Below are 274,438 nucleotides of genomic sequence, written 5' to 3'. Positions count from 1 at the left end.
ACGGTCAGAAGGAGAGAACTCAGAAAGGTTTTTGTGCAACATGACACAGTAGGAATGCCATGAAAACCTAGAAACCTGTCAATTTTTATCACACAAATGTTGGTCCCAGCTGAGTTAGTCATGGCTTCACGGTTGCATCAAAAGGTGCAGAATTTTTCTTCTTCTTCTTTAAAATCTTGTTAGTATAAATTATCTGTTTTTGGTGATTTTTTTAAAAATGAAAACATGAAGTGCTTTTAATGAAATATCACAAGTTTAAACCTATTTCTGATCATTTTCCCAAATCCACAGACCAAAGCTGAAAATCCAGTGATTCCTGTTTTCAAAAATGAGACATGAAATAAGAAAAGTCTGACAAAATGACAGATTGAGGCACAAAAATACAAAAATTAGACACAAAGCAACAAAAACTACGCAAAACGGCAAAAACTGGACACAAAATGACAAATAACGAACACAAAGCAACAAAAATGAGACCCAAAATGAAAAAAATGACAGAAACACCAAATGCACCAAACACCCAAAAATTAGACACAAAACGATGTCTGTACATGTACCTGGCTCTGAAAGATGCCGTTATTGTGGCAATTCTTTTTTTTTTTTTTTTTAAAGAAAGCATTCATTTTAAACTGGCTGGTGGAGTTTGGGTTTAGAGGGTTAAAGGTGACATTCTGACCGACTAATGCGATGTTTAACACCAAACCCAGCAGCGATTATCCAGTAAGTCACTTCAGAGTGCACTGCGAGGTCACAGGTTAAACTGATGGAGGTCAGATGATTGATGTTGGTGTTAAATTGCTCTTTAACCTTGAACAGCATCAATGGATAAGATGGAGGTCGGCGCCAGTAACAGGTTAAAGATCCAGCGGTGGGTTTCTACAGTCTTACCTCAGAAGATCTCAGACTGGAGCTTCGGCGTCATGATCTTCATTCCCCACAGCAGCGTTTAATCCTGACAAAAGAGAAGAAAAACAATCAGGCTAATGCTAATGATCACTCATTGCTGCTTGCAGACTCTAAATTACATTACATGAGTCAGCTGTAAGTGAGTTAGCTGAACATTACATGAGCTCTTCTTTGATTGAATCAGCTCTGGTCATGACAGTGCAGCTTCGTACCGAATAATAATTGGATAATTGGACACTCAGACGTCAACAATATTATCAATATCACTGTCATATTATTTCTACATAGTTTGTTCAACATCAGTTTCTGCATCATGTGTAGCATTTCGTCATGTTCAGTATTACATATTTCACTTCTCAGGTATAATAATTCATTTTCATGTACAGCATTGTCGAAATGTGGATTTCATTTTTCAGATGCAATAGAACATCTAATTTCAATATTTTATCACCCTGTTACCTCAGTATAACTGACAGTATTACTTTTTATTGTTGTATTCTTTCTTTATTATATCTTGTTTCTCTCAGTAATGTCAGTGTTGCATTGTACTTATATGTTATTGCTTTTTACTTTTTCGACGCTGCATTTATTATGTTCTGTATTTTTTAACATCTGGCAAAAAAATTTCCTCCAGGATTAATAAAGTTTTATTTTATCTCTCACCTTAATATTGAAAGAAATGAGCCGCATCACTGTGATAATTTAATGAGGTGGTCCTTGTGTCATTTCTGACTTCCCTTGAAAATTTCATCCAAATCCGTTAGTCTGTTTTGAGTACTGTTTCACACTGACAGACACAGAAAGATTCACAGACAAATGTATGCCGATTGTCACATAACTCCACTGTTAGTAACTATGAACTAGTAACTACTACGTTTATTTCTGAGTTGTTTTTTGGCCCTTTTGTTGGTTTTACTCAACAGATAAGTAGAGAGGAAGACAGGGAAGACCTGCAGTAAAGGGCCGTGAGCGGGAATCTGACCTGCATCTCTGACACAGTCCTCAAGTAGTTGAGCAACCTGGGCATCTTTCTTCCACGTGTTGGTGCACATGCTAAACTATGAAGGTTTAGTGACATTTTGGACAACATACTAAACTATGACCTTTTTCCCACATTTTGGATGACATGCGAAAATATGACATTTTAGTGACATTTTGGACAAAACACTAAACTATGAAGGTTTAGTGACATTTTGGATGACATTTTGGATGACATGCAAAAATATGGCATTTTAGTAACATTTTGGGCGAAATACTAAACTATGACATTTCTGTCATATTTTGGACAATATACTAAACTATGACGTTTTTGGTGACATACTAAACTATGACGTTTTTGTAATTTTTTGGACGACATACTGAACTATGACGTTTTTTTCACATTTTGGACGACATACCAAACTATGACTCAGAGACCGCAGACCTCCGCCAAGGATATTGACATTCCCATGGAACATTGTATTCACATACATTTATGTGCGATTTAGAAATTGAAGTATTGTATTTTCATGGAATCATAAGACATATATTTTCATGAACAATTTTATTCCATTGTTAATCAACAGTGAGAGAGGAAAACAGGAAACCCATGCAGTAAAAGATCATGTGCTGGAATTGAACCTGCATCTCTGACACAGTTCTGTTTATGAACCACGTTCTTAACCAGTTGAGCTATCTGGACACCTTGTTCCAATTTGTTGGACGACATACTAACCTATGATGTTTTTGTCATATTTTGGACCACATACTAAACCACATACTAAAAAATTCAAAGTGATCCAGAATCCAGGATCCTTTCTGGATTGCCACCAAAATTAAATCAGCTCTTCCTCTTACCATAGTCTACATCCCCTCAAAATTTCATTAGAATCTGCCCAGGCGTTTTTGAGTTATCTTGCTAACAGACAGCCAGACACACAAACGCTGGGTGTCACATAACCTCCTTGGCGGAGGTAAATATGACGTTTTGGTGACATTTTGAACGACATACTAAAGTATGTTTTTTGTCACATTTTGGACGACATACTAAACTATGACGGTTTTGTCACATTTTGGACAACATACGAAAATATGACATTTTACTGAAATTTTGGACGGCATGCTAAACTTTGATGTTTTTGTCATTTTTTGGACGACATACTAGACTATGACGTTTTTGGTGACATTTTGGACGACAAACTAAACTATGACGTTTTTCTCACATTTTGGACGACATACTAAATCACATAACCTCCTTGGCGGAGGTAACTATGACTTTTTTACATTTTGGACGACATACTAAACTATGCTTTGTCATTTTTTTGGACGACATACTAAACTATAAAGTTTTTCTCTCATTTTGGATAACATACTAAACTATGACGTTTTTGTCACATTTTGGACGACATACTGAAATAAGACATTTTTGGTCACATTATGGACGACTTACTAAACAATGACGTTTTTCTCACATTTTAGACCACATAGTAAACTATGACGATTATGTCACGTTTTGGATGACAGACTAAAGTATGATGTTTTTGTTATTTTTTTGGACGACAAACTAAACTATGACGTTTTTCTCACATTTTGGACGACAAACTATGACGTTTTTGTCACATTTTGCATGACATACTAAACTATGTTTTTGTCATTTTTTTGGACAACATACTAAACTATGACGGTTTTGTCACATTTTGGACAACATACGAAAATATGACATTTTACTGAAATTTTGGACGGCATGCTAAACTTTGACGTTTTTGTCATTTTTTGGACGACATACTAAACTATGACGTTTTTGGTGACATTTTGGATGACAAACTAAACTATGACGTTTTTGTCACATTTTGGACGACATACTAAATCACATAACCTCCTTGGCGGACAAACTAAACTATGACTTTTTACATTTTGGACGACATACTAAACTATGTTTTGTCATTTTTTTTGGACGACATACTAAACTATGACGTTTATGTCATATTTTGGACGACATACTAAACTATGACATTTTTGTCACATTTTGGATGACATACTAAACTATAATGTTTTTGTCATTTTTTTGGACGACAAACTAAACTATGACGTTTTTGTCACATTTTGGACGACAAACTATGACGTTTTTGTCACATTTTGCATGACATACTAAACTATGTTTTTGTCATTTTTTGGACAACATACTAAACTATGACGGTTTTGTCACATTTTGGACAACATATGAAAATATGACATTTTACTAAAATTTTGGACGGCATGCTAAACTTTGACGTTTTTGGTGACATTTTGGACGACAGACTAAACTATGATGTTTTTGGTGACATTTTGGACGACATACTAAACTGACGTTTTTGGTGACATTTTGGACGACATACTAAACTATGACGTTTTTGGTGACATTTTGGACGACAGACTAAACTATGATGTTTTTGGTGACATTTTGGACGACATACTAAACTATGACATTTATGTCACATTTAGGACGACATACTAAACTAGAAAAGTACTCAGAGAGCGCAGACCTCCCCCAAGGATATTGACATTCCCATGGAACATGTATTCACATACATTTATGTACGATTTAGAACATTTTGGATGACATACTAAACTATGACATTTTTGTCACATTTTGGACGACATACTGAAATAAGACATTTTTGGTCACATTATGGACGACATACTAAACTATGACGTTTTTCTCACATTTTAGACCACAGAGTAAACTATGACGATTATGTCACATTTTGGATGACATACTAAACTATGACATTTTTTGTCACATTTTGGATGACAAACTACACTATGACATTTTTTGTCACATTTTGGATGACAAACTATGACGTTTTTGTCACATTTTGCATGACATAACTAACTATGTTTTTGTCATTTTTTGGACAACATACTAAACTATGACGGTTTTTGTCACATTTTGGACAACATACAAAAATATGACATTTTACTGAAATTTTGGACATTTTTGTCATTTGGTTGGACGACATACTAAACTATGACGTTTTTGGTGACATTTTGGACGACAAACTAAACTATGACGTTTATGTCACATTTTGGATGACATACTAAATCACATAACCTCCTTGGCGGAGGTAACTATGACTTTTTTACATTTTGGACGACATACTAAACTATGACGTTTATGTCACATTTTGGATGACATACTAAACTATGACATTTTTTGTCACATTTTGCATGACATACTAAACTATGTTTTTGTCATTTTTGGACAACATTACTAAACTATGACGGTTTTGTCACATTTTGGACAACATACGAAAATATGACATTTTAGTGACATTTTGGACAAAACACTAAAACTATGAAGGTTTAGTGACATTTTGGATGACATTTTGGATGACATGCAAAAATATGGCATTTTAGTAACATTTTGGGCGAAATACTAAACTATGACATTTCTGTCATATTTTGGACAATATACTAAACTATGACGTTTTGGTGACATACTAAACTATGACGTTTTTGTAATTTTTTGGACGACATACTGAACTATGACGTTTTTTTCACATTTTGGACGAACATACCAAACTATGACTCAGAGACCGCAGACCTCCGCCAGGATATTGACATTCCCATGGAACATTGTATTCACATACATTTATGTGCGATTTAGAAATTGAAGTATTGTATTTTCATGGAATCATAAGACATATATTTTCATGAACAATTTTATTCCATTGTTAATCAACAGTGAGAGAGGAAAACAGGAAACCCATGCAGTAAAAGATCATGTTGCTGGAATTGAACCTGCATCTCTGACACAGTTCTGTTTATGAACCACGTTCTTAACCAGTTGAGCTATCTGGACACCTTGTTCCAATTTGTTGGACGACATACTAACCTATGATGTTTTTGTCATATTTTGGACCACATACTAAACCACATACTAAAAAATTTCAAAGTGATCCAGAATCCAGGATCCTTTCTGGATTGCCACCAAAATTAAACCAGCTCTTCCTCTTACCATAGTCTACAATCCCCTCAAAATTTTCATTAGAATCTGCCCAGGCGTTTTTGAGTTATCTTGCTAACAGACAGCCAGACACACAAACGCTGGGTGTCACATAACCTCCTTGGCGGAGTAATATGACGTTTTGGTGACATTTTGAACGACATACTAAAGTATGTTTTTGTCACATTTTGGACAACATACTAAACTAGACGGTTTGTCACATTTGGACAACATATGAAAATTGACATTTTACTAAAATTTTGGACGGCATGCTAAACTTTGACCGTTTTGGTGACATTTGGACGACAGACTAAACTATGATGTTTTTGGGTGACATTTGGACGACATACTAACTGCGTTTTTGGTGACATTTTGGACGACATACTAAAACTATGACGTTTTTGGTGACATTTTGGACGACAGACTAAAACTAATGATGTTTTTGGTGACATTTGGACGACATACTAAACTATGACATTTATGTCACATTTAGGACGACAATACTAAACTAGAAAAGCACTCAGAGAGCGCAGACCTCCCAAGGATATTGACATTCCCATGGAACAATGTATTCACATACATTTATGTACGATTTAGAACATCTTTGGATGACATACAAACTATGACATTTTTGCAACCATTTTGGACGACATAACTGAAATAAGACCTTTTTGGTCACATTATGGACGACATACTAAACTATGACGTTTTCCTCCATTTTAGACCACAGAGTAAACTATGACGATTAAAGTCATTTTGGATGACATACTAAACTATGACATTTTTGTCACATTTTGGATGACACAAACTAACACTATGACCATTTTTTGTCACATTTTGGATGACAAACTATGACGTTTTTGTCACATTTGCATGACATACTAAACTATGTTTTTGTCATTTTTTGGACAACATACTAAACTATGGACGGTTTGTCACATTTTGGACAACATACAAAATATGACATTTTACGAATTTGGACATTTTGTCATTTGTTGGACGACATACTAAACTATGAGTTTTTGGTGACATTTTGGACGACAAACTAAACTATGACGTTATGTCACATTTGGATGACATACTAAATCACATAACCTCCTTGCGGAGGTAACTATGACTTTTTACATTTGGACGACATACTAAACTATGAGCGTTTATGTCACATTTTGGATGACATACTAAACTATGAATTTTTTGTCACATTTTGCATGACATACTAAACTATGTTTTTGTCATTTTTTGGACACATACTAAACTATGACGGTTTGTGTCACATTTTGACACATACGAAAATAATGACATTTTAGTGACATTTTGGACAAAACACTAAACTATGAAGGTTTTAGTGACATTTTGGATGACATTTTGGATGACATGCAAAAATATGGCATTTTAGTAACATTTGGGCGAAATACTAAACTATGACATTTCTGTCATATTTTGGACAATATACTAAACTATGACGTTTTTGGTGACATACTAAACTATGACGTTTTGTATATTTTTTGGGACGACATACTGAACTATGACTTTTTTTTCACATTTTGGACGACATACCAAACATGACTCAGAGACCCAGACCTCCGCCAGGATATGACATTCCCATGGACCATTGGTATTCACATACCATTTATGTGCGATTTTAGAATTGAGTATTGTATTTTCATGGAATCATAAACAATATATTTCATGAACAATTTTATTCCATGTTTAATCAACAGTGAGAGAGGAAACAGGAACCCATGCAGTAAAAAGATCATGTGCTGGAATTGACCTGCATCTCTGACACAGTTCTTGTTATGAACCACGTTCTTAACCAGTTGGCTATCTGGACACCTGTTCCATTTGTTGGGATGACATACTAACCTATGATGTTTTGTCCATATTTGGACCACATACTAAACCACATACTAAAAATTCAAGTGATCCAGAATCCAGATCTTTCTGGATTGCACCAAAATTAATCAGCTCTTCCTCTTACCATAGTCTACATCCCCTCAAAATTTCATTAGAATCTGCCCAGGCCGTTTTGAGTATCTTGCTAACAGACAGCCAGACACCAAACGCTGGTGTCACATACCTCCTTGGCGGAGGTAAATATGACGTTTTGGTGACATTTTGAACGACATACTAAAGTATGTTTTTTGTCACATTTTGGACGACATACTAAACTATGACGGTTTTGTCACATTTTGGACAACATACGAAAATATGACATTTTACTGAAATTTTGGACGGCATGCTAAACTTTGATGTTTTTGTATTTTTGGACGACATACTAGACTATGACGTTTTGGTGACATTTTGGACGACAAACTAAACTATGACGTTTTTGTCACATTTTGGACGACATACTAAATCACATAACCTCCTTGGCGGAGGTAACTATGACTTTTTTACATTTTGGACGACATACTAAACTATGCTTTGTCATTTTTTTGGACGACATACTAAACTATAAAGTTTTTTCTCTCATTTTGGATAACATACTAAACTATGACGTTTTTGTCACATTTTGGACGACATACTGAAATAAGACATTTTTGGTCACATTATGGACGACTTACTAAACAATGACGTTTTTCTCACATTTTAGACCACATAGTAAACTATGACGATTATGTCACGTTTTGGATGACAGACTAAAGTATGATGTTTTTGTTATTTTTTTGGACGACAAACTAAACTATGACGTTTTTCTCACATTTTGGACGACAAACTATGACGTTTTTGTCACATTTTGCATGACATACTAAACTATGTTTTTGTCATTTTTTTGGACAACATACTAAACTATGACGGTTTTGTCACATTTTGGACAACATACGAAAATATGACATTTTACTGAAATTTTGGACGGCATGCTAAACTTTGACGTTTTTTGTCATTTTTTGGACGACATACTAAACTATGACGTTTTTGTCACATTTTGGACGACATACTAAATCACATAACCTCCTTGGCGGAGGTAACTATGACTTTTTTACATTTTGGACGACATACTAAACTATGTTTTGTCATTTTTTTGGACGACATACTAAACTATGACATTTTTTGTCACATTTTGGATGACAAACTACACTATGACATTTTTTGTCACATTTTGGATGACAAACTATGACGGTTTTGTCACATTTTGGACAACATACAAAAATATGACATTTTACTGAAATTTTGGACATTTTTGTCATTTGTTGGACGACATACTAAACTATGACGTTTTGGTGACATTTTGGACGACAAACTAAACTATGACGTTTATGTCACATTTGGATGACATACTAAATCACATAACCTCCTTGGCGGAGGTAACTATGACTTTTTTACATTTTGGACGACATACTAAACTATGACGTTTATGTCACATTTTGGATGACATACTAAACTATGACATTTTTTGTCACATTTTGCATGACATACTAAACTATGTTTTTGTCATTTTTGGACAACATACTAAACTATGACGGTTTTGTCACATTTTGGACAACATACGAAAATATGACATTTTAGTGACATTTTGGACAAAACACTAAACTATGAAGGTTTAGTGACATTTTGGATGACATTTTGGATGACATGCAAAAATATGGCATTTTAGTAACATTTTGGGCGAAATACTAAACTATGACATTTCTGTCATATTTTGGACAATATACTAAACTATGACGTTTTTGGTGACATACTAAACTATGACGTTTTTGTAATTTTTTGGACGACATACTGAACTATGACGTTTTTTTCACATTTTGGACGACATACCAAACTATGACTCAGAGACCGCAGACCTCCGCCAAGGATATTGACATTCCCATGGAACATTGTATTCACATACATTTATGTGCGATTTAGAAATTGAAGTATTGTATTTCATGGAATCATAAGACATATATTTTCATGAACAATTTTATTCCATTGTTAATCAACAGTGAGAGAGGAAAACAGGAAACCCATGCAGTAAAAGATCATGTGCTGGAATTGAACCTGCATCTCTGACACAGTTCTGTTTATGAACCACGTTCTTAACCAGTTGAGCTATCTGGACACCTTGTTCCAATTTGTTGGATGACATACTAACCTATGATGTTTTTGTCATATTTGGACCACATACTAAACCACATACTAAAAAATTCAAAGTGATCCAGAATCCAGGATCCTTTCTGGATTGCCACCAAAATTAAATCAGCTCTTCCTCTTACCATAGTCTACATCCCCTCAAAATTTCATTAGAATCTGCCCAGGCGTTTTTGAGTTATCTTGCTAACAGACAGCCAGACACACAAACGCTGGGTGTCACATAACCTCCTTGGCGGAGGTAAATATGACGTTTTGGTGACATTTTGAACGACATACTAAAGTATGTTTTTTGTCACATTTTGGACGACATACTAAACTATGACGGTTTTGTCACATTTTGGACAACATACGAAAATATGACATTTTACTGAAATTTTGGACGGCATGCTAAACTTTGATGTTTTTGTCATTTTTTGGACGACATACTAGACTATGACGTTTTTGGTGACATTTTGGACGACAAACTAAACTATGACGTTTTTGTCACATTTTGGACGACATACTAAATCACATAACCTCCTTGGCGGAGGTAACTATGACTTTTTTACATTTTGGACGACATACTAAACTATGCTTTGTCATTTTTTTGGACGACATACTAAACTATAAAGTTTTTTCTCTCATTTTGGATAACATACTAAACTATGACGTTTTTGTCACATTTTGGACGACATACTGAAATAAGACATTTTTGGTCACATTATGGACGACTTACTAAACAATGACGTTTTTCTCACATTTTAGACCACATAGTAAACTATGACGATTATGTCACGTTTTGGATGACAGACTAAAGTATGATGTTTTTGTTATTTTTTGGACGACAAACTAAACTATGACGTTTTTCTCACATTTTGGACGACAAACTATGACGTTTTTGTCACATTTGCATGACATACTAAACTATGTTTTTGTCATTTTTTTGGACAACATACTAAACTATGACGGTTTTGTCACATTTTGGACAACATACGAAAATATGACATTTTACTGAAATTTTGGACGGCATGCTAAACTTTGACGTTTTGTCATTTTTTGGACGACATACTAAACTATGACGTTTTTGGTGACATTTTGGACGACAAACTAAACTATGACGTTTTTGTCACATTTTGGACGACATACTAAATCACATAACCTCCTTGGCGGAGGTAACTATGACTTTTTTACATTTTGGACGACATACTAAACTATGTTTTGTCATTTTTTTGGACGACATACTAAACTATGACGTTTATGTCATATTTTGGACGACATACTAAACTATGACGTTTTTCTCACATTTTAGACCACATAGTAAACTATGACGATTATGTCACATTTTGGATGACATACTAAACTATGACATTTTTTGTCACATTTTGGATGACAAACTACACTATGACATTTTTTGTCACATTTTGGATGACAAACTATGACGTTTTTGTCACATTTTGCATGACATACTAAACTATGTTTTTGTCATTTTTTTGGAAAACATACTAAACTATGACGGTTTTGTCACATTTTGGACAACATACAAAAATATGACATTTTACTGAAATTTTGGACGTTTTTGTCATTTTTTGGACGACATACTAAACTATGACGTTTTGGTGACATTTTGGACGACATACTAAATCACATAACCTCCTTGGCGGAGGTAACTATGACTTTTTTACATTTTGGACGACATACTAAACTATGACGTTTATGTCACATTTTGGATGACAGACTAAAGTATGATGTTTTTGTCACATTTTGGACGACATACTAAACTATGTTTTTGTCATTTTTTTGGACAACATACTAAACTATGACGTTTTTGTCACATTTTGGACAACATACGAAAATATGACATTTTACTGAAATTTTGGACGACATACTAAACTATGACGTTTTTGTCACATTTTGGATGACATACTAAACTATAATGTTTTGTCATTTTTTTGGACGACAAACTAAACTATGACCTTTTTGTCACATTTTGGACGACAAACTATGACGTTTTTGTCACATTTTGCATGACATACTAAACTATGTTTTTGTCATTTTTTTTGGACGACATACTAAACTATGACGTTTTTCTCACATTTTAGACCACATAGTAAACTATGACAATTATGTCACATTTTGGATGACATACTAAACTATGACATTTTTTTGTCACATTTTGGATGACAAACTACACTATGACATTTTTGTCACATTTTGGATGACAAACTATGACGTTTTTGTCACAATTTGCATGACATACTAAACTATGTTTTTGTCATTTTTTTGGACAACATACTAAACTATGACGGTTTTGTCACATTTTGGACAACATACAAAAATATGACATTTTACTGAAATTTTGGACGTTTTTGTCATTTGTTGGACGACATACTAAACTATGACGTTTTGGTGACATTTTGGACGACATACTAAACTATGACGTTTATGTCACATTTTGGACGACATACTAGATCACATAACCTCCTTGGCGGAGGTAACTATGACTTTTTTACATTTTGGATGACATACTAAACTATGACGTTTATGTCACATTTTGGATGACAGACTAAAGTATGATGTTTTTGTCACATTTTGGATGACATACTAAACTATGACATTTTTTGTCACATTTTGCATGACATATTAAACTATGTTTTTGTCATTTTTTGGACAACATACTAAACTATGACGGTTTTGTCACATTTTGGACAACATACGAAAATATGACATTTTACTGAAATTTTGGACGGCATGCTAAACTTTGACGTTTTTGTCATTTTTTTGGACGACATACTAAACTATGACGTTTTTTGTCACATTTTGGACGACAAACTAAACTATGACATTTTTTGTCACATTTTGGATGACATACTAAAGTATGATGTTTTTGTCACATTTTGGACGACATACTAAACTATAAAATTTTTTCTCTCATTTTGGATAACATACTAAACTATGACGTTTTTTCCACATTTTGTACGACATACTAAACTAGAAAAGCACTCAGAGAGCGCAGACCTCCCCCAAGGATATTGACATTCCCATGGAACATTGTGTTCACATACATTTATGTACGATTTAGAACATTTTGGATGACATACTAAACTATGACGTTTTTGTCACATTTTGGACGACATTCTGAAATAAGACATTTTTGGTCACATTATGGACGATTTACTAAACAATGACGTTTTTCTCACATTTTAGACCACATAGTAAACTATGACGATTATGTCACATTTTGGATGACAGACTAAAGTATGATGTTTTTGTCACATTTTGGACGACATACTAAACTATGTTTTTGTCATTTTTTTTGGACAACATACTAAACTATGACGTTTTTGTCACATTTTGGATGACATACTAAACTATAATGTTTTTGTCATTTTTTTGGACGACAAACTAAACTATGACCTTTTTGTCACATTTTGGACCACAAACTATGACGTTTTTGTCACATTTTGCATGACATACTAAACTATGTTTTTGTCATTTTTTGGACAACATACTAAACTATGACGGTTTTGTCACATTTTGGACAACATACGAAAATATGACATTTAAATCAGTTAAATCATGAGGTCCTTGTATGATTTTCAACTGATAAATCAGTGAATTTGTAGTCGCATCGCAATCACGTGATTGCCAGCAGGTAACTGATACAGTGTTGACTTGTTGTCATTGTTACAGCGACACCATGCCGGCACCTATATCTTGCAATGGTAAATCTTTAACAATGTCGTGGATCCAGATCATAAACCTCACCACTGTGAAAATTTCATGAGGTGATCCTTGTGTCATTTCTGACTGAAAAATCTGACAAAACAAGAAAAGTGAGGCACAAAGCAAGAGCAAAACATGCCAACCAAGCAACAAAAGGCATTGAAAAACACTTTATACACCCTGCATCTCTTATGTTATGCCATCTGTTTTTTTCTGAGCAGCGTATGGTACAACAGCTTCTTCCAGGAATAATAAAGTTTTATCTCATGTCTTGTCTTAATATTGAAAAAATGGACACAAAATGACAAAAACAAGACACAAAATGAAGAAAACTGGACACAAATGACAAAAAACAGACACAAAACGAGAAAAATGAGACACAAAATGACAGAAATGATACACAAATGAAAATATTGTACATAAAATGACAAAAATCTGACACCAAACAAAGAAAATTAGACACAAAATGACAAAACCAGACACAAAATGAGAAAAATCTGATACAAAAAAACAAAAACGAGACACACAATGAAAACAATGACACCAAATGACAAATAAGACACAAAGCAAAAGCAAAAACACACCAAACAACCAAAATAATACAATAAATACCAGAATGAGGCACAAACAACACTTTTTAGATCCTGCTTGTCTTGTGTTATGCCATGTGGTTTCTCTGAGCAACATCTGACACAGGAATTTCCTCCATGATTAATAAAGTTTTATCTTATCTCTTATAATAATATTGATTCAGTTTTGGGTTTTATTAAGTTTCTACTAGTTCAACTATGATTTGTTGCATGAGAACCGATGCCTTCTGTGTTTAATTCCGCTCTTCTTTCTTTGAGCCTCCATGAGTCATGCTATGGTTCCTATAAGTTCCCGGCTCAGATGTAGGTCATCCTGCGGTGCTGCCACATCTCTTGCTCACCCGTTAAACTCTGGCACTAAATCTAATGTGGCATCGTGGAGGCCTGTGGCTGCACAGCGGGTCGGATATCACAGCTCGGCTCAGTGAAGCTGCTGTTCCATATGATTTCTCTGTTTCAGAACTGCTACCGTCGCGTGGGAAGGCTGGTTTAAATTTAGCATGACGGTATATGAGGCGTTAATGTGTCATCCACAGATTATTGAGACTTCATTCCTAAACCTGCCCACAATATAAAACCACAATGTAGTGGCATTTTTCATACTATTTGTCATTTGAGCTGCAAAGAATGCATTTAAGAAATGTTTTAAAATAAAAGTCTAGATTCTCTAATTGCAACTTTTTAAATGGGAATATTTTCTGATTTCTTTCCTCCTCTTTGACAGTAAACTGAATATTTTTGGACTCTGAAAAACACTCATTAACATTTTTCACCATTTGTGACATTTTAGCAAGCAAACAACACATTGATTAATCAAGATAATTTACTGACACCACAGCAAGAAACATAATGTTGATTCTCACTGAAGGCCTCAAAACTACAGCCATGGCCATAAGTTTGGACACAAGTACCATGACGCTTGTGAATCTTAGAAAATACCTCAAAATTGTCACTTACAATATAAATACCAGTCATAGCCATCAACCAAAATGAAATACTATTTCATTTTGGTTGATGGCTATGACTGGTATGTACATACACACGTGAACAAAATTGTTGGTACCCCTCAGTTAAAGAAGGGAAAACCCACAATTCTCACTGAAATCACTTGAAACTCACAAAAGTAACAATAAATAAAAATTTATTGAAAATTAAATAATCAAAATCAGCCATCACTTTTGAATTGTTGATTAACATAATTATTTAAAAAAACAAACTAATGAAACAGGGCTGGACAAAAATGATGGTACCCATAACTTAATATTTTGTTGCACAACCTTTTGAGGCAATCACTGCAATTAAACGATTTCTGTATTTGTCAATGAGCGTTCTGCAGCTGTCAACAGGTATTTTGGCCCACTCCTCATGAGCAAACAGCTCCAGTTGTCTCAGGTTTGATGGGTGTCTTCTCCAAATGGCATGTTTCAGCTCCTTCCACATATGTTCAATGGGATTCAGATCTGGGCTCATAGAAGGCCACTTTAGAATAGTCCAACGCTTTTCTCTCAGCCATTCTTGGGTGCTTTTGGCTGTGTGTTTTGGATCGTTGTCCTGTTGGAAGACCCATGACCTGCGACTGAGACCAAGCTTTCTGACACTAGGCAGCACATTTCTCTCCAGAATGCCTTGATAGTCTTCAGATTTCATCGTACCTTGCACACTTTCAAGACACCCTGTGCCAGATGCAGCAAAGCAGCCCCAAAACATTACTGAGCCTCCTCCATGTTTCACCGTAGGGACAGTGTTCTTTTCTTCGTATGCTTGGTTTTTGAGTCTATGAACATAGAGTTGATGTGCCTTACCAAAAAGCTCCAGTTTGGTCTCATCTGTCCAAAGGACATTCTCCCAGAAGCTTTGTGGCTTGTCAACATGCATTTTTGCAAATTCCAGTCTGGCTTTTTTATGAGTTTTTTTCAGCAGTGGTGTCCTCCTTGGTCGTCTCCCATGAAGTCCACTTTGGCTCAAACAACGACGAATGGTACGATCTGACACTGATGTACCTTGGCCTTGGAGTTCACCTTTAATTTCTTTGGAGGTTGCTCTGGGCTCTTTGGATACAATTCCAACGATCAGTCTCTTCAATTTGTCATCAATTTTCCTCTTGCGGCCACGTCCAGGGAGGTTGGCTACTGTCCCGTGGGTCTTGAACTTCTGAATAATATGAGCCACTGTTGTCACAGGAACTTCAAGCTGTTTAGAGATGGTCTTATAGCCTTTACCTTTAAGATGTTTGTCTATCATTTTTTTTTCGGATGTCCTGGGACAATTCTCTCCTTCGCTTTCTGTTGTCCATGTTCAGTGTGGTACACACCTTTTCACCAAACAGCAGGGTGACTACTTGTCTCCCTTTAAATAGGCAGACTGACTGATTATGAGTTTGGAAACACCTGTGATGTCAATTAAATGACACACCTGAGTTAATCATGTCACTCTGGTCAAATAGTTTTCAATCTTTTATAGAGGTACCATCATTTTTGTCCAGGCCTGTTTCATTAGTTTGTTTTTTTAAATAATTATGTTAATGAACAATTCAAAAGTAATGGCTGTTTTTGATGATTTAATTTTCAATAAATTTTTATTTACTGTTACTTTTGTGAGTTTCAAGTGATTTCAGTGAGAATTGTGGGTTTTTCCTTCTTTAACTGAGGGGTACCAACAATTTTGTCCACGTGTGTACATACATACTAACCCAGCCAGATACCGCACCGAATGCAGTAACCCCGCTGACGTTTGTCAGGCGTGGTTAACTAGACGAACCCTCAGTAGATGGCAGAACCACGCCCATGAACGGACATACACACACACATACATACTTATCCAGCCAGCCAGCCAGATACCGAAGCGAACGCAGTAACCCCGCTGACGTACACGTCAGGCGTGGTTAATGATGCAATATGCAAGAAATGTGCTAAGTGACCCCTGTGACCTTGACCTTGATCTGCTGACCTCTGTCTCCACAACTGAGCAGGGGACCTTAGACCGATTTTCAGTGCCAAGTTTGATTATCCTGACTTCAGCACTTGCAGAGATATCTGAACGGACATAGCCACATACATACATACCCAGCCAGCCAGATACCGAAGCGAATGCAGTAACCCCACTGACATGCACGTCAGGCGTGGTTAAATACCTCCTCAGAGAATGTTCATCCTCCATTGATATTTTCAATAAAAATCGGATAAGATGCAGAATTAGAAACTGTCCATTCTCTGCCATACTCCTAGTGTCTGTAGCTACTCTGTCTCTATGTTTTCTCTCCTCTTTGGCTCCAACAAACTAATAATTCCTGCATCATCCCTGTTGCAGCAGTGCAGGAATTTCTCCACAGACACCAGATTTAGACCTCTCGGATGCTGTTAAACACAGATGGATTTACTTGGAGCTAACAGACTGAATTAGCTTTGTGTGAACTTGTTTGACTTGAAAGTAACAGACAATGATTTTTATGTTAAAATCCTACAGTCTGGAGTTAAAACGGGAAAGTCAATGTCATGGTGGTACCGGATGAAAAGTCAGAGGAGCATGAATGTGATATTTCCATTGGGACCTCAGTGGTGGGTTGAATGACAAACCAGTCATTTCCAGATCTTTGCTCAGTATCATGTCATCTCAGATTTCTTTGATGTTTTTGGACTTCATCGAGTGGATTGCAAGGAACTTTAGACAACTTTGTAAAAGAATAATCTTCCTTTGCTATCTGTAGACTTCTTATATGTACCACACTAGTTTAGGTGAATGTGTCGGTATGTATACACTACCAGCCCAAAGTTTGGACACACTTCTCATTCAATAGTTTTTCTTGCTTTTTACTGCTTTCTACGTTGTAGATACGTACTGAAGACATCAAAACTATGAAGCAAGATATACGGAATTACAGCCATGGCCATACAGTATGTGGCTATGTCCGTTCCGATATCTCTGCAACCGCTGAAGTCAGGATAATCAAACTTGGCACTGAAGATCAGTCTAAGGTCCCCTGCTCAGTTGTGGAGTTACAGGTCAGCAGATCAAGTAGGAAGGGAGATACATACGATGATCAAAATTGATACATATTGCATCATTTGTATAGGGAGGACAGGGTTTTAGCCAGTAGAGGGTGTGGTTTTTATATTGCAGTGAAAAATGTTCATCCTCCACTGATATTTCAAATAAATGTAATGTACATGTCATGAAAGACTTTTGGCAGTTCTTAATGGTTTTAACATTTTGTATTTTATTTTAGAAATTCATCTTACAAGCTTATAAGATTTGGAAAAAAGTTCAATAATGTTTGTATTTGATAGAGACAAAACACGTAAAAGTCTGGTAAGACACCAAAATCCCGCTTCAAACTATGTTATGATACATTTACTGCATATCTAGACCTTAATTTTCATAATAATGTTAATTGACGTCTGTCTTTCTTATAAAGCCTCAGTTCCACACTGACTCAATTAGCTGGTTTCACTCCAAAGAGAGATTTCCCAGAAAAACAATTTTCATCATTTCCCCTCGATCAGACACAAAAAGACACTCGAGCGCACAAACCTTGTAATCTGCAGACATCAGCTGCAAACACTCAAACCTTTACATTCAATTACTGTTAAATGGAAGGCTGTGAGCTAAAACACACACAAACACAGAGCGCTCGGTTTCCTCCTCGTCTGGGGTCGGCATGGTAACCGGATGTATGTGGGGGGGGTGTTTGGTGTGGTGTGTCAGAGTGTGTGTTTGAGATGATCTTCTAACCCGACAATCCTGAATCCCATCCGGTGATCTGATTACTCTGACAGGAAGCAGTGAGGTGAAGGAGGAAGAGGAGGGTGAGATAAAGGGAAAGGAGTGATAGACTGACGGCAGGAGGTGATGATGTCTAATTTGATGGGTGTTGACCGATCAAAAATCACACCTGCTTCCAAAACTCAGAGAAATCTTGTTCAGATGGGACTCGGAACCAAACAGACAAATATCAGTCCTTAGACTGGCCTGAAAATCGGTAAATAAAAATGGCACCAAATAGTTTTTATGGTCGATATAAACAGATCAATGTGTAATAGCCTTTCTATCCTTTTCCCAGAGATGCCAATTCACACATTTATTGCGACCTTTCCACACAAAATATGAAAACAGCGCAGTGTTTTGCTATTAAAGAGTAAAACATGGTAAGAAGGCCCTCTACCATATTTCCCCAACAACAAAGATATAATCAATTTTCATTATTGCAGTATTTTCTAATTAGTAGTCTTACTAATCTTTAAATAGTACTGATATTACTTTACTACCCTGTGGAAAGGTCAGATGATGTTGTGAACAGAAGTGTACATCCACTTACGGTGACTGTATATCATGGCGGTCTTGAGTTTCCAGTAAGGCAAGGCAAGGCAAGGCAAATTTATTTATATAGCACATTTCAACAACGAGGCGATTCAAAGTGCTTTACAAAGACATTAAGACAGAAGATGACAATTATTAAAAGAAAACAAAAGAAAACATTTATGAAATCATTTTAAAAAGGTCAGAACAGTAAAAAGATCAAAAACAAGAGTCAGTAATTCCTTTAGAAAAAAATGTAATTAAAAATTATGTAATTTTATAAACACATAAAAATATTCTTGGTCAAAAATATACATACATCAACATGAACTATCAGGGTTGTTTTTTTTTAATCAAATTTGTTAGTTTCATAGCTTCTTAACTTCTCATGAGTGATTTTCTTTGACTACAGCTGCTGACTCCTCTGAGCCAATTTAAATTGGACCAATTTGATCCACTCATTAGACTCAAACACTACAGTGGGACAATCTGAGGAGCTCAGCAAAGATCTGAAAAAGAAAACTGTGGACTTGAACAAGTCAGAAAGTCACTGGGAGTAATTTCAAGGCAGCTACAGATCCTTAAATCATCTGTTTGTAAGTATAAAGTTCATGGTCCAGTTGTGTTACTGCCACCATCAGGAAGAAAAACAACAGGAGGTTGATCTTGGTCACAGTTGGATGTTTCAACAAGACAATGACCTTAAACACACATCAAAAGTTGTAAAGTAATGGTTAAATCACGTTAGAGTGATGGTTGTAGAATGGCCTCCACAAAGTCCTGACTTAAACCCATCAAGAACCTGTGGACTGATGAAGAAACAAGTCTAAGTCAGAAAGACAAGGATTTTAGTTAAACTGCACCAATTCTGTCCAGAGGAGTCAAAGACAAACCGGCAGCTTGTGGACGCAAACCAAAACAACCTGAGGTGAAAATACCTAAGGGACGTTTAACCAACTGTTAGAATTATTGTTTGAATATTTATGACTCAGCAGACTGTGTCATATTCAGAACATTTTTAATGAATCTATGAAAGAACAAAAATGCATTATTGTTTTTTGGAACCAAAGATTCATGTGTTCAAAAATGGTTGATCTTGGACACAGTTGGGTGTTTCAGCAACACAAGAAACCAGGATTACATTAAAGCATCTGTATTATTGCTGAAAAAATGGAAATATTTATGTCCATACGAATGATTTAGACCTGAAAAGTTGGGGGAAAAGGTCCCCAGGTCTAACAACACCAGAATATTCCTTTTAACCATCATACTACCAGTACAGATCCCAGACTACCAACTTTGGGAGGATATTTTGTGTTAATGTAGAACTTAATCACTCACAGTAATAAAGTGATAGAGCACACACTTCTGTACATTTTTACTTTATATTTTTGCCTTCAGTGTAAGATCTGACAGATTCCATTTTTGACAACATAAACGCACTTTGCAGCTTGGTGCAGATTTAAGCTGCTCGGTGCTCGGCTGATTGCTGATTGGCAGCAGTGTGTCGGCAGCTGATTACAGCCACTCTGTTCCAAAACATGAACACAGAAAAACTTTGAGCAGTTATCAGAGTTCTGGAGAGCCTCGCTGTGCAACAATTAGAGAGTTAAATGTTCCTGATTGGAAACCTGAAAGATGAAGAGATGCTGAAAAACAAAAGGAAGGCTTAGACCTGTTGGATTTCTCTGTGATAGGAGGTGCAGTGAAGGAGTTCAGAGACTGTTGAACGTTTTTTTCCCTTAGTATTGCTGTTTTACTTGGCTTATTTTTATATTGGACGGATGCAACACCCAGAACCTTAATCATCTCGTTCCACATTTCTGTCTGGACATACGTTGTTGAGCAGATAAAGAGAGTACATATCTGATACTAAACCCTCATTCACTTTAGCACTGGTGGCTAATTTCCCCTATATGAACCATTTTAAATTCACTTTGATTCGGTCCCACCTGCTCGGCAGCATGTGTGTGAGAGCAGATGGTAATCTGTGAGACGACGAAGGGTGTTCTCATCTTCATGATTGCTGATTAGAACTGAAAAATCACACAAACCTCCTCAGTCATGTGTTGCTACACGAACGCTGTCCAAGGACAAACTGAACATTTGGAACGACAGAAATCAGCGTTAAAAATGTGGCAGAAACCCGCATCAGCTCTGCGATCAGGGTTTTATCTTTTCCTATGCTGCCAAAATGAAGCTGGAGCATGTTTGACCGCCTGTTCAGAGGAGGTTTGCATCTGTTGTACTGCAGCTGCTGCGTGTTTGTGTGCGACAGCCTGGTCGGCCTCTGGTAAACACATCTTTGTGATTTTCTGCAAATTTCTTCCACTTGATCGACATGTAAACAGGCGCTGGTGCTGGCAGAGAGTTCCTGTGCGTGTTCGCATGAATGTGGCCTGATAAAACGGACTTTGTTTTCCGGACGTAACCCCCAGAGCAGCAGCTTTTACTGACTTTTATTCTGATTGAGGCAGAACAGAGAGAAGAAGGATTATTATTTCAGCTCCAGTCTTTGCAGCCTGCATCAAGTAAACTAAAGCTAATGTGGTTCAAACAGCTTTCAAGGCCAAAACATGGAGCTTTTAGTTCTTAACACAATCAAACCACATGATTCTTCTCTGCAATGAGTGATTAAATTTATGTTTCTGCTGCTCACGTCCTGTGGGTTCACGGATAAATTTGCTGGTGGTATTTTTCCTGCTGTGCAACTCGGAGCCTTTATTAACGCCAAGGCGAAACAATTTCCGTCTGAGGGACAAAGACGAAGCCGCCTGATGTGTGAAAGTGAACAGTCAATAAATCCATCGCTTCCCTTTTTCCCGCTCCACAGCCCAGCTCATCAAAAACACACAAAATCAGGTCAAACCCTCACCAGCAGCTGCTTTATTATGAAATACTTGTACTTTTCTCAGAGGGTCGTGCAGGTTTCTGATTGATTTTCTGTCTTCTGAGCAGCATCATAAAAATCCCCCTGCAGCAGAACATCACAGCGAACACGGATCCTTTTAATTACTCTGTCAGTGGCATCGTGACTTAAAACTCCTTGGTGGAAGTTGCAGGAAAGATTTTTTCAGAAGATTCAGACAACATGACCAGGGTATTTTGTGACTGGAGAAATTTTCTGGTGCCTTTAATGAGGTTTTAGCCAGAATTGAAGGAAACTCCACAGCAAATCGAGAATAAAAATGCATTCTTCAACCAGTTTGGCTAATTTTACTCAGCATAACAGGCATTTTGTTTTGTTTATAAGATGCCCAGAAATAACAGCAAAATGTAGAAAACACAAGCTTTTTGCATTAAATCTAAGTGCAGTAAACCCCAATGATCCTTTTCACAGCAATTTCTCGTGTTTCTTTTTAACAAGCCAGGAGGTAATAGAGGTAATAGCCACCTCATTTTGAACGTCACTGCTTCCCTTAAGAGCTTAAATGCACTAACACACAGTTAACACACAGTTTCTGATGTTTACTGCACAGTTTTACAGCAAAAATGATACTTTTGATCCAAAGAAGTGCTCTAATATAAAGCCAACTGACCTTCCTTTTTGGTCTTGAAGACATTTTAGCTCTCATCTGAATTTTACAAAACATGATGAGATGTCATTACGCCTGCTAACATCACTGAAGCAGAAAGTGGCAACAAAAGAAAAGACACGACGAGCTCAAATTTGCACCTCAGTATTCCAATATGCAAACTTTATGGTTTGCTAGAAACACATTTAGTTTGTCTATATGAGGGGCGTCAAATTCATTTTAGTTCAGGGGCCACATTTAGCCCAGTATGATCTCAAGTGGGCTGAAGCAGTAAAATCACAGCAGAATAATCTATAAATAATCACAACTCCAGTTTTTTCCTTTGTTTTAGTGCAAAAAAGTACGTTCTGAAAATGTTCACACAAGGCAAAAAAAAGACGCAAAATGACAAAAAAAAACAACGAATAAAGTAAAACAAAATGACAAAAAACCCAAATATTACAAAAACAAGACACAAAGTGACAAAAAGAGACAAAAAACGCAAGCAAGACCAAAAAAAGACACAAAAAGACAAAAACAGGAAAAAAACAACGAATAAAGCAAAACAAAATGACAAAAATAAGACAAAAAAACACAAGAGAGACCAAAAGGAAACACAAAAGGACAAAAACAAGAACCAATCAACAAAAACATGAGACAAACGACAGAAATCAGACAAAAAAAAAAACAACAAAAACAAGGCAAAATTGTTCAAAAACGAGGCACAAAATGACTAAAGAGCAATAAATAATCTAGTATTTTAATTTATGATAACTTGTCAAGTTCTAGAAATTATTTTAAATGTATAGTTTTACAAATTTATAATCTATTGTTAATGTCTTCTCTGCAAAATTTTCATTTTACAAAGTCATCCAGCGGGCCGGATTGGACCTCCTGGCGGGCCACTTTTGGCCCGCATGCTGCATGTTTGACACCCCTGGTCTGTATGTAGATGTCAGTTTGCAGCCAACATACTTCTGCCTTTTTTTTCCCTTTACCCACAATCCTTTGCAGTGGAAGATTCATCTGGTGCTGAGAGCGCACAGACAGAACATTTCGCATTTCAGATAAACAAGCAAGAAGTTTGAAACCTCAAGTGTCCAAGGAGCGTTTCCAAACAGTATGCATTCTGCGTGCAACAGTACATACTTTGGAAAAATAGCTGCAGTGGAACTAAAAAAACGAAGAGTCTGAGATTTGGAATGCAGAGTCTGTTTCCACAAGATTCTCCAACAATTCATGTGACAAGCAGGACTTGAAGGCAAAGAACACAAGTAGAAACTGCAATAATGATCTTATCTTCTGCACAAACGTGTCCACAGCAAACACACACATTCACTCTGCAGACAAGAAGTGGAATAAAGTGATGGACTTCAGGTTCTGTTGTATTTCTCATTACTGTATTTATTGTGGCTCTAAGTGTGATGTTAACTTCAAACTCTTCATCTCTGTTGACATTCAAGGAAATGAGGAGGAACACAGAACGTCTTGTGAACGAAGCTTACCGAGGAGCAATTAGGCTGACCTTCCTGCTGCTCTGACCTGGAACAGACACTTTTCTCACTGCATTAGAGATCTTTATCATGGATATCTGCTGTCTGATCTCATCACTGATGTTAAGCTTCAGTGTACCGCCGGCGGTACACCTACTAATTTGCATAGGAATTTCAAGAATGTCCGACGGCTGCAAACACGATTATACAAACACTATACGCCGATGGAAAGCTTAGATTCTCATGAATCCGCCGGTATAAACCACTTTCAGATGCGATTACCACAGCGGGTGAGAAAAACACATTTGTCCGACAAAAACGAATATTCATCCATCCGTTCTCTATGGGAGACGCCAGTGTTTACAAACCGTGACGTCACGAAGTCACGTGATTACCGCGCCGGTTGGCAAAAGGAACCAAAGGAACAATGGCGTCTGATAGCAATGCGAACTATCCTTCCGTGAAATTGCCCGATTATGCTCAATCCTTATCACCTGAGGCCCGACAAATATACGTGAGTAAGCTGAGATATCAGGGAAACAGTAAAACCTTGCCAGATCCCTACAATTTGAAGACTGAGTGGGTTGACGATCCTTCATTGTGACCTGACATTTCCTTCACCGACATTTATTTTTAATTGATTGACACCACAGTTCACCCACCCAAAAATATATAATTATGAATTAAAAATAATATATCTTCTGTTAATCTTCAACAAGACGTCAAAGAAACGTCACGACGTTGCTGTATTTTTTGTCTGCAGTATGGCTTCTATGTAACAGTAACAGACCCACAGCATTGGTGATCGAAAATAGGACAATTCTAAAAAACGATCACTAGACGCATACAGAAACAAATATGGTTACAAATAGGAGGCTGCTGGCTTAAGGAGATTTTATTGAATATGCTTCATTCGACTTTAGTATGCTTTCATCGCCTAAAAACCGATCGGTAACATATGACAACACTGAACCAAACCGAAAGTGTAGAGATCGCTTCACGCAAAGGATGCGACACTAAATCAATATCTTTTGGTAAATAAGCTCAAAGTTGGACATACTAAGCATGCTAAACTGTTGAATAGTTTACCTGAAGAAAAGTGGGAGCCACAAACACGATCTCTGCTGCTTACTGGGGTACAATTTTTCCTGTTGATGGCTGAAGCCACCGCCATCTTCTCTCTCCTGTCATCGGTATTCGGTGAAATTTCAAGCCTGATCCCTTCTCAAAAAGCTTCGTACAACCAACAACTACACACGATATTACCATTGTGGTAAATACATGTGCAATTTCATTCATGAAAAGCGATAACTTTTCGTATTTGTTTCAAACCCGATACCGTTCTCGTAGCAAGCCGTTATGTTACTGCCGGTTCTTGCCAACCAGCAGCAGTCTTGTACCACATGACCATAGCAAATGACGACACGCTGGCGTCTCCCATACACGGCTTCAACGCACACAGCGCGACTCACATTTCCGGGTTTATTATTGCACACACAAAAAAAAGATTCCACAAAAAACGGCCATAATCCAACCTTTTACATCCAGATGACACAAGCCAGTAAACTATTTTATCCAAAACATGTCCTGAAGTCGGTATAAAATCCCCGAATCGGTCATTGTCAAGGAAATGCACCTCGCGATGCCCGTCCAATATTCCCTGTATTTTTCGTAATTTTTTTTATTTAAAAATAGAATATTAGCGATTTTTTGTACTGAAAACGGCTGGAATTGACTGAAGCTTAAAGGGTTAATTTGCTGGTACGATTCCAAGTGAAAGTCAGAGTCTGCCTTTTACGATGAGAAAGGAGGCAGAAATCCAGCAGGACGAGGGGAACTTGTCGATGGCAAAGTGAGAAAATCTCCACAAGTCTCAAAAATGAGCTAAACTTAAGTAAAAAAAACAGACAAACCTCAAAACATGCTCAAAATTATGTGAAGTTTTGCCAGAATGACTAAAAAATTTGTCAGAAATGACAAGAAAAGTGAAAATGACTCAAAATCTGTCTGAAATGACTGGGAACTTGTTCAAACTTACTCAAAAATCTGTCCATTTGTATTGAAAGTGGAGTTTAGAGAAGAGGAGCCCAAAGAAAGGGAAGATGAGACTCGGATAATGGAGGCAGAAAGACCGTGCTCCTCTAGAAACCAATATCCACAAATCTGCATAATCACTTAAAGGGGAACTTCGGTTTTTTTTTTCAACCTGGGGTCTGTTTTCATGTCTTTTCATACATGTGAGTGATGGAGAAATGAATTTTCGACATAGCTCCAGTATTTAGCCAGGCAGGCAGCTTCACAGCTCAGCTAGCGAAAAGTATGGGGCAACTGGCCCCCCCACATCAAAGTCCGCCCTAACGTGCTTTATCCCCCACACTGACCGGCTCAGATAGTCTCAACGAGTGTCCCACAACATACTAGAGATGAGAAGTGAACGAAAACCTCCACATTACTTGGTGATCGCTGTTTGTTGTGGTCTGTATCCAAAGCTCAGGATGCTAGAAAGCAAATCTCGTTCTGAAATCGCGCGATAACTCGCGCGATTTCAGAACGAGATTTGCTTTCTAGCGTCCTGAGATTTGAATACAGACCATGCAGAAAGACCTCAGGCCCAACCCGGGATTTGAACTGGGCATCTTCTTGCTGCAAGGCAAAAGTGCTAACCACTGCCACTGTGTAGCCCCAGCACAAATAATGCTACATTAAATTCTGTATTTGTCTATTAGTGTCTCTTTATTTTTAGAGCAAACGTTCCATTTATCATCTGATATCTTTAGAATAAACTGCTGCACTTTCAGAGAGAGCAGCCGATCTGCACTTTCCTCATGTTTCCTCCAACAGATCAGTGTATCTGAATTGAGTCCAGCTTGTTCGTATTCCAGTCATGTTTGTGTCACCTTGCAGCTGAGCCTCTTCACCACTAATAATCGCTCCATTTTCCCGCTCCTCCCTCCCTCCCTCTCTCCCTCCCTCCGCCTGCCCTTCAGTTTCTTTAAATGATTATTGGGATAATTGCCAGCTTTCAGCTCACAGCCTCGGCGACACGCTCTCTCTATTTTCAGGCTTTGTTATTTTTGTCACGGCATCATGCGAAGCGTGTGGATTTGGCCGTCAATTTACATGTAAGGTGGAGAAATAAAGGTGGGAAGTGGAGCAACATGACCACACGCACTTTGTTTATACGAGTTCACTGAAGCAGATGGTGCCGCGAACTGAGACTAAAATAGAAAAAGAAAAAAGAAAGTAGAGGTGGATATTTTGCGTTTCAGACTAAAACCCTGTGGGCTTCAACACACAAACATGAACACAAGACACGCAATGCATCACAGAGCTGCACGGCTGTAGCCGAAACGATAAGCGTGATTATTTATCACAGCTATTGAATGATTTGGGGGCAGAATATTTTTATTCCACTTTCACACTTCACCCTCTGACTCACAAAACCCGCCGGCAGGTGTGAAAGGCTTGTTGTATTTTTTAAAAAATTTGCCTAAATTACACCGCTTATCAGACACTGTAAGAATAAAAAGCAGGAAGAAGTGTCAGTACCTTCCAGCACATAAAAACCCCACATTAAAAATCAAGGAGGTCTTTAAACAGCACCCGTTTCTTATCACCTTTACACATTTTGCCACTTAATAAAATACTTCCACATGTTATGCATCTCTGTCTCCTCACTCTGAACTCCTCTTGGATCTCCTAAAAGTTGTATTCAACTCATTAGCAGATTCCCCATCATGGTGGAGGAGGAACAATTTTCAGGTTACAACAGGAGAGAGGATGTGAAGAAGCAGAGGTTAGCATAATGTCTGGGAAAAGCCACATAGCTTTGAAATGTAAGCTCGTAAATCGGGGTCATGATAAAACTACAATTTTGGATTCACAGAGCTCCCTCCAGCGCTGCAGAAAAACTTAGAAATCAACGTGATGCACCTTTAACCAACCCTGATATCCTTATAGATGGTTTTCTGATCTATTCTAGGGCTAATATACATTAAAGTGGAAAAAAAGCTCAAGTGATATTTGTGGTATTAGAGTTCATAATGTCCAGAGAACCATTAGAAGCTCTTATGATAAGATATTCAAATTCAATGGGCAGTATACATGTGAAATACTCCTCTTTGAAAAGTACTTCAGTGTTCCAATAGCCAGTTCTCTCCCTGGAGAAGCAGTAAGGGCAGTCCTTTCACCGGCTTCATGAATATTCAGCACAAGCTGTAATAATAGTTTCTATTTATGAGGAGACGCAGCAGGTATGACGCTCTAACAGCCTGAGGAAGACGCTTTCAGAGGGATGAAGTGTCACGTCTGCTTCATGTCGACGATACAAACTGAATTTACTGGTTCTAACTCCAAGATTAGGAGGATCAATATGAATTAGCTGTTTGTGGTCTTGCAGGCCTGTAACACATTTTCTCCCCCTTTGGAAGTTTTCCCTTTTTATTGCTCATCAAATGTGGAACCACGGTCATTTTAATTTGGCTTTTTTGATGAAAAAAATACAAAAAATGAGAGTCGTTCCTGTGCAGCTTTGGCTGTTTGCTTCGGCTCATTGTCCTGATGGAAAATAAATCTTCTCCCAAGTCTCAGTTCTCTTCAGACGGCATCAGGTTGTCCTCCAGGATTTCTCTAGACTTTGCTGCATTCGTTTTACCCTTTTACCTTTACAAGCATTCCAGGGCTGCTGCTGAGAAACATCCTTGCATCATGGTGCCGCTCCCACCATGCTTCTTCACCATGATGCTGCCACCACCATGCCTCACATCACGATGCCATGTTGGTGATGATGTTCAGTGTTTGACGTCTGGCAAGCAGCGTTTAGTCTGATGGATAAAAAGCTCCATTCTGGTCTCCTCAGACCAAAGAATCTTCTTCCAGTTGACTTCAGAGTCTCCACATGTCTTCTGTTTAACTCTAGCCCAGATTTAATATGAGCTTTTTCCACAATGTCTTTCTCTTTGTCTCCCTTTAAGCTTTGACAGGTGAAGAACAGACGACAGCTGGATGAACAGCCTCTAATGATCGGTGTCTTGGTGGCCTCCTTCACTCGTCTCTTTCTTGCTCAGTCACTCAGTTTTTGGGGACGTCCTGCTCTAGTCAGATTTACTCACATTCCATATTCCTTCAGTTTCTTTGTGATGGAAATAAATGCACTCCAAAAGGATATTCATTGACTTGTAAAGTGAATATAAATTAATAAATTTAATTAGTGATTTGGAACAAAATGTCAGAAAATGGTTCAAGATGTCATTCAGTGTTTAAGATCAACATGACAAATGTCTTGTTTTGTCCACAACCCAAAGATATTCAGTATACTGTCACTAAAGAAGCTGCAATCAGAGAATCCAGACCGTTTTTTTTCTTTAGAAGTTACTCAAACCGAATAATCAATTATAAAAATAGGTGGTGATTGTTTAAAGAGTTAACAACTAATTTATTGAACTGTTTCAGCCCTAATACAAACTGATAAAAACAAACCTTCTGCAGTAACAATGACAGACATTCCTATTAGAAGATGTCAGAATTTTCATAGTGGAAAGTTTATATATATCTACTTTGTGTTTTCACATCTCACAAGTGATAAATGTGACTGAAGAGACGAAGAAAATTATGAAAAATGAAGTTTTAGTGATAATAAATTCTAAATATAATACTAATAATGGAATGAAATCTTTCAAATGAGTCAAATTTTAAAAATACCAAAAGTTTGAAATCTGCTCCTGAGGAACTCTTGTGCAGAAATGTGTTTTTGTTGTTGTTTCAAATGGAGTCCAACAGTAAATTCAATTAAAGTGAGGGTAAAAGTAAAAGCAGACTTTTTTTTTTTTGATAATTAAAGTCTTCTACATGCTGACTCTCTCGTGTGACATGAAGCAGCAGCAGAAGCAACGTTTTCCTGAAGGCGTGACTCAGCAAAATGAACCGTTTGTGCACAGATTATTTCAGTCACTCTGAGGGAAAACGCTGCAGATTGTGAGCCAGTTGTGATGAATCAGCGTGAACGTTTGGCCGTCGCTGTATCACGCTCAGCTCAGCCGATGACTCCGTCAGTCAGCTGCAGCTTCACTTCATGTGATTCAACACTTTTTGAGGAAGCTGTGAACGGAACAGCTGCGAGGGTTTAACACTAGTGACCCCCATTCACTGAGCTCAGTCTGACTTTTACTTTTACTCAGGTGAGAAGCTGAAAGAACCTGAAAAGTGAGAGTTTGCTGACTCTTACCATCCGATGGGAGGAAAACGTCTCTCCTTTCTGCCTCCTAAATGTCAGAAAGTAGAAGAAGGTCGTTATCTTCTGTCAAATGTCTCATTATCATGGAGTTAATTGGCTGCACTGCTTCTGTCATAAAATGTGAAACAGAAAATGAATCCAAAGGAAAACACAGCAGCTGTTCCTCCACATTCTAATGAACATTTTTAAGTATTAGAAAAAGTTCAGAGCTGGATAATCAATGATGTCTACTCAGAATGCAGATTTTAGACCATTTTCTTGACCAATACTCAGCTGTCTTATCAATCAATGATCTATTAGTTTTGTAGGCACATAAAATGGTAACTAACCAGATGTTGCAGATTCAGATGTGATTTAACTTCCAGTCTTGTGGTTTCTGTTCATCGGTGACCAGGTGGCCTCCAGGCTTCGTGCGTAAAGAGCGCATGTGCAGAATGTGCACAGGTGGCCAGGTAAACATCCAATCAGCTCATACAGGCGGACAGCAGTGATTGGTCAGGATTTCGACAGCACTCTTAAATGCAACGGATTCTTATACTGAAATCTAAGCTTCATGTATCAAATATTCACCGAGATAATGACTAAAACATGCCCAAATTTCAGAAGATTTTTTTTGCAGTTTGAAATTTGAGGCTGTTTGAACAATAATATATGAGGAACTGTAAAAGACAAAAAAACTTTTTCACAGTTATTTCTCATCATGTCATTGATACAGAATAATATTGGACGATCAAATAATGTCTGATGCTGGATGAGTTGAAAAATGAAAAATATTGAAGCTGAGATAAAATGTTCCATCTTTAAACATCACAGTTTCATCTAATTAAACGAAACTATTTGTGAAATTCTGCAAATTTTGTGAATGTACATTGTCTTTTAATGTTGACAATTTCTTTAAAAAAATCTTTGAAAAATAATATTTTATAGTCATTCACCTGGACAAGGTTCTATTATATTTGACATTAGACATTTAAATTCACAATATATTTTTGTAATTTCTTTGATATTTTTATGATCTAAAAAAAATACAGAAAAATATGCAAAGTAAATTCCATGAAATGTCATATCTTTAAGTGTCGTGTGTCATTTCTAGCCAACTAAATAAAAAGGAAATATTTGTAAAATGATACAAAATTCTGAACATTACATTAATTCTGTTTTTTTTAAAATGTTAATTTTATTATTGAAAAATTTATGATTTATTAAAATAAGTTTTTTATGTTATTTTACATTGGAAATGTATAGTTTCAACATTTTTGTAATTTTATCAATATTTGACATGTATTTAAAGTACAGAAAAAGGGGGAAAAAAGGAAATTTGTCAGTCACAATGTATTGTCTGGCTGACAGAAACCTTTAAAAGTCTAAGTGCATGGACAATCTATATCTATTAAATATCTATTTTTTAAATATCTATTAAAAAAGTACAATATGAGTTGAATAAAGCTTTAATACTGTCAATACCTGCACAGAAAATATTATTTTTCGTAAAATAAAGCTTTAACACTGCAACTTGCTTGTTAGAAAGTAGTTTTTGAATGAGATAAACCTTCAAAACTGTATTTAAAATACAGAAAAAGAAAAAATCTGCAAATTTATGCATTTTTAAAGTATTTCATCTATCAAATAAAAAAAGACATTTGGCTATATCAAAAAAATTCATGGTAATTCACAATTACTGTTTTTTAATTGTTCTTTTAGACAACATATACGTTCATGAACGATTTTGCATGTATTTATGCTATTTATTTATTTTTTTAATCTATTCATTTTATTATATTAATTAATTTATTTTTGTATATTTATTTTTTATAATTTCAAAAATATTTCCTTTTTAGTATTTTTTAGAGAAAATGTGAAAATCAAACATTAAAAAATGGATAAAATTCTTTACTAACATCTGGAACTTAATGTGTCAGTGTCTTTTGTCATTTCCAGCCAGTAGAAACCTTTTGGACAAACATAATTCAATAAAAATCAACCTTTAGTGCTTATATGAATAATTTTGAGCTTAACAGCATCAGTAAAAGAAATGCAGTGAAGCTTTAAAGTAAATCAAATGAAGCTGAAGTCTGTGGAGCTTCTTGTGAAATGAGCAGACGGATGTTGGTTTTGAATCTCATATCCTGTTTTATTGTTCAAATATGGCAGAACGAGATACACAACACAGTACAAAGACACACCCGCAGTCGGACGCACACAAAGACGAATAGAAAGGACGACGTTTCGTGTTGTTGGATTTTCTCAGGGGAACCAAACGCACAAGCACACACTTTCAGACGCACAACAGGACAACTTGTGGTGTATTAAAGGGGATTTAAGGAGATTAAGGATCCGGTGACAATAAGAGAGCGAGACAGAAACGTTCAAAGTCCACCTTAAGACAGAATCCACCTGTTACTGGTGTTTTGATAAGCCTGAAGCGGAGCCTTTTAAGGTGGATTTCACAGGGATCAGAGTGACTTTAACAGCCTGAGCTGAGCTAAAGGGAAACTGAAACAAACAGCGTGGATTCTGTTTTACGGCGGCATCTTTAGCCTTTAGCCACACGTCAACATTTAACAGACTTTGGCAAATCTCACAGCAGAACTGATCTTTGAAACCGGATAAAAATACACCTGAAGCACTTACAGGAAAAAAAAACAAACGAAAATCACGTGTTTGTTGTTTTCAGTGACTAAAGGCCACTTTGAACGGAGGTGATTTGATTTAACAGCATGTGTTTTACAGTATTTACCTGCTCTAAGAAATCTAGTACAAACAGAAAAGTTTTGTGCTTTTTCAGACCTTCAAGATGCAAACTTTTACTCTCATCTTCATTGTTTTCTTTTTTAAAAAAAAAAAATCAAACAGGGAATCTAACAAATAAGCAAATAAATAAAAAAGATCACCTTCATCATCACCTTGCCATCAGCTGAAGACCCCTTTATGATGGATTTTATGAGCTGTAAGATGCAAAAAAGGCTGATTTTATTCTTAAAAATGAAAGAAAAACAGGATGGAAGACGCTGATGATTACAAATCGGAGGGTTTTCAGCTGACAGCAGCGATTGTCTGAACCTCCTGCTTGGCTTTAACTGCTGTCAAACGTACAGTACTGCAGAGAAAAGACAAATACTTTCACAAACTTTAACCCAAACAGGTCATGAACGGATTTAAATGACACATAAATAATAAGTTCAGTCGAATCAGCAGAAACAAAACAGAAAACTTCAGCCTGGAAGGTGAAATGTGAATTAAACGCTTGTGTGACGTCATAAAAACAGCTTAAAAATCAACCAGTTTTCAGGAGACAAGCTTTCTTGGCAACTCTTAGTGTGCTGTACTTCTAATATTTGATTCTTTTAAATCATCTGAAACACACCGACAGCTTCATTAAGTTTGTTAGTGTTCATATTAATCATTAATGTGATCCAGGGTGTTGATTGTCTCAGTGCTGCTTCTGCAGGACTCTCTGGTTATTAATGCGACAGCAGTTTATCATTACTTCAACCTGCTGGATTTATTGGTATTTAAATTGTGTCTAAGTGTGATGCTGACTTTACACTCTTCACTTCTGTTGTAGAAGTGGAAGGAAACAGAGTTTAGTGGTTAAATCATCATGAGCTCCCTGCAATTTTGCAATAAAAGCTGATTTTTACATGAATTATTTTAGGTCTTCAGTCTGACTCAAGTTAAAAACAGAAAAGAGACGTAGAAAACAGACATTTTTCAAACTGCACCTTTTTTCTCTCCACGTGAAAGCAAAAAACTCACATATTTTGTGTAATTATCAAGCTAATTTGAGGATAAATCTGGAAATGCCGCAAAAAAGTTAATGCCAAGTTAAATGCTAATTTGTCTTTTTTCCACAAACTGGCTTTGTATATATTTAGACTGCACACGTTTCATTTGAGAAAATTTGAAGCAACATTCTGAAATTTTGTAAAAAAAACAAACTAAAACTTACATTATCTGCTTGACAGAGAATAAACTCAGCTGTAGTGTCACCAGAGGGTGGCGTTAGAAGTGATGTTAGCTGTAATAAACAGAGCAGAAGAAGTCAGAAAGCAAAATCTGCTGTTTGCTAACATTTTAAAGACCTAACAGAAGAAGAAACAAACAAAACTTTGCCTACATATGAGGAAATAAGGAAAGGAATTGTGTTAAATCAGGAAAGCTGTAATTAAAATGTATATGTTTCCTACGTCTGAATTTTTCTTTTCTCTTTCATGAAGTTCATTAAGCCTTTAATTAAGACACTGAAATAACACCACTGAAGGAAGATCAAATGTTCAGCTCTACAGAAGCTCAGGAAAAGAAAACGGTTAGAAAAATGTCTGTTTCAGGTGACTATTTTCTGTTTCCTTTCAGACAGGCTGAACATTTTAAATAATTCATGTAAAAGGAAATCAGGCCAATCGCAGTTTTCCTCACTTTCAACAGCATGATAATAAAGATACATTAATGGTAAAAACAGCAGTTTGAAATAAACTGCAATTTTCCTATGAAGCATACCTGGGGATCAGAAAACCCTTAATCATCTTAAATATAAAATAAAATGCAGGAGGTTTAACCCTCTGAACCACAAACATGCCGGCAGGTATTAAAGGAACGATATCTTAAAAAAAAAAAAAAAAGCCAGAAACTGTAAAAACAGGAAGCATCTTCAGATTTTCAGCTCTCCAGCGGTCTTTGAACTAACCATGTGTGGTGTGGCGTTTAATAATACGGTAAAAATAAAATGTTGGCTCTAACTAGATTCTGTAAAACACAAAAAACATCTGAGCTCCTTGGCACCACTGAGACGACAAAAATTCAGAGTTTTAAGTCTGAAAACAAAGAAAATTTAAATAGTTAAATATTCAAAGAAATGTAGAACCTCTATTTAAATACTGAAATAAATCACATTTTTTCCCTTCTTTTAATAATTTATCATCTTATAACAGTTCTCTTGGAGTTCTCTCTTTTTCTTCTTCATGGTTCTTCTTTTTCCACAGACTTTAATTGCAGACAAAAATGAGCCAACAGTGAGGAAAAGTTAAAAAAAAAAAACACCCAGAAACTGCTGCTTTTGGTTCAGAGGGCTAAAGAAGCTCAACAGAAGCGTGCACAGACCGTCCGACCAGCTCATTCATCCTCTCCAGCCACAAACATGAACACATCGGTGATCTCATGTCTGTGAACAAAGCACTAAATAGCTCAGAGGAAGGTCAAATGTTTTTTTCACCTGAAACTATTTTGAAGGGGAAATTAAGGTTTTAAGAGCAGGTGATGGTAAACAAACCGTCTAGAAAACATAAGAGATCTGAGTTTCAGGTCACAGTGAAGCCTATGTGAGTCTCTGCAGATGTTTTCCTGCTGTTACATGTAGGACAGCAGACTCAGTAACCTGTTTTCACCTAGAGTTGATCTCGAGCTACATTTACTATTTAGCTGGCCGCTGTGGCAGGCTAGCTCAGGTGGGCAGGTAGCTAGCATGTCCGGCTAGCTGTGGTGGTGATCTGGTCAGCGGCGGGAGCTGACTGTTTGGCTGGTTTAGTGCCCAGGTTCTACTGACTCGTCTCCTGGTTCTCCAGGATGTTTTCTGGGCTGCTGGTTTCTCAGTCTCTGTGGCTCAATCCGGTGACGTCACTTCCTGTTGTCGGCTGTGGAGTTAGCTGTAGTGTCTGTCTTTGCGGCGGCATCCTCGGTGTTCCCAGGCGCCGCCGCGTTAGGCCCACCCCCATTTTGAAGTGTTTCCTGTTTGTACTGCTGCAAGGCGCGGTTGACTGCGTCCTCGACCAATCGCCTGCTGACCCTCAGGAGCTCCGCCTCATCAGGCTCAGACCGGCGACGCCCACCTGTGTGAACAGAAACAATAAAACATACATTACTATATTTAATTACAAAAATACGTCACATCGATTGTACCTAGAGGGCTGATTGAAGCAATTCATCGAATCGGCAAGACCCTAAGCCCGATTCTTTGCTCACATGCATGATTGCAAAAATGAAATATTTCCTTTGTATGTGCCGGAACTTGAATCAGTAATTGTTTCACTTACAATATGAATCCAGCACAGCTTTTCCAGCTCATTATGCAATTGCTGAATGCCATTAAGCCTCATAGTGGACTTTGTCATGGTGCCCCTTTATGAATAAAATCCCACAATGCCGTTCGCATTTGATTAGGACGTCCCTAACAAGAAACGCACTTAGAGAGCGCAGTATTTCGCCAAGGCTGCTCAGTCGTCTTATAATTTCCGACTGATAAGTCCTGATAGGACCGCAGTGGTGGATTTGTAGTAGAATCGCAGTCATGTGATCGTCAGCAGGCAGCTGTCGTAGCATTCACTTGTTGTCATAATAACAGTGATGCCCTGCTGTTCTCGCAATGATACAGAAATCTTTAACAAATCCGTGAATCCAGACTATAAGCCTCATCACTGTTAAAATCTAATCATATCTCCTTTTTAATTAAAAATTACACTCTCTTCGTTAAAGTCAGGCAGATGTAGCTTTGCAGCAGGCAGTCAAGAGACTGTGATTTAGCACTAACTAGAAGGATGTAGTCAACATGTAAAACTGAAGAGAAGATTAAAGCAGATTTTACAACATCAAAGCAAAGTAAGGCATACATTTCTCAGATGCTGCAGAGAAAGACAGAAAACACTGAACTTCACTGGTGCAACAAATGTGCAAAGTGTTGATATACATGGGTCAAATATGGGTCAAACTGAGCTCTCCTTCAAAATAAATCACTTCTTCCTGCAGATATTAAACAAAATAATCTCCAGAAATGCATGAAATGTAGTTTCTTCCCTAGAATAACAAATTCTACTGAATGCTACTAGTTTTGCTACACTATTACCAACAAGTATGCAACTCTTTATTTTTAATACGCAGTAAAATGTTTTCCTGTAGGACAAGAGAAGAAACAAGCAGTGGTGAACGGGAACTGTAGGATTTGAAGGAGTCGGAGGTAAAGATGATTAAGAAAACAGTCCTGTGCTGGGCTTTGTCGTAACTCCAGTTTGTCCATTAACATCAAAAATACAGAAAAAACATCTCTCATTCACTTTGAGATGTTAATAAAGCCTTTTCTGGCTGTCAAAAGGGAAACTTTTGGGTCAGTTAAAGCAGCTACAAACACAACACTGACCATTTAAAACCCATTAACGTAGAAAAAATGTAAGCAAACAGCTGAATGTTTACATATCCAGCAAACACGGAGAAATAATCAGTTTCTGGTCTCCTGAGGGAGAAATATCTGAGTGTTAAGCAGCTAAATGCTCCATGAAAAATCAAACAAACCCTTCAAACTGACCTTCTCTGATCTGTGGATTTTTTATATACAAAAACTTTAGTATATTTAAAGAAATAAAAAAACTTTGCGTCGCTTCATTAAAAACACTTGAACTGAAATTCAGCTTAACTTTTTTGCTCTGGGACCAAATTACCTCTTACCTGGCGCCTGTAGAACAAATGGGCATTTCGTTATGAAGATAAAACTACGATATAAAAACACAAACACTGTTTGGTATGGGGTCCTGTAAAATGCCAATTTAACAAGACGTGAAATCAAAAATGCCCTGAGACCACAGACGGCAATTTTCTGAGAATATAACGGCAATATAAATGTAAAAACTGAAACCCATCATTAAACTGCAGATTCCTCACTGTGATTTTGCCTCCAGCTGCTGTTTGACTCCAGTGTACGAGGCAGAAACGACAGATTCCAATTTGTAGCGTGAGTGACATTTAACTCGGCAGTGGATTTGATTGTTACTTTCAGTCGCCTTCGGGTGTCTGTTTAGACGACGCCTGGGCAGATTTCATTCTCTTTTTTAATATGTTCAAAATGAAAACGGTAAATAAATAGTAACCTGACGATAATAAATCAGCACAGAGTGAATCCAGCAGCGACAGACTGGATGTCACAGCAGCACAGATGATAATAAATGAGGTAAACAGAAACATCTCAGCTCTCTGTGAATAAAAACAACCAAAGCTGTTCAACGCCATATAAAAGATGAATGGAGCCACTGTGACATCAGTCTTTATTATGTGGATTACTGTTAAGAAACCTCAGCAGAGTCTTTTTTTTTTGCTCAGGAAGGTTTGTAAAACCTGAAATGGCAGGCATGCTAGCATTTATTATTTCTATTAGCACAGGATGCACTGGTCTGACAGGAAAGGAGACAATGCTGTCCCATAATTCCTTGCAGCATCATCACTGTGAATTATGAATTTAAAACCATTGTGCAATATAAATGATTCTACATATACTAGAATCTGTGCAATATTAGTACTTTCCCATTAGCATTTCTATTCATGAAAGAAGCGGTGCAATACTGTTGATATGTGTAATATTGCTATTTTCATATTCATAGGAATTTGGACAATCAGAGCTGGTACTTGTGTATATTTTTGGTCTGTTTTTCTATCGAAATTTCTTAAATGTTTCCCCTTTGCTGCTGTAACAATGCAAATTTCAACACTGGGATCAATAAATGCTTATCCTATTGTGTAAATACACTCTGCTGTACCATCATTTTTCTCTAAATGAGGCCAGAATTTATTTAATAACAAGATTTTGTATTGAAGTAGGCTTGAAACTAAAATTTGAGACCAAAAACACACGAGGAAAATATTTATTAAATTAATAAATCAAGCGAGAAGTAGACTCATTTCCTCAGACTCTTATGTATTTTTTTTGCAACCAGAAAAGTTGCCCCCTGCAGGCTGTTTGAAAATAAAATACAGGTTTACATTTCTTTTCATTATTCAGACCAAAAGTTTACATATCTTTTATGTCACTGCTTGTGCCAGAACTTTTAGAACAGCCCGAATGGTTTTTTAACTATTCAACCACAAACTTTGAGTTAGACAGTGACAATAGCTGCTTATTGAAAACAAAATAGCATCACTCCATCGTCAATTTTTCTCTAAATGGGACCATAATTTACGAAATAAACACCATTCTGTATTGTAGGAGGCTTGAAACTAGAAATTGAGACCAAAAATTCATTAGGAAAATGTCCAGTGAATCTATAAATCAAGTAAGAAGTAGCTAATTTTCTCATTGCCTCCCGCTGGCTACTAGAAAAAATGCAAGTATATGCCATTTTATTTTTCAGACCTGGACTCTACATCCGTATTTTTTCTTCCACTGTAGCTGTTCGACTGCAAACCTCGATTTTGACAACAAAAACACAATAGCACAGCTTCATTGTCTATTTTTCACTAGATAGGACCATAGTTTAATAAATGGACATAATTCTGTACTGAAGGAGGCTTATAAATAGCAACTGAGACCAAAAATCAGTCAAAAAATGTTTACTGAATTAATAAAGTGGGATAATTTTTTCAGACTCTTCTCAATATTTTGCAACCAGAGGAGTCGGCCTCTGCTGGCAGTAGGAAATAATGCATGTTTACGCTACATTTCCTTTTACAGGCCCGAATTACCACCAACTGTCCTCTAAATGGGACCAAAATTTACTTGAAAGTAGCAGTTGAGCCCAAAAACTCTAGAAAAAAAATATTTACTGATTAAATAAATAAAGTGAGAAGTGTGCTTATTTTCTCAATTTTTGAGACAACAGGAGTCGCTCCCTCCTGGCTGTTAAAAAAAAAAAATGCAGGTTCATGCCATTTCTTTTTGCAGATCTGGAGTCTACATTCATCTTTTGCTCTACTGCTTGTTCTGCGACCGCCACAGACAAAATGGCAGACAGAGAGACATTGAAGCAGAAAGAGACTCAGACGGACATCGTGGCATTTAGAAAAAAAAAAAAAAGGCGAGTCAGGCAGAAAGTCAATAATTCATGTAGACCGACAGTTCAGGACGCAGCAGTAAGAAGTACAGCCATCAGCGAGACATTCACAAAGACAGTAATAAAGAATCACTCAAGTGTCCAGTCTGTGACACACAGATTACTGCAGCGCCTCAGAAACACACTATAACCAGTCTGACGTTCGATTTCCAAGGTCAGGCTAATCTTCTATACCACAAAACCCCACCGGGCCCATAGGTTTGTTTATCTGAGAGCACTGTGCTGCTGTATTATTCATTATGGAAACAGACTGTACATAGAGTAGGAGAGACGAGGTTTGGAGAGGTAAGAACCAAATCCTCAGCAGAAATATGGCAGGTTCTGGTGACACAACACAGCCAAGTCTATTTACTGTGAGGCGGAAAATGGAATAATTTACCTTGTTTTGTGCAAAATTTGAAGTTTACTTAAATTGTTATCAAACAAAACGTGTATTTTTTTTTTTTTTTTTACATAGGATGGGTGGCCAAATTAGCTGTTTTCAAAAGTTATGCAAATGTTTTACTTGGTGATGTAGATAAGTAATGGAAGATAAGCCTTGACTTCAGATAAGGTGTTTCAGGCAGGCAAAGAACAATGTTTTCTGTGGACTTCGAGCTTTTACATGTGCAAAAAAACAGCTACATAACACACTGAAGGAAAGTAGGAAACAAAAAAAAGCAGAATAAAGGCTCTTTAAATTAGATTATCAGCAAATAATCAACAAAAGGTCCATTTAACCTGCTGTATGTGCTGCTAGCAGACTGATGTTGTTGAAATGCATCCCTAACCACTCCACAGGAAACACTACGGTCACTATATTGATTGTTGGCACATCTACCAGGCGTTCTGGTTTAAGTTCCACTCATGTGCATGTCACAGCAGCATTTTAACCAGCAGCACCAGTTTGTTCTGTTGACACAAACACTGTGTATCTGAGGATTGTTTGTGCCAAATGTTCCGCCTGCTAACAGCATGCCAAACAGAAGCCTGGATTCGTCAGAGCGGCTGCCATGTGCGCATTCTTCCCTCATTCATTTATCTCCAGCATGTGCTCACAGCAGCTCACTTTTAATTTCTGGCTAAATTGCTTTGAACCTCACATGGCGCTCTTGTTGTTGTGACTTGTGCTTTATTGGGTTTTCTGGGAAGCTGCCGCTGTCGCACTGAGATGCGATTTGATTACCGGTGACCTGAGTGTCGGTTCGAGTGCTGCAGCTGACTGAGTTTATTCTCGACACGTCTTTCTCAGTGAACTGTACACGCAGTTATGAGTAAGCGAGGCTGGCGCTGCTGGCACTAATGATCAGAGTCATTCCAATCATGTGACCCTGTACTGGACCAACACTGGCATTTACAGCAACAAACCTCGGCTCATTACTGACGATGGCTCCAGGTTTATGCGACCTGCGGCAATCAGCCGATCATCACATGGGCCAATATTGTTGGCTGTTTTTCACCTTATGTGCTTTCTAGTGGGAGACAGACTAAAATTCCACCATAGAAAAATGTAAAACAGACACCACCATTCGGGCATTCATGCTCTTGGAATACTGTTGAGATATTCATAAGCGATGTTTCTAAATAAAGATCTAAATAGTCGATTCCACCAGATTCTCCCTTATTGGACAACGTTCAGTGTTTTACAAAAAGAAATGTCTGACATCAACAGCGTTCCTGGATTAATCCATCATTTTTGATGGCAGGGGGAACAAACTTCCTGTGAACACCCCCATGTTTTGATCACTTTTAAAGAAATCATTGGTGCGGCTGCATTTTGTTGTGAAGTCTTCAGTTTGGAATTTGGTCGTCACCATTCTGGTTTTTCAATCAAGTCAAGTTACTGTATCTTTTAAAACACATTTAACACAACAGCCGCTATGTCAAAGTGCTTTCAATTATAAAAACATTACATCTGGCCTAAGTTTGATAATAAGGTTGAGACCCCACAGTGTTAATTAAGGTGTGATTTTACCTGAGTACTTTGCATATAGAGATGAAAAACCCACAAACATCCTATGAAATACTACTTGAATATAATACATATTAAGGCTGAGATTCTACAGCGTTATTAATTATGGAGAATAACCTAACAGATGTAATAATAAAGTTAGTAAACTTTAAAGTATTAAAAACTACGGAAATTTATGTAAATAAAACAAATATTAAGGCTAAGACCCTATATTTTCTTTTAAATGGGATCATATTTAACTTAATGAACATCATTCGGTATTGACTAAGACTTGGAACTAACAACTAAAACCAAAAGTTTATTAGGAAAATGTTTACTGAGGTAATAAATCAAGTCGGAAATAGGTTAATTTTCTCATGGACTTCTATACAATCAACATCTCTTTGCAATTACAGGAGTCGCTCCCTGCTGGCTGGTACAAGAAATGCAGGTTTATGGCTTCACTTCTCAGGTTTGGAGGCTACATTCACCTTCTATATCCAGTTTATGGACTCCAAACTAACAGAAACCAAGTCAAAACTGCTGTTTCTACATATTTTTTCAACTGATGGGTAAAAAGTTGAGTGTAAACTTTGGAAACAGGAGATTTGTTGGCGCATAACCAACACCAACATGTCAGATCATCTAAGAAAAGCAGCTAACTTGTCTGTCAATAGTTCTTTTGCTGAATCCCAAGTTGATTTATTTTCAGAAATCCTGCGAATATGTGCAGTCAGTGCTGTTCTGCTTTTCTTATCATTTCAACAGACAACAACCAGATTGCAATGATTTAATAAGCTGCTAATATGAGCTTTACATGTTGATTTATAATCCATTTAGGCTGGTAAAGCTGCAGGTGGAGGGAACTCGATGAGATCTGGAACATTTACGTCATCAACAGGTTACATAAAGACGTTTTTTTCTCAGTGACTGATTGATTGGTTGAAGAGTCGGAAATATTTTACTCCAAGACTTTCTTTGGTTGAATAAAGTCCCAAAAGAAACTAGGAAATTCAAAAGAATCTGTGGTTTTACATGGTTTCACGGTGGGATTTCTGCAGATTTATTCACACCACAATCTTCAGAGTCAGAGCGCAATGCTTGATTTATACATTATTTACATCTAAGTGACGGTGTATAGGAGGAAGTTACTGCAGCGTGAAATGATGGAACATCTGTAAGCAAACACGAAAACATGTGAAAGGCAAATATCATAAAGTAGTGCTCCTGTACGTATTGAACACTTTCAGAGTTGCAGAGGAGACTTAATCGATTTTTTTGCTTCTACAAAGTGTGTTCTTGCATTTCAGAGTAAAGGATCAAACAGTGGAAGATGGTCCTGTGGTTTTTTGCTCTTTGAATCGGTGGGGGATGCTTGTTAAGACGAGGCCGTGAACCCAGGCAGCACAGCTAATGGACAGCATCCCTAATCGCTTCCTGCCCGGCTGCTCTAAACAAGACAGAACCGGCTCTGCTCGGAACAGTTGGATTAATTTTAAAAAATGCCGCAGAGAGAACAGATTGAAAGTGATTGGATTACACCGATATTAGCACAAATATTCCGATTTGGGCTTTTTTTGGAGACTGTAATTGTTTGGAATCAAAAAAATCACAAAAATTAAAGTAACGACACCATTAATCATCGTGAATCTGATTGTTGTGAGGGGATTACATGATGGTTTTTGCAGTTTATCTAGTAATCACATACAGATTAGGGTTTAATATGACCTGATTGTGCACATATATGACATGAGGAGGACGCATACTTGAGCGTTTGGCATGGAGTGGACTCTGAACCAATTCTGCAACACAGAACACAAACATCAAATACTAAACGAGGACATGCATAAAAGAGATATTTCGGCGTCTCTTCAACTTTACACACTCACGAAACAGCACAGGCATGAAAGCCTCTTTGTCTGCTAGCACAAGGGAGATAGTTTTAGCCATGGAGAGCAGTGATTTTAAAGATTACCTCTGGACCCCTGGGCTACATACGACTAAAAAAAAAAAAAAAGATGCACATAGACAAAAAGATATTTCTGTCACAAAGCTGCAAAACTCTGCAGAGCAAACATAAGGTGCAGGTGTGGAGTTTTTGGGCTTAGAAAGCCAGAAATAGAGCGTAGTTTATCACACAAGTCCGCACGCTGTAAAAAAAATTCATTTAACCCTCCAAGCTCCAAGCAGTTTCTGGGCTCTTTCACTGTGGCTCATTTTTCACGGCAATGTAAAGTCCTGGGCCTCGATGGAAACAGAACAACCATGAAGAAGGAGAGAGAAATCACAAAAAGGTACATTTGTTTGATTTATTTAAAAAAAAATGTAAAAACTAGGAAATATCCAACATTTTTCTTGCAAGTGTTACCAACACAGGGGAACAAAAAACATGCTGTAGACATTTAGCTATTTATATTTTTAATTAGCTTCCATCCATGTCTCTCTGTTGTGTGGAAACAATGCCTGTAATTCAACAGAAAAATTCGTGAATTTTTGTCACATCACTGTTGGTTGCAGCAGAGTCAGTCGTGGTTTCGCAGTTGTGATGCAGAGTTTTGGAGAATTTTTAGGTTTTTGCAAAATCTAGCTAGAGCTAAGTGTTTATTTTTTATGGCTTCTTAAAGGAAACACGTAGAATTAACTGAAATCTCAATTTTATGCTTAGATTTGGATAGTTTTCCTAACTTAACCTTTAACAGAGTCAATAAAGACTGCATAATCAAACAAAAATTTAATGTGTACGTTTTTCCATGTCCCCGCAATAGTGGAAGAAAATAGTGTTTTCACATGCAACAGATATTCACTTATGTCCATGTTTCCAACTTCTACAGACTTTTTCTCTCTACTCTGCTCATCAGCTGTAGACAGATGTTTCAGCTTTCTGGATTTATCTTCAACAACAGGTCTGACATTTCTTTTTGTTTGTAGTTTTTCTTTTACAGTTTCTGGCTCTGATAAATGGTGCAAGTGGGCCCATTTTTTAGCCCTCGTAGCTTCACAACCTGCCAGTGGGTTTCAAAGGCATGTTATCTTTAAAATTTACCAAAAAATACAACCATTTATCAGACAGAAATCATAAAAACAGAAAGAATTGTAAGATTTTCAATGTTTCTGTGGTCTTTACTCATCTGTTACATACAGTTATGTCAGAAAACGCAATCGAATCTCAACTTTAAATTGGGACATTTTATTAAAATCACTTTACTCTGCACGTAAGTAAATATTAGCCAAAAATAATCAATTTTTTTCTCTAAAAAACAATGAAAAATTAAGGGATTTTTTTGGTTGAACTGCAGGCAGTGTTTCCACAGAGCAGAAAGAAAACAAGTATGGAAACATGAATTATGGAAATATTAAAGTTAAATATCTATAGTATGTGGAAACATCATTTTTTTCAGTATTGGTAACACCTATGGACACTTAAAAAGTATTGCACTTGTTGATTCCTGTGATTTTTTAAAAAGCTTTTTTAAACTTCTTTTGCAAAAGAAATATTAAAGGAAATTTAGATTTCCTTAATTAATTTTGTACTAATTTAAGCCATGGTAATTGTGTCATACTACTCAAAACATATTTTTGACGGCTTTTTACTTTACATCATGGTTGTTCTGTTTCCATAGAGGTGCAGGACTTTGTATTGCAGAGAAAATAAGCCAAAACATGTGTCAAACACACCCAGAAACTGCTTGGGCTTTAGAGTAACAAGCTAAGTTTTGGCTAATCATCCTGACAGAACCACACACCACACATGAAGCCTTCATTGACTTTGATAAAAGGTGTAATATTGTCAATTTTTAAAAAGATAACCTGCCTTTAGAATCGAAATTGCTCACTTGTTTATATCCAGCCCAGGGTTGTGTATGTTTTTATCCGCATTTTCAATCTGGACGTGGCCAAACAAAGGCCTTTATGACGGCAGTTAATCCATCCTCTGTACCTGTTCTCTGCACACACTAACAGATAATCCTTTCACACTGTGGATAAACTGATTCTGCAGCAACAACAAGGCCGACGCACAACTTATCTCCGCTTCTCACACACACACACACACACACACACACACACACACACACACACACACACACACACACACACACACACACACACACACACACACACACACACACACACACACACACACACACACACACACACACACAAATGTTTGAATCTCAAACACACTTTCTCAGCGCCTAAAACCGTCGACTCTCGCTTTCTTTTTTCCATGTTTCTGCCTCATCTGTCGTCCTCCCTCCATCTCTGTTGCCTCACCTCCTCTCTCTTTTTATTCCAACATTTGTTCCACACCATCTCGCTCTCTTTTTCTACCTTTTTTCTTCTTCTCTGGCAGCGTTGTCATGGCGACAGGGATGAGAACCAGACAGGCACTTCAACTTTTAACAACAAAGCAGGCGGCAACGACTTCCATCAGTTTTTCTGGCTCTGCTCTCGCACCTGTTTGACTTCTTATTCTCCTGCCAACAGCTTTGTCTTTTTCCCTCTTGCCTCCTCCTCCTTTTTCTCCCAATCCCTGAGTTACAACAGTTTGTGGTCGATTTTTCAACCCTCCAAACTTCACAACCCGCTAGAGGGTTTATGAGATGCTATTTTTAGTTGTCAAGTTGTCAGAGGTCTTCATTCAACTGTGACAGAGTTTTGTTCGATACAAATCTCAATTTCAAATTGGGATATTTGATTAAAATCACTTTATCTTGAATGCTTTAACCCTTTACGCTTCAGTGCGTCGTAGGTGTACCGCCGGTGGTACACCTACTAATTTGCATAGGAATTTCAAGAATGTCCGACGGCTGCAAACCCGATTATACAAACACTATACACCGATGGAAAGCTTAGATTCTCATGAATCCGCCGGTATAAACCACTTTCAGATGTGATTACCACAGCGGGTGAGAAAAACACATTTGTCCGACAAAAACAAATATTCATCCATCCGTTCTCTATACACGGCTTCAACGCACACAGCGCGACTCACATTTCCGGGTTCATTATTACACACAGAAAAAAAGATTCCACAAAAAACGGCCATAATCCAACCTTTTACATCCAGACAACACAAGCCAGTAAACTATTTTGTCCAAAACATGTCCTGAAGTCGGTATAAAATCCACGAATCGGTCGTTTTCAAGGAAATGCACCTCGTGATGGGCGTCCAATATTCCCTGTATTTTTCTTAATTTTTTTATTTAAAAATAGAATATTAGCGATTTTTTGTACTGAAAACGGCTGGAATTGACTGAAGCTTAAAGGGTTAAACAACATTTTTGCCAAAAAATAAACCATTTTCAACACACTTCTTTTTACACAAACAAAAAAACCTACACTTGTCAAAGCAATTATGACTGACTTAGCTGAGCGTTTTCAGGTTGAACTGCAGGCAGTGTTTTGACAGAGCAGGAAAGAGACAAGTATGGCAACAAATTAAAAACGCAAGCAGTCAAATATCTATAGTATGTAGAGCCACCATTTTTACTATTTTTACATCGTTCCTTCCTCTAAAAGCTGCACATTTGACACAATAAAAGCAAAAAACTGAGGGAAAACTTCTGATGAAATGCCAAGAAAAGTGACCTAAAGGTGCAAAATTATGTTATAAAAGACATTAAACTGCGTCTCCATCTCTTCACCGTGGTCTTCATTCACCTACATCCACTCTAAATCTCAGACCAAGCCAATTAGTAGATTCTAGTTAAACCTGTAGAGGATTAGTCCTGGATGCCCTGTCATCGGTCCAACAGAAATAGCCTGCCAGGTTGTGCTTTCATAGCTTTCAAAAATGCTATTTAGCTCAATTAGCTGTACAGAGACTGGTAGTAATGTCTAGTTCCTTCTAGTTCAGCTTTCAGGTTGTAAGCTCAGCTGCTTAAAAACATCCACGGCTTTTGTTCTTCGGAGTCCTTGACACAAGTGTGTCTCAAAACTGTTTTTATGCACCATTTTTAAAGAGTTTTCTCAATGGACTGACTTGATTTCTGCTTCTCACAGCCATTTTTGACATAACACAGCTTAAAAAAAAAAATATAGAAAATGTAAAAGCTTTTTATCGAAATGTGTACATAGTTGGATTCAAAGATTCCAACGTATGTTATATTATTTATTTTGCAACACCATGCATTACATTCAACTCGGGCTCTTTCACAAAACGAGAAAAATTATGGCATTACTTTCCTCTGTTTTAATTAAGAGCATTTTTTTCATTTTGTAAGCATTTCTCTAAATTTTTATTAAGATTTTGCATATTTTTTCCCCTCTTGCCTGCCTCTAATGTTATATTTGACGAAAAACTATTGAGAAATCGGAAACCCTTTAATAAAATGATTAAGAAGCCGAATTTAAAGATGCAAAATTATTGTATGGATAGTTTTGCAACACCATAATCTTTATTTTTTGTTCAGATTTTGCAACTCTTTCCCCAAAATGTCTGTTTTTAAATATCTAATTTCTCTATGGATTGACATTATTTCTGCCTCTAACAACTACATAGATATGACTGAAGAAAGTCAAAAAGCAGTTAGATTTATGAGATATCTTAGAACAGAATGCATTATAATGAATTCTTTCAATTTCCCACTGCAAGACTATTTAATGAATATCCTTTCTATAATAGAAGACTGTGTCTTTTAATCTAAGAGCAATATTTCTTCATTTTACGTTCTGATTTTAAAAACATGTTCCTGTAAAACTCTCCCCTTTCTTTGTTTTCAGCCTTATTTCCTCAAATATTGACAGATATCTCTCAGATCTGTTCATAATATCTTTTCTTTTTGAGGGTTTTCACGTTGGATTGACATAGTTTCTACCTCTAACAGTAGTATTTGACATAAGAAAGTGAAAAAATAGTCAAATTTCTGCAAGTGTCCTGTAAATTTTCATTAAAACGTAAAAACAGTTGGATTTATATTCATTTTTATAGCAGTACTAGCACACATTACATGACCTTTATTTTGAAATCATTATTTCGTTATTTATTTCTATATTATTAACTTCATTTTCCGAAAGCATTATTTCCACATTTTTGCTCAGATTTTGTAATTCCTTCCTTGTTTTGTTTTTTTAAACAGTCGCTGCTCAGAACAAATCTGCTCTAAATTATCTGATTTACTGCTGCTGCACAAATGTCCTGTTCTTCAGTTTGATGCATCTCCTCATTCATTTACTGCCAAACTTCTGCTCTCAGATTTCTTCACTGATGGATTCTTTTTAGTAACAGCCGTCCTCTTTTAATTAGAAAATATATTTTTTCAGGGAAGTATCAAGATGTACATGTTTTCAGAGGCTTTTGGTGACTCTTAGTGGTCACTTTTTAATGGGCTTTTCCATTACTTCTGAGCCTCATAACTTCATCAGTACAGCAAATAGACACATGATATTTTCAGGGCTGAAAAACACATTTGAGTTCTGGTAAAAATTGCGACCAGATCAGTTTTACATCCACTCCAGGTGTCACAATCTAAAGACTCACTCTAGCTTCTGTTCATTTTCTCTATGACCAACTTCAGTATTATGAGACGTACTGGAGCTTGAACAGTAAAATCTCAGCAGTTTAATGTCTATAGCATAGAGTCGTAGAAACAATCATAGGTATCCTGCATGTGTTTCTGTTTTAGCTTATCCAAAATTACTCAAAAACTGCTCAAAATGTCTCAGAATTTGTTCAAAATGAGCCAAATATTGTCCAAAATACTTCAAATTTGTGCAAAATGCCTCAAAACATTTCCAGAATTACTCAAAGCTCGACTAAAACAGCAAAAATAATTCGAAACCAGTACAAAATTAGTTAAAAATTAATCAAAAACACAACAAGTTTGCCCAAAACTTGCCCAAAATGGCTTAAAAGTTATCCAGAATTACTCAAAACGCATCCAATAAATTTTAGAATCCACTTTGAGCATCAGTATTATGGGATGTATCATAGTTTGAATAGTAACACTGCAGCAGTTTAATATCTATGACATAAGAGTCATAGGTACCCTGGATGTGTTTCTGTTGTCTGATAATTTAGAAGTGCTTTCTGGGTAAACATTCAAGGCTCATATCAGCATGTATTATAGGTAGTTAGTCAGAACAAGTTATAGACAATGAAAGTGTCATAACACAGAAGATACCAGGATCACCTTCTAAATGTGATTCCTTCTAAATATTTCTACTATGAAGGTAAAGCTCAGTTGATTCTGAGGAGGTGTGGTGGGAACACTTTTGTATTTGGTTGATTTTACATGGAATGAAGCAAATAAACTCTTATTGTAGCTAAATTTGTGCAACACTACTCACATGCACAATACTGTCATTTCTATAACTAGCATTTCTGTTTATTTTGGTTCATTTTTATTGTTGTACTACACTTTCTAAATGTTTACTGCTGCTTTTGCGACTGAAACGCTGCAAATTTCCCCACTGTAAAAAAAACTATACAGGCTTATCTAATCTAACGACATTAGCTCTGTCAGGGTTAGCATGCTAGTCAGCTAGTCTGCTGTCAGCGTTTAGCCTCCTTCTGTCTGTCTCTAATGTGTTCTGCAGTCGCTCAGCGGAGCAGAAGGTTCAGAGGTTGTCGGTGTGCAGATGCTGTGTTTGAGATTTAGACTGTACGGTGTCAGCAGTGTCACTTGACACCGAGTCTGTTCAATGTCCAGTGACAGCATGTGTCTGCTCTCAGTCTCTGCTGCCTTCTACTGAACTCGGCTCTGATTTATGATGCACTGATTCATTTTGTTCTCCAGCTAACCCCTTCCTCCAGAAAACCAACAAGGCCCGCTTCCTTCCTGGTTAGATTATTGCTGACATTCTGCTGAAGTCTGCCAAAAGATTTTTTGCCAGCCGCTTTCAATGCTTTCCATGATGAAGGGAACACTTCAGAACAGCTACTCAGACAGATTGATATTTGATAAATCCCAAAGTAAACTGTTGTGTTCCAGCTACTGGTAGCTACTGATGATGCTAACCATACACAAGCATGTCACATTAAGGCTGCACAATATGTTGTTTCAGCACTGACATTGCAATGTGCACAGATTAACGGAGTCCGATCAGGCTACTGCTGTTTTTGCTTGTAGAGATTTTATTTTACAAGACAAGAAAAATGTGTCTAGTTATGCATCATTTGTTGCGATTTAAGATTTATTTATTTTATTTAAAGACAAAGTGTTTGTCGACATGTAGGAACCACGTGCACAGCAAAAAGAGCTCAAAGAAAGACACTAAAAAGCAAGATTTTATGGGTGGAGATTTTAAGCAATCTGCTTAGCCAGCAGTCATCAATGTTCTCAATCAATAAAGAATCATGTGCTGATGAAGTCATTTTTAACCACAAATACTGAATATTCACAGCAAAGTAGTTCAGGTTCAGTCGGGTCACAGATACAGGTGTGCTCTCCCAGTACATTTAGGCTTGTTTTTAGCTCAGAAATACTGGACAGAGGTCATTAACTGATGCAGAAGTCTTTGTCATGGTGGCCCATTATCCACTAAATTCCCACAATGCTCTTGGACAACACAGACACCAAAATCACCTCATCTATGCACCACAAACAATTCAAACACAACAGAACTGAAAGAACAATCAAAAAACTACTCATTTGACAAATTTGGACTTGAACAATAACATTCTCATAATCTTTAAAGCTACTGATAAGAAACTACTTGGACCCCAAGTGACTGCCTCCTCAGGCTGATAAAGAATCAAACACAGCAAACAAACTGTCATTAAACAACTCTATCAAAACAGTTCCGCACATCAATATATCAAACGAACACTAAAACGGCATCTTTTGCCTAGCTAAACTAAAGCTGATTGTTTAAAAAATACAACCTTTAGCATTTTCTTTCCGTTTTGGCGAAATGATAATGAAGTGCAGCAAGATTAACATGCACTATATCATGGGCTGGGTAAGCGAGATGAGACAGCATGTCATAAAAGAGTCAAACCCTGTCATTAACCATCACAGAAGTCTCTGTCATGGTGCCCAGTATTAGCTAAACCCCCACAATGCTGCCAGCTGCACAAACACTCAAACTACCTCATCCATCCACAACAATCTAAATTCAACCACAACAGAACTGAAGTAATGACAACAACAGGACTAATTAAACAATTTGGATTTAAACAACAACTTTCAAAAACTTTCCAAACGGGAATCACCTGTAGTCCAAATGATCAGGATGCTACAGAATTAAACACAGCAAACAAGCTGCAATTTTAATGTTAATAATTAACATTCCTGGTAGACTTAGTTGCAAAGCAATGCCAGTTGCATGTAAATATTTCAACCACTGAGGGAATGAGGTTGATCAAAAACAGGTTCTTTGTCAGCTTTGTTGAGCAGTTGTTGCCATTATATGATGCAAAATGTGTTTGACTAATAAAACCAGCAGCACAAAGCGCTGTATGACAAGTGTGAAGCCATATTTGACTGTCATGCAAACCAAAAACTATTTTGGATGCAATGTTTTTGCCAGTGTTTTTGCCAGCTTTTTCCAGCTTATTTTTATTTTTGTTGCAGATGCACTCCCCTGCAAAATCACCCGCAGTGATTCATTCTTTCCAGAGTTCTTGAAGTCATCTGGAGAAAATTCCTGTATCCCTGTAAACAAAACATGTCTTCTATCCCCCCAATATTGTGCAGCACCACTTCACGTTTACATGCAATTTAAAAAAAGAACCCGTAATAATCCCATTAAAGCCCTCGAATTCAATTCTCAGGTTTCAGCATCCTATCTGATTACATTTGCATCCTGCTTAATAATCTGCTGCTATGACTAATTTCTTATTACTCCAAATCAGCCGATTTCCTGAAAGCTGTAGCGGAACATTAATGCAGTTTATCTGGTAAAGATGGAGAGGAGGAGGAGGAGGAAGAGGAAGAAAGGGGAACAAAGGAAGAAGACTACAGCTGTACGTGGTGTGAGGAAGAGGAAGATGAGCAAAAATTAGTGCAGCACAAAGACCTTTTAAATGGAGGTTTGGATGGGAGAGAGTCAACGCAAAGGGGAGAGAGGCAAAGCAAAGGAGGAATAGTAATACTAATTATTATTAATATGATGATTTTAAAAGGTGCTACATAAAGAAAATTATTATTATTATTATTATTATTATGAAAGCAGGCCGACAAAAATTGATTTAGAGTTTAGAGACGTGGTTTAGGAGAAGATAGTGATTCAGCGGCCTTAGTTTCTTTCTAACAGACAGTAAGGGTATGTAGCGGTGCTGGGGGCAGGTTGGGGGTATTTAGCCCTGACGGTGGAGCAGCTTCCTGAGGAAATACCAAAAACTCCCGATACCGGCTGACTGACGTTCAACACATCTCTGTTTAGGCTTCACTCTGGATGCCTCAAACTCACGGAGGATCAGCTGTATTGTTATTACTGAGGAGCAGGTTGCACTTAAATATATGCTTAAAAAGTCATTCATCAGTTGAGATTAATCTGCTTAATTAAAAACTGGCTGGAGGTTTAAAAGGTGGATCAATAAACCCGAGTGGTGCTGAGTGGCTTAAAGGCCTACTGGCCTCCTTAAATGGACTGACAGGCCACTAAAACTGTAACTGCACCACTAAACTTTGTTTATTGTATATAAAAATAATTTAGAGAAAGCAGAAGGGAAACTAAAAACCAGAATGGAACTGAGTGTAATTCTGCAGCAGTAAGACTCATCTCAACATGCCCCCAAGCCCAGACGTGGCCTAATTTCACTGTATTTTATGCATCAGAGGAAAATAATATAATATTTTTATCTTGTGCCAGAATAATGGGATACAGTCTGTCGGTTTGTTTCCAACAGTGCATTGATTTCTGATAGTTTTATGACCGATTAGAAGTAAAACTATTACTGTATTGAAATTAGCAAAACAAAACAAACAAACAAACAAACAAACAAACAAGCCAACAAAAAAAAGGAGGACTAAAAATCTGAAGAGAATTTTTTCAAAAAAATGTTTTGTTTCCCTGTTTTGGTAAATTTTAGATAAATTATAAAATCACAGAAAAATAAACACTGTTTTACATGTTAATAACAAAAAAAAAACAGGCAAAAACTGTACATATTGTACAAAATATTTTTTTTTAATCAATGGTGAATTGTTCTATTACATAGTTTGTCCTGTATTTTAATCTTCAAATTTTACAGATATTTGGTGTTTTTTTAAAGGTAAATTACATACAGGTTTGGAAAATGTTTTTTTTAAGTCGTCTTTTGCAGGTTATTAAATTCCAGATAATAACTAGACTCTAAAAAAAAAAAAATCACACTAAAAAAATTAAATGTTGACTTTAAAACAAAAAAACACATACACTCAAAATTGTAAACAATTTCCACATCATATATCTGTTTTTTTTTTTAAACAAATATTAATTCTCAATAACTTGAACTTGACACCATCAGTCCAAGAGGAGAACCAAAGCTTTTTAACAGGGAATAAAACTAAATTTCGGCTCTGTGACAAAAATCTCGATGATAAAATATAGAACAATGCAAAGTTAAACATAAAGTTTAGGTATTTCTTTATGTTTTACTTGTTTAATCAAGAGAATTTTTAAAATGTTATTCATCAGTGCTGATTGGCCATTACTCATAAAAAGTCACCAATCAGACAGCACTGTGGGCGGGGCCACAGAGTGGCTGTAGACAGAACCACAGCAGCACTTTTACAATCAGAAATCAGTTCAAAAACACACAAATATTCAGAAAAATGCTGAATATTGAATCCAATAATGGACCAGGCTGATAGTCAGTGAATTCTTGTGGGAACTTGTGTTAATTTAAATTTGAAGCGGCAGTTTTGATGCTGTGCAAAAGAAGCAGAACATAAACTATTTAAGGATGTGCTCATAATCTGCTCAGATGTGATTTCAGAGGAATAATATTTAGAGAGAGCATACTACTACCAGCAGCCAAAATACTCATTAAATAATGTAGTTAATCACTGAATAATGCACAAATGATATTGTATTCCTAATTTTACGAGATGGAAATGAGTGCAGCCTTTCATTAAAGATGTAAACACAAGCAAAAACATGTTAATAATTAGGATATTTCACTTTTTTATATACAGAAAGTGATATAAATAAGACTGAGCTGTACTGAAGAATGGCTGTTAAAGTGTCTGAGGGAGAGGCATACATCAAATTTCATGTCAAGAACCATAAAAGTTAATCTGATGAACCCACAGCAGGAAAATTTAGTGATCAAGTGAAGAGGATTCATCTTCTGGGAAACATGAAACTGTATATACAGAACAACTCGGCCAAAAAATACTGCTTTCAGCAAAAACTTCTCCTAACATTTGGCTTCTGGGTGTGAAAACAGACTCCAAAGCTGTGCAGGTGTGTCGCCTGTGAACCTGCTGGTCTGCAGATCAAATAAACCGCTCGGCCTTTCTACTTTGAATGGAGCCAAAAAACACTTTGATTTGACATCTTTTGGTCCAGCAGCCTGTTGTGACAGTACAACAGATCACATGCTAGTCAGTTAGCTGACTTAGAAAAGCATGAACAGCCATGAAATGGATCAGAACAGCCCCACTGTGACTGCAATACAGAGTGAAAAATACAAATAATGTTTTGTAAAAGAGGCATGAAAGCAAGACAAGTAATCACCTGCACTGTAAAAGATGAAAGTTATTTAAAGCATTATTAAACTGTAATTTTATGAACAATGTACAGTTATTCTCCAGAGTTTCCCTGTTTTGTGAAATTACAGATAAATACTGGTAAAATCATATTTTAAAAAAGTCTAAAAAGTAAAAAAAAAAACAGCCTATAAAAAATTATGTCAACATCAAAAAATTGCATTTTTAAAAATGGGAATTTGTTTTTTTACAACAAAAAAATGACACTGGTTTTTGCTGTATTTAAATCTGCAAAAAAAGTCATAATATTATGGATTTTTGAAATTATTTGAAATAAATATATTTTTTTTGAATTGTTATTTTACAGATTTTCCTTGTTTTCTTAAATTACACATAACTCAGAAAAAAGTAGAAATTTAAATGTTAACTGGAAAAAACAGGCTAAAACTGAAAGTACTGTCCACATCAAGACATTTTATTTTTTTTATAAATGTTAATTCATTCTTTTATGTTTGACGACAAAATTACACAGTAAGCTGTATTTAAATTGGCAGAAGTGTCTATATTTAATAGATATTTGCCATTATTTTAAAGAAAAATCATGCATAATGAGGACAAAAATATAATATGCAACTTTTCTAATATTCTACAGACTGACTGTAAAAAACAGGCCAAAACTGTACATAATGTCCCCATAAAAAAGCAGCTCATTCTTTTACAATGTGTGATTTTAAAATTACAGCTTCACTGTGTTTACACCAGCTTAAATTCTCATTATTTCACAGATATTTGCCATTATTTTTTGCAGTTTTATAATGTGGTTTTTCAGATTTTCATCTTTTACATCTTAGAGTGTGTACCCTTCATCTGACACTAAACTGGTTTATTTTTGTTCCTTAGTAAATATTTCCTGTACTACAGCTTCATTACTTGCTGTAAATCTTTATAAAGACCAGACAGCCTGTTCTGGCTCTGCAACTCGCTTAGCTTTAACAGTGACTCTGGCTGTTGTCCAGTCAGACGCTGGCTCAGTCCAGCAGTGGAAACACTCTTATTGATTGTACCTTAACAAAGCAGACTCTGAGCTGTTCCCATTTGTCTCTATAAATCTAAATCTCGGTCCCTGGTTCCCTCAGGTTGAGCTGACTGTGACGCACTCCTCCATGTCAGGACCTGACTTTGGGCTGAAGCAGCTCTCAGAAAAAGAAAAAAGCTTTTTTCTGCTCAGTGACCGAGTTCTCATCGCTGTCACTGGCTGTCAGAATCACACTTACATCAACTAAGCTGCAGCGAACCAAAGAAAACGTTGGAGGACTCAAATCATAGCTGCTCCTTCAATCGATTGCCTGGAGAGGATGATAAGGATGGACTCAGAGCAGACTAGCCCATAGTCATGACATTTCTAAAAACAAAATATAAACCAAGCATGAAATTTTTCTTTTTCATGACTTGGAGAAAATGTGAATAGCAATACTTTCTAGTCTTATGGTAAGAAAAGGGCGAAATTCAGCACAAACGGATTTTAAACGCTATCAGGAATGTCTCTAATTGACAATAACTGGAAAATGAGAAAATTGATTGCAAAATACCACCTTAAAATTATTTATTATTCCAACAGCACGATGGCACATCAATCCAATCTCCACAAAAATTTTGTTCCTGTACAACTTGACTGCATTTTTCAATTACATTTTGAAGGGACCGTAACTTTGTTTTGAAATCAACAAAATTAGGAACTTGCAGGAAGGACAACCAGCTTGGAAGAGTGATAAAGTCCATGTTAGGACTCATCTAAAACACTAGAGTTTGCACTAGGTGACGGATTCTGCCCATCTCCACACAGCTCATATGAATAAAATGTGAAAATGTAGGGGTGTTCACAGGTAGTCCATTCCTTCTGCCACCAGAAATAATGGATTAATCCTGGATCGTGGCTGATGTAGCACCGTAGCAAACGGGCCAACCAATCTGCCAATTCACACAGAGACTACAGACTTGGCTTCTTAATTTAAAAATGTTGGCTATACCTACAGTGCCTATCATAAGTATTCACCCCCTTTGATGTTTACCCTTTTATTGCTTTCATAAATCAATCATGGTCAATAAAATTTAGCTTTTTTAACAAAACAAACGATTGAAAAAAACTCTTTAATGTCAATGTGAAAACAGATTTCTATAAAGTAATGTTAATGAAAGAAAATTATATTAATAAATATAATTGTTTGCATAATTATTCACCCCCTTTTTAATTTAATGGTCTAATTCAATAGAGGTCCATCAAATTGTTGCCAATAGTCTCACAACTAGTGAAATGAAGATCACCTGAGTGGTGTGGGTGTGTTTCAAGTGATTGAGTTGTAAAACACCTGTGTCTGAAGGGTCCAGAGAGTGGTTGATCAGTATTCTGTCTACCATTACACCATGAAGACAGAAGAACACTCTAAGCAACTCAGGGAAAGGGTTATTGAGAAGTACAATTCAGGGGATGGTTACAAAAAAATTCCCAAGGCACTGAACATCCCCCGGATTTCAGTGAAATCAATTATCAAGAAATGGAAGGAATATGGCACTTGTGTGAATCTGCCTAGATCAGGCCGCCCTCGTAAACTGAGTTACCGTGCAAGTAGGAGACTAGTGAGAGAAGCCACCAAGACCTCTACAACTAATCTGAAGGAGTTACAAGCTTCAGCTGCTGAGATGGGAGAGACTGTGCATGTAGCAACTGCTGCCCGGGTTCTTCACCGGTCAAAGCTTTATGGGAGAGTGGCAATGAGAAAGCCGCTGTTGAAGAAAAGTCATATTAGATCTTCTAAATCCTTCTTCTGACATATAAAGCTCTTAATAACCAATCTCCATCATATCTTAAAGATCTGATAGTACCTTATTATCCTAGTAGAACTCTTCGCTCTCAAACTGCAGGCTTACTTGTTGTTCCTAGAATTTCTAAAAGTAGAATGGGAGGCAGAGCCTTCAGTTATCAGGCGCCTCTCCTGTGGAACCTGCTCCCAGTTTGGGTTCGGGAGGCAGACACCCTCTCTATTTTTAAGACCAGGCTTAAAGCGTTCCTTTTTGACAAATCTTATAGTTGGGGCTGACTGGGTGACCCACAGAGGTTCGGCTTGTGTCTTCATTGTACAGCTGACCCCCTCTTGGACGTCCCTTCGTTCTGCCCCTAGTCATGCTGCTATAGGCCTAGGCTGCTGGGGGACTTTTCTTGACGCACTGAGCCCTTCTCTATCTACCTTTACATTTAATATGTATACCGTTATTGCAGTACATTCACTCTGTTTCCCCCTGTGCTATTTCTCCGAGTGTCCCTGGTCCCAGAGCTGGATGCTTCAGATCTGCGGTCGATGTTCCACCAGCTGGTCCAGTCTCCACCATGTCCACTGTGGGATGCTGCTACTGACCTTCCACCAGCCCTCTGCTTCCAATTCCCTTTTTCCACGAGTCAACTCTGCATCGCCTTCAATATACTGTTATGCTAACTTACATACTGTTTGAATTTTACTGCTAGCTATATAAGGAGTATGTTTAATGTCAGAGCCGTACATCATAAGAGTAAACTATGAGTCAGTTTTCAATGTTAGCTTATACTTTGTCTGTGTCACATATCCTGTCATGCATGTATTCAAATGTGTGTTGTGTTTTCCTTGCTTTCTCACCCCTCCCTCTTCTCCCATCCCTCCCCCTTGCCCTCTTCTGTCCTTCTCAACCCGCCCGGCCAGCAGGCAGATGGGTCCCCCCTATTTAGAGCCGGGTTCTGCTCGAGGTTTCTTCCCTGTTAAAAGGGTGTTTTTCCTTGCCACTGTCGCCTTTGGGCTTGCTCTGGGGGTCAGGCATATGGGTTCTGTAAAGCGTCTTGAGACGATTTGACTGTAATTGACGCTATATAAATAAAATTGAATTGAATTGAATTGAATTGAATCTCGACGAGAGTTTGCCAAAAAGCACGTGGAAGACTGCATGGTCAAGTGGAAGAAGATTCTTTGGTCTGTTGAGACCAAAATTGAGCTTTTTGGCCATCAGACAAGACGTCATGTTTGGCGGAAACCAAACACTGCACATCACCAAAAACACACCATCCCCACTGTGAAGCATGGTGGTGGCAGCATCATGCTGTGGGGATGTTTCTCAGCAACTGGACCTGGAAGGCTTGTAAAGATAGAGGGCAGAATGAATGCTGCAAAATACACTGAAATCCTGGGGGACAATCTTTTTCAGTCTGCAAGAGAACTACGTCTTGGGAGAAGATTTATTTTCCAGCAAGACAATGATCCAAAACATACTGCAAAAGCTACACAGGAATGGTTAAAAAAGAACCAGGTAAATGTTCTGGAGTGGCCGAGTCAAAGCCCAGACCTCAATCCTATAGAGAATTTGTGGCTGGACTTGAAAAGGGCTGTTCATGCCCGATACCCGCGCAACCTGACAGAGCTTGAGCAGTTTTGCAAAGAAGAACGGAGCAAAATTGCAGTGGGCAGATGTGCAAGACCAATTGAGGCCTATCCACACAGACTCACTGCTGTGATTGCACCCAAAGGTGCATCTACTAAATACTGACTTGAAGGGGATGAATAATTATGCAAACAATTATTTTCATTTATATAATTTTCTTTCATTAACATTACCTTATAGAAATCTGTTTTCACTTTGACATTAAAGAGTTTTTTTCCAATAAATTTTTTTGTTAAAAAAAGCTAAATTTTATGGACCATGAATGATTTATGAAAGCAATAAAAGGGTAAAACATCAAAGGGGGTGAATACTTATGATAGGCACTGTATTTTGACAGCACTGTTGGTGAAGAAAACTTGACTTCTTGATGTTTCTGTTTCGTATTTTCTATTGTGGGCCTTCAGACTGTCACCCACTGGGAAGACCGTGAAGCGATGTGAGGAATTTGTTTCCTGGACAACAAAGTATTTGTCCATGTGAGTATCGACTGACTGTAAGAAATTAGTCTGATGTTGACAGATAAGCTAAAAAAAATGACCTGGATGCTACAATCTTAATGTTTCCACAAGTGGAAGTCAGACATTTCAGAGAAAGAGCAAAGAATGTCAACATATCAGTGTCTTTACATTTGCCGACCGTGTGGATGAGAAGGGGTTAACGCACAGAGAAGCACCAGAATGAAAGAAAACTTGGCTCGGAGGACTGAATGGAAGAAAAACAGATGAATTAAGCAGCGCTGCATGCATCTCTTCCTCCTCCTTCCTGCTCTGTCCTACACTTTATCCTCCTCTTCCTCATATTTCCTCTCATGAGGGCTCTGCTGTCTCCGCCAGCTCAATTGAAAACACTGAACTGGATTTCTGACAGCTTTTAATTTGCAATATCGCATTCATGCAAACACAAAAAACACGTCTGATGAAGGTTGTTTCAGTTAATGCATGTGAACAGCTCCTGCATAGTTCCAGAATGACACACTCTGTACAGGATAAAGTTGTCTTTATCAGACTGTTATTACAGGTAAAACAAACCTGGATAAGAGTCTGAATGAAGGTTAAATACAGATTAAATCAAAGGTATGAAAGGAGCATTGTTGTTTCGTGGAACACTTGGAATCCAAGTAATTACTGCTTCGAGGAAAAAAAACAAAGAATATTTTGAACATCTGTAAGATATCCTTGATATACCAACAACAGAACAGGTGAGAGTATAACAATAAAGGAGAGAAGAGATAAACAACCATAAAGGAGTAAAACGACAACTGCACATTACGGTGCAATTTAGTGACTGCTCTGTTTGGGCAGCTACATGATAAAACAAACTAATTACCACGTGTTTAGTCAGTTTGTCACTTTATTTGTCTCATACATGACAGAACCTTTAAAGCACTTTGTACATTTAAGTAAAACTTAATGGAAAATTAGGTCATAGCTCAAAGAAGAACTGCTAAAGTTATGGTAAGGGTGTTGTACCAAATAATTTAATCAGTAATTAAACTGCCGATGGTCCAAAAAAAGTGTAAAATTACTTAAAATTTTCTCCATCTCAAGGCCTTGTTTTGTCCAAGCAATAGTCCACGACCCAAAGATATGCAGTTTATCAATTAATGCAAGACAAAGAAAAGCATAAAATCTTCACATTTAAGTGGCTGGAACGAGCAAATGTTTCTCACATTTGCTTAAAAACCATATCTGATTTACTTCAAACTTCTTTGTCATAAACTATGTAATAGTTTCAGAGATAATTTTGGTCCGCATTCATTCAGCAGTTAGCCCATGGTGACATTGTCTTTGCACTTTTAAGGTTGCCTACAAGACGAGAGCTGTCTTTAGTGGGCATTATGTATCACTAGAGACTTGTTCATGGTGGCTGTTTGCTAGCTAAACCCCCACAATGCTCTCTGTTTGCCAGTATGGAAACACTGGTAGTCGGACTGACTGCCTCCTTGAGTCGCTACAATGGTTAAACAGCAAGAGGTTCCACCTGGTAGAACAACTGGTTATAACAACTACTCTATGACACGTTTTTTCTTAAGTAGAGTGCTGGGTAGTCAAATCACAGCATGTCCTTACATACATGAGCTCTGGTCGGACGTCATTAGCCAACACAAAAGCCTTTGTCATGGTACCCTTTGCTACCAAAACACTCACAATGCTCTCTGCTTGCCAACATGAACGGCCTGTATTCTGAGTGACGCCTCCTCTGGTCTCTACGGTATTAAATAGTAAGAGGCTCCTGGTGGAACAACCAGGTACTACAGCTGATCTACAATACATTTTTTGACATGCACGTCCTTCATCCGCTGCATTATCGATTAAATAATTAAAGACATTTAATCGAATAATGATTAAGCATTAACATCCCTAATAGCAACACTATTTTGTGGAGACTGGATTAGCTACATAGGACAAGAGAAAGTCACTAATGTTTAACAGTACGATGCTAAACCTGATGGACCAATCAAATACTACAGTTATGTTATTTGGCAATACATTTTATGACATGCATGTCCTTCATCTCAAGCAATATCAATTAATAACTTACTTTTTTAAATCATAAATTGCAACTAATCAATTACAGATTAATCATTTCCATCCTCAGTTAGACGTGCATGATATTTTACAAGCTTCATCCTTGTAATCCTCCAATAGTCCCTACATATCAGCATACTCTTGCATGAATTTCACAGTAAGAGGTTTAGTAGTTTAGGAGTCAGATTACAATCAAAGAAGCACATTTTCTTTGAATGAAAGAAACCTCTCACACAGCTTTTTGTGACGACACTTCAATGCGTTTCATTCAAAGAAATTCAATCACGTGTTGGAATCTGCTCGCATGTTGTGCTTGCACATTTCTTTCACCTGCAGTGGCTGCTAACACCACAGTGTGACAGCTTGTCACATTGGTTATGGTTGACTTCATGCACACGAGTCTCGCTGAGCTCACGAGGGTGACTGTCGCCACATGACAGAGGAAGCATCTGACCTACAGTACAAACCAGCCTCACTCGCCTCTGCCTTTGTCTCACTATCACCATTCCTCTTTAAGCCTCCTTCCCCTTCATTAGTTTTCACTCCCTGCATCACTCTTCCCTCTCCATCCCTCTCTCTGCTCAGAAGTAGGGCACAGTGGCTCGACTGTTTATAGCAATGCAGCTGCGAGCGGGGAAAGCGAAGAGGGACGCATGGGGGAAAACACAGGAGTAAGGAATAGAGGAAGACAGCAGAATATGTACACACAGCCCAGTTTAATATTTCTGCCTTCGGTGCTACAAAAAAGCACACACAAACGCCTACACACACAGAGAAAAAAACCTTCTGAATTGCCGTTTCAGTGAGTGTCAAAGTCTGCGTTTATGATGTGATGAAGCACACATGGCTGCAAATCACTGGATCGTTTTATTACTTTACATCCCTGTCTAATCATTACCGGTAATCCAGCAGGCATAAAGGTCTCCAGGTGGACCGTTTGGTGGGCAATCTGTAGGGTTATTTACAGAAGGAACTGTAACAAGTCTTCCAGGATTAATCCATTATGTTTGGGAATGAAAACAAACATCTTCACCTCCTAAGTCAGCAAACTGAAGATCTTTGTAGACGAAACAAGACATTTGTCACCCTGGGCTTTGGGAAACACTGACTGTTACTTGTCACGTTTTATAGAGCAAACAATTAATCACTTAACCGATAAAATAACCAGTTGCAGACCATTCTCAAGCATTTCAGATAGGATCTTTAGCATGAAAGCTATTCATGCTAAAGCAAAACATCAAGATGTAATAAAGGATGTGTTTTAAACAAACATGCTCAAATTTAGGCTTGTTATCCAGGTGTATTTGTCGCCTGTTTGGTCAATAGACTTTCATCAATCTCCAGTTTTATTTCCATAAGGAATAAAGTTCTACGCCAACTGCCATACAGGATTAATTCATTCTGCTCGTCAATTAAAAGAACAAACATCTTACAACATTTTCACGCTATGACAGTGAACTGAATATCTTTGTAGACAAAACAAGACATTTGTCATCCTGGGCTTTGGGACAAACTGGCTGTCACTTCACATGTTATAGAAAAAAACAGCTAATCAAGAAGATAATGGACAGGTTTAAGGATTAAAGTAATCATTATTTGCAGTTATTCTTATAAGCATATCAGAGGTAATCTTTATTGTGAAGGTCATTCGTGTTGAAGCCAGTGGTTCCACCAAACGTACTTAAATTTAGGGCTTGGGTTCACGAAGTAGTCGACTAGTTGGTTAATATGCTCTCACCAATTTCCACCATTGCTTTCATGATGCTACGTCAACGACCTTCCAGGATTAATCCATTATTTTCATCTATGAGACAAACAGATTACCTGCGAGCACTCCCACAATATGATAGCAAATTGAATATCTTTGGGCTGTGGACAAAACACAACATTTGACAACACAAATGATACGTTCATGAGGACATTGGTGCTACAACAACAGAGTTCCAGGATTAACTCATTATTTTTGGTAGCTAGAGAAACAGACTAACTTTATATTGGCCCAACCCAACAAAGACTGCTAGGTCGAATTTATTTTGCATTTATTGAATGTTTACGGCATCAACATAACTGAAAAAATGTCAAAAAAGTTAGGCTGCATTTTGTTCAAAAACTCAAGTGCAAACTACACCAACAGCAGTTTGTATATTGGACCTCAAATACCAACATGGCAGATCAGCGAAAACCCAGCACGATGACAGTAAATCCACCAGTTGTCAACTCTCAATTGAATTGCCAACTGGTTTGATAATCAAGAAATGAAAGATCTCTGATTGTAGCTTCTAAAATGTGAATATTTTCTGGTTTCTTTCCTTCTATATAACAGTAAATTGAATATGTTTGGGTTTTGGACAAATCATTGGACTCTACATTTCCCCACCATTTGTGGACCAAAAACTTATCAGTTACACAAGAAAATAATTGACAATGATTACAATCTTTAATTTCAGTCCTACTAAAACAGCAGCTAACTTTGCTGTGTTTTTTTCCTCAACAGTTCTTGTGTTTGATCATCCTCATATCATTTCAGAAATCATATGTATTTGTGCAGCTGTTCCAACTCAAATAATGTAATATGCTGCATATGCTAAGTTTTTTGTTAAGTTAGAATTCAGCGAATCTGATAAGGCTGCAAGTAGATAATATTTTGTTAATATAGAGATTATACCCCCACCCCCCCACCCCGACCAGTTGTTTCTTTAAGAGTCAGTACAATTTGAGTCCAAGATTTTATAGGTTAGCAGCAACTCCTGTTACAGCTCCTGTTTATTTCATCTTTAAATAACATTTAAGCATGAAAGAAAAAGAACCACCATAAAACTACATACATGTAGTCAAGCAGGTTCTGGGCAGTTGCAGAAAAGGCCAGTTTTCTATTCGTAAATTAGATCAATTCCTGTTTCTTGCACCAGTATGGAAACTGTGACAAACTATTTGGCAATCCAATTTACTCAGTTAAACTCTGCAGGGAAACTGGACCCTAAATGCATCGACTAAAACCTTCCTTTGACCACAGCTAATCTATACGACACAGCTGAAAACAGCACAGTTAAGGACAGCAGGCATGTTGTGTGTTAGCATTCAACATGACTGACTGACACTGTTTCAGTGGAAAAGCTGGAAGTAATGAACACTAGTGAAATGCTATGACGCCCCAGAAGAGACTGTGCATGTCCTTTTGTTATTGTAATAGAGTCGTAACAAATCCTGACTCGTACATTCACCCGAAAACCAAAATGAAGCAGCACTACAGCTGCCGCAGAACAAAGAGAGAAATGATTGTTTAAAGCTGTAATCAAACCACAAGCCGCACCAGTAATTATCCGCTGGAGCTCATTTAATTTCATTTAAGCTGATGACGAGCAGCCAGCTTCCTCTTTATCTCTGTCATCTTGAGGAAAATTTTGCTTTTAGTTTTGCTATGTACCCACTTTAGATTTTCCTTTGACTCATGTTGTGTAACAACATGAGTTAGATAACACTGATGCTGAAAAACAAAAGTTGTGTTTGCATCCACAGACATGAAGCTAATTGGAGCCACACGAAAACAGTCATTTAAAAGTTATTTCCAGGTCCCATTTCACTTCAGTAAGAGAGCGCTTGGTTTATTGTTACTTGAGATCTTCGAGTCACTATGCACACTAAAGGTCAAATACAAAGGTGAAGATCTCAGTGTTCGTTTTAGATTCATTTGTGGAAGGCAGGAATTTTGTCGGAGTTTCAGTTCAATCTGAGTTCAAGATGTGTTTGTTTGACTTTGTGGCATCACATCAACACAATCAATATGAAAACTGAGTAGTAAGCGTGATGTGAAGTCAAATTTATGAAAGAACAGTGTTTTGATATTCACAAATTTTGGTCTGTTTAATAAAGAATACTGAGATTTGATTTCAAGAATGTTGAACAAATTACTAAAAACTATTTTTAAAAAAACAATGGCGGAACTTTTAATGTCTTAATCTTAATCAATTGGTTGGCAACTATGATATTAACCAACAATTTTGGTGATTGATTCATTTTCATTTTCAAGTTTGATGAATTTTAAAACAAATTCTGTGAATATAGCTTCATAAATGTGTACATATTCTTATTTCTTTCCTCGTTCTGGATGGTGGTTTGGTAGTGACCTGTCAATCGCAGTGTAGCCCTGCCTGATAGCATACCCTGCTTTATTACCTATTTTCCTTGAAATGGAACAATAATTTACAGAATTAACATCTTGCTGTAATGAAGGAGACTTGAAACGAGCAACACAGACCATAAACTCACTCGGAAAATGTTTACTGAGACAAGAAATCAAGTGAAAACAAAGCTGCTTTTCTCATAGAGGAGTGGTCCCCTGCTGGCTGATATAAAGAATGCAGGCTTAAGGATTTACTTTTAAGAATCGAACATTTAACTGGCTGCGTCAAAAGGAGACTGCCATGTCTAAGTTTACTAAAGGCTTCCTGGGAGTCGGCTGTGTATTGTTCAAACTGATGGACAAAAAGTTGAGTTTACATTTCAGATTTTTATTGAGTTTACATTTCAGATTTCTATTTTCAGAAATCATATGAAACTGAGTCTTGTCATAATTTCTGTATTAAATAAGCAGCTTCAAATAATTCATTACATTGCAAATACTGGCTTTTTATGTTGATTTAGAGTTCACTTTGGCAAACAAGGCTAGCATGTAGAGTGAACTGTGGCTCATCCAGTTAATCAACAGAAACAATTCAGAATTTGCTAATTTGAATAAATACGATTTCAGTCTAAAGATTTCTTTAGTTCAATGCAGCCTACGTCAAAATACATTCTGATAAAGGTGACTGCTATCGAAAAAAATGTATTTTTTCTCAGACAGGCGACACTTTATCTGTAACATGCACAGAAATCAAAAACATAAACTTGCTTTGCATCTTCTCTCATCTGGTTCTCCATTAGTTGCTTTTCCTCAAAGCTGTACTATCTAAAAGGCACCCTGTGGAGTTTTTCATCACTAACAGCGCCTGGGAGCAACAATTTTATGAATAAATCCCCGTTTTGTTTGGCTCGTGTGCAAAAGCACACACATGCAATTGACAACCTGCTGCCAGTTTCACAAGACTCTGTGAACATTTAGAAATAACAAAAAAAGAAGGTTGCAATATAACAGCAAAGAAAACAGGAATGTAAACAATGTTCAGTTCAAATATTAACCAAATGGCTCTGCAGACACTGAGTGCATTTAGCGAAGAACTCGAAGACACAGAAGCAGATAACAGTGGCCACGCTGCACCTTTGACTTTTGTTTTATTGCCTGGTAATCAATCGCATCTTATCAGAAACACGTTTCCTTGCATAAGTTTTTGCACTCACAGCTGATATTTACTCATCAGCAACTCTTAACAAGGCAACTATCTCGTATGCTCGCCGGCTCTGCAATTTCACGGTGATTGCACTGAATCACATGACTGAGATGGGACCATCAGAACCAGAATGCACACATCCACACACAGACAAAAAACCCCACTCCTCGTGCATGTGTAGGTCAAACAGAAGCACGAATGCATGTGCACACAAATCAACTGTATCGCTCCTGCACTGCACGAACATCAATCCAACTGGTTTCTCCGGTGACACACACCCACGCATGAAAGCAGGAGACACTTACTGATTTTATCCTCAGCTTGGGAGAAAGGGAAGCAGCACAGTTGACCCATGGCGTCTCCTTCCCCTCTCCTCCTGTTCACCTCTTCTTTCCCCCTCTTTTCTTTCTCCTTATCCCCTTCGCTGTGAGAAAGATAGATGGAGTCTTCCTCCCACTGTCACTCCCACTCTTCTCTTTATCTCAACACAAAGCCCTCCTGAGTGAGGATGGAGGCAATGATGACAGAGAAGAAAAAGGAAATGAAAAAACCCTGATCTTTCTGTGTCCGTGAAGCCCACAGAAGCCAGCGGAAAGCGTCGGACACTGGAGGAAAATGAGCGAGCGGCTCCTTGCTGCTGCTCTACTTTAACACAGGGAGGAGGGGTGCGCTATCAGATAGAGGGAGGGCTGGAGAGTGTGTAGGAGACAGAAAAGACAAAAAGAGTAATTTTTTTTGTGTTTGAAGTGCAGGAGGAGGGGGCGTGCATGAGCCGGATTTGTTTAAACGGAGGAGGTGGGCTGCAGCCATGTGAGTGGAGATTTATTTAAGAAAAAGAGAGACGCACAGAGCACGCTCAAGAGTGTGTCAGGCGTGTGGAGAAGGGAAAAGGGAGCGGTATATATGAGGAGACAGCGACTCGGTGCATATGGAGGGGGCTGCAAGCTCCGCCTCCTCGCGTCACTGTGGCTTGAATAATGGTGGTTGAATCGCCAGCAGCTGCAGCCTGCTGTTTCTGTTATTTATGAGCTCTGTAATGGTATTTGGAGGCGTTCAAATGTCCCAAAAAGAAAGGAAGAAAAATTAAATGAATCAGTTCTAAGGTCAAGCGTGGATCATGGGTAAGACTGACATCAAGATAATAATATTCACCATTCAATACTAGCATTAATGTAGCTAGTAGAATTCATTATTAGCTACATTTATGTTGTTCAATATTAGCATAAATGTAGCTAGCAGCATTCATTACTAGCTACATTTATGCTGTTCAATACTAGCAATAATGTAGCTAGTAGTACACAATACTAGCTACATTTATATGTTAGTATTGAATAGTACTAGCATAATTGCAGCTGCTTTCTTAGTTAAAGTGGTAAAAAAATAAGTGGAATTAAATACCCACAAGTAGAGATGCACCGATTGCAAAATTCTTGGCCGATACCGATTTCCGGTTTTAAAGGAGGTCTGACCTGCCAAAACCGGTTTTTCCGATACCGATTTTCTATCTGAGAAATAATTATAATCATATAATAGACACCATATTTGTTTGGCTTGAGTAGCCTTTCCCAAATTTAATACAAGTACCCCTCTACCAGACAACATTTTTCTTATATAACTACAATTAAAACCACAACTAATGATAGGCTATATGCTATCATAACCCTCCTTTTCAAGAATAAAACCTTCAACAGTGCCTCCTGAGCAGATTTATTTTCAACACTGACCATAACATTCAGTCCAGTTTACAGGTCAATAATTAACTTATATTCAAACAACATTGTCGGCGGTGTGGGACCCGGGGCATTCTTCACAGTGTAGAAGGACTTGATGTAGCTCAAACTCATCATCCAGCCACTGAGCAGTCAGGCTCAACATTGACATTAAGCTCACGTTAGAAGTCCAAATGTCCGTTGTGAAACTGACCGGGGATTTAGTGCCGTCCAGCAGTTTGTGTATGTGGCCTGACACGCTCTCAAACAACTCTGGCAGCGCCGTGTCAGAAAAGTACCGCCTGCTTGGTAATTTGTACCGTGGATTCAGGTGTTTCATCAGATTTACGAAGCCTTTATCCTGTACAACGCTAAACGGCTGGTCGTCCAGTGCCATGAACTCCATTATTTTCATAGTGGTGGCTTTGGACTTTTCAGTGTTGATGTCGAACATAGGAGCCACGGCGGATGGTTGTTGTGGCTGCTGCGACTCTGCCACATCCCTCCTCTTAGCGGCATTGTCGTCCTGATATTTGCTAAACAAGCCTGCGTGCTTCTTTTCCAAGTGGCGTATTAAGTTTGTTGTTCCAAATGTCTTAGGCGTTGACCCTCCACGGCTGACTTTTGACTTGCAAGCATTACAAACAGCGTGTTTTGGGTCGATCTGGCACACAGTGAAATAAGTCCATATTACCGACATGTTTTGTTCCTGAGTCTTGCTAGTTTTTAGCTGTTTTGCTCTGAGCCGATACGCAGTGCTTGACCCGCATGCGCATGCGCGGTGCATGCCCATGCGGGGTGCATGCCCATGCGGATCAGTTTGCCCTGGGAAAACCTATGGGGAAAACCGGCAAATTAAGACAGTGATCGGCCGGTCACCGGTTGGGGCCGATTGGATATAAAACCGGCTTTTTAAATCGGCGGCCGATTGATTGGTGCATCTCTACCCACAAGCATTAGAGACTCGGAAAGGTTTGGCTGAAGTCGGCACAAAATTTGAACATTATTTTTTATCTTTTTTATTTATTATCGCATACTTAAGATTTGTATTATTTTATGTACATATTGCTCTCTGTGGTTGTTCTCTTTTTCTGCCCAGAGAGAGCACATGCAAATTAGGTGCTCGCTAACTCTGGTGCGATTTTACTTATGCGCTGTCCCTGCTAAATTAATTTCTTTAGGAGAATAATTAACGCCAATAGCAGTGATAAGAGGAATAACAGGAACCACATCTGGATCACAAAAAGATAGAATATTAAAAAAAATGCATAAATGAGATGAAATACAAAAGCAGGACGATCAGTGTTATTTATGAGCCCTATAAGGGTATCTGGAATCATGCAAATGCCCCAAAAAGAATGGGGAAAAAAATAAAATTAATCAGCTCTGAGGTCAAGCATGGATTATGGGTTAGACTGACATCCACATAATAATATTCACTATTCAATACTAGCATAATGGAGCCGCTTTCTCATTTAAACCTGTAAAAAAACTGAAAAATATAAAAATGGTATTCCATCCTAACAAACAGTACAGACTCAGGAAGGTTTGCAGCATATAAAACAAGCCTCAAGGATGCTGTCAGACTGTCACCCATGATTACCTTGTATTTACTATTTTTACTCCACCAAGGAGGCAGAGCCTCGGCGAAGTTACATGACAATCGGTGTTGGTTTGTCTGTCTGTTTAGATTTTGGCAGCGACGCAGCTTATAGTCTGGATTCAGGGATTTGTTAAAGATTCCGTAACATTGCGAGATAGCGACACAGCATCATTGTAACCATGACAACAAGTGAACACTACATCAGCTGCCTGTTGATGGTCACATGATTGCGATCCTACAATAAATCGACTGTTGTGGACTTATCAGGACTTATCCGTCAGAAATGATACGAGGAACAGTTGATTAAACTGTGGGGGCCTTTCTGAGTCCAATCAGTTCCTGCCACCCACTACATATTTAGTTAACAAGATTCGGTATCCGTACATGCAAAAGACATGCCTGTGTTCAGTGCAAGATCCTTTTGTTCGAGGTACATCTATATTAAATGACCACATTCAATCCTGCCCTGATTTCTGCCACAAATTTTTTGAAGATTTCATCCGTCTGACATGATGCAACTGAGCGCATTACTTGATATTGATCGTATTCATTGTTTAATGTGTTTATTGCTCTGTGGTTGCTCTCTTTTTCTGTACCAAGGACAACAGATGCAAATTAGCTGCTAGCTAACTCTGATGCAATTACTTTTAAGTGAGCTCTGTCACTGCTAAATAAATGACATAAGTTACAAAGTAACTAAAAAAAAAAAAGCTGCAGTCATTGAAAAATAACAATTAATACATACTCCAATGTGCTCATTCACACCCTGGGGTAAATTTTCCAAGGTTTGTGGTGTATGTTTCAAGTAAAATTAAACTCATTTATATAGCAAAAAAGGCAGCAAAATAAAAAGAAAAAAGAAATAAGGAAAATATTCCAAAAGCAAGACAAGATACGATTTTGCAGGTCGCCAGACATTTTTAAAATAAAATAAATATAAGAAACACAGAAATATTTCAAATAAAATAAATATAAGAAACACAGAAATATATAAAATACACTAAATTATTTAGATTTTCGCTTAAACACAGACTTTAATCAGCAGAAGCAGACTGAAGCTGCTGCGTGTTTGTGTGTTGTTTATGAAGTTTGTAATGATATTTGGAGGCGTTTGAATATTCCAATTAGAATGGAAAAAAAACTAATTAAATCAACTCAGGTCATTTATGTATGATGAGTAAGACTGACATCCACATAAGGAGGCTACCATCAGTTTCCCATTTATACTCACTATTCAATACTAGCATGAATCCTGCAGTCATTATGAAATAATAAATAATAGATGCTCCAGTGTGCTTATTTACATCCAGGAGTGAACTGACTTTGACTTCATCATGTTCAGATTGTTGTTTGTTAGCTCCACCTGCTTTGCTTTCGATTTATCATTTCAGCTGTGCTTGTATTAACGGTGGGGTACTTTAATGTAGAACAAAACATCACATTTTCTAAGTTCCTAATATGTCTTGTGTGCAAACGCTTGCAAAAACCAGTCATAAATGTAGATTAGTATATAGCAGTAAATACAAGTATGTCAAAAACCAAGACCAAGAACCTCCATGAAGGGAAACAAACATCGTATTTTATAGGTTCTTTGTATGTTTTTGTGCAAAATCAGAATTTGTAGTTGTCAGTCGTCAGATTAATGTAACAACATAAAAAGTACATTTCCCTATAAAATGTGTAGAAAGTGGGATGAAAAGTGAAGACCCACTTCAAGTATGAATATCTCAAACTTCCACTTACATAAACGTTCTTCTACCACAGACATTCACTCTTAATTCAGAGGTGTGAGCTGCTGAAGAAACTGCATTGATCTGCATGCAAACCTGCACTCTGCAGCTATAAGGAGCTTAACTATCAATCCCTACAGCAAGCAGACATTATCATGCACCAAAACTAGAATCTGTTTTGTAATGACAACAGACTCTCACGACCTAAATTATTACCTGCATGTGTCAGGCACGACTAGTCAAACATGAATCATCACCTGCATGGATGGAAATTTGGTTTGAAGACTGGGGAGGGGACACATTAAGGATATTGTGAGCATCCAACACTTAATTTCCTGCATTCTGGTGAAGTATATGCAGCAGTTTGTTTTTGTTCCTGTACTTGTTTTTAATGGAAATGTCTCTATTGTTATAAATGAACCCAGAGACACTAATGCGTCTTAGCTTCTGTTGGAAGGTTTCTGCACACTCAGAACTCACTGAAGAAAAAGATAACTAATCTTGAAAGTGCTATAAAGGGAGATCACAGTCTGTGGCAGGAAGCTAGTTTTCTAAATCAACAACCTGTAGCTTTATCATTCAGTAATGAAATAATCAATAAAACAAATTGAGCACTGGGGACATTTGTCCTGTGCTGATGTCGCTCTCTTAACGATCAGCCACATAACGTAGGCTGTAAAGGGCCCTCTGAATTTACGAGATTGCTGATCTTGTCGATACAGCTTATCTTAAACACATGGACTCTGGTCGGGGGTCATTAAGTGTCACAGAAGCTGTTGTCATGGTCCCCGTTGCTAGCTAAATCTCATTTGTAGGGTGAAGTGGGCAAACAACAGTAATAGCCATGCCAACTTTTTACGATAAATCCCAACAATTTTGCACGTTCATTGTAAATGACAGCAATTTTGGCACCATATTTCGTAAATCAGCTGATTCGCACAGTAATTGCATACTCTTTTGTAAATTGGTTTCCTTATTTTTCTAAAATGTAACATATGTAAGCAACCTTAAATTGCACCAAAGGGGATGAATAAAGTATCCATCCATCCATCCATCCATCCATCCATCCATCACCTAACCATGTAGTGCCTAAATTTAACCAAACACCAATTGCAAACACAACCCAACACTCAGTGAAAAACAACAGAAGCCACAATCAAAATGAGGCTGAAGGAAAAAAAATAAACAGTATAAACATGGGATTCTTGGTCCTCTGGATGGATGTCTGCCACTAACTTCACCACCAACCTCTCTGACCTCCAAATGTGAACTTTATTTTCTCTTGTAAGTGCGCTCTATCAATCTATTACACCCAGACAGTGTCCTACCACAGCTTTATAATAGGGTTCCTGACCACCTAATGAACATTAAGGGATAGCTTGGATGCACAAATGCAATGTTTACTTAATGTACTGCCAAGTTGTTCAGTTTTCAAGTACATACCAAGGACTGATTTTGATCATTTAAATCTACTTGAAGTGTGCAGTTTGTCACAAAATGGTAACAGATTGAGACTAAAAATTCTAAAAATATTGAAAAAAAAATGGCATCACACCTGCTCCAAATCAAAAACGTTGCCATTTTCTGCCAATTAATTGATTTAATTTCACTTGTACAAAGTACTTCAATTTAGAACAAAACATCATATTTTATGGGTTTTTCAGAAGCTTTTGTGCAAAAATCTAGATTTGTAAAGTCACTGATAATATTTATATTTAAGTATTTAGTGTCTCCCAATACTGAGTCCCAATCTGATACCATTTTCTGACAAACTGCACACTTCAAGGAGATTTAAGTTATCACACTCAGTCCTAGCTATATGCTTGAAAACAGAGCCACTAAATGCTTTAAGAACAAAATTGCATTTGCATTTAATAAAGTGTGAACTTCAGCAGTGGAAGAACATTTATTTAAGTAGAAGTTTCAGGTACTCGTACTTAAAATGTTAACATTTTCTTTTCACCCCACTTTCTACTTCTTGTCCCACACACGTTATATGCAAATGTATTTTTTTACTTTCCTACATAAATCCAGTGGTTTTAGGGGGAAAACCTGAGTGGGAAATTCTTAGTTCCTTACTTGTGTTATGTATAAAACCCCACAAGTCTTAATCTGGGTTGGAGAGTTATTCGGCCACCAAGCACATGCATTGCATTGATTTTAAAAACTTTAATGTACGTGAAGTATGCCTTATGCGGAAAAATGGTATCAGATTGGGGACTGTGTGTCTGGAGAAACTAAATATTTAATGACTTGGATTGAATTGGGGCAGAAAACTTCCCTCGAAGCACAGCATGGCTATAATCAAGTAAAAAATTCATAAAAGATTGATCTCTGTGCGGGTAAATGAAGCAACAATTCTTATCGATATGAAGAAAATTAACTCAGGATACATTTTTTAAATTAAATATTTGCAGCTGCCTTGTTTACACCATCTAGTTGCTATGTGCTACACTCCATAAAACAACAGCCCTGCAGGTAGACAGGTGATTAGAGAAGCCGCTTTTCAACCAGGAGGCCTTGTTGAAGCCTCCTTATGGCTCCCTTCAGACCCTCTGCTGATTAGCCCTTAAATAAGCAGCAACTCTCTACAGGTTTCCAGGATGATGCTTTTTGCTTGTGGCCAACCTGACGGAGCGGCTCTAATTAACAACACGGCATTAATGGAAGGATCGCAATCAGGGGCACGAGGGGCGACGTGAAAGCAGACAAAGCGATGCACACACTCGCCCAAACACACCACGTCCATTGTGGAGCTTTTTGCAGTGAGCTCAGCTGTGCCAGCAGACAGAGGAGTCCTGTCTCCAGCGGTGGCGTTCAGCCCACAGCTGCCACTCTGCGCACAAACACACACATGCAGCTGTGACGGCTGCTATTTGCGGGGCTTAAGTGTTGTTATTGACGAGGCCTGATTGCTATTAAGTGTCAGTTATAGTCGAGCCCACACGTGTGCATCACCACACACCAACGTCGTCTAAATGATTTGTGCCTTTTAATGTCCAGTTATTGTTGTTATCTAAACCCATTAATTACAGCGAGCTTTCATAAACAACACGTAACTGTTTTTTATAACTGGTAAACATTTTTGTCCTGCATGTTCAGCAATAAAAAGCTGGGAATAATTTGTGTTGTGAGCTTTAATCCCCTGAATCATCTAAAGGTGTCTGGGTGTTTTTTTTTTTTAATCTGTCACGTTTTTCCTTACTATAGTCTCATTTGTCACTGCAATATAAAGCCCCGCATCTTTATGGAAACAACACAACATTTGTGCATTATTTTTGTGCATTATGACGCATGTGAAATACCAGAAATTACAAAAAAAAATGCATTGATATAATTAAAAAAATAATTTCTATGAGTTTTTTTTTTTTTTACAAACATTCAAAAAAACTTGGAATTAAGATGTCCATCAATTTTACAACTTTCCAATCCACAGGTGTTACAAATACTTGAAAAATGGTGACTCTGCATATTAAAGATGTTTAATTATGCACATTGCATTAATTGTTTTTCTATACTTAATTCCTAGCTACTCAGTAAACACATCCTGCAGTTCAGCCTAGTTCATAAAAAAAAAATAAATTCACAGAATTTTTGTTGGGTGACTGTTCATCACAGGTGAGTCACTAAAATGTTTTCTTGTGCAGATTTTGTTTTGTTTTTTACCAAATTTGCTTTGAACAAACTGTTTATTTTGGGCATTTTTATAAAACGAGACATGTCAAATTTTGATGAAATGTCAACAAACATCAGCTGTAGAAAGATGCTTCACCATGATGACTGTATTTTCCAACAACTTGCTCCTCTACATACCACCTTTGAGTCATGCTGCATTTGTTTTATTGATACAATATAAAGAAGCATATCGGATCAATAAACTGCTCTGTGTAAACACATGATGTAGTTCACCTCAGTTTTTCCAAAAAGTACCCGAATTTTAGTTATGTGACTGCTGGTCACGGGTGCATCGCTAATGTTTTAATGGTTATACCGAGGAGTGCAATATTTTTTAGTTTTAAACAATTTTTTATTAGTGCCAACAGTTTATTTTTGGTATTTTTTTAAAATGACACACATAAAGTGATTATGATGAAATAAAAACATTATTCTGCACATTACATGTAGAAAGATGTTTTCACTGTCGCTCGTCTCTTTACTTTTTTTGAACCATGCTCCATTTTATTGCACATTTTATTGATCCACTGAGCTATATTTTCGTCTTGGCTAAACACTGGCTGCAGTTCACCGGAAAACTCAGATTTTTTGTTACAGCATCTGCGTCAGTCATGGCCTCTTGGTTGTGCATACAGTTTAGTCTTTTGTATAATTTCTAAATTAAGACATGTAAAATAAAGTCATTTTGAGGAAATATTATGATTTTAAACTGATACTTAGCAATTTTCCTCAAAAGAGCTGCCTGTGAGAAAAACACTTGCTTGTCCAAAAGTTGTGACCAGAGAATTCTGTCTGCTTTTTCAGTTTCTGGCTCACAGAAATGGTTTCATTTTGGTGATCGCTTTTTAAAAGAAAATAAGCCTTTCAAATGTGCCGGCAGGCTCTGGGGATCAGAGGGTTAAGTGTTCTTTCATTAAATCCTCACAGTGCTGAAAGAGAGACGACTAAAGAAAACACAGCAACAGTGTTGACTTTGTTCCGCTGAAGATCACCTCATGCTGCCTCAGTACTTAGGCAGTCACAAGACAGGTTGTTCACACAAACACAATGAAACAACTGCATGCTACAGATAACAGGGGCTTTAATCTGTTCTGGTAATAAAACCTGCTGTTTACTGCAATACTACAGACATGCAAACATGCAGAGGAGCATGTGATGTGCTGACCACAATGTGAAAGAACAAAAAAACCTGCAGAAACCTGTTATAAATACACTATGGTTGAGACTCCATGTGACATGCCTGGAATTTTAACATTTCCACTTGAATTTCTTTTACAGACTTCACATGTTGGTGACGGAAATTTGAACAGACATGGCAACACCGTCCTGTATGTCCAACAGTCACTGTCTACTTTTACTATATGTATATACTATATGTCATTACTACTAACACTTGCTTGCACATTTTAGTATTTTTAATGCAGAACAAGCTAAACAAGGATTGTCTGTCTATCGTTCACTCCTATATACATACTAAATGTTATTTTTATCGCTAGCAAAATTAAGTAAATCTGGAAGAAATGGTTTTCATCTTTATTTCCTGACTCAAATGTTCACTTCTTTGTATATACATGGATTTATTTTGTTTTTTATATGCAGTTCAGACTGGTTCAGACTGGTTCAGAGGGTACAAGCATGAAAATAAATAAAAATAAAGGGTTTTATCTGCATTTAAAACCCCATCACCAATCCTAACAACATAAAATAAATAAACACAGCAAGGTTACAGGAAAACTGTTTTTTCACTATTAAGGTATTGAGACAAGTTAGACCAGTTTAGGAAATCCTTAAAGTCCTCAAAGCAATAGTTTAAGCAAAGGATGCATTCACTGGGAAAACTTTCAATTACAAGTTGGTGCTATAGCTCTTTTACTGAAGTGGCGTCCTTGATTGAAAAAAATCTTTCTTGTGGGAAAAGTGGACAGATTGACTGGCTTCTTGTGTTTGATATTTATAATATAACCATCTGGAAAATCGAGGAGGAGGCGTATGGTTTCTAACTTCACTGGAACACCAGCAGAGTACTAGTACCAGATCTAGTAGTGTAGAATTATGGGCAAAATGATTTCAATAAACCATGCTGAGCTGAGTTCCTGCTAATGTACGAATTTGTGCATCAAAATAATACTTAATAATTTTTTACCTGACTCCAGAACAACTCCTACAGGCTAGTTATGAATAAAATTGCATGCAAGATTTGTCATTGGCTAAACCAGTGTTAATTTCATCCAAAAAAATGATTAAAAATTTCTGACAATCTAGTTTTCTCAATGAAAACAAAACTAAATCAAAACCATGTGCCAAAACTAACACTGGGCTGAATATTAAAAATTACTACAAGTTATATATGTTAGCTAAACACCTCACATGCACGCTACAGTGGATGCTAGCTCTGTAGCTGTGCAACGAGAAGCTTCTAGTCTCCATCAGTTACTGTAACACAGTGGCAGGAATATGGTGTTCTAATGTCACAATTACCTGAAACCAGGTCTACATGATGAGTTTTTTTCTGATTTGAGCAGACTGCAAAAATAAAAAAAATTCAACTCAAAAGACACTACCAAAAAAGAACGGAAATGTGTCTAGTTTTCATTGACAAAATTTGTAGAATCAAATGATTAAAATTTGACTTAAATTGATATACATTTACATCAAAACACTATAATTAAATTACTCCATAACTCCATATTAATAGCTACTATAATTTACAGATGTTCCTTCACATGCATTTGTAGAAGCTGCTAGTTGGCTGTACCCAGAGACGCTTCTAGTCTCGATCAGTTATTGCAGTGCTGCAGCTTAAGGAGGTGCGAACAAAAATTAGTTTGAAAAGAGCATTCAAATATCACATCACCAAGTGATTTTTCACTACATGAGCTGCTTTGTATGGGCAGATCATTTTACATCATTTACATCATTTTACGTCAATACCACAGTCGATTATGTTCATTTAATTGTGGGATGTCAAACTTGTTATTAATATTACATTAACTGAACAGCTCTAAAAACACCAGTAGCCTTGCAGCACCAGACTTAAATAGAAATGGTAAATGTAGTGGCCAATGTCAGAGTTCATTTGCATCCATCTTGGTTTTGAGAGCAGACATTATATGATATACAAATTTAAATTGAGTACATCCAAAGTGATATATATTTAAAGAAATATTTTGATAGCATGGACCCACCAACCTGCCACATAGCTCGTCAAAGTATTGTGAAGTAAGATATGGAATTAGTTGGAGTTTGTGGCTCTATGAAACACTCTAATGCAATTCATGGACAGTTGTGAAGTTACTGAGGTGCCACTAAAGATCTAAAAATTCTTCTTTTTGTCAGTTATATGGCTGCGCCAGCTGCTGAAAAGGCAGTAAAGTCTGATCCTCAAATGCATCTCCTAGCTTTATAAGTTTCTGGTTGTACTGTTCTTTAAAAGCTCGGTCTTAGCAGCCTCGCAGGAAATCTGAGTCATCCAGAGGAGGACTAAGAGGGGATGTTAACTGAGGATGGACCTCTAGGCACTGACTTAAAGTGTTGGGGTCAGTCCAGAGGTCTTCTGGACTGAGGGGACTCATCGTCAAGCCTAGTCGAGGCTGGGCCACATCTGAGCCAATCACCGGGAGGGTTGCTTCCAACTTGATGGAATTCCACATTTGAAGTCATTTGGAGTTTTGCCATCTTCAGCTGGAGCTTCCTTCTGCTCCAGATAAAGAAACTCAGCCAGCCTTCCAGCCCTTTGATAACCACATTAGATAACAGAACAGGGCTCATTTGCAGAGGTCTGGGCAGGACGCTATTTATAATTAGAGCAATTCTTTCCAACTGGCGAGGAATTAAGCCGGTCCAGGAATCTAAATGAGTCTTTATGGTCTCTAAAGGAGGAGGGATGCTAACATTATGTGGGCATTATATACACAGTAGCTATTGCTGTGCTGACTTTTACAAAACTTGGATTTCTTTTAGAGTTGCACTAACGACTTTAATAATAATCCCTTTTTTATTTTGTCTTTATCATGTTGGAGTTTCCAGTTTTACTCTTAAATTTTAAACTGTATTATGCAAACCTCTACTTACATTTCATAAAGTGCACGACCTACAGCTTGAATTGGTCATTTTACTTTAATTGGATTAACTGATTAATAACTTACACAATTGACTAGGATATTCCAATCTCAAAGATCAGGGTCAGGGACAGATAAAAGAAAACTGTCCTGATCATTTCTACTTTGTCAAAAATAAATAGGTTCTGGTTGGAGGTCATTATCTACCATATAAGTTTTTGTCATGGTGTCCAATGCTAGCTAAATCCCTACAATGCTCACTGCTTGCTAACATGAACTGCTGTAGTCTTGAGTGACGCCTCCTCTGGTTGCTACAGTAAGAGGCTCCATCTGGTGGAAAAACCAGGTACTACAGCAGATCCACAATACAGCCTCATGAGGACCTGATAGATTAATTGACACAAAAATAGTTGCCAATGGCAGTCTTGTGCTCCAGTAGCATGGCCTCAGACTATTCTAAATTATTTTCCATAAAAAATGTGAAATTTTGAAATGGTTTGCACTCCTGATAAAAATATTCCTGTCATCTGAGCGAGGGGTTATTTTTCTGTTTCCTGTCTCCAACAACAATGTCAAATACTGAAGTATTCTGCAGCAGTGGTTCAACAGTGGTTCGATAAAAACAGGCTGTCTGACCTGTCTTGCCACAGTGAAATGAAAATTGCCCAATATCATTACATTGAGTCAGAACTGCGTATTGTAAAGAACCCAACTGACAAAGCCCAACTTCACTAGAGTATAAAATAAACAGAAGCACTCAACCTTGTTGATTTTTCCATATAGATTAGAGCTTTTCTGTCACCAAGAGGGGAAGGGAGCCATTTGGCAGGATTACCCACTATAAAAGTGTTCTTAGTCCAGTTGATGAAGAAAAACATTATTTATATGCACTGCACATTCGGCTAAGATTTGAAACACAGAAAGGACACTCCCACAGTGGAAACTACAGGCCTTGTTGTGCTCCTCGCTGCTTTGTAGTGTTGAATCAGTGTGGTGAAGATAATGAACTGCAGCATTTTCACATGCATTGATGCTCCATCAGTATTCACTCAAGCTGCGATGGCAAAACTGATCATTTACCTACTTGCTGGTTTGAATACAACTGCTCTGTGGTGGTTGTATTTGCTCATCCAGAATGCTGAGGTCAGTAAATCTTTTCTGGCTGTCATGCAGCAGTTTTGTGGTATTTTTCCGTTAATTTACTACTGTGGCATCTTCAGATTGTATACATCTCTCTTTTCTTTATGACATTTTCTAAAACAAATACTTGTGTCACTGTGGGAACAAAATTGGCATCAAATGAAAGCAACAATTTTACATCATTCAGTTAAAATATACACATTTTACAACTTGGCATCTAGACCCATCCATCCATCCATCCATTCTCTATACACCGCTTTATCCTCACTATCATAAATTACAATATTTTTGCAAGGCAGAAAAATTCAGCTTGATTTATTTTTGTCGATTTTGACAATTATTGGTAATCTTTATTGACCTACTTTTAATAAAAGACAATCAAAATAAAAACATTTGATTTGAATTTGACCATTTTATCAGAACAGATATGAATTGACTCAGAAGAGATCAGTTATGTTCGTGTTTCTATATTTGTACAACCATAGTAATGTCTAAATCCTTGCATTTTTTGGGTGAAGTGGGTAAACAGCACAAACAGCCACGTCAACTGAAGAAGAGCTCAGCTAATTTGGTCATATCAACAAAATCTTACAGGTCAATGTCTACAGCATCCATGACATTTGATGCTACTTTGAAAATGCTGTCATGCCAGCCAACTCTAACTCAACTATGACGGTGAATATTGTAAACACGTAGGGCTTGGTTGATAAAATGTTTCATTTCCGTTGATTAAAACAGAATTTGAGATTAACCAGTTTGTCTTAAACACATTAGCTCTGGTCGGAGGTGATTAACTGTCACAGCTTTCTTTGTCATGGTGCCCGTTGCTAGTTAAACTCCCACAATGCTCTCCGCATGCCACACATGAACTGCCTGTAGTTCAGTGCCTCCTGGTCTCCACAGTATGAAACAGGAAGAGGCGTCACCTAGTGGAAAAGCCATGTACTACAGCTGATCTACAATACATTTTCTGACCACACATAGAGAATGCAGGTTTTCCCCATCTTTTGGAGCTTGTGGAAGACATCCTACCATCTAAACACCACATTGAGCTTTTTTACAAGGTTCCTGAGTGCCTACAGCTGTAAGCAAAAAGTTTACATACACTTGTTGAGCTGTACCAATTCTGTTAAGAAGGGAGTCAAAGACACAACCAGAAGCTTGTGGATGGAAACCAAAAGCACCTAGCTGAGGTGAAAATGGCCGAAGGACAGTTAGTATTAGCACTGGAGAATGTAGAAGACCTATAAAAAAAATCTACAAATGAACCCAAATGTATGATTGTTGTTTTGTGACAAAGATTCCATTATAGACATTTAAGAATTATAGGAGTCATTGAAGACTCAAGGCTTTCATGATATACATGGTTTTCAACAGAATATGCAAAGTTAAGTTAAATGGTATTGGATTGGGACTTATTATATGATTCGCATTGGATTGGAACCAAAAAACCTTATCAGGACATCATTAATAAGATGTTAAGATAAAGAGCTTGCGCTAGATAGTCAACAAAACTGAGTAAAGTTTCGGTTGATTCTCGTAAAGTCAGATGCATAAAACTAGAGTGACAATAATCGCCTTGCAGTCGTCCTCTGGCTATTGCTGTACTCTATTATTCCTCTCGCTCTGTTCACCATCTCAGTTCTTTGTTTGACCCGTGCTGGCCTCCGTTACCCAGTCTCCAGTATCCAATTCGATCGCCTGTTTAATGTCACCTTCACTCAGACACTCAATTTTCTGTCTGGCCGTCCTATCTGCCTTCCTCATCCTCACTATCTGTTTAATTCTGCTTCTACGAGCTGGTTTCTCCTTTCCCTTGCCACACTCATTTATCATTCTTGTTTAATCTTATTCCTTCTCTCTATCTGCCGTGTCACTGCTGCCGTATTTCCTCCTTCCTCTCTGTCCCTCCGTCCTTTCTCATCACTTTAATCTCACTCCAGCACAACTTACATCCTCTTAGCATTCATTCTACTGCAAGGTGCTTATTGTATGCTGTGCTCGCTGTAGATTTAGACATGAGATTACATATAAACTTCACTACTCGTGCTTTGTCAGTATTCAAAATCCACTGGCAGGGAACTACTTCCCTCTCGAACATACAGATGGTGTCGGCAGCTGCTTCAACTGACTTTTTTTGTTATGTTTGGGATGCCAGGATCATTTTACATAATGCTTTTGTCTTTTGAGATGCATCAGATTGAGCAGAGTCTAAAATACTTACTTGTCGTGACTTGGCGAATAGATCGAAGACGGCAAGTTGGACTCCAACCAATCATGTAGCAGCTCATACATGTGATTGTGAAGGAGGATCAATTTTCACCTGGCAGAATATCACTGTTATTCCTTTTTTTTTTTAAAGTCGTGCACCAAAAAAACCTCTACTCTGGTACTTGTCAGGACTTTAACAGAGGGTAGAAGAAATGAATAAATGCAGATCTTTTAGCAAAGATGTGGTAAAGCTTCCCAGATGCTGTTTTCTTCTACCACTACAATAAACATTATATGTCTTTTGGTGCGATGACATTGAAAGCTGTGAAGTATGAATATTTTGTCCCATTAAAACATTTTTTCTACATGTACAAGAATCTGTGCAATATTAGTATTTTTCTACCTTGTAATTTGTCGGTGTGCACCTGTACATATTCATATGAATAGTGAAAATTAGGTAAGGTTTTGTAGTGATTTGTGGTAATTTTGCCTCTTTTTGTGGGGATTTGGAATTTTTTTGTGATGATTTTACAACTTTTCACGATGATTCTGCATCTTTTTCTCTACTTGCAGCCTTATTAGCCTAAATTAATTCTAAATTAATATAAAAAGTAGTATTTTCAGCTTATAAAAAAATCAATTAACCTGGTTATTTTAAACTGAAATGATAAGAACAAGATGCAAGCAGACCTGTATGCACATATTCATATGGTAACTGAAAATATCTTGCAATGTCATGTCTTTTTCTGATTTGTTTGTGTGTTTTTGCAGTGACTTCACATCTTGGTAATAATTTTGCCTCTTTTTGTGATGATTTTGTGTGTTTCTGTGATGATTTTGCATCTTTTTGAGGTGTGTTTGCATGTTTCTCTGGTGATTTTAATTCTTTTTGTAGGACAAATACGTGCAATACTAATACTTCTCTATTATTATTTCGTCTCATAAAGAATCTCTGCAATGCCATTGATATGTGCAGTATTGTTATTTCCACATCCCGAGGAATTTCGACTGTTTTTCTACTGATATTTCTTATATATTTACACATTTCTCTTTGCAGCTGTAACAATGCAAATTTCCCCATTGTGGAATTAGTAAAAGTTTATACTCTCATATCGAATGCAACAAAAAATTGTGCTACTGTCGTGCCATTATTAGTAATTTTGTGTAGTCTGATTTCCATTATAAGAAACTAAAGTCTTCATATTACTGGATTTTTGCAGTCTCGGTAGAACAGGAAAATATTGCGTTACTCATGGACAGCTACTCCCACTGCTAGCCTCAATTAAGTTTCCTGAAGTTGGTAGAGTTTGGTGCGGTGTATCTGGTGTGCTTCATTAACTTGTGAAATCAAACTTATCTGCAGATGAACTAAAAGATGAACTAAAAGTTTCACAGTACTCTGAGCTCACTCTACCTGCAGCCTTATTAACATAAATGTATTCTAAATTAACATAAAAGCTAGTATTATTAGTGTATTAACCCGTTTGAACACAGTTGCTTTGCACTGAAATGATAATACAGACTAGGAGCAAACCAATGTGCATATACTGACATGATTTCTGAAAACAGCTTGCAATACCACAACTTTACATGGTGTGTTTACATGTTTTTGTGGTGATTTCATGTCTTTTTCTGATGATTCGGCCTCTTTACTCTACCTGCAGCCTTATGACCATAAAATAATTCTAAATCAAAACACAAAGCTAGCATTTGTAGCGTACTAAATCATCTGAACCTAGTTATTTATTGGTTGTCGGTGTGGCACTGCCCATATGCATACTGAAAAAAGCTTGCAATATCATGAGGTTTGTTAGTGTGTTTTTGTGGCGATTTCACATCTTTATGGGAATTGTGCTTCTTTTTGTGATATTGCAACTTTTTGAATTGATTTTGTAACTTTTCCTGGTGTGTTTGCATGTTTTTTGATGATTGCACTCCTTTTTGTGGTGATCTTGAATATTTTTCCTACCTGCCAGCCGCATTACCTTAAACAAATTCTAAATCAACATAAAAAGCTAGTATTATCCACATATTAATCATTTGAACCTGTTTATTTTATACTGAAATTATAAGACTGACAGAACACCAGCTTCACCATCCTGCTGTTTTTTTAGGCCATTAAGTTATTTAAGCTGAAAAATGTTCTGATTCAATCACCAGCAACAACCTTGGGCAACACACAACATGGAGATGGCTAGACACAACACTGCAACAAAGGTCTCGCTGTGACCGCCTTTCCCTGATGGATTAGACATAGGGCTGGGCGATAAATCGAATTAATTCGATTATTTCGCCTTTTTAAAACCTGACGATTTGAAAATTTGCCAAATCATAAAATCGAGGCGAGCTTAAATATATAACAATACAGATTCTTCTTCTGCCTTTCACGACTTGTGCACTGGTGTTTGCTTCCGCCTCTCATCTCCTTCTGCCAAAACCCCGTCATGGCGGACAGAACAGCAGACGAAGAGTTGGTCGCGACAAAAGGGCCTCATGTTGCATCGATTATATGGAAGTGGTTCGGCTTTGACAAGACTGACACAGAGCAAACTACAGTCATGTGCAAGGTTTGCAAAAGTACTGTGAAAACGAAGAGTAGCAGCACAACTAACCTCTTTCAGCACCTCCAGCAGAAGCATCCTAAAGAATGGGAAAAGTGCTCGCAGCTACGGGAGTGCAGCATGGCTAGCACTAGCCATAGCAAACAGACCGCAAAGAAACAACAAAAATTGATTAAAATCGTAATCGTCCAAGATGACTTAAAAAAAATAAAAAATTGAGATTTTATTTTTTGGCCATATCGCCCAGCCCTAATAAGACATTCATGAGCTGTAAAGTATTACAGAGAAAAGAAAAGACCAGTAGAAAGCTGAGAGAATCTGCTGAATGAAATTAGTTATTAGAAAACATAGCCAGCAGGGATGTGCCAATCTCTCCACCAGGGACATCTTAAAGTAACAACAGACAGGGCCTTGAGTATATTTGGTTTTTTATTGTACTGTTTTTATATCCCCAAGCACAAAAGACTTGTTGTTCTTCCAACTCAAAGACCCTGAGCACTACTGTTTGCAGTAAAACACGTCCTCAAGCAGTTTTTTTAAACACAAAATGTGAAAACATTGGGAGACAATATAAATGATCTGCTGAATCCCCCAAAAAAGAACTATTGCACAAGTGGTTGCTATAATTCTTTTAAATCTCTTTTTTCACACAGATTTTTGTACAATTGTACATTTTATTTTTGATTTCCCTCCTTCTACTCGGAAAAACATCTGTTTCTTTTAGCGATGAATGCAAGACATTTGTTACAATAACAAGCAGAGTATCTTCAGTTGCCACCACAACAGACCAGTTAACATAAGGAAAAAAGCCCAGCAGTGAGGTTATTCTTCTGCTATTTTTCATCTGTGAGGCATCAATAATCCCAGAGTACCGTTAAAAAGCTATTCAATTTTCATCTTTCACATATTGTAGCCGCACAATTCGACATTTCTCCAGAGAGAAATTAGCCCACTTACATGCAAATTAACAAACTGCGTCATCTGGATTGTCTGGCTGGCAGGTGGAAAATGAGCGCTGCCAAAGACTAAAAAAATAAAAAACAAAGCAGCAGCACAGCCTGTACAGGAGACAGTAACCTTATCTCAATAAAATACCAAAAGGTCACAGGGCAGCAAAACCACCGTCATCTGTTCATGCTGCTGCAGAAATGTGCGTTTATACCCGTGGGCTGCAGTTTACATGTGTTTATACCTGTATTTATGCGTTTCTGACTGTAGGTGGGAATGTTTTACAGTGGAAACACAAAGAAGCCTTGACAGAAGCAACATCCTGAAACAGCCTCTGATTGTACAAATCTGTAAAGATGTGTTTTTACAGCTTCCTTCTCTTTTCTTTGGAAGCTCAAATATTGTTTCATTCGACAATGGTCAAGCTCAAGAAAAACAGCTGAAAAATTCCTCACTTTTTTCTCACCAGGAACCTTCTGTCATGCACCAACTTCTTTAATTACCCCCGTTTCTTTGCTTATATTACTGTCACATTCCAGCAGAGTTTGTTTTTTTTCCCCCCATCTTCTTTCTAACCTCCAAACTTTTGCCATGTGTCTAAACACAAGTGGACAACACAACAGCTTTTTCCCACTAATTCTATTCTTTGTCCGGACATGAACACAAGTTTCCATACACTTGTAAAGACCATGTAGATAATATGTCAGTCGTGAGTTCCCAGTGACTACTGTAACTGTGAATTTTCTATGACGCGTCTCAAAAAACAATCATGCGTTTTGGTTCCTTCATAGATTTATTATAGGTCTTCTGGAAAAATGACAAAAATCTGTTGGGTCAAAAACATATATGCTGAAATGCTAATATTTGGTTACATCTTTGGTTACTTTCACCTCAGTTAGACACGTCTGGTTTCTGTCCACAAGCTTCTGGTTGTATTTTTGGATTATTGCATTATTATTATTGTATTAAATGTGCTATTATTCTAAATGCATGATTGTTATTTGTGACAAAGATGCACATGTCTCAATAATTTTATCAAAGAAAATTAGGAGCTATTATAAGAGTCACTGAAAACTCAAGACCACCAGGATATACTTGGTCTTTAGAAGCAAAACTTTTGTTCACGGTTATAAAACAAAAACTGTGGGTGGCTACAAAAAGCGACGAGTTGAGGTGATAATGACCAAATTACATTGAACCAAACAGTAGCATTCCTGTATGTACACTGTCGTGAAAAAGTATTTGCCCCCTTCTCAAATTCTTTTTTTTTTTTTTTTTGCAATTTTCCCCCACTTTAATGTTTAAGATCATCAAACAAATGTAAATACCAGACACAGAAAGAGAAAGAGAAAAAGCTATCCAAACCTACCTGGCTCTGTGTGAAGAAGTATTTGATCCTCCTTGTTAAATCATGAATTAACTGTGGCTAGTCACATTTTTTGGAAAGCGAGTTCAGTATCACTGACCACACCCAAGCCTGATTACCTCCAGACCTGTTCAATCAAGAAATCACCTAAATAGAACCTCTCTGACAAATGAAGTCGGACAAAAGATCTCCAAAAAGCTGCAACAAAATGGTGCAATCCAAAGGAATTCAAGAACAGATGAGAAATCAAGTAATTGACATCTATCAGTTTGGAAAGCCTTGCAAAGCCATTTCTAAAGCTTTAGGACTCCAGCGAACCACGGTGAGAGCCAACAGAATAGAATAGAATAGAATAGAATAGAATAGAATAGAATAGAATAGAAAGCCATTATCCACAAATGGAGAAAACATGGACCAATGGTGAAACTTCCCAGGAGTTATCATTGAAAAACTGCATTTTGTATTTACTTGGGTTATCTCTGTCTGATATTTACATTTGTTTGATGATCTTAAATATTTAAGTGGGAAAAAATATGCAAAATATAAAGAATTGGAGAAGGGGGCAAATACTTTTTCATAGCACTGCAGGTTTTCTTTGGCTTGCTAGAGTCTCAGACAACAGGAAGAATGTATAACAAAGATTGAGATCCTAATTCACGGACAGTGCTGTAGTACCCTAACGTTATTATTGCTAAGATCCTGTTTTTGACACTCTACGGTCCCCTTTTTTTGTTCATAATAGCTACATTATTTCAACCTACATAAGCCAAATGCTTGACATTTGAGTGTCTTGTTTGATTCTGGCCTTTGTTTTGAAGTCAAAAAGGTGGTTCTGTGTTGTTTCTTTCACGTTAATGTCAAAGAATTTCTGAGGATCTACACAGGGTTGTCTGTGCTTTTATTTTTCCATTTCTGTAATGTGCTCTATGCAGTTCCTACTCAGATTGCCCTTCATTTTCTTCCATTAGCTTGAAATGTTGCTGCCAGGATCATCACCACGTCAAGAAAACAAGATCATGTAACTGCAGTATTCTCCATGATCATTTCACATTGTTTTTAAAATTTCACTGTTGATTTTTTTTAAGGTCGTGATAAAACCCCTTCCTATATTAATGATCTACTGGCACTGTACGAGCAGCACCATCTATTTATTACCTGCTGAGACTAGATTTATTCAATCGGCCGCTGTTTTTAAATGTGTCTGTGTGAATTTACATTTGTTTTTCTTTTCTTTTTGATCGATTATTTCATTGCTGTTTTATTATGTTCTTGAGTTTTAAATCCTTTTGTAAAGAGCTGTTGAACTAGGTTGAGCAAAGTGCTATATAAATAAAGAAAAACACTGCATGAATGTGTGCTTTTTGTAATTCTGCTGGCCTCACTCTTTGTTGTAGATGTTAAAAATGATGCTTCCCTTTTGTATTAGTATTTGTTAAAGCAGCTGGACTTGTAGTATTGAAACTGCCCTCAGTGTTATCACAGTGACCACATGTGTTGCAGAGGTCTGACTGCTTTCCCACAAACAATCTGCTCATTTTAGGAGAACGAAATCATTATTTTAACACCTCCGAAACAACAGTGCAGAACAATTTACAAAACAACAATTGCTTCTTACTGCAGACTCTTGCAGTTGAAGATATTTTACAATAAACAATAATCTAATTCAGATTTTGCAAAGAGGAAGACGAAGGCCAGCTGTATTTGTTTTTCTATTGTCCAGATGCCACTAAACATTTATTTTAAAACACTACATTGGGAGTATTGGATAGAAACTGCACCAAGATAATAAATACAATTATTCTGTCAGGTAAAATATTTATATCAACCAAGAAATAATTGGAATTTAATTTAAAAACAACTAAAAATATTGTACATCCTACTTGTTTTGGGGAAAAATAATTGCCACCAACAGCTGCAAAGTAGCACTACACGATATAAAATGGGAAAAAGTTACTCTACTGCAGAGTGAGATTATATAAAACTCACTAAAATTAAATATTTTCTACTTGTCAAAGGTATATTATGTTTGTTTAAGACAGTTTCAACATATATAGGTGCTGTTCATTTAATTAACTATTGATTTTTTATTATGAATTAGCTTTTATGCAACTTTATTTTTGCTTTTTTTGTTTGATTTTTGTATTGCAACGTGGTAGTGTTAGAATAAAACAGAATATCTTTATTGTGATTTGTTTGAAATTGTTCAAACTTTCAGTGCATAATAAATAATTGCAAACTGCATACACATTGAGTGTGTTTCAGTTCAGTTTTCTATTTTAAATCATTATTTAAACAGATTGGAAACAAGTATAATTACATTACTGTGTGTGGAGCAAGCAATTATTTCCTGCATGAAATATTAAGAAGAAGAGAAAAGTATAGAGTGCTGCTAAATAGATTAAAACCATTTTTCAACCATTTTTATAACATTCTCTTCTTTCGTTGTCGCCTCCTCCCCCACCTCGACATACAAACCCCACGTTGGATTGCGTTGTGGATTATGTTGTACTGTGGATTATGGGATTAACACACAATCGGACAGTGACCACAGTGCAGCACCAGAAAAAGCACATTGAACCTCAGTGTCATCCTGCCACAAACAGGGATGTCGAGGAAGATAAGCCTGGCAGCAATCACGTCACACGACTTTCTCTGGTGTCATTTACGAAGCACGACAGGATATCGTTTAAAGCGGAAATATAATATAGAAGATATATGAAACTATTCGGGCTGCATGGTGGCTTGGTGGTTAGTATTTTCGCCTTGCAGCTAGAAAATCCCGGTTCGCGTCCCAGCTTTCTCAGGATCTTTCTGCATGGAGTTTGCATGTGGGTTTTCTCTGGGAGCTCCTGCTTCCGTTTACAGTCCAAAAACATGCTCAGGTTAACTGGTAACTCTAAACTGTCCGTAGGTGTGAATGTGAGTGTGATTGTTAGCCTCTATGTAGACCTGTCTTCACCCTAAAGATACATGAAGACTAGATCCAGCAATTTCTCTCATCCCATTCATTGTCTGTGAGAAACACACCGCGTTGCATGCAGGTCCAGTTGCAGTGCGTTTTGAGCTGTGATCCTGTGCGTCTCCCACGTGTACGTAACAAATCATTTGCATAAAGTAGACTCGACTTTTACTTTATGCATATTCGATGCACCATACCCAGGTCTGACGCATCGCGAAACTTTCATCAAACGTCTAAACTAGCCGTCGGTGAACTAAACCGAGGACAGATTCAGCTACTGCACAGCTTATTTCTCGCCTCAAATGCTTTCAGAAATACTTTTCGGTGAACCGTTTTCGCAATAAAAGAGAAGGTTTGCGACCGAGCCGCCATGTTGGTCCGGCTTGAAATCCAGGAGCAGACAGCTCCCGAGTCGATGTGTTTGTCCAATCAGGGGCAGGCAGGACAGTTAAAGAAGAAGGTCGGCAGGAACACCGGCTACTGGCCTCAAGTGCACGGCGACCAAGCAGGCGACTTCAGCTGTGGCGTGTTTACATGCGGGAAAAATGCATCTAATGGACACCATTCAGCTGGAATAGGCTCCAGCTCCCCCATGACCCTAACGAGATTAAGCGGTGCATAGATAACAGATTGATGGATGAAACTATTCAAACCAACCACAAATGGTTCATATTTCACTATGAAAACAATGACTGAAGTAATGTAAGCATCAGAACTTATCAAAAATTAACACGATGCAAGGGTGCTGGGATAGCTCGGCTGACTGGGCGGGCCGCCCCTGAACAGGGGCAATAGTCCCCGATGTAGATGTTATGGGTTTGAATCCAGCTAATTAGCAATTTGCTGCATGTCGTTCCCCCCCTCTTCTACCCATGTTCCCTCTCTCTCACTGTCCTATCTAATAAAGGCAAAAATGCCCCAAAAATAACACTTAAAAAAAATTTACATGATGCAAAACAGTTTCCAGCTAATTTAAATTATTCATGTGATTTCTCGGTCGCTTTGTCTCTGAGGAGTTAAATCCTTACTGAGTCATAAGACAGCAGTGTGTTGGCTGACTAACTGCCCTCCTATGGAGACGGTGATCCCTCATACTGCTCATCATGTGTGTTTGGCTTCAGACTGGGAAGATTTAAGGCTCCAGCCTGGATGTCGGCCATTTTTCAACGTGGAGATTTTTCAGACTGATTTTCCCACTTCATTTCTGGCTCATAAAAGAGGCTTTCCTGAAGTAGGTAGTTCATCACGCTGAGCTTTTCACCGTCTGTTTGCCAAAGATGTCCCAGCAGCATTTAATGCTGTGAAAACAACTTTTGTTGGTGCATTTTAGTTGATTAAAACAAAACAAAAAACAAACAAGAAAACTAACTTCAACACACACGGTTTGCATATGATTGGTTCTTTCAAACATTAAAACCAGAAACTACTCTGGAAGACATCCATGCTAGTTTGTTGATATATTCAGTCTTAAAAACAAATCCCACAACAGTTTCAAAATAAAGTTATAGCATTCACCCCCCTTGGAAACTTAGCCATTTTATTGCTTTCAAAATTGAAGCACGGTTAATTAAATGTGGCTTCATTTGACCAGAATTTGCCAAAAACAAAGAACTCTTTCATGTAAAAGTCAAAGTAATGTCAGTAAACATAATATGTAAAATAAGTGACTGTGTAAGTATTCACCTTGTTGCATTTACACTATTTCTGTGTAGCTTCAGCCGTTTGCTTCGGCTCATTGTCTTGATGGAAAACAAACCTTCCCCCAAGTTACAATTTACAGAGGCTGTCCTCCAGGATTTCTCTAGACTTTGCTGCATTAATTTTACCTTGGTAAAATTAATGCAGCAATTGGTTGAGTCATTTTAAAGTTGAGCCTTAATATTTTAAATCAGTCAGGTCAATCTCCACAATTAATTATGGTCTTTGCTAAATTTATTTTTTATATAGATTACTCTGCTTATATATTAATACTGTAGAGTCTTAACCTTAATATTTTTATAAGTAAAGTTGCATTTTATATATCTTTTGTCTGCATGTAAATCTTAATATCTTTAAATTCACCCCATAAAGAATGCTGTTGGGTCATAACCTCACGATTTAAACTTGTTGCGTTAATTCACAATGGCAGTCTTTTTTTTCTTTTTTTTTTTTTAACCAATCAGGTGAGATGGTCATGGCTTTAAATTTGTTGTGTAAATACTGGTGACTTGACTTGACTTTGGTGAGATTTCCATTAATCCAAACCAAATCTGTCACCTCTTGCAAGCGCGAAAAACAAACTTGAAACTAAACAGGAATTTCCTGGTATTATTTAGTGAGTGTTTTACTGAACCAATAAAAACGTAGGACATATGGAATACAGTGTAGTACAAACACTGAAGAATCTAAAGCTGCAAACCTGAGCCACCACAAGCCACTGGACTAGAAGTGAATTCAGTCAAACAAGGGTGTGTCTCGCTTCTCTTTGATTTGTCCGAGGAGGACGGTGTTATTCCCTCTTTCAGAATTTACATATAGTGTCGGTTTAAAAAGCTTATGCAACTCATAAGCTTGAGGCAGAGAGAGACAGTTAATTCCTACAACCTTCCACACATACGGCGAGGATTAAACCCTCCACACGGCAACACTCAGAGCTGCACACTGCACCGCAATATCAAAGCGGTTTTTAATTTCCATGCATTTTAAACGTGTTGCCGTTGGAGGAATCCTTGACACCAGCAGAGGCTTTCTGATGATGTGAAGTGTGAGGTAAACATCGCTCTGCCGTGTCTGTCACTCCCAAGCTCACAGTGTCGCTCTTTGTCTTCCTCAGACAACCCAGTGATCCACACAACATTGTGACAGCCCACTTCCACTCATGCTGACAGCTCTCTCTCTGCAGCTACTAGACTGTGGGATTCAGGGAGTCTCTGCCAATCTATTGGACTGCATATGTGCATATTTGCATGTGCTGCGAGGTGCACAATTCAATCTAAAGTAAACAAATAAAGATTTAAAATTAAGCGGAGCACTGCAGCACAATTACAAATTAAATTCTGTTAACGCAATCCAAGTTTAGTGATGCAAACAGAAATTAAAGAGATTATTAATCAATATGGAGATGCTTGTTTACCCAAATTAAAATGAATGAATGAATAATTACTTGGCATGACAAGGAGGGGGTAAATCGTTAACACAGAGAACTGGACGTACTCTGTAGACGAGATAGGTCACATTCTGGAAATAAAAATCTCATAGCAGCTGGACCACTGGTGGGAATCTTCAGCAGCATCATAAAACTCCATTGCATCGAGCATTTCTCTTTATTTTCTTCAAATAACTTAATTATTTTTGCTCAAAACATCTAAAAAATGTTTGAAAGTTAAACCTCCACAAGCAGAAATAAATGTCCGATCACATTTTAAATTTGGCCTGAAACGTTTGGGGAAAAATATCTTATTGGGCTCTTCTGGCACAAAATTTTTTCAAAATCAGAAATAATTCATTGATCCCTGATGAGACACTGCTTATGTTACAGTTGCTCCCGTTTAAGTCTAAGAAATTTAAGCAGTGTGAAAAATAAATGTTCCAAAAACAGAAACGCAAGTAGAAAAGCACGAAAAATGAAAAAAATATGCATTGTTCTGAGAAAATTAAAGTAAAAGTATACAGTGAAATAAATAGAAATGGAGATATATTTGTATTATTGTACAAAAATTCATTGTGTATTATCGCATTACCGCAAGAGACACCATTAAAATACTACCTATACTTTAATGCAAAGATGAGACTTTTAATATTTAACATGCTTTAAACACGATTGTGAATGGAATACAAGTTACAAAAACCATGTTATGTTCCATAAATAATGTAAAAAAAAAATGAAAAAATAAAACACTAGGGCCTGCTATAATTCATCTCTGACACTAAAACAGGTCATTCATGGCTCAGGGGCATCTAATTATTGCACATTTTGCAGCCACAGTTTAAAAATAGTAATAAAAAATTAATAAACTCTGGATTAGGTGTGCTGAATAATGTATCTCCTCAAGTTCAACCTTTGTGATTAGATAGTTGCTTTGTTTTAAATTGCAAGTTTGAGTTTTAGTGCAAAGGTTTTGGTGCAAATAGGTGTAAAGAGATATTTGAATTGAATATTTTTCTATTTTGAGCAAGTTTTAAACATTTGGTGTGTCATAGTTTAAAGCTAAACTGCAATTTATTTGTGTTTTTAAAAAAATAATCCTTGTTGGCGCAGCCCAGTTAGAGGAAACAGGAGCTTTTATCACAGTTTATCTCTACTCTTGTTGTATCTAAAATCCCTGTGAGGTTTCAGTGATGAATCATTGCAGTTTATTTCATCCATACAGATCAGATGCATTCAGAAAGCAATCCTCCAACAGCCTGTTGTCATCTCGACAAATCTTTTGAGCGTCTACTAGACACAAAAAGCGCAAATATACTGACTGTCTGGCAGCAGCAAACCCCAAATCCCACCTTAAATTCATGTCAGGCTGCATAAACTGCACCACTTCTATAACTAAACAGCTCAAAACCACAGCATGCAAAACAGCTTCTACCTCATTTTAAAACCGCAGGCCAAAACATTCAGGCCTTGATGTGTTATTTTGCAGCACAAGTACAATTCTCAAGCATGGTTTTGCATAATATTCATTCTTGCTCAACATCACCTGCTGTAAATGTAAATTATTTCAAAACAATACGTGATTTCGAGGGACACGTTCTGATCGATTTTATTTCACTTTTCCACTCTGGATTGCAGCTGCAGCATCCAACCAGTCTGTCGATGCAGGGGTGCACAGCTGGATGACAGCTTCCCAAAAAGTAATGCCAAAAAATCTGAATACCTCCCTGGGGGCTACTCGTTCGCTTAGGAAGTGCTTTACTGGTTATGCAGCATGTCGATCATGTTAACTTTACTGTGAGAAGCCAAAATCGTCATCAAGAGTCAAATTTGGTTCATTTTGCAGCCTTACTACTTGTCCCTTCATGATTCATCTTGCCATGTGATATCATGTGATATGTGCTTTCAGGTAAGTTAGCATGGAAAGTATTTATGTCTGAAATGACTTTAAAATGCAAAGTTTAACGTGAACTTGGCCTCAGAAAAGAGTCTGAATAAATCTACTAAATCCACCTTAAAGTGATGCAAAAACTGAGCCACTTTCTCCTTGCTACAACTCAAAAAAAATTCAAATACATCCACTTTGCAAAGCACTGCTGCACTAACTCAACCCCTTCACTCCTCCTTTCATTCAGTGGACACTAGCGCTACTATTCTACGCTGCTGCCAACTTTCCAAAGAACTGGCAGGGAGGTAATGTGCAACTGGCAAATGGAAATGAGCTGCTGAGTATCCTCGTGGTGTCCGATCGAGCCAGATTTCCTCTATTTTAGCTTCTGCTGAGTGTGTGAAGTCTGATGGCGTTACATAAACCGACTGAAAAAAGCTCCCAATCAAACAAAAAGTCCAGTTAAACCGACCGTTTTCCACGTTAAACTTTCCAGAGTAAATCCAGACGCCAAACAAGCTTCACTAAGGTCAAAAATTCAACAAATACACAACAAATTCTGCAAGTTTTTACCACAAAAAAAACACAGCTGTGAGCACATCTTACCCACAAACATGGAAACTCATCGGCCTGAAAGTGAGCTGACAGCGCCCTCTGGTGGCTTAACATTGCACTTGCACACACCAAGGAAGTAACAAAGTGTGTTCATGTGTCTACTTACCGAGTTGAAGTGAAGTCTCAGTATGGTAATATCCATCTTGTTGCTTCTTCTTCAACATAGAACACAGATCAACTCGCTCCACCGTCTGGTCTCCGAAAAATCTGATAGTTGAGGTGAGAGAAAAAAGAGTTAAGTCAGGAAAGAGCACTCAAAAGCTGCAAATTCAAGCCAATCATGTACTTCAGAAATGTTACTTTTTCATTTTCAACCCTTTGAATACCAAAACTCAGCTGCAAACCATAAAAACACAAAGATGTGTTGGATTTTTAACTTTAGTTGTTCCTGAACAACTTATGAGTGGCATGCCATCAGAAAACCGACAATATTTTGTCAAATTGAATTAATTCTACATATTGCATTTAAAATATTTGCCAAAAGTATACAGTTTGCTTAAACCAGACTTCATAAAAATCAAAAAATTCTGCATATCCTGTAGCAAATGTGAAGTCATTCGTGACTCAATTATGACCAACAGTCACTTGACAAAAATTCTACATTTTTAGGTTGAACTGCAGGCAGTGTTTCCACAGAGAGATTGAGAGGAAAATCAAACCTATTGGATCAATAAAATAAATGCAGCATGGCTCAAAAACAATAAACAGAGCAACAAGTTGTTGGGAGATACATTCAGCATGGTGAAACATCTTTCTAGAGTCACGTCACAAAAATTCTAGGGTTATGTTTACGCCGAGCTGAAAAGCAATAAGTAAGGAGATAAATTAAAATAAAAAAATTTAAAATCCACAGAACATAGAGCATTGTTTCTAGTGCTGGTAGACATTCTCAAAACAGATTTTTCAAGTTTTTGTAAAACAAATAATTACAGAAATTCAACTTTCAGTTTATCTTTCTTTTTTAGGTTATTTATGGTTGTCATCCAGAAACTGCTGCTTGGAGTTCAGAGAGTTAAAAACTACAAAGCATCAGTAAAAACTTTATAAAATATGGAGCAGTTCAAGTAGAACAACTTTTAAACAATTTTAGGACACCAATATGTCATAAATTTGCAAACCTTGAGGAGAGAACTGAAAGATTAGAATTAGATTTATGCACAAATGAATTAAAATCCAATGATAAATTCATTATTAGGTATGAACTAGATACATTCATGTTTGAATGCGCTTAATGAAGATGAAAAAACCTTAAAATTCTGTCACTACACTCATTTGTTCAAGTATTTTTCCATTATTGTAAAAACAAAGGACCTACTTGTTAGTGTAGTTGGAGTAAAGAGCCGGATCCACTCGCTTTATACCCTGACGGAGACAAAAGAAGAACTCCAGTTTATACGATGCTCGCTTTGCTTCTTGAAAAACACAGAAATAAATTTAAACACAGACTAGAGGAAGGCGAGACCGATTGTCCGGCTGGCGCCAGGAAGGATGAGACGTCTTCAGGTGTCAGAGGGAACAAGACGGATGCCGTCCTTCCTCCTCATCTCTGCTTGTCTTTAACTCTCATTTATACATTTACTTAGTTTGTGCACTTGCACTTCTAGTTATTCCTCCCTTTAATTCATCAATGCATGCGGTCAGCCCAGAGCCTGACGCTATAAAATACTACACATTCAAACATCCTTTAAAATGTCACAGTAAGTGAGTTATTCCCACTAGTAGCTTTAAGTATTAAATGACACATTTTACAACCACTGTGAGAATGATGAAAGCAATAACAAAGATGTCCAGGAAGATAAAAGCAACACTGCAGCTGCCTTAATGTAAAGTCAGCTTTTGTAATAGAGAAAAAAAGAAGTTAATGTGGAAGAATAAAACTGGAACAAGTCTGGCTTTGAGTAGATGACATTAATCATCCAAATAAAACCACAAAGGGCCTGTCTAATATTATTTTTTCACCTTATTTACAGAAATTGCTGAACCTATTATTTAATCTACCAGGTTTAATTGTTATATAAGCTGTGAATCATTCATATTTGTAATCAAGGATTTTTATAGCTCAAAATGGGCCTTTGGGAGATGATCACACACAACCAGACACATAGTAAGTTCACATACAGTAAAAGAAATCAGTCTGTGTTACCACATTTGACTGAAATCTGCATTTTACTGTTATTTCTGACCATTTGATAAACAAAAATGTTACCTATGTTGACTATATGAAGCTCCAATTTACAAAATTAGATAAAAATGCACAAACTCTTCAGAAAATTCTCAATTCTCAGCACGTTGGAGATGGTAAGTTTCCTTTGGTGGTAGCTAATACTTCAGTGGAATTAACCCGGGTGTTTATATTTAAGAGTTTCAGGATCGTTTGTACTTTTGGCATCTCAGTGTAGAGCGAGAAAGGAGCATTAATAAAGTAGGTTTATCCAATGTAAAGGTAGTGTTTTAGACTTCTCTGACACACTGATGCTACAGATATATAACTGTTAGATATCTTGATATTTTACTTTAGATGCCAGTTTGACAAACAAAAATCAAATATTAAAAACATAAATATCAGATTCTGGAAATAAAAAGAGCAGCAAGCCAAGTTTAAGGCGAATCTAGTCAATCATAAAAATCTATCGGTCACGCATTTCGATGTTGGTTTCATTTATTCCTGTTTGCTGGATTTTGTATAAAATCAATTCAGAAATAAAAAAAAGAGCATGGGGTTATTTTTGAAAACATCCTGACATTTTTTAGAACAACTCTTGCTTCACCATCTCTGATTTTCCTGGAATATTATGGATATTAGATTGATCTATCATATATTTTCAGCGATATCATTTTTTTCCTCATATTGATGTTTGAGGCTGTTTAAACAACAATATCTCAGGGACTGTTTTGGATAAAAAAATTATTTTTTTCTCCATTATTTCTCATTATGACATTGATTTAGATTCTGCAATATGAGATAAATAGATCAAATAGTCTCTGAATATTGGTCAGCTGAATTATGAAAAAACAAATAAATTCAGGCGTCGTGAAAAGTTCAATGGTTAGGCACAAATTGACAAATAAAATATTGCAGAAATCAACTCGTGATGTTTCCTGAACTATAATTAGCTGCATGACGCAATAATACAACACTAAATATACAGACTTTTTTTCAATATGAATTGATTAATCACAAAAAATAAAGGTCTAAATATGAAAAAGTGTAAGTCGATTTGTTTCTCTATGCATTTTTTGTAACATTTGGAGAATCTTTTTATCAAAGAGCAGCAGGCAATGTTTCAGTTTTTGTCATACCTGCTCATTCAATTCGGAAATTAAATTGAAAGTTTATTTTGGAAAGTATTTGACAAATCAATTTGAATTTCACAGATACAGGAATGGTTCAGGAGAAGGAACCTGTAGTTTATAACAAATAATAAAACATACAGTACATCACTATATGCTGTTTACATATTAGGGTTTTTCATATAGGGATTTATTTTCACCTCCTTCGTGAGAGATTTTAGCCAGAAGTGTACACAAACAACACATATTCTAACCAGTTTTGTTTCATTTATTCATGCACAATAGACATTTTTGTTCATCAGTTGATCAAAAATCACAAAAACATATGATTTCTGTGAGATAAGGAGACAAAAATTCACTGTTTTTTACTCAACATGCTCCTTTCTGTGAGTGATAAATACCTAAAGTTTTATTCTGAGCTCAGAAAAAAAACCTTAAATGGCATCACAGTCACTTAACTCCACCCAGAACCTTTGTGTTTGTACCTGTGATCGTAGCTTGGACGCTCTGGACAGCTTCATAATGGTGAGGTGGGGTTCAAACCCACGACTGTCTCCCTGTAGAAGACCCTGCTCCTCGAAACGCCTCCGCAACAGCTCTGCAGCAAATACAGTTTTATTTAAACCCAGCGAGACAGAAGAACAGGTAGAAACACATTTAGACATTGTAAAAGCAAAACATCTCAGAAACATCTCAGTTGTATTGATAAAACCAAAAAGAAACGGTGCTGCTTTACATAACACAGAATGTAACCGAATATATTGTGGATTCAAAGAGAAAAAGCTTTTTTCCCCACATATCGTTTGACCACTAAAAGACGGTTAAAAGGGCACAAACTCACAACCTGCAAGGACACATCTACACTGACGGTGTATGGAGGGAGGCCACAGAGGTATTTTTAGACGAGGAGCTCCACAGGGACAGAAAGGTTAGCAGATAATCGATAGCAGCGGTGGAGAGTTCAGACAAGAGATTCTCATTTCCATCTTCATCCTTCATTTGCTTGTTGCAGAACCATATTTTATGAATGCTGCTTCTTAAAATACAGCATAAGCTCACATAAAGACTTAATTTCCTCCGCTAGTTGTGCTACTAATATAAAATGATGTGTTCTCAGAGTTGCAAACAAAAACCGATTTGTCATTAACTAAGGAAAATAGTTTGAATGCGGTGACTGATTTTTTCTGGTTGCTTTTCACCTCTATGACAGTAAACTAAAAATATTTGGGATTTTGTGACATTTTTCATGATTTTCTAGCACTTTAAACACCAGATAACTAAAATAATCAACATCAATAATAAACATAATATTCTTCATCTAACTGTTGGTACTTTAAAATGGACCGAGCAGAGAGGTCACTGTTAATGTAATTTTTTAATGCAGCAGATTACAAATTTCATTCCAAAAAACAAACCCAAAACCATGAACTTTTTGGCTGTTTGGTAAATTATCTCATCTCCACCAACTTTTATGCATTTCCAGCTAATAAGCTCTGAAGCGAGAGAGAAAAAAAAACAACACAACAGAAGCCTGATAACAGCAGCACTTTTGTAGAAACTTGGCACTGGTTGCTCTCTCTCTGTATTTTGTTGTATTTTGTCCATTTATATGAAGCCAGGAGGAAAATTTGCTAAAACACCAAATCTGAGCAGCGAGGAAATCCACAACGAATCAAAAAAAAAAAACTGCTCTCAATACTGAACGATCACACAACTTCATATATACATTAATGCACCAATCTCCCACAGCTAGACACGACATTTCCTACATTAAAAAGTAAAAGTCCCTCATTTCCTGCTGTCTGAGTGCAAACACATGTGTCTGCTGCATGTTTCCTATTTAGGCAACATGTTAGAGTGGAAATGGACAGTATTAAGCAAATGTGAGCTTGTTTACTGTGTGTGTGTGTTGCAGGAGCGATGGAGCGGGAATCCTCTTAGAAACGTTGGCTTAATGTTGTCGCTGAAGGCACAACACAAAAACATACACGCAAGTGATTCTGCATGCGTGCTGATGTGGGAAGACACATAAAGAAAGGACACGCAAAGTGAAGAAATTCACATTTTTGAAATAAAATCAAGGCCATTTTAAACTTTAGACATAAAAGTTCATGCATCCTGGTGAACTTTTATGCATAAATTTGACTTTTCTTGATCTATATGGAGTGTAATGGCAGTTTTTCAAAATAAAGGTCCTCTGCCTCGTTTACATTTTCATGTGGGGTGTGAAGATTCTCCTCAAGGAAATTCTGAGTAACAGACACTAAATTTTCAGTATTCTGGTGAACTATTTCTTGCACTAATTTGTGTCTTTTCTGCATCTGTACTGTTGCATCTACATGAAAGTTATGACATTCCTTTTCAAAATAAAGGTCCACTGTTTTTTTCATTTTTTTATTAGGAAAGGCAAATGAAATGTGGGGTCAAAAGGCTCTCACATTAAATTTTCTGCATTCTGGTGAATTTCAATGCACCATTTTTTGTTTTTTTCTGCATCTACATTGTTGCATCTAGGGATATCGTGTTTTTTTCCAAAATAAAGGTCCTCTGTTTCTTTCATATTTTCATTAGAAAGGACAAATTAAATGTGAGGTTTTAAGGTTCTCCTTGAGGAAATTGTAAGCAACAGACACAAAATTTGCTGCACTGCTGAGAATTTTTATGCACCAATTTGTGCAGGGTTTTTTTCAAAATAAAGGTTCTCTGCTTCTTTCATGTGTCTATTAGGGAGGAGGGACAAATGCATGGTAACTTGATATTTATATGTGTGCAGTAATTCAATATTCAGTAACTACATTTTGATATATTGGCACATTATGTAGCGTATAAATTTTAACCATCTGCACCTGCTGACTGGTTCAAAAAAAATCCAAAAAAAATGCTAAACTTGCACTATTTTTCCCCTTTTTTCGTACTCCTTAAACTCCTTAAACAACTCATCTGTGACATGCAATTTTGTAGGTAAAATTATCCAAATTTGACTGCAAAATATTGCTTGCTTTATTTCTACATCTGCCATGTCATTTAAAAACAATGCATAAAATGAACTGTTCTAATCATTTTCTGTAAAAAACACAAAGTTCTGCACTTCTTGGCGCAAATGAGAAGTCATGACAGAATGTAACCAACAGTCACAAGACAAAAAGTCCGACAAAATATTTGTCACTTTCAGCTTTGAACACCATTTTTTGCATTTTTTTTTTACACGTTACAGACGAAACAATCAATCAAGAGATCAAAAAAAGTCAACAAATAATGATATAAATCATTTTAGTTGCAGTCTCCTCTAAAGAAGCGTTTTAAGAAAGAAAACCCTCCATCCAGCTGCATCTTCACACGTCCTTCTAGAGGGAACAACATCCAAGTATTGTGTCACATTAACGTCCCATAAAGCTCTCGTAAAGCGCAAAAGGCAATAATAAAAAGCTGTTTAATATTTACAACATATGCAGCATTAGGAGGAAAAACTGACCTGCCAGGCTGTCCAGAGTGGTTCGGTGCGGTCCGGCCGTCAGTCCTACAAACACCACCTCCTTCCTGAAGTGGCCGATCCCAGAGAAGGGCAGCACCAGGTCCCTCCCACCCAGCAGCTCGGCCAGCGACGGCTCGACCTGAGCCAGGACGGCGGCCGCCCTGAGAGGAAGCAAACGCATGGATGTACACAACAACACACACTCAGCAGTGACTTAATCCTCCCCGTCAGATTACATAATGAAAGAATCTAGTGATTACTAATGACACAATCTTCTTCTCCGTGTAGATTAAGCGTCATCACACGGCTCCTGCGTTCCGGTAGAATATCTGCAGCTGTTTACATCACTTCATATTGAAATCTGATACGTCAATCTGAAATATTAATATGTCCATTAGCGTTCAATGTGGGCGATGTTAATTTCACCTAAAATGCCATAAATTGTGTGTTTTTTTACTCACTGAAGCAATTCACTAAAACTACATAATCCCCATTAAATCTTATGAGATTGTTTGTCTTTTTATTTAACTATCTTCATTTTAAAGTTATAATCTGGGTCATCATAAGGTCATATTCATACATGCTGATGGGTAAAGGAGATGAAAAAAGTTCCTCCTGTTTTTTCAGTTTCTTAATTATTCTGACTTTAACTTATTTATTTTTCCTTAAACTTTCATCTTGTAGCTGGTTTTCCTGTTTTGTACAATGTGACCACATTAAATAAACTTGATTAGATTTTATGTTGTCCCTTGTGTGTTGTTGTTTTTTTTTTTTTTGAAAAGTCTCAGCTGTGCAGATCTTTTATTATTTTATATGGTAACACCTGCAGATTTGTTATATTATGAATTCACACCTCTATATTTTTCAGTTTTCCTTCATTTTATCCATTTTTTCATGACAGATATTTACAGTTTACTTACAGTTTAATTCTAACAAGTCCTAATTCTACTGCAAGATATCTTTAATTGACCTCAATTTAACATCTACATCATCCTTTGTAGATTCAGATTGAATTGTGGCTATCAAATTAATCGAATTGAAATTTGAAACTATGCGGGCAGCTAAAGGGAAAGACTGCAATTTAGGATCAACATTATTCGACATCCTAACCACTGATTTCAGTGGTTTATTTATTTCATTTAGCAGATGGATGCAGCTGTATCTAATGCAAAGTGTTGGTAATTAGTCACAGCAGGACGTCGCATGCTTGACTTCAAGCGTTAACTTTAGTCTGAACATTCATTCCTGCAACAAGACTGAGAGTGTCTGTTCAGCTTTCTGGTAAGTCTGACATCACAGAGACAGAATAACATCCCACGAGGAAATACGATTGTAATAGTAAACTAATTCAAAGGTACTCTGTGTGATTGAAATCCAGCATTGTGGAATTACTGTACGTTTCAGTCCGTCCTTGGAGAATAATAAGGAAAATGGGGGAAGCGGGACAACAAAGAGATTTTTTTCTATTCTATCCTGAATCACAGATGTAATAACTGCTCACTGCGGAGATGCAATAAAAACAAAAAAAATAAAAAAACTTGATCAATATTTGTCTGTTGGATAACAGCTGTCTTCTATTAACTGTCACTACACTGAGCCATTCTTAATGGAATTGGAAAAAGGGATTTTCTTGCTTTAACAAGGTCAAAATGTCAGCTATGAAAAGGACCTTTAGGATTTCACTGTATGAAATGTTTTCAGTAGATATTATACTACAATTTTTACCCAGTTCTCCCAAAATAAAGTACACTCTAGCGATGTTTGTTGTCTGTATTTCTGTGTTTACATTCCATGGACTCACAGGTCTACTTGCTCCTGATCGGCCAGATGAGTGACCAGCAGCGTGATGTGGAGAGTCGGGACGGGGATCATGGCTTTGGCCAGACGGGGCTCCTGCTGCAGAATCACCTCCTGGACTTCCGTCACCGCTGAGCTTATCTGTCATTGGACGAATTAAACTTCAGTCAGTGGCAGCAAAAGGCACAATAACCGTTTTCTCATCTTTAATATCAGAAGAACTGGTGTGATTAGGAAAGAGGAAACTTCTGGACTTCAAGTGTCACTAGATGATGATGATGAGTTAAATCAATGTTCTTTCAGAGGAGCTTTGTGGTCAATAAGCAAGAAGATTTTGTTGTTTTTTGCGCATAAGGGATTTACAGCTGGTATAAACCAAATGTGAAAAACTCACCAGTACTCAAGAGGGAACATATTACAGTCATCTCCACAAAATATTTCATATATCTAATAGACAAAATATATTGCAATAATAAATTTAAGAGCAGGTTTACTAAGAGAAAGAAATCAGCTGGTCATGAGAACAGATACATTGTTTTCACTCTTATTATAGCATGAAAATAGAGGAATTATGCAAACTTGTTAATTGTTGTGAGTTGGCAAAAGCAGAGAGTGAGATCAATTCATTGATAAGCTGATGTCCTAAAAATAAATCGGCAAAACTTTTGAAAGGATATACAATTTGTATTAATAAAAAGGAGTCAAACATGCAGAAAGTCCAGTCTAATAGAATAGAATGACCACCACTAAAATAGTAAAACTGTTGCTAAATAAAAATACACTAAGATACAAAATGCATAATAACATGTAAAATAATCTATGAACAAAATGTAGTAAATAATAATAAGAACAAGAGGACGATGACAAAGAAGATGATGAAGAAGAAGAAGATGAACAGGAAGAAAAGAAGACAAGAAAACAAAGAAAAAGAAGATGAAGAAACAGAACATGAAGAAGAAGAAGAATTAATAAAGGGCAGCCTCTTCTGACCTGGGTGTTGGTGATGGGGATAGACAGAAAGTAGTTTGGTCGCTGGTTTTCTTTCTTTTTCTTCTTCTTGTCTCCGTCCTCTTCGCTGTCCAGCAGCCCTCCACTCTCTCCTCGCTTTCTCTTCTTCTTTTTCTGGGTGGGCTCTGGATTTGGGACTACAGACAACAAGAAATAATTAACCAAAATCATCACTATCCTTGTTACCTGGACCCTAGGTTGATGCTCAACTGGTTAAGAACTTAACTCTAACATCAAAATATAATTTGAAATAGTAATATTAAGAGTGTACATACAACCCAGAGCTTTCCATGTGGTGGGGCTGGTCAGAGCAAACGGAAGCTCAGACATTAAATTCTCAGAAGTATCAGCAGACTTGAGCTTTTTCTTCATCAGCTTCCTTTTCTCTCTCCTTGTCTTGCTCTTTGTCATCTTCTCATCTGACCCTGAAGCAGCTCCTAAACAAAAAACATATTCAGTTACAGTCACCCCTATTGATGAAGAAGCCTAGTTATGAAAGACAGGTTCTCTAATATCACATGCTGTTAAAACATCGCATTTAACGTACATCGGCTCCAAATATCAGTTATCGATCTTTCTTGACTACTGATATTCGGCATAGGCCCAAACAACCCCACCCACATCAGTCGATCCCGAGTGCTGATGCTGATGACACATCAAGCAGTCTATTGATTCATGACTCACAAATGTTCTGATCACACCTCACAGACTATGTCAAATCAAATCAAGCTTTATTGTCATTTTGCTGTACATACAACAGCAGTACAGAAAAGATAAGACATCAACACTGATGCAGTCACACCCCCAGATACACATACACACATTCCTAAGATGTCCTTTTTACAAAATTGGTAGAATTATAAATTGACAGTTGAGTTGTTAGTGTCTAAGTCAGCAGTCTGTGATGGAAAGTGCACACAGTTAAAGTGACCTTTATCAAGTTGAAAGCACTAAATTTAGATTTAATGTGTCGATGTGTTTGTAAATCCAGATCAGCAGTTCAATATACTGACAGCTTATGGAACAAATTATATATATACATTAAAATGTTATGTTTCATGTGCAGATTAGATTTGTAGCAGATCCTGTGAAAACTGTTCCAGAGTGTAAACAGGGTTCGTGCTTCATTCACAGCCCGAATGAAGTGCAGAAAGATCAGCACTTCAATTCACACTTCAAAACCGACATAGTCATGTTCTGTACTCTGTGAATTTGCTGTTTTTGAGCTAAGAACCTGAATTGGCCGCATTCTCCTGGCGCTTGCACAGATAACCTCGTTTCTACACATCGGAATATGAATATAAACTGAACTAGGGTGCACAAAGAGTCTGAATCAAGCAGAGTATTATAATAACACGAGCTGATAGTCACATGCAAACATCATGATGACAACAATATGAATTAATCTTTGACCAGCTGGTTATAAACTGCAAAAACACCTATTTTAATGATATTTTAAACTACGTCGAGTCCTGTGGCGTGCGATTATCCACTGTTCATCACGCTGTCGGTACTCGTGGTATTTAATTTGATGGCTGATTTTAAATTGTGTGGAAGCACGCAGGCCTCGCAGAGTGACACTGGATCAGAGTTCGGCCGATGTTTCAGTCCAGGCAAACGCGCTCGTTATCTCAGCCAGTTAGTTTTACTCACCACAAACAGACGAGGCTTTCTGGATCTCCGTGTCGATCGACTTCACCGGGCTCATCTTCATCACCTCCTCGTCTTCCTCTCGTTTCTCCTCTCGTCCAGCCAGGCTTTCACCTCCGCCTTCGTCGTCGTCATCGTCAGAAACAACCCCACACGTCTCTCTTCCATAAGAAGCACAGGCCGGCTGCATGTCAGACACTGTCAGCAGACACGAAGAGGATTCTGCTGCAGCCTGAAACACAGATTAAAATCAATCAGGTTATCATTTATTTACAGGTTAATCATGGCTTAGTGAGAGAATCATTCTTCCATATTGATTTATTAATCAGCATTTTATGTGGATTTTACTCATTTTACTTGTTATTACAACTATTAAAAGTAGAAACAGTGATCTTGAGTTTTACTGTGTTGAGTCATTATTTGTGCATTAAAGAATTTGAACTTTAACTCATTGTTGTTTGTTTGCTTTTGCAGAACCAAACTGTGCTTTTAGGTCAGACTGACCTGTGTTTATGTATGTTTGATTCCTCTGTTGTGCAACTAGATTCAGAAATAAGGGCTTGAGGCCTTTTCAGGTCTGGATTTTCATTCTGAAGAAGCTTCTTGGTAACCTTTGGTCAATTTAGAGATGCCTTTACATTTCTAGAAAAATATTTTGCCTAAAACATGATCGGACTAATATTATACTATAATTCAGAGCAGGTGTTGTGTAGGAAGACTGAGATTATAAAAGAGATTAAATGAGATTCTAAAACTGCAAAAATGAAATCCAGGGCAGCAAATGGCATTAAAGGATTTCTAGAAGATGTGCCTTCAACTTGACAGCACTATATGAACCTTTTTGTAAAAGTGCTCTTTTTCTCACATAAAAATAATCAATTCAAAATACAGATCCATAATGATGGATGCACAATATGTCACGTAAATACTGAAATTCTGTTCCCTATTTAACTATACCGCTGAATCATGTCAATTCATTTTACACCTCTGAATCATTTTAGTACTTTTTGTATGATTTGTTGTTAATATGCTGTTTAATTTTACTCTTATGTCATTTTTTCCAATTTGAGATTAATTCCTGCTAGTACTATTGTACAGTCGTTGCTACTGTTTTCTGTCCAACTGCTCTCGGTGCCTTACATTGCCCCATAGGAACTTTTTTTTCCAAATTTAATTGAATCAGGCTTGCAGCCAGCTTCTACTAAGATGAAGAAATTAGCCGCCTACTCCCAGTGTCAGCGGTCAAACTGAGCTAAAAAAAAACAAAAACAACAACAACAAAAAACATCTTTCTACATTTCCAAACTGGAGAACTGCCTGTTATTATATCTGGATTATTTTTTTTCCATCTGTTGCATGCATATTAAATAAAATATTGCTCCCTATTTTGATTAGAAGATTTCAGTAGACTGTCAACTGTTAATCTCTGTTCAAAATGTCAAACTGTAGAGTTTTGTGTCCATTTTTATGTTATAAATAAGTTGTCATTCTTGTTTTTCTCTATGGAACAAAGATAGAATCTGCTCTCCATCACCACTGCAAGGGAATAAATGTACCAAGTCTTTGTTCAGAATTTTGAAAGTATTTCCACAACAGAAATCAGATCACAAGAATACAACCAATTCATAGCATATTTTCAGTAAAATAATCAGATGTTTCCTTACCTGAAGCCTGAACAGGTGTGCAAATGTCTGGACTTTCTGTGGGTGACAGGTGGACAATGGATGCAGCCTCCTGACTGACACTACATGTACTCTCTGTAAACTTTTCAAATACTTGGAACTGAGGCTCAGCAGGACGCGGCCGAGGACCATGACACACTTTACAAGCTTTAGCTGAACTGGAGTCAATATAAGCGTTAAAAATAAGGAAAAGAATATAAGGCAGCAGCTCTCTGAAGAAATATAAAAAATGTGCAGATGCAGACTTCACCTGACCTCCCTGCAGCTCACACCATCTGTACACCTGTTGGCAGGTTCATAGAGCACTGTGCTGAAACACAGAAGTTATCACAAGCTTACAACTACAACTGCCTGTTACTTCTGAGCATCACCTTACTTGCTGAAGCTGACAGATGAATATGTAATGTAGCTTCCTGAGTGACACTACATGAACTGTCTGTAAATTTATTAAACACAGGACAACGACTTTAAAACAGCTGGCTAAGGGGATGCAAAGGGAACTGTAGCTAAAATACAGCGCTTGAAAAACAAAAACATTTGCCAGAAACAGACTGTACTTTACCTCCCTGTAGCTCACATCTGTTGGCATAAAGCCGAGGCTCAGCAGGAGTGTGAAGCACAAGTTTGACAAACTTTAGCTACCTGAGCTAACTAATGAGGCGCTAAAGCTGACAGCACTTATAAATAAAACAGTAACCCAGAACTTTCTCTAGAAATGAGAAGATGTTTCCTGACCTCTATGCAACTCGCATCTGTTGACATTAAGCTAAGCTTTAGCAGCAGCATGAAACACAAGTATAACAAACTTTTACCACTTGAAGCTAAAAGCTGGCTAGCTAATGGGACGCTAAAGCTACCTGTAGCCAAAATATATCCCTGAAGAAATAAAATATTAGCTCAAAACTCTCCAGAAATGACAAATGCAAAGAGACAGACTGTATTTTACTTCCTTGCAGCTCACGCTTGTTGATTTGAAGCTGAAGCTCTGCAGCAGCATGAAACACAAAGTGTGACTAACTTTAGCAACCTGAAGCTAACAGCTGGCTCGCTAAGGGGACGCTAAAGCTGACTGTAGCTAAAATACAACACGCAAAAAATAAAAGATCTGCTCGAAACTCTATTGACGAAATGACAAATACGTACAGACAGACTGCACTTTACCTCCCTGCAGCTCACACCTGTTGGAATGAATCAAACATGCTGCACTAAAGCTGCTGAGCTGCAAAGCTGTTAGCCGCTAACCGTTTCTAACGCAGCTACAGAGCTAATTACCAAACTAGTCATCTTAGTAACATGTCAGAATGTTGTTGGTAAATAAAGCTGTTTAGTAGTAATCTTTGCTAGGACGAAAATAGCCGTCATTTGGAGATAATTTAGCTCCACGATGCTAACAGCTTGCAGCTTCAGGATGTAAACAAACAGCCACGCTGAATTTTCAGAATAAAAGCATTTTGAATCATTAAACACATATTTGGACGTTGTACATTTTTTGTACATATTCTTATTTTTATCGTTTACAGTAAAGTACAGAGTTAAATTGCACACTTACAAAAGCTATATACATATAATTGTACATTGTATAATTTATTCATATTTTCAGTCCTAATTCAATCTTAATTGATTAGCAGCTGTCTTGGATTAATAATACACTTCGGTTCTGTTTGATATTTACCAGAGTGGTTCAGTTTAACTCAGTTAATTGTCTTTCAAACATGTTAAAGTTTTTTTTTAATTTACAAAATGTCACTGCTGTTGTTTTCTCTTTTTTGTGTAACATCAGATTTTAATTTTGTTTTAAATTTCCATAAAGTATTATAGATTATTAATATTTTTCACTTTCACTGTTAAATTCTTCACCCAACAACAGATATAGTCGTAATGATCAATTATTAATTAAATATTTATCATTTTAAACTTTTTTAAATGCCAATTTGTTTACATGATGGAATTATTTTATTATTTTTATTTACTCATTGATTTTAATGGGGAAAATAAGAATTATCCTTCACAAATAAAAATGATAAGTGGATTTTTTTACATTTAAAAAAATGCAGTTATTTCTGTTATTTCTGGGATTCTTTTATTTTTTTCATTTATTTATCATTTATTGAGTTTTACTAGCTCATATGACCTAATTCACAAAAACATTTAAAAATCAAACTGTTTTCTCTATATTACACACATTTGCCTAAATGAATTTCATTTGCATTAACACAGCCAAAATACTAAAAAAAAAAAAAAATAAAAAAAAATAGAAGAAATATAAAGCTGAAAAAAATGTCACAAGGTCGCATGAGGAAAAAATATTAATGATAAAATCCTGCAAGTTCCAAATAAGTACAAGACTGATAAATAAATAAAAACCAGAGTCTGTCAAGGCAGTTTCAGACGGTGGCCAGAAGAGGGAAATCATGTTTCGCCCATTTGCAGCTTTGATTCAGCAGATTAACAGAAGTTTCAAGAGGCAGTTTTGGCCTCCAGTCAAACTATCAAAATAAAGGTCTCAGACAGCAGTTTGATTCCTGAATGCTTGACATTTACTCCATATAATTCCCTTACTTGTAGCTTTTGTCCAAGTTTGATTTAGATTTTTGTTGGTAAAGATGAGAAAATACACTTATAATTGTTCTGAAAGTGTCCCAATCATGTTGTTTTTGTATGAAATTGTATTTTGAGAATGATGACATTGGATTCAGAGCTTTTATTGTACCCAGATCACAACCTTATTTTCATTAAACCCTCTCAAAAACATGTCATATAACTAAATATGTTTACTCAGATACTTCTCCTGTATACAGTTTTAATGAATTATACATAAATATTTTCATGTTGTCCTACATGTCCACTCCATTATATCTAAACCAGGACTTTTAAATAATAATGGATTAGATTTATATAGCACTTTTCTGGGCACTCAAAGCGCTTCACAATGGATCCATTATTCATTCACTCACACATTCTCACTCTGGTGGTGGTAAACTACATTTGTAGCCACAGCTGTCCTGTGGCAGACTAACAGAAGCGTGGCTACCAATCTGCGCCTATGGCCCCTCCGACCACCACCAACATTCACACACCAGTGTGAGAGCAGCACTGGAGGCAAGGCAGGTAAAGTGTCAGAGTGGGAATCGAACCGCCGACCCTTCTATCATTGGACGACCCGCTCTACCACCTGATCCACAGTCTCTCTTCTTTGTATTCACAGGTTCCATTTCTTGCCTTTAACTTCATCTCTGCTGTTGTAACATAATGATAATGCAGAGAACATGTCGCTATCGTTTATAGCAGATATGCAACATTAAAACATCAACACATTCAGGGCAAGAGCTTCATTATTACCTTTATTACACATTTAAAAACAACATTATTTAACAATTCAGAACTGCAAAGATGTGTAAACACATGTATTAAATGGATGAATAAATATGTCGCCTTACAGTGAAGTGTAAATACTCAACAGTCACAAGACAAGTTGCATTATGAAGAGAGGAGCTGAATCTTCAGCTTTATTGTTATTACTGGAATGGATGAGGAGGACATCAGTGCTGCTCTTCCTCACAGAAGACTCTTCAGTCAGACAATCACAGCTGGATGTTCATGTTCTCTGTAGCTCTCAGTCCATCAGACTAGATGTTCCCAATGATCCAGACCAAGGCTGGAAGGAAAAGACAGTAAGAGCGAGGAAAAGATTTCCATTGTTCTTTCATTCTAACTGCTGGAACCTTAAATATCAGAATGAACACATCAGGATATGAATGTAACACAACAGAGTGTTGTGTTTTTGTCCTATTATTTAATCTTATGGAAGTGTTTGTTTTCCTGGTTGAGAGCAAGCAACATTTTACTGTCTTAGATGGGCAATAAAGTTTATTCCTTTTATTCTAATGTATCATTAGCATTAGTATGAACTCCACACAGTTATCTGACCATACACTGTTGTAGGGAAAAAACTGCTGTTCTGTTTCACATTAGATAGCACAAAAGTCCCACTCACCTTTGTAGTTCAGTGTGGTGGTGGGTAGACCTCAGTAACGTTACTGTTTCTGGAAAAAGAATATTTTCAACAGACGCTATTCTCAGTGAAATGGAACAAGCTATTAAAAACAGTCAGGTGAGGTACAACTAACACTTAATTTATGACGCTGACAAAACTGATTTAGCATCAGTGTTAACACTAAGTGAGGAAGCATAACTTGAGATTTACAGAACAACTTTAAAACATGATGTTTGAACATGTTTTACCATCAGTGGTTACAGTCTGATCTTAACTTACAGTAACTTCAGCTACAACACCGTAGGTCACTGCTTTATATGTGATGTAGTCCAGACATGGAAACAAGTCACTAAGATGACTTTAACACTGACCTGTAGAGTTTATCTCCACTATGGAGGCTAACGTTGTCAGTCTGGCCAATCGCTGCTCTCCGGCTCCGCCCTCTTACAATCAATTTTTCGTTTCTGGCTCCAAAAATCCAAGATGTCAGCCAGGAAGTAGTAAAATCCAGGCTTCATTCTCTCAGTGCAGAAACCAACAGGTGACGTCACAGCAGCTACGTCAGTCTCCCTTATACAGTCTATGATCAGCAGTGAAGCTGTGGAATGGCCCACCTTGTTTTGTACACTCTAAAAAGGAATTGAAGGAACCTATTCCCACAGTTTAATTAAATACACAGTGACAAGATAACAAAAATATGGTTTACTGATTGAGATAAACCTTTCAACATTACTTAGAAGGGTGGTGTTTACATAATAACTTTGATAATTGAGTCTACTTAATATTGTGTTAAACGAAAATTACTTCATTACTTGATTTAAAAATACATTCAAGTCGAGGTAACTTAATAAAACTGGCTTCGTGAGGAAATTTTTTCTTCACCTTGAGTTGAGGATTTGGAGTCCCCTCTTCCATGTTAACATGCCAATTTGGTTTAGACTGGAAATTAAAAATATCTTAAAATGTGCAGGAAAAGTTGTTCACTCTAACTCAACATAGTTTGTCGGTTGAACAAAATTTCATTAGAAGTTATCACTTCTCAAAAACATTGATGCATGCTGTTGTGCTAGCTTTTTTTGTGTGTGTGTGTGTATAGGGGTTCATGAAGGCTGTAGGTGATTAAAACTTGCAGTATAAAAAAATCCCTGAAGTTGAAGGTTCTTTCTCCGTACGTAAATTGGATTAAACATTTATTTATACTAACACTTGTTAGTCTCTAATCTGTAAATATTTCCATGCCCTTACTGATTGCAAATTTAAACCAGATTAAGATTAAAGATATCCTGTGTGTGTAGATATATTCTTTATATAAAACAGTTCAAATATAGACTAAGCATCCCATCTTTAAAAAAAAAAATCTGTTTTTTCAAATGACATTAATATAACTGACAAATTGTTTTCTACAGACAAAGTGTAGCTAAATAATAATCCTTCATTTCTGGCTGCATGGATGGTGGGCAGATATTTAAGCTTCTGCTTTGTTCTTTGAGTGATCTGCATGAGCCAAGCTCTCCTCATTCGCTTCCTCCTCCTCAGGAACCTGGAAAACATGCAATATGAATTATTTGTGTGCAGCACAATGACATAGGCTTAAACAACATGAGTGGAAATGATCCAGAAAGCTGATAGTTACTGAGTTTGCCAGCAGTGACTTTTGAAACAATCAAATTAAAAATAAATAAAATAAATCAATTCAAACCTGTCTGATATAAATTGGATTATATTAATGCCAGAAACCGCATCTATCTGAGGTAATCCTCAAACCACTCATCTAATAACTTCAACAAACATGGGATCCACTGAATCTGCCACTTGTGATGCTTGACAGTCAGACGCTAGTGATAATATTTATGAGGGACGGGATGTCCTACCTCCCAGTAAATAGAGTCATCGAAGCAGTTCTGGTCTGGAGGTTGTCCCCAGAATGGCAACTTCATTATGAAACCTGGAAGAAGAAAATGAATTGTTTTGTTTATTCAGATGTTGCTCTTTTGCTAAATCAAAAGGTCTTTCCTAGTCCTGACCTCAGAAATTTCACAGTCGCCTGTCACATTTCTCTCACCTGTAACAACGCCGCCAACCAAAGCGAAGCCGAGAGATGAAGCCAAGGCGGCAGCTTGCATGGCAGGATCACCTCTGAACAGGAGGAGAGACAGGACGGTCAGAGCTGATGTTTAAATGAAGCATACAATTACTTTAGAGCCACAAACGATACTCCTATGTGTGCATGTATGTGAGTATATATGAAATTTGTGATGAGTGAGATGGTCATTACTTCTCTTTCTTCCCCAAAGCCACAGCCACAATACCAGCCAGCCCGCCCAGGATGCCAGGCATGCCATGCAGATTGTGGACACCGCAGGTATCCTGGATACCCAGGTTGGATGCCAGGATGGGCTACAGAGGAAGGAAAAAACATGTCTTTTAGCAACCAATGGACTCTCTTCATTAAAGGTGAAATGTGCATTTTGATTTTAAAATTGGGTTTAAAGTTCAACCTTCATATCATCGAAATAGTTACGATTTTATCTATATATTTATTCATAATATTTGACTGACAGCTGAGTGTGAAGTGTCATTATTTTCATAACTGATCAGTCTACTCTTTGTATTAATTTATCAGTCTATATGTTGACAGTGTAAAAGGCCCATCATCATCTTTCCATCTTATTTTGTCTGACTAGCAGCCAGTACCCAGAATATTCAATTTACTATCAGAGAACAAGTAAGAAAAACTACATATTCACATTTAGGAAGCTCAACCAAAGATTATTTTTTTGCCATTTTTTCCGAAAATTTTTCTTGAGGTACGAAAAATGCAGCACATTTTATTAGTCTCTTCTACCCTGGAAGTCCCTGCAGCAGACCATTTCTGTAAAACGCAACCTGCTGCCATTTTTAGAAGCTTGCTGAGTGTGGCACACTGAATAAAGTGGCCTTTTTCATACCGGCTGCAGTCGAGAATTTTTAGAACAGGTTCAGTAACGTCACTGCCACCAACTCATTTTTGTGATGCTGTTATTCACTCTCTAATTTTCAGATTTGATTTGGTGGAGGTAAAAAAAAGTACATTTTTGCCTTCATTTTGTTCACAGCTCACTCTGGTTCAATAATGGGGACAAAAATTCTGTCCAGCGTCTCTTATTCATAGAGTCGGAGGTTGTTCATTTTGGCTTTTGTCACTTAAATGCTGAATTGTTGCGTCAAAGATGAAGGAATTTCACTTTTAATGCCAGTTTTGTTTTTCGCCTTTGCTTTTCTCCACTCACACTCAGGAACTTAAAGCCCAGGGTTGAGATGATGCCAGCGATGAGTCCGATCAGCATGGCCCCGAATGGCCCAATGTTCATGTCAGCACATGTTCCCACGGCAACACCACCGGCCAAGGTGGCATTTTGAATGTGCACCTATAGAGAATGAGTACATGAAAGAAGGTATTTGACTGAATCTGTGCATTTAAATTCAGGAACTTCTAGTTATCGTAAAGTTGCCTCCTGACCATGTCCAGTTTTCCTTTGTGCTCCACAAGGCTGGAGATGGCGTAGGCAGAGAGCACACAGGCAGCCAGGGAGAGGTAGGTGTTGATCACGGCGGTGAGCTGGGTGAAACCTGGATCAGCGATGGCCGAGTTAAAGCTGGGCCAGAACATCCACAGGAAGACGGTTCCTGTAGCGGAGGGAAGTAAAGAAACAGCATTTCTTTTAGTCACATTAATGAAGAATGACACTGAAAGCAAACTAGTGTGCTTACACTTTGTTTGACTAAACAAAACTGATACACAGTTGAGATCAAAATAGTTTAGCCCTCCTGTTGTCCTCATTTATGGGTACCAAAAAAATATTGTTTCCTTGTCTGAAAAATATCCCAAAATTCAGCAAAAAATTTCCCAAATTTCTGAAAATTTGCAAACGCTTCAGGCAGAAAATTCCAATAATTCCTTAAAAGTTTCCCTTAAAAGTTTTATTTAAAAAAAAAATCCCCCAAATTTGGCAAGAAAATTCTTGTAAATATTTTCAAGAAAATGAGTAAAAATCTTCCTAAAAAAATCCTAAAAATATCTAAAGTGATTACATACAAATCAGTAAAAAATTATGATATTCAAGAACATTCACAAAAAAATCTACCAAAATCCAGCAAAATTTGCTGGATTTTGGTTAATTTTTTTGTGAATGTTCTTAACAGACATTTTTAACATTTCTTTCTTATTTCCACCAAAAAAATGTTCGAAGATTTCCCAAAAATGTTAAAAAAAAATATGGACATCAGAAGTTTCACTGCAAAAAAAAAAAAAAAATCCACATTTTCCAATTTTAAACCGGGTCAGTTTTGACCCACAGGACGACACCAGGGTTAAGTCAACTCAATTCTGGTACATAGTGCATGACTGTTTGTCTCCACTAGGTGGCACAAGTTACACATGTCCAAGATGATGCAGAAAGGGAAACTTACAGCCAAATGGAGCGCATTCCTGCTGTGAACACATGATTAACATATTAAATTAGTTTAAAGTGTTGCTGTCTCTTACCAATCATAGCAAACAGATCGGAGTGATAAACAGATCCGTCGTTCTCATGTCCGTTTTTTAAGCCTGGTCGGTAAAGTACACGTGCCACTGCCAAGCCAAAGTAAGCTCCATAAGCATGGATGACCATCGATGCTCCAACATCATTAGCCTGTTAAATAAAAGGCAGCGCAGAGCCACAACAGATTTGGATACATTTCTACGAGCACAGTGTGGTTTACTTCATCTTCATGTGTTTGTGTCCCTGTAAAACTCACGAGTAGAACATTAGCCACCAGATGCTCATTGATGGAGAAAATGGTGATCTCCAGTATGGTCATGATGAGGAGCTGCACAGGGCTGGTTTTACCCAGAACGGCACCAAAGGAGATCAGGACTGTGGCTGTGCTGAAGTCTGCATTGATTATTCTGCAAGAGAGGGAAGAAAACAAGTCATGAGGAGAACCTAATAACCCTAATCCAGAGCATAAAGTGATCTATCAGAGCTACTCTGCAGAGATCAGGATGAGTTAAGCATTAGTTAAGTGGTGACATGGAAGTTTTAACATGTTTTGGGCCTTATATATCACACAGTACCATCAGAGATGTGTCTGATCAGCTCAAAATTTATTGTGCAGCTTGATGACATGCAGCCAGATTAAAAAAGACAGATCTTTAGTGGCAAGAAGAACAAAGAGCCCCGCAGCACATGACATGACCTCCGTTGAGCCCTGCTGGCAGCCTAATGGAGTTAGATTACATGAAAAGGCAGAAGACACCAACACAACCTCAATCTACAGAACAATGTAGCAGGTTCTCCAAAATGCTTGAAAGAGCATACAAATCAAGCACCTTTAAAAATAAAAACTACGCAAGTGTGCTTTGGACGACTGTTGCTACTCACACCAAATATTGTTTTAATGTATTTTATTCTGTTTGCTGCACGCTCAATGAAGATATTTGATGCCACCCTTACAAAAACCATCCATGTCAAAAATCTTTGCATAGTTCTGTATATTTGACTGCATGACATCCATCAATAAAGTCAGTCTTACTTCAAGATGTTGATTTTGATCTTGCTATCCTCCAGATGCCAGATGCCCTGCATGAGGAGGCCCCACTGCAGCCCAAAGGCGGCCAGGAGCAAGTTGATGCCCACGCTGCTGAACCCGTATCTCTTGAGGAACGTCATCAGGAACCCGAAGCCGATGAAGATCATGACATGGACGTCCTGAAACACTGTAGACATGAGAAGGGAGGTCAGTTCTGCTGCAGATTCACTGACACTTTCACTTTCTTTGCTGTGACACTTAGACTGACATGACCTTAAACCAGATAAAACACAAAGGCTGCCTTCAATCAAATGCTCATTTATTTGCTATGATTTTGCCATTGACAATGCTTTTCTTTTGACTTTGTGGTTTGTATTACTTATTGAGCACTTAGTGAACTTCAGAGGAGTCATTTCCTTCTACAGGGGCTGTGTTGTCATGTGTGACCTTTTAGCTGGAAAAGCAATTCAATCACACTGGGAATGGCATTCTGGGAGAAATCCCCTGCTGTTCCTGTTAGGTTGTGCTGTTTTTCTATTAAGTGCATATGATCTTAATAAGTTTAAACTTATAAAGTCTCAGGGGGAGGGGACATTTGGCACACTGTTATCTCTTTGTGTCAGCTAAGACTTACAAAGACAGCAGTGTTTGGAATTTGCTTCTAATATCCCCTGTTTCACGATCCATCTGAGGTGTTTTCACTATATTCTTTAAAAAAGTAAAAACACAAAAAGTGTGAGGTCTTTAAGAGGAGATGATCTGAGTTAAGGCAGGCTGTTTTTAGGGGGAATTACGTAAAACTGGACGCTTCCTCAGACAGTAATCATCATGACAGGACGTGCGACTCCTATTTCCGCCTCTATGCTTGATATGATGAACTTATCATGTGGAAAAGACATCAAGGTGGAGATATGGGCAGACTGGGAAACAATAGACTTCATTTCCTTAGTTTATAATGAACATGTAGCCATTCTCTGGCCAGGAAACACTTTCTTTTGCTATTGAAAAAACAGGTGTATACATTCTACAGTCTTAAAGAATCGCTTTTATGATCTGAGCGTTTTTTGTCGTCAGTTTAGTTGTCAGTTGTCCTCATATTGTCTGAAAGTGAACAGATCTGCCCATTAGCACCTGTAAAGCTCTCTAATTGAAATATTAAATCTCGTTTGCTTAATTGCTGCAGTCTCGGCTTCTTTGTGAGGTTGTCAGGCTACCAGATAAGAGTTCCAGGAAGTTAATGCACCTGGCCGAGAAATGGTTTGCTAACATGGTGTTTGTACACTTACATAAGATTCTGGTCTTTGCTGGCTTTGAATAGAGTCAAACTTGCTGTTAGTCTGTCTCCGGTTTTTGTGCTAAGCTTAGTAAGTGTTGCATGCTGTAGAATGGTCTACCTGCACCTTATTTTCATTCTGTTAATAAAGCAGTCTGCTTTGCTTGTATTTTATTGTGTTAAATCCATCAAAATTGTATTGGGCGGAGATAAGCAATGGATTTATCAGCAGCGCCACCTTAAAGCAGCATTAGCAGAATTGTTTTGGTGAAACGTTTGCATGCAGAGAAGTGAGAACTGGCATGAAGACGTAATTCACTGAAGAAAAGCTACCAGAGATGGTTGTTTCCTGTAGTGAAAAAGAGTTGAAAGTGGTAACACCCAGATACCAGAACGCGTGGCCAATTGCAGGTGTTCAGACTATACTATACTATACTTGCACAGTCAGACTATGCTAAGCTAAGCTAAGCTAACCTTTTCCGAGCACTGAGACACTATTATGTTTTACATGTAAGCTATTATTAATATTATTCATATTTTTCTTTTTTTTTTTCAAATGCATAGCCCGAGGTGAAAAAGCTGGAGTTTTTAGTGCATTTGAAGTATTTACAGCACCAAACTCCTACTCTCTGTTTACTTCAGAGTGCATTTGCATAATACACAGAGAATCATGCAAGCACCTGTTCAAATGCAGCAGCTTTTGAAAGATAATGATGAGGCCGATTAAATTCCTCCACAGAGTTTCATAAACCATATCTGCATGTAGAGTGTGTCAGCACCTTTTTGGTAAACACACAAACACACTTAGAATTCATTTTTGTGAGGAATCTCTGTGTGCTTTAAATCCAGAATACATAAAGAGTTGATTGTGATGTGAACTGAAATACTCCAAACTATTAACTTATTATTTGGAAAGACTGTTGACGTTGTTAAACATTTTACTGTAATTCTATTAGATTAGGTTAAAAGTCCTTAGGTTCATCATCTTATCTCATCCTGTCAGTCAAAAAATAATTAGTATTAGTGATCAGCATTTTGAGCATTAATATGTGCAGCAGTGAGCAGAAGTGTAGATATCTGACTGGGCGTTCATCTATCTATCTGTTTTTAGGGGAGCTTGTTTGCCCCTCGGCTAACTTTTTGATTCCTCTCCATTTCTCAGCTGAGTGACTCAGACCTGCTTCCCTCGTAGTTAGCAGTAGATTGAGGATGGGGATGAGATAAAGTTGGAAAGCAGCCATGGTGACTGGCACCACGCCCAGATGTTAGGTAACATGCGATCTATTGAAGAACTGGGTGAGTAAAGACAAGAGAGAATCCCCTGGGACCTACTGTAGTGCTGACCTGGAGAGAAGTGATTCAACCAGTGCACACAGATAAATTAAGTTTTTCAAACACTGGAGCAACAAATTTCCTCTGCTTTGATGCTTTCATTTTGGATATGAGCCCCTCGTTAAGCTGAAATTACTCAAGAGTCATGATTAGAAACTTCTACAGTGTTTTAACAAACTAGACAACCAGAATTTGCTCCAGTCACTTACATTTGAACATTTTTCTTATTGATTTGTTCTGCGATGATCAAGCTGTTAGAACTTTTACTCACACTAGTACTCATTACTCTGCTTATTTGTCTTGCTTTGGACCTACAATTACAGATGGCTGGTATGCATTAGATAGTGGATCTCTGCATGCAACTGCATACCTCGTGCTTTTTTATGTCATATTTTTAATGGCCATGGATATGATATTCAAGATAGCTCTTTTTTTGCACTCAGCCTCTTGTTTGCAGACATTTGTCCCTTAATATTTCATTATGGGAGTTTTTTTTAACCTTTTCCCCCTGTATTCTGTGTTCTTGATGAGCGAAAATGTAATTTTAAGCTTTTTAAACAACTTTTCATGCAAACTACTCTACTGTTTGAAGCAGGATCTTTAAACTAGCTCTTATCTAGTATAAGTAAAAGCGAAAAAGAAATGAAATAATGAAGATCCGTAAATTGCTTTCATGCAAAAAACATTGCATCTGACATAGGAGATACCCGCAGCCTTAATGTTGAGCTAATCTCTGTTGATCATAACAGCCCCGCCCAATCATGAGCAGAAATTCGCACAGTGAATATCAGTTAAAAGCTGCGGCTATCTTAACGCAAACAAGTGTCCAAGATGCAAAGATGCCACCTAACTGTAGAAACCTCAATAAATGTTCAGTTAGCAGTAGATTCAGGATGGGGATGAGATACTTCCTGTGGGACCGAATCAATCATGTCCTGTTCTTTTCTCAACTTAAAATTAAAGGTCATTTACTGTTTGTTAAGTTTTGATATAAAATACCCAAGCTTGAACTATCACACATTGAGAATTGTGCTTTAAAATTTCACACAAAACTGCATTTTTTCTGCCACAATGACCATCTGTCCTTGTCCTTTATTGGACGCAGTAATTCAAATCACATGTGACCTCCTCTCTGTGAGATCTGACACGTTTCCCTGCAGGATCTTCTTGACTCCTCAGCTGCATGTGTTTGAAAAGACTTTGCGACAGATAAGAATGTAGCCCCATGACTCCTCTTATTGCTTTCAGCAGACCTGCTCTGAAAACAAGACACCAAACTCTTCTATTTCTGTTCGCAAGTAATTGGAAAATTACACCCTGTAAACAAGATTCACATTACTCTAGTGAGAGAAGGCAAGGTTTTCAGATCACTCAACACCTCAGAGTGAAAAAATAAAGGACCAAAGTTTTGAAATTACAGAGAAATTATCTTCAGTCAACAAACCAAGTTTGGTATCACAGATGTTTTCTTAGTTTTTGGGGGGTGAATTTTTGCAAATTAACGAGATGCAGCAAAGACAGCATGTTACAACCAATAGATGCAAACTTTCGAGACAACATTTTAATCTCTTCAGAAGTAGTCTAGAGACCAAACATGGAGGCTTTCAGCAGCAGAGCATCCCTCAGCATGCAGCCGCAGGTAGACTTACTAGGGTAGAGATCCATAGGCTTCTGCTCATGGTGGGTGTCATTGGAGTGCGGGTCGTGCCCGTGACCTTTCCCATCATCGTAGTCCACAAACACTGCAAACAGGATGATGGTGATAATCTCAAGGATCAAGGCCAAGATGGGGAACTTCAGCCTCATGTTGGTGGCGTATACAGGCATCCTGAGACCAACTCTGACTTTATCTCTCACGCAGTCACACTCGCCAACTCTGTCAGTTTATCCCTCCCTATCTGGCTTTTTTAAGGGCAGTGCTGTGTGAAAGGAGGGAAGAAGGCAGCGTCTGGTTTTAAACCGATGCAGGTTTCGCCGTGACCAATGACGGGACAGATAACTGGGGCCTCGGTGGTTAACACCCCCCTACATGCTCACGAGGGATGGGTTTCCTCGGAGGGGACAAAGCAAAACATAAACATAATGACACCCGGCCAGCCAGCGGACATGAGAGACAGACTTAATGACTGCTTCTTCCCACTCATTCTTCACTGTCAAAGTTATGTTTGTTGACTTGTTAGCTTAACTTCAGGCTGATTCTTTAGGGCTTGGAACTGTAGAAGCAAAAAAAACGTAAAAACAAATGTCTCTTGAGAGGGATTCACATTATGTACATCTGTAAGTATAAATTAGCTCTCACTTTCTTTTATGCGCTTCGCTGAACATTGTTCCTCTTTTTTAGTGAAGATGAATGTTTCCTTGATACTTAACAATTTTGCTGTTTTGTTGACCGACACACCTGCAGGTTCAGATGTTTAAAATGAAGTATCAGAAACAAAATGCATCCAAAGTAGTGCTCTCTTATGATAAATAGACCTTTTTTTTTCATTTTTTTAAGGAAATATGGTACAGATATGACATGATGGATATTTGTACCCACGCTACATGAACACATAGTGTGTAGAATTGACCATAAGAAGTCATAAAAAGTAATAGTGTTACATTATGTGATTGTATGATTTATGTAACTGCTTGGTGATGTAGAGCAAACTGTCTGCATGTACGTTTTAGATGTAATGCAAAGTCATTTTATCGACTGATCTCTTGGTTCAAGTGTTTTTTACACTACACTAAACAACCAAAGTGATCAAATGAAGAACCATAATGTACAAATCCACTAATTTAATAGCAGAAAACATCTCAAGAGAAAACAAGACACTGTTGTTGAGCTGCAAAACATTCTCACTGAATTAAGTTATGTTAGATTTAACAGTAGCTAAATGTTTCAATGCTCCCAATTTAGCTTTTTTTAAGCAGCATATACACAATTAATACACGGTTTTTAATGTGCTATAATGAAGTTTTGAGCAGTCATGCTTTTGCTAACAGCTATTTACTTACCTACTATGCCCAAGAGTAGTGTTTGTTGTATCAAAAGTTAATACACAACAATATAGTACAACCCAGGTTTGATGATATAAATAGCACTACATGAGAGAAGTTCTTGAAAAAAACTGTAAAATATCTTCATGGCAACATTTAAGGACACAATGAACCATGTATTTAACTTCTAATGCTTGCCGAACAAAATGTCAAAGTGTTATATGAACTAGAGTATATATACTCTAGTTACATATATATATAGTGAAAAAAATAACAAACACAGAGGCCACTGTATACAGATAAATAAGAATAGAGAGTCACAAATTTACTCATTTGGTAATAATAGTAAGAACAGTTCTAACTGATATCAGTAGCTTTATTATATTATCTAAAGCTGAGCTGAAACCATTTAGTACTACCAATAGGTGTATAATTAAAGGAAAAGCCAGTGTCTTAGTGAGTGTTTGGTCACCACATGCTTCCAGAACAGCTTCAGAGCTCTTTGATGCTCTTTCTCCAAGTCGCAAACTACTTTAGAAGGGTTAAATGTTTGAATTGCTGGTTGCCTTCCGCTTGCAGTTTTCAGTGTGCCTACAGTCCCGTTCCCACCTCTACAGGGTCTGACACTATCACTTTTCCAATGCTCCTGGTCAAAAGAAGGATACCTCTGTGGTCGAAATCTCCCACTCCACCTCCACACTCATCGTGTCTTTAGGACATCATGTGCTTTATCCAGCTGGAGAAAATCAAGTTATGTCCTAGAGGGTCAACAAACTCATTTTTATAAGAAGTGGCATCTGTTTCTAGCATATTTACAGAACTTCTTTAACCTCAACCGAGTCACACTAGTGAGAATTACATTGGCCACATGTTCAGACTTTTGGAATGTATGAAGGATGCACAGACGGGTGACGGATCGGCAGAAAACCAGCATTAATTGACTTAGTAAGGTGTTGGCGTTGCCAGTACAGCATCACTCCTTCTAGGCCTCTGGAACTCTCCTTAAGGAATGAAACACTATTCTTCCAAAAGATTTTCCCTTATTTGGTGGTTTTCTGATGGTGTCAAAGAGCTCCGTCTAACAGGCCAGTCCATAATCTCCCATAGCCGTTCAGTTGGGATGAAATCTGGTGACTGTGAAGGCCATAGCTGTGATTTACATCATTTTCATCAAGCCATTCGGTGATCCTTTGAGACATATGTATTGGAATATTGTCATTCTGGAAGAAGTCCCTGTCATCAGCATAGAGATATTTCATCACAGGATAAAGGTGTTGTATTGATTTGCAGTGACTCGTTCAATTACCAGGCCTGCAAAGTTCCCCCAGAGAGTAATAGAGCCATCATATCTCCTCACTGCCTGGGTGGAAAGCTCAAGTTTTTTCTTTAATTTGCTCCAAACTCCACGCTCAGCGTTCAGGGTAGTGCAGTGGTTAGGACAGTTGACTCACAGGTGCAAGGTCCTTCATTCCAGTGTGGATCTTTATACCACCGGTTCAATGAACAATGAGTTTTTCATACAATGAAAACATGTCAAGTGGTTCTCAAGATTTAGATGTAGCTGACAGTCATATTAAAACCCTGTAATATTTAGTCTTTGCAAAACAAAGATGTAAGCATAACCACCATACAAACTGCCTGATCACAACATCTCCACACTACAATCACAACCTTGAGTCTTCTGTTGAGATCTTTCATAAATGCAGAAACATATATAAAGTTAATCCTTCTAGCAGGAGTTGAACCAGGCGACCTACAACTGTCATCTTTCCCCTAAAGATGTCTACCATCTCAACTGAGCTATTGAAGAACGTAAGTTATTCAACTGTTCCACATTTGCATGGATGTTGGAATTAATTTAAGGAGGACTTAAACATGACAAACAGCTGTCTGGATTACCATAGATGCCTGTTTAATTTGGAGTATTCATGACAAACTATTTATTGCATCATTAAAACAATTTTAAGGTATTTATACATGTATGAATATGTCCTTAGATAGCTTAGTTGGCAGAATGGAAGACTGTAGGTGGAAGACGTTATCTTTAGGTTGCTGGTTCAAGTTTTTCATGTGTTTGTTTCACACTGGAAGGGTGTTTGTAAAGGTAGTTAGTCAGAGGTCAAGGTTTCAACAGTGGTTGGAAGTGTCTGCATCCATGCAAGAGTTCAATGTGCGCTTGATGATGACGGTTCTAAAGGGTGCTAGTTAAATTCCAGCTCAAAAACCGCTTGTGTTCTGTGTGTTTCTGCTATATGGGTCTATTCAGATTTCAACAATCAAATCAAAGCAAATAGTTTGTTTGTATTATATTTTATATGGACATTATTTCCAGTTTTGGCTTGCTTTTTATGGCTATTATGTAAATTAATACCTTTTTTCTGTGAAATTTATTTGATATTTTTGTTTAAAATCATACTTAGACAACTACAGAATTTCAGACATTTCAACTCTCAACCGCTGACTGTTTGAAGCTCTGCTTGTTGTCTCATGTTGCCCTAACAAATGCTGCACTTTGTCATTCCACATGTGACCCTGCAGACAGTGTTGTAACTGTGATCAAGTTACTGTCGGTCTTGTTGTTTCAGGGCATGCCTCTGCTTCCTTTCCCATTGGAAACAGTCCAAGCTTGCGTCGGCTCTGATCGGCCTGCAGGTTCTGATCCACTAAGTGGCTCCCACAGTGAGTGTGGTGAAGATCTGAGGCCTCTCGCCAAATTACTTCAGGCCAGAGGTCCTTCATTTGGGCCAGGAGCTTTATGAATGAGAAGAGGAGGTAATCACTGCCAGCAACACATTTCTGTTTGTCTTGGAGCTTGGAGCAGTAAGGGTTTCCCAGACCCTTTGGGAAATTACTTCCAAATGTTGAGAGATATCAAAAACTCTGCAGCGCTGCTAATCTACTTGGGCTGACTCATTATTCAATCAATGCAAGCTGCAGAGTTTTGCACTAATTTTTTGGCATACTCAAGAGGCTTTTTCAGTAGATGGAGTTGTACTGCCACTTTTTTTTAAGATAAGTGAGCAAATTTGAAGAGCATGGGAGGATTTGTGGTCCAACTGCTGCAATCGCTCATTCATGACGGGGACAAATACTCCCTCACATTAGCTTCCTCTTCCCCGAACTCTTGTCTTAGCTGTAGTAGCTCTGGCTCTGAGAAATGTTTGTACGACAGTGAAACTCCAATCTGCAATTATTTAACCCAATATTATGCCTGCTGTTTGCCATCTCGAGACTTGAGAATCAACTTTTTCCCTGCTGAGCCATAATCTGTCAGCATTTCGACAGAGAGCATGAGAACTGTTTGCATTTGCCAAGACTGTAACAATAACAGTAAATGCTTTCAATCTCACATTTCACAGCGGGTGTCCCAGAGGTACAAGCGCTCTTGGATTGATGCTTTTGTTAGCGTTTCTTGGTGCTTACACAAGTCTTTGACTCTGAGTCAATGTTTGATCCAGTGATTAGACCGATGTCAGGACCTTACCTCCTGACTGAAACTACAAAACACAATTTTCTGCATAGATGGAAAATGAGTCTGAGAAAAGTCCATTGGCTGTATATAAAGATGGATGAACCCACCAGAGTTTTCTGAACAGCAGTTTTGAAGATTGGTGTCGTGTCTCAGATATTTCAAAAACAGCCAAAGAGGTTTAGCAGGAGTAAATTTGGATTGGGACATGAAAATGGCTGTCTTAGGAAGGACAAAACTCTCATGCCTGTGCCTTAAGTACTCAGCTACAGCCAGGAGATGATTAGCCTGACTGAGTCCAGAGTTTGAAGTCATTGTGTTAGAATCCTGCTCCAGCTCCTGCCCTTTTCCCCCCTTTTTTGTCCTCCTTTCTCCCTTGGTTCCAGATCTGTTTCTGTTTTGATCTCTTTTTGGCTTCCTCAGTCTGTCTTTTCTCCCTCATGTCTCTCTCTCTCCCTGTCACTTGTCCTCCTGCTCTCCCTGCTTCACCTGCCTGCGCTCTACCTGCTGATTACTGCAGGGAGTGTCAGCTCCCGTAATTAGCTGAACTCAACTCACCTGTTCTCCACCTCACCTCCAGCTATTCAAGCTTTGTGCGTTCAGTTACACCTCCCTACCTAACACATTGTCAGCAGCACTGAATTAACACAAAATTTTAAGGTGAGTTGATTAAACTGGATTTTTTTTAGCTTTATCAGTATTGTAATGTTTACTTCTTGCTTGCTGTAAGCAATTTACACTGATTTTTGTGGATTAATGTTCTTGTAGTTGATTTCTCTCCCAATGTTTGTACTGTATGTACTCAGCTTTGAACTTTTAGATTTTTTTCTTTTCTTATTCAAGGAGCCAGATATTTTCTGAGACAGTTGTTTACCCTTTATACCAAGTGCTTTGCATGTGCAAGCCACAGAAGTGCTCCAGCTGTGGGTCACTGAACATGCAAATGAGCATATTTCTAAAATGCGGAACTACTTCTTTGAAGGCTGAGCCACAGGAGCATTCAAGTAGTTGAAATTTTGCAGCTAAATTTCAGGGTAATCTATGGGTTTGCTTATAGCAAATTTGTTTGCATCATTGTGATCTTTTAATTTTTGTTGACAATGCTGAGCTTTGACAGAGCACAAAGGTGAGACTAAAACCAAGTTACCGCAATGTATTAGTGCCATCCACATTTAATTAAAAGCCCCTGTTGGAGTACAAGCTGCTCCCCTAAAGAGACATTTGCAGTGTGTGTGTTGCCTTATAGCTGCACTGGTGATAACTGTGAAATAAATTTTTAAATGACATTGTGATATCATGTTAATAATGCACCTATGATAACATTTTTGATTATCTAATTCTAGTACTATCTGTTTGACACTCCAACATGCACATTAAAGAAAGCTAAAGGATTTTTTTCCCCCTCTTTGTAGCAATATTCTCTATATCGTATTATCAATATTGAGAATTGTTTAAGCCATTGTAATTGTGTAGAGAAGATCTGATATTGTGACTGCTCTGGTTTACAGACAGCTGTGAGACATACTGTAAGTTGCTAGTACAAATAAGTATATTTAATACATTTTGTGAACCTACTTTTATATTGGCAGAAATATCATGGTGCAGAGAAAATAGGCAAGACTAGAACATTTCATGGCATGCTAACATGTTATTTTGCCTGCTGTAGTTGTAATACTGTGACTACAGTGAATCAAAGATTGCTTTGTTTGACTTTGACAGTAGCTTTAGTTTAGGCACAATGAGATTTTATCACTAGTTCCGTTTAGATGTTTTCTTACAAAATGGCTCCTTCATGTTTGCAACATGTCCCCCCCCCCCCCCCCCCCCTCTCCCCAGAATAAGTTGGTAATTTCATCAAATAAACAATCTTTTTGTTGAAGCGTGTTGAAGCTCACAGAATCTGACAAACTTTCAACATTAAAGAGTAAAGCCGAGAAAGAAAACAGCTTAGTATCCTTATCAACTAAAATCAGTTTTCATCCTGCCTCCTTGTGAACTTGACATTCCAGGAAAGCCATTAAGCGATTTATCTATCCTCACGCACAACCCCACCGTAAAGCGCAGATTTGTGGAAAATAAACATCAGCCCTAAATGTGCTCCTTTTGTCTCGGATCCCCACGTGCCGTTATGCAACATACATGAATACAGTGAACTTTCTGATGTCTGCTCAATCCATCTGTCACAGCCAAGAGTCTCGCTGTTATGGCACGACGACTCGATGAGCGTGGCGGCTCAAAGAAGGAGGGAGTCGGATGATAGACATTAGTTTCTGCAGCAGGACATTCCTGGACAAGCCTCAGTGTGCCACATATAAAGTTCATAGTGAAGTTTGGAGCTTCACCGCATATGTCTTAAGAGTTGATTTTTGATTAAATTCTTCACTTGAAGTAAAACATTTTCTTTTATCTGAGAAGCTTTTATGATGACACGGTCGAAATATTTTCCAGAAAGATGGTCCCATTCATAGAAAATCTTTAGGTACTCCTACCAGACATGCCGTCATTCCGCGCACTCTATCATAATGCATTTTTTAGTAGATTATTTTCACTATTATGTCATGCGTGAGGCTGCAGCTGATTCATATGGGCATCAGTAGTGTGTTTGCTCAGCTTTTGAGTCTTTTTTTTTTTTGTAAAATATCAGTGAGTTGTTGCTGATAATTTGGTGTTTCATCATGAGGAGTCCTCTGTTTCCCTCTTTGCATGGCACAAACCTCAACACTCGTGTAAAGTTATGCACCCGCCTTTTGATGAGTTCTCGGGGGAGGATCGCCACATTCCTCAGTCTGGAGGATATGGATGTATGCAGAGAAATGTACATATGTGACTGATTGGAAACAGAGGCCAGTAGGTGTGACACACAAAACCCAGGTCTCTTCTTCTTATGAGTCAAAACTGTAAAGCAATCAGTCTTTTGTAGGGTGGGTTGCCTTCGTCACATCACATACGGCTTTCCACCTAAGTGAGCGCGATCTCCAGGGAGATTTGCATGTGGAGTACTTTCAGTAATCCAGCCTGATTTATGAGGTAAAATAAGTTCGGGAAGAGTTTATCAAGTGAACGCAGACCTCTGCTCACAGTGAGGCAGTCGGATGCTTTGAAGTCTTCTATGAAGCTAGTACATCCTTTGGGAAACATTTGTTGTAGTGCCGTTTCTGTTTTCAATCTGTTTCAGGTTAGGAGCAGCACTGCAGGTCTGTCCTGCCTGTGGAGATCAGAATACCAGGAGCTGGAAGCTAAAAATATTACATTTGAATAAAAAGTGCAGCAGATCTGCAAGAGGGGCTGGAAATCGCAGGGAACCTTAAAGAGAAAAAGAGAGAAATCCGAAGAAGCTCATGTCTGATTCTATCATATGCCTGCATAACAATCTTAGGGATTAACACTCCTGTTGTTCAGGTATCATTTTGACCCCAAATAAAATCTTTTGCCTTTGTATACTTTTATGTAAACAAGGTTTATTTGGCCCTAAATTCCAAAATCAAGGGAAAGATTTGTGATTGTAGGTTGGATTCAAGTAAGACTAAAGGTGTAACACAGATTCGATTGACAATTTCTACCTATTGCTCAAATAACAAACCAGACGGGGCCATTTTTGACCCCATACAGCAAACTGTACATGGCAGCTGGGAGGACATTACGAGGGTTGAGCAGGAACTCTTCTTGTGGTTTATGAATGTTGGCTTCAAACCTGTACAGTTTTCTCAGTCTCATCTGTTTGTTGTAGTTTTAATTATAGTCAAGTGTAGCAAATAACATCTCTATTCTAAATCCTGCCTACAAATCTATAATTTTACCTTTAGTGGAAAGCGACACCAGACTTATTGATGTTTGTGCCGATTCAGTGATCTGGAACCAGACTAAGAACTATCCTCTTAAGACCATGAGCACTTCACGGTAGTAAAACATTTAGCTTTGAACCACAGAAACAAACATCATCATGCCTTAGCCCCATTCCTTGCATTGACATTCTTGGTATCAACATTTAACTCTGATGCATCATGGGGGTGTGAACTGGAACGCTGAGGATGATAACGCCTGGACGCTCCTCCTCCTCCTTTCTATCCTCGGGCTCACCACACCCCCCCATACGTATCCCACCCCTCATTTCCTGCGGTTGGGGTTGAGGGGAACAGTTGCACACCCTGATAAGCCCACTTGGAGGGAAGCCTCTGCAGGCGGCTAATCAGCATGTTGGATGCTAGCAATCAAGAACAATCACAAGCTCTCATGTTTATGTTGTGGTGGCCCTTTATGCTATTGAAGTGAGAGGCAGTTTGTCCGTATATAGCAGCCCAGAGTGCTGCACATCACTTCTGTACGTGCTTGGGTTAAGAGAGCACACATCTGATAATATCTAGCGTATATTTTTGGCCTTTAGGAGCAAATTCAGGTGAGATGGAAGCTGAGGCAACAAGCAGAGTTTAAAAAAAACTCCATCTGGCTGAGAATAAACTATCAGATAAGAAAAATACCTTGTCAGTCAGTTGCGGAATCTCCACCTGTGCTTTTAAGGCTTTGCACACAGCAGATGCTGATAGGCGGACCGCTCTGTTTGAAGACGGCTGAGAGTGGCTGAATGTTTAACAGGTGTGCCGAGGATTTAGTGCTGTGTGTTACGAGGAGCTGTGCAACAGGCATCAGTCAGAGCAGAGTGCAGACAGAGGAGCGTGCATACACGACGAACACTGTGGGAGCAGAGCCATATGTGCAAAACGTGATGCAGACAAATTAGTCATGAGCTTTGCCATGACGGCAGAAGGATGCACAGCAACTGACCCTCATGCTTTTTAAAGACTCTGTTACCAGTTAAATCCTGGAAGATTTAGGATTTAGTGAAGCTTAACTTTCAGGAGGAAGGCAAACACGTTGTTGCGGTTGGAATGAATGCATTAAAAATGAATCAAATGTTGAGCATTTATGAAATATTTAAAGAACATAAATGTAAGAATTACAAGGCTTACTGTCTGAGTTTGGCTTATTGTGTCTGCAAATACATTTCAAGCCTTGCTTACTGTTTACACTTTCAGTATGTGGTCTATTTGAGAGAGTATGTGCAACAGACCAGCTGCAGAAATGTGGGGAGGTGGTTCGGTTGCTTTGCAGTGTCGTGGGACTGCTTTTGTTTGCTCACATACAGAGATAAATCTTTGCTTTACTTTCTAGTTTCCGCAATTACAAAGATAACGTAAGCAAGTTCTGATCCCAGGCCACTGCAAGTATGAAATGTACGATAAAACTCGGCTGAATTTTAATTCTGACATTTCTCCTGGTGTAGAAAGCGGCAAGAAATGCATTCAAACGCGGGCGGGTCAAGAGCTGGACTTGAACTCATGTCACAGCTGTCTTTTCACTCGTAAATGTCAAGTTAATTGTATGCAGAGACGGCATGAGAGGAGATGCGTTAAAGGACACAATACTACCCCGTTCTGTGCTTTAATTTCCTACAGTTCTTACCCCTAATATACAAACTGTCAAGCCTGAGAGGAATTGCTTTGATATTATTTTTGGATAAAAGCCTGTGATAGTCAGCTCTGCAGCTTCCTCTGTAGTACATCCTGAAGTCATACTGCGGTTTAAACACAGAGCCTCCCTGCAGTGATGTTGTAATTGCTTTATCTAGCACGGGCTGCTTTAAATGATGCCTAATTGAGGGCCTCTGCCGCACCCTTTCCTCACGCAGCTCCATGCGGCAATCAACCTGCCGCCGTTATCGCCACATCTTAATAAAAACTCAAATGATTGGGCTACTACCCAGGATTTCCCATATAAATAGCAAAAGATGGATGGATGGATGTGGGGAGTTGTAGCAACCTGAGAAAACATCCTGACTTAAACAACGTGGGGAGTGGTCTCTACACATCGGATATAGGGAGACTGGTTTTTTGAGGCATGACAGAAGAAGTGAAGGGAGGAAAAAAGAGAGAAGGACTCATCACGCAAACAGCAGAGCCCAGCACACCACTGCTAGGAGCTTATATGATGTAATTAATGAGTGCTAATGAGTAAAACCTGCAGCATTTGCAAGATTTGCACTCTCAGACGGGTTGGCAGCTAAAACAAAAGAGGAAAAGTTATGCAAGATTTAGCTTTGTAATAAATCCATTGAATTAATAGCAGTTTGCTGATTCTGTTAAAGACTTCCCATCACATGAAACAAGATATGTTAAAATATGTCTTTTGTATGGTTATTTAAATGTTTGCCCACATGGTAGTTATTATAGGAAGAATATTAATTACATAAGGGCTACACACATGTACAGAATAGAGCCTATTTACTGTATATGGGAGACCATATGGTTGTTCTCTCCTCTTTTCTCAAGACAAAAGGCCAGATCAGTAATGGTAAACATCACAAACTTAGGAAGTCATGGTTAATTTCAAATGTAACCAGCCGTGGTTGAGCTGCACAAACGGCTTCATGTCATATTTGCCATTTTCTTGGCAGCTGTGTTTTTGTTTTTTTTAAACGCATAGCTGCACTTTTTGTACAATTTCTCCGAACATTTAATGTAAATCTAAACCGTTTGTCATTGGTGGACAGTTAATGTCATTGGGAGTGTCTGTGTTTACATGTACTCTCTAATGCTGCATATGTGTCATCAGATTGGTGAATGTTGTTCTGAATTTCTGTGTTTTATACAGTTGCAGCACTTCTAAGTCCAGTGCTTCTGTTGTTTAACGGATGAAGATGTTTTCTCCATTTGCTTGTTTTGTCAAGTGTGTCCTTGCTATAGCAGAGTGGTAAAGTCCGTATTTTTTAACAGATTCAGTCAAATGGGCGGACTTCCTGTTTTAGAATCATTTAATTTTTACTCTTTGCTAATATATGATTATATATATATATATATATATATTATTTTCCAATGTCCAAGCCATATTTTGTATTGTATATTGTGAGCTAATAATGATAACTATGGCTTGCATTTATACAGCATGCTGTCTTTGAAGGGAGCCAAGGACTCTTTACACGTCTGAAGAGAGATGGAACAAAATGCACAAGAAAAGAAAATAATAATGGCACTGCTGGTCTGGGAGACCATTATCCTAAACCAGAGACCTTGGTGAACAGACGAGTGTTCAGGAGTGTTTTGTAAGTCACAATCAAAGCAGCATCTCTGCCACTAGAGACTCCCAGAGGGTGGAGGGATGAATACTGAAGGTTCTGTCTCCAAATGTCTGCAGGCTGGTGGGGAGGAGGGTGAGCAGGCTCAAGTCCAAAGACCAAGTAACTGGTTGGAGGAGGTCTGATAGATACTGAGGGGCAAAGATATGATGGTTGGGGGAGGATTTTGTATTTGGAAGTTGACCAGGATCCGGTGAAGGTGGATGAGGGTGGCAGCGATGTGATGCCAGGTCCTGCTGAGAGTGAGAACTTGGCTAAGTGACTTTGTCCCTTTATTAAAGGGTGTTAATAATCAAATGAACAAGACACACAGGAGTTCTCACCGCTACTGCACGTCGCTGCACAGCTACACTTGGTTTAATTAGAAGCAAATGGAGTTTAATGTAACAGGGTCATTCCAGAATTGGAGGACATTTACATCCCACTCATCAAATTTCAAATAATCCACGTACAAAATGCTAAAACACACAGTAGTTGTGTAAATATACAGGTCCTGAGACCAAATCTAAACAAACTAGGAGAACAGAATGTTTGAAAATGTTTTCTAAAATACCAAATAAGTCCGGAGTTCCCCCTAAAATGCCCTTTTTCTCTTGTCCCACTGCCCTGATGACCAAATTGACAGCTAGCTAAATATCTAGCTTCTACATCTGAGAAAAAGCTAACCTTAGCATGGATTAGCAGCCCTGTTACTGTGATTAGAGTCGGGGTTAGTAAACAACAAATAAAACATGGAATAAAAATTTACCATTGATGTGTAAGCTAAGCCAGTCAAGCCTGATAGTTTACCTATTATTGATGAATATGTAGCAAGAAATTGTACATGAGAAGGTCCATCTTTCAAAAATTTTAAAGCCCAAATATCCTCCAATTCTGGAATGACCCAATACCAATATACAGTTGAACTACAACTCGAATATAGAGGGTTGTTCTTAACCATGGCAACATAAATAATGATCAAATAGTCAAAAACAGAGGTTAACATATGAGCTGTTTTTAGAACTTTTGACTGTATTTCATGACTCTTTTCAGCAAATGAAACCATCTTGAGTGTTATCGCACATGAAACTTTGATAAACGAGGACAGGTGGTTCAGGGTCGGAGGTAAATACCCTCCTTGATGTTCTGCTTTTCTGAACTTGGATCACACAGTGAGGCTTGTCACATTCACTAAGATGCACCTTAACATATGGTCAGAAGCTGCTGATAAGTGAAGGCAGTAAAAGCTAATTACTAAACCCTGAGCTTTGAGAATTTTAATTTGACAACTTTTATGTTTTAATGTATATTATTTATCAAGGTGGAGAGACCATGTCAACTTTGATGCAGGAGATACTTTATTTATTAAATGTAACTAAAATCTTTCCAGGCCTTGCCTAAAGTTTTTGATGCCTCGCCCAAAACATTTCTTAGCGCATTTATTCCTAGCGCACAATTTCTTAACATATTCATATTCTTCTGGTTCTCATTCTATTTCATTTACCTCCCATACTGCAAATATCTGGCCTCCCTTGCAGATGTTGTTGTTTTTAACATTGTTTTGCTATTTATGTACATTTGATTCTATTATTTAATGTTGATATTTTATTTATCGTCCAGCTGAAGCTATTTATATTTTCATCATGCCATGTATGAAGGCAATAAAGCCATTCTAATTGTAATTCTAAACTTAGAGGCAATAATTTCATGATAGTAATGCATCAAATAAAAATGTGAAAACATGGTGATTATGTCAGAATCGGTTTTTATTGCCAAGTAGGTTTTTACACTTACAAGGAATTTTCTCTGGTGCTCTTGGTGCAAGTATAGATAAAATAGTAGGTAAAGAGATGTAAGAAATATGGTTAAAATAGACAAGGTATGTGCAGTTACTACGCTGTAGTAATATAGTCAACAGAGCTGATTTGCAGTGGCACTGGCAGTGTTTATCATCGATGCAGCAGAGGGGAAGAAGCTGTTCTTGTGGCGAGAGGTTTTAGTCCTGATGGACCGCAGTCTCCTGCCTAAGGGGAAGGGTTCAGGAGTGATGACAGATTTATTACCTGAATCTGCAGCTACACATATAGAGCTACATTACTCTTTTCAGCTCATTGTTCAGCTGTTTGGTTCACTGTCATAGTGTTGCTACCAGCCAAACATGTTGTAAAACCTCCTTGCACAGCCCAGTAAATAGTCCTGACATTCTTGTCTGGCAGCAAGCTGGGATATTTCATTTGAGATAAACCAAAAGTGATCAAACAGAACCAATCTAAGCGGCTGAATACTGGAAAAGCATGTGAGAATATGAGCTTACTTTTTTGACCTCTCATTTTTAGCAATTTTGGCAAACCTGCGCCTGAAATTACGTTCGAATACTTCTCGTGCCTGTGGTGAAAATCTATAGCGAGAGCCGTAGCTGGTTGTGACAGAACTATAAATTAAGAGATTATTGTGACGACTTGTTTACCAAGCCAGAGCTGCCTCTTGTTTATGGCTGTAAAGCATTCAGTGGTGAGCACAGATCTCTGATTATGCAACTGTGGACATAATTACCTGCTATGAATCTCTCTGCAGCTCCGTCATTTATATTCCCCATGAAAGTTGAGCCTGCCACAGTGAAAATATGTATCTGTCTCCCTCAGCCAGATGCAGCCAGTATATCCTCAGAGAATAATGGAAAACATGTGAGGGATTACTAGGAACTAATATATTTTCACAAATTCGACCGATGGCAGCTGTGATATGCAGCTCATCTGAATAATAAAGTTCAGATAAATGCAAGAATCCATATTTCAGTTCTGTCGCTGGTGCTGCTTCAGGCTGGTTTGTGTATATGATAATGTAATCTCGGTTTCAGCATTATAACAGAACACCTGAAATACAATTTAAAAAACTCCCGGAGACATCTACAGTATCACGAATAAAATAGATTGCACCATATAATGTACTTATTAGAGATTAAAATATTTACTTCTATGTATCAGGTGTAACTGCCACATAGTCTTATATGTGAGCACTTTCGATTGAGGAGAGGAAAAAGACTAAACTTACTGACAATATCCCACCAAAATGCTCCTTCATTATATTTTCTATGCCGAGAAACTTCAAATTGTGTTTCACAAAATGCGTCACACTACAAAACAGTGTTCTAATAAAGTGAATGATCAGTTACTGTCTGTTAGGTTGGCTTTATTGTAGAATAGAGCAAAAGCCAGTTTAGCAGCTCTTTGGTCTAGCAGCATCAACACAACAAAAAAGAACAGTCATTCAACAAAAGCTGATTTTTAGATGAATCAGAAAGACATGTTTTACTTTAATGCATTCCTTAAATGACAGATGTTAGAACCCGGACATTGTTTTATTTTGTTTACTACAGAGGCTTTAATTTAAATCCTGAACAGATGAGATGTTAATTTCTCTCTATGAAACACCATCAGATGCTGAAATCATACCAGAGAAATAAGTTCTGTTTTAAGAAAAAAAAATGGATCTGAGCCATGTTGCTGTTTGAACAGCTGACTCTTCAAATTTTCACAGATCAAACAAGAATACAGATAAAATTGCACTGTGACAGGAATATTCCACTGTTTATAGTGAAGTAGAAGAGCAGTTATTAAGGTAATATGTACAAAAAGTACACATTATTGGAAGTGAAGTTTAGTTTGTCCTCCAGAGCTGATAGCTTTTTTTATTGGACATAACTTTATTTCTTAGAAACTGATCAGTCGTTTCTTATCAGTTTATTAAATTATTAGTTTGAAAGCAGCTAATTGTAAGAAATTTGGAACAACTTCAGACACAAATTTGGTGTGATGGATTGACAAATATCTTCGTAAACCCGGTCCTGAACGTCTTTCCAGGAAGACTTGACCTTTCTGTCTATTTTCTCTCCTGTCACATGACTGCTGTAGCAGGAATGCCTCAGCTGCCCACCGACAGAATGAACCGTGAGTGATTGACCCTTGCATGACCAAGTCATTCCTAAGTGGATTTGGTCCCTGCATCTGTCTGACACCGGCTAACAGCAAACAGCTTTACCAGGATGAGAAGGAGGAATGTTCTCCCCGTCCTCTGTGTAAATGTCAGGCCCAGAGAACGTCTGTGTCAGATTACTGTGGCAGCAGCGATAAGCAGATGTAAAGACCCGTGAGGCTTATTTATTATTAAGGCCAAGAGTGGGGGAAAAGATACCCAGAGAACAGCAGTGAGGAGAGCACTCTGGAGAAAATAATGCACCGCTCTCATGAAGTATTTGTCAGGGCAGTAGGCCTTGTGATAATGTACCAGGACAGATAAATGGCTCATGCATTTTCCCCCAGATATCATTTTTCAGCAATTTCATACAATAATATGTTTTAGGAAACATGCTGTATGAAAGTTGACATGGGAGTTGGCATGAGGCACAAAGTCACTTCTGTTTTGGTAGAAACAGAAATAGGAATGTATGAGAATGCGTAGTTCCGGCACAGAAATGTGATGACGGCGTTTAATGGCATTTATTTGAAGCTGATATTTTAAGATGCATGAAAGGCTGATCAAAGTGGCATGTAGGGTCTCCTGTTGAGTCCAACACAACATTTTGGCAACAACATATTGGTGCAAAACTGTGTGGATGTGCAGTGACTATGAAACACAAAAATAGATTTTGATCTTCCAGGTGACTTTCTGTACTCTTGTAGTCTAAATCCCATGACAAGAATGAAACCTACGGTCAGTGGTTAATACTAAGAAGTACTGTGTTTGTATCCACACCCAAGACATCATACAGTGGTGGGAAAAGAAGTTTTTGGACACCCCATACATTTGCATGTACGTTGCATTAAGAATCACTCTTAGATGTGCATGTGATTTAGTACAGTCACAGCCATAATGGTAAAGAAATCCTAAAAAAAAAGCCATTAAAACTTAAAATTGATCGACTCCATAAAAATAACAAATTTTGATTGTTGGGCCATTTTGGTCGAACTTCGTTTTGTCAGTTTTTCTTGTAAACAATAAACAAAAAAGTCATTTGTAATTGTCTGTCTAATGCAGTCACACCTTTTGAAACACAAAAAAGATTTTTCCACGAATATCTCATGATATTTGAGATTGTGTAAAATTTTAAGAGTGTCCGAAAGCAGTGTTAGAGAACCGAACATGTTTTAATCTGCAGCTGAAAATGGCTTCTTCAAATTGAATGAATATGATTATTTAAAGACTAATTATTGGTTGTGATTTTTTTTAATGAGGTTTGTTGATATTAGGAAAAAAATAACTCCTTATTTTGTTTCATTAGCAATAAATAACAACATGAAATTACACATGTACGTTACAAAACAACTGAAAACAAGCCTTTGAGCTTAGCGTGACTTCGAGCACATACCGGACATGATACAGTTCTACTAAATGCTGCTCTATGAGTGATCAACCAGGACTTTAAAACCTTTTTTCTGTTTGCATACATTAAATACCTCTGGGAGCAAATTCACATCAATTGTAGAACTGTGGACTGTCAGGATTCAAGGTCTGGAGATGTTTGGAGAACTCGAGGGATGTTATTTGCTGTTTATCTTGTTTTGATGTGGTCATCTTCACTTTAGTTCTGTTTAGAAAAGAATAGGCTTCATTTTTTTCATTTTATAGATTTCATTACCTAATTAAAAAGTGGTTTTGTGGAACCACGAAGACCTCTTTGCTTAAAAAGTTGCAATCAATAGTTTTATAAATAGTCAATAAGTAATTTACAAATGATTTGTAGTATTTCTAGTCACAACAGTTTAAGAAAAGCACATATCCAGTTGACTGAATCATGTTTCAGCTTAACTTTTAGAAAATACCTGCAAACTGCACCCAAAAACTCTCTAGAAACAAGTTATTAAGCATTGCTCTATACACTTACAAACACAGGAAAATGTTGCATGAAAATACATATGGCATGTTTTCCATGTAAGTTGAAATTCTTCTCATTTTTTAATTGCCAGTAGGCCATAATAAGACCAGGTAGAATAATATGTTTCACTGCAGGAGAGACCTGATTTTCTTTGCAATTTGTTGGAGAAACATCTGCATATCGGTGTCTGCATTGACGGCTAACTAAAATGAGTTGGAAAATATCAGCTTACCTGCCAAAATCAAATATTGGACATCCCCAATCTTAACATCCTTTGTGCACAAACCATAATGGTGGCACATCAACACCAAAATGCAAGTTAATCACAAACAAACTAAACTGTGAAGAAAGTTATAAACAATAATTGTTAACAAAAAAGGAAATAAATAACCAAATGAATGATAGAAACTATTAAAAGGGAAGAATGGAATGATCAATGAAAAGCAAAGAGAAGACTAATATGCTGACATATTGTACACAAAATTCAAATTCTATGCTTATAAATGGCTTTGAAATAGTTTCATGAAAGCTAATAACATTTCAAATTGCATGTGAAGCTATTAATTTGCTTTATAAAGCCCTGATATGTCTTAATTAACAGATTAACAGGTTTTTTATGAATAAAGCATTAAAGAACATGTGATTTAGTGAACATTTGTCCTCCTTCCAGCTTTGTCAAAAACATCACGACTGTGTTAATCTGTACACAGTGTGCTGAGTATTTCACTGAACCAAACCTAAACAAACCTTTGACTGTACACGCCTGTTATTCTGGAACAAAAACAGATCGCGTGAAACCTCAGAACCGCAAATTAACCACTAGGTTTGTTCAACTTAATTTTATTTTCTTCACAGTTGTGGTTGTGCGTGAATGAATGTTTTTCCATATATCGTGTTTGGGATACACCCTCTTTAACCATTTCCTCTTCCGCTGCTTCGGGACTCTTTCCCAGTGTTTGTGTAATGTACATTTTACTGGAGAACTACTGAGTGAGAATGGTTGTCAAACTGGCAGCGTCTTGGAGAAAGAACAACGCCTGGCTGCTAATGGCTGACGTGAAGCAGGTCTGTTTTATGTAGCTGCTGGGAGAGCCCAGTCTTTGGCCACAGGTTGAACTTTTAGCCTTCACGTTCGCCATAAAACAATAACCGCAGTCACCCCAACAGGCATTATAGGAAGCCATATTGTGTATCCAGTCTGTAGGTTACGAGCTTCTCGGGACAATATATGGAAGTGTGAGGTTACTGTACAGCAGCAGCTACACATACAAATTAGAAAAAGTGTTTGCCGCGACTACAGTCCTCCTTCCTTCGAGTCTTTATCATGGAAAGGATCTTTGGTGCGTAACAGAGGAGATCCGTTTTCAGTGTTTCAGATGCGTCCTTGTTTGTCCGTTGAAAGCTTAAGAGGCAAGCTGAAGAGCCTATTGGCGAGCTTTGTTGTGCTGCATCTAAAATCAATCAGTGAAAGGAAGGAAGCCGCACAACTACAGCCGTCTGCTTTCATCAGAGGCTGTTATTGTAGCAGGAGCTCACTTCCCACAGGTGGGTCTTCAGTGCAGTTACGAGGCCCTGATCCAGGAGCAGCTGTTACACTATGTGAAGGTCCTGGAGGGAACATGAATGTTTCACTCACTCAGGCTTTTGTAAAACTAGCTAGAGGGAGCAGAGCATTGACAGTACAAAGTTTGCTGGTAGTCAGAAATCTGTCATTAATCATGAGGCATGAAAAAATCGTTTTTGTTTTTTTTTAGGTCAAAAGAAGCTAAAACATCCATCAGAGAGCAGCGAATTCCATTAGTCAGCATAAACCATGTATAGCCAAAGATAGGTCAGAGATGTTCCCCTGCCTCCTGACTGATTCAGACACAGAATCTTGAATAGCAATCTACGGGACATTTCTGTAACACCAAAGACTTCAGCATTTGAGTGGCAAATTACCTTTTACCGCAAAATGCCAATCAGCGGCTTGAAGGCCAGTTCATTCATAAGTTTGCACGTACCCAAGGGTACACATGAAGTAAATTTCTTCATCTAAAGCCATCATCTAACTCATACTTGGAGTCTGCTTTGGACATCTGTGTACAATCCACATTTTTTGACTCGGCAAACTATACGTAGTGCGAACACGTCAACTGCACATGCCCTCACCTTTATAATTCTTCATTTAAAGAGCTCTAATTGAAGTAATTGGCTGCCAGATTCTAGTAGAGTTTTTATTGGTCAATGCTCTGTCTAAAGTCAGATATCCCGGGCTCCATTTGTTTGCCTCTCTCCTGCTTTCTGTTCTCACATATGCAGAACTTGATTACATCCATATTCTCAAAAAAGCTGTTCTTACTTTTGCATATTTTTCAGTTTCAGTTGTCAAATGACAGAATGTATCTCCATGTTAACCAACAGTCACCCAGTAGGGGCAAGACTGATTTGTGGCACTGGCAGCTAGCAGTGACACTTTTTGTGGCACCGCCGCGGTGCCACTGTTAATGCCACTGTGCAGCGACACTTTTTGTGGCACCGCTGCCGTGTCACGGTTAATGCTACTGTTTGGGCGAGATGCCACTGCCGCAGCGGCATTTCCAGTGGCCTCTGGAGATGCCAGCAGAGGTGCCACGGTTAATATCACTGTTTAGGGCAGGGGTCGGCAAGTAGATGTGGCTTCGGGACAAAATGTTTGTAAACAATCGAACAGTGGGCCAACCTGCAAGGGGGTGCGCTCTGATTCCGCGAGTGGGGGGGCGATACCGCGAGCAGCGGAGCTTCTACAGCTGATCGCTGCTGCTTGGGACACAAGTCTCAATTCTGATCACAGATGTATTAAAAATGACTCCCGAGACACACATGTTTTGCACACGCTGTTGCTCAGTGAAATCTGGCTGGTACAACCGTGTCCGACCAGTAGCGCAAACACGGAAATGCCCGGCAGCAGCCGACCACGAGAGTTTCGTGTTGCGGTGACGGACTGGCTTGGCTCCGTGCCACGGGCCGCCAGTTGCCGACCACTGGTTTAGGGGATACCACGGTTAATGCCACGGTCTGGTAGAGATGCCACATTTTAAGCCAGTAGGCTACTTTTACCGCTGTTTGGACGAGATGCTACGGTTAATGTCACTCTTTGGGGGAGATGCCACTACTACTACTACTATCTGGATGGGGTTATCCGATTCTGTGGTTTGTCCGGTGACCGAACTAGTGGTCGTTGCCCCTAGGGGCGCTAAAGACACTAGTTATTTGAGGGAAGAAGCTGCTGCCAAATGCTGGCAGACTGGAGTAATGTGAAACAAATTCATCTTCAGTCAGGGGTGAAAGTAGTTTTAAATTCTTGCCGGAACTATTAGTAATAGTTCCGGACCGTTCCGGTTTACTTTCACCCCATTCTGTCGATGCTAACCATTGTAAATCCTGTTGAAAGTTTTTCAGCCAATCACAAGAACGTGTGGAATTTCACGTGTAACTTATTGCTCGTCCCAGTGCAATAAATCAAGCGCACCTATTTGCTATTGGCTGCTACTGGCCATAACAATCGCTGTGTTACGGAAGTAGACACGCATGCGCACTCACGTACTGCTGAGTGAAGTCTGGTCGATATCTATGGATAGCAGGCATGCCGGGCGGTGTACCGGCATACCCATAGATACTGGTGGAAGAGCGGCGTACCGCCAGCAGATCTTTTGCCAGTACGCAGTTCCGGACCGTTCCGGCTTACTTTCACCCCTGGTGGCATCTCCCTCAGACAGCGGAATAAACCGTGGCATCTCGCCCAAACAGCGGTAAAAGTACTGGCATTAACCATGGCATGTTACCTAAACAGTGGCATTAACCGTGGCATCTCTGCTGGCATCTCCAGAGGCCACTGGAAATGCCGCTGCGGCAGTGGCATCTCGCCCAAACAGTGGCATTAACCGTGGCACTGCGGCAGTGTCACAAAAAGTGTCACTGCTCGCTGCCAGTGCCACAAATCGGACCTGCTGTCTCTCCAGTCACTTCCTGATTTTATACTCTCGAAATCCCCTGACAAACTCACAATACACATGATTTAAAAACACCTGTGTTGGGGGTGGCCTGGCTCAGTGGGTAGAGTGGCCATCTTGCAACTGAAGGGTTGCCGGTTCGATCGCCCGGCCCGTCGTGCTCATGTTGAGGTGTCCCTGAGCAAGGCACCGAACCCCTAATTGCTCCTGATGGGTCGTGGTTAGCGCCTTACATGGCAGCTCCCGCCATCAGTGTGTGAATGTGTGTGTGAATGGGTGAATGTGACGTATCTTGTAAAGCGCTTTGGGTACCTTGCAGGTATAATAAAGTGCTATATAAATACAGACCATTTGCTGTTTTCATGGGATTTGAAGCTAAAAATAAAGTCAGACAACGGTAACACAATAAATAGAAAAGGAATTGCTTTAACTGCAAAATATCCACCATGTCCACGCTGCACATCGTTTGATATAGAGACCAAACTTTTTCACTTTGTGAAGGCGTTAAATAGAAACTTGGTTTTCTTTCTGAGCCCTCTTTTAAATTTGTTTTTATTAAGTTCAATTTTCCAGTTTGTACTTAATATGTAAACATTTGTTTACATTTCACACAGTGACAGATTATGCGTTGACATACACTTTGACAAAATAAATTTATTTAAATTTCAAAAATTAATTGTTTAATTGATGGAAAATTAGTCATATTTGGCCCTAATAGTTGCATTTGTGATGACACTGACACCGCTGATACAGAATTCAACTGTAGCATTACACATTTATTTCATTAACATGATCATTTGGATTTTGCAAAAAATACAATATAGGAATGACAAGAAGTGTTAAATACTCAAATGACCCCAGATTAGTTACCTTGTCAAATAATTGTAATGCAGAGAAAACCTTATATTTCAAACAGCTTTTGTTAAGGTTTTTTCCTTTGTTCGTGGTCATTTGAAGTACATATTTTTTGTAGATGTTTATATCAATGCAGAGATGTGAATCAGCAGTGAGACTTGGTGCTTTTGTCAGTAACACTTTCAGATTTATTTTGGTCTCCCATTTGTTTTTCCACACAATTTAGAGAAAATGTTACACTTGCTTTCTTGGGCTCGTCTCAGTCCGTGTAGTGGAGTCTTTAATCTTGGTTTTCAAGTCAGTTGAAGAAAGTAAATCAAACAGTTTCCTTCACTGAGCCCTGAGATCTTTGGTCGGTTCTAAATGGACTGAGCTCTTTTTTTTTTTTGTTGGCATCCTGTTTCTAATCCAAAGGGACTGTGATGCAGCGAGATAACAGCTCAGACTAAATGAACTGTCTTTAGTCTGGACAGACTGATGGAACTGATTTTTCTGAGTCTTCCTGCCTATGGATATGTCTTTTCTGTACTTTCGCCGACGTATTTTCCTCCTTCTTTTTCCTCTTATCTCCTTTTTTTGGACACTGTTCATTTCATAATTTCAAAAGATGGTAATGTATGCTCTCCACTACAAGACTTATTCTTACTGGAAGTACAGAAAGATGTCTGTTGGAGTTCTAATAAGTTATGTTGACAAATCTGATTTTCCTTCAGCCTGAGTGAGTTTAGATGCAGTGACCACACAGAAGGAGTCGATCTTTGCAGCAGAATCTTGCTGGATTCTTCAGTTCCCATTCATATAAAATCTAAAAGAGCTTTAACAAGCGTGTAAATAGTAATTATTTTCCCCATATTACACGATCTGCTGTGCAGGAAGACAAACTGACGCCAAAGTCGTAAACAATTTCTGGCCCTGGGACTAACTGTTGAGGCTTGCTGCTGCAGTTGATAAGCCCCGCAGGATGGCAAGAAGGAGCTTATCAAGCTTGGCCAAACCAGAGGTCCTCTGCTATCGCTGGCACTGGTACTGGCAGAGGAAAACTCATCTCCTTATCTCCCCTCTGCTGTGGAAATGACGCTCCTTCCAGTTCCCCTGCCCAGTCACTTCAGGTGGCTCTCTCCTCTGCCTCCTAGTTAACCTCATCATTGCAGAGGTGGAGTAGAAACAATAGGCCCCCGCGCTCGTTTCACTCCTACATGCTGCAATAAGATGAGAGAGGCTTTCACGGCATGCAGACAAGGTCACAGAAACTCAGCCCGAGTGTTTATGTTCACTGAAAGAGTTTGTTATCACATGGAAAAGGAGCTAATTTCTACACAATGGCAGTGCGTGTGACAATATGGCAATAGGAAATGTAATGTTGGAACGGATAATTTTATGAGCCAAAATGAAAACAGCCTCTGCTGGGAGTGGAAACTCAAGAGTGGCTTGTCAAGATCCAATCAGGATGACTTCCAAAAGAACCTACAGATCCATCCTCTCAGATGCAAACTGCATGAGCCTGACTCACACAAGCGCAGCCTTATTTGAACCGAGTGCCCGCTGTGCAGCCAGAACATGTGTAGTTGACCCCCGAGGAGAGGCGCACTCTCAACCTCAGATGGAGGAAACTAGGAGCTATTTTTTTTTTCAAATGAACTGACAAATTAAAAGGCTGCTCTTTGGAAGAAAAGGAGACGTCATGCTGGTCATGAGGGGCTGGTTCTTCTACAAGTAAAGACAGAGTTGATGATCTGTTCCTGGATGTCTTTAAATTGAGAGGTTTGCAATGTTTGGTTCTCCTTTTTCTATTTATGAGGCATACAATAGTAGGACATTAATGTTAAACGTAACAGAAATAACGTCTTTATGACAGTGTTAAAAACATTATAAGCATCATAAAAGTATATTTTATAGCAGACCAACTGTATTAGATTCCAAGAGCTTATGTAGGGATGCATAGTACAGAGACTACTCAATGTAAGCATTCAGTTACCACTGGATATATGTACTGTATATTGTAGAATTATCACTAATGCAGTCACGTGTGAGCTGGTCATTAACTAATAATGCTTGTTTGTAGCTTGAAATAAGAATTACACACCGTTTCTGCACTAGAATTACAAACAGTTGATTCATACTTAAAAGAAATTCAAATATTCCTGCTACAGTTGCAGGTTTGCTTTATTTTTTATTAGAATATTAAACTTGAACCAAACAGTGCATCAAAAGTCTGCAACAAATACTGACTAAAGCTTAAATACAGAGTTCAGAAAGTTATAATGGAGTTAACACAATATTTCCTTGTGTAAAGTTGTAAAGTAAAGCCACAACATTCACCCTTATATACTGTTCATGTTTATGCCTTTACAGTTCAAGAATGTCCTTATAGTATGGGTCCATAGACATTCTGTATGTATTTAGAATGTCTAAATAGCCTATGTCAGATTAGTAAACGTATGATTAATCCTTAATAAATGTTTCAGAGAGCAGGGAGAGTGTATGTTTTAATTTTTACAACCCTTTTTTAAGAAAAACGCCTATTACAGTCTCATGTCCTGTTTTACATGAGACATAAAAATTATAATGATTTAAATATATTTTATTAAATTTAAAAATGGCATGAACATTGTGGAGCTGTTAGAATTTATAACAATCATGTTTAGCCACTGCAACCATTAAAGGCTGTCCTCGCTGCTATATCATAGGAAATCCTTATCTCTATTAATTCAACATTTACTCAGAACACAAAACATTCAATAATAAAATGCTCATTATAAACTAGTCTCTGCATTCAAAACAATGGTTGAAAACTAGTGGAAGTAGCCCTGACCCTCTTCATCACAGGGGCTGTAATCATTGATAGATCTAAAATCCATCTCAATAGATACGGGTCAGATTTGACCCAAAGGAGATGACTTTTCGGGTATTTTTACTGCTGTCAAAATGGGTCAAATTTGATCTGAACAGTAAGTAAGGGTTCATATTGTGTAGGTTCCTTCTGTGCTGCAAAAACAGCTGTGAACTGTAAAGACATGGACTCCAGAGACATTTGAATGTGTCCTGTCCTGTCTGGCACCAAGACGTTAGCGGCAGATCCTTTAAGTCCTGTAAATTACAAAGTGGGGCCTCCTTGTTCTCCCAGCACATCTCACTGACACTTGATTCGACCAAGATCTGGGGAGTGTTACCCTGCTGAAAGGGGCCATCAGGAAATACTTTTGCCATAAAGGGGTGTATGTGGTCTGCAACAATGTTTAAGTAGCTGGTACGTGTCAAAGTGACATCCACATGGATCGCAGGAATTGGTGTTTCCCAGCAGAACATTGACCAGAGCTTCACACTGCCTATGTTGGCTTGACTTGTTCCCATAGTGCTTCCATCTACTTTACACCATGTAAATCATGATACACTACAGCATATAAGTCACCTACTTCCATTGTTCCATGGTGCAGCTCTAAAGCCCACGTACCCACTGCTTGGCTTTCAGAGGTGGACAGGGGTCTGCATGGGCACTCTGACTGGTTTGAGGCAATGCAGCGTCATATGCAAAAATCTGTAAAACAACGTGGCACCTTACTATCAATGCTCATAACCTTGCTGCCAGTTTACCCGTGGTCCTTTCTGGGTGTTACAGCCCAACCTCTAGGGTCAGCTGGATGTAACAAAATAATCAGATGTTATTGGTTCAAGTATAAAGCAATTTATGGCTCAATAGCAAATTTATCAGAACAGGGATCAAACAAAGAAAACAAGACTGGTGTGTGTTGCCAAATCAAAGAACAAAATCAAACCAAATGAAGACTAGCAGAGTATCTAACCTAGCTAAACACAAGCTAAGCTATACTCCCTTGCCAAACTAACAGAACTAACTACACAAAACTGGTGCCTCTAAATACAGATATTTAACACGCAATACATGAAGACTTGAATAACGAGTAACTTCTCGCGAAGTTGGCGGGCTGCTAACAGGAGCTAAGTCTCCACTGAGTCTGGGGGCTCCGCATCGAATTAGCAGCCACCAACAGAAGCCCTAAATGTTCGTAGTTATCCTTCAGTGACTGGATCTGATTGATACGAACACAAACAAAACACAAAGAGGCACCAGGGCAAACTGGTTACAAACACCAGCCGCCATGACCGAGAGTCTTGGTTGCAAGTATATACTCATGTGCAACGATCGCCGACATGTTCAGGAGGAAGAGTTGTAGTGGCGGACCAATCCGAGGACCAGGCAACTGGGATCTCGAGCTCAGTCTTTGGCCAGGTGTAATCAATCCACTCCTCACATCATCCAGACACAAAGGCTGTACAAAGTCCATTTCCCTGGACCACTTTTGGTATCTACTGACAATTGGAACACTCCACAACATCTGCTGTTTTACAGATGCTCTGACCCAGTTGTCATCCCAATTTGGCCCATTTCAAAGTCAATCAGATCCTCATACTGCCCATTTTTCTTGCTTCCAACACATCAGCTTCAGGAACAGCTATTGTCTTGCTGCCTAATGCATCCCATGGGATCATATTAGTGGTTTTAATGTTGTGTCTGATGGAGCCATGATGGCACATAAGATGGAATAATATAAAAGTGCCTCAAAAATATACTCTGGCACAATGCTTTAGTGGCACAATGCAAAATTAGGCAGAAGTTGTTGAATTACACTGCTCAAATGTTGAATGCTCCATAAAGATAAAAAGAAATAAGATAGGAATCTATTATTAGTGGTGATATTATGAGCCAGAGCCAGCGGATGTGGTCTCACTGTGGATGTTGTTTGGCTTAGCTTTGGGATTTTTAAAAAAATATTTCCTCCTCACTTCTGCCAAATCAACCCTGGCAGCTTTTTCCACTTGTCCAGATAGTTGGTGTGCCAAAGTAAATGTGGGAGGCACCTATTTGCTTTCCAGCAGCACAAAAAGGTAACTTTTTCTTTTTAGGTTGTGGTTTCAGTGAGTAAGCTAACAATGCACAATACAATCACAAGTTTAATTTGCGAGGCCATTTATTAGCTCAAGCTACCGAGTCAGAGGGCATGTCGTATTTAGCTGATCTGATTGGTGCACTTGCAGGAGGCCACTTCCTTATGGCTGCAGCCCCACTGCTGCTTCAGCTTGGCAGTTACTTTTCTGATGAGTGTAGAGACAGGGAGGAAACAGAAAAGAGAGCATAAGTGACAGCACAAAACTAGCTCTGACTCTTATATTTAATTTCAATAAAAAAGCAGAACCTGTCAAACATTGTTGATATATTTTTGGACCATGACACAAACTTTAGTGTCAGTGTTAATCCAAAGAAAAGTTCAAAACTGTCAAACACATAAAAAAAAATGCTCTGCCTGACACTAAAACACTTCTAATGTGACCTTAGAGTACATTTTTGAATTTTTCAAACTGTTACAGCCTAATTTGATTAAGCTTGATAAACATATATTCTAATAGCTGACTGAAGTATTGTTTTAATGTAATCAGCTTTTTGCTTATTGAATAAAATGAACATTGTTTTCATTTTAAAAAAACACCATTATGACAATTAGATTTGCAGTTTAATATAATGTTAAACACATAAATATTTCCTATCTAAACATGAAACTGTTTTGGGGAAATTCTGAACATTTTTTGGTTTAAAAAAATGTTTCTTTAAGAATATTCACAAAAAAAATTAAACAAAATCCAGCGAAACTCGCCGGATTTTGGTTGATTTTTTTTTTTTTTTTGGTGAATATTCTTAAAGAAAACATAATAAATTTTACTGATATATATATATATATATATATATATATATGCATATGCTATCACTAGATATTTTTAGAATTTTTTTGGGATATTTTTGTCATTTTTCAGAAATACTTCGAAGAATTTTCTTGCCAAATATGGGGGATTTAAAAAAAAAAAACTTAAGGGAAACTTAAGGAATTACTGGAATTTTCTGAAGGCTTTGCAAATTTTCACAAATTTGGGGAGTTTTTTTTGCAGAATTTTTGTATTTTTTCAGACAAGGAAACCATATTTTTGGTGCCTATAAATGAAGACAACAGGAGGGTTAAGAAATGAATAACATGCAATAACTCGTATAACTGATCCCAATGCAGTTGTGTTGTTCAAATGTCTCTTACGAAAATGATCAAATTGTTTGGGTTCATTTTCAGTAAGAAGGGCAAAAAGCAAAGTGATTTATTCTTCTCGGTTAACACTCAGTTTTTTTCTAAACTTTGTTCACTTCATTTTATTCATAAACTGTTATTGCTTATAGCAAAGGTGTTATTGTATGAATTTGTTGGTTGTTGTCAAAAATGGTTGCATCAGTGCAGCACAATGCTAATATCCTTTTCACATCATTAAATCTAAATGCATCACTGGCTTTTTGCTTCAGCTCTGCTTCTGGGCTAAGCTGATGAAATAATTCATGTGTGCTGTGTCTACGATCTGCCACTTCCATTAACAAAAATGGACCAAAGCTGTATTTATCACTCACTGCACAGTTTGTTGTCGCAGGCGTTGGGGCAGTCGCCGCAGGAGGGTCCTGACTTGTAGGGGTTAGTGTAATTGTAGTTCCCGCTGTAATGTAGGCCAGACCATGAAATATTAAACACAACAGCAAAGACTTGCGCTGAATACCAGCCCAAACATGTCACGAATATCCTCTGAGAAGCCAGAACACATTGAAATTACTATTTCATGACCACTCGGTAAGGAGGAGGAAATAAGCTTAATGCAAATTGCACATTTCTCCTCATTATATGCATTACAGCTCTTTTTTATGCATCCATGTTAGTCATCTAGGAAGAATTGAAGGTAAATGAGAATGTGTTTCTGATGATTATTTCAACATAATTTGTAGCCGAATAGCACTCAGTAGTCTGCTGAGGTTTGAAACGCATAATAACTGGGACACAGGAAGAGAAAATGTCAGAAACAGAAGATGTGGATGGAAAAACAGGATGGTTATTTCATTTTTTATGGGGCTTCTTCTCCAAAATCCGTAGGGTTTTAGCGTTCGGCTCGTTTACCTCAAAGGACACATGACATCTGTCATGTTTATTAAAGACATTGAAGACATGCAATTTTCATCAATGTAAGGCATCAATATTGCAAAAAGCTTTGTACTCACGGTGGACAGTAGTGGCAGACGTAGAAGTACTTGTATTTAGAGTTGGGACAGTGAGCCATGGCACATCCAATCTGCTTAGACTTGTTCCAAACAATCTGTGCAGGGAAACGAAACGTAAAGTCACACCTGCTACATTCAGTGTTCAGACCAGGGGTGTCAAACATGCGGCAAACATACAGAGAAGACATTAACAGAAGATTGTGAATTTGTAAAACTTTAAATTTAAAATAATTTCTAGACAATCAGTTTTTTTGATCATAAAGTAAAATACTAGATTGTTCATTGTTCTTTTGTCATTTTGTCTCATTTTTGTAATATTTTGTCTTTTTTTCATTCTTTTTGTCTGACTTTTGTCATTTGTCTCATGTTTTTGTCATTTTGTTTCCTTTTTGTCTCACTTGTGTTGCTTATTGTAATTATTTTTGGTCGTTTTGTTTCTCGCGTTTGTAATTTTTTTTTATCTCTTTCGTCATTTATTTCATTTTTGTCTCGTTTTTGTCGTTTGTGCTTTTGTTGTTGCTTTGTAACTTTTTTGTTTTGTCATTTGACTCATTTTTTGTCTTTGTTCCTCACTTTTGTCATTTTGTCTCATTTTTGTAGTATTTTGTCTTATTTTTGTTGTTTTTGTCTGACTTTTGATCATAAATTAAAATGCTGTATTATTCAGTTCCAGATACCTGTGACTCAATGTTTTGTGCCTTTGTAGAAACACTGAGACCTAGAAGTCTTAATGTGTAAATGAACTGAGGCATAATGTTAAAGTTGATTTTATTTTTCTTATGAAATTTCAGGTTGTTCATTGTGTTTTGGAAACGGATCATTCCTTATATGTGAACATTTTCAGAAAGTACTTTTTTGCACTAAAACAAAGGAGAAATTTGGAGTTGTTGTTCTTTATAGGTTATTATGTTGTGATTTTACTGGTCACTTGACATCAGGTTGGGCTGAATGTGGCCCCTGAACTAAAATGAGTTTGACACCCCTGGTTTAGACGCTTAAAACCTCACTTAACACTTAGATCTAATAATGTATTTTCTAATCAAACGGTGACACATGAGCAAATCCATTATCCAGAGTCGATTAGGTGGAAGCAAACAATCTGCACCTGAGTGAAGTGTCCGACCACTCCTCCGTTGACTGATCCCACTCCGTAGCGCCAGTCCTGCACCTCGTCGTACCACCGCTGGATGGCGCTACTCCAGGTGTTCTTGTTGCTGGACATGTACAGGTTTTCCCCACAGTCGCCCGCTGCAGGTAAAGAAGAGTGAGAGAAATATTTCAGTCTCTGTCAGACAAACTCCAAAATGAATGTGAGCTCCATGAAAACTGAAGTGAACCCTGTCTGACCCAGACTCTCATTTTTGAAGACAGTTGGACACGTTATAGAGGGTTACATTAATGAAACTTAATGGCTCCTCAATTTGTTGCTTTATCCACTCAGATTAAATCTTTGTTAGAGAGAGATTATTTCTGAAATGATGCTGCATCTTAAACATGACCTGATTAGGTTAAAGACTGAACATCAGACACTAATGATCCAAATCTTCTACCTCTAATGTGATAAACGCATCTAACTACTACAGAAATTTTTAAAAAAGGAGGCAAAACGAGTTTTACATAGGGCTGAAGATTTGGGGTAAATAGGTAATTGCAGTATTTCTTAAAGGTATTTCATTTGCAACTTAATTTGTGGTGTATTTTCTTCTTGAATACTATTATCTGACATAATGTTGTACTTTTTTGTCCACCGTATTTCTAAATCTAGTCTACCACTAGCTGTGATCTCACAAATTTACACAAAAACCATTATCTTTCTAAAAGATCACTGCAAAAAATATGTAAAAATTAGTGATAATCTGGCAGAAGGGTGCTAAAAAAAATAGGTTCAAAATATATTTTCTAAAAAAATGTCCAAAACTTGTTAAAATGATATCTAATATCTGAAAAATGATTATATTCTTCTTCCTTTAAATACAATAAAACACTGTAATTTTACATAAATAACAATTTGTAAAATGGAGATTTGTGATGTTTGTTTTCTGATTTTACGAGAGATTTGCTTTTTGTAAGTGAACAGCACAAGGAAAATCTGTTTTACAAAAGACCTTTACCATTTTTACCTTTGAAATAGATTTTTTTTTAAACAATGGAAAATGTTTGAGAAATAAAAATGTATTTTATTTAATTTAAATACTGTAAAAAAGCTATAATTTTTAAAATTGAAAATTTTTAAAGGTGGAATTTTTTAAAAGAACAAATTATATTATACCATTTATAAAAAATATATATATACACTGATTTGATGTTGACTTTAGTTTTTAGTTTTGTACATTTTTTTCACTTTACAACATGAATTTTTATTGCTGGATTTTACCAAAATAAAAACAAACATTAAGTTTTTTTTGTTTGTTTGTTTGTTTTTTTACAGTGTAAATTGTATGGTAGAGCTGTTAGGTGGGCGTACCTCATAAAGTTTACAGGAAGCATACCTGCATTTGATTCAGTCCAGGTGCATTAGAGAAATAACACATGAAAACACTGCATCAAGCCTGCCACGATATTTTCCTTCTCTTTTATTCGCTTCAAAATCTGATGCTTTCTTGCCACCAAACACTACAGGTGTGATGGACACAGTCAAACTCCCTTATAATGGATCCCAATAAAACAGATGATTCAAATTAATTTCATTAGTTTGGGCTCCAGTGTAGAGTCACTACTTTAGAGGATTTTTTTTAACTCTTACTATGATTGAAAAGGACAAACTATTCCAGAAATATGGATTTCTTGCCATTTTTGGCATAAAATGGTCCAAGAAAAAAGACCTGTACTGGTCAAACTTGCACAGGATTTCTGCGTGGATGGTCGGTGTCAGTGTGTCTGACTTTCATAAGGTGTTTTTTCAAAGCGAGAGAGGTGTTATGAGGAACTCACTGCTGATCTCTCTGGAGCTGGCAGGGCTGTGGTTCATGGAGCAGGTGTTGGCCCATTTCTGAGTGTTGGCTGCAGCCTCCTTGTTCCAGCTCTGCAGGGAGCAGAGGACAGAGCAGCCATTAAACCACATGTCGACCACTACAGCATGCACGCCGAATAACACTCACTGGAAAATGATTTAATCTCTTTTTACACCGCAAGCTTCAATCAAACTCCGATAAGATCAACAGGCGAGTCATGCTCAGAATAAAATCTTTTTGTTGGCATCCAGTCAAGCACACTGTGCTTTGAATGTTTTGGAATGATATTAACGGCTTGTATTCCAAAGTTTTTACCGTTTTCAACATGTTGCTAGCTGGTGGTTTCACACCCCTCCTCAGACTGTTATGTATGTTCACAATTTCATTCTGTTCTGAGGTCATGACGAAGACGGCGCCTAAATAAGAGAGCATGAATGAGTGAATGCATATACAGAATCTCAGTGATGATTATGAATTCTAGTTACACTCACTCTCCTTTAGGTGTGATTTTCAGAGATGAGAGGGAAAATACTGGTTAGTTTACTGCACCACAAACAAACTGCTTGCATAAAACATACACGCAATGGACGAGATTTCATTCTGCTTACTCCCAAAGGCTCCACATCTGGCACCTGGAGGGCGGCAACGAGGCCGAGGGCACACCGGAAAGACAACATGCTGAGAGACATGGTGAAATCCAGGACTGTCAACCTCCAAGAGCCATAGGTGTGATTTATAAGTGCAGGTCCACACGGACACGTGGGAACTGAACACGCAAATTCAAGGGCATCTTAGTTTTTGGATCCAGGTGAAGATAGCGAAGCACCTGTGAAACATCCCTGGTGACAAATGCAGAAGTGCAGCTCTGTTGTTTACGCTGTCCATCTGTGATAAAGACACACTGTGTGTTCTGTACACGCTTAGTCTTTGGCAAGGTTATGAGGAGACAACAGAAAATAGAAATGGCATTAAAAGGTTACGTAAAACTGGGGATATTGACAGATTTCCCATTTCTTCTTATCTTGTCCTGGGCAGCTTTTGTAAAACATAACATTCCCAAACCTCTGCAGAGTTTACAAAACAAGCCTCCACCCTTACCAAACCTAGAAAATAATGATATAATCATGCATTTCCTTAATGTTCAAATTGGCACAGCTTTCAAAATTAATTTTAACTTTATTATCCAAAAGACAAATTAGTTTTGCGGCCTGGAAAAAAAACACAGAATACATACACTACCGGTCAAAAGTTTGGAATAGTTTTTCTTTATGTTCATGACTATTTACATTGTAGATTCTCACTGATAGCTTCAATACTATGAATGGACACATATGGAATTATTTAGCAAACCAAAAAGTCCCTTCAGTGAGAATCTACAATGTAAATAGTCATGACAATAAAGAACTCGATGAGCCCTCAGTAGAGGGCAGAACCACGCCCTCTGCTGGCGAAAATCCTGTCCTCCCTATACAACTGATGCAATATGTATCAATTTTGATCATCGTACGTATCTCCCTCCCTACTTGATCTGCTGACCTGTAACTCCACAACTGAGCAGGGGACCTTAGGCTGATCTTCAGTGCCAAGTTTGATTATCCTGACTTCAGCGGTTGCAGAGATATTGGACCGGACATAGCCACATACATACATACATACATACATACATGCATACATACATACATACATGCATACATACATACATACATACCCAGCCAGATACCGCACTGAATGCAATAACCCTGCCGACGTACCCGTCGGGCATGGTTAAAAATCATTAAATGAGAAGGTGTGTCCAAATTTTTGACTGGTAGTGTACCGTTAGAAGTGGAATAGCCTTGAGGAATAGGAGTTTTTCCCCAGGAACTGCCTTGTGGGGTTTTGGGGCTCCATTTTGAATCTTGACATCAGTGTCGAGAGTCATCTGTTGACAGAAATTTGGACAAGATCCTAATTTGCAAAACCAATCTCTAAGATGGGAGTTTACTAATATTGCCAGCAATATTTAAAAGAGCTGCATGTTTTCATGCCAAATTAACCTACAATACTTTCTTTGTATGTTATTCATTTGTTAGCAATAAATACTGTCACCTTATTTCTTTATCATAAAATGAGCCAAACTGATCATTTTATCAAATAAAGTAATCTCATCTTGCGTATTTATAGACAGGAAAAGTAAAAAATCAGTTTCTGTGCAGTAGGATGACTAAAAGAGTGTTCTTATATATTATACACAATACGATCTATTTTTATATTGTTGGTATAAAAATCTCAAAATAGTGATTATTGCAACTTCTAAGTAAAGAATCTCAGTACATCTCCTGCACTGTAGCGTTGTTCGGCATGGACATCTGAGACTTAAGGCCTGAATGTTTTATGAATAGCACCATATCTCAATACTTGTTTATTTATGCCTTAGACAACAGTCAAACCTCATAACTGCTCAGTATAGAAATTCTAAAGGTAGCAGCTGTTTTTTACGATACTATCCTCTGATATGTAAGAACAAATAAAGGCTATTATAATAAAGGTGATGTATTTTTTTTAACACAGATGTGAAGAGAAAGAAAAATGCAATATAAGTTCAAATCAGTGGTAAAAATAAATCCTGAGGTAAAAGGAAAAGTAGATAAGAGCAGAAAGAAAAGTACAGAAACACCTTCACATAAAGAAAAGATTCAGGAAAAAAGTTTTAAGGTGATGAAAGAAAGAGATGGAAAAAATCCAGTCACCATCAGTAACTCCTGCTTTTGCAGAAGGAATCTGAACTGAATCTGGTTCACAGAAGTTTTGTCCCTGACCACTTAGCTGTTTTTAATTAGTTATTTGTTTTGATTTATTATGTTTTCAGGCTTTGTCTTGCTCATCAGCTCCTGCATCTCTTCTCCTGGACTACTTAATGGCTCGCTCACTCATGTTCTTATTACAGAAAATTATTATCAATATAATGCTAATCTCCCTGCAGCTGGAAGCTAAGACGAGTATAGCTCAGAGGTTCTCAAACAGCTTGTCACAAGACACAGCTTTTATGAAAACAAGTATTATAACATATTAAATATGAATTTGCAAGTACAAATTCAATTTCATTAATTCTATTATGCTGTTGTTGTATAAGTCTAGCTGAAAACTGTGCCAGTATGAGAGTTAAGAAATCTCATACTAATATAATCAGGCCAGCATTTGGGCTCTGTACACTACCACAGTGGGTTTAAAATGAGAGAATCAATGTGTGCTTTAAGTGCAGACTTTCACCTTTTGTATGAGGGTATGTGCCTCCAATCAGAGGAACAGTGTAGGAATTACTACACATTTGATATGTGCCCTCATCTCTATTGCATTCAGTGAACCTTTTATATAACTGTTCCAATGAATGACCTGAGGTGGTCAGTAAGAATTCAGGGATGGCCATGGCTCTAACCAATATGACTGGATTTTTAAAGAAAATATTAAAAGTTTTACTGATATATATGTGATAGCTTTAGATATTTTTACTCATGTTTTGGAACAGTTTTACTCATTTTTTGAAAAAAAAAATTGACCTGTTTTAAAGTTTGAAAATGTGGATAAAATACATATTATCACAGTGAAACTTCTGTCCATATTTTCAACATTTTTGGGAAATCTTTGAATATTTTTTGGTGGAAAAAAAAGAAATGTTAAAAATGTTTCTTGAAGAACATTCACATTTTGGTTTTGGATTTTGGTTGATTTTTTAAAAAAAATGTTCTTAAAGAAAATATTAGAAGTTTTACTGATATATAGGTAATCGCTTTAGATATTTTTAGGAATTTTTGGGAAGATTTTTACTCATTTTTTGTAAATGTTTACAAGATTTTTCCTGCCAAATTTGGGGGATTTTTTTTAAATAAAATTTTCAAGGGAAACTTTTTAGGAATTATGAGTTTTCTTCCTGAAGGTTTTGGAAATTTTCAGAAATTTAGGGTATTTTTTGCTGAATGTTTGGATTTTTTTTCAGGCAAGGAAACAATATTTTTTTGGTGCCCGTAAATAAAGACAACAGGAGGGTTAATTTAAAAAAAAACCTGCAGCAAATAATTATAAATGTACTTTTATTTCTTAAGAACATTCACAAAAAAATCAACCAAAATCCAAAGAATTTTGCTGGATTTTGGTTGATTTTTTTTTTTTTGTGAATGTTCTTAAAGAAAATATTAGAAGTTTTACTGGTATATATGTAATCACTTTAGATATTTTTACTATTTTTTTGGAAAATTTTTACAAATTTTTTGTAAATATTTACAAGAATTTTCTTGCCAAATTTGGGGGAATTTTAAAATAAAATTTTTAAGGGAAACTTTTAGGAATTATGTGAGTTTTCTTCCTGAAGGTTTTGCAAATTTTCAGAAAGTTGGAGATTTTTTTTGCTGATTTTTTTTTTTTTAGACAAGGAAACAATATATTTTGGTGCCCGTAAATGAAGACAACAGGAGGGTTAATGAAACAAACAGTAACAAACAATAAATGTACCTTTGTTGTTGCATTTATTAATGAGCTATGTGTGCTGGTGTCGTTAATTATCACAGCACCTTCTTACAGTGTGTACAGTGTGTTCATCTGCTCCCCTCCTGCGATAAACACTTGTAGGTACAACCTCCACTGGGCATGCGCAGAGCGGCCGTCCTCCTGTATGCGCTCACAGACATCATCGCAGGTTGAAGTGAGCATCCTCGTCCGCCAGGAGGGTTTGTTTTATTTATCTCTGCCCTCCTTTTTTTCTTTTTTTTCTTTCCTCCTCCTCCGCTGCCGCCGCGGTGACAAACAAACAGCACGGAGGGAGCAGAAGCCATAAGATGAAGAAACGCTATGTGGACGCGAACAGGCTCCGGAAAATGAAGAAGCTGAAAATCACGGAGAAGCTGTCTGAGAGGTAGCTAGCGGCGCCGCCAGCCGCGGCAGCCCTGACGTCCGCTTTTGTTGTTCCGTGTCCGTCTTTGTGTGAATTTCAGCCGTCGTCATCCCGCTCACCTGTCCGCTCCCACATCCCGACACTCCGTCCGCCTTCACCCCGACCGGTCCGGAGCTTTAATGAGCCTCAATGCGGCTCAATTCAGCGGCAGGAAAAAATAAAAAGCGTTGAGTTAGTTTGAACCTGCGTTGTTTACTGAAAGACAAGAAACCAGCAGCTGTGCAAGTTGACGTCGGCCTGCTTTGCATTCATTCCGCTTCTCCTCCATCCTCCTGTCTTAATTGTGTGCATGCTCTGAAAAATATCAGCTATATTTTCCTGTGTGGCTGAATTAAAACGGCTGATTTTGCACATAAAATCACCTCCAGACGCATTCCAGACCAGAAAAAGAATGCCACGCAAGAAAGAAACCACTTGTTTTCAATGTGCATCTTTTTTTTTTTTATTAAAGCAAGACAAAGCATGAAAGCCACGCTATTTATATACAAGATTTAACCACTGCCTTGTTTTCGGGAGGTTTTCCTGAATTTGCATGCTGGATAATTATTACATTCTAGCTTTTTTATGTGCTTTATTGCGGTCTTTTGCGGGATGATTTGCATGCTTGATTGCATTCATAGAATACCAGACATATTGATTCTGCTGGAAATGGCAGATTAGAACTTGCATGATGAACCTTTATCTTTTCCCCCACTGTTAAAGAATAAATGTTGCTTTTATTTGCTGCCACTTAAATACATAGAAAAACTCCTCCAGTAGCATTATGTGGAAAATATGAATTTGTTTTAACAATATAACATACTGTTTGAGGTGCATTTTAGCCTAAATAGTGTCTTTTATTGTTGTTGGGCAACTTGCATGCTTTGTGGCTATGTTAGAATTGCATTTAAGTGCGTAAAAGAGGAATTTTGATCCCCTTTTGTTCCCATCATTCCCCCGCATTTAATCAATATTCTGTAATAAATTTAATGTGGGATAACATACACCTAAAATACAAATACATGTGCGATAAACTGATGTGCAGCGCTTAAATTTAATATTAAAAAGGCAAATCTGAAGTTGCAGTAGGATGCCGTGGTGCTCCCTCTCTCCTCCGGATGAAATATTGCCATGGTTACCAAACAAAGAAGGGCCGATGTGATAGCAGCCTATGGATGAGCAGAACAAAGGAGGAAGCCTCAGCTCCTGTTTGGCTTGTGGTCGCCTCATAAAATGAGGGAACAGTCATTGTTCTTAAAAGGACTCGCTGTGTTTTTCAGATGTAGCTGCTCAATTATAGGTCCACTAACGTCGTATTTGATTGTGTTTGTGTTTAATGTCTGACTTGGGAAGCTTAAATGCCGTTATTTGAACACATCCACGTGCTCACGTTTGATGTGTAGTTACACTGAAGGTGGCTGGTTTTATTTTGTTTGTAATTTCTGCGTGTCTTTGCAGCGCCTACACCTTCCTGAAGTTCATGGTGATGTGGACGCTGGTGCTGCTGGCGGATTTCATCCTTGAATTCAGACTGGAGTATTTGTGGCCATGCTGGCTCTTCTTTGGGAGCGTGTACACCACTTTCCACTGCCACGGGCTGGTGAGGACTCCTGCTGTGTGATTTCATATTCCATGCAGCGGCCTGATGCTGATAATCCAGCCAGTGCTGTGTAGCGATGCTGGCATTCAGACAGACCATGAGTGAATTCAGTGCATTTTACTGAATGTGTTTTCTGTTTGCTTTCAGGTTATTTGTGTTGTTTTTGTTTGTGCTGCCTTCACTCTGGACATCTTTTGTTTAATTTTTGTTCCTTTGCACTGGCTGTTCTTTGTGGCGAGCACCTATGTATTATTCAATTACATATGGCACACAGGTGAGTTCATCTTTACTTGATCGTTTTTTGCACTTTTCCCAACACATATGGCAAAATATGCCAAACTCTGTTCCTCTTATAAGAATTAATCTGTTTGTAGTGGTATGCTTTTGAATTTGTGTGCCAGTATTCCTCCATCGTGATTTTTTTCAATTTTCCCTTAGAAAAAGGCATCTGTATATCGACGGTGTCTCTGTGGATTCTGCTGGTTTACACTGAGGCGTCGCTTCGGCTCAAAGACCTTAAAACCTCTCATGCTAACCTGTCTCATCTTTTTGCTGCACACTGGTATGTTGGTTGGACACAAATACCCCTTTAGCAGGATTTAATGCTTCCATTAAACAGATTTATGACAGTGGAGCTGAGCTGATAGCTTCTTTTATCATGCCTGGACCATTTGTCCGCAACATTGATTAGATCTATGAATTAAATTAATCCTTTTCCACCTACTGGCTAATGACGATGCGAGCTGCTCACGTGTACAAATACACGTACATTTCTCATTAGAGGAGTAATTAATGTCAGGTTCTGATGCTGTTTGTGATAAACCAAGCTGTGCTTTTTTTTTCCTTTACTGTATTCTAACTTCCCTGTTTTCCGTCTATGTTCGCTTTCAGTATCGGATATCCTGTAGTTTATCTGGGGTTCGATGCCACCTGCTACTTCACCAACATCTTTAAGCTGCGCATACAAAAAGCTGTGCAGAGTGAGAACGACTTCCACATGCACCTCCTTCAGCACTCGCTGCCTCCAGGCCTGCAGGTTTACCCCAAGACCGCCACAGATGGCGGTAAGTCGGTGCACCTGCACCATCCTCTCATTTACATTTTTAGTGTCTTCAGCACTTTTAACTTTCCTTTGTTTTAGTCAGTCTTCTTTTTCTGCTGTTTCTCAGATCAGAGGGTTTAGTTTCTGGAGGTGATGCTTTATTGTTTGGTTGATCCACACCCAAAGCAGCAACATGAGCTGGTTAATGCAACAGTGTTTTTAGACATTGGCGATAAAAATAACAATAGCTGGGGTTGAAACAGAGGCGTTAGAATAATGTGCTGTGTGTCTTAACCATCAGGCCACTCATTTTAAGCGCTCCAGTGACGTGGGTGTTTGTTGAACTTAGTGTTGTGTTTTAAAAATGTCCATCCATCCTTCATCTATGCACCACTTAATCATCATTAGGGTCGCTGGAGTCTATCCCAGCTGACGTGGGGTTAAGATGGGACACCCTGGACAGGTCGTCAGTCTGTCACAGAGATCTTCTAGCTGCAAGGCGAAAGTGCTAACCACCATTCCACTGTGCAGCCCCGTCTTAACAAACATTAAAAACAAAATGGACATTGTTAGAAGACCGTTAATATTCAAATGCATTAGTAAAATAGTTCATTTTGATGCTTCACTCTTGTTCAGGCTCTGAGGTGGCAGCCCGATCTCACGAGGATTCGTGAAACTGTCACGTAAATTTTTGTTTCGGTTTTGTGCGCACCAACACGATTTCGTCATGTTTTTCGTGCCGCTCACCACGAAATGCGCACCAATGTATTTTAAACGGCGGACTTTTCGTGCCACTCAGAACGTATTTCAAACGAATGGGTATATTATATTTTTAATGTAAAACCGTGGCGAATCCAACGCTATATTTTGCATGACATCGTCCCTAACCATAACCCGGTGGTACACTTACCAATTTGCATAGGAATTTAAAGAATGTCCGACGGCCGCAAACGCGATCACACAAGCAGTATACGCCGATGTGACAGCTTAGATCGTCATGAATCCGCCGGTATAAACCACTTTCAGATGTGATTACCACAGCGGGTTTCGTTGTGAGCAACACGAAAAACATTTCGTGGTGAGCGGCACGAAAAACATGATGAAATCGTGTTGGTGCGCACGAAACCGAAACAAAAATTTACGTGACAGTTTCACGAATCCCCGTGAGACCGGGTTGGAGGTGGAGTTTTTGTGAATCAGGCTATGCAAACATAAAACATGCGCTCCTTTTGTTTGATTTAAACTCCTAGTTCAGGCAGCTGCAAATAACTTGACTACACAAGTGTCATCTGAACCAGGTATGGGCACAATAAGCTAACGTTGCTCATTCTGTCATATCTTCATTTGTTCTTGTCTGGTATAAATGGAGTATTCCAGCCATTTATTATTACTTTACATTTAGGTGAAGTTAGGGGATCCACATAAAATAGATTTAAGAAAGAGGAGACAGAATCGAAGCAGCAGGTCCTGGGTTTAATCCGTAGCGCTGGTCAAGGTTAGAAAAACAGTGATTCTTAAATTTACTGTGACTCAGAGTGACTTCTTCACAACTACAGGAGACATTTTACTAAAATCAGATTAATATATCAGTCTGCCTATATTAGCCTGTAACACATGCATTAGTATTTTTATGTGTCTTGTTTGGTATGCAGCAATATTAAAAATATATTTTTCAACAATGCAGAAAAAGATGCTTTTGGTCATTTAGGAGTCATCCCACAGTTTGTCCAGCAGAGCAGCTCTCTCTCCATTGTTTAATGTCACATCGTATGCCTGATTGTCAAACTTAAAGAAACTACTTAGCTTTGCGTATTAGCATTACATTTAACTGTCAAGTGTGGTTAGTTTTGAAACTGACTGTCATGAATATTTTCCTTGACGTCAAGTATAATAGTTTAATCTGGAGTCATTAAACCCTAGTAGAATAGAAATAGAATAGAATGTTTTTTATTGTCATTATACACACAATGCACAACAAAATTAAAAGACAACTCTTGAAGTGCCAGTACAAATAAGACAAATGGATTAAAAAAAGTATGAATACATACAAAAGACAGCAGAAAGATAATCATATAGCCTCAACACTAACCTGTGTCAGTGGTTGTCATACCAAACAAACCTCAATTATTGTCAATGTTCTTTAAAAGTGGCAGTTTTTCTGCAGAGCTGGTTTCCTAGTGGTGCAATGAAATTAACATTATTTTTTTCCTGCCACTTTTGCAGGTTCAAAATGGAAGGCCAAGCCTGAGTCGAGTCAGTACCAGTGTCAGAACGACGCTGTGGTGGCTCACGACGAGGCCCACACTGTGGACTGCCTCCAGATCCGCAGTGAGGAGAGATCAGCAGAGAAAGGCTCGCAGGAGGTGAGGTCAGCTGAATCGAACCGTCGACCGTCATCATCATCATCCAAGCCCGGTGTGGCCGAGTCCAAAGACCTGCTTCACAGCGGGGCGGGAGGACCGGAGCCATCCTCAACCCCAGACAACCTACCTCAAGAGGAGCACGGAAGCAAAGCCACACGGGCGGCTAAGAGCTCCTCCCCGAAAGCCCGCAGAGGCAGCACGAACACTCCTTCACCACCCGCAGGAAGGACGGAGAAGAAACCGAGATCCAGCTCCAAAACAATCAGCCCCAACAGGGATGCAGCAGATAAGGGCACGGCAGCGGCTCACAACTACCACGCTGAACAGATAAACAAGTATGCCGCCATTCGTTTCAGTTCAGCTGAATGTGATGGTGAAATCGGTGCTAAAAAAAAAAGTGTTTTCCTGTCCGTCAGGCTGGATCAGGAGCTGAGGAGGCTGAAGGGCGAGCTGCAGACGAGTAGGCAGAGCGAACAGGAGCTGCGAAGTCACATCTGCAACCTCACCAACAGCGAGAGGAGCCTGAGACCAGAAGTTTCTCTGCTCAGGCAGTCCAACATGCTGCTCCAGAGCAAGTGAGTGATCCGCCAAAACCCACTGGGGAGAGCTCGTCTTCAGCTCCGTCTGTGGGCTGATTTACACATTACATCAGCCTATTAATACCAAGCAGGGATGGGTGAGGGCGGAAACGCTGCTGGAACGTATTAGACACACAAACAGCGTTTTAGGTAGACAGATAAGTAGTCCTGTTTTAGAGGAGGGCGCCATCAAACATCACAAAAAGGCATGTTTTATACAGATGTGTGTGTGTGTTTCTTTCAAAACGCTCCACCTAAAGCCTGCCCTGTTTCCACTTCCAGCTATGTTTATTTTTATTGTGGATTATTCTGATTGTTTATTCCCTAATTTATCAAACATGGTTGTAAGTAAAATGTCAGAAATAATAACTGACATTGATACAAAATGTTTCATGTGAACAGCAGACAGTTATTCTCAAAATATTCTCAGTTTGCTGTCATTCAACACTTAGAGTAAGCACAATGTTTGAGGAGCTCTTACCAGAAATGTTTCTGTATCTTTATATTTTAAATTAATTGTCATTTATTCACATGTTGGTCAATTAATGAATTAACCCTCCTGTTGTCTTCATTTATGGGCACCAAAAAATATTGTTTCCTTGTCTGAAAAAATCCAAAAATCTAGCAAAAATATTTCCTCAAATTTCTGAAAATTTGCAAAACCTTCAGGAAGAAAATTCCATTCATCATTTAAAAGTTTTAATTAAAAAATCACCCCAAATTTGGCACAAAAATTCTTGTAAATATTTTTTAAAAATGAGTAAAATCTTCCAAAAAAATCCTAAAAATATCCAAAGTGATTACATATTTATCAGTAAAACTTCTATGATTTTCTTTAAGAACATTCACAAAAAATTTAACCAAGATCCAGCGAAATTCGCTGGATTTTGGTTGATTTTTTTTGTGTGAATGTTCTAAAGAAACATTTTTAACTTTTCTTTTTTTCCACTAAAAAATATTCAGAGATTTTCCGAAAATGTTTAAAATGTAGACATCAGAAGTTTCACTGTGATAATAGTGTTTTTGCCCACATTTTCAAACTTTAAAACAGGTCAATTTTGACCCGTAGGACGACACGAGTGTTAATTAATCACCTATTTTGGGTCCAGCTAATATTCTGTCTTGGTCATTTAAATTTTTTACATCCAGCTGAACAAATTGGTACAAAATTCCAACTTAAACTCAGGCTTTTTGTGTTCATGTATTTTCATTTGTACAGGAGTAAAAATGTACCCCCACTCCCACACGTCCTCCAATATGTGACTCCACAGTTTTATCTGCGAAAACAGATTAGCACTCTAAGCACATTTAGAGCCGGGAAAAAATGGCTTGGTTACTTTCACAGTAACCAAGTTCTCCGTACACACTTACCACATCAAAGCCTCGTTCACCAGCCAGAGGCCCTAAGTCGTGTTTGAGAAGAGCACGTTATGCAGTTTTGATCAGCACCACCAGCTTTGATAAGAGATGCTCCAGTTTTTAAAGGAAGGTGGTCTCCAGTGACTTAGCAGCAACAAAGATGATGAGCAACGCTTTTAACATTTCATGTCTGTTTTTGAAGTCGGCTGAGACTGAGTCTATTTACGTGTGGCAGTAACCCATTTATTTTCTGTCTTCTTCCCAGGATTCTGTGCTTGACTAAAACCAAGCAGAGGGACAAGCAGACCAGTGCGATGCTGGAGAAGAAGACCAGAGTGGAGGCAGAGGCCAGAATCTCTGCTGAGAAACAGTTGGCTGAGCTTCAGGCTCAGAAACTGGAGGAGGCGGCGAGCACAGCACGGAGCTTAACAAACAGGTAAATCACACCTGCCAGACCTTTAAATTCCCTGTCAGTGAAGTGATTTGGTGCCCGGAAAATTAATCTGCATCTACATTTGCATCCTACTGACTAAAAATAAGTGTTGCTTTGAGTGCATCAGCCAAACATTTGAAGAAATAGTTTGAATTCTGCTTATTTGCTTTCTTGCCGATGAGTAAATCAACACTAGTCTAATATCAGTTATGCTCACATCTCAAATTGTCGTTTCTTTCATTTGTGTGTCCCAACTGTTTCTTAAAAGCCAATGCGTGTAGACAGGAAATAGATCAGGACAACACACGTCTCTTAAAACCATAAACTGAAGATCATACTTGCAGTTTTTTACTGTAGTATATAGTCCTTCACCTCTATGGAAACAGCACAACCGTGGCTAGAATGAGAGAGAACTCAAAAGTGTTCTTTTTACTTGTTTGTTTGCAGTAATACACAGTTAGAAATCATAAAAAGGAAAAAAATACAGTTGAATTTCATAGATATTTGATTTTACAAAGAACAGCATTTTCCAAGTGTTAATGTGTTACCAGCACTGGAAAAATGCTCTCTCCACATACTATAGATATTTTAGCACTGTAATTTGTTTCTGTACTTGTTTTTTATCTGCTCTGCGGTTCAGATGATTTTTGGTTGCAGATGAGTCACTAACGGCTTCTCGGTTGTGCTGAAGAGCACAGAATTTTTCTGTTTTTAAGAGAAAATGGTTACTGCAATGGCATATTTTTACATGAAACTCGTAGAATAAAGAGATTTTGGTTATTTTAGTTTTGTTTTATTTTCATTATGGGAATACCACAACATCGAGTAGATCCAGGACTGTCAGAAAGCGCAAAATCGGACTTGTTTCTAGCTCTAATTATCGTGGCATTTTGGCAATTATAAAAACAAAACAAAAACGTTTTTAAACCCACCAGTCTCCAGTGAAAGCAATGAAATATGACGTGCTGAATTATGGACATTTGAAGTGCTTTAAATAGAGCCAGGGAAGTTGTTGCTCCCAGTTTTCAGTCTTTGTGCTAAGCTAAGCTAAGCTAACCGGCTGCTTTCTGCAGTCAGGTATTTATTACACAGATATTAGGATTACATTCTGCTCTCTGCAAAAAAGCCTATAAGCAACACACAAACGCACATTCTTCGCTGACTGGTAACATGTTTACTTGCTTCTTTTCTACCCATCTTCATTAGATGTGCTGGAAATGAAAGCAATCACAAATGTACAGAAATGCCAATGAAATGTCATGTTTCTTTCTGTGTAAACTGGTCTTCATTTCTAATCAATCCCCCCCACCTCTTACCACTCAAAACTGCTGTTTTCTCCATCTCCTCCTACACCAGGCAGGAACACTGTGAAACCCAAATGTTAAGGAAAAGGGTTAAAGATCTAGAGACAGAGTACAAACAACTACAGCTGGAGTATCAAGTGAAAGAGAGTCGTGTGGTAGATCTAGAGAGTGATGTTGAGGTATCTTTTTAACTCTCTTTGGGAATGAACCTGTGAGTTTAAGTGTCTGTGAGTCTCCAGTGGTCCGGTTGTCCTCAGTTTGGTCATGAAGTAGTTGTTGCTGTTTGAGTTGTCTCTGCTTTTGTTTTACATGTGTGTAATTCTTTTTGTTGTAAGAGAGAAAATCGAATGGTCGTCATTGGGACATTTAGTGTGTTTGTAATCTATTTTATTTTGGCCTGCCATCAACATATTGCACCTTGTCATCACATCAGTATTAATGTATGGATGTGTACGTTGTCGTACTGTGTGGCATTTGATTTCATTTTAGTGACATACTCTCCATGAAGCATGCTGAATCAGAAGCCCGGTCGTTCATTAAAACATCGCACTACTTTATACAATTCAGGCCACCTTTCACAAAATGAGAGAAAACACTGACGTTAACACAGAAAGAATCATCTTTTTAAAGGATCTCACTGTTAGTGTGCAGCTTTTCCATGTTTTCTGAATGGTCGGCCGGTTCATCATCAGTGTGTGGAAGCTGTTTTCTCTGTGGCGCCTTGGTTCCCCGAGTCAACCCACTGAAATCCATCAACACAAACTGAAGCTCTGACTGTAAATTTCATAAAAAGATGCTTGGGAAACCAAAGCGCCGACTCCCTCAGGTGGTCACCGCAGGAGGTGTCACCGCCGCTCTGATGTTTTGCACTCGTTCTTACTGCTGATGTGTTGTTGTTTTTTTGTTGGATTCAGGCTTTGGGAAAGTACCGCTGTGTGGAGAAAGAGACGGACATGCTGCTGTCCACTCTGTCAGCCATGCAGGAGAAAGCTCAGCATCTGGAGTACAACCTGAGCGCTGAGACTCGCATCAAACTGGACCTTTTCTCTGCACTGGGAGACGCCCGCAGACAGCTGGAAATCGCTCAAGGTTCAGACTCTATTCCTAAATTTAACGAATTGTTCTGTCATCATATGACCTCGTTTTAAATTCCCATGGTGTGTGACTTTAAACTTCTTGCTACACTTATTTGGTTGATTTTTAGTCCTGTATGTTTGTTCATGTGTCTCTTAACAGGATCCCTAAAAAACTGGCATCAGATTGGTGATTTATGTTGAGTAAAAGTAGGCCAAGAACAAGGGATGAGGTTTTGATGAGGCTTTGGATCCAATAGCACCACTATGTGGCCACCAAGCACTTAATATTTTGGCTCCACTCCGTTTAGATTTCATTGCTTTCAGCCAAACATTTTTGGACCAATCATATTACAAATTCCATCCAGACTTCACCAGATATTATACATCATTTATCCGGATGACAAACCAAATTCTGCATCTGTTGTTTGATATCCCACTACCACGTTTCTACAATGTGGTCTTTTTTGTCATTAGCAAATCCTGCATCTATTAACTCTGATATGTGAGCGATTTGCATATAGATGGTGCTACGTAAGCGTGAATGATTATCAGCCTAAATTAGGTTGAAGTTTTTCACAGGAACCTTGGCTGCCGTTGGTCAGTTATGACAGTTTTGCTGCTAAAAATTACTTGAACATTATAATCTGTGCAAATGAATGCCGGTGTGGTTCTTAGTTTAGATTGTTTTTGTTTGTTTGCTTCCGTTTCTCCTTGTAAGTTTTCATTCTTCAGTCTTCTGAACCTTCCTGGGGGGCGTTTTTAGCTTCTGTCACATTTCTACTCACTGTCGGCTCATTTTTCACTGCAGTACAAAGTCGTGCACCTTTATGGAAACAGCACAACCATGACTAGAAGTAGAGAGAGCTCAAACATCGCATTTGTGTTGTATGACTCCGTTATGATGCCATAAATTATAGTAAGCAAAAAATGAAAGTAGGGCCAAACAAGTTATTCGAGTAATTCGATTACTAAAATTCCTTGAGGTATAATTCTCTGAATCGCGGCTTCATTTAATCCAATATATACTAGACCCCAGGTCACTAACTGCTGGACCGCGGTCTGAGTCTGGACACAGACTTTATTCCATACGGACTGGTTTCTATTTAAATTAAACTGTTTTAACCAACGCAGCTTTTCTACATCTTACAGATATTTTATAGCTCACACTTTTAAATAATTGGTTTCCATGCATTTCTTTTCTTTGCTCTGTAAACATCCTGCAGTTAAGCAGAAAAATGTCCCAATTTTGTCATTTGACTGTTTGTCACAGCTGAGTCGCTTGTGGCTTCTCGGTTGTGTCGAGGGACGTAGAATTTTTTATTTAGATTTTTTTAAAGGTGTCTGTTTACTGCAAAGTGTTCATTTTCTGAAATATTTTAAGCGAGACCTGCAGAATGAATTGATTTTGATGAAATACACAAATTTGAGCTCAGATTTTCCAGATGAAACATGAGACGTTCAAGAATCTTCAGAAAGTTGAAGATCTGATAGGGCTTCCTGCCACAGTTCCCGACAGATAAATGGTGTGGTTTGAATGATATTTGGTAAATTCAAGTCAGATGTAGTTTCCATGTGGACTGCAGGTGATGTTTGTTTTTTTTTGTAGGTGGAGAAACATAAATCTGATCTTTTTCCCAACACAGTGCATAAATGAATAGAAATCTTACTGTTTGTGGCTCCATCCAGTATCTGTGTCCTTATACGTGCTTTTGTCTCTCTATCTTTTGACAGATAAAGTGATGAAGCAGGACAGGGAGATCAGCGAGATGAAGCAGAAGATCGCGGAGGTGATGGCGGTCAGCCCCGGCGTGTCCTACATGGCTCCTCGGCCTCAGGTTCCTCAGTATCTCACCAAGCTGCTCAACTCTGAGCGCTACATGCTGAATCCACGGGCGCTGATGTACCAGTGTCTGAAGAAATAAGGGGGCGTCGTCGACTCCCGCCCGAACCTCCTCGTCAGACCCGGTGGAGTTCACCACAGAGCTAAATGACAGCGTGAAGTCGTCTAACTTCCAGCCATGAGTGGAAACCAGAACGAGCCTCCACAAGTCGAATGCCTTCTGCTGCACTGCTGGTGCTAAACTTGATATTATTCTGTATATTTCCTCCCGCGTGGGTCGAAGAGTTTCTCTCCAAAATGAGGTATCTTAATATGCAGAGCTGCTCGAGGCACAACTTTTATGTAGATGTGTACTTTTATCATCATCCGATACATAGTCAGCAGAGAAAAGCACAACACCACTGCTAATTCAGACCCTTGTAGATTCATCTGAGCGGAGTTCTGAGGTTGATATGTGACAATAAAGGAGAAAGAAGTAACAGTCCTGAGAAAACTGCTTCACTTTTAGCACCTGTAGGGGAAAAAAAAAAACATGTTGGATCAGGAAATGTGTTTAAAATTGTACTAAAAGATGCGTCTAGCTGTCATTGGAGGCCATAAACAAGTTCCCTGCTGCAGCTGTATCATGTTTCAAACCACTCTGTGGCAGTAAAACGAACCATTCAATATTATTTAGGACAGCAGAAGTATTGTAAACTTAAAAATAATAAATGTATCAAATTGCGTTTCTTTTAATAATTTCAATAATTTTCGCAATCTGCTGCAATATTGATTAAAACCTTTGTTTATCCCTTGATTCTCAGTGTTTGTTAGAGCAAAACCAAGAACCAAATAGACCATTCTTTCACAGCAGACATTCTAATCTGGTTGTGGGAAAAGCACAGCTGTTACTACGAACATTAACAATAGCTGTCCTCGGCTCAAGTGTCCCAGCAATATTAACCCTCCTGTTGTCTTCATTTATGGGCAACAAAAAAAATATTCTTTTCCGTGTTAGAAAAAAAAGTCAGAAAATTCAGCAAAAAAAAATCCCAAAATTTCTGAAAATGTGCAAAACCTTTAGGAAGAAAATTCCTTAAAAGTTTCCCTTAAAAGTTTTATTAAAAAAAAAAAACAAATTTGGCAAGAAAATTATTGTAAATATTTTCAAAAAATGAGTAAAAATCTTCCATAAAATGAGTAAAAATATCTAAACTGATTACATATACATCAGTAAAACTTCTAATATTTTCTTTAAGAACATCCACAAAAAAATCAACCAAAATCCAGCGAAATTCGCTGGATTTTGGTTGATTTTTTTGTGGATGTTCCTAAGAAGCATTTTTAGCATTTCTTTTTTTCCCCACCAAAAAATGTTCAAGGATTTCCCGAAAAATGTTGAAAATGTGGACCTCAGAAGTTTCACTGTGAAAATATATATTTCTTCCTACATTTTCAAACTTTAAACCAGATCAGTTTTGACCCGCAGGACGACACGAGGGTTAAGGCAGCATATCCAGGACCAGGACGCTGAAACCGAAGCAGCTAAACGGAATTCAGCCATTTCTTATTTAAACACCTGAGCTCCTGTGAAAAAGGGGGGCTTTTAAAAATGACACATTCTCAAGCATTTTAGCTTCCAAACTGCAGCAGATTCTGTTCAAATGTGTTCATTTACTTGAGAAATTGTGAACTGTATCTCGATATGATTATAGAGAAATTAAAAAAATGCTCATATTTCAATTGTCTCCAAATCCTAGTTAGTCGTGTTTATGGACTTGCAGTGCATTTTAAATATTAAAATATGTCTTTATTGGATAAAATACAAATATTAGATTGAAAACAATATTCTGTACACGTTCCTCTCAAAGCATATTTAACGAAATTTGTAAGGCAATTATTGTCTGTGCCTGTAAATAGAGAATTAAGACTATTTGAATTGTGCTGAAGTTGTCAGTGTTTTGGAATGAGGCCCTTCAGAGTTGGAATATTTCGTCTTTGTATGAAGCCTCCCGGCTGCAGTCTGGGAGCACAGCTGTAATGTTTTATTGTCTAAAAGTTGAGGAGGCGCTCAGTTTGAGCTGCGACAGCTAACGGCTACATTTTGATGTTTGGCAGCTCTTGGAACTTCTGGAAAGCGACTCTTTGTTTGACAGAATTCGACTGTCCGAGGGTCAGGAGTGGAGTTGTGAATAACAAGGAATGACCAAACATGGCTCATGAATTTCATTACTGTGCCTATATACATTACTTTCAACCTGGGAAGTAAAAACACAAATTAAATGTGAAAGAGTAATGTGTTTGAATTGAAGTGCTATGTACTGTTTTTGTAGTTTTTGTTCCATTTTTTTACTCGGTGTACAGAATTGAAAATACCCAAACACTCATGAACTGGATGTCGCCATTTTTTTGGTAGCTTTTTATTTAAAGCGTGTTTCTAGGGTGTTTTATATCCCCCCCCCCAAAAAAATATTTTTTAGTCTCGCTGTACTTCTATTATACTGCTGTAATTTTGTACGGCAACGTGTTTGTCAGCATGAAATGTGTTTTCTTCAACTGTTATTTGAGCACACATTGTGACTTTGCGTACATGAATATACTTGTACAAGGGCTACCGTTTCTTAACATTTTGAACAAATAATTGTGAATTGGAGCTGTGACGCTCTGAGGCCAGAGGTCACGCTCCTGATACACCAGGAATGGGTTTTGTATAAATAATTGAATTGAATTTTGTCTCATTTGTGTGTTTGTGTGCAGATTATTTCACTTCAGAGCCATTTACAGTTTCATTTTGTGATTTTGGACATCAGACTACATCAAAATCTGCAGGATAATGGCTTTCAAATTTTATTTTTCGAAATTTCTTACCTAAAACCTTCTCGTACCAGATTGACAAAGAGATGCTCCTTGTCTATTTTATTTCAACATTTAAACTGAAACTGCAGGAAAGAAAATATAGTGCAAACTTTAGTCTTTTTCTTTCTTTTACATTCATTCTAAGCCAGAACCACTGAACTAAGGCACTGAACACCTGAGGAACATAGTTTTGTAGATGTTTATGTACATTATATTTCAGAAAATGATGAAATTACTGTTGTTTTCAACCATTACCAACCACAGTACTGGAATTTAAACATGCTCAGAGTAGCGTTTACATACATGTGAAAACCTGCTTGTCTGCCTCGTTCTGGCAGCTTGTGGTGGCTCAACAACTCATACACTTTAGATTCCTACTTTCTCCTTTATTTTGACACCTGCCTGTATATAACCAAAGAACAGTGGATGAAGGGCATGTTTCACCTCATTTTATTCCTCCAAACAGCCAAAGCACAGACGAGCTGTAGTGCACTGAACTGGTCTGTTTGACTGTTCGACTTCCAGCAGTACAAAGAAATTTTACTCAAGTACTTTAGTGCAAATTTGAGATGTGCTTGAGTTTTTCCATTTTGTGCAACTTTATACTTCCAATTCACTACATCTCAGAGGCCATCACACCAAAGAACTAGCCAGTTAAAAGTAAAATAAAAAGAGAGGACGTCTAAAATAAACAGGACATAAAACAGTAAAACTAATTAAAGCTAAAAGTAAACCTGTCAGAAAAGCAAGTAGATTTAAAGAAGTCATTTAGAAGAAACTACTGACTCTGCAAGCCTAGTGCTGCTTCCAAATCTGACACATTAAGCCGATATATTCACAGATATTCGATAATGAAAGTTGATCTGCTTGGACCGCAGTGACCTCCTCGGTACAAACAAGATAACAGAACACAAAGACATAGAAATGCTGATAGTGTAGTTTTTTTTATTTATTTTAGGAAGTGAAAAAAAAAGAAGAGGATAAATGCATTGCAGAAACAGAACACAGTGTCCAGCATACAGTGTACAAGATGGTTACAAGCATGCCAGGCCGTCCCACACTTGCATCTCGCGTTATCTACAGACTGTCAGAAGGAAGTCACAGCATCCAGACTGAATTTTCAATGACGTCGTTTCCAAATCACCTCCCGCTGGCGAGCACAGAGCCGGAGGCCACGGGACATTTCCAACAGGATACAGAAGTGTACGGTTGTGCAAACTAGCAGCGAGAATCTCAAACAGTTAAAAGTGGTCTGAGCCAGTAACTGAATATCTAAGAGAGAACTTTTGTTTTTTCAGCTCTGGTGTCACACAGAATACTTCAGCCATGAATTGAACAGAGCCACAGAATGTATAAGTTGACGGGTCTAAGCTTAAAAACGAGAACTGAACCGACTCCGGCTAACCGCATGTGTCCATTTTAGACATGGAAAAGCACACAAACCCTGTTGACAATCACCTAACGTGTGCTTAAACACCAAAGCAACTCAACCTTGTGTGTGTAAAAATTCGACCAACAGACAACTTTTCATCGACGCAACCCTGATTGATAAGTGCTGCGATGTTCTACTTGTAGTAGTTGGACCACAGTCAAGTGACAACACCCCCTTTTTCACTGAAAACAACAGCGTGGCTTAAAGAAAAGGAGCAAGTAAAAGCATACATTCAAACAACCACCGGCTTTAGTGCTGGAAGTGAAGTATAAGTACACACTCAGGAAAAGATAGACGAATAAATAGTTTGACTTTTTTCATATATTTTATCTGTAGCTGTTCAGATTGTGTTGCAGCTGCATATTTCATGACCGTGTTGTATAATTACAGAACTCCATATGGTGAAATGGACACTGCATCTGTTACATCATTGGCTTGATGCGTTTGAAAGTCTTGAAAAAAACCGACACACGGTAAGAAGACGCCTCGCTCGCTGCTCGAGAGAAAATTTAAAGGACCAGACAACCAGACTTAACCTTACAACACCATAATACACACACTTCAGTATGCCGGGACAAAGAGATTTTTCATACAGACAACTATTAAACAGTTTGAAGTAAAAATGTTTAAAATACAATTTTAACACTGACTTAAGGAAAATACTGCTGTTCTTTTTATTTTGCTTACTTCAAGCGTTTCGTCACTACTTCAGAACTGAAAGAAATAAGCCAAACAGTGAAAACATTGGTATTTTCCATTAAGTTGCAACTAGGATTTCCTCTTTTAAAAGAGAAGCAGATGGCTGTATTGGGTGGGAGAAAAAAAAAAAAAGATAGAAAGCGACAACCACTTAGTGGCAGTTTTTTTTTTCCCACCAGAAGATACAAGGACAGGCTGCAGGATCTGCAATCAGACCAAGGCTTCCTCCTCTGTCCTCGCAAAGCTTTCCTGCAACTCTGATGTGGAGCAAAAGCAAGTCCTGTTGTAGAGGACGAGGAGGGACGAAAGAAGGCCCGGAGAGTCCTCCGCTATGAGGAAACCGTCACCGGATTCAGAGAACCGTTCCGGCTGTAGAACTTTGAGAAGGCCTCTTCGAGAACGGATGTGAGTCGTGGCTGATCGCCCTGAAATAAAGAAACAAGAAGGTGAACCAAAGTCTATAAATGTGATTTATGGTACAAACAGGAAGAGCGGCCATGATGATGACCATAAATCGTCGTACCTCACTGATGAACCCCAGCTGAACGAGCTCCACTGCCAGCTCCTGCACGTTCTCATCTGGATAAAAACACAACGCTTAGATGGTGACGAGCTTGAAACACATCTGAATCATAACCGACCAGTTACTGAACATGATGTCTGTAAAATACTTAAATTCATCCCTACAGTAAATGAAAAGTGCACCGCACTTTCTGGACTATACTTTTTTCTCACGCTTTGAACCCTGCAGCTTTTACAACAGTGCTGCTAATGTACAGATTCTTACAGGCGAGCTTCATGCCGTCAATGCGTTCAGCCTCGTCACATCAGACCAATGAAATTACCAAACAAGTCACAGCGGACTAATGAAACTGTACAAACAGAAGCACACTCATTTCTTCAGATAAGTAATTTTGAGCTTCATGCACACAACCTCATCATGGAAACACATGGAGAAATGCATATGATGCAGCTTTTAAGTTAAAGGCAATCAATCTGCCTGTCAAAGAAAGAAATGAAGCTGCTGTACGTTAGCTTGGCATCAGGCACTGTTCTGAAAAAAAAATAATAATAATTGAAAGTTAAAAAGATCTTTCTGTGTAAATATCTCATTTTACAACGTGAACACCTGTGGCCTATAGTCATATATGTGCATTTTTTTTTTCTTTTTAAATTTTAGTGGGTGCCGCTTGTATTCAGGTGCGCTCAATAGTCCGGAAATTACTGTACCATGTTCAATCTGTGGGTGTCTGAAAGCACACAGCGTTTTTAGTGTGTGCTGGTGAGACACACAGAGATAACTAGGAGGTGGATCAGGGATCTGTTTCTGACCAGACACCATCTGACTAGTGGCTAACATTAGCATGCTATATAAAAAGTCACAACATGTGAAGAGGACGTGTTGTCGTCTAGTTATGGTCCAGTTAGTTCACTGAGCGCAGACATGAAACTCTATAAAATATTAAGAAGCCTTCAAATAGGTGGAGGAGGAGCCATGAATGAATTGCTGTTTTATTATAAGGTTAAGGGCATATTAATTGTTGTCTGTGTTTATTTGGTTATAGTATTATTTTATCATGTTGAATAGATAGATAGCAGGTCACATGCTTATGGGCAGAGATATTTAAGTCATTATATTCACCTGTCTTGACTTATTTATTGTTTGAGATGGGGTGAACTGGGTCGCCGTACTTTTTGTTCACTGCTATTTTTCATTGATCGCTTTGATTACTTTATGACTTTGTGCACGTTATCATGAGTTGATGATCTTTTTTCTTTAATAAAAGGTTAAACATATTCTTTGAAATCTAAGTGGATTCTTTTGTTTAGCGCGTCAGACAAACAGGCCCAGCCTCAGTCTGTCAGCGACTGTCCTTATTGAAGTCGCTACAGGCAGTTAAATATAAAGGAGCATTAGCGTGAGTGAAAATACAGGGTGGGCCATCAGCTTCCATACATAGGAAAATGCATAATGTCTAATTTTTTTATGTTTGAGATACCCTAGAAGATGCGCTTGACGCCGTCTTTGGGGGTACTTGAAGGCCATGGTGTATCAGGTGAAGATACGAGACATAAATCATGTTAAGGAACGGATCACCAACACCGTTACAAGCATCACTTCAACTGTGCTAAAGCAAGTTCATCAACAGTGGAAAACACTTATGGGTTTTTGAAACAATGGTAATCAAAAAAAGCACATTATATAAATAAAAACAGTTGGAAACATATGGCCCAGCCTGTATAAAGGGGGCTAAACAGTTACACTGAAATTGCATTTTGTATAGCTTTGTTGCCGTTTGAATACAGGCTTCAGCCAAGTGAACCGACCTAAAAACAAATGTAACCATCGCAAATGATTATGTCTGATTATATTTCATCTTTCTCTCTCTTATTATTAGGGGTTGAATAAACAAAAGTGTCCAGCAGTACGGACATGCACAAGCACATATATGTATGTACACGCTTACATAACAGCTGTAGCACATATTCACTCATTACGTTATAGTATTTATCTCCATCTGCCTTTTTTTTGTAGATTCATGACATTTATATTTGGTCGTAGTGCATATTAAGGTGAGATTTCTGCCATAAGCTCTGAGAATTTTTTCATCTCACCTCTACCGTTTTCTTCCCGTTTCTGCTACTTTGTTTCACAAGCAAAGGCTTCACATAACACACATCTCTGAGCACAAAGTTGTGACTTTAATGCACTATGAAAGTAGCAGCGTCTCAAAAATAGCAGAAGGAAGCAAACAGTTTAAGGCAGGAAATGAATTGAATGTTTTACACCTTCCATTTTTTTAACCAGACACTCTCAACCTTTGCTTTAAAATCGTCCCTCTACAGAGCAACTGTAACACTGCATTTTCTGAACAAAGCAGTTCACCAGCTATGCAAGATTTCAAATGGAAAAATGTGAAAGCATAGTGCTATATAATTACAAGAATAAGACACTTACTTGGTAACAAATCACAGCTCAAGTGCCTGTTCAGTTTATCCTCAAGTTTCAGCAGCAAGGTCAGCTGAACGGAGAACAGAATACATCCATTGAAAACCAAACACATCAGCTATTAAAGCAAAATACTTGGAATCAAACAATGCTGAAGTGAGACTTACATGGTGCTTTGTGCCTTCTTCAACAGGCTCAATATTACACTGCATCTGAAGGACCTGTGAGCAGCAACAGGAAAACTGTTTAATAAACGCCACACTTGCAGACTGTGAGGAGAAAAAGATGAAGTGCTGCATGCAAACGATTCAGTAAAAGCAAATGCTGAAAAAGATGAAATGTTTTACACTACTATCACACCGTAAAAGACAAAAGAGGAACCTTGAGGTGATCTCTAGGGAACAGTAATGTGTGTTTGTGCATCTTTTAATTCCCTAGAAAGGTTCAACACTGTGCTGTAATAAAATGATGTCCTTTGGCACATTTTGCTTCTCTCTATCACAGCAGCTTTATACATTTTTTTTTTTTAATTTTCCCAGAGTTCAGAATTTAGAAAGAGACGTGAGCATTATTTTTAAATATCTGACCTACTTTGGGATCTGAAGCAGAACATTAAATAAACAAAACAATGTTGACAGTCTTCTTGTATGGTTTCCAAAGCGTACGCTGCAGCCCACAAAGTGATCTGACTGAGGACTGGTTTCACTTCTTACCTTCCTGGTCTCGAGCTCTGCAGGTTCAGGAGTCGGGGTTTTGACTGAGGGGGGAACTATGGGCGACTTCACGGCCTCCTGCTGGGGTTGTTGTGGACACGGCATCCCAAACGCAGTCAGAGGATAGATCCCATTCCTGTTAAATCAGGGGAAAAAAAATAAAAAAAATCAGCTAGGGAGATTTAACAAGACTCCTCAAATATTTCCATGTACTTTAAACAGGTTTTATAGTGTTTATATTTGCAAACTCAAAAGTTCAGCTGAAATACAACCACTATTTCCCATTTCTGGCCTCAGTCACTTGATTCAGCATCTCTCATTTCACTTTCCCCTCCTACTTTTGCCACTTAATGCACGCATTCAAGCCAAAAACCTCTAATTAGCAGTAACTTAGTTTACAAGTATGTTCTGAGTTGAAGCTAAACTGTGACTGTTCCTTACCTTACATCCTCCAGGAACTTGTCCAGCTCAAGTGCAGGAAATTGGGAGAGCCTGATGCAAAAGAAAAGGCGGTACTTGTACTGCATTTGACAGTCACCTCTCAGCTAAAGGCTGCATTTAAACTATTTTACGATAACTAACATAACAAAGGACAATATGCTGTCATATTTCAGAGTTTTATGACAATTTAACACTCAGACTTACTTCATCTGAACTCCATCCTTGGCTTCAACTATTACCAAGTTGGGGTCCATGTTCTTTGTCATTTCTTCTAAAGCATTTTCTGGAATCATGTCTGGAGATGAACAGAGAAGATAAGAGCATTCACCAGTGATGCAGTTATTCTTCCAAACTGAACACATTAAAAGCATCGTTTTGTGACTGTATACACAACATCTCATAATTAAGTCTCTAACTGTCCTTTTCTAAAGATCTGTGTTCCCAGCTGTCTGTGAATGGCAGAAAAAATGCTTCCGTAACAGAATTTGACCGAGTAACTTCAACTTTAAATGGAAAACCTATAATGTCATTTTGTCTGTGTGTGTTTTGACTCACGCTGGTGGCTGACGATGCAGTGTGCAGCCAGCAGCTTGAGTAAGGGCACCTCGAACAAGGCCTGGTGAAACAACAGCTCCTTAGCTGTGGGTCGCTTACTGGGGTCAACCTCCAGACACTTCTGGATGAATTCCTGAAAATGTGCGAGAAAGAAAGGACATTAGGTTGCACTTTTCTCTCCTAAACAGCTACGTGGGCTTTTAGACGCCTGCTTCTCCCTTCCTCACCCGTTGCAATGGGTCCTCTAGGGACTGAATGGCACTGTTTATGGCTTCTTGGGACACATAAGACGAATCTCCATTACTCTGGATTTCCAACACAGCCATCTGAGGAGGGGATCGGACAAAGAAGGGATTCATAAATACAAAAACAAGACTTAAATCAACAGCAACCACTGTCATGTTATAAAAGACGTTACGTGTCATCACTGCAGACCTCAGGTTGTTTATTACATGTGTATCTCTTTTCCACTGAAAGCCAAAGATAACAAACATTCTGTGACACTGACTTTCCAAACAAATACCAGCACTGTCTGGAGATACCATAACTGACACCTTTGTTCAGAACAGTGATACACACCATCCGAGCATTGCGAAACAAGCCTTCAGTAGAACTAGTGCTCAGGCAAACTAGGCCAGGACCACTTTCTTGTTGTGAAACCCCCCAAAAAAAGAACAGTTTGTCAGTATGTGACTAACAGCTCGGATCAGAACAGCGTGTCCTCTCACCTCTAAGGCGCACATTCCAAAGGAATAGATATCCACAGCTGTGGTAACATTGGCAACGGCTGAAAGCAGACAAAAGCTAATCAATATCACAGAAACACAACCGCAGAGCTATCAGAGACCAATGATACACCGCAAGACCATCACCTGCATACTCTGGAGCAAAAAAGTGAAGGCTCTTCTGCTCTTCCCGACAGGTTTTCACGTGGTTATTAATAGTGTCTGGAGCAACTGAAAGAGTGGAGAAAAAATACTTAATAACAGTGGTGTTGACTTGTCAGGGGAATAGCGCTGGCTTCACAGTGCACTGATCTTATCGAGGCCCACCTGAACCGATCTTGATGAGGCCGTTGTGCTGGATGAAGATGGTGTCGCAGGTCAGGTTACCATGAATGATGGGAGGTTCACATGAGTGCAGGTAGCTGGAAACAAGACAACATGATTTAAAGACAAGAACAACACAAGACCGTGTCAACATACCTGACTTCTTCTGTAATAAACAGATCTTGGTATTTGGGATCTGACTCAGGCCAAAGCCTCACGCAACAATTTATTCTGTAACGCTAAGCTGCTTACACAAATTATCCTTTTAGTCAGACTAACCTGAGGGCAGATAGTATCTGTGTGCACCAGCGCTTCCAGGCCTGTCAGAGAAGATAGGAAAGCAGAAAAAAAAAGCTAAACACCATTAAAAAAAAAAACAAAACTGTTCTTGACTTGTTAGCTACATTACTGGTGTAACAGCAGAGCTTCTCATACCTTTTCGTTCATCGTCTTGTGGTTTTTCTTTGTCTTTTTTAAGAACTGCTTGAGGCTTCCTGAGGACATGTATTCAGTGATGAAAATGACCTGCAGACAAAAAAATGCAATGAAATCAAATCAGCATGAAGCCCATGATTCTCTTCTTTATGTGATTTGTTGGCATAATCCTTTACCCGTGCTCTGTTCTCTTTGACATCTGCCCAGTACTTGTGGAACTTGACGATGTTCAAATGCTCCAGCTGGATCAAATTGTCGAAAACGGCTTTGACTTTTTCCTGTGGGGAAAAAAAAATGAATGCACAATTCCACATATTTTCAACTGTATCTATATTTAGGATTTACAAGTTTGCTACCAAAGAGGTAAATTATTGGACTCAAATTATCTTATTATATCTCAACAACTTCAAATTCTACTGCATTGTCTTGACCAGCAGGTTGAAGCAGTAGATGACTGACTTGTAAATGCCACATTAAAATGTAAATTCCACAAATGTCATTAAGTGCCTCTTGACTCTCTGAACCCAAAGCAGTTCCTTGTTGTCTTTTGTTCCTGCCATATTTTTACTCACTCAGGGCTCATTTCTCACTGCAGTATAAAGCCCTGCACCTCTTTGGAAACAGCACAATCATGGCAAGAAGTAGAGAGAATTCAAAAATGTCTTCTGTGCAGTGTGACACACTGACAACGCAATAAATCATATAAAACGAAAAAACAGAAATTGAATTTCTTTGATTGTTTTCGTCAAACTGAAAAACAGTTTTCCAAGCGCCCATAGGTGCTAGTAGAATAGAACAGAATCACTTTATTCATCCTCGAAGGGAAATTTTAGTAGTATTAAAACTAAAACTGTGATTTCATATACTATAGATATTTTACTGTTTACATTTGTAAATTGCTTCCACACGTCTCCTATCAGCTGTGTGGAAACACTGCCTGCAGTTCAGCCCATTTCAGCTGACAATTCCCCGAATGTTTGTCACTGTGACTGTTGATGGCTTCACAGTTGCTTTTTTTTTTTTACTTTTAGCAGTACATTTTTGCAATAAATGCTATAATTTCTGCAAACAAACATGTCCTTTAAATCTGCCGGCAAGTCTGGAGTTCAGAGGGTTGAAGGCTACTACAGGTTTTACTTTACACACCATACAAACATCAAAACACACAGAAAATACACATCCAGCAGCTCTGTGAGAATGATAAAACCTCGTTCAATTAAAGGCATATAAAAGTCAACAGCTTTGAACGAATTGGTCCCTGAGAGGTTCAAACTGTAGCCAGTAGCTACATAGCGCAGAACCACAATCACACTCTGATGCTTTATATTTGAATAAAGAAACAACAGTTTGGATCTTCAGTTGATGACATTTGTAGAGGCAACATACGAGTGAGAAAAGTGTAAAGAAACACTCTAGATTGAAGCCAGATCACCAAAATGCCGAGTTGTAAGCAAGCAAGAACCTTAAACAGCACTTGTTCTGTTCTTAAGGTCTGCCCTCCCTCCCAAAGTTCTGAAAATTATTTCTGCAACTACACCGGTACACAGTGTACTGGCATCAACGACTCTGACCATTTGCCTAAGGAGCTTAGAGCCAAAGGGGGAAAATGAAAATCAGCAGGCTTCCACATTCAGGTCACAGTAACACAGCACATGAAAAACAATCTTTAAAAGCCTTGTTGCAGCGTTTTATTCCTTTCAAATATTAACCGTGTCCTCTGGCTGACATCATCCTCACAATGAATATCATGATACAGGCAAAGGGAATAGCACAGTGCACAAATGCTTCGGATGTTTTTGCTGCACCCACCTCTTGTAGCTTGAAATTCTTCCTTTCTGAGAACATGACCTCATTCCACACCACCTCAACTCCTTCCTCTGTGTCCATGGCCAAGTAAGCATTATCGATCCCGGGGACGTTACGCTGATTCACCTTTAGGAGGAAACAAAATGAAGAGTGGTGTCATACAAAGCAAGTTCAACATAGGTAGGATGTCTCTGTGTAAGCTGGTTGGATAAAGCCTGAAACCCCGAAGCAGAAACAATAAGTATTACTACAGTACTTATCAACTTATTTTGTTAACTAGATTTTCTTCACCGGGCTCCAACAGAAGGGGCGTTTGATGAATCATTTGACTTTTCAAAGTGACTGTTAGTTGGTAAAATGGAGAGGCAGAGGAATATAAAAATAGATTAAGCAAAATGCAGTGTCACTGCAAATACTACAAGAGAGGAATACTGGTAGAAAATTGTGAGTAATGAAGCGAATATGTTTGGTTAGCTGCCTGGTGCACCCCCAATGCTTAATTCTAACACAACTGCTGCACATTAGAGCTCTTCAACTTTACATTTTCTCAGAATGTGCATTAGTTCTGACACTGTCCCATAATGAAAGACCTTACCTTAGATTTAGGAAAAATCTCAGTGAAATTAATGTCACTGATTGACTACTCAATGGAAAAATACCAATAGCCTTTAATCTGTGTTCTATAAACTTCAAAACCAGTGGAGTGAAATGGACGTGGCAGTAAATCAGGACAAAGTTTAAAAACATATTTCTGCGCCACCACATAAATGCATGCAGGTTCCAGTGGCAACAACTCATCCAGTTTGTGCTTCTGCAGTTCACATGGCTCCATTTACTGAAATTAGTACTGTACAGATCACCAAGTTTGCAGAAATAGCGAATCCCCTCAGCGGAAAATTTGTATCACTGATCAGGAAAAGACTAAGATCCTGAGAATGACCTCCTCCAGAGAAGGTTAGCCACATAGCAGCTCTGACTCTATGCTCAACATACCACACCAATCCAGTGATGTCTGTTCGTGCATGCCTCAGGAGCGATCTCCACCTGAGTGAAGATAAATGTGACCCATCCCCACACATTTCCTCTACCTCTTCTCTGCGTTTCTGCCAGCGTCCACACGGGCTTTCCTCCAGAATCTCTGACTCATCCTCGCTCTCCTCCTCCTCATCCTCCGTGGCAGCAGTAGCAGGAGGCTGGGTCACCATGGACACCGGGGGAGACACGGATGACACTCCTTGACCTGTGGACGCAGCTGCCACGGACTCCGGCTTGGCTTCCTGCACCGTGTCCGTGGCCTGCCTGCTCTCTCCCTCAGACATCTTCTCAGCTGTCAGGCCCAGCAGCCCGCTGCAATGATGCACAGCAGTGTAAACATCACTCTCCATCACAGCATTATGTCATCTGTTCCAGAAGTGCACTAAAAATTGCGATTATCTCCCATTTTAAGACTGGCTTGTCAACAATATGAAACTAGTGGGTAGCAGTGGGTGGCTAACACAGTTGCAGCACAAGAGCAGCCGTGGAGCAAAGGAAGTTAGCTTCACCAGAAAAGGCCATAACAAACCGCGACACAAGAGTAGAACAGGCAAACATAGGTGGACTTACGTGTTAAAGACGGGAGATGTGACGATGCCAGCTCCAGTTTAACGGACTCCCACCGCTGCAGCTCAACCCCAGCTGGCTCTTTAGCTCCGTTAGCTCCAAATCTTGTTGGTTTCTCGGCGGAGTTGCAGCTAGCTTTGCGGCGCTGCTAGCTCCTTAGCAACAGTCCACAGCGGCAGAAAGCGGCGAAAACTACCAGAGAGTGTATAAGAGCGCTCAAATATGTATCTTTATTCACTTTGACGGTAAATATCTGTCTGTCGACGTTTTATTCTAGCTAGCCAGCTAACTAGCTGCCCCGCTGCTAGCCAGTAGTAGCAGCCCACCGCCCCTTGCTGCTTCTCAAGACTCCAACCTGCTAATGTGCTCTGAAAATAGCTGCTGCTAGTGAGTGAAGCTCACAATACTGCAACAGCTCTACGCCCATTTACTGGTTAGCAACATCACAGCAGCTAGAAGAAGCTCGACAGGAAACTGTAGAATCAACTTTATATCCTCGAACACGGCGGCTGACTGACCTGAGCTAGGTTAACATTTAGCCAGATATGATGGCGACAACTTCCAGATGCACACTGCACTGCGAGCTCCGTCACGTCACAGCACAGGCGGGTTGCCAGATGGGGAGAGTCTGATCCCCCGTCTGCGGTTAGTCACGGAATATAAGCTGTTCACAGTGTGATCATAGAGACATTTAAAGCACGTATAAGAAAGATAGTCAGTGGAAATGAAGTGTCCAAATATGTACATACTACTACTTCTAATTAGTCAAAAGTCAACTTTATTGTCACTTCTGCCACATGTATGGGATTTAAATGCCATTTCTCTCAGGCCAAGATGCAAACGTGCAAGGTACAGCAGAAAAAAGCAAAAAAAAAAAAAAAGACAGATACTAAGAAAGAAGATGCAAAGAAACAATAGGCATAGCTGCAATTAAGAAAAAACAAAGCATAAAGACCACAGATGCAAAAATACAAATGGGTCGTCTCTAGTCATCAAACTTTTAGAACATTTTTTGCTCATCTATCTCTGATTTACCTGAAACCTTTATGGCATAAAATATGAATATTCAAATACTATCAAATACTTCCTGAGATTTAAGAATAACAATTATAAAAAATATTTTATTATTGAACCTTTTTTTAACCTTTAGAACTCTATTCTGCTTGGATTAAGCCATTTAGCAGTATTACAGTGTTTGTGGAACAACTTGTACTACTTGTAATACCTCAATCAGCTGTGAAAGTTAAATGAAAACTATATTTGTTCATGGTTGTGACCAAGTATTTAATATTTAAAATATTATACAAGTTTTGTTTTGCAATACTGACATGCAACTAAATGGAGTTCACAAAATATCACTAGTTGAATTCTACATTATCATTTGTTTTTAAATTAACGTGAGCTCAAATATTAAGATGGTTATGACGGCTCCATTTTATTTTTTATTTTTTCAGATTTTCTTTAACTCACCTGTAATCAGAGACTGTTTGCTCTGGTTGTGCTACATTACAGATCCTGAATCAGTGGCATTATTGTCAAATAATAATGGAAATTTCAAAATTTTATCTTTAATAGTGTCTGTCCAAACGTCTAAAATTTCAAAATGTGAAAAAACCTGCCAAGAGTGGATTCATGGACTTTTTTTTTGCAATCTCAGAAAGTGGTATATGTGACATTTAAAATGTCACATATACCATTTTAAGCATACACAGTTTATGATAAAAAAAAAAAAAAGGTTTCAAGCGAATCAGAGATGGTCGGGGATTACACATTTCACACACTATAAATGTGATTCTTTAAGAGTGCCCTTAAATTAATACACAAAGCATTATTATTATTATTTGTATATTTAAGCAGCAGAATATGACCCAAGAACATATAACCTGAATGACTGTTTTCATGGTAGCACAGATGTCAGTCTCTGCTGATGCACAAATACCTGCAAGTCAAAATTATAGGATAGTGAGTTAAGTTGTGATTTGTTTTCCACCTAATACAATTCAATGTATCATCATTTTAACTCACAGCTTTCACATAACAAGATTTGTTGTTTTTATTTGCCTCATTAGTCCAAAGGTATAGCAATCTCTTGTCTTTCTTTTCCACTCAAATCAAGATTCTATCAGGTTTCTCTCAAACCTGGCAACCCTGCACTCCACCGCCTCCTTTTTCTATTTGCTATGAGCACAGACTGACAGAGAATTAGGCCAACTGCATATTGAATTATGATGGGTGGAATTTTTTTTTTCAGTCACAACCAACCATTGACAAGGAATTTAATAACATAGTGTTTATTTTACCACTAGGTGTCAATATAGTTGAGATCATAGATGCTGAATCCTGCTGACTGAATGCGACAGACACCACCAGACCAATCCAAATCTGTTAAACACTGGGACTATTTAAAGAAATTGCTTAAGATCACTAGCTATTTAGTCATTTATTTATTTATTTTTACGATACACTGCCAGACCTGTGATTATGTAGGAAACTGGTTAATCATTTAATTGTATTTCTCTTTATTTTGGCACATAATTGGTGAAATGTTAAGACATAGTGAATAAAAATATTAGTCCGAATGAACCATAAAATACGTGATAGGTGTGTAATCATAGAACGTACACTCCTCTTTATCCAGTTATGTAAACTAACTACATTTTGAGATGAAATCGCTAAAAAAAATCAACTTGTTCAGTCAATCTTGTCCTAACTAAAGCGATATTTGATTGTTTTATTAAAGTAAGGTTGTCATAAAGATATAGTAAGGAATTATCAGATTTGTAGCTTATGATAAACTCTAACTAATGATTCATATTGAATAAGAAATGAGGCCGAAGGACACATGTGCCCATAAATCACTCCTTTTCTAGATTTTCTTGACCCACACATCAGTATTATTCATCATAGATCATTAAGGAACTGTGTCCAGACCTAATATTTATTCTGTTGTGTTTGAGATTTTGGACTGTTCCCCTAAACAGCAATGGTGATCTCAAAGTCAACGTCTCCCTCCCTATGAGAAGCCTCCTCCCCTCCTTTAAACAGACCTATATTTAGGTGCAGGCAGCTCCTGGGACACAACAGTGAGTGCTGGTGTGAGAGTCTGGCTGGTGAGCAGTGACAGAAGCTGATTTTCCAGCAAATAAAGGAACTAAAAGTGAGAATCAAGATCAGGGAGGTTACAGGAAGTTTCTTGGGGCTGTTTTGCAACTTCATGCACAGTGTTTGCAAAAGAAAGAAGGGTTACAGAGTTTATCGTTCACACCAAAAGCTGAGGAGTTCACTGACAAGATGGGGGACGAGAACCAAAATGACAAAGTGCCTCTTGTTGAAGAGACAAAGGTGAAGGTGCTTTTTGAGACTGAAGCATCACTGTGGCCCGATGCCAAAGCTGACTACCCTCCTGCCGGGACAAACTCCATCTACTCTGCGATTCTGAGCAGGAATGAGGCCGTCAAAGATGCCAAACGCCTTAAGACCTTTTTGGAGCTGCGAGATAAATACGTGAAGAAGAAGGTTGTGTTTGAAGATCCGCTGTTTCCTGCAAACGACTCCTCGCTTTTCTACAGTAAGAAACCTTCAATGAAGTTTGAGTGGAAGCGTCCCTCGGTGAGTTTGTCATCGTGTGCTTTGCACTGCAAAAACTCAAGATCTTACCCTATCTGTTTGGCTTATTTTTAGTCAAAATGTCTCATCCCACTTGACGGAAGATAAATTTGCTTAACGAGTGACATTTCAGCAAGATGGAGGGACTTGTTTTAAGACAATGCATCTTAAATATCTTGTTAAGTCAGACAATCTGGAAACTATCTTGTTTTAACTCTCCTGTCATCCTGCGGGTCAAATTGACTCGTTTTACGTTTGAAAATGTGGGGAAAAAAACATTTTCACAGTGAAAACTTCCACATTTTTGGGAAATTTTTGAACATTTTTTGATGGAAAAAATAAATGTTAAAAAATATATTATTATATATTATAATCAACCAAAATCCACTGAAATTTGCTGGATTTTGGTTGATTTTTCCCCGAATGTTCTTAAAGAAACATTAGAACTTTTACTGATATACTATATGGAATCACTTTAGATATTTTTAGGATTTTTTTGAAGATTTTTATTCATTTTTGGAAACTACTTAAAATTTCATATATTTTTAATTTTTTAAAATTTTTATTTCTTGCAAAATTTGGGGATTTTTAAAAAATAAAACTTTTAAGAGAAAATTTTCAGGAAATTTCTAAACGAAGATTTTGCAAATTTTAATAAATTGAGGGATTTTTTTTGCTGAATTTGTGGATTTGTTTTCAGACATGGGAACCTTTTTTTTTGGTGTTGTAAATGATTACAACAGGAGGGTTAAGACACCTAAGCTTGACAATCCTGGTAAAATACAGTTTAAAATAAGTTTTCTCAGCTAATTTTAAGATCTCAATATTCTAAATATCATATCTTATGTCAAGAAATCTTACCAAGCCATTTTTCACTTGTTCTACTGACAGATTCTTTCACTTATTTCAAGGTAAAAATTCTTTGAAATAAGGTTTTTTTTTCTTGTTTTGAGAGGGACATTTTTTCCAGTGTGGGTTCCAGGTTTCACTTAATGGAAGAGAGGCTTTAACATGTTTATAGAGGATCTTGTCTAAAAACCCCGTGTATCTCATCACCGCCTCCACCACACATGGTTGGGGTGTCGGGTTGATGTGGCTGCATAGGTGGTGCATAGCTGTGGGTTCACACCTTCTTCATTCTCAGAAAGCTGACTCTCAACACAGGGTGATGCTCTCTGACGCTGCTGGGAGACACGCTGGAAACTCAGCGTCAACTTCTGGGGTTTTTTTTTTGTTACACAATTCCAATAGGATTTAGTAGTTTGCCTTTGACAGCAGATAGGTCTGACATGTTTCCCTAATAGCCGCCGTTAATGGGATGTTTGGCAAACGTCAAGCCCGTCCGGCATGAAGAGCGTCCTTGAGTCACCATATCTCCAACACACCGACACATGATACAAACACTAACTGACAGCAGCGCAGACATGACCAAACTGTCACCCAGAGCCATGTGTATGCAGTACCTCAGTGTAAAATATACTTTCGATTTTAAGTTGTGTGCTCAAAATGTGACCCAACCAAAGTCAGGCCACTGCTGCTTACGTTGTACATTAGAGAAACAAGACCCTGCAACATTATATATTACAGAAAATGACCTGATTAATACATGTATGAAGGTTAAGAGCCAACAATATTATAGAAAATACAAATTTAAGACTCTGCATATTATATATACTGTATGCACTTTCCTAACAATTTAATATTAAGGACTAGGATTGTGCAAGGTTATATATAGAAATATATACTAAAATTTACCTTACAAAATTCAAATATTAATAATTTATTATACAAATTTGTCAGACTAATTTAAATATTGAGGTGATAACCCTACACTATTATATAAAATACAGATTTACATGACTAATTTATATATTACCATTAAATTTTTAAAAATAAAATATATTAAAAAATACAAAATATTTTACTAAATAAAATAAAATTCAATTTTAAGGTTATTACTTAACAACATTATATATTATTTGCATTTATGGTATTGCATTTTATACAGACCTGAATACTTCAAATGTTACAATTAAGCCCACACAATTTTATATAAAGTACGTTTCATGTCCTGTTATATACATTTCTCTAATTAATTTAAATATTAAGATTAAGAACCTACAACATTATACCACAGTAATTACTAGAGACTACAAAGTGAACCCTTTCTTGAAGTATGGTATTATTATGTTGATGCATAAAGTTCTACTGTAAGCAGCACTGCTGGGACACATATTCTAGTCGAGGATACTTTACATGCTGTTGAATCTGGTTTAATCATGTATTTAAAAATAGTAATCTAAAGTGTAACAGGTGGCTGCAGATGTGACATCAATGTAGCAGAGTAAAAACTTCACCTGTAGCAGAGAATGAGTCGTAAAGAAATTGTTTCATAATAACAGTATAATATGCTTTCTTTGTCTGATGTGAGTCATGACACACTCTCACATTTGTCTTAATATAAAGCATAGACTGTATGATATAAAGCTGCAGACAGCAATCACTGAGCTTAGCTTAGCTTAGCTTAGCTTAGCTTAGCACAACAAGCAGACCGCTGATTAAACAAACAAGATTTAATGTGGTAAGTGACGAGCTGGTGGCTGGATGTTGCTACCTTTTGGACAGAGAGTTGCTGAGCTGCACGGGTCAGATTTACATCCCTCTCACTCATACGGACTCCTTTTTCGAGAGACAGCAGGTCCGATTTGTGGCACTGGCAGCGAGCAGTGACACTTTTTGTGGCACTGCGCCGGATGCCACGGTTAATGCCACTGTTTGGGCGAGATGCCACTGCTGCAGCGGCATTTCCAGGGGTCTCTGGAGATGCCAGCAGAGATGCCACGGTTAATGCCACTGTTTAGGGAGCATGCCATGGTTAATGCCAGTACTTTTACCGCTGTTTAGGCGAGATGCCACGGTTAATGTCACTGTTTAGTGGTCGGTAACTGGCGGCCCGCGGGCCAAACCTGGCCCGTCAGGAATAATATCTGGCCCGCCAGATGATTTTGAAAATTTGATTTGGCACGGAGCCAAGCCAGTCCGTCACCGCAACACGAAACTCGCGTGGTCGGCTGCTGCTGGGCATTTCCGCGTTTGCGCTACTGGTCGGACACGGTTGTACCAGCCAGATTTCACTGAGCAACAGTGTGTGCAAAACATGTGTGTGTCTCGAGAGTCATTTTTAATACATCTGTGATCAGAATTGAGACGTGTGTCCCAAGCAGCGGCGATCAGCTGTAGAAGCTCCGCTACTCGCGGTATCGCCCCGCCGCAGAATCGGAGCGCACCCCCCCGCAGGTTGGCCCGCTGTTCGATTGTTTACAACAAACATTTTGGCCCGAAGCCACATCTACTTGCCAACCCCTGGTTTAGGGGATACCACTGTTAATGCCACTGTGAGGTGCCACAGTTAATGCCACGGTCTGGTGGAGATGTCACATTTTAAGCCAGTAGGCTACTTTTACCGCTGTTTGGACGAGATGCTACGGTTAATGTCACTCTTTAGGGGAGATGCCACTACTACTACTATCTGGATGGGGTTATCCGATTCTGTGGTTTTTAATCCATTTGTGTCCATACTAGGAAACACAAATGACAAAATCCAAAGTAAAAATCATTTTATTTTGAAATGTCTGCTTTGTAAATCCACTGTAACATAAATCTTTAGGGTTATTTCTGCTTAATGGCAGATGACAAATGCAGCCTGTGACACTGAGCTGAGATTAGTGATACATGAATCCCATCCAGAGGTCAGCGGAGGAGCAGCTCTAATTTAGGAACATGAGTCTGCATCTTTACCGCCTCAGTATGGTCGTTCAGGAAATCAGCAGAACAGACTCACTGCTGTCAGTCTCCTGAAATTCAATTCTTTCTGTGTCCTCTCTTCTTTACAAAATAGAATCTACACTTTAAAGATAATTTTGTGTTCATATTTACTTGATAATTCTGCATTTCCTTGTCCAAAAGGGTTCGAAAGACTTTCATAGAACACTAGTTCTCACCTTTCTGACTCTTTTTGCCTCTTATTATTGTCTTGGTTATGTTTATGAATTGTGAATTAAATGTTTCCCCCTCTAAGATTGTTTAATATGTTGAATGTTTCCAATATTTTACAAGAAAAAGGCAAAATTGTTGAGAGACATCTGGAAAAATAAACAAAATCTCTATTGTTATTACTTTAATCATCTCAAGTAATTTTTTACATATTTATTTTCGATACTTTAGAAATACAGCACAATTATAAAAATAGATAAAGTTTACATATCTGGGGTAAATAACACTAAAACCTAGTAACTTTGAATAACTACAAAATTCACATAAAAAAGAAAATGTGTTTTTTTTTATTCAAAAAGACTGTTTAAATCCATTTGCAAATCATCTTAATTCAACAATATTTCCTTTTTATTTGATAGATGAAACTGTTATACTCACGTTTAATACCATAAACACATTCCATTTACAATAATATAAACAATCTCATGTAAGAATAAAACTAGAGCATGCATTTTATGCAGAATTAGTGTTTTTTTTTATGCTTCAGCTGTTCGAATATTTAAGTTTGATTTATTTATTTAAGGGTGAAATTGGTAGCACTCCAGACAACAAACCCAGAAAAATAATCCTTTAATTGTGGTCTTTTTTGGTAAAAAAATATTCACAGTAGTCAACCACAGAAGCAGTTAATTACAGTGTCTAAACAAAAATATGTAGTTATGAGGTGAAGTTCCTTCTGCAGTCAGCACAACATTATCACCCGTTCAGAGGTCGTAACCAGAGGACCTCCAACAGCTGCTTCCTGCTAGACATGTAATAAATGCAGACGGAGCTTCATGGACTAGCTCCCCGACCAGCCAGAGAAATTTATCCAACTTGCTTTCAGTTTCAGAATCGAGTCCTCATATTATCCGTAATGAAATGTTTAACTATTAACCAGTACTGAAATTAGACTTTTGCTATTTACTTTGACAAATAATCTGGCATTTTAAAACAATATTTCAAAATTCTCAAATGTCAAACAAATGTTAGCGAACAAATAAAACTAAGCAAGAATTCGATTTCACATCTGAAGCCAACTTTCACACAGTGTGTTAAATTAAAAAGAAAAGGTTCAATACTGAATCCCCAGTAAAGCCCTTCTTGTTAGACCAATACACATTTTTGCAATCCATTGAAGGGGATAAAAGATGAATGATGAATGTGAAACTCCCTGTCAGTCAGTCAGAACAGAAGAAACGTCTTGGATGAAGGTGAAACATCTTCCAGAGGATTAAAAAGAGAAGCTTCAGACAGAGTTTTCTTTTTCTACTAAGGAGCAGTATGACCTAATCAGTCCTCTGACGCTGTGTGTGGTCTTTCAGGACATCACGGGGAACTGAAAATAGCAATAAACCAGATGCGTTTCTGATGTGCATCAATGATTTCATAATAAGAAAATAAAGATTTTTGCTACACGTGTAAAAGTCCCTCACACCGATTTCTGTCTTCTAGGAAATCTGTGAAAACCCCCAGTTCATCGTGGATGGAGCCAACAGGACAGACATCTGCCAGGGAGAACTGGGTAATATTTGAACATTTTTCACACATGAGCACATATAGCACACTTGTAAAAAGATATTACAGGGTCATTCTGCCTCAAATCACATTACATGCATAAAGTAAATCAGTTTGAACGTGGACGAAATTGCTAAGTTTTCATAAAATGATGCGGTTTCTTTTAACACAGTAATAGTTTTATAAAACACTTCCAGCTAGGACACTATTGGAGTGTTTTCATTTGTGTTACCTGCTCAAAAAATGCACAAAAAAGTAATTTCAATCATTCTTGTCTCATAATGTTTGCCTCTAGGTGGGATCATGCTCAACACTCTTAAAGCTCATATTAGTGCCAAATTTCTGCCAATCACATGGCTTATGGTTGATGGACTATCCGAGTGCAAAAACACAAGGACATTTATTGACCCAAATTGCACCATCATAACTAGTTTGTTTTCTATCAAAGCAGGATTGCACCCGTGAAGACCAGATGTACATATCAATTTTATAGGACTGAAGCTACATTACTTCTCAGATTATGACACTTCAGTGATACACAGATTGACACAAAGAGTACAATGCAGAAATTGATCCAAAAACACACTTATTAAGGTCCTCATTTTTAAAAGAAAAGCAGTATTTTTTCAGTAAAGATAACATTACATAAATACAGCCTAGGAATTGTTAATGTGGTAAATGATTATTCTAACTGGAAGCGGCTGATTTTTAATGGAATATCTACATAGGGGAGACAACAACAGGGTGGTGACTAAAGGAAAGGTTTTATTGTCACGCAATCCAAGCAACAAGGTGCACTAAAGACAACAACCCAAAACCAGGCTTCTGGAGCTAAAGAAGGAAGCAGCTCCCGTCAAAGAGAGCCAGACGCTGGAAGTGAGGGAGGTTTCATTCAGTCTGAGCCACTTGATCCCAGGTGTGGCTCAATCAGCAATCAACAATGTGTTAGCTAATGATGTTGAAAGGCTCATTGATGATTAGAAAACCCTTGTACAAGTATGTTAGCACATGAATAAAAGTGTGAGTTTTCATGGAAAATATGAAATTTCCTGGGTGACCCCAAATCTTTGAACAGTAGCGTATGTATGCACAGGAAAACAATTCTTCTAAACATGAGATGATTTAATTTTTTTTTTCATTTAGTAAATTGAGGCAGAATTATCCTAAAGTGTTTTAACCTACATATTGGGCATAATAAGTAAAAACAAAACAATAAAAACAAAGTGATGCTAAAGTTTTCAGTGGTGCAAAAAGTCAAATATATTTTAACTAAAGACGACTTTTATAGCTTCTTACTAGCAGAAATGGTCCGGCTGAGGAAGAAGATAAGATCAATAACATCGACTGAAGCCAGAAAACCGCCAGCATGAGCCTCACTCATCTCTCTGACCGCTGCAGCAATGTGGCTTTAATCTGTGACAACTCTGTGAAATGTTATTCCTGGATGAACGTTTTCATCCCTCATGTCTGCTGACAGGTGACTGCTGGCTGCTGGCTGCCATCGCCTGTCTGACTCTGAATGAGAAGCTGCTCTACAGAGTGATTCCTCCTGATCAGAGCTTCACTGAAAACTACGCCGGCATCTTCCACTTCCAGGTTAGAAATCAATATTTTGGAACTTGTGACATAAAAATGAAAGAATTCTCACAATCTGTGAATATATACTTCAGTGAAACTTACAACTGTTACTGTTAGAATGAAACTACGCTGTAATGTAATTAAAAAATAAACAAAAAAGTAATATATAATATACATATAAGCTAAAGTAATATATATAAATAATAGAAAGCAAAAGCAAAAACTTAAAACTGATTGGTTTGTAATTTTAACTCCTTTATACTGTAAACTACTGGATAATTTGATATAATAATATGTGTTTGTTGGTTACATTTTACATAAAGGACCTGTTTCTGTGAAGTAACTCATTACTGAAACTCTAAGTGACCAAGCAGCATAAAGTATCTCAAAATCAGTGCGGTACTTGAGCAAATGTTCTTGGCTACCTTCCACCACTACCTTGAATTACTCAGTACAGATTAGATTACATCTGATGAGGTTACAATGAACAGAGACCGTGTCAACATATGTGAAACATGCTTAAAAATGTCCAGATTTATCACAAATCCATCTACCTGCCTACCTACCTATCTATCAGTTCTGGCGTTATGGTGAGTGGATCGACGTCATCGTGGACGACCGCATTCCCACCTGCAACAACCAGCTGGTTTTCACCAAATCTTTCAGGCCCAACGAGTTCTGGAGCGCTCTCTTGGAAAAAGCTTATGCCAAGTAAGTAGTCTATTAATGTCTCCTAGACTCGTGCTGCTCCTCACATCATGTGGTTCAGATTTCCTATCCGTACTCTGAAACAACTTTAACATTCAGTTCTTGTGTGGCATTCAATCATTTCAGGAGTTTTACATGCAAATTCGCTTGTTTTAGTGAATATTTTTATTCATATAGTCACAGACAAAAGGAAAGTGACTCCATTGCCATCATGGTAACCACTTTTCACCCTTTTTGAACCCATTACACATCCGACATCCCCTAATCATGAACCAAACAACTTATTAAGACATAAATTTCACAGTGTAGTCACACCAACTCTGCATACAACTCCAGTGTCCTCATGTTGCCTAAACTGGCTGCAGACTGACTGTGAAAAAGTCTCGGAGAACAAACATGTCAGCGCACTGACAAAAATGACTGATCTCTCTCTCAGGTTGCACGGGTCTTATGAGGCTCTGAAAGGGGGCAACACCTTGGAAGCCATGGAGGATTTCACGGGTGGAGTTACCGAGTTCTTTGAGCTGTCCGAGGCACCTAAAGAGCTGTTCAAGATCATGAGGAAGGCGCTGGAGAGAGGCTCGCTGATGGGCTGCTCCATAGATGTAAGAAAACACTGAAAAGTCACACAGTGTGATGTAAAAGCAGCTCAGCAAAGATGGTTTTCTGTGTATAAACCATGTAATGACTGAAATATGGAAATCTAAACTGACATAAAATGCAACTCTAGCTGTGATGAAGTGGTGGATGTTAAGGAGAACAGCACATAAATTTAGAAATAGCATAAAATATACAGCTGAATTACAGCTTGAAGTTTGATATAGTTGCCTCATTTGCACATCTTTGAACTTGCGTCATAGGGAGCCATTTGAAACTGTCAAACAAAAGATAAATTCTCAATTCTCGACTTTGTGTTTGCTCTGAAACGTGATTGTGTCCGTCAGGTTTTCTCTGCCAGTGAACTGGAGTCTCGGACCGAGCAGGGCCTGGTCAGAGGTCACGCCTACTCCATCATCGGCCTGGAAGAGGTGCAGTTAACTGTCAGCTTAAATGCAGATTTGGTTTTCTTTGCGAGACATTTCCAGTTGGCCTAACAGGGGTTGTTGTTGCTGTTGCTTCCAGTGTGATGAAGTTACAAAGGACACCAGGATTCGCCTGATCCGTTTGCGTAATCCCTGGGGTTGGGTGCTCTGGAAGGGACCCTGGAGTGCAAAGTGAGACCTGGAAAATATCTGTCCTAATAACATACCTACTGATGTAATATTTACAAATAATAACTGCTTCATATATATTCTGGTGATGCTGGATTAGTCTGCATCCACCAGTGTAATAAATCTCCTATACTGTAAAGGACTGATACCACTAATCCTGTAATGCAGCAGCTCTTGGATGTATTAATGTTGCTTGATCTTTCCGTAGTTCCAATGAGTGGTCGACCATTTCTATTGCAGACAAGGAGAACCTAAAAAAACAGACTGTAGAGACGAGTGAGTTCTGGTGAGTAAAACTACTGTAACTTTTACTTCATCACATGTTTCGTGGTGCATTTTAACAACATCACCAGTGCAGTTATAGGAAAAGTGATATTTGTTAGTGTGTTTGATGCAGGATAAACTTATCCACACCATTAACCTGGCAAACGTCTCCAGCAGGAAGAAAGATAACAAATAAAAAATGCGTCTACAAAAAAGGACACACACGTGTTTAAACAGCCTAAATTATTGCTAGAAATTCAGTGAAAACAGTCAGCATGTACAGCGGTCAGCTAGGGTCTGCTGCAGCTTCTGCTTAAAAATGTGAAGTGACAGAAGAGATTATAGTTTCAGAGATTTTTGGAGGGAATTCAAATCGATTGCTGCAGCAAAGCGAAAGGAATTTCAGCCAAAGATGGACCTTGGGGATAGAGAGTGTTATGAGATCACTGGACCTCAGGTGGTAGTTGTTATGGGAGGAGTGTAGGCAGTTAGAGAGCTATTGAGGGTCTTGTAAATGAGGAAAAGCCAGTGCTGGAGTCGCCTGGTGTAAAGGGAGAGCCAACCCACCAGTTTGTGAAGGTCACAATGGAGGGTGGAGAAAGGTGCTCCAGTAGCAAGATGGATGGCTGAATGATAAACGACACTTTGGGGCAATTTTATAGATGATATTGCCATAGCCGAACATTATAATAATGTAATCCATAATAATAACAACATAATAATAATGGTAACCATCAGCAGTACCTAGACGAAGCAGCTGCAGATAGTAGGACACACCTGATTCATGACAATTTCTCCCCTACAATCATCTTCTTTCATATTCTAGGATGTCCTTTGATGAGTTCAAGAAGAATTTCACCAAGCTGGAGATGTGCAACCTGACGCCCGACACGCTGCAAGGAGATGAAAGACACAGCTGGACGGTGTCGGTCAATGAGGGTCGCTGGGTGAGAGGAAGCTCTGCAGGCGGCTGTAGGAACTTCCCAGGTAAGGCTTGACTTCATCCTTTAAAAGTCTCATGTTTTGACACCTCTTCAATTAGATTCCTTTCATATGATGCTACTACATGCAGATTTATCTGTGTTTTGCAGACACGTTCTGGACGAACCCTCAGTATCGGCTGCAGCTGTACGAGGAGGACGATGACCCAGAGGACGAGAAGGTGGCCTGCACCGTCGTGGTGGCTCTGATGCAGAAAGGACGAAGGATGCAGCGACATCAAGGGGCCAGGTTCCTTACCATTGGATTTTCCATCTACGAGGTAGTGATCGCATGACACCAAACACCTCAGCTTTCATCTGGCGATGACACTCATGTTCTGGATGTAATCTGACATTTCATTTCCTCTGTGTCTCTGCAGGTGCCGAAGCAGGTATGTCCAGCTTCAAGAAGGATCTTATTTTACATTTTCCTTTAATAGACCTACATTTCTGGAGAGCAGTATATGTTGATTAAAGCAGAACAAAGTGTGGCTGATCAAGATTCTGTGAAACCTCTACACGATGTAAACCTGACTGAGTGTACAAATGACATGACTGACTTCACAGTCAATGAATCTTAATTTTTAAAAAGTTAATAATATAATTTCTTATTAATATGTGGACAAAATGTCTTGGGGCATAAATAGACATCTTCAAATTGTTTCATTTTGCCTGCCGTTTAGTTTAAAACCATCGATTTTTTTAATCAATAGCGACATAAAACAGAGAAAAGAAGCAATTTATATAATTTGAAGAGCCAGAAACAGACAATATTTGGCATATTTACTTGATAAACACCTTATTTTTTCTACATCAGATTATTTCTGCAGTTTAATAATATTGTGAATAACTGAGTTTTAACTAGATGAATAGCTTTTATCTCATCAACCTTTTTCAATATCTTCATCCGTAGATGCGTGGAAAGAATCAACATCTGCAGAAGGACTTCTTCCTCTACACAGCCTCCAAGGCGAAATGCAAAACATACATCAACCTGAGGGAGGTGACGGAGCGTTTCCGTCTGCCTCCGGGAGAATACGTCATCATCCCCACAACGTTTGAAGCCCATCAGGAGGGAGAGTTCATCCTCAGGGTTTTCTCTGAGAAGAGGAGCACATCTGAGTAAGGATCTGTGAAAGAGGGCTGTGGAGCAGCTGATGCTCGTCTGGAGATTATCGACAGCAAAATTATTATGAAAATCGCATAAAAAAGTCGTATATAGTGAATAACGGCAGCGGCTATTTCTCTCCACAGGGAAGCAGAGACCTCCATCGGATCTGACCAAATACAGGTTTGCACTGAGATGGTAGAAATACTGGGATTAAAATATATTTTAATCATTCAGGCTGATACTGCAGTAGTGAAATGTACGCACAGATTTACTTTTTATGTCTACACAGCTATACTTATCATGGAGTACAAAGTAAATGAGGTAATAATTCTTGGATCTGGCAAAAACATGACTTGAGCTTAGCTTGGATTCACAGTTTTGCAGGAGGAGCAGTGAAGTGCATTATATACACATTATGTTATAGTATGAATAGAGTGGTATAAACTCATTACATATATAAATACAATAGCAGATCATAAAATAAAGATAGATAAATGTACATGCACGTTTGGCTAAATTGCAGTATGAACAGTATGAGATACATGTAGTATTTTCACAGTATTGACTGCCATCAAATAGATGCTCTGATTGTACAAGTAGGCAACCACTGCACTTCAAAAAGGAGCGAATTTCTCAAAAAAGTCAAGACACACTGCTTTGTCAGATACAAAAATTTAAAAGCTTGAATTCTAATGGCTCTATGATAAAAACACGATCAATATCGATCGGTGGGACACTGGTACTTTAACATCCGATCAAGAAATCCCGTATTTCACCAACTTCAAATCACATTCTGACAGCTACAACTAGCTCCCTCATTATACTTACTGAATCAGAACATGTGATTTTCTGACATGTGACAGATATTTTCATGTATCCACTGAAATAAGAGTTCATCAGTTTCTGCATTTTGACAAAGTTTGATGATTTTACTTTTTTTTTAGGAATTGGACATCTAGATTAAACACAATCAGACAATCACTTAGATGTGGAGGACGCAAGATTTTGGACAGAAATATAGCAATAAAATGGAATAACACAACTATCTGTGTAAAGAGATAGTAGAGTAATGGTGCCTTCTGTGTGTGTTTTTATTTGTTGTTATGTGTTTCTGTAGCATGTTTGGCAGCTGGTCTGGCAGTAAGTCCATGTTAGTGCATGTGAGCCCCTCCTATTGAAATTGCACATAGAGAATGCAGCACCTTTCATAGTGGGATTATTGCCCCCTCCTCCCATATTCAGCATTAGTATTCTGACCACTGACACTATCCTTGAGTATCCCAGAGTATATATAGAGGATCAATTTTCTGTTGCAGAACGAGATTTTTTTAAAATATAATGAAGAAACTGCAGTGTGGAGCATGAAGGTATTATTTCCCACATATTATTTCCCCATAAATAAGCAGGTACAGGTTAATATAGAAGAATTCAAGTGCTGTTGTCACCAAGTATTGAAGATGAAGAAAAAAAACTGGATGGATTGAATTTTATCTGATATCAAGAGCTCACAAAGAAGTGATTAATACTAAAACCAACTATGACATTAAGCATCCCGCTTCAAAAGGAGGAATATCTCTAGACTCTTCAGATCCATGTTTCCTCCAGCAGTATTCTACGACACACTTTCACACTGCAATATCAATTTGAATTTGATATATTGTAAATCCCAACTGTGTGATCAACATGTCATCAGTTTTGTTCTTGAAATCTGTCTGTCTTGTCCTAATGCACACCTCACTGAAGCGTTCACTCAGAATAACTAACAGTTTCGATTATCCGACTGTTTCCTCCTCCTTTTCATCTCATTTCATCCTTCTGTCCTTCCTTGTCTTATTGGTCATCAGCAAGACAAGAAAAAGAAAGAAAAGGTAATAACTGCGTGTGGCGTTAGTTTTGTTAGATCGCTTTCAGACTCTGCTCTTCCTCACTGCTCCTCTCCATCGCATGTCAGCTACCAGCAGTGTTGGCAGATGTAGTTTGTGCCATTATTAAATATACAGCTGCTAGCATTAGAATGAATTTGAATTAATGATTTCCTCTCTGTTCTGTTTGTCTTTTATAACCCTCCTCTCCCTTTACCAAACCACCATGACCCACATGCCAGCCTATTGTATTTGTGTCAGACAGAGCGCGAGCCAACAAAGAAATCGAGCACGACGGCATTCAGGGGGAAAAGAAGAGAAAACCAAAGGTAATTTCCTTCAGCTGATATCAGATTGTGTTCAGATAGACTGATATTATTGAGCCAGAACACTGACACACTTCTGCCAGACACCAGATCGCTTATTAAGGCCTTTGCCCCTTTGAAATATGTGCCCTGTGACAGCTATGAAACGCAATCTTTACCGGCTCAAATAACATCGCTGGGAATAAAAGCATCGCGTCTGAAGCCAAGTGATCTCAAGTAGCTCAGCTGCACCTGTTTTCCCATCAGACCTCAGCTGGGTTGGACATAGAGTCATCTTTAATATGCTGCTCTAACATGTTCGTGAACCATAATCCTCCGGTATACGTTCAGTGGCCACTTTATTAAGTACACCTGTGCAGTTTAACGCAGTCTGTTTTGCCATAATGTCTGTTTTCATGAAGCCTGTCATATACGTTACAGAGGTGTAAATTAAGTTATATGTTTTAACTGGTGTTATAGGAGTGTATTATTTTCAAAGTCATAAAAAAGTACACCTTTAATTATTATTCTGTTAATCAATTTAGAATTGATTTATACATTTATAACAATATCAGCAACAAGTTTTGTAAAAATAGATGTAGTGGCAGGGTGTTTCACTGCACCGGACTGCATTAAATTTTACAGGTTTTCCTTTTGAAGGAACGACTGAATATTTAAGATCACTGCAACCGATGGAGATAAATGACAGAGTGAGATGAAATATTATTTTTTTATTTATAAGTTGGTGAAACCTACTGCTAAAATCACCACTCAAAATAGTTTCCCCATTAATCCACAATTCTGCCCTACAATTATCAGAACATAGTGATTTGATTTTGGAGCAATATTGGGTTTTTTGGACATGTTTTTACCATATAAAACATATTTTCCAATGGAAATGTATCATTTTGAAAGCCAAACTCCAATAAACCGGTCCCAACAGAGATAAAACGCTGTCGTGCATTCAGAGCTGGCGTAAAGTAGCGGAGCTATTTCCTGCAGTTAAAAAACAATATATGAAAATTTGTCCTTTTTTGAAATGAGCTTGTTGCATCATATCGGCAAAGAGTAACAAATTGTAACCACAATGAAGAAATATAGCAATCGTGCTAAAAGCTTAAGCTAACCAGGTAAACATCAAGATGGGTGACAAACTAAGGAAAATTTTGGTAGACAGTTGATGTCCAGTCCTGCTCAGTGACATGTTCAAAAATGTTCAGTGGAATAGGTCCAGTTGGCTCTGATTTTCTATCATGATGACTAGAGGAAACAATTTAAATGTAGTTAAAAGACAATTTAAATGTAGTTAAAAGACAGTTCATTGTTGGGGCACAGATGGCAGGAGCTTCAGTCACAAAGAGTGCTCAGCTGTCTAAGCGTTTCAGTAGAACATTTAAATCTGTGCTAAAGGCAACAGTAACTAGGGTCTAAGTTGTGTTTGAATGCAAATCACTGGAAAGTTGCTCTGAGTGACCACCTCTATCCTACAATGAAACATTTAACCTGATGGGAGTGTCTCGTTCAGGTAGGGCATGTGGGGTCACTGCATGGTTTGATTAGTAAAGGGAAAAGATCTGAAGCACATGATATAAACTTCACAGTCATCACATCCCAACCCAGTTGAACACCTCAGGGAGATTTTGGACTGACATGTGAGACAGCACTCCCTCCCATCAAAACATCAAATGGGGGAATATAATTTACTAGAATGATGTTTCATCTCGTAAATAGACTTACACACACTTAGAGAATGCATGTCAAGAGCTCTGAAGCTGTTTTGGCAGCCCAACACCTTATTAAGAAACTTTGTTGTTTTTTCCTTTAATTTGTCAACTGTCTGTAGCTATTTGGCGAAGAAGCTCTGAAACTTTGAACTCCTCTTCCCAACTCCCCTGTTTCTGTAGTCACTTTGGACTTTGTGGCTTTGTACGGCAGAATCAACCTTTAGACTGATTGTTATTGTTAAAAAGCATGTGCTAAATTTCTTGAACTCTTCAAAAGGATTTCATCATTTCTCTTTGTGTCTAATGACCCTCGCTTGGTAAATAACTTCTTTCCCGTCTGTCCTTCAGCGGAAACTGTTGGAACCCGAGGAAGAGACTGAAGAGGAAAAACAGTTCAGAGCCATTTACCAGCAGATTGCTGGTGAAGTAAGTTCACAAAAGGACATGCGTGCCACTCATGTCTGAATGTTTTATTTGAACTAATGCGGAACAAACTGTTCCTGCATCAGGACATGCAGATCTGTGCCAACGAGCTGAAGACCATCATGAAGAATGTCCTTGCTAAACGTGAGTACCGCGAAAAGATGAAGATCCTCGTTACACTCTGTCTTCTCAGCTCTCACATTAACCTCTCCTCTTTTACAGATAGTGAAATAAAGACAGAAGGTTTCAGCCTGGAGACGTGTCGCAGTATGATCGCCTTGATGGACGTATCCTTGGAATAAGTCATAGCTGGAAGTGTGCGTCCCGAGTGGACAAGGGGGGAACTAGTTTTTTCCACACTAAAATGTTTTTATTTCGATTAATCAATTTCAATTTTAGAATACCTTGAACAATGTAAAAACTTCTGGGTACTTTCCTAAAAGTTTCACATTTTACAGATTCTATAAAAGATTGGCAAGACAGTAGAAAATAAAAGCAGAATTTTTCTTTAAAAATCTACTCTTGGTGGCACAGATTTAGTGAAGGAGTCAAAAACAGCAACATATTTCTTGGCAGTATACCGACTTGTTTCATATTATTGTGATTGCATGAGCTTTTTGTATAAAAATGAAACCATCCTTTTGGGAAGTGGATGCCAAAGTCATTTTTGGCAGAATAAGGCACATGCTGGTTTAGGGAACAGACTGCTCTGGCATACTTCAAACTTTTAAATAGAAGAAAAAAAAATCACATACCCAGTCTCCTTAGAAATAAAAGTTCCTTGTGCAGTTTTTTTCTTGACAGATCCTCAGACTGACGGAACAGGGAAGCTGAATCTGCAAGAGTTCAAACATTTGTGGAGAAAGATCAAAGAGTGGCAGGTTGGACCGCTTCTCATCTAACTTCTGCTTGTGATTAACAAGAATTTATCAGATTGTTTGTCTCCTCGTGTGTCCAGGTCATCTTCAGACGTTACGGTAAAGACAAATCCTGCTCCATTAGCAGCTTTGACATGAGGAATGCTGTGAATGATGCAGGTGAGACAGGAATACTTTGGAATATTAACCTGTCAGAGGATCCTTCCAGAGAGATAGCTTTATTAAATTGTAATAAAGCATCGATTCAACTTTATTTGTAATGATAATGTGAGAATGTTGTAACTGCAGTATAGAAACAATCTCTTTTCCACACCAGGATTTCATCTCAACAAACAGCTTTACGACATCATAGCCATGCGCTACGCAGACGAACACCTCAACATCGATTTCGACAGTTACATCTGCTGCTTTGTGAGACTAGAGGGGATGTTCAGTGAGTACAAACCACACCTGAGGGCTTTCTGTGGGTTATTTTGACCAAAAAATGTTGTAAAGTGAAGGGTAGTTGAGCTGTTTCTTGTTTAGATAATTCAGCATAGTGACACACCTGAAGTTTGAATCTGAACATTTGAATCAGATTCCCAGTGACTGCAGCCATACTTAACCCTCTGGTCGTCCTGCGGGTCAACATTGACCCGTTTTAAAGATTGAAAATGTGGGGGAAAAAAAAAAAATCTTCACAGTGAAACTTCTGATGTCCACATTTTCAACATTTTTGGGAAATCTTTGAACATTTGTTGGTGAAAAAGAAAAGTTAAAAATGTTTCTTAAGAACATTCATAAAAAAATCGACTTTTTTGTGAACGTTCTTAAAGAAAATAGAAGTTTTACTGATATACATGTGTAATCAGAGCATGGATATTTTTAGGAACATTTTTACTCATTATTTGAAAACATGTACAAGAATTTTCTTACCAAAATTGGGGGATTTTTTAAAATAAAACTTTTGAGGGAAACTTTTAACGAATTTTCTTCCTGAAGGTTTTACAAGTTTTCACAAATTTGGATATTTTTTGGTGAATTTTTAGATTTTTTTTCAGACAAGGAAACAATATTTCTTGGTGCCCGTAACTGAGGACAACAGGAGGGTGAACTGCATGGATTCAAAGATAATATAAGTGGATTGGCGGTAGATCATCTGTTGTGTCTTTTGCAGGAGCTTTTAATGCTTTTGACAAAGATGGGGATGGAGTAATCAAACTCAATGTCCTGGAGGTGAGTCACAACGTGCTAATTTGTGTCTTAAACTTGAGAAAATCTACCGGGCTTTGCAAAAGTTCTGTTACACTCGGTTTCATGATCTTTAGAGATGTTTACATGTCAGAGTGAAAAATTCCATGAAACAAACTGAAAGTTCTACCTTATAGGCAGGTGTCATTAATACAGATTTGTTCTCCGGTGAAATTGTATCAAGATGGAAGTCAAAAGAGTTGAGATATCTGCTCTCCTTCGTGCTGGCCACAAGAAGTCTGACACAGATCTTTCAGGTCTTCACCATTCTTGAGCCTCTCCGCGACTCTGTGGACGGTCATCCGGCTGATGTTCAGCTGTTTGATTGTGTCAGACTTGTTGTGGTCGGTGGATATCGAAGCCGACATTATCTCCATCAGCCGTCAAGGCTAAGGAGAAGAGATAGATAATGATAGTTTTTTAAAAATATATGTTTATACACTGCAGAGTACTTTAGTTCAATTAGTATTTTTGTTCTCTCAGTAAACAGCTGACATAAAAATTAAAATGTCGATATAATATTTGAAGGTTTATGCAGAGGAGAAAATTCATAAATAAGTCATGATTTTTAGACCATTAAATTCCTAAAAACTAGGGCTGGCCCAAATATTTGGAGACACTCGAGTATTCGTTCCGTCCAAAACGTCTGACTGGGGTGGGCTGCGTTGCCAGTATTAGGATCAGTTCCTATAGTAACCCTAGTAATGTCTGACGGGGGGACACGTCGGGCGAATACGGGGAGAAGGGGGGAATATTCAGATATTCCGGTCCAGCCCTACTAAAAACATGATGAAAATGGATGTCTGCTGTTAAGTTTTATCTGTCAAGGACAGACAAAAACAAAAACACTAAATCACATCTGTAAAAGCCTTTGACTCTATTATGTCAACAAAACAGATTAAGATTTTTCCCTTTATCCAGATTTTACTCCTAGAAATTAGCCTTTTATAAAAACACAAATACCAAACACTTTGTTTTTATATAAGCATGTTAAGTACATATTAAACATGTTTTTTTTAATGTTGTAATTAAAAAATAGTGACCTATAATGTAAGGTCACTATGACCATATTAGTTTTTAAAAATTACATTTGCCTTTGGCGTTTCACCTTAAACACTGATTTGAATCAACACCTGCCAGATACAAACATCAAACTTGACTTCCACTGAAGCCAGATTACTAACACGGCTGTTGTATTACAGTTATAAAATAAATCTCTTTGGACTAATCACTGTTTTTTCTTTTCTCTCTCTGCAGTGGCTTCAGCTGACCATGTACTCTTAAGTCGCCTTCTTGTCTACACAACCGTCATGTGACATCAGCTCTGTCGTATATTTTTGCACAGGTGTGGCGTGAACAGCAGGTTTGAAAATAGGAGGTTTCATTACTTCTCTTGTATTATATTTATACATCTCTCAAGTTTTCATGGTCTAGATTAAAAGTCAACTTTAGTTTGAAATCCTAAAGCATCATCAGTTTTCTTGGCTGTCAAGAGAGCAATGAAATGTCATTATTGATGCTGTAAAAATCATTAGAGAAATACTGAATGTGTATTGTTTCTAAAATAAAGTGGAGGTGAACCTGTAAATTATTCTGTTTATTGTTGTACACATACAGCAGGTATTAAACAACGTACATACTGTACAATAGAACATACAAAACTTAAGGCATGACTAATACAGAATCACAGATTTTTATCTCATTCTCTGGACAGTTTGGTTTCAAATATATATTGTACAAAATTAGAAAAGGGAGCATTTTCTAGAATTACAGTATTAGAAATGCAAAAGTGTAATTCAAAACAAAGGTTTTACATTTGGCCTAAAACTGATTCAAAATGCCACCATAAGAGGAATTACTTTTAAATGCGTCTGGTGTAAGAGGGGCTAACAGTCTGAGTCTGGAGGTAAGTACAGTTTATTATCTCCATAATATAGAGAGAAGAAGAAAAAAAAAAGAGCTCATTGTGTGATGAAAGACATGAAATCTGGAATATATTCAGCAGGGAACTTGAAGCTGTTACACAAACAGACAACAATAAGTGAACTGTTGGTGGTTGTGTTGCAATGTAGGCACAAAATAACTAAACTGTACGGGTGGACGATATACTAAGACAAACGTGGACATTTGATGACTGTATGCATGCCTGGCGTTTAAGAGAAAAATCTGCAACCTGTTCTGTTGAATTCAAACAATAAGCTGCTCGGACATTTCTGCCATATTTGCTGAAATGTTCTTTACAATTAGCTTCACATAAGAAGTAATGACACTCATGACGTGCTGTCTGAAGCCTTGTGTGATGGATTCACAGTGATAAAAAAAAAAAAAGAAAAAGTGTTGACCAACCAATGCAAAAGTAAAGAAATAAATTCAGGATAAGATTTGAGTCTGTGTCAGCATATTTGACAGGAATATGCATTTTTTTCTGTCATTTCTGACGGTTTGATAAACAAAAATGCCTATTATGCTCGAGTCAATGAAAGCCCAAATGCAAATCATGGATACTTTTAATTCGTATCATTTTGGCTCTGGCTGGAACTTCCCTCGAGGATTCCAGAAATTCTTCAATGCAGGAAATGCACTGAAATCACTGCACTCATCAAATAATTACTGGCAACAGATGGTCGCAGATAACTGATCAAGAACAAAAGCTGAGAAAAAGAAAACCTGACAAACAGTAGATCGACTTTTCTGCCCGAGTCACAGATCAGAGAACAAAAGAGTTCATGTAGTTTGCATAAGACCACAAGGATGTGATCAGCCACACTCTGAATCTGCTCTTGAACATTAGTAGAGCTTGTGCGTCTATAAAGCCACACATTAAACAACTAGTAAACAAGGACATGAGCTTGTGTTTCACGACGGATGAATCTCCATCCTCGACTGCTACTTCCACTTCTCGTCAAGGCTGCACCTCGCTGTCGTTCTCCACGTGGCTCTGCATGTGTTCAGGCAGTTCCTGCAGGAGAAACACAAACAAGAGGAACTTAGGAAGAGGCGTTTTTTACTGAAATGTTTAAAGCTTCCCACATGAAGCACAAACTAAAATAAGACAACACTGACAAGAGAACACATGATTGAGCTTATACAATCGTCTGTTCATCACCTCTTTAACGGATTGCCGTGTGGCAAAAAAAGCATCGCAGCCTCTCCAGCGACATTTGAGCAACTGCATGTTCGGGTTGCTGTGATCTCCAACAAGGTGCTGAACAAGATGGTCCGACATGCCGAAGATCAGAGAGCAATTCTGCCACTGCAAAAAGTAAAAAAACAGTGTTACAGCTATTGAGTATCTTCAAGAATAAGTGGGTTGGAATAAAGACGCCATCTTAATGTTCCTCTGGGATTCACTTTCTATATAAAACATCAGCTTCTTACCCAGCAGCGGTAGTTTTGCATCAAGTTGAGCTTCACAGCTTGAACGCTGCCGTCATAACAGCCTGTGTAGATCTGTGTGGGACAAGTACAGTACAAACATAAATTCAATAAAGTCAGTATATATTTGCGGGACTTTTTGTATCATAGTTGACATTTTTGCTGTTTTCATGTCTAAAATCAACATGGCCGCCTATAACCAAACACCACATGGCATTTTTACAGAAAGATTCTTCTAAATATTATATATACAATTGAGTAAAATTGAAAGTTATTCATAAAAATATTGTAGTAAACCTGTTGACACGTGACAAATCCAGACTTGACTCATACATTGCTTAATATTAAATAACTCAGAAAGCCTTGGAGTCTTTCCAGTCTTTTCTTCAGGAGGAAATGACATCATGTGGAGCAGGTCATGTGATCTGGGATTAACACACTTCTTTGAGAGGTGTTTTTGTAATGGGTAACTTAGTTGAAATTTGTCATTTTCCATATAAAATTTGATATATTGCTAAAAAAGAAATATCTGTCATGATTATCTCAACTTAATAAAAAGAACACAATCAAAACTATTTTTGAATAAGACTATTTTTTTGTTGTTTCGCTAATTAGAAGGTGGTTGTTATTAAAGTCGAGTGGTTTTTTAGTTTTAGTGATATCCAGTCATTTTTATTAATAAATGATTGTTTCCATAATAAATAATTATGGAATTTGTAAAGACATGATCATAATGAACATAAACAGTTTATTTACTTTAAATAAAAATGTAAGAAAGATGTGTCCCATGGACTTCCAAAGTCCCTCAATTATATACTGACCATGACAGTATCCATCCATATTTTCCTGTTTAGAAGAACCATGCAGGTTTAGATTAAAAAAAAACACACCTAGACGGGTTTTATTCCACTTACCACGCTCTTATGTACAGCCATGCACATCACCATGTCGCTGTGACCCCCGTAGACCTGCAGCCGGTCATGGGACTAGAAAATAACAAATATACAATTCACATTTTTAAAAAAAACAAAAAAAAAAAAAACTACAAAGATGAAAGATTTTCATAGCAGAGTTTAGTTCCAAAACCTTCAAACATGTGCAGATTAGGACAATAAAACATTTCTTCAATGATGACTAGAACTAAGAGGAGAGAAACTGACATCTGACACTAGAACTCCAATAATTGAAGACTAGCAGTAAAGACAATACGCTTATTTGTATGAGATTTACACACATACAGTATTTATTTTCATATCTTGTCTTTGAATGTTTAAGAAGAAAAGATGGTTGAATTGTTCCTTTACAGCAAAAACACAGAAAACATGGGAACACTTGTCATCCATTTTGCAATCATTTTGTTGATGGTTTCTGTTCAATCTGTGGAAAAAAAAAAAAAACAGTCAGAAATACGGAGTCAGAAATACCTGCAGCTCATAGACTCGAACCAGTTTATCCAGACAGGCTGTTACCATCACTTTCCCCAAGATAACAATCGATGTGACGGCAAGACCGTGACCTTTGTAGATGCGAATCAACTCGCCCGTCTACAAACAGCAAAGAAAGTCAACAGTATCAGTGAAAGTATGAAATAGAAACAAAACACAAAGCCAGAAAACAAACCTGCATGCAGTAAATTAACCTTGTACAACCCATCTACTACCATATTTTCATAGGTCATTTCTACATAGTCATGCTGGCGATCTAGAGCTCTTACATGGATGTTGTGGGCGTGGACAGATGTGTCACTGGAGCCGCTGAACACCAGATCATTCACCACCTGGAAACAGCAAAGGAAGCAAAATTAAGTATATACGACATCCAAGAAATAACTTCTTCACATACTACTATTTTTTTTAAAAATGGCCTGTATCAAACCAAATATTAGTCAAACTACAGCCGTTATTTCTTTCAAAAAATTAAAAAGAACAAACCTTTACAAAATTAAGATTTTATACACATGTTCCATCATCTTCCTGACAACTGAGAATCTGTTTCAAATGTCAAATTTAACATACAAATGGTGTAAATAGCACAGCCATGTGGTGCAGAGTCACATTCCTTGATGTGCAACCGAGGGCCACAAGATATATCATTTCATCCATCCATTCTCTATACACCGCTTAATCCTCATTAGGGTCACAGAGGAGCTGGAGTCTATCCAAGATGACTGAGGGTGAAGGGAGGGGACACCCTGGACAGGTCACCAGTCTATCCCAGAGCTACATATACAGACTAACAATCACACTGACGGAATTACCAATTAACCTGTGTATGTTTTTAGACTGAGGGAGGAAGCTGGAGTACCCGGAGAAAACCCCATGCAGAAAGATCCCAGGAAGGCCAGGACACACGCGCACACACGCGCACACACGCGCACACACGCGCACACACACACACACACACACACACACACACACACACACACACACACACACACACACACACACACACACACACACACACACACACACACACACACACACACACACACACACACACACACACACACACACACACACACACACACACACACACACACACACACACACACACACACACACACACACACACACACACACACACACACACACACACACACACACCTCAAGATTTTGCTCATGTTTTTTTTCTTACAGCCTCTGCAATAAATAAATATAATTCCCATCAGACTCTGAAGACTGCTTGAAGACTCTTTCTTGAGAACTTTTTGAAGAAACTGATTTTTGACTATGTGTTTGACAAAGCTGCCTGATCATCACTGGCCCTTAGCAGGCAGACTGAGTCACAACAGAAGCTTTGGTTGTAAAAAGAAATGCAGCATAAACAGGTACTCTGTCTGCAAAATCTTGCAAATTGTTGCCACTACAAAAAGCAACATGATCAATTTGTCTGACCTTTTAAATCAGCACTACAAAGCTCTGCATGACAAGTGCAAAGCTGGATCAGAACATCATCCAAAGCAAAAAACATTTTTTCAGATGTGGGTGCAGGTATTGTACCAAATGAAACTTTTTTAACTTTTTACCTGACAACAGGCAAAATCACATAGTTTCACTATACGGACTAAAACAAAACAGGTCCAACTGTGCTGAAACAGCATCATTTGCTCACCGTCAGACAGAGTACAGTCTTGCTGTGACCCTCCAGTGAGCGCAGCAGCAGGCCGCTCTTAGCATCTCGTACGCTGATGGTGCTGTCGTACGATCCGACCAGCAGCAGCCGGCGGGCGCCCTCCTGAGCTGTACCCAGACAACTCACCCCTCTTGGGCCGTGGCACTCGAACACATCCAGCTGTTTCAGGGTCTAACAGCACAGAGCAGGACATGGTTGGAGAAAAATGAAAAAAAATTAGCTGAACAAAATAACAAAACATTCAGAAAAAAAGCTGATTCTCTTTGATTACTTATTATCTTTTATTTGAGTGCACACAGGTGTCAGCAATATTAGATGTGCTTCAATACTTGTCTCCTGTATAAGCACACCCTGCAGTTCAGCCTAGTTCCACTAAAAAGTCCCTGAATTTGTGCCACGTGACTGTTTGGTTGCAGCCGAATTACTGATGGCTTCATAGCTGCAGTGAGGACTGCAACATTTTTAGTTTTTGCAAAGGGTTTATTTTATTTATTTTTTTTTTTAAGTGAGACATGTAGAATAAAATGATTTTGATGAACTGCCAAAATTTTAAGATTAGAATTGGTCAAGTTTGTCTCAGGTGAGTAATTCAAGGATCATCGGAAAACAAAAAATCCAACGATTCTTTCCGTCTTTACAGTTCCTGTCGGTGATAAATGGTGTAATTGTGTGGACTTTCTAAAAGATCCCATGCCTTTCAAATGTGCTGGGAGGTTATGGGGGTGTAGTGGGTTAAATATCAAGCAATCAAAGTTCTGAAATTATTAGCCCCAGTATGGAAGCTGGTTCACTCACTTTTAAATCGAAGCTAGCGACTGATCCGCTGGCGAGCCCAACATACAGAATATGCCAGGCTATGTGCAAACACAACACTCTGTCTGGTAGGGAGATCTGCTCCAGACACTTCTTAGACTACAGGAGCAGAAAAAAAAGTCAACATGTTAGCAATTAAACCCCTAGATACAGACGAGGCTGTCGCTTTCACAGTGAGTCTTGTACCTTTATGCTGTAACAGCGCACAGTTTGGTCGCTGGATCCGGTGTAGAGACGAGTCGGCATGTTCGGGAGGGACGACACCAGCAGACAGTTGATTTTATTGGTGTGACCCTCGAACACTGCTTGGCATTCTCTGTTCTGAGAATACAGATGACAGAAAGAAACAATAAAGCTTTATTATTTTCAATGGCCATGCATTTATACATAAAGCCAGCTACCATATCCAGCCTGTACTGGGGTCAGATGAAAGGAAGCTTTGGAAACCCTTTAAGGATGTGACAGCACATTTTAAGTCTTAACAATATATCTCTTCTATTTTTCAGATTTTCTAACATTGTCAGCCTTCATTGAATGTCTCACTGTACCTCAAGGAACCCTTTTCTGCATTTTATTAGGATCATACCAATTATTTTTACTTTTTTACATCAGTAAGTTTGTCCTGTTGGTCAGCAGTAACAGGTAGCTAAATACGTAACTAGAAAAAAAAATAATATTGGCACGGATTAGCAACCCTGTTACTGCGATTAGAGCAGGGTTAGCAAACAACAAATAAAACATGGAATAAATTTTACCACTGATGTGGAAGCTGAGCCAATCAAGTCATTGATAGTTTAGTACCCATTATTGACGAAAATGTAGCAGAAAACTGTAAAAGAGAAAGTCTAGTTTTCAGTGATTTGGCAACCCAAATGTCCTCCAATTCTGGAATGACCCAAATGTAGTAAAACACATGGAGTTACATCCAGTAACTGCAGTATTTGAGCTTGCCATTCTTCTTCTGGACTGCTAAGCTGCTTAAATCACTGTCCTGTAATACCTAAATATGTTGTAGTGGCCAGTTATGTTTACTGACAAGCTAGTGATGAGTGGCTGCGTTCAGTTTTGCTAATAGTTTAGCCTTCTGCACACTGAAGCTAATGGCTAACAGCGGCTATGGCTAAGATGTACATGATCAAGCTTGTGCTTCGTGCTCACATGAAGCATCTGTCCATGCTTGCCTGGTCAGAGGACATTTCTGCCTACCCAAGCTTTAGTAAAATATACACATATAAATATATCAAAGAGAAGAGAGCCACTATCCTAGATTAGTTTATAAAGACACATATTTTACTAAAATGTTTACACAAGTTGAACCTCAACTGCTTTGTGTAAAGGAGGGTAAACGAGTTTGACAAAAGTGTGTGTTCAATTTCAAATGCCAGCAACATACCACCAGACTGTAGGCCCGCGCCGTGTTGTCCCCTGAACATGTGTACAATAAGCCATCGTGAACCTGCAAGCCGAGAACGGGGCCGGTGTGACCTTCAAATGCTCCCTCGGAGGGTTCTTCATCCTCAGCAGGCTCTGAAATAACAGCTGATTTCAACATCTTATCTTTATATGCAACATGTTAACACAAACAGGACAATAGTCACCTGCAGGACTTGTTGCTTCGTTTGTCGTCATAGAAAAAGGCTGAATCTTTCTGTGGGGGTCAATAGAGAAACGCTGGTCACATTTTTTTCCACTTGAGTTTACAATAAAGCGACCCTATAAAGTTCAAGACTGTCTATGAAATGATCCCTGGGATGAACCTCACCTGTCAGTGTCAGTTTGCTGAAGCGTCTGTGTGCCTGCATCGCACTGTGGATGCTCTGGAACATTAGATTCTGTCTGTGGTGATTCCTCATGGTCAGATTCGATATGTATGACCACCGAGTTGGAGGAATCAATCACTTCCACAGAGTCATCGCTTTGATTCCCTTCATCATTTGCTACAGCAGCACTCTTGTGTCTTTCGCGGACAGGCTCGTCAGTAGCTGGCTCTCTTAATTTAACTTGTCCTTTGCTGTGACTTCCTGCTGCCACTTCCTCACAAACACTTTCAGCTGGATCTGCTTCTGTTGCTAACGTCACCGTCTGCACACAGTCCTTCATCCCCTTCCGTTTCTCTTGCTCCTGCTGCCTGGCAGATGATTCAGGAGGAGGTGCATTCACTGATGTGGAGCTCTCTGCCATGGGTTGCTTAGCAGAGGCAGCAGCGGTTGCAGGAGTGGTTAGGTGTGACGGTTGGGGCAGCAGAGAGGGGAGGAGATTAGGGGGAAATAAAGGCACGGGTTGCTTCATGGAGACCTGAGGGGCATCAGTGTTACAGGACACTGTGTTGGCAAAATAACCGGCCTGTCCAGCTGTGGGCAGCTTGCAGTTTTCTTGCTTTACTGACAGAGCAGGAGGAGTTGGCTGAGGTTGAGGGGTAGATGATGCTGAGGTTGTAGCAGGTGTTTGTTGGCTTGAAGACGTAGGGAAGGCACAAGAGGTAGAAAGAGAAGGGGGCTGCACAGTAGTAGCAACCAGTACTGAAGAGGTCGAGGGTTTCTCTGCCAGATTAGATGCTCCAGTGTACCCTTCTGGAAAAGAATTAGAAGATCTTTACTGTACCAATTTGGGCAATTTGATTTGCAACAGCAGTCAACAATGAAATTGATAACATTAAAAAAAGTATTTAGTACGATACATAGAAACATAAATACAAAGATTAGGGAAAAAAACATTTGTCACCTACCAAACCACTTTAAGCACAAGTTCTGTTTGTATAGATCTACTGTACCTTGCATTTCCTGCAGGATCTCAATGCGCTTTGCTCTCAGACCATTGACCTCCGCAGTGAACTGAAGCAACAGAAGAAACATTTACCACAAATCTATGAATGGGCGCCCAAAGAAAAGATCAGCATTTATTGTTTTCTTCATTAGTGGTGTCACCTGCTGTTTTAGTAACATAAGTCTTTGGACTTCTGCATAGGCAGCTTGCAGGGCATTGCGGGCCTGGAACAGAGACTGGTCCAAATCCTGCAACGAGTAGCTCAACTCCTCCTCCCTCAGCGACACCACCAAGAGCTGGTCCATTGGACTCTGGTCTGAAAGTGACATATTCTTCATACTTAGAGTTTTACTTCAGAATGAAATAGACTTAAAAAGGCTACTACAATCACATTGTCGGAAAATGCACCAAAACTAATGCAGCACAGATATCTACAAATAATTCTTTCTTGGCTGTGGTCAGTGTGCAGGCGTTACACTTTTACTGCTGTTGTTCTTAAAGAGCCCACATTATGCACATTTACAGGTTTATAATTATATTTTCAGCATCTATTAAAACACGTTTGCACGCTTTCATGTTCAGGAGTGTTTTCTGTGGGACATGACCCCCTTTAGCCCTTTTACAAGCACACAAAAGCAGCTATAGAACACACAAAAGCAAAACGAAAGCACAACAATGCATAAAATGGACTCCTTAGTAACAATAATAAAACATTTTAAAAATCTAAATTACCCTTGTTGGAGTTCATTTTCTTCTTTTTTCTTCTTGGCTCCGGGTCAGAAATGCCATCACCCTGCAAGAATGTATGATAATTAAAACCCACCAATAAAACGTATCAGTAAGCTGGATGTTTCAGCCATGTATCGTAGCATATAGCACTACTCACCGTCAGCATTTTGCGTTTCCTCTTGCTCGTAAAACTGTTGTCGGTCGGATCTCCATTCTCATTCTTCAAATTTAGTGCCACCTTCACAGAGAATCCTGCTGCCGTCTGACTGCTGCAGCTTGTCTGAGCTGCATCTGGCTGCTCCAAAAGTTCTTGTGTCCGAGTATCTGACAGTGTCTCTGAGCGAAAGTTGGCGGCCGTTGTCTGTTGTGGCGGAGGAGGTGGTAAAGTCTTGTGCAGAAGTGAAGGACTGCCTGGAATCGACTCCCAGTGGAAACCTTCGGACAGAGGCAGGTCAATGTCCTTCGGTTGTGTGGAGCTTTCTCCGATAGTTGGGCGGTCTACCAGCTCGATTCCAAACCTGTAAATGTACAGCAGACATAAAAATAACTTGCGACTGGTAACAACAACTACAAGGAAACACCTCATGTGATGGTGGCGTCCTCACCTGGGCAGCCCTTTTAGCTTCTTCTTCTTCTTCATGTTGTCACAGATCTGGCTCCAGCTCAACTTACTTCTGGCCCCTGATAAGCTGCACAACTTGTTCAGGGTTGGTTTCAGTTTGGCCACTCTGTCCCCGTGATCTTTGGCTGCTTTGTGGGCAATTCGGACTTTAGTGGTGTTTTTCAATTTGGGCTCAAATGATGTAGCTTTGACTGTGGATTGTTTGAGAGAAGCCCAGCTGTCGGCAGCCACCTGAAACTCTCTTTCCCTGCCGCTTGATTGTCCATTTGCTGCTACAGAGCTCGTCTTGCAATACTGAGGTGATTCTTTTGTCATACTGAGTGGTTTCGGATTTGCTTTTGGTACAGCGGAAGAAGAAACGGCAGCAGAAGCAGCAGAAGCAGGGGTGTTGACCTGAGCAGACAGCACAGTTCTAGATGGAGCAGAGGTGGCATGGTTCCTGAGGGAAGCGCCCGTTCGCTGCTCCACCTCAGTTCCAGCTTGCAGTGTGGTGTTTCGCCTCCTGGCTTCTCGGTCTGCTCTACACGGCTCCCTCACACCGAGCGCTCTTCTGATGTGCTTCAGCATGGCACCGACATCTACATCCTGTATCGGAGCTGCGTTGTCAGATTTTTTGGCTGAGGCAGGCTGAGCTGAAACTTCTTGTCGTGGCTGAGAAGATCCTGAACTCTCACCCTGACCCTGACTAAAGATGATGGCTCCATTCTGAGGGAGGCAATCACTGGTGAAGTCTCCATACGCAGCGCGATTGTGATAGCCGGTGTGGCTGACGGCAGACATTGATTCTGTCATTTCAGTGGCATCCCACTCAGACTCGTGTGGTCTTGTAAGATGTCCGTCTGTTTGGGAGCTATCAGCTGGGGCTCTGCTGAGCTCACTGCTGACAGAGAAGCTGCTGTCATAACTCAGGTGTTGAGATGATTGGGTGAACTGATCTTGAATGTGAGGGTGATGCCAAGTTTGACCTGCTGGCGGTGCTGGCCAATAGACGAATCTCCTGCTTTGATTCTGCAGAGCTGAGTCTGCAGAGTGGAGAGATCTTTGCAGACGGTTCTCCTGGTTTTGGAAAACAGCATAACTGCTTCCTTCATGCTGAGGTTCCTGCACCTGTGTCCAGATCTTCCACTGCACCTTCTGGTATCTTTTCAGCTTCAGTCTTTTCTGTTGCATTTTTGCCTGCTTCTGACCCTCTGTCTGCTTCTCTTTTTTCTTTTTCTTTTTTCTTGCTTTCTTTCTGTGATGGAAATAGACAGAGTCATACAAACAGTATTTCATGACAACAAAGTATTATAAGATGGTGAGAACAGAAAGCACACTTTAATGGTTTCATTTTGAATCCATCACATATAAACACGTGAAAATCTTACTCCTTATTCTTTAGGATTTTGTTTCTCTCCTTGATTTTGTCGATGGTGGCTTGATCCAGAGTCTGAAACAGACTGAGAGGTTTTGTATTTTTGGACACCAAGGTGGTCAACTCGGCTTTGTGCTCAGCAGTCGAGATGTGCTTACTGTACTCTTTTAAACCCATGCAGAGTGTACTACATGCCTGGCAATGATGATAGGCATCCCTGTTAGCAAAAGGACACAAAAACATTTTGTTAGATATCATAGACTACAGTGGTAATGACTCGGAACAGATGAATGACCAACTAAAGGAAAAAAATAAATAAAGCAGCTTCGTTAAGTTTCAGGCCACAACTTGGTGCCAGAAGAGCTGCAATTCTCCAAACATCTACTGTCGGGGTGGAGCATCATTACCTAAAGATGTTCCGTTCACATCCATTCAGGATAGAAATGTCATCATAGGATTAAGGTGATCACCCAGAATAACTTTGTATTGATTTGATGTGACCCTAACCTCTAAGTGGAGAAGTTGAGCCAAACTATGCAAGAAAAAATGCCCCCAAAAGACAACAGTGTAAAAACATCTTCTCACTGTGGGGGTTAATGATTCAGGTTTGCCTAGCAATTGTTTTTTTTAATCAAAACAAAAAAAATGGTACCCATGACCGATGATGTTATCCCAGCAGAGCAGGTAATTTTGGACACTTGTACCAATACAACAACAAAATTCTGTACAAAGCAACATTTTTCCAAAACTTCACTTTAAGGAAGAGACTCAGGTACTCCCGCAAACTTCTCTTTGATGAACTGAACTTCAAAAATGTGAACCCAAATGCAAAAGTACTAAATAGAGTACTTAAAATAGTCAAAACTCAATTACAATATAAACAAACATTTGATTCCCTAAACGGTAGGCTTGACATTAAACTATGTGTGATGACTTTGGTACGATCACATTTTGGGTGGCGGTTGATATCCAGCTCAGACCATACTATGCCTCAGGTTAAGGCCTATCAAGTGCATAAAATGTGTTTTTATTTACAGAGAAATGTATATTAATCTGTTTTTGTATCAGTCATTAAAAATGATTTAATTCAGTGAGAGTTGGCACACATTTTTATGCTTAACAAATATTACTTACTTGCCCAACACTTTCTCCAGCTCTCTGTGATGCAGCGTTCCGTGCATATGTTCAAGCGCTTGCTGTAATAAAGAGATATTCACCAAAATTATACATCCCTTTTAATAAATGCATGGTAAAAATCCAAAAATATTCACAACTACTGCAAATTCAAATACCTCTGTATAATTAGAAACACTTACACTCTTGAAATGATACTTGCGACACAAAAAACAGTAGGTTTTTTTGGTCTTCTTGGAGGGTTTTGGCCACTTCTTGTCATTTCCCACATTGTCATACGGGGTTTTATTGGATGCCATTTCTGAAGAGTCAAGACAACAACAGAGAAGTGTTTCTGTAGATTCCCAGTCACCTAAATGCTTCAGAAGAAGGCATGTGGCCTCTTCTTGGTTCTTGAAGATATTTCACTTCTCATCCAAGAGGCTTCCTCAGGTCTATCTGACTGGTAGGGAGTCCCAGATACACCCGCTGTCAAAAGTTTTCGGACACTTTCTCATTCAAATAAAGTAGAACCTGTCCTACAACCTTTGACAGGGGGTGTATCTACCAAATTTGGTACACATATGCAGCACATCAGGCTGAACAAAAAAAGTCAGTGACAGCCACATTCCAAACCCAACAGGAAGTGAGCTATTTTGCATTGAATGTCAGATTTTGCCCATTTTTCTTTTTTTTTTTTCTAGAGCGAACTCCTCCTAGGGGGAAACTCCAATTCACCTCAAATTCGGCCAGTACATACAGGAGGCCTTAATGATCCAAAGTTATTAAAATCTTTTTCCAAAGTCAAAGGGCGTGTCCGTAGCGGTCTCTGGAATTTTGATCCTTCACCATGAAATTTCAAATGCTGTGTAAATGCCCTGAACATGCTCCAATCTGCCTGAAACTTTACATGTATGATCAGAGTCCTGCCCTGATCACATCCATATGATGAAATACACCCCCTGTCAAAAGTTTTAGGACAGGTCCTACTTTATTTGAATGAGAAAGTGTCCTAAAACTTTTGACAGGGGGTGTATATTCTGCTACCCTCAATACAATGTCTAATGGCCCATCAATAACCAAAGACTCACATGCCTTAGGTTGTGAATGGCTCTCAAACCCCTTTTATATATACACTACCAGTCAAAAGTTTGGACACACCTCGTTATTCAACGTATTTTCTTTATTTAAACTACTTTCTACATTGGAGATACATACTGAAGACATTAAAACTAGGACATAAGATAGACGGCATTGCATAGCAAGCAACTGTGAAATAACTCTAAATCTGTTTTACATTTTAGACTCCTCAAAGTAGCCACCCTTTGCTTTGATTCTGTCATTCTGTTTCTGTACATTCATGGTAAAACAAACACTGATGCTGGCCAAGCAATGCAGGAAATGTAAGATTTCTGCACTCTTAAACTGGTCATTTTCATACGCAAAAGATCTCAAGAAAAAAAGCGTTAATTTCTGACAGATGTCAACAAGCAGAACATGGACAGAATCATAATAGAGCCCAGAGTAACACCTTGTTTTGTACGGAAAACCTTTTGTGCAAAATATAGTGCTTCTATGAATAAAGCTGTCCAGTTTTTCCCTAGATCCAACTTCATTTTGCCAACTTACATATTCACATGATGATTTGATTTGACGGTAAGGCTGCCAGTTACCCTCCTACATTCCAGTGTCTACGCAGGTATTCTGAATCATGTTTGCCACAGGCCACAAACTTAACAGTGTGTCACCTTTAACATTTTAGCATGGACTTAAACACCAGCTATTTTTGCTGTGAAATATTTGCATTTAATCTAGATGCAGTTGCAAAAGCAGTTGGAAGTAGACAAAGTTTGACCTGTTGACAGTATAATCTGACAGTCCGTACACATTGTGTGGTTTTGCTATGACTGAGATGATGTTAGTTTTCTTTACGTTTGGTTTGTGTTACTGTGACATGCAGCTACACATGGTTCCAAAAACATCACTAGAGGACTTCTGCAGTAATTATTTTTGTTAATGTGCTTTCAAAGATAGGACTTGACAACTTTACTTATTAGTATGCTTATTATATTTCCGCTCACCCATAATCACACACTATTTGATCTACTTATCAAACATTATAGATTCTTAATCGATGGCATAATACGAAAAACAGCGAACATTGGTTGGCTTTTGATATTAGTAGTTCCTGAGATATATAGTGCTTCAAATATAGCCTAAGACTTCAATGTGCGAAAACTTTTTTTTGCTAAAAGTGGGTCAACTGGCAATTTAGTGTTTGACAGATTCATCTAACATTTCACAGATACCATTTTAAAATATCCATATTTTATGATTTCAAGAAAAGGCTCCAAGTAAATCGGTGTAGTGTTGTAGAAGGCCTGTGATGATTTGAGAATAAATATCTGGGCTTCACAACCACTGAAGAGACATGAAACAGCTTCAAAAACCAAAAACAGAACTCCACTTAATTTCTGCTGAAGCTCGTGGGAAGACGCCATCACTGTGACTCAACATCATCTCATCACATATTCAACACAATAACATGATTGACTCTGTCCCATCGGCACTAAGTGAATGATGGGAGAAAAGTAATAACTAATAAATCACTGTAATCACAGAAACTTAACTTATGAAAACAACACAACGTGCTATTCAACTCAGCACTAAGCAATGCTCACTGAATGGCTGACAGGTTTGACTCAACAGTTTTTTCACTGACGCTGTCTGCATTATGACTCACACATGTAAAGTCAGTTTAGATACGTTTCATATAGACAATACGAAATGAAATATTAGCTAAAATGTAAAACAGAGCATAATTACCGCACAAATTTCACATGGCAACGGGACGTCTATGCTGCTACGCCGCCATGTTGGTCTACGTAAATTACGTTAGGCTTCAGCGGCCAATCGCTCACTAAAGAGGAAACTGCAGGTTCGACTGCGCAGTTTTCGTAGATATATAAAACACGCAGATAGGGCATTTGAATGGTTTGAATGGTAAACAAAGATGGCCGCCTTTGACGATGTTGTACAACTCTAATGAGCCATGTCACAAGCCACATGGGCTACCGTTCAATGCGGAAGTTTCTGCTACGAAATATTTAGCTGTTAGCTGTTTACGGTCTGTTACGTTACAACTGTCTTTTTAAAAGAATTGTAAATAGTTTTAAGTGAAAATGTGCAACGGTTGTGTGCATAAAGAGTACCCAGACCGGGTAAGTTGGCGCGAACGAGAGAGCCCACAGCTTGTTTTTACACTTTTTGTACGGTTTAAGTGGTAACTGCTAACGTTATAGCTAGCATCGGTGCAGAGTTAGCTGAGTTAACGAGCCACCTCCTATGTGAGTCCATGGCATAACGGGTAGAGATGAAATTTAAGTTACCCACAAGCAATTAAACGAAGAATTTTATTCCTATTTTTTGTCCAGGGTAACACTTGTTTGGAGAACGGCTCTTACCTGATGAACTACGTGGGCTGCGCCAACTGCCATCAGAGGGACTTCGTGCTGATCAGTAATAAATCCACTGAGGACGATGATGGAGAGGAGATTGTCACATATGACCGTTAGTCTGCCTTTTATTGTGCTTCACCTGTAACAGAAACCCAGCATTGACACCAAATAACAGGGCTAATAAAAATAAAAGCATCCAGAAAGCCCAGTGCACACATCAAATCACAGTTACATGAAGTTTATTTCTAGTGAACAAAAGTAGGATTCATTCATTCACGTGTATTTGTCATTTCTCTGTGCATCTCTGTCCACACACAACAAAAGAAAATAAAGAAAAGAAAAATACTGTTTCCCCCAGCCCCATATGAGTACCACAGTCACAAAATAAATAAATTAAAAAATATAATAATTACAGACGCTACAAACGTGAGCACAATGTCTATAAAGTGCTAGTTCAGTCCAGTGGTATCATAGCGTGTTAGAGTGGTACAAAAGTGCCAGTCAATTATGTCCACTATTTTTGATAGAGGGAAATAGGTATTTGTTGTTCCAAGACTTGACATTTCTAATGGATGTTAATGGAACAACCAAGTACACACAGTAGTGGAGCTGATAGCAGGGAAATGGAGATGGGGACCATAGATAGTAAATAAAATGGCATTGAATAGATCAGAAAGTTGGCAGACATTTTGGGGTTGACAGGATCATGTTATGCTGTCTAAAATGATTGCTCAGATGACAAATGATGGAATTGTGGACATTAAAGTGCCTGACTACGGCTCTAAATGACCGGCCATCATCTAGTAAACACTAAACCACAATTTTCATCATTTTCTTGCATATTACAGACCATAAAGTAATCAGTTAATCGAGAAAATAATCAGCAGATTATCTGACAATGAAAATAATGAATCAAGATGTCCATCAATCACATCTAAAGTGTCCACAAATTAGTCCACAGCATGTTTAAAACTAATCCACTCATGTTTGTTTCTCTTTCCAGATGTTTGTAAAAACTGTGACCACGTCATCGCCAGGCACGAATATACTTTCTCTGTTGTCGATGAATATCAGGTAAGTATTACCTACCCAAGAACTGTAGGGGAAATAAGTTTGGTCGGCCGTTGGCTCAGCCTCACACGTCTGTTTTGTGTCTTCCAGGAGTACACTATGCTGTGCATGCTGTGTGGAAAGGCAGAGGACTCCATCAGTGTGTTACCAGACGACCCCAGACAGTCAGCGCCTCTCTTCTAAACTGCAAAACACACCAGTTTTTATACCGACTCTCACATGCTGCTGACTCCTCGCTTCAGGGTTTCAACCATTTTTATCATCCAGTTAGAGTTTTTATCTGTCTGTAATTGAGCACATCATACTTTGTGTCTACTCTTTGGCTGTTTATGAACTACTGTATGCTGATGGCAGTTGAGCAGGAACTATAACTTTTTATGACCATGCATTATGATAAATATATTCTCTATGTCAGTTTACAGTGTAATGTAAATAAACATTTTTACTACTAAGAAGTGTATTTTCCTCTGGATTTTACTGCTTATTGGACGTTATATCTTCAGATTACCGTGGAGCTATAAAACTACAGATATTTTTCTAAAATTAGACATAATTTGTTTAAAAAATGTTTAAATACTGAGGTTTTTAAACATTTCCAGTGCAGCAGTAAAAATGTTTGAACCTGCCTTTACCTGCCAAACTAAATTTATTAATTTCTAATAAAAACAGTTTTTCACACACATGAACAATGATTAACCGGCTTAATGTTTAGAGCAGGGATGTCAAACATGCGGCCCACAGGCCAAAACCGGCCTTCCAGAGAGTCTAATCCTGCCCGGGAGACGACTTTATAAAGTGTAAAAGTTACAGAGAAGACAACTACTATTTGTAAAACTATGAAATGGTTTCCAGATCATGACAAGTTGTTTTGATCAAAGTGAAATACAAGATTGTTCATTGTTCTTTTGCCATTTTTTTGTCTCATCTTTGAAATATTTTTGTCCTGTTTTTGTTGTTTTTGTCTTTTTTTCGTCTGACTTTAATCGTCAGATTTGTCGTTTTGTGTTTCCCTTTAGTCTCGCTTGTGTTTTTTGTCTCATTTTTGTCATTTTGTGATTGTTTTGTGGATCATTTCTGTTGTTTTGTTTCACTTTTTTCTCATTTTTTGTCTTGTCCATTTTTGTCGCTTTGTAACTTTTTGTCTAATTTTTTGTCACTTTTTTGTAAAAAATGTCATTTTGTTTCCTGATTTTTTTGTGTGACATTTTTTAGTATTTTTTTTTCTTTTTTAAAGTAAAATACTATATTGTTCAGTTCCATACACCTATGACTAAATATTTTGTGCCTTTGTAGACACTCTGTGATCTGTAAGTTGTAATGTGTAAATGATAAACGGAGGCATAATGTTGTTGAAATTGAACTTATTTTTCTTAAGAAATTTTAGGTTGTTCATATTGTTTTGTAGAAAGATAGTGCCTTATATGTGAACATTTTCAGAATGTATTTTTTGCACTAAAACAAAGGAAAACATTTGAGTTGTGGTTATTTATAGGTTATTATGTTATGATTTTACTGGTCTGGCCCACTTGAGATCAAATTGGGTTGAATGTGGCCCCTAAACCAAAATAAGTTTGGAATCCCTGATCTTAAGGAAATGTGAAGGCAACAAAAGGCAGCCCACAGGATGATTAATCTACCTTTATGCAGAAAAAAAATGTAGTCATTTTTGCTCATGTCTACACTTTCTTTAATGTCCCGTCATTTACCTTGGCCTGACCGCTGCTTACACGTTGTCTTCTTCCACGTGTAAATCTCAGAGAACACAAACGATGGAGCTTTTATGTTGCTGTTGTCATCTGCATCCCCACCAAAACATTCAGCCACCAGCTCGTCAGCAGTCTCTTGTGCTGCAGAGGTGTCTGTCACTGAATGCAGCTGCTTCAGCACAAACTGACAAGGGATGGCTCTCGGGAAAAGAGTTTCAGAAAATACACTACTTCAACATCTGAGTGTGTTTTCCCTTTTATCTGAGTACGACAGTGCTGCTAAGGTTGACACCATACCCTCCATATGATCAAATTCTAATAAAACAAAACTGCATACAGCCATTTTTGATGATTATACTGAAGTGGTACCAGAAATTAGTGAAAAGCTGGGCAACCTATCAGCACCGTTTGGGACAAGTAAGGATATAGTGAAAGAGTTTAAGTGAACTAACATTTAAGCATGATGAAAACTACAGCATGTGTGACCAGAGTGCTATTTTTGAGGTCTGTCTTTTATTCAGTTTACTTTCACTGATCAGGTGAAGCGAGTTGACGTTGACGATCTCATTACAACACAGTGTTCTGCTTGGAAACCTTGGGATTCATGTGGATGTTGTTTCAGATGACAGTACTGAGAAAAAGTAAGTTTTTCCCTTTTCGTATCTTTTCAGGATTGAATCGCAGTCAATTTGACAAGACTTTACATTTTTGTGAAAACAGATTTTTACATAGTAATGTCAATAATTTATAATCTGTAAAGTAAGTGATTGCATATTCATCCCCTTTAAAGTGACACGTGTCAGAGGAGTCATAGGTGTCTTGGTGGCCTCATGCACTAGCCGTCCACTTCTAAATAAAGTTGGATTTAATTGTACTCCAAGGGATACTCAGTGACTTGGAAACTGTCTTGGATCCATCTTCTGATCTGTGATTTTTTTGTAACATTTTTGCAAAGTTGTGTGGAGCGTTCTTTTGTCTTTATAGTGTATTTATAACCAGGAGTACTGATTCATCAGTGGCTGGACCTTTTAGATACATGTGTCTTTATACTAGAATCACCCGAGACACATTCTATCACTTCATAAGGGTTGAATAGTTACAAAATCACTTATTTTACATTTTTAATTAATTCACATTACTTTGGAGAAAACTGTTTTCAATTTGACACCAAAGAACACATTAAAAAGCCACATTAAATTGACCATGACTCAGTGTTGAAAAGCCATGTAAGAGGGAAACTTCCAATGTTTTCCATGAGCACTGTTAGGTAGAAGGCAGCAGCACTATCAGACAGGAGCAGCCTCCTCCTGCAGGACAGTGTTAAACCACATCATTAAAAGTGTTTATAAATGGCTGGAGGAACACGACCAAGAGCCCAAGGTGTTGAATCTTCAGATCCCAATTTAATTGAGCGTCCACAGGACTGGCAACAAGCCGCATCCATGAAAGCCCTGAAACCCCAAAGACCCCCCCAGAGGTTTTCTGTTCATGACCTACACAGTACTAGACAGGTAGATTTAACGTCGTGTCTCTTCAGTGTATCTTTAATATACATTAAAATGACATATGAGCGTAAACCTAAACCGTGTTTCAGCATGAGCTTTCACTGTTTTTGTTTTCATGGGAAACAAAAATGCAAGTCTGCTGCTCTCTACTACGATGTATTTTGATCAGAAGCAGTTCAATAAAAATACAGATGCTTTCTTTAGCCAATTGTACAAATAAATAAAAAAAATCATTTGCAATGACACTCATGCACGTTTACAATACTTAAGTATGAGTGCACTTGACATGTACATTCTAATATGCTGATGCCTTTTGCATGACAAATATATTTTAGCAAAGTAAAAGCACACTACTACACCGTGATATGCCGAAAATGATCAATTCATGGTTACATACTATAATTAATCTAGCAGTTTTACAGGAGTGAGGTCAATATGGGACTGCATGCCCTGGTTCTGTACATGAATGCTGATGTCGGTATACTGCTCGTGGTATTATTTACTATTATAGTGTTCTTAAGGTGATTACATGGTTTCTATTAGTGTATACCATTTTTCTAATGGTACATATCTACAGTTAGCGTTATTTTTACATCCCTCAAGTATTAAACAAGATCTTTTTGGTCTCGTAGTAGGCCTACATGGAGTGTTAAGAGAGGAGTGAAATGAGAGGTAAGAGTTGGCAATCTCAACATTTTCTCAACGTTTTCCAGCTGCAGGTAACAAGCCATAATGTCACGTATTTTCGTGAGACACATCCAACAAATGAATAAATAAATAAATACAATTTATCATACATTTTACATTACATACAGTACATTCCCTTGAGTAAATACCGCATTTACACATGCTATCAGGGACTGGATGTGAGGCAGCCTCTCGCTACACAGTTGCAGGATCCGGATCGGTCAGTCAGTGTGAAAATACAGTCATCGAGTCACTTTGCCGGAGCCTTTGCCCTCGTAGATCAGACCTCTTCCTCTGGAGACGTGGCCCCACTGGCCCTGACCCGCGGGCCTGTCTTGCGGGTGAGCGTGCCGAGGAGGAGGGGAGCCCGAGAAACTGGACGGAGAGCGGCTGCGTCCCTGCAGCACGCCGCCCTCGCGGAGCTCCTGGCGGGACGGGGAGGAGCTTAGGGAGCGCTGCAGGGAGGAGGAGGAGCTGCGAGGGCGAGGAGGAGGGCTGAAGAGCATCCCACCACGGTCCTGCATCAGCTGGGTCAGACTGGCCAGGAAGTCTGCGTCACTGGTGCTGCTGGCACGGACCCTCAGCCTCCGCCGTCTGGGGAAAAGAAACGAGAAGAGAATCTCATTTTGTCAGCATTAACTCCTCATTTCATTTACATTCTGCATTCACTTCTTCATTGTGGCATCATGCCCATTCAGACTGCCTACGTACGCCTGAGGGGGACTTTGATTTTGAAGCAATCACAGAAAATGAAATGCATTTCATTCATACTTCCACTTTTTTGAAGCCAGAAAGGTTTTAATATCTTCAGGGAGTAATGGAACAAGATGGATCCTGCAGCTTCTAAACCTGCACGCCTCCATATTCTCAGCATGGTCATAATGACTCCTACATTGGGCCCTGCTGGAGCGTGGAAAAGTATTTGCTGCTAGAGATTAGCATAAAACTAGGTTTGCTTGTCGCAGCTTGACACAGACCTCATCTTTTATTGTGTTGTATCTTTTATTACTATTTATTTGGATTTACACGTGTCTTTTAGTCATTGTGTTTTCTTACTTTAACTGCAAAGCATTTAGGTTCAACTCCTGTTGCTTTAAAATGGGCTTTTTTTCACTAGCATGACAGAAAAAGGACAAATAATGACTCAGCTTTTATTAAAATGACAACTTTGTCTGATAAAATAGCTACAAGTGTTTGCCGCTGTATTAAAACACATTTACTGAACCTGCAAATAACCATAAATAACATACCTACTATCTAATAAACTGGCAAATGTCCTCGTTTAATTGTGAGAGACTGAAGTACAGTGCAACACCTTCGCTGTGCAGGACACATACCTGTTGTCCACACAGGGGCGGATGGGTGGTTTCCCAGGTGGCGGTCGAGGCAGAAACCTGCTCGTGAGCAGCTCCGGTATAAACGTGGCGCTCACCGGACGAGGGATCTTACTTCTACTACCTGAAGACGAGGACAGGGACAGAGGATCTTCTCCTCCACAGTCGGACCGGGAGCCCCGCTCTGAGGAGAGCCTGTCTCTCGGCAGAGCGCCCGGCAGGTTGTCACAGGACAGCGAAGGAGAAGGCGAGTGGGTGGGGGAGCCGGGGACAGGGCTGCTCCAGCGGTGACGCCTCTCCAAGTTGAGGTCCCTGCTGGGAGAGTCCAGAGGGTTGCTGGGGTCTCGCACAGGGATGCGACTCAGTCTTGGTGACGAGGGAGAGTCTCTTCGCCTGAGCAGAGCTGGGGGTGGAGAGGAGGACACGGTGACGGTGCTCTCCATCGCACCTCCTCCTGTGTCAGCTTGAGGCTGCTGATTTGGCTCTGAGGAGCGATCAGGCAGACCAGAATCGCTCTCTGGGTCTCTGTCATTGGTCAGGTGAGATGTGGGGCCTTTGGCTGGGCTTGGTACTGGAGCCAAGTCCAACCTCTCTCCATCTTTTATGATTTCCTCTGCGAGTTCTTCAGGTTTACCAGATGGCGCCTCTAGTGGTATAGCATCACTTTTCTCCTGTACAGGTGACTGCAGGGCACAGCTGGAGGACTGAGACAGTTAAATGATTATTAGAAGGTAAAAAAGCTCCTTGATCTTGCAATTCTTTTTTGAAATGTTGCGAAATGAGTATCAATTGAATGAAATTGCATTCATTTCCAAATGCTGTAACTACCAATCTTTTTCTCTGTTGTCATAAAACCGAAAATGCCCGTCCTAAATTACACATATCAAACATCAAACGCTTTCATCTGTTCACATAGTTGTCCAAAACCCCAAACATTCAACATGTTAAGAAAAAAACCCAGCAATTAGTCACATTTCAGCACCTTAAGGTCACTAAAAAAAAAACTGTTTAAAGGAATAGTTGACGTTTCATGTTGTGCTCATCTTCTAAGCAATTAATTGTCTAAATATTCAGCAAATTCTATTCTAATTTTATCTGAAAATGAATAATTCAAACATTGACATTTCATGTATAAGTCAATAGCACGAGGAGAAAGTTTAAACCCCTGTTTCATGATCTTTTTTAGTCACACACACTGTATCGTATGAAGTATCCTAGTTTGTGGCTGACCTGTCTCCTTTGTATTTACCCGCTGCACAACAGTTTGTTTACATGTGTGAGCTTGACTCTGAAACTACACAGTTAAATGCAAGGGCAGATTACCCTACTGGCCCATTCTATAAATCATACGAGGGTAATTTCATTTAATGGTTAGCCTTATTGCTGAGTTCACAGACGAGGAGCTAAATCAAATAGAAGATGAGGCTCGGGGGACGGATGCAGAAAGGCAACAGGATGTCCTGGAGGTCTGAGAATTCCAGCAGCTTCAGCTAAGCTTTAAAGAGACTACCACAGGTTTGGGTCTGGTTAAAAAAAAAAACATAAAGCAGTGGTTCAGCTAAGTTAGAAATAAGTTCCAGAAATATAGTGTGCAATAGGCTTGAACGTGTCCACCTGCCACCTTATTGTCTCGTCTCTGTCACTCTCACTCAAATAAATGCAGGGAACAGACAGAGCAGATCCTCCCCTGGCTGTCAATAACCTGCATCACCAAACAATAAGGAACCTACACCTTTTACCATCTATCTGCAGCCAGACTATGATTTATAACTGACAAGTGGCAATGTGAGCTCACAAAAGCGTGGTAGAAGATCATAGAGAGATGCTGCTGGCTGTATTTCTACAATATAATCCTGTAATAGGCTATTTCACACCCCAAGCCACAATAACAAAATACTTTCATGGAGACATGACAACCACAGTTTTAGAAGTTTGGTGTTGATGAACACTCAGCATTCCATACTTTCAGTAAAAGCTGCTTCAACTAGGAAAGTCATTTTATGTGCCGTTATCTGGTCTGCTTCAAACTCCGTAGCACCAACACTTGCTGAACAGAGCCTCACACCTGAAAACAATCTCTAAAATGCACCTCCGTTAACATGAAGACTAGAGGACATGGAATTCTAAAAAGCTTTGACATCTACATTTGCATGGAAACCGAGCAACCTCTGCATGTAGTTGACCTTGAGTTAACTGCTTTGTAAAGGTAATTTCACACTGCTGCTCTCAGCTCATTTACAACTAAATTCTCGTTACTCCTACCTGGTCCATCTGGGATCTTCCCATCATGACTGAAGGCATTTGTCCCAACATCCCTGGTAGCCTCCTGTGGCCCAGTAGCCACGTGCCTGGCATGGCCATCTGCGACAGTACAGGGCTGCTGGGCACTGCAGTGTTCTGACCATCCTGCGGCTCAGAGGAGTGGTTCTCAGTTTCAGCAGTAGTGTGGGTCCCTGGTTTGTCCTCTTGCAGGGCTTCTGCTTGAGGCTTGCTCCCTCCAGAACCGCTGCCTTGTTCGAGCTCCAGCATCACCCACTCCTGAGAGTCTCCCTCGTGGGGCACAGGACTGAAGTTTACGGCAACAAAGCCGCTGCTTGCTGCGCCCTCCTCTTGGTCGGGTGTTGCTGTGCCAGAGTGCTCGTCATTGCAAGAAGGTGTCTGCTGCCCATGAGACTTCTCAGGAATGCATTTCTCCCCAACATGAGACAGGACAGGACGCTGTTTACCCAAGCTAAAAGAAGACATGATGAACATTACAGTTAGTTTCTGTGTAATAGAGGCTCTCCTCATACACACATAATGCTAAAAGTTCTACATTTCATTTGTGTGATGTACTAACTAGGCTTCAAGGAAACGTTCGATGGTGGGCTTTGGTTCGGGTGCGAGCCTCTTTTCGAATGCCAGGCTCTGGCTGTGTCTCATCCTCCGGAGCAGCGGTGCAGCTCGTTCCAAAAACATGGTCTCCGATCGCACTCGTCGAGGCGAACTCTGCATGGAGCCAGTGTTGGGACTCTGGTTCCCTTGATTCTGACTGTGCTCATCCTCACTCACCACCTGAGAAGAACAAATAATCACAAGCCTCAAAACACTGAAACAATGTGGTTGAACCCCAGCCATTTGTTTGAAAAGATAGGCAGGCAGTCCAATTTTGTCCTCTACTTTATACTCTTTACAACAGTGTTGGACACACAGTCCGTGACAGCAGTGGTTTGTATTCAAGAACAGGAAAAGCGTAAGTATTCACAGAGGTTGGAGAGGTCTTAGCCACTGTGGTATCTCAAGGAAAAGCAAAAGTGTTAAATTTCTGAATGTATCCACTGCACTGTAAGTAAACTATGCATCTCATTGCAAAAAAGAGACACAGTTACATAACAACACTATCACGGAAGAAGCTCAAACCATCATACAGCAATCTACAGTTCCCTGACCTTCCTGATCATTGGTTGTGCGTGTTTATGGTTTCGGTTACGGTCCATCTCTTCCCATACATCTCCACCAGGGGTGGTCGGTGTGGGGATGGGGGGGCAGTTGTCAGCATCACTGAGGCGCTCCCCTTGCAGGACATCCTCAGTGTTCTCTCTCTGCAGCTCGCCCGGCAGCACTGAAGCATTGGCCATGCTGTGGAAGAGAGGGAAGGTCACCCTGCAGCTCGTTTCTACAGCACAATTTAGAGCAGCGATTTCTCTGGGATCTCTGACTGTGCAGAAATCCAGTCTAAAAAAAGCTGCAGCTATATATTTGAACACCTATCCAACAGAGTGTAAAGGAAATTTGAATAGACTAAGTGGAACTGCAACAACAAGCTCACAGCAATTAAGTGAAAGACTTATCATCAACAGAAAGAGTTTTCTTTAGCTGTAAATACCCCAGGTATGCTGGCGTGAGACGAGTGAGTTGCTGAGCAGTGGTTGCTGCGGCAGTGATGGTCAGCATATCCTCTGAATCACATTTCTCCCAGTCATAAGGGTCATTCTCCAGCACATTGTGGCTCTTCATGGCATTCTCAAACACTGACATCAGGAGCTGTCACAGAGAAAAGAAAACAGCATGCATCAGCATTTGACAACTGGAGAGGAATAAACAGTCCCTGCGAAATATGACAAACGAGATGGCCGACCTGATAGTCAGGCTTAGTGAAGTAGTCCAAAGTCAAGATATGATCCAGGAAGGTACTGAACTCTGAAGGAAGGTGCTTCAGCATGAGTCGATGGTCATATGTCTCTTTTAGATTTCCTACTTGTTCCTGGGAATAGAGGAGAAAAATAAATGAGTGAACTTTGCTACATGTTACAAATCTATACAGAGGAAGCTACGGAGGCACATACTTTGTCTTTAATTTTTCTCCAGGGAAGCTGACCAACCATGAACTCAACCAGCATATAGAAGAGAGACCACAGGTCGTCATGGCGACCCATTTCCTGCAGATTAGGACACACAACAATAACTGAGGTAACAGGTAAAATAGGAATTAACTACAAGAGGGATTGTGATGGCAGTTTATCATTAAGAGCACAGTTCCTTCATTCACAGGAGAATTTAGGCAGCAAAATGCTTCAAAACTGAAACACACCTCCAGATGGAGCGCATTACTTGAGGTGTAAGTATGAGGTTTTTACTATGCATTGTTAAATCAGTTATGTCTATAAAGTAACAGATGCTGCTATGACAACATAAGTACGATGGTGGCTGGGAATAAAAAAAGAGACAGCACAACTGAGTACATATCTATGGTTTAAGCTCACCTTATTTTTGTGAGCATTGATTGAAGCATAACGCACAGTTCCTCTGAAACCTGCCACAGGACGAGGCTGAAAGAGAACAGAAATTTAGCAGATTGGCAAACAAGTGCCAATTCAAAGTAACAAACTCATAAAACACTCTCTGCACTTTATACCAGCTTTACCGGCCCAAAACAACATCTGATTATGTTTCTAACTACTGCCCATAAGTAAACTGAACTAACTGTTTCAGTCTGAGATTAGATTTCAGTTCTGAATGTTGAGGAATCCCTTCCACTGATGTTCCTTGATGACATGCTTAGGTCAGACACTCCTATGCTCGATAAAGCCTTCAGTAGCTGACAAACTGCACTTCACAACAAAAGAATAAGTTGATTGAAAGCCAAAACAATGCTTTAGAGAGGTTGGCAGAGAGCACTTACTGGACGGACTTCCTGGCTGGAGGTGGTAAACTGACGGGCCAAACCGAAATCAAGCATATAGCAGCATCTGCAGGTACTGGCTAGTCTCCCCATCGCAAAGTTTGACTGCAATTTGAACAGAGACAAGTGAGCTTAATAGCTGGTCGCATGATGTTTTACAAAAAATAACCGCGACGTGCAGTTAAAAGTGATTACACGCATGTAAAAAAGGTTACATCTGGCATATAGATCAACTTACTGGTTTAATGTCCCGGTGCAGAAAACCCACAGAATGAATGCTTTCAATGGCCTCCAAAATCTGCTTGCCCAGTCTTAAAGTTGTGGAGACGGAAAAGGTGCCGCGGGTCATTGTTCTGCGCAAATCTGCCAGATTCCTCCCCTTTAAACAGGAAATCAGCGTTGCGTGTCACACACATGATGCAGACAGATGTGGAGGCAAAGGAAATATTCTAGTAAGGATGTTCTTACCTGGAGTTCCATCACGACGTAGTTGAATCGGTCATTCCTGCCACAGCCCACAAAGCGACAAACATGGTCTTTGCCTGGCAAAAAATATTTGTTGGTAGACAGGTTGAGCACTGTTGGCCCTTGTGGTTAATAACAGACAAAATACTTGTCTGTCAAATGTTTGTATGTCAAAAATAATGTTTAGGAATAAATGCAGGACAAATGTCAAAATCAATCAGTCAGCATAATTAGTGACACGGATGGCGGAATGAGTTGATAACAATTTTTAAATATCGATTCATTTCTAAGGGTTTAACAGAAACTTGGATTTCTAACCAAGCTGCACTACTGACTTAAATGGTGCCCTCTTTTTAATTAATTTTTGACATGCTTGAGTTGCTTCTCTAATGATACAGTTTTGCACTTTAATATCTAAACATTTGTTTGCATTTCATACTGAGTTGCAGCATTGTATAATATTTTTTTTCAAAATAAAATTAACAGATTACTCAACAGTAAAGCATTTACTAATGGCAGCCTCACCACTCTGACAATGCCAAAAAATAAAAATCACAAGTGGAGTAATTCAGCAGTTGCATCACTAAACTACATATACTATAAACCCCTCATTCATTCATTAATTTCATGGTTGACCACTCTGACTAAAACAAAGATCATCATTGCTCATATCATCAAACAAACTAATTATTTTTTATGTTATAAAACACTGGCCTTCATGGAAAAAACACCAGTCGCTCTTGCAGGCAGTGTGTGCAACATGCTTGTAAGGAGCGTTATTGTTAGTCCATCATCAACTAAACTGCCACAAAGTGTCTTTTTCCCCACTTCAGCTGCTGTCAGTGACAACGGGACAGCACCACTCACCCTGAAGCTTCTTCAGCACAGCCACCTCCATCTTCAGAACCTGTTTGGGTTGCTGAGCAGACTCGACCTTCAAGGCAACGGTGGCCTGGCTCAGCTGATCCAGAACCTCGTAGATCTCCCCAAACCCTCCTCCGCCTATTTTCCTTACCTGAAAAGAAGATTCATTTAGAAACGGTGCACTCTGCACTCTCAGTGAATTGACATGATTTTGTGATTTCCCCCTATTTCAGTGACACTTACCACTTTCCATCTGTCCCTGACTACGTCTGCCACTGACAGGATGTCTGTGTGCTCTCCAGCCCCACTCATCCTGAGTGCTCTCAGCTGCAGCCTGCACCTGGCATCAGTGTCGAAAGCCCCTCACTGAAAAACAGGGAGTACATTTACATATCCACTTTCATAACACTGCACACAGCATGCTGCTGAGTCTGCAGCAGAGAAGCCGCTGATCTGCCTGCATCTTTCCTGCGCCGGACAGAAACATGTGGGGCATGTAAATGCTTTCAAACGTTAGCTCCACCTCACGTCTCCAAGGCTCAAATAAGACGCTAACCAGTGCTAGCTGATGGGTCTGAAGATAGCTACTAGCATCAATCGGTTTGTTTGAATCAGAGCCAAAGCACAACACGGCTAGCATAGCGCAGCGGCAATTGCGGGTCATGAACAGCCATAAACCGGGCGCTAGAAGAGATAAGCCGTTAAGGAGCTAATGTCACTGGTTGACGGTGTTCACTGCGGCGGCTACGGTGGTCCAGTAATCAAGCTAACTAGCATGTTTTCCAGTGGATACCCGTATAGGGAGCAAACCTCCATGACCTCTTACCTCGCTCCGCTGCACCAGCGCAAATCCAGCTAGCGTGTGAAAGCCGAGCGGTGCCCATGGTGGCAGTGTGCTCTCAGCGAGGTGAGTCATTGCGAGCGGTTGTTTGTTTCAGGAAGGAGACGGCGGTGGAGGACCATAGCTGACCGGAGCTACTGTTAGCCTGCTAGCTGCTAACGGATGATGGGGAGCTACACCCCGTGCGCTCTCTCACAGCAGCGGCGGTGACGTCACGTGGCTGGAGCCTCCCGATTGATCCGCAAACTTCTGCATCCGCGAGGAGCAATACTAAACACACAACAGCGAACAACACACAACCACCGGGACCAGTGGAAGTAATCAAAGTTCACTAGCAAGACATGACTGCAGTGATATTATTTTAAAAATTATAAACAAGTCTGAGTGGTATTCATGTAAATTTAGAGTAAACAAGGAAAAGATGCACCATCTATGCCAATTTTCTATTAAAATGTAATTTTTTAAAATATAAATAGAATATGTACACAAGAAGTTTGCTTAAGTAAACAAATTCAGAGCGTATTTAAATCATAACAGGCTGGGTCAACATATACACTCAAAAATATAAACGCAACGCTTTTGTTTCTGTTCCCATTTTTTATGAGATGAACTCAAAGATCTAAAACTTCTTCCACGTACACAATATCACCATTTCTCTCAAATATTGTTCACAATCTGTGATAGTGAGCACTTCTCCTTTGCTGAGATAATCCATCCCAACTGCACCTTTCAGAGTGGCCTTTTATTGTGGGCAGTCTAAGGCACACCTGTGCACTAATCATGGTGTCTAATCAGCATCTTGATATGGCACACCTGTGAGGTGGGACGGATTATCTCAGCAAAGGAGAACTGCTCACTATCACAGATTTAGACAGATTTGTGAACAATATTTGAGAGAAATGGTGATATTGTGTATGTGGAAAAAGTTTTAGATCTTTGAGTTCATCTCATAAAAATGGGAGCAAAAACAAAAGTGTTGCATTTATATTTTTGTTGAGTGTAATTAAGGGACTTTTGATGTCCATGGGATATATCGTGCATACATCTTTATTAAAAGTTTAAAAAAATGAATGTTTTTTTGTTCATTCTGATCATATTTTTACAAATTCAATAATTATTTATTATGGAAACAATCACTTATTACTAAAAAAATGACTGGATATCACTACAATGTCGACTAAATAACTGTCTGAATTTGATAACAACCGCCTTCTAATTAGCTAAACAATAATAAAATGAGCTTATTCAAAAACTTTCTGATTGTGTTATTTTTATTTAGTTGAGATAATCATGACAGATATTTATTTTTTGGCAATATATCAATTTTTACACGGAAAATACCAAAGTGTATCTGTGTCTGAGAAATCACTTTCAACTAAGTTTCCCATTACAAAAACAGCTCTCCAGGAAGTGTGTTGATTACAGATCACATGACCTGCTCCACATGATGTCATTTTCTCCTGAAGAAAAGATTGGCAAGACTCCAAGGCTTTCTAAGTTATTTAATATAAAGTACTGTGTGAGTCAATTTCAATTTTACTCAATTATGTATATAATATTTTTGGAGAATTTGTGTTTGGTTATAGGCGGCCATGTTGATTTTAGTCCTGAAAACAGCAAAAATGTCGGCTATGATAACTGTCAATTATGTCACAAAAAGTTCTGCAATTACATATATTGAAACTGTTTATTTTGATTTTCTCCCAAATTATTTCAGTGCTACTGAAATATTAGCATGGACACGCAACACAGACACAATCAACAAAAAGGTCCAGTAGAGGATGTACTTCCTGTTCCAGCTCAAGTAGTTTTACCTGCCCCAGCTGCTGATCCCATTCTGCACTGCCAGTCTGTTCGCTGCAGATCAATTATTGTCTGGTTTGGATCGGGCTCCAAAATGTACAGAGACACACTACAGAGAACAGTCAGGACTTCAGAAAAACATCACTGGGACCAAACTGCCTTCCATCCAGGACGTATACATGTCCAGAGTAAGCAGACCTTGAGCAGAACTTGTTCCCACTACTCCCCCTTGGTTGGTGCTACAGAGCTCTGAACACCAAAACAGCCACACACAGTCACTACTTCTCCCCACAGACCATCACCCTACAGAAAATTTAAATCAATCAGGATCAGCTCATTCTGAATAGCCCAACCCTGAACCACTGTACACACTGTATATACTATAATGCATTATCTGTATATATTTTCATTACAGAAACACTGTCTTCTGTGCACCTTCCTCTACCTACCTCATGTAGATAAGGTGTTGATAAATCTGTATTTATTGTTAATAGCTCTGTTTTGCACTAAAGTTTGGTTCATTTTAATTTTGCGCTAAAACTCTGGTTGACTGTAAAACATTGTTGTTGTTTTTTTACACATATCTACAGCTCTATACAGTAGAAACACTATTTTTTCTGATGTAACCTGCCCTTGCCCTGGTATAAGGGCACGTGTGTTTTATTTTGTGTACTCTGACAGCAACGAAAACACTAGAGTCAAATTCCTTGTTCAAATAACCAATGAAGCTGATTCTGCCTACCATTTACTGTCTCAGTGCAATATGTGGGTGTGACTGCTGTACATTTTTATTACATAGTTTTAGGGTTTTTTGTGTGTACTTTTGTGTTGGCACTTGGGGTCACAACAAACTTCATTTCTTTCCTGAATACTATGCATATGTATAGGACAATCTAAAAACTTATACTTGCACAGTTCTGAATACTGAAGGGAAGGGAGGACTCACCAGGGAAAATCTGGTTCCCTCGACAAAATACCGATAACACATCATATAAAGTGAACGAATATCTAAATGAAGCAAGGAAATTGACTTTTTTTTGTAACTTGGACAAGAATTAAAAATCTAGTTTCTGTTGTTTGAGTCAGAAAATGGGTAAATGTAGCCAACTGTGTACAAAAGTTTGAGTTATTCCACACTTTAGCCAGGTATAGTCTTAAAGGACCATGATCAGATAGTGTGACCAGTACATAGACACCACAGTGGCACTAAAAATCTGGCCTAAAATGCAGTTTTATTCTCTTATGACTTGATGCCACAGATGACAAAAGAAACACGAGAACAGGCTGCTGGATGTTGGCATGTCAGTGAGGGCTGCAACCAGACACTTGAATGTTCAAAATTCCACCTTTAGAAATCATTTCAGACAGGAAGTTTTCTCAGACAAATTGCCACATGACGAAGGTTTTGCATTACCAAACCAATTTCCAATGTAGTGTGTACTTAGTTGTTTGAGACTTTGTGGTTTTATACATAACAAACCTGAAGAACCAATCTTGTTGACTTGCAGAGGTGAGGTCTCATGCATCAGTAGTCTTTCTTAGAATCAGCTTCCAGTTCAAATGAATTACTCCAATACATCCTGCCATTGTGTAGCGTCAAGTAATTTTACAACGTTCAAGCAGAGTTCAAGGTGAGCTGGAGTACTTAAGCTGCAGTGAGTAGAGAAGGGACGGATGGAGAAAGTCAGACATAGATTCTGAAGGAAGCAATATTCCATACATACTGTATATATGCACTGATCAGGTATAACATTATGACCACCTGTCTAATATTGTGTTGGCCCCCTTAATGCTGCTAAAACTCCTCTGACCCAGTGGGTCATGAGTTGCAGGGTGGCACAGACCTACAGTAGATCAGGCTTATCCTGGCACATCCCACAGATGCTCAATAAGATTTGGATCTGAAGAATGTAGAACCTGAGTGAACACTTTAGCTCTGTCGTATTCCCTGATGTTAAATTCTGGACTAAAGTCTCCTCAAATGTTAGACTCTGGACTAAAGTCTCCTTAGATGTTAAAGTCTGGACTAAAGTCTCCTCAGTTTGCACAACAAGTGTGTCGGGGTGCATTGTCCAGCTGAGGGTGGCAACTGACATCAAGGACTGCTGTTGCCATGGGGGTTGGGGGTTACTTGATCTACAATGCTTAGACAGGTGCTACATGTCAAACGTCCACATGACTGTCAGGACTCAAGGTTTCCCAGAACAACGTTGCATTATTACAAGATGATTGATGTTATTCACTTCACCTGTCAGTGGTTATAATGTTGTGGCTGATCGGTATGTGCACACCTTTCTAAGGCCGCCATGTTCACACACATGACAGCACTGCATGAACAAACAGAAACAAAATCTCATGTTCATTTTCTTAGAACCACTGTGTTGATGCCAAGCAACAAGTTTGACATAGCGACCAAACTGGCTCATTTCAGTTTCTGTGTTCATCATGTGACACACTCAAATCCCTTTAAAACTAGTCTTTTTAATATCAGAAATTAATATTTTTGGTCAATAACATTTAAAGATTTAGTTTTTCCAACAAGAAGTCAGCAGCTCTGGCCTGTAAAAAAGTCTCGGATATGAAATGCTTGACATTTTGTTGAAACCCAATCAGCTGTGCATTGAAATTGCTCAGAAAGCTGAAACCTGGAAGGGATAAAAATGCTGAGATCATGGGTACAGCTCTGACCAGAGCAAAGAAAATCATCCTTTGTTAACTTAACTGCTTTAATAGATGTTTCCTTTACTTATAATAGATGTTTTACTGCAGGACCGAAAGAGGTGGACACTTCATTTTATCATTGTATCCAAGTTATGAGTTCTTTGAAAATCTCATTATTGAATTTACCCCACATGCAGCTGTTAGCAATGAAGGACAGAACATTGTATTTAGGTTGCAATAAACCTTTAAAGTCTTTTTTTTTTAAATTCTGTGTAGCTCTAATAAATGTTTTAAAATACTGGGACAGAAAGTGGTATTTTGGCTGAAATAAACCTTTAAAAGTTGTGTGGAATAAAGTTTTAAAACCACAAGAGGCACGCTTTAGCCATCATCCAGTTCAGTAGGTGGTGCTGTTGTGAAAACAAGGGTCCTAGAAGTAGAGTCCTGAAACCTCAGCCTCTTCTGCTGCAGACACATAGGGATTATTTCAATATTCATTCTACTTTACTGTATAGTACACTAAAAAAAGATTTAGTATATCCCAAATGTACATCAAATGTAGTTTAATGTAGTAATACCTGGATGTGTTACTACATCTAGTTGGATTTTTCAGCTAGGATGCTTTCAGGATTAAGGGCCATCATCCTAGCACATATGTCACATATATACAATTTTATGACGAAGTGTTATGTCCCAGTTGTATGCAAACTCCATGAAACAGTATGTACTTGTGGGGGCAGCATGTGCTTAAAGGAAATGAAAAATTGGAACACAGCAATAATGTTGAGATTTTTGGGTCAAATTTTGAGATGAAAATAATAATAATGATTAAAAAACTCAACTTAAGAAAACAAAATTGAAAGACATGCACTGTAAAATGCAATACTTTGAAAATAATGTCTGAATTACTTAACTTAAGATAAAATAAGATAAGATAATCCTTTATTGTTCCCCACGCCAGGGGAATTTCCATTGTTACAGCAGCAACATCTTTCACAGCAGCACTAAACATATGTAAAGTAATAATAATAATAACAAAAACAACAACAACAACATGTACAATACAAGAATGAAATATGAAAATTAATAGATACAGTATTACTATGCTACAAACAACAATGACATAAAGTGGCTTGTGGAATAAATATAACTGTAAAAGTGCAAGATGCCAGCAGTACAAAAAAATGTGCAGATTTTACCATGGCTTGAACATTATTTTCTGCATGAAAAGTTTCCTGAAATTTCATCTTTACATATGCAAATTCTGTTTTTTATCATTACTCGGGCCTAATTTGCATCGAAGTCCATTGTATTGCAAAATAAGCCGGTAAATGTGTGTTTTCTATGTTTTCTTTGCACTAATCTAAAAGAACACGTTATGCATGCATGAAAAACGTTGTTTTCGCCTGCAGTGTCTCACCTTAATGGAATTTAAGGTCTCTTGTAAACGGTGAGTTTGCAGGGGCTGCTTGGATTTGACCTCAGCATTTCTAAACTCCTGGCTGCGGCCCTGATTTTTAACCAGCGACAAACTGCGTCGGTGTGCAGAGCTCCGTCTCCGCACTCCGGCACCGCCCGGGCAGCAGAACAAACGCACACGGACACGGCTCTGGGAGTGGCTAGACAATCGGATTGGATAACAGGATGTGAGTTGAGCTGTTTTGGGGTGAGGCGGTGCGTTCGGGGACGCGCAACTTTCTGCGTGTTTGCGCAGTTTCGCAGCGCTTCACGCACTCCGGACGAGGCTAAACCGCGGCTCTGAACGCGCTGCGGCGACGTAGAAATCTGCGGAAATACCCGAGCGGGCCGCTGCACGGCGGAGTTTTCACACAGTCGCCGTCTCATGTGTGGTTTACTCGTCGGTGCGGGGGGAGAAAGTTGTGGACATGTTTTCCTGGAAGTGTACAGTTTTACGGATACACTGTGCAACATTGTGACTGCGGCGTTAATGAGCCGCTCCGCCGCGCCCGGACTTTGGAGCGTATTTTTCGTGGGATTGTGAACTCGCTTGTGCGCCATATTGTGCATCGTGAAACTCGAGGGAAAGTTGTCAGAGTTATGACATTTGCTGCGCACGATCCCCTTCATGGAGCTGCATGCAGTCGACTTTGATCGAGACCAAAGTGGCTCCATGGAGCTGGCCATGGAGAGCTGCGCGCACCATTGATAAGGTTAATACACTGTGTTGAAGTAATGCTCACTAATCTGCCGTGTTGCCTAACAGCACTCTGTTCCTCGGGCGCTTCCTTATTGCTGATTGTTAACATAACATCACTGGCTATCGCTCGGGTGATTGCATGAGCCCCTTCGTTTCCTGTATTTCTCGTTGTGCCAAATGGCAGCTGCACTGTAAGCGCCTCCTTGCTGCCTGCTGCCTCCAAACTTCTGCTCGTAATGTCCTCTCTGCACGCACCTGGACGTAAATATCGAAACCTAGGCTTTCCTCTGCTTGTGCTCGCTTCTACAGGCCTGTATGCTTGAACTTAACTGACAGGGCCATTTGCTGGTGTAGGCCTCAGTTTCCTCTTTGCTGCAGACGACACTGAAAACTTTGGTGCTTGCCTTTCTGGACAGTGTCTAACATGTTGCTTCTCTCATAAGGTCTCCACAGAGGATGAGAAGAATGGACTGCAAACCTCAGATTTGATTCTTGAAGGAGGGCTGCATGTTCCCCACCCTGCACTTTCCTCTGGGATTTATGTTTCCTCCCATATACCTCTGAACACACAATTAAAGAATTTCGCGACCAAGGGCGGTGAGAGCACACTACAGCAGCACAGAGATCAACAGTGAGAGCTCTGACTCCCAACAGCATTTCTGATATTACTATGAGTCTTCCACCTCAAGTTAATACTGACAAGAGCGGCAAACACCGGGCTGCAGCCATGAAAGAGAGCGTGCAGCATTCAGGGGAGGTTTATTATGGCATGGGACCTCCGGCTTTAGAGTCGAGCCACAGTGACTCCGCCAGCAGCTCTGGTGTTTATAACCCAGAAAAAGGGCCCCAAAGTCTACCACACTATCAACAGGCTGCTCCAGTAAAATGGATGCACCAGGACTCCATACAGGCCCCCGGCTGGTCCCAGGAAGCTCCGGTGACAACCTGGGGGCAGAACTTCGGCCCTTACATGGGTGGAGTGAACGTTAGAGGTCAGATGGCGTTCCATAAAGGGGTCCACGAAGGCGTGGCTTTGCCGATGGGAGGGGAGAATCAGCTGCCTGCACCCGTGGAGGTTTACAGAGATACCAACCAGCCTCCAGCTCAGGCGAGGGGGCTGGACTGGGAGCAGCATGCCGCCGCCGCCGCCATGCACCAGGCTCAGCTGCAGGCCTACCAACATGGCCACAAAGGCGTGGAGCTGCAGGGACAGCCGCACGTGCCGTCGCACTCTGTGCAGGGCTCCATACTGCAGCCCTTCCAGGCAACGTTCAGACCCAACAAGCAGCAGTTCTCATCCGGGTATTACTCTGTGTTTCCAGGTAACAAGCCGATGCCCAACATGTCGTACGGCGAGCAGCCCAAGACTCAGCAGCAGCTTCTCCACCAGATGCAGCAGCAACAAATGCAGCAGCAGCAGCAGCAACAACAGTTGCATCAGCAGCAACAACAGTTGCATCAGCAGCATCAACTTCAACTGCAGCAGCAGCAGCAGCAGCAACATCTGCAACAGCAGCAGCAGCAGCAGCAAATCCAACAGCAGCAAATGCTGCAGCAAATGCAGCAACAGTATCACCAGCAACAGCTACAGGAGCGACAGCAACAAATGCAGCAAATGCAGCAGCAGTTGCAGCAACAAAATGTGCCACAGCAAGAAACCACACAACCACAGGTGCAGCCAAAACAGCAACAGACCCAAAACTTTGGAGCTTTTCAGGCTCCTGAGCCTCGTCCTCCTGACACATCGACGAAAAAAGAAGATGACCCGTCAGCAGAGCCGCAGCAGGAACTGGAGAATCAAACCCTGGATGGAGCAGATGTGACGGATTCATGCCCTGAAAAGGCTGCTTCAGAGGCCGGAGATGCAGCACCCGCCGCCCCTCGACGCTCACGTCGCCTTTCCAGAGATGGACAGTCCCCACTGGGTCCCCCTTCAACAAACATCTGGTCTCAAGCCTCCAAAGAGCTTCCACCTTCCCAGAACGGAGTGACAGGTGTGCAGACCGTGAAAGGAGTGGACAGCCAAGTGTCTACAGGAGGAGTCATCCAGATCACCCGCAGGAGAAGGAGGGCGTCCAAGGAGATCAACCTGGAGACTCTTGCCCAGAAGGCGTCAGAAATGGAGTCTCTTCCTGCTAAAATAATCAAGGTTAAAAAATCACTCAATCTGCTGCTGTAGCGGGTTTATTATTCATTTATGACACCTGTACTGTTAAACTGAGCCTGAAGCTTCGTTTACTCGAGAGGGAATTGCAAAGGTAGCTAATATGTGCAAGGGAGAGCAAATTCTATCAAAGTTGGCGAGCAGTTTCCACAAAGAGGAAGAACCCTGTTTCTGTGCAGAACTTCCCTAAGGTTTACAAAATCCTTTTCTTGGGTCTGTTTACTCCACTCCTACATCTGTCGAGTCTCAGCGATTTGCAGCCATTTTTACGAGTGTGCACAGTCACGCTGAACACACGGCATTCTGGTGCAACCTGAATATCAGCTGTCATTTGAAGAATCCTCCTTTTGGATCTTAAAGATTGCTCTTATTTTATGAGAAAGGTGATACCCTTAACCTCGTTATTCAGGATTTATAATGTTTGCGTTCTGAAGTGGCACACCCACTAGAGCCACCTTCTTGATTTTCTCCTTAGCGGCGTTGTTACACAGACGGTAAACACAATGGCTGGTAAAATGCAGTTTGTCCTTTGCTTTTGCTACCAGCGCAGGGACAATTCTTGCTCTTCCCTGAGGGGCTTACGAGGCTCTTGGTCGCAGGTTTTTTTTTTGTGCAGAGTTTGCACACTGGATGTACAGTTGGTGCAGCTGCATGTCTGCACACCTTCACATTCCTCGGGCCTTGTCCCAGTCATTCAGCAGAGCTAGGGAGGGGCAGAGCTGTCAACCTGCACAGCTTTTCTCCCCAGCACAAGCCAAACAGGTTTAATATTCACAACCCCAGAGCTGTTGTGTTTGTGGTTAGGAAGCAGCACTTTTCTGGGTCATAGGATAAGCTCTCAGTGTCTTACCTCTTGTTCCGAACTTCACCACAAATATAAATCACAAAAATGATTTATGGTTTCTTTTGCCACTAGTAGAATTCAGTTGAAAATTGTATCGGCTTCACCAGAAATGCCAGGGAGGTGTGGTCACGTTCTAGAAACATCCTGGAGACGTGGTGATAAAACAACATGGGTCATTTAATAAAAAAAAAAAGAGAGACTTCTTTAAAACTTTCTGCTCAGCCTTTAAAACTAACAAACTATTGTATCTCAGTTATGTTAGTTTAGTTGATATAATTAGTCCATTATTTGAATAATTTAGCTATAGAAAAATATAAAGCAATCCTTCAATCAACCAAAAATGACTGATATTTGCTGGTTCCTCGTGTTGTCCTCATTTACGGGCACCAAAAAATATTGTTTCCTTGTTTGAAAAAAATTAAAAAATTCAGCAAAAAAAATTCCCCAAATTTCTGAAAAATTGCAAAAACTTCAGGAAGAAAATTCCAATAATTCCTTAAAAGTTACATTTTTTTTTTAAAAAATCCCCCAAATTTGACAAGAAAATTCTTGTAAATATTTTTCAAAAAAAATGAGTAAAAATCTTCCAAAAAATGCTTAAAATATCTAAAGTGATTACGTATATATCAGTAAAATTTCTATTTTCTTTACGAATATTCACAAAAAAATCAACCAAAATTCAGCGGAATTCGCTGGATTTTGGTTGATTTTTTTTTTGTGAATGTTGCTAAGAAACATTTTTAAAATGTCTTCTTTTTCACCACAAAATGTTCAAAAATTTCCCAAAAATATTGAAAATGTGGACATCAGAAGTTTCACTATGAACGTTTTTTTTTTTTTTCCACATTTTCAAACTAAAACGGGTCAATTTTGACCTGCAGGACGACACGAGGGTTAAGCATCTTAAATGGGATTTTATGATGCTTTGCTCTATTTTATAACACTGTAAATGGAATAACCTTCAGTAATAAGACTTTTAAAGATGTGTTATTACTCATATAATGAGCATGTTTCACCATGTTGTTTAACTTTTCACAGACAACTTGGGTAGATAATGACCATTAAAGTATTTTATGTATTAAAATACTATATATATATATATATGTTCATACAGGAATTAAATGGATTAATGTCGTCGTTCATTTGAAAGCGAATGAGACGTGTAGATGACCATGTGCACTCTCACTGTCTTCCTCTTTCTGTGTCTCGATCCTGTTTCCATTTTCCTGCTACTTCCTCAACCTCCCTGCTGCATTCTCTTGTCCCACCTCTCCTCGTCTCCTTTTTGCCCCAGCAGGAAGACGGTCCGTCGGGCAGACAGGCCAGCATGGTGCCTCTGGTCATCCCGGTGTCTGTGCCGGTGCACCGGAGCCAGATGGACCCTCAGGGCGGCTGGGCTCAGGGACGCCTCGGTCAGGGTGAGCGGCCTGCAGGACAGTCTGATCGCAAACCCTCCGTCATCGTGGCGCGCCGGCGATCGCTCAGAAACCCCATGACTGACAGTTTTGGCCAGGTTAGTTCTCCTGCTTTCATTTCCGTTGCTTTCAAACTGGCGGTAGCTGCATCATTGTGAGTACTCAGAGTGACTGGTGGTCTCGTTATTTACTTACCAACTTCTCCAGAAACTCTTAAGATTGTCCGTTTGCTCATTCCATACTGAAACGTTTCCAAAAGTCATGTTTGTAGGTGTTTACGCACACTCGCACCACATTATGTAATTACCTCAAGATCTCCTTAAAATGCAGCTTTTAGAGCGATAACAATGCATCCCCACATGGTTACACAAGCAGCCTCAAAGTTTGCATTCTGATGTGTACAAAAAAGCTTCGCAGAGGTCAAACCTTTTGAGGCTTTTTGTCTGGAAAACATCTGCTGAGAAGCAGCAGAGATGTGCTGCTGAAATCCGGACTGGTCTGTAGTGAATTACATGATAACATGACTCACAAGTTCCATAATCCACATGACCGACTTTGTGAAATTCATGGTTATTCCAAAGTAAAATGGGAAAAATATGCTGATATTTTTGGGTTTAGTTGATGGATTGCTGACAGACACACTTATTTCTAACAGGATCATAAAAAGACATTCACTGTAAAGCTTAATAATAGGACCGTATATTCCTGAAAACACAACACCGCGATTTAAATTGTTAAAATATGTCCTTAAAAACAGATGGGTGCAACATAATTTGATAGCTGAAGTCAAAATGTCTGTGACGATTTCAGTGAAGTTACCTGATTTCTTAAGGACCCTTTTGTTTTTACAATCCTTTGTGTAAATCCCGTGTGTGAGAAGCTCAAACTCTGCCACTGACAATAAAAGAGCAGCTTTATAGAGAGCTAAATGCAGAATGCTATAGTTGAAAAAACGTAGACTATAGATGCTATCACAGTCCGGATCTGAGCTAACCATCTGAACCACAACCAGTTTCAGGATGTTTTTTTTTCCCTCTTGTCATATTTTTACTCACCGTGGGCTCATTTGACACTTCAGTATAAAGTCTTGCACCTCAATGGAAACAGCCCAAACATGGCTAGAAGCAGAGAGAACTCAGAATGTTGAATGTGCTTTATGACATAGTTATAATGGCATAAATCATAAAAAAGAAAGGGCTGCATTTTCAATTAATTCTGGTAAAAACTGTGGCGCTGTGTGCAGTCTATATTTCTCCATTTTGCTTTTACACTTAGCTTGTACATGCTCTGTGTGAACACATCCCACAGTTCAGCTGAGGGGTTTTGTCATGTGACTTTTGGTTGTAGCTGAGTCGCTAACACTTTCACATTTGTGTATATTTTTGTGTTTTTTGCATACTCTAGTTGTTGCAAATGGTTATTTTTTGGTGACATTTAAATGAGTCGTGTAGCATGATGTATTTCAAATGAAATATCCCAACACTGAGTTAGATTTTTTCGGGCACCCAGATAGCTCTACAGGTTGAGCAGGCATCCTGTAAACAGAGACTGTAGTCCCCGATGTTGTGGTCTGGGTTTGATTCCAGCTCACGGCCCTTTACTGCAAGTCCTCCAACTTTTTTGCACTAAAGGGAAAAATTTGGAGTTGTGATTATTTATAGGTCATTATGCTCTCATTTTACTGGTACAGTCCACTTCAGATGAATGTGATCCTGTAACTAAAATGAGTTTGACACCCCTGGATTAAGAAATTGTGTGATTGTGCCGTTTGTTTAATTTTTTCTAACGACAGCATGCTATTCAAACCTTCTGGCAGGTTTTGGGGTAAATGAAAACATTATTGATCATGATTTATGTCTCCATTCATGAAGTAGTTATGTCCATGAATTACTCCTCTTACCCCTCCTCAAAAAAATTGCCAGACCACTGCAGATGAGGACAATTTTTGTGAGTTTTTGAGGCTTTTCGACAAGCAGGTATATATATTTGATAAGCACATACAAGCACAGGTTCACTTGCAGTTAACCCAACTGTTGTCTTCATTTACGGGCCCCAAAAAGTATTATTTTCTTGTCTAAAAAAAATTTCTGAAGACTTGCAAAACCTTCAGGAAGGAAATTCCAATAATTCTTTAAAAAATTCCCTTGAAGGTTTTATATTAAAAAAGCAACCAAATTTGGCAAGAAAATTCTTGTAAATATTTTCAAAAAATAAGCAAAAATCTTCCAAAAAATCCTAAAAATATCTAAAGTGATTATATATATCAGTAAAACTTGTGATATTTTTTCTTCACAAACATTTGTGAATGTTCTTAAGAAAATTTTTTTAACATTTCTTTTTTTCCCACTTAAAAATGTTCAAAGATTACTCCAAAATGTTGAAAATGTAGACATCAGAAGTTTCACTGTGAAATTTTTTTTTTTCTTCCAAATTTTCAAACTTTTAAACAGGTCAATCTTGACCTGCTGGACGACACGAGGGTCAAACCAGCAAAAAAAAAACAAACTTTCTTATCAGAAATGATCGATATCAATGAAACAAAGTATAGTTGTGGTTTCATTTTAAATTGCACCTCAATCCCTCTTCCGCACAGGATGGGGAAAGCGACTCGGGCCTGGATGAGGACGGAAAAGCAAAATTCAAGCGCCGCCCTCGGCCCGAGCCGCTCATCATCCCTCCCCCCAGACCCTCCACCTTCATCCCCCCATCCGTCTACTCCAGCATCACCTCCTACCAGAGCAACCTGCGTTCTCCGGTCCGGCTGCCCGACAACCCCCTCACCCTGCCTCCGTACACGCCTCCACCCATCCTGTCGCCTGTGAGGGAGGGCTCGGGACTCTACTTCTCCGCCTTCCTGACCAACATCGCCGTGAGCAACCAGATCCTGCCGCCGCCGGTGACGCCCAAATCGGCGGCGCGCAGCTTGTTGCGTTCCAGTAAGTCCCACCTGCTGCTTTAGGCTTGCTGCAGTTCCAGTCATTAATTCGTCAACTTAATGAGGCTTTGCCAGTCAGCCAACAATTGCTTTTTCATTCGTATCTTTCAGCGAGTTCAGAAATTACGCCTCCTGTCTTGCCTTTGATCACTGATGCCACACCTGTTAGCCTTGAACCGTAAGTTCCACCTCAGCTTAACAAACTTCTGAGCTTTCTTCGCCGCGACGTGTTTCTCACATCTCCATAACTCAACCTTGTGTCCAGGCGTATCAACATCGGGCTGAAGTACCAGGCAGAAATACCTGATTTGCAGGATCAACCTTCCTCGCAGTTTGACCCGCACAAAGCAGACTTGGTTTGGCTTCCTGTGGATGATACCAAGCTCAAACATGGCGACCTGGAGAGCAGTTAGTATCTCACGTTACACTCGATCCGCTGTCTGCTGTTTTATTTTAAACAAGCTTTTTTGTCACCGCCGCCGCCTCACTTTCTATTCTCTCTCTCTCTCTCTAGTGGAGGATTTGATGAGCATGGCTTGTTCCAGTGTTTTGAGAGGAGGAGGAACCAATCAGGAGCTGGCTTTGCACTGTTTACATGAATGCGGAGGCGATTTCCTTGTGAGTAAACTGACTGATAATGACTCAAATGAGCAGCTCGGTTTGCAGAAATTCTTTTAAAATTAATTTAAATTCCTGAAACAGCAGCAAAGTTTGGTCAAAATCTCAAAATGCATTAATTGCATTCATTTTTTTCAGTGTGAATTTGTAGTTCTTGCTGTTGTACGTCCTGCATAGTTAAGGCACCGAAATGAAGAACAGCTCTGCTCACTGTGTTGTTGATTTTCAGGAAACACTGGAACGTTTGATGCTTCAAGACCCAATTTACCCCAAAGGCCATCACCTGGCAGGTTATCACTACTCAGGTGAACGAGCTTTTTCGTTTTAGCCATTTGTGTCTACTCTCATGTATTTCCTTCTCTTCATTTTTCTTACATTTTCCCTGCAAATTTTCTGTGTTTATTTAACTTCCCTGCATCTGTTTCCCTCTCAGGCTCCGACAGCTGGACTCCAGAGGAGAAGCGCTACTTCAATAAGGGAATCTCAGCCTACAGGAAGGACTTCTTCCTGGTGCAGAAACTGGTATGCTCATTAGTTTTACCCTGCAGCAGGAACAATTACAGGTCAATGTAAATAAATCCAAAAATACATTTGAGTGTGATTAAATGTGCTCAGTGTAGCATCAATAACTTCTTCCCACTTTAACCCTCCTGTCGTCCTGCAGGTCAAATTGACCTGTTTTAAAGTTTTAAAAATGTGGAAAAAATAAAATAAAATTTCACAGTGAAAACTTCCACATTTTCAAATTTTTTTGGAAATTTTTGAACATTTTTTTGGTTGAAAAAAAAAATTCCGAAAATTCAGAAAAAAATAAAACTTCTGAGGGAAACTTTTTAGGAATTTTCGTCCTGAAGATTTTGCAAATTTTTATAAATTTTGGGAATTTTTTTCTGAATTTTTGGACATTTTTTCAGACAAGGCAACAACATTTTTTGGTAAGGACAACATGAGGGTTAAACAATCAGCCATTACTAGATTAGAGGTTGTTGAAAACGTGTTTTTCTTCTCTCAACACAAACAGAAGCCCAAACTTTAAAATGTAAAACTTTCAACTGCAAAAGAAAGGAAAATTACTCAGTTTTTCACATCATGACTGTGACAAGAAGGAACCAAATTCATAGGAAATGTATTTTATATCGCAGAGTAACAACGGAAATAGTCCTTATTCACATATTTAATCATTATCTGCTACAAAATCTGCACCTTCTAAGTGTCTCATTGGAAATTACATGAAACTGTTGAATTATTCCTGCGTGTTCGTGTTTCTTGTATCATTCAAAGGTGCGGACTAAGACTGTGGCTCAGTGTGTAGAGTACTACTACACCTACAAGAAGCAGGTGAAGGTCGGACGCAGCGGCATCTTAAGCTTCGGACCTCCGGATTCACCCATGGAGAAGCACACGGAGGCTGTGGTGGACGTTAAGGTAGAGAGGGGCTCACTTGGCTCTAATGTAGGGCTGCAGCTATCAGTTATTTTAGTAATCGAGTATTCTGTCGGTTATTCTGGTGATTAATCGAGTAATAGGATTTAAAGCATCAAAAGCAGAAGTGAGCGCGGTGTGCAACAGAAATAACCGTCCTGGCTGAACATGGATGGACATCTGCGGTGTGTTGTACATGTATATTATAGTACAGGGGCATTGTGCATATATACCCCTGTGCTGCAACTCTCTTTTATCAAGTATACCAAAAAAATCCCTCTCCCACCCCCAACTGGTCCAGAACACAGCAGCTAGGCTTCTTACTTGTTTTGACGGACGGCATCTCGTCTCTTCTGTTCTAGCTTCCCAGGGCCTTTCCCCTGGCTATATTTTAGACATGCTAACCCCGTACGTCCCCTCGCGCAGCCTTGGGTCCTCATGTGGGTCCCTCTTAGTTGTTCCAAAGTCGAGGCTTAAATCCAAGGGTTACCGGGTCTTTTCCATCAGGACCCATCGGCTTTGGAACGACCTGCCTGAGGAGATAAGGCTCACCGAATCAGTAAATTCTTTGAAATCGCTTCTTAAAACCCATTTTTATAGATTTGCCAGCCAGTAAAGTTCTCTTTTATTTCTCTTTTCATCACTAAGTTCTGCCTGTCAAAGCACTTTGTGAATGTTCTTCTGAAAGGTGCTATACAAATAAAGTTATTATTAATGTATAGTATAGTTCAGGGTTATGGTACATGTATAGTATAGTACGGGTGCATTGTACATATATAGTATAGTACAGGGGTATTCAACTAAAACTAAAGCCGTGGGAACCTCACATGTGTTTAGTTGGTGATGGAGAAATTGCAAAAATATGTTTTAATGTTTGGCCAGTTTACTCTTCTGTTACTGCAGCTGATGGAAGAAAAATAAGTGAACTGATCAGTTTATTCATTTTATTAGAGAGAATATTTAATAAATAACATTAGTTTCGCTTTGATTTGACCACAAATTAAAGTGATTCCCTTCATTGTGAGACAGTATCAGACCTACATATATATGAAGTTTGATAGTTTTATTGTGCAGCTGTCTGTTAGAAATAATCGGCTGCATTGATCGGTTAAATAAATACATAAACACAAGTTTAACAGTTTTCTATCAGCATTCCTGTCTTACGTATTTTCCAGTCAAGCTTTTTAAATGTTTATGTTCTTCATTGTTCTCCATTAAAGCAACCTGTTGACTGAAGCAGCTGAACACCTTCGGTCCATGTTGTGCAGAAAACGGGTCAATTTAAGCGTTAAATTCTCCTGTTCGTGTGACGAGTTTGAAGCAGAAAGCATCAGCAAAGTTGATATCCACCTTCATACCCGTTAACTCTGACTGAGGTTTGAGATTTTGTTGAGCCGACTCGCACAAAGAAAGTCTGACCATGTTACACTCTGATCTGCTAAACTAACGCTGCAAACATTAAAAAAGCTGCACCGGTTAAAATAGAAGCGTCCCATCAAATTTAAAGTCCCCTCATAATTTATTTATTATAGGTCCGGGTCTGTATACCTAGGATGAAGTCTGGACTTGTACCGCAGTCCACCCGTTAGTGATCTGGGTCTGGTATGGAGTGGATTAAATGAAGCCTCGATTCAGAGAATTTTAGTAATCAAAGTATTTGAATAACTTGAGGAATCATTTCAAACCTACTAAAATGTGTTATACTGGTGTGTAGTTAAATATTACAATTATTCTGTTAATGTTATTAAATTTATTTTCTAAAATGGGTTTTAGAAGAGTTTTTTTTTTAAATTTAGAGACTGAAGAGCATCTTCACAGAGTTTTGTCCCAGTTGAAGGGCGGAGGTGGAGCGTAGGTGCTGTTGATGGCAGAGCAGAGTTAGCAGATGGCCGACTGAATCTTTGCTAGAGACTTCCTTGAATTCTGAAGAAAAAGGATGAGGCAGGAAGGAGTAGGAGGAGGAGGGTTGCTCATCAGTAGGTCTGAAAAGGAATTTAGCCATTTGAACCCGAGTTGTTTTTGCTCCCGTCATATTTTTAGCCGCTGTGGGCTCATTTTTCCGTTCAGCATGAAGTCCTGCACCTTTCAGGAAACAGCACAACCATGGCTAGAAGTTAACACAACTCAAAGATGTCTCTTGTGCAATTTTACAAAGTTAGAATGCCAGAAATAAGAAGAAAAAAAACAGAAAAAAGTTGAATATCTTTGACCCTATTTTAAAAAAATGTAAATAATCTGAATCAATACGTGATTTCCTAAGTTCCTTCGGTTGTCCTTGAGCCTGGAAAAAATTGACAATTCTACATCTTTATCGTACTTGTCTCCTCTCTGCACCGTGTAAACACTTCCTGCAGTTCAGCTAAAAGTTCCAGAGTTTTGTCTGATGACTGTCGGTTGCAGCTGAGTCACTAGCAGCTTCTCATTTATGCAGAGTTGCACAGATTTTCTTGTTTGTTTGTTTTTTGTAGAGTCTAACTAGTGCAATGGATAATTTTTTAGTTTTAGATGAGATGCAGAATAAAGTGATTGGCCATAAAAAAAAAAAATCAGGATTAGATTTGTCTGAAGAGATTAGAGAGTTAGAGATCCAACATTCATTCTTGTTTTTGCAGTTATTTTTCCAATGATAAATGGTGTAATTTTGTCATTTTTATGCCAGATAATATGCCAGTTTAGGCACGTCTAACATATAAATGTGACTGTGGGAGTACAGAGATTTTAGTGAAAGTAGAGCAGCAGAAATGGCCCACAGACATAATGTGAGGGAATAAATCTTCTTATTGAACTTAGACCTTTAACATATGAGAAGATTTTAATAATATGTGCAACATTCTGTCCAACTCCCCTGTTGTGACTCATCACACAGAGTTCACAGCACTCAAAATTGACTCAAGGAGAGGCGGATGGAGATGAGAAAAGGGAGTCTTCTTACGACCATGATAGCAGCCACCAGGCGAGGGTTGCTCAGTCACTACAGGCTCATGACTATGTAAGTATCTACACCATGTTACGCTCTTCCTGAACTAATGTACACTTTGCTGAACTGTTACCCCCTTTTCTCATTATTGCAGTCATGTATAAACATGCCTAATGAGATTGTGATTGCGTTGCGGTTATTTTAACTTCAGACGATATGGATTTGTATCGATGAGACCGGTTGAGCCTTACTGTGGCTGATGGAGCAAAACAGTCAATATCCACATGTTTTGTTGCTCCAGGCAGGAACAGTGCTGGTGATCAAAGAGCCGGACGCCGTCAGTAAGGAGACTCATCACCCGTCAGCACCTCACAGGCCTCGAGCCGAGGCTGCGGCAAAGAAGAGCCGAGTGCCAACGAAGCCTCCGCAGGATCCCGATGCGATATTTCCCTGCAAGAAGTGTGGCAGGTAAAAAGATTTACACGAGTTTGTGCCATGTTCTGGGTGTTACTGGCGAGTAATGATTGTGACATTTGCAGCTGCAGTGACTCATGAGTGTGTTTGTTGTAGCTACAGACATTCACATGGTTCACCTGTCTGTGTTCAACCTAATGTGGGTCAGAAATATGTTAATAGAAGATAAAGTAAGGCAAAATTAAAGTTATAAGCATTCAAAAGAAGTACAGTTAAAATGTATATAGCCACGAAATTACATAGAGGAAATGGAGACATTGGTTTAAGAACTACCAGAACAAAGCAAACAAAACAAATATCATTTTATAATAATGAAATCTATTTATATTTGACTTTTTATTGAGATTTTGTTGTATAGTCCTATAGTACTACAAAAAGAGAAAATGGGCCTTTTTTTTAAATTGTTTTTTGGTTTTGTTTCTGAACCATGTCTCATATTTATTAATACATGTTAAAATGAAGATTAGCTCAAAAACGTTCATCATGTCTTCTTGTTGATATTTTAGTTTCTGATTCTTTTGTTCAGATGTTAGGAGAACAGATAAGTAAGGTATTTAACATCTGTTCACCTTATGTCTGAACAAAAGAATCAGAAAATAAAATGAAGATTACATCGATTTTTCACATAATCTGTTCAGTATACAGTGATTCCTCGCCCATCGTGGGAGTTACGTTCCAGACTGATGGACGAAAATCCGCAAAGTAGTGACCATATTTATTTTTTTATTTATAAATATTTTAAGGCTTTACAAACCCTTCCCACACTGCAGAGCAACACTGTCGATTAAGTATTCTTTTAATATGTTTTAACAATTAGTTTTTTATATATTTTTTGATTGCTTTCACTTTTTTAAGCTAAAAAATGTTTATTTTACTGAAATAAATAACTAAATAATGTAGCGATCGCAGAGCCAGTAGCTATGACTGAACTGTTTTGCTGCAATCCACCATGGGAGTTCAGGGTGTTGGGGGTTTAACTGTCATTATTGTGGTTTATCTTAGTGTTACAGTGTTATTAGTGTTTGTGTTTTATTATGTTTCTGTGGTTTAGTCAAGCTAGTTACTTTGGTAAAGTGTTATGTTGTCAGCACTGTGAGTGTGAAGTGTGTTTGATGGCTTCCTGTCGCATTTTCTTTGTTGTTAGTCTCTGTGTGTCAAAATAAAAGCATCTGCTAGTTGCAGAGTGCATAAAAAGTAGACAACCATCAATGCAGCGCATCACAATAATAAATATACTATAATAAATACCTATATACTGCAAAATCCTGCAATATAGCTACAAATCTGCGATACCAAATGCAATCCGTGATAAAGTGAACCGTGATATGCTGAGGGACCACTGTATAAGGTATTATTGAGCAAGTGGGGCACCTAATGTATGCTGGAATGGCTTTCAACCTCTTAGAAACATAAACAGATTGGTGTTTCACAGATATGTCAGTAGCTGCATATCTATTGCACGCATAAGAACTAAGAACTAACTAATAAGAACTTTGTGGATTTGACGGTATGGATTTTAGGAAGCTGAACTTGTATAAATAAATTACATTTTTTTCCGTCATCGCGTAGTTTGTCCGGCAGAATGATTTCATTGCTTCCAAACTCTCAGCACTGCCTGCAGCACCTGTAGCAGAGCAGGCAGTGGTGCGGAGTCAAGGAATGTCTTTACAGTAATTTGCTCAGCAGTTTGGAAAATACTTTTCTGGTAAGTTAAACAATGATGCCACAATTTGACCTTTTTGCAATATGACTCTAACATACAAAAAATAGAATACATAATGAATATTAGCTGTTATATTGGTATTAAATTCTTAACGTGGGATAAATTATTACTTATAAAATTTCTTGTGTTGAGTCGAGTAGACTTAGGACATTTTCTACTCTTTAACATGGCGCTTTTTACTGTTTACATTCCAAACAGGTGCTACTAGTCTTAATGCTGCAAAACTTTCTTCCCTTCCAGAGTGTTTTATAAAGTGAAGAGTCGAAGTGCCCACATGAAGAGTCACGCCGAGCAGGAGAAGAAGGCTGCAGCGCTGCGACAGAAAGAGGAGGAAGAGAAGGCGGCGGCGGCAGCTCGAGCCAGGAAGGCGGAAGCAGCGGCAGCGGCAGCAGCTCATCAGGGTGGAAATGGAAACGGATTGATGGAGCAGGCGGATGTCAGCGGCCAGGAAGACTCGTCTGAAGGGGAGGATGACGACGACGAAGACTGGCACTGAGAGACGACACAAGGAGGGAAATGAATGAGAAGAGGATGTGACGGGTGAATAGAGGTGGCGAACAAATCAGGGAGAGAGGGAGTTTATTAAAAAACAATGTGCTGCACCATGAGAAGCACAAGAGAAACGCTTTTCACATCCTCCCGTTGATCCTCACACTCCTTAAATGATCCAAACTCTCTCTCTTTGACCGTTACTCAGCTTTACACCATCCGCCGGCAGTCACACTCCATATTTTCACATTCGTATCTTTTAAATATTCAGAGTAAGTTTATTTTTTGTAAAAGCACTTATACTGTACTGCTTCTGCTTTTGCCAATATTGCCTTTTTATATTCTTTATTTAATTGAATATATGTCAAAATATACGTTTCTATCATGCGGACTTTATGGTTCTTTGATATCTCACGAGATGATCAGAATGTCTCTCCACCAATGAAACAAGATCAAAACAATCTTCACTTTATAGTAGCGACTGTTTTAACTAAAGATAGAGGCGCTTGTATTTAAAATCTGTTTCTTAGAAAATTACTGCGCTGAATTTTTCAGATTTTCCATCAGGTTTTTAGGTTGGTTGTACACTTATTTTTTACAACGAAGGGACCTTTTGAAATGAATGTGTACAAAAAAAAGTATATATGAGATTGCTATATATTTATGATACTGCATTTTGCAATGATTTTGGTAATATAAAAAATCTTCATGTTGGCTGCAATGTGACTGGTGAGTTGAAAAAAAAATCTATTAAAAAGTTTACTGTTCTGAGGAGTTTTTGTGTTTGATTGCAAGGCGTTGTTGAACCAGCAGATGGGGGCAGAGACTCAGGAAGTTCCCTTGTCTGCACAGATTAAGATGAACTTGGCTGAAATTCTTTGTGAACTATGTCAAAATCTATACATCACTTTATCTCCTTAAAGCATAAATTATTTTTGCATCCTTGCACCAATTTCTATATTTAATGAGCCGGAGACATTTAGCTCCGGTGCTCTGACGTCTGCTGCCTGTCAGGCTCCACAGACTGATTGTCTTCAGACAAAAAGCTGGAAAACCAACTGGTCTGCAGACACCAGGGTGTGGTGAAATTTTGCATTGATCAGCGGTGAGACAATTCAGCCATTTAAGAGCGTGCTTAGCAGAGGAAAATGCAGCCGGTTGCCCTCAGGGGGATGAGATGCAGGCGTATTCCCCTGAGATTATGGAGGATGAAGTGGCCGTGTTTCTCACTCACTGGTTCTCTCGTTTACTGTACTGCTGCTGCAGAATTTTACCCGGAGAAGCTATATTACACAATTAATGCACCTTTCTCAGGTCATAATAAGAGCAGTCTTGCTTTGTCAGCCCACTTTGTACTACTTAATGTGATAAGAGTGGGAGGAAAATCCCCGGGTTTAAAGATAATGAATTGAAGGAACAGCTTAAATTACAATCTAAATATACATGGGAGTGTTATTTGTCATACTTTATTTCCACTGTAGAAAAATAGTGCTGCTGCTGTTCTGCCAAGAAATACTGTAAAATAACCGTCTCGTGAAAATGCGGTAATTTTCCAGAAATAAAACCAAATTTCTGTAGAAGATTTTTATTTTTAATGAAGGATATTTACTTGTGTGAAAACAGGCAAACATTTAATGTAATAACAACAAAAACAATAATAAAGATAATACAAAAAAATTCCACATAATATAGTCTGATTTTGACAGAATACAAATATTGTCAATGAAAACACGAGTTCAAAATTTTTGTCTCTCATTTACCAAACATTAAAATTATACAACCAATATTTCACTTTTTATTAACTGTCAATAATTGTATCTAATTTTAAAAATATATCTAATATTATTAACTCAAATTGAACAGTTTCCTCCATTAGATAAAAACCAAATACTTGTAAAATGATGTGTTTATGTGTAAATATAAACAGTTATTCATATTACACATGCAGTATACTTTGTGCCAATATTTTTTGTGAATTTTACTAATTTTACTCATGTATTTTTCTGTGTATTTGCTTTTGATAATCTCAAAATGAAAGACAAGATGTGGTTCCAAATTGAAACCTTGCTTCACTATGTTAGTTTTCATTACTGATGGTGCTCTCAGCATCACCCTGTCAGAAAATGAGACCAAATGTAGAGAAAATGATTAGAATGAAACATGGAGCTGCAACTGTACAATCACTGCAACCGTATCAGATGTTTTCCATCTCATTTTCATCGATCGCTCATGTCACGATACACATATTTTGAAATATCCAACATAAGATGGCAGACATCCCACTTGTGGATCTATAACTGCATAATCCTAAAAACAAAGAGCCTAAAATAAATCAGCTCAAATGAAAGAAATGTTAACATCCTAAACTCATGAAAGAAAAATACATTAACCGAGATATGCATTCTTACATTTCAAATCAGACAAAACAAATTTAACTGATCAACAATATCACAAACCAAATACATGACACTGAGCTCAGTTAAGGATGCCATGACTAGCAATTAATGAGAATGAAGTAGGTTTTCATTTTAATTCAGTGCAATTGCTGACAGTTTTTGATGGGATGTCTAAAATCAGAGAAATTACCACATTATTATGCCTCATCTGATAGTGTTGCCCCTTGGCAGGTGAAGACCACACTGACTGAGGCTGGCAGAAAACTCTGATAACCACTTTTAACAACTGTGCTGAGAATAAAAGCGCCTCTGATTTACACATCCAGTACTGAGCCAGATGAGCTACGATGGCAGAAGATCATGTTGAGCTTCACTCGCTCACCAAAACCGGACAGCTGTAGCCTGGAAAAACATACCCGATCTAATAAATATTTTACTCTGCTGAGGCTGCAGATGGTGGGTGCAGATTTTGGGATCAACTTTATGGCTTCATGGAGGGAACCTGCCTGGTTTCAACAGTCCAGGCTGCTGCTGCTGCTGGCGGTGGTTCAGTTATGTGAGGAAAAGTTTTCTTGGCACACTTTTGAATGTCTTGATAGCAACAATGATGATTTAAAAGCCGCTGTCTATCCGGGTATTGTTGCTCATCCTTTTATAGCCACAGGTTACAAACGATCTTCGATGGCTCCTTCTAATGTGACGAAAGTGGAAGTAAGGAATAACGGTTACAGAGTTCATCTGATCCATCATTATTAGCGAGTGGATCTGACACATGACTGCTTTTTCTCTGCATGTTCAGAACTACTACCAAGTAAAGCTATAATTTGTAACTATTTGGTCTATTTTGCCAAGTAAAGCCACAAAGGAAAATCTAAATCTGAAATGAAGGACCTCCTCGGTTCTCCTAAAAACAATCCCACCATTGCATCATCAGTGTCACCTGTGCAACTGGCCTGTGTTGGGGCTATGGTGTCTGCCGGGGCGCTGCTCTGGATCTGCAGCTCCCAGGGGTTGTTGTGCTGGCTGGGCCAGTTGGTTTGTGAGGGCCCTCCCTGGCCCCTTGCCTCTTGGCTCTGGGGGCCCTCTGCATCAGTACCGGTGGTCTTACTATCTGCCTCCCCCGCTGCTCTGTCCTCTTGGGCTGGATCCACACCAGACTGCCTCTTATTGTGCACTTCACATTTTTCACACCTCACTGTAAATAGCAACCTTTAGGCACATAGGGACAAAAAAAGAAGAAAAAAAAAACTGTGTCGCCTGTATTTACATGCATTTAGTAAGCTCAATCCAGGAAGAAACCTGGTGGGAGAAGACAGATAACATGTTCACCCTTCTCTTGTGTGCATGTGACATGTTTAATGATGATGGAAAAAGGCAGCTGTGTAGAAAAATGGCTGACAAATCTACCTGGTAAGCAGGTTTCTCAAATCACTTGCTCTAATTATGGTAGCCAACTCTTTTATATACACATCAGCTCACTGGAGAGAGTTTCCTGTCAAATGCACGATACTGTATTGATTGTTCCCAGCACTTTTGTTTTGTTTTGCATAATTGAAATGAAGTTTTATGCAGAAAGCTGCTCCAATTGAATCAGGTTTTCTTCCCCACTTGGAGCATTTATATTGTTCTTGAATAATTTTGTCAACCAAAGGGTCCACAGAAGACAATGACATGATTTTTATGATGACCTAATGTTCTATCTACTATGGTGGTGGGACACTGTAAATTGCAAAATGGTAAAATGTTTAATAATGCAACAAACGTTCATATAGACAACCTATGAAATATGAAAGAGACACCAAGTTAATTTAACTCTGTGGTGTTGTATTCTTCATTAAAAATGCCAAAAAGTCCATGCTTGGACTTGTCAAATCCTGCTTTTTTTAGACCGTACATTTTTGAACACATCTGCCTACCGGTTTAAAAGTACAGCTTTGTGTTTACAGTGAAATGCAGCTGACAGTGTGGTGTATTTAATGTCCTCATTGGGTCTGTTCTGCATGGCGCTTGAGACGAAGCATTGCGGGTTCACAGTGAGGATCGGATGTCCTCCCTGAGCACAGGGCCTGCTAATAAGGCCCCATTAGAAACCCAGCTACATGGACACAGTAAAACAGGTTAGAGATGCAGGACAGGATGAAGACATTACAAGGCAGACTGGTGCGGAGCGATGGAGACAAGGACAAAACCCTGAATCAATGTCACTAAACGTCTGGAAGACGAATGAGAAGATCAATGGTTCATCTCCAGCAGGGCCGAGGTTAAATCTGATGCAAAGCAGAAATGTACATTAAGATTGTTTATGTTTGGCCATTCAGCCATAAAACTTGGATCATTTTCTGGATGTGACCTGTGAGGTTGCAGGTCAATGTCATTCCTGCAGTATGTATAGACACAAGCAAACAGAGGCCACAGGATACAGTTTGCTCATACATAAAGTATACGTACTGCACGATACAACGGTGTTAGAACATCCAGAGCATTGTTGCATTTGTGAGATTTAAAAGCTGAAATGAAATATTGATTTCACATAAAATTCTTGGTCATCAATGGGCAGCAAATCTTATTGTTTGATTATGTTCTCAATAATTCAAGAAGTCTGAACTGTAGTAGATATTCTGTTCCCTAAATCTAATCAAACATTCAGATCTTAGACCTCCAGTGCCAAAGTAATGGATAAGAATGGTACAAAATTGTCACTTTTCCTTGAAGCAAAAAGCCCAGAACAAAACAATTACAGCGCAAACAGTGGAAAAAGCAACCAAATGTAAATTACTTTATTAATGGTAGGAAATAATTTAAAAAATAATTGATTTTTGAACTGACTTTTGGTTTCCATGATGGGAAAACCCTTTTGCCTGGTGTTTTTTAATAGTTCTGTTATAAATGATGATAATCTACATATTAATAAATGCTTAAAAAAGTGTGAATTTATGAATCTTGATCCCAATCCTTTTGTTAGAGGGGATGTGGTGTTACTGTCCTGGAAGCCAAAGGAATTCTTCAAAGCCTGGCAACCCAAAAATGCTTCTCATTAATGACTTATAGCTGATCTAAAAAGCTTTAGTGAGTCATTTAATAATTAGGGTTATTAGTTAGAACTTACATACTCTTTAAAATGGATACCTCATCAAAAAAGTGTAACAAATTAAAAGTGTTATGTCTTTGGAGAAACAAACTTTCTAGTTCAGTTCTGTAGTGAAGGGATCCCGTGGATCTTTGCTGGCATGAATTGGGTCCAGTTGACCCCCGTAGAGGGCCAATTACAAATCAATACAAAATTTCTCTGAGCGATCACCTTTGACTCCTGATAGAAGTGGTCTCCTCTAGAAGAACAATTCTTCATTCACAGAGCACAAGAAGTATTATGGCCCTCACAGTGATATCATGATATCTTAACCTAACTGAACAACTATATCACATTTTGGACCGACATGTTCAGCAGAGTTCCACCACCATCATCAACACCAAATAAGTGAATATCTTTTGGTAGAATGGTGTTCATCACTCCACTCAATAGAGTTCCAGATACTTTGAGAGTCAATGTCAAGAAGCACAGAGGCTGTTCTGGTGGTCCAACATTGGACTTTTCTTGTGTTCTAAGTATAAAAACAACCAACAAAAACACTCCCAATGAGGCACATGTACACCACTTCAACTCAAAACCATTTGTTCAGCTTGTTTACTCCATTAAAGAAGAGACGCTGCTCCTCTTCAGCCGCTCTGAAGCCGTTCTGCTGCATGTAACACATAATCCTTCCAGTATTGCTTACAGCTGTCCTTGATGCTGAAAGGAAATCTCTTCATGTAATGACTATAGTTGCATATATAACTGACAAACCACTTAACTCAATTTTGATGACCAGTCAGCGGCCTTGAGGGATGTAATCTACCCAGCTGGCCTCTTGATCCATGACACCTCTCACTTTGATTGGTTACACACATGTCGTCCTCACCCACTGCGCTCCAGCACTGTGCAGTTAGATCCAGTGCAGTGAACATAAAGGAGCCTCTGCAGCAGATCCGCTTCTTCTCTGTCCTTATACAGTAGCTCACTTAATGGAATTAAACCCATCTGTCTGTATTTTAGCTGGAGTCAGCAGCATTACTCTATGCAAATAGCCCGTTGGAGGAGTCCATTCGTCTTCAGTGCAGCGTGGTGCTGATGCCTGAAGTGCAGCGTGGTGGTGATGCCTCAGAAAAATGAGCTGTCTGTGACTGACACTGGCATGTTAGGTGAGATCTATATCTCTACTCATTTTAGTGGAACATTTAGATCGAACCCTCAAGCAACATCGTGGAGTGTTTCCTCCGCCGCATTTGAATAAAGAGGCTCTTTTCTCTGGTGTCAGACACAACAAGAGGAGATTTTTACCTTATTTGCGGTATCAAGTCCATTAAATCCTCCCCGTGGGACTCTAATAAATAGCTCAACCTCTACACAACACATGTATTCACTGTTTGGATGAAAAGATTAGCAACCCCAGACCTGAATACAGGAGGAAACAGCTGGCTGAGGTGCCACATACAAGACTACCAGAACATCTCAAACTTAACAATGAACACTAATAGCGAGCGTTAGAGATGCTTCTTGGTGCTTTTACAATGCTTTCAGCCTTTATGCTCAGTCTGGTATCAGAAAAATGGCACTTCTATACAAGTAAAGTGAATTCTTGCTTTGCAGAAAAATGTATTTTGTCCCTTAAAAGCAAGATAATAACATAAATGGAATTGCCTTCAATCCGAAAGAGCCACAAAGTCAGCATTAAGAGGTTAGAAGCATAAATATGCAGCAGGACATATATCCAGACAACTGCGGTCCACATACTTTGCAGAGAACATTATTCTTATACTCAAGTTTTGTTTTCACTCACTTGGTTGGTTATTTTTAGGAAAATATCATGGTTTGAGTTGAAATACAGTACGTCCCCTTTACAGCCTGTCGGAAGCTTCTCCTCCCTGTTCAGTAGTGTGTACATCCATCTATGCACATTATCTGATTGATTTTTTACATGGATTCTTTCTTTTTTTTCTACTTTTTGTCTAATCTTAGGGGCTTCTGCAAAAAGCCAGCTTTTCTTCAAGAGTTCAGAACAGAACAGTCTTTCTCAGTTTTTCCTGAATCTCCTCAGAACACCATGACCTGAAAGACTGAGAATCTACACAGACACACCTTTTACCTACTTTTCAGAGGATCCTTGTCGTACTTTGCTGGCCTGAATTATGCATAAATGTAACAGGATAAAACCTGCAAGCACTGCCCTTTAAATTAACCATTGGGCTTTACAGTATGTCCAGAACACCGTTGGTTGAGTTAAATCAAACTAAACAGGATGAAAGGGCCTTTTGAGGTCCACTTGGCACCATGATGGGAGGAGATTGTTTGTCCAGGACCAATCCATCTATAGCTCCTTGGGCTGTAGGCAGGGTAGAAGGTGTTTAACCGGCTTGCAGCTGTTCAGAGTACAAATCACAACAAAGGAGGAGGAGCAGCCTAGAAGAATACATCAAATCTCTATGCATAACTTATTATTCATACAGTATGTAGGAGCAGCAGACTCTCGGTTGCCGTCAAGTGCAGATTTACATTTTGGAATTTTTACATCCATTTCAGCCCTAAGAAGATGGATGGGCACTACGCTTGGAGCTGCATTTCATTTTGGAAAGATCATCCTCCACCTTTTATCTCAATCTGTGTTCATTGGCTGATTTATTGATTTCTGGAAATCATCCCATGACACCCCTGACTGGGGTCCCGATCCCAACTCTGGAAACCACGGCCTCAAAGAGCAGAGTCGCTGACAGCTGCTAGACACTGGATCCCAATCGGCTCCGATCAAAAAGCTCCAGCTTGTCTCCAGGAACCAATCAATAGCTATAATACTGTGATTGTCCCTTGGCACATCTTGGGACTTGTGGTCAGCTCTTTATCACAAACACAATATTAGCTGTTGCAATAAGATGCAATATTTTGGTTTGTATTTGACTTCTATACCTGCCTTGTTAGTCCAAATGCAGCTAATGCTGCTAACATTAGCCCATATATGGATGGGCTGATTGTTTTAGTGAGGCTGTGTTTGGTTTGATCAGAGGTAGCGGGTCGTATTCCCAGAGGGTAAAAGGCAAACTTGCACTTTTGATTTGAAAGATCCTGACTCAAATCAGCAAAGATGGCGGCAGTCGTGTGCAACAACCAGTTAGTGACGCCACATGTTGTTATATCTGTCATTTTTTAACTACCCAGTAGCTTTTAGAGTGGTATAAAGTTTCTCATGTAAGCATCACGGATAAAAGGGAATATTCATATTTCCCGAGCTACCCAATTATTCCTTTAAATATGATATTGCAGAGGTACAGTGCTGTAATGTGATATGAAATAATGGCTTCAAGAGGTTTAAATCTTCAAATGCAGCCACTAAGGGAATGTGAATTTAATCTAGCTTGAATAGTGGGACACATTTACAGAATGATTTAAATCACTGCAGTAACAATATCAGGGAAGCTGCGCTCCAAAGACCCTGTCCTCCTCGATGAAGCCATGCCTTGTTTATTACCAGAGACTCTTCCTTTGTTCTGACTCTGCAAAAAAAGCCAAAAAAAAAAAAAAAAAGCAGCAGCCCGGGAGGCCACCTTGCTGAAATTTGAAATGATCTGTGAGTGAAGAAGTGGTGGCTGTAGCCCTGCCAAATGCACTCACTCACTGTAAGTGCTCTCAATTCAGTCCTCATTTCCTGACTCGTGCCAATCTTCCCATGAGAGAACAAGAGCTTTTGGCCCTTCCTTCAAGGCTTTAACAAAGACAGTCCACATACAGGGGCATTATTTATTGCTTAGACTGCAATAAAACAGGCTTGTCTCAGTAGAAATGGGTAAAAGAAGACCACAAAGCACATTTTCATTTTGTAGTGACCTTGTGATACATTTTAAATGGGACCCTTAGTCTTTGCTTTTCGCTGCTTAAGCAAATGTTTCAGATAATCATATTAATGTGTCAGTACAGTCCTCTGCATTTTATGACCTTTCTGTCAAGAATCGTGTGGAGCTCTTATTTCTTTTTGTATTGTCAAACAAATTGTGTAGCTCTGAGAATGGCAGTGTTGATAGATCCAAACTGAAATAGCTCAATAACAAGTGGATGGTTAGTCACAAAATGTTATTCCTACATTCTTGGTCTCCAGAGGATGAAGCCTCCTGACGCTGTTGATTCTATGACTTCTCCTGTAGTGGCACCATGAGAATGTAAAAGTACAGATATTGTTGTTCCACTCTGATGGACTATAATTTGCCGCTGTCCTGACATTTAATTTAGTACCTTTGGGTTCCTATCAACCTCAGCTGTACAATTGTGAGCATGCTACCTTGTTAGTTGGAGACGGTAAACATGGTCTTTGCTCGCTACACATCAGCATGTTGGGATTCTCCGTTGATTGTTTATGTAAAATGAATGCAGTTCCTGTGACATCACCCACTGGTTTGTGGAGTACTTTTTTAACCCTCCTGTTGTCCTCATTTACAGCAGCAAAAAATATTGTTCCCTTGTCTGAAAAAAAATAAAAATTCAGCAAAAAGTCCCCAAATTTATATATATAAAGAAGCTAAATCTTCAGGAAGAAAATTCCTTAAAAGTTTTCGTTAAAAGTTTTATTTTTAAAAAAATCCCCAAATTTAGCAAAAATAAAAGTTTAAAAAATGAAAAAAATTGTAAATATTTTCAAAAAATGTATAAAGTCTTCCAAAAATTCCTTAAACTATCTAAAGTGATTACATATATCAGTAAAAGTTCTAATATTTTCTTTAAGAATGTTCAGAAAAAAATCGCTGGATTTTGGTTGCCTTTTTTCAAATGTTCTTAAAGAAAATATTTTTTAATATTTCTTTTTTTCCACCAAAAAAAGTTCAAAAATGTTTCCCAAAAATGTTGAAAATGTGGAAGTTTTCACTGTGAAAATATATTTTTTTTCCCCACATTTTCAAACTTTAAAATCCGCAGGACGACACAAGGGTTAAAGCTTTGAATTTGGAATTTTGTCCGTCTTATATTTTTTAAACTTGACAAAAAGAGCGAGAGGTGGATCTGACTGGAAAGCCCAAGGACACTGTGCATGTTTGTCAATCACAAGGTAGCCTCTGCCTATAACATATCCTTGATTTTGTCTATTATACTCCAAAATGGATCCAAAATTGACTAAATGAACATCATTCTGTACTGTAAGAGACTTGAAACTTGTGATAGAGTCCGAAAACACATTAGAAAAATGTTTACTGAGGTAATATATCAAATGAGAAGTAGGCCTATTTTCTCATCGACTTCTACAGAATCCATCTTCTTTTTACAGCCGGAAGTCACCCCCTTTTGGCTGTTACAAAGAGCAGGTTTAAGTCATTTCACATGGGCTTCACTATTTAGACGTGAAGGCTTTGTCTACCTTGATAGGATTTTCTCTATTGTTATGCTAGTATTAGCTTTTTACTTGAAAACAAATGGGCCAAGTCTCAACAGCAGCAGGAGTAGTAGTGACTTAAATAGTTCTTGCCATGCGTTGTTTACAACCCAGTCTCCACCAAATTTACGTATTTTTTTTTACGGATAATGTTTGTCACAGTTCACAAATACTTTCTAATCAACACATCTTTGCCATTTAATGTAATGTTTTAGTGTTGCTCCTTTTCAGACAAACAATGGGGCGGGATTTGTCACTCTAGTAACCCAGAAAATAGAGAAATAAACAGAACTAGAGAAGCCACAATAGTTATATTTTTTCTAACCCTAAACAAGTAATTTTGGTCCCTTACCTTAACCAAGCTTAACATGGAAAAGGGTCTAACAATGCATGACAAGTTTCTAAACAGAACCACCTATTTTTGGTGCCCAAACCAAACATTCAACAGCGTCCATCTGAACACCAGCTCTGGTCCTCCTGAAAGTCCAATCGCTAGTTTATGCCTCCATCTTCTCCTCCAAAGTCCAAAGTTCAATTTTGTGGCTCTTTCAAACCAGCCACCTCTCCTGTGTAATCGCAGGTGACAAATTAGGTTTATTTCAAGCAAAATTACATTCCCCTCAAAACGCAATTGAGAACACAGTTATATATAGGTATATAGGAGCGTTTATTTGTGGAGGCAGGGTTGGTTGTTTAACCAGTTCTGAAGGCTGAAGGGGTTATGGCAGCCGTAATTGAAGGCGTAATGAGAACGTGGTGACCATACAAAAGACTGAGAAAGTGTAGAGTCTGAATCCAGAGTTAATGGTCTTTCTTGGGAGGAAACTGAAAAAGTGGCAGAAATAGTTGTCTAACAAATGAAGGTCAAACAACGGCTCCTTTCTCATCTGTGCACAGCTGCTAATCACAACATAAAGTGGGTGTGAATGTTAGATTATCGGTTATGGAAAGCTTGATAAGTGGTGAGATTTAGCTCCTCATATGTGAGATTGAAAACCTGTGGAGGCAGTATGACCATCTGATGTATTGTTCTGATGCTGGTGAGTTAGAACTTAATGCCCCTTAAACACTATGATAAAGTTCTTGAAATTCATGAAATATGCTGTAAAACTCAATTTGTTTTGATCATCACTGGGATAAATCACTACCACTTTGTCAGAAAAGCATTTTCTCATTCAACTCGCATCTGTTTGATATTCATTTCACGCTGAAAAAATCT

General features: G+C 38.6%; 10 protein-coding genes across 14 annotated transcripts; 4 read left to right on the top strand and 6 right to left on the bottom strand.

Moving 5' to 3' along the window:
• Window positions 1-32,873: 32,873 nt before the first annotated feature.
• Window positions 32,874-112,292, bottom strand: LOC110971364 (A-kinase anchor protein 7-like). The gene is made up of 10 exons (XM_051960835.1): window positions 110,857-112,292; window positions 109,196-109,424; window positions 107,818-107,979; window positions 107,525-107,679; window positions 106,539-106,675; window positions 104,738-104,898; window positions 101,751-101,863; window positions 99,290-99,336; window positions 98,081-98,181; window positions 32,874-36,589 (listed from the first exon to the last, which is right to left on the bottom strand). The coding sequence occupies exons 1-10, from the start codon at window positions 111,004-111,006 to the stop codon at window positions 36,378-36,380; spliced, it is 1,467 nt and encodes a 488-aa protein (XP_051816795.1). The 5' UTR covers window positions 111,007-112,292; the 3' UTR covers window positions 32,874-36,377.
• Window positions 112,293-114,202: 1,910 nt separating this feature from the next.
• On the bottom strand, window positions 114,203-124,969 carry LOC110960237 (Rh associated glycoprotein). The gene is made up of 12 exons (XM_022207405.2): window positions 124,676-124,969; window positions 120,425-120,608; window positions 119,648-119,798; window positions 119,394-119,541; window positions 118,368-118,534; window positions 118,138-118,275; window positions 117,144-117,265; window positions 116,931-117,004; window positions 116,740-116,813; window positions 115,240-116,408; window positions 114,869-114,917; window positions 114,203-114,529 (listed from the first exon to the last, which is right to left on the bottom strand). Exons 1-10 carry the CDS (start codon window positions 124,851-124,853, stop codon window positions 116,334-116,336), a joined length of 1,311 nt encoding a protein of 436 aa, XP_022063097.2. The 5' UTR covers window positions 124,854-124,969; the 3' UTR covers window positions 114,203-114,529; window positions 114,869-114,917; window positions 115,240-116,333.
• Window positions 124,970-152,247: 27,278 nt separating this feature from the next.
• LOC110960236 (cysteine-rich venom protein TEL1) lies at window positions 152,248-157,944 on the bottom strand. Its single transcript, XM_022207404.2, has 6 exons — window positions 157,637-157,944; window positions 157,302-157,392; window positions 155,476-155,618; window positions 154,371-154,465; window positions 153,735-153,817; window positions 152,248-152,389 (listed from the first exon to the last, which is right to left on the bottom strand). The coding sequence occupies exons 1-6, from the start codon at window positions 157,751-157,753 to the stop codon at window positions 152,382-152,384; spliced, it is 537 nt and encodes a 178-aa protein (XP_022063096.2). The 5' UTR covers window positions 157,754-157,944; the 3' UTR covers window positions 152,248-152,381.
• Window positions 157,945-161,874: 3,930 nt separating this feature from the next.
• On the top strand, window positions 161,875-176,526 carry si:dkey-12h9.6 (macoilin-1). 2 transcript variants are annotated; one of them, XM_051960878.1, is made up of 11 exons: window positions 161,875-162,206; window positions 163,683-163,824; window positions 163,972-164,098; window positions 164,263-164,386; window positions 164,716-164,888; window positions 167,090-167,564; window positions 167,646-167,804; window positions 169,432-169,602; window positions 170,956-171,082; window positions 171,818-171,992; window positions 173,711-176,526. In XM_051960878.1, the coding sequence occupies exons 1-11, from the start codon at window positions 162,130-162,132 to the stop codon at window positions 173,899-173,901; spliced, it is 1,941 nt and encodes a 646-aa protein (XP_051816838.1). In that variant the 5' UTR covers window positions 161,875-162,129; the 3' UTR covers window positions 173,902-176,526. The 2 variants fall into 2 exon arrangements, with proteins under 2 accessions (XP_051816838.1, XP_051816839.1); XM_051960879.1 differs by lacking the exon at window positions 161,875-162,206 and adding an exon at window positions 163,286-163,524.
• Window positions 176,527-177,579: 1,053 nt separating this feature from the next.
• On the bottom strand, window positions 177,580-188,936 carry nrbp1 (nuclear receptor binding protein 1). Its single transcript, XM_022207402.2, has 18 exons — window positions 188,340-188,936; window positions 187,823-188,081; window positions 186,738-186,860; window positions 185,105-185,206; window positions 184,929-185,018; window positions 184,773-184,813; window positions 184,497-184,591; window positions 184,317-184,400; window positions 184,173-184,231; window positions 183,672-183,770; window positions 183,445-183,577; window positions 183,094-183,184; window positions 182,890-182,940; window positions 182,449-182,584; window positions 181,903-181,956; window positions 181,745-181,808; window positions 179,309-179,364; window positions 177,580-179,210 (listed from the first exon to the last, which is right to left on the bottom strand). Exons 2-18 carry the CDS (start codon window positions 188,051-188,053, stop codon window positions 179,115-179,117), a joined length of 1,605 nt encoding a protein of 534 aa, XP_022063094.1. The 5' UTR covers window positions 188,054-188,081; window positions 188,340-188,936; the 3' UTR covers window positions 177,580-179,114.
• Window positions 188,937-190,906: 1,970 nt separating this feature from the next.
• capn3b (calpain 3b) lies at window positions 190,907-211,354 on the top strand. 2 transcript variants are annotated; one of them, XM_022207399.2, is made up of 23 exons: window positions 190,907-191,945; window positions 197,430-197,499; window positions 198,970-199,088; window positions 199,648-199,781; window positions 200,215-200,383; window positions 200,723-200,806; window positions 200,901-200,992; window positions 201,198-201,275; window positions 202,080-202,240; window positions 202,345-202,514; window positions 202,614-202,625; window positions 203,147-203,355; window positions 203,488-203,524; window positions 205,189-205,212; window positions 205,449-205,535; window positions 207,584-207,661; window positions 207,745-207,802; window positions 207,881-207,945; window positions 208,471-208,539; window positions 208,617-208,695; window positions 208,853-208,969; window positions 209,693-209,751; window positions 211,024-211,354. In XM_022207399.2, the coding sequence occupies exons 1-23, from the start codon at window positions 191,628-191,630 to the stop codon at window positions 211,048-211,050; spliced, it is 2,316 nt and encodes a 771-aa protein (XP_022063091.1). In that variant the 5' UTR covers window positions 190,907-191,627; the 3' UTR covers window positions 211,051-211,354. The 2 variants fall into 2 exon arrangements, with proteins under 2 accessions (XP_022063091.1, XP_051816599.1); XM_051960639.1 differs by lacking the exons at window positions 190,907-191,945; window positions 197,430-197,499; window positions 198,970-199,088; ... (7 more) ...; window positions 202,614-202,625; window positions 205,189-205,212.
• Window positions 211,349-227,243, bottom strand: znf106b (zinc finger protein 106b). Of its 2 annotated transcripts, none has more exons than XM_051960638.1 (21): window positions 227,132-227,243; window positions 223,871-223,989; window positions 223,689-223,750; window positions 222,568-222,771; window positions 221,184-222,434; window positions 220,736-221,096; window positions 220,582-220,642; window positions 220,011-220,165; window positions 219,857-219,917; window positions 218,849-219,656; window positions 218,685-218,734; window positions 218,480-218,613; window positions 217,273-217,407; window positions 217,069-217,185; window positions 216,253-216,444; window positions 214,856-214,918; window positions 214,566-214,685; window positions 214,056-214,127; window positions 213,145-213,216; window positions 212,873-213,019; window positions 211,349-212,725 (listed from the first exon to the last, which is right to left on the bottom strand). In XM_051960638.1, exons 2-21 carry the CDS (start codon window positions 223,985-223,987, stop codon window positions 212,669-212,671), a joined length of 4,239 nt encoding a protein of 1,412 aa, XP_051816598.1. In that variant the 5' UTR covers window positions 223,988-223,989; window positions 227,132-227,243; the 3' UTR covers window positions 211,349-212,668. The 2 variants fall into 2 exon arrangements, with proteins under 2 accessions (XP_051816598.1, XP_051816597.1); XM_051960637.1 differs by lacking the exon at window positions 227,132-227,243 and adding an exon at window positions 226,494-226,561.
• churc1 (churchill domain containing 1) lies at window positions 226,750-229,666 on the top strand. The gene is made up of 4 exons (XM_022207409.2): window positions 226,750-226,888; window positions 227,102-227,237; window positions 228,129-228,199; window positions 228,287-229,666. The coding sequence occupies exons 1-4, from the start codon at window positions 226,850-226,852 to the stop codon at window positions 228,377-228,379; spliced, it is 339 nt and encodes a 112-aa protein (XP_022063101.1). The 5' UTR covers window positions 226,750-226,849; the 3' UTR covers window positions 228,380-229,666.
• Window positions 229,667-231,285: 1,619 nt separating this feature from the next.
• Window positions 231,286-241,002, bottom strand: ttbk2b (tau tubulin kinase 2b). Its single transcript, XM_022207397.2, has 15 exons — window positions 240,745-241,002; window positions 240,162-240,284; window positions 239,922-240,069; window positions 239,058-239,131; window positions 238,828-238,968; window positions 238,590-238,694; window positions 238,171-238,236; window positions 237,754-237,846; window positions 237,546-237,671; window positions 237,294-237,451; window positions 236,857-237,046; window positions 236,268-236,482; window positions 235,691-236,159; window positions 233,432-234,132; window positions 231,286-232,688 (listed from the first exon to the last, which is right to left on the bottom strand). Exons 2-15 carry the CDS (start codon window positions 240,228-240,230, stop codon window positions 232,337-232,339), a joined length of 2,907 nt encoding a protein of 968 aa, XP_022063089.2. The 5' UTR covers window positions 240,231-240,284; window positions 240,745-241,002; the 3' UTR covers window positions 231,286-232,336.
• A 5,619-nt stretch (window positions 241,003-246,621) lies between these two features.
• On the top strand, window positions 246,622-263,149 carry mideasa (mitotic deacetylase associated SANT domain protein a). 2 transcript variants are annotated; one of them, XM_022207394.2, is made up of 13 exons: window positions 246,622-247,394; window positions 247,825-249,530; window positions 251,684-251,902; window positions 254,398-254,740; window positions 254,851-254,917; window positions 255,005-255,147; window positions 255,254-255,357; window positions 255,587-255,662; window positions 255,791-255,879; window positions 256,639-256,782; window positions 259,646-259,768; window positions 259,998-260,164; window positions 262,134-263,149. In XM_022207394.2, exons 2-13 carry the CDS (start codon window positions 248,052-248,054, stop codon window positions 262,387-262,389), a joined length of 3,210 nt encoding a protein of 1,069 aa, XP_022063086.2. In that variant the 5' UTR covers window positions 246,622-247,394; window positions 247,825-248,051; the 3' UTR covers window positions 262,390-263,149. The 2 variants fall into 2 exon arrangements, with proteins under 2 accessions (XP_022063086.2, XP_022063088.2); XM_022207396.2 differs by having other exon boundaries at window positions 246,623-247,394; window positions 251,687-251,902.
• The last annotated feature ends 11,289 nt before the right edge of the window (window positions 263,150-274,438 follow it).

Source organism: Acanthochromis polyacanthus, chromosome 16, assembly GCF_021347895.1.
Source record: "Acanthochromis polyacanthus isolate Apoly-LR-REF ecotype Palm Island chromosome 16, KAUST_Apoly_ChrSc, whole genome shotgun sequence".
Lineage (NCBI taxonomy): Eukaryota > Metazoa > Chordata > Actinopteri > Pomacentridae > Acanthochromis > Acanthochromis polyacanthus.
The sequence above is the reverse complement of the archived record's forward strand: the minus strand, read 5'-3'. Positions and strand labels throughout refer to the sequence as shown.

Bases quoted from the DNA above. Each gene is read 5' to 3' on its own strand.
- LOC110971364 (XM_051960835.1), bottom strand. From the start codon at position 111,006: ATGGTCCTCGGCCGCGTCCTGCTGAGCCTCAGTTCCAAGTATTTGAAA. The intron at 107,680-107,817 runs GTATGTACACTC...TGTTGTCTGTAG, and splicing joins CACATGGAAAGCTCTGGGTT to TCCCAAATCCAGAGCCCACC. The intron at 99,337-101,750 runs GTACAAACACAA...TGTCTCCGTCAG, and splicing joins CGTCCAAGCTACGATCACAG to GGTATAAAGCGAGTGGATCC.
- LOC110960237 (XM_022207405.2), bottom strand. From the start codon at position 124,853: ATGCCTGTATACGCCACCAACATGAGGCTGAAGTTCCCCATCTTGGCC. The intron at 119,799-120,424 runs GTAAGACTGACT...CCTCTCTTGCAG, and splicing joins ATCAAAATCAACATCTTGAA to AATAATCAATGCAGACTTCA. The intron at 118,535-119,393 runs GTAAGAGACAGC...CCTCCGCTACAG, and splicing joins CGATCTGTTTGCTATGATTG to GAACCGTCTTCCTGTGGATG.
- LOC110960236 (XM_022207404.2), bottom strand. From the start codon at position 157,753: ATGCTCTCTTATTTAGGCGCCGTCTTCGTCATGACCTCAGAACAGAAT. The intron at 157,393-157,636 runs GTAAAAACTTTG...TGCTCCCTGCAG, and splicing joins CTAGCAACATGTTGAAAACG to AGCTGGAACAAGGAGGCTGC. The intron at 154,466-155,475 runs GTGCAGATTGTT...TTCCCTGCACAG, and splicing joins TGGTCGGACACTTCACTCAG to ATTGTTTGGAACAAGTCTAA.
- si:dkey-12h9.6 (XM_051960878.1), top strand. From the start codon at position 162,130: ATGAAGAAACGCTATGTGGACGCGAACAGGCTCCGGAAAATGAAGAAG. The intron at 162,207-163,682 runs GTAGCTAGCGGC...GTGTCTTTGCAG, and splicing joins ACGGAGAAGCTGTCTGAGAG to CGCCTACACCTTCCTGAAGT. The intron at 164,387-164,715 runs GTATGTTGGTTG...GTTCGCTTTCAG, and splicing joins CATCTTTTTGCTGCACACTG to TATCGGATATCCTGTAGTTT.
- nrbp1 (XM_022207402.2), bottom strand. From the start codon at position 188,053: ATGTCTGAGGGAGAGAGCAGGCAGGCCACGGACACGGTGCAGGAAGCC. The intron at 182,585-182,889 runs GTAAGGAACAGT...CTGATTTAACAG, and splicing joins AAGTTCCTGGAGGATGTAAG to GAATGGGATCTATCCTCTGA. The intron at 181,809-181,902 runs GTAAGTCTCACT...TTCTCCGTTCAG, and splicing joins AAGAAGGCACAAAGCACCAT to CTGACCTTGCTGCTGAAACT.
- capn3b (XM_022207399.2), top strand. From the start codon at position 191,628: ATGGGGGACGAGAACCAAAATGACAAAGTGCCTCTTGTTGAAGAGACA. The intron at 191,946-197,429 runs GTGAGTTTGTCA...TCTGTCTTCTAG, and splicing joins TTGAGTGGAAGCGTCCCTCG to GAAATCTGTGAAAACCCCCA. The intron at 208,540-208,616 runs GTTGGACCGCTT...TCGTGTGTCCAG, and splicing joins GAAAGATCAAAGAGTGGCAG to GTCATCTTCAGACGTTACGG.
- znf106b (XM_051960638.1), bottom strand. From the start codon at position 223,987: ATGGCATCCAATAAAACCCCGTATGACAATGTGGGAAATGACAAGAAG. The intron at 219,918-220,010 runs GTGACACCACTA...CTGTTGCTTCAG, and splicing joins TTATGTTACTAAAACAGCAG to TTCACTGCGGAGGTCAATGG. The intron at 218,735-218,848 runs GTGAGGTTCATC...TGACCCCCACAG, and splicing joins CAGCAAACTGACACTGACAG to AAAGATTCAGCCTTTTTCTA.
- churc1 (XM_022207409.2), top strand. From the start codon at position 226,850: ATGTGCAACGGTTGTGTGCATAAAGAGTACCCAGACCGG. The intron at 226,889-227,101 runs GTAAGTTGGCGC...TTTTTTGTCCAG, and splicing joins ATAAAGAGTACCCAGACCGG to GGTAACACTTGTTTGGAGAA. The intron at 228,200-228,286 runs GTAAGTATTACC...TGTGTCTTCCAG, and splicing joins CTGTTGTCGATGAATATCAG to GAGTACACTATGCTGTGCAT.
- ttbk2b (XM_022207397.2), bottom strand. From the start codon at position 240,230: ATGAGTGGGGCTGGAGAGCACACAGACATCCTGTCAGTGGCAGACGTA. The intron at 237,047-237,293 runs GTATTTACAGCT...TCTCTTCCACAG, and splicing joins CTCACGCCAGCATACCTGGG to CATGGCCAATGCTTCAGTGC. The intron at 236,483-236,856 runs GTCAGGGAACTG...TGTTCTTCTCAG, and splicing joins CACAACCAATGATCAGGAAG to GTGGTGAGTGAGGATGAGCA.
- mideasa (XM_022207394.2), top strand. From the start codon at position 248,052: ATGAGTCTTCCACCTCAAGTTAATACTGACAAGAGCGGCAAACACCGG. The intron at 249,531-251,683 runs GTTAAAAAATCA...TTTTTGCCCCAG, and splicing joins TTCCTGCTAAAATAATCAAG to CAGGAAGACGGTCCGTCGGG. The intron at 259,769-259,997 runs GTAAGTATCTAC...TTGTTGCTCCAG, and splicing joins CACTACAGGCTCATGACTAT to GCAGGAACAGTGCTGGTGAT.